Genomic DNA, 243,911 nt, shown 5'->3' on the forward strand with positions numbered 1-243,911 from the left:
TTTAAAAGGGAAAATTTTATGTATGTGAATTATATCTCAAAAGAAGAAGAAGAAGAGTGTGTCTGTCATGCTGGCTTGTGATTGGCTGTTTATTATTGGTCTTTTTCACTAGATTGTGAGCGTCTTGAGGGTAGGGCCCTCATCTCCTGTCCTTATTTCCCGGTCCTCCAGCACTGATTAGAGGACCTGGAACAGAGTAGGCACATGACATCGGCTAATTGAACACTTTGAGAGTTCTCTTCCCACAGTCCCAGGCCACCTGCCTGGCTCTGCTTCCCACCCTCCATGAACTGTTTGGAGGTTAGAAGCCCTAGTCCAGGTACAGTGAGGTCTGGAACCAAAGAGTGCACCTGTGGTTTGAATACTCACTGGCAGACCACATTGTTTAACTACTGAGCCTTGTCCAGGGGCCACACTGAGTCCAAGCAAAGGGGCTGCCACTGACCCCTCAGCCATCTTAACTTTCCTCCTATTGGAGGGTTCACCGTGAAGAACCCTCTTTTTCTGGAGCTGGCAGCCTGGGCTGCAACAGGTTCTGGACACCTGGGTCTAACACACTTTCTGTTTCTGCTCTACTTCTGCTTCTAAGTCAAATGAAAAGTCCTTGGTTCTTTTGGCCTAAGAGAGGAGATAAGTATCTCCATCCAGTTCTCCCTGGTACAAAATCCAGTTGCCCTCACTCCCTTGGCTGTAGGACATGATCCTTTCAGACTATCTCTTTCTTATAGACAGAGCCAGATAGATAGGTAGGCCATGCAAGCATTGCGTAAATTGCCAATTTAAAAAGGGCTGCAAACATCCCTGGAAACAGGTGACTTTCCCCAGCCTCCTTTCAGAGAGAACCTATGTATGCCTTAAGGAATCACTCAGTTCAGATAGTTGGGGAAGCAGGTGGTAGGATATGGCATAGCCAAGTGACTAGAGACAGTCACTCAACTGCTCTTTGAGAAAGTGGGTCAAGGTAACTAACCAAAGATTTAGGCTTTGCCGAGTGGGGACAGGGCAGACTTGCTGAGGCGATGGAGAAGGGTGGATACCTGCTGGGTGCACCTGCTGGGTGCTCCAGCCCGCTTCCCTCCCGCCCCTCCCCCAGGACTCAATCTCCTCTTGATAAATGCTAAAGAAGAGTAATTAACCTACCCAGGGCACCCGAGACTCAATCTGGTCCTGTGTAATGAGTTCCCTCGCTGAACTCTTCCAATCACCTCTGACAAGCTTCCAACAGCTTCCAGAACACCAGTTATTCTCTTAACACCATTGTTGTTGATTTTTTAACCTTGTTAAGGTTCCATTAGTTCAGTGGGGCTAGTTGCCCTGTTTCTGAAGTTGCGGTGTAAATGCTGTCTCTTCCTCTCTCACACTCTCAGGCCCTCTCCCTTGCCCTCTGCCACCCTCTTTTTCCTCCTCTCCCCCTCCTTATTCTTCCTTCCTGGCTTCTTTCCTGGTCTCTCCTGCTTCAATCAGAATGTCTCTCTTAGAGTTCTCAGCTGTACCCATCAGCCCTAAGAACGTTTTCTCAAGTGAACACTTCATTAACTAAATTACTTCAGAGCAGTAAGTCTTCTAAGGCAAACTCGGCATTTTCTAACTAATGAATCCACCCCTCAGTTAGAAAAACTGATCTCCCAGCAGCTGCCTTCAGACTGCTGCTGCTTCTTGTCCCTCTCCCAAACCCCCAACCAAGGGCAGATCCTTCCAGTGACACAATAGAAGTCTACAGAAATGCATTCAGTACTTCTAATTTCTCTCAAAGGTCTAGCCAGCCAAGTCAACATTGTAAATGTCTTTATTTTGAGTTTCTAATAGCATAAAATAATTCCAAGCCAAACCGCTCACACTTGGTCAAATACAGCACAATATTTGAGGTTCTGTTAAGTCTGCATGTTCTCACCCAAGCAACAACACAAGACATACTGGAGCAAGTATTTTTAGATTGATAAATAGAAGCCCCATGACTCGACTCTTGGGGTTACTGGTTCATACTCATCCTTGTCCTGCTTCCCACTTGCACCAATCTCACGGTACTTCTCCTTTTCTACCTGGCCTCATAGTACCCTCCTGACCAATCTCCACCCACCTCACCAGCATTGACCTCCAAAGAATGTGGAATTCTTGGCTTTGACATTCCACGGTCTTCAAATCAGTTCCGTGCCCTCAGGCACCAGTGTGTAGATTTGCTTTTTTTCTCTGTAATTAATCAGTAAAAAACAAGAAGATGGATTCTCTAAGGGAGTTTTGCTCCTTCCACTACTTGCTTAACTTTTTTTAAGATGCTACAAAAGACATCAGGTACAAATCATCACCAGGGTTTTGAGAGATGCAGCAGCTAAACTCTTTGGTTCATAACTCCCTTTCGCTCAATTCAATTTTCTTCTTCTTTCCTAGTATTCTTCTGCATGGGATCTCTGAAAACAACTATGGTCAATCCTTTGAAACTTTTGAGTAACTGAGAAAACAAATTACCAAAACCAACACATTTTAAGAAGACATCTTGGCTGGGTGTGGGGACTCACGCCTATAATCCCAGCTAAAAAAAAAAAAAAGGAAAAAGAAAATAGAAAAATTAGCCAGGCGTGGTGGCACATGCCTGTAGTCCCAGCTACTTGGGACACTGAGGCAGGAGAATCACTTGAGCCTAGGAATTCAAGGTTGCAGTGCAGTGAGTTATGATGATGCCAATGCACTCCAGCTCATGTAACACAGCAAGACTCTTTCTCTAAAAAAAAAAAAAAAAAGAGAGGCCGAGGCGGGCGGATTGCTCAAGGTCAGGAGTTCAAAACCAGCCTGAGCAAGAGCGAGACCCCGTCTCTACTATAAATAGAAAGAAATTAATTGGCCAACTGATATATATTTAAAAAAAAATTAGCCGGGCATGGTGGCGCATGCCTGTAGTCCCAGCTACTCGGGAGGCTGAGGCAGAAGGATCACTCAAGCCCAGGAGTTTGAGGTTGCTGTGAGCTAGGCTGACGCCACAGCACTCACTCTAGCCTGGACAACAAAGTGAGACTCTGTCTCAAAAAAAAAAAAAAAAAAAAAAGAAAGAAAAGAGGGTATCTTTCTCAACATTGCCTCCTAGTAATGTTAATAACAATAACCACTTATTGATGCTTATGTGTGTCAGCAGTGTGTAGGAGCTTTATATGCACGATTTCATGCATAGCTTACAAGTAAACCTTGAAGGGTTGTGTTATTCACACATTACAGGTGAGGGGAGCCCACATTAGGCTTTGGAGCCAGCATCTCTGGCTCTGCAACCTGCAGCCCTAACCACTATACTACTGCCATCTCTAGATCCTCTAGTTTATTTCCTGTCTTCCCCTCTGTGTGACCCTGGAGGTGAAGTACAGGCTGATGACTCAAGGCTGTCCTCTGCAAAATCCTGCTCTCTTCTCTCCTAATTCCCCACACTTATGGCCTGCTTGGGGGATGCTTCCTACAGCATGTTTATGATACTAGTTTGTGTGCACGACTCTCCTGCTTGATATTTTTATTTCTCTGCAACAGTGGAAGGACTGCTGGGAATAATCTGATGCACATGAAGAGAAAATGAGGAGTTACTAATAAGATTAAATTAAATTTAAGCACATTTTAAACAGCATGTAAAACACAGTACTAAGCACTGTTTGAGATGAGCAGACACAAGCCATGACCTCATGGAATTTACAATCTGGTGGGGAGAGGGAATGAGGGATAAGACTACACACAAATATACATTAGTTTATGCCAAATATGGCAAGTTCCATGAGAAAGGAAGAAATGAAGTTCTGTAGGGCTGGAAAGAAGGAATCACCCTCCCCCTCCCCCAGCCTCCCATTTACCTGAGGACCCAGGAATGAGAGCGTATGGTCTAAGAGACTCATTCCTCTGTCTAAGGACTGAGCCTGGAGAGCCTGGAGCTTTACTCACTGACACACTGATAAGGCCTCAGTGTTTCCCTTCCCAAGGACAGGCTACGTAATTTGTAGGGCCTGGTTCAAAGTGAAAATTCGGGGCCCCTTGTTCAAAAATGAAGAATTTCAAGACAGTGAGAGCAGAGTGTGAAACCAAGCATGGGCTGCATGCCCACGGAGCCCACCTTGCTCCACACCAACCTCCCCAGGGCTCTGCTTCCTCAGGGCTCACCTCTGGGAAGTGGGGAGCAGGTGTCACTCTCACCACTGCATTGCCAGCGCCTAGCACAGGGCCTGCTGCCCAGATGAAGCAGTGAGTGACGGGAGATAGGGACAGAGTGACACAATTACACCTGATGGCTTCTTGGGTTGCTTTCAGTGATAAAATGTCAAAAGATCATGATTTTGAACACTTCTTGGAGACATTTGAGGTCAGTCATGAAAAGATAGTAGGATTTTTCTTTCTCTCTGTTTTTCCCTCTTTCCTTCCTTCCTGACCTTCCAGTATTTTCCCATTTCTCTCATAAACCCTAACGGCCATGTTATGCTTTACAGTGAGAAATGCAACAGTTACACAGACGGGAACCAGCAGAGGGATTCGACATTTGAGGGATGACTTGAAAACATAGATGTCCCTTAAGATTCCTCAAGACAGTTTCCCACTTATAGGGATGGCTGTGACTATAGATCAACTCTCCATTAATAAGAGTCTGTTTGTTCATTTCAAAATTGTTTCATTTTCATTGAACCATTTGGTAGATGTTTATGAAGAAAAAAATTAAAAAACTACAGATGAGTAAAAATAATTGCTCATAATCCCACAAGAATAGGTCTAATGGGATTGCAGTATAAAACTAGTTTTCAGGCCGGGCGCTGTGGCTCACGCCTGTAATCCTAGCTCTTGGGAGGCCGAGGCGGGTGGATTGCTTAAGGTCAGGAGTTCAAAACCAGCCTGAGCAAGAGCGAGACCCTGTCTCTACTATAAATAGAAAGAAATTAATTGGCCAACTGATATATATATAAAAAATTAGCCGGGCATGGTGGCGCATGCCTGTAGTCCCAGCTACCTGGGAGGCTGAGGCAGAAGGATCACTGGAGCCCAGGAGTTTGAGGTTGCTGTGAGCTAGGCTGACGCCACGGCACTCACTCTAGCCTGGGCAACAAAGCGAGACTCTGTCTCAAAAAAAAACAACAAAAAAAAAAAACTAGTTTTCAACCTCTCTTTCCATTCAATAACATATTATGAGCATCTTCATGTGTCAGTAAGTGCCAATAAATATCCCCTCATTTTTTATGGCTGTATAGTATTCTGCCATATGGTTGTACTGTAATTTTCTTAACCAATCCACTCAAATTGGATGTGTGGATTGTTTTTGAATTTGTGTGTGTGTGTGGCTATTCTAAATAGTGTTGCCCCGAATTTGCTGGGTAACTTACTTATTGTCTCTACTCTTTATTTTCCACCTTTGTGGATAACCTCAGGATAACCGTAGTACTCCCACCTGGGGTTGTCGTGTGGTGGGTGTGAGTTAATGCCTGTAAAACTTTCAGCACAAGTGCAGTATGGTGTATAGCAAACTGGACATTATAAATAATAGCCCTTTTATTACTTTATGGCCCAGACAGAACTGTCTTGCCCAGATTGTGGACTAAATTAATAGTAGAGGCTGGGAAGTGCTCTTTGCAAAATTGTAGGATGAAGTGTGGGTGGGCGAAGGTGTGGGCTGGGAGCTCCCTAAGTTCAGTAGTTCTCTAGCAGTTTCTCGTCTCCTTCAGGATAAAGTAAGCTCCCAGACAGCTAGGAGTCTCTATTTTTTTTTTTCTTTTACACAGCAGAGGACAGCAGGTGCTCACTGAAGACTTGTTGCTGTTCCCTCACATCCGAAACCTTTGCAGACGAGTTCCCCATGGCGTAGTCATCAAGGCCTGTGCTTGCCCTACCACACACAGCCTGTTCTCTGGGAATGTGCTCTGGCTGAGGAGTCCTGCCAAACGCAGGTGACAAAAATCAGTTGTGCTCAGCCCAAGGGGTGACTCTCCTACCTTCAAGGATGTCCTAGGAATGTGGGGAGTGGGTGTGGAGGGAGCCTTGCTGGCCCTGTGACCTTGGGCAAGCAGTTTCCCCACTGTGATTCCCCTCTGTTTCCTCTTCTATATCACTGAGTGGCACTGGAAGGCAGGAGGATGGTGCAGCACAGTGGTTAGCGCCGAACCCAATCACAATGCCTTCCCTCCACTGGCGATGACCCGGTTTTATTGTATCTGCTCTACTTTTCGCACTGCACATGATTTGGTTTGTTTATTCACTTGTCTATTTGTCTGTCTCCCTCACTAAAATGGAAGCTTCCTGAGGGCGGGGCCCTTGCCTGTCTTGTTTTCGGCAGTAACCCCAGGGCCCAGCACATGCCTGCCTGGGAGCCCTTGAATATACGTGTGTGTTGCATGAGCAAAATCTCAGAGCCTGGGTTCAAATCCTGGTCGCACCACTTGCTGTGTGATGGACAAGCCACTTAAATTACACCTTAGTTTCCTCATTTAAAAACAGTAGTAATTATTTTCAGTTTTCCCACTTGAAAAATAGGGATCAGTAATAGTGCCTCTGTCTTATAAGGCTAAGAGAATCAAATGAGAAAATATCTAGGAATTGTTAAGCATTCTGGCTGGCACAGAGCATACTAAAGACAGCAGCGAACATTTATGTAGCGCGCTGGCCAGGCATTGAGCTAAACGGTTCGCATACGTTAATTATTAATATATTAATCTTCACTACATCTTGCGAAATCGGTACTATTACACCATTTTACAGATGACTAAACCGGGGCACAGGGGCTAAATAACTTATAGCTGTTATTTTGTGCCTGAGGTTCCCAAGGAGCTCCCCGCGGGCGACCCCCCTGAAGGACCAGAGGGCGCACCTGGCCCGCCTCCACCCGCGGCCGGGCCGGGACGGAAGGGGTTACGCGCCGCGCGCGCCTTCGCAGCGGAGCCCGGCGGGCCCGCGCGCGCGGCTACAACGCCGGAGCGGAGGCCGGGCGCCTGCTCGCCTCCCATTGGCGCGCACGCCCCTTCCTGTCACGGCGCGGCCCGGCCCCGCCCCCCCGGGCCCGCCCGCCGCCCGGACGCCGCCAGAGTGGACGGTTCCAGAGGCATGCTAATGAGGGGGCGGGCGCCGCAGCCCATTGGCCGCCGGCGGAGCGTCGGTGAAGTCAGCCCCGAGTCCCAGAAAAACAGAGCGGGGCCGACTGAAGCGTGTAGTGCGAGTGGGGCCGGACGCGCGCAGCCGCCGGCGACCCGCGAGGTAAGCCCGCGCCCGCCGCCCGCCCGCCCGGCCGCGCTCGCCCGCTCGGCGGCGGCGGCGCTGGGGGTGTGCGCCGGCCCGGCCCCCGCGGGCGGCGCCTTTGTTCCGCGCTCGGAGGCGGCGCGTTTAAAGGGCCAGCTGTTGGAGGGACTTGGGGTTGCCCCCCAGAGCATCCTCCCGGGGCCGCGGGGGCAGCCGCGGTCGCCGCGGCCGAACCGGCCGTCCTGCCTGCTCGGTGTATCCCCGGTCTTTCGAGGAAAGTCCCCAGGGTGCGGAGGACGGGGGGAGTCCTAGGCTTTATTTATTTATTTCTGTGTGGGTGGGGTAGCGCGATCATGGCCTCTGCCGGGAGGGAAGGGCCGCCCGCCTCGGGCTGGGGGCGACGTGGGCGGGTGGGGGCGACCTCGGAGCCCGGTGGGGCTGTGCTGCAAAGTGAAACTGCCGAGGAGGGGCTCCTCTGCAGCAGCCAGAGCAGGAAGGGGGAGCGAGCGGCAGGATGGAGGCGTCTCAGGTGTGTCCATTCATCAGCATCCCGAGGACAGGGCGGCGGGAGGGGCGCAAGGACGACGCGCCCGCCCGGACCCGCCTGCGGGAGCGGTACGTGTGCGGGGACACCTGCCTGCCCATCCCGCCCGCGCCCTGCGTGTCCTCGAGTGCTGGCGGCGTCTTGCTAGGAGGCTCATCACCGGCAGGGACAGAAAGCAACTCCTTTCTCCGAATTCCCCGGGCTTCTCCGGCTCCCACCTCGCTGCTTCCCGACGTGGCCCTCGATAAGCGGTAGCGCCATTCATGATAGAGGGGGAAAGAGGCTTAAAGTCATTATGTTCCTTTCGTGGGGGGATGTGCTGTCGAATCCTGCATCCCTGTGCGTCCGCTGCTGTAAGATGGCTTTGAAATTCACCAGTGCATGCTTTCTTCAGGCAGACAGAATTTATTACGCTATTACATTGCTACATAAAAGCAGAAGGGATCCCACTGAGCGTGGCTCGTTTCATCCAGTCCCCGGGTTTTCCCAGCATGTTCTGGCTGAGCCTTTGGATTTTTGTTTTAAACACTGAGCGCTGGGATGCTCCTGTTGTCACAGGGCTGACCTGCTGAAATTGCTGGAATTGATTTCTCCGTCAATAGGAGGGAGCTTCGTGTAGAGACATCATGGAACCTTTCTGGCATATCAGGCCTCTGACTCCATCTCCCCCACCCCACCCCCTTTGGGCCCATTTTCCTCTCAAGTGAAGGCTAGGGATGGCTTGTCTGTCCCCACTTCTTGTTTTTGAGCTCCTCTGCTTAGATTTAATTCAATTCTGTGTTTTTGGCTAGAGCAGTAGCTTGGAGGTGAAAAGAGAAGGAGGGGTGGAGTAAAAGGGGGGTGGGCGGCAGAGGGGGACAGCAGCGTCAGTGACAGAAAACATGTGATGGACATTTGGAGACTCCATATCTATAGCCCCCAGAAACATAGATGAGGTAGCTGGCTATCTACAGAATGAGGGGTGTGTGTGTGTGTGTGTGTGTGTGAGTGTGAGAGAGAGAGAGAGAGAGAGAGAGTGAGTTTGGGCTGGGAGGGGGTGGGGAGGAGGGCTAGGATGCTGACAGCAATTTTCTGCCCCACCCTCTTCCTAGCTGCCTTAAATAGCCCCTTGCCTGCTGGCTCTGGTGTCTGCTCTTGGCCTGAGGGGAAAGGAGGGAAGGGTTGGTCTCTTGGCACCTCTGTCTGGGCTCTGTTGGAATAGAAGGTTAGGAAAGGGTTACTTCTTCAGGGGTTGCAGAGAGCACGTTTTTTCAGCTGGAGGACCCTGAGACTACTAGCTCTGGAGACGTCCCAGCAGGGAATTAGCAACTGAATTGAAATGCTCACCGTGGAGTGAAGAGATAGGTGGGTATTGTCATTTTTCACACCACACCCATCCTAGTGGCCTTTTCCTCTTACCTGCCTTCATTTCCTGTAGTTGGAGAGTTCCTGTAAACTTTTCTGAAGAGATTTGCAATATTGGGGAGCAGGAGTTACGGGAAAGGATGAGCAAATGCTTGTTACTGGCAGAACAAAGCACCGTTCAGCTCTCCCCTCATTCCCCCTCTCCAAAATAGAGTTTAGCACAGATAGCAGTGTCTGGGGTTTTCTTTGCAAAGAATGAAAGGGCAGGGCCCAGGAAAGAAAGCTTTTATTGTACAGCATTGATAATCATCTGGTCACCCAAACTTAGCTCTGGACCGTTCCCTGGACATGGAGATGGATTTGTGGTAGGGAACACTCACTGGTAATTTAGGACGTGACGTGTCTGTATGGAGAAGGAATGGATGGTCTCAGAAAGCCTTGGTAGAGAAGCTCTGGACTGGAGGCAGGACAGCTGGCTTTGGTCCTGGCCACTGATCTTTGGGCTAGTGGCTTCTGCTCTCTGGGCCTGTGTCCTTGTTGGTGAAGTGGAGGATTTTTCAAGCAGATGATTTTCTAGCGTTCCTTTCAGCACTACTGTTCTTAGATTCCCAAGTATGGTTTGTGATTGCATTTTCAGATTCGTTCCTGTATGCTGAATTGATGTGAACTTCATAGTATTGAGCAGTGGCATGAAGGAAGCATTCCAGGACTCAGGCTTCTGTTGGATTCACATTCACCTTTTCCCTGATTAGGGTGATTTGTGAGGTTTTACCATACGGAAATAATTCAGAGCTAGAATGGCCCATAGTGAGAGGTCTGTGAGCTAGAATGGCCCAGAGTGAGAGGTACAGACCTCAGAGCGAGTGAATCTGTGAGATGAGGCTGGGGTGAGAGATTGCTGGGAGAAGAGTTTCTCTAGTTCATTCTCTCTCCCTGTGGATGTTTAACTCACTGCTTTATTTATATTATGCAGGTAGACATTTAGCTATCTAGGATGTGAGAGCTGGAAGAGACCTCTGTGACTGCCAGGGTCAGTCCCCTCACTGAGGAATTCGAGGGGTTGGGAGGTTTGTTCAAGGTCACATGGCCAGCAAGATGTCAGGCTGGAGCAGGAACTCAGGCTGGTTGATTCTAGGTCCTGTGTTCTAGATATATCTGTTAAACCCCCTCCTTCTCTGAGAGAAATGATTCTAAGATCAGGTAGAGGAAAGAGAGGAGGAAATAGGCACAGAAGAAGGGAGAGGTTGGAGGAACACGAGAGAAAGTGGGAGGTTGGGGACCCATCATGTGGGGAAGAATAAGCCACAGAAGCCAAGCTCAGGGAAGAAAGGGATGGCGCTCAAACAGGGGAGGCTGTGTCAGGTGTGAAACAGCAGAGCACCTGTCACCCTTGGAGTGAAGGAAGGAGAGGCTTGGCTTAGGCTGTGGTGGCCAGTGGGTGGTATTGGAGTCTCCTCAGGATCTCGCCTGTCAACCCTCAGATTGCAGGGTGTGGTGGAGGCTGCTTAGTGTCAGGGCCAACTGAGGCCTTTAGGTCTGCTGGGACCAGCAGAATCGAACATGTGGGAGGTCAGGTGTGCTGGTGGTGATGCTGGTGAATGCTGAGGTGGGACACAGTTCTGCTGAAGTCCTAGTTTTTTTTTGTTTTTTTTTTTAATGCAAACCTAAAAAAAGTTTTCTATGGAATTTCTTTTCAACATAAGCAGCATTTTCTCCCCTGACTTTCATTGGTGCTTTGTAGTTTATGAGATAGCGTTTCATGTACCCCCTTTTCAGAGGAGATACTTAGAGATGACTGATTTACTGGATTTTAGCTCATCTGGGGGGACCCTCTGGCCTGTGACCTGAGCTAAGCCTCAGAATGTTTCAGAGAGCAGTTAGAGAGCTATGAACAGTGGTTGACCATGGCATTAACCATTCAAAGGCAAGGATAAAAGGTAGATAATACTTTGAAGTCTGTAGCCCAAGCCAGCAGCTGGACACAAAGAGTATACTTTCCTTTGGCTAACTCACAAGGCCCTCAGTGTCTCTATGGGTCCTTCGTTGCCCCTTCTTTTTGTGTATGGTTAGGCATGTGTGTCTGTCCCTGAATCTTATTGTCTCCCAGCCGTCTTTTTCCATGCCTCAGTCCTCTGTCCATTTCCTTTCTCTCCTCTTGTTGTATCTTTTTCCTTGCTGTCCTCCTCTATTCTTACTTTATTGACAATGATATAGCTTTGTAGCTTTATTATTATTATTAGTAGTAGTATCATTATTTTTAGAGACAGGATCTACCTATGTTTCCCAGGCTGGCCTCTAGTTCCTGGGCCTAAGCCATCCTCCAGCCTCAGCCTCCTTAGTACAGGAGGCTGGGACTACAGGCACTTGTCACTGCACCAAGCTGTAGCGTATTTGAATATATTTCTTGTCATTAAAATTTCATGTACTCTGTTTTTAATTTAAAATCAGTTGAGTTCAGTCTTTTTGAATGTGTATGTGTTTTACACACAAAACGAACAAGAGGCAAATGAACCAAACCCAATTAAATTGCTTTTTACTTCTGTGTGGTCTTCCATTGATTTTTTTCCCCCTCCTCTTCTGTGGTCAGCAGTGGCTTGTTATTAAAAAAAAAGTTCCCAGATCTCTCTCATGTGGTTATTGTTTTCACAACAAAAACAGCTATAACAATAGAAAAAGTTTCCACCCTTGTATTGTGGACCACAAGGGACACCCTCTCCCAAGAGATGTGCTCTATTTCTTGACTTCCTTCCATGGAAAGAGTCTTTGATGTCATCTCTGGAAGAGGCCTATGGTATAAGGGGTTAGGGGTGATGATGGTGGAAGTGGGGCTCTTCTCAATGATTCTGGGAATGCCTAGAGTGGAGCAGGCTGGCAGACTATGGCCAAGAGCAGGGATCCTCAAACTTTTTAAACAGGGGGCCAGTTCACTGTCCCTCAGACCATTGGAGGGCTGTTGGAGAGTGTGCGGCGCACATTCCACACATGCACACTGCTGGCCTGGGACGAGTTGGCTGCTAAGCAGGACAGGCGGCAGCGGGCCGTAGTTTGAAGATGGGCCGTAGTTTGAGGACGCCTGGCCAAGAAAGTACATCCAGGAAGAATTTAGCGTGATGATTTTTCTCTGTCTCCCAAGCCTGAGCTGACCCAACTGGCTGTAGCAGGATGCAGACCTCTTTGGAAAAGAATGAGATGCTTGTCAAGTTTCTGATTAGTTTGGGTGGGACCCGAGGGGTGTCTTGTGCCTATCTTGGGAGGGTGGGCAGCTGGCAGCACGTTGCTGGTATGAAATCCCAGTTGCTTTGATACTGATTTTCTTCATGATTTTCTTCATGATTTTCTTCTGACTCTGATTAATTACAGAGAAAATTGAGTCTTGGTGCTCAGTGGTAAGTGAGTAGTTTAGTGGCTACAGTCGGCTTCACATGCAAGAAGTCACCTTGAAGTGTGCAGTTTATTAAAAATTCACATGAAGTTTGTATTCTCTGTAGCATGTCTGTGCTGGTTTTAGTATAAAAGTATTTACATTTACTGTAAATTTAGAATTGTTTTACTGTTGAATACAGTTGATGGTCTAGGAAAATGTGTTTATCTTGGGCTTTCACTTGTCCTGGCCCTCTGCAAATACTATAGGCCGGGGAAGGGCAGGCATCAGACCTGCTGGTGTTGGGAACGGTCCCTCTGGCCTTTGCTGCTGGCTCTGCCAGACCCACTGGATGCCCTGGTGGTTCTGAACTCAGCCATGCCCCAAAAGGCCAGGTTCTCCCCACACCAGGACTTATTCCCTCACCAGAAGGCCTTTTTCTGCTTTTCCTGACTTCCTACTTCCCCTTTCAGACTCTCCTCTCATCTAAGAGCTAAGCTTTTCTCCTTGCATTCACCTTTCTACTTCAGTTGTTATTGCTGGCTCCCTTGTCCGTGTGAGATCTGGGAAGAGAATTTCTCCTTTTGAAATTAAAATTTGATTTTTTATCTAAGGTATATGTACAGTTTTAAAAGTCAAAAAACACTGCCCGAAAAGTATAAAGACTTTACAGAAGAATGTGTCATCCCTCCTCATCCTGGTGATCCACTCCCCAGAATCAGTCGTCGCTGAATATGATTTTCTATTGCTGCAGTAACAAATTACCACCAACTTGATGGCTTAAAACAGTGGTCCTCAAACTTTTTAAACAGGGGGGGCCAGCTCACTGTTCCTCAGACGATTGGAGGGCCAGACTATAGTTTAAAAAAAACTATGAACAAATTCCTATGCATACTGCACATATCTTATTTTGAAGTAAAAAGACAAATAAATGGGCAAAAACACCCGCATGTGGCCCGCGGACTGTAGTTTGAGGACGTTTGGCTTAAAACAACCCAAATTTATATTACAGGTCTGTAGGTTAGAAATCTGAACAAAGGTCTCGCTGGGCTAAAATCAAGGCATTAGGGTTGAGTTTCCTTCTAGGAAGAGTGTTTTGTTTTATACTCTGGTATCTAGAGAACCCCTGCATTTCTTAGCTCAGGGTCCCTTTCTTCTGTCTCAAAGCCAGGAAGGGGTGGTTGAGTCCTTCTATGATTGTGACCTTCTTCCAGACTCATGTCTTCATCTGATTCCTTTCTCCCTCCTCCCTCTTCCACTTTTAAGGACCCTTGTGATTACATTGGGCCCCACTGGATAATATATGACAGTCTCCCTTTTTAAGATCAGTTGATGAGCAGCCTTAATTTCATCTGCAACCTTAATTCTCTTTTGCTGTGTAACCTAACAGGTTCATAGGATCAGGGGTTAAGATATGGACATCTTTGAGGAGTGATTGTTCTGTCTATGACAGTCACTTCCAATCCTTTTAGATGTTTCTCTTGATACTAGCATCATTTTTATAAGTTACCTGCTTAACAATGCTATTTCCTGATTGTTCGTTTTAGATGTTATTTCTTGATATTTTACTATGGGAATAGAGGACCCCAAACCCTGCAATACTTCCCTTCCTCCCCATCCTTCCAATACAGTTGCATCACAGTTTTTGGTTACATTGATATTTATTACATTATTTTACTTGTATAAATAGTTTCATGGCTGAGCCATATAGTATACTATAATGATAGTCTCTTTCTTGTACCTTTTTTGAGTTAATAATTACCTTATTTTTTCTATTTACTTAGTTTCTATGTACTTATTTGTAAGTCCCGAAGCCTGACAGCATTTTAACACATATCTGTTTTATAACATGTGTTCCTTTGTATTTTATTATCTTTTTTCCCCCCATGGAGACATCCCTCCTAGAGGCTTCCATCCCTCTCCTCTCTTGCCCATTGACCTCTAGGCCTGTGGCATGATTCATTCTTGGGAATTCCCTCATCTAGTCCTGGGTTGAATCATGTCTTTCCTCTTTGTTCATTTATCCCTCCATGAGTTTCTGAGAGAGGGTTTGTAGAAGTTGATCACTTTAAACTTGCATGTATGAAATGTTCTTGTCCTAACTCATATTGATTGGTGGTTTGACTTATCTAGAATTTTAGGTTGAAAGCCATTTTCCCTTAAAGTTTTGAAGGCATTGTTCCACTGTCTTCTAGGTTTCAATAGTGATGTCAAAAATTTGGATGCCGCTGGGTGCAGTAGCTCTCGCCTATAATCCTAGCACTCTGGGAGGCTGAGGTGGGTGGATCGCTCAAGGTCAGGAGTTCAAAACCAGCCTGAGCAAGAGCGAGACCCTGTCTCTACTAAAAATAGAAAGAAATTAATTGGCCAACTAAAAATATATAGAAAAAATTAGTCGGGCATGGTATTGCATGCCTGTAGTCCCAGCTACTGGGGAGGCTGAGGCAGGAGGATTGCTTGAGCCCAGGAGTTTGAGGTTGCCGTGAGCTAGGCTGACCCCATGGCACTCTAGTCTGGGCAACAGAGTGAGACTCTGTCTCAAAAAAAAAAAAATTTAGATGCCTTTTTGATTCTTGATCATTTATGCATAATATGCTTTCTCACTGGCAGTTTTTAGGATCTTCTTTCTTTTCCTGTATTTGAAATTTCCTTGCTTTAAAAACTATTAGGCTGGGTCTTTGATGTGCCTTTTTTTTTTTCTCTTTTCCATTCAGGTTATAGGCTTTATGATGTGCCTTTTTGATCTGAAGCCTGACATCTTTTAATTTGGGGAAATTTTCTTAAATATATATATTTTTTGTAATTTCCTTTTCTCCATTTTCTGTGTCTTGTCTTTGGAACATCTATTAGTTATTAGAGTATCTGGATTGAGTTTATAATTCTAAAATCGTTTATTTCCTGTTTTCCATTTTATTATATTTTTATTTTACTTCGGAGAGATATCTTCAGCTTTATCTTCAACCCTTTTCAATTTTTCAATTTCTGCTTTCATGTTTTTACATGAAACATACTTGCATGTTTTACTTTCTGGGAGCTCCATAGTTCTCTGAATGCTTGCATTTCTTTGCTTTTTTAAATAGCATCCTATTGTTGTTTCATGGGTGCAATAAATTTTCTATATTAGTTTTTTTTTTTTACTGGTTTTCTGCTGTTCCCTACATTATCTTTGTTTCCTCCAAGTCCCCTTTTCTGCTTGTTTTGGTTACTGTATCTCCCATTCAAGCCATCCTTCCATGGATGTTGATCCTTGACTGTCCATTTATATTTTAAGAGTGGACACCAAAATGCTGATTGGGCATCTGTGTGACCAGGAGGGGCCCTGTTAACTTCATTTCAGGGTAATCCAGCAGACTCCTGGAGAAAACTAGATATCAGCACCTCTATATTTTTCTCTGGGGCTTTCCTGGAGAGAGCTTTCTTGGAGAGGATTTTGCCAGGGGGTAGGGCAGATAACAGCCCAGCTGTCCTCCATTCTGGGAGCCTTGATGGGGAAGCTGGCTGGGTATCGGCCAGTTTGATATGTAGAATTTCACTCAATTTCTTAGTCTTCTGAAAGTTGCCCCCATCTCTCCCGACTTCTCTTAGCTGTGTCTGAATCCAGACAGTCTCTGGTGTAAGTTGCCTGAACAGTGGACCTCCATATTCTGCTGGCTGAGGGAGGGCAATCACCAGGCTGAGCAGATTGTAGGAGGGACCCTGGATCTGATTGCTCCTTGCCCCTCTTTTTAGTCTCATCCTGCTTCTCCATTTAAAATCCTTGATGCCTCTAGTTCCTGAGTCTTCTCTGGGTTCTGTGTTGAGTTGGCCACTTGTTCAGTGGTTTCCTCTCCTGCTTGCACTTAGCAGAAGAGAAAAAGCAGAAACCTATATCAGCTACTGCATGGCGGTCAGCTCACCATCTCCCAGAGTTCTATTGGCCTATTTCGTTTTCCGTTAAGAAACACATTCCTCTACTGTCCTTTTAGTGGGGTTCTGAGAGAGATCACAGAGAAACATGGGCGTCCAGCCCTCTGATTTGACCAGAAGTTTGTTTCCTCTCTTTATCTAAGCCCTTAAACTTGTGCCCGATACAGGGTATCTTCCCAAGAAATGTTTATCAAATGATTGAATGCATGTTTCTAAAATGATATGCATGCAGTTAGTCATCATATTTCAAGAGAGTCCCAAACACAACTGTACAAAAATAAATCCATTGTTTATTCTGAGATAGGCATATCTCCCCATGCAGTGTAGGATAAAACAGCATTATAGACTGTTGGGCTGGTGAGTGGTGAAGCCTAGTGTCCTATCACTAATTACCTGAGTTGCCTTAAGAAGTCACTTAACCAGTCTGGGTCTTGGTCTCCTCAGCCTTAAAATGAGGTGTTGGTCAAGGTTTGATTCAGTTCTCTTCCTTGAGCACCTGCTGTGTACAAGGCACGGTACTGGGATCCTTCCAGGTGTCTCTTCTAAAGCAGTCAGTGCAGTGTTTTATACGTATGTCTGTAATGGCCGGTGTTGCACTGAGTTGGTTGTGTGTCTTTCTCCTGAGCTTAGTTCAGTGTCTCGCACAGAGTACATCCTCTGCACATTTTTTGTCTCTTACTCTTTCCAGGCTGTGAGGGCCTTACGAGGACTATGTTGTAGTCATCTTTGTATCTCCTGTGTCTGTCACAGTCCTTGGAGCATAAGAGGGTATAGGAAATGTTGAAGTTTTCCACTAAGGAGTATAGCAAAGAAATGAAATTGTGAGCTGCTCTTCCAGAGTCCCCAGACCATGCTTGGAGAACAAGGCCTCACTTATTAAGGGTCCATCATCACACTCCCTGGTCCACTTATGGAGTTGGGGGGCTTGAATGTATTGGATTAAAGTCAGTGGAGATGCAGTTCAGGACCACAGCCTTGACACTAGAGGATTGTTTTCCCCCTAACAGATCATAGTCCTACATTGGTTTAATAGGCCTTACACTGTTAGGAGTTAAGATTGGATTCATTGTAGCTATGAAAATGTATTATAGATATAACCCTTCATTTAAAGTGTTTAAAAACATTTAAGTGCTTTTTCTTAACTTATTTTGGTTTTCCCAAACCTATGAACATATGTGCCAGGACTAGTAAGTAAAAATTTCAGGGAGATAGATTTAGCTCAGTAGAAGAAGAACTTTTCATCATGAGAGTTATTTCCTGCCAGTCTGCCTTGGGATGTCCTGAATTCTGTGTCAAGTCAAGGCTGGATATTTACTAGCCAGAGAACCTGGAGAATATTTTTTTTTTTTTTTTTTTTTTAAAGTGATCAAACTCACCAGACCTGGAGAATATTAATAGATGCCTTTGTGGGAGATGAAGTACTATTAGAGCATCTGAAAAGTCCTTTGGTTTTGATTTGTTCAAGAAATAGTTATTGAGCACCAAGTATAGACCAAGGTCTGTGCTGGGCTCTAGGAATATAGCAGTGAACAAAGAGAAATGGCACCTGCCCTCCTGGAGTTTATAGACTAGAGCTGAGCTGTGCAGTACGGTAGCCAGCAGCCACATGTGGTTAAATAAATTAGAGTGAAATAACATTAAAAATTCAGTTTCTCAGTCATACTGTCCACATTCAAGTGCTCTGTAGCTATGCGTGACTAGTGATTGCCCTATGGATAGCACACATATAGAATGTTTCCAGCTCAGGAAGATCTCCTAGGCAGGTTGGACTATGGAGCTAAGATTCTGTGTTTCTAGACCAGACATCTATGATTAGACTTGCTTCACGGTAGAGACAACTGAAGCATAGAAAAGCCATTTGTTTAAGGGTATGTGGCTGATGGGACTGAACTAGGAACATCCTTGAGCATGGCTCTTCTCTCCCTGAAGTGAAATAGGGCAACTAAGAGTATGGTCTCTGTACTCAGGCTGCCTGGGTTCAAATCCTGGCTCTGCTACCTCCTAGCTTTGGGTCCCAGGGCAAGTCACGCTCTGTGCCTCAGTTGCCTGACCTGTAAAATGGACAAAATGATAGTACCTACCTCTAGGATTGCAGGGAGGATTAGATGATCCAATGATGCAAGCCTTTTAGAACTGTACCTGACACATAGTAATCACTCAGTAAATGCTGGTCACTATCATTGAGCATGAGAAGGGCATAGAAGTTATTGGTAAGCCGGGCGCGGTGGCTCACGCCTGTAATCCTAGCTCTCTGGGAGGCTGAGGCGGGTGGATTGCTCGAGGTCGGGAGTTCGAAACCAGCCTGAGCAAGAGCGAGACCCCGTCTCTACTATAAATAGAAAGAAACTAATTGGCCAACTAATATATATATAAAAAAAAATTAGCCGGGCATGGTGGCGAATGCCTGTAGTCCCAGCTACTTGGGAGGCTGAGGCAGTAGGATCGCTTGAGCCCAGGAGTTTGAGGTTGCTGTGAGCTAGGCTGACGCCATGGCACTCACTCTAGCCTAGGCAACAAAGCGAGACTCTGTCTCAAAAAAAAAAAAAGAAGTTATTGGTAGAGCCAAGGAGGCATTTTCAAACAGCAGACTGGAGTGGAAAGTGAACACTATCAGGAAAGGCTGTATTTGTAGAACTGAGCAACCACCTGGAGTGGGATACATAACTGAATGTTTCTGAGCCTGGGGGCTGCCTCAGTCCTGTGAGGTGATGTAAAAATGCTACACACATTCATGAAGCCCTCTGAGTTCCCAGACTGGTCATTGGTACTGTGAGCAAGGATCCAAGGATCCTTTCATTGTCTCCTTTTTTTTCTTTCTTTCTTTTTTTTTTTTTTGAGACAGAGTCTTACTTTGTTGCCCAGGCTAGAGTGAGTGCGGTGGCATCAGCCTAGCTCACAGCAACCTCAATCTTCTGGGCTCAAGCAATCCTCCTGCCTCAGCCTCCCAAGTAGCTGGGACTACAGGCATGTGCCACCATGCCCGGCTAATTTTATATATATATATATATATATATATTTTAGTTGGTCAGTTAATATCTTTCTATTTTTAGTAGAGACGGGGTCTTGCTCAGGCTGGTTTCGAACTCCTGACCTTGATCAGTCCGCCCGCCTCGGCCTCCCAGAGTGCTAGGATTACAGGCGTGAGCCACCACGTCCAGCCACATTGTCTCCTTTCCACCAGCTTGCCTCTACCCAGGCTGGTCCCTACAACCTTTTTCTTGTCTCCCCTCTCTGCTTCTCTATCTTGGAGGGAGACATTCTCTGTCATCCTGGTGGAGCAGAGGGATGCACCAAAGGAATGTAGAAGAGAGAAAAGACAGAAGCCTAGGAAGTTTAGCAGTTGGTCCTGCTCTTTTCTTTGAGGTTTCTGTCCCTTGGTGATGTCATTCCCACTGTTGCTCAGTCTCACCAGCAGGCCCATGTAGAGCGGCACAGTGTCCTAGGGATGCCCCATGTTGCTGGATGAGGAGAAAGAGAGGTCTGATGTGGCCCCCAGGGATGGGAAGGTGCCCATGTGATAGATAAATCCCTGTTTATAGTTGGAACTTTGGCTTAAAGAAGTGCTAAAGTAGCCACAGTCTCATTCCATTCATTAAACAAATGTTGGTCAGTGATGTTGACATGGGCCCCACCCTCCTGGAGTTTATTTCCTCATTAACCCCCAGCAGGGCAGGGCTCTTGTCTTCCCCAGCAGGCTTTCTACAGTGTGTTTCAGGTTAGGAAGCAGGTTGGTTTCCGTATGACAAAGTGTGTGTGGGGAGGTACAGGTAGTGAGGGTACTCCAGAGGTGCATAATGGATGTGGCATCTTGCCACACCCAGGCGAGGCACATAGGGCAACTAGTAGAGGCCAGTGATGTACCTGAAGTCAGGTGTCTAGGAATGGCAGACCCAGGACTGACCTGTGAGGAGATTGTTGCTGCCAACTGGAATCTTAGCCTGGCATAGAATACAGGTTCTGTTGAGGACCAATGATCAGAAGTATTGAGTTTTCACCTATAACTGGCTCTGCTAATCCATTTCTGTTTGGGCCTTGACTTTTCATCATCTTGGGTGGTGTTCTAGCTTATAGCAGTTAAAACAGCAATGGGTGCTTAGTAGATCATGAAATTGCCCCTCTGCCTGTATGTCAGTGTGAAGGCTCATTACTCATTCACATAATGCCTTGTGCATCGATTATTAACATCAGCGTGTAGGCTGACCTTTGAGCTTGGTTTTGCAGTAGGAAAGGTCCTGAGGACATATCTTGTGAAATCCAAACAGCTTCTCTCATGGCCTCGAGTCTGCGTGGAACCTGGTGGCTGTGCATACGAGCAGGTTCCTTGTCTGACGTATAGATAATTCATTTGCAGATTGCTCTTCTCCACTTAGAGTTTGTCTTTAACTGGGGCAGTTCCAGTGTTGAGTGGCTGTTTCCTGCAAGCATGAAATGATAGTCAGGGTTCTAGTTGCTTATAGTAAATTGACAGGCGTGAAAATGGGAACATTTGCCTGGTACATTGATGTCAGAGAGTCTTTCCAAAGCTGCTGTAACGTGTACACTGCTGACTCTTCTGTGCTTGGGCCTTTCTTTACAGACAGTGCACACAGGAGGCTGGTGATAGGAGACTGGGCAGGATCTAGAAGCCAGGGATGAGGTAAGAGAGGCCGGAACTGGAGCCGGGAGATCTGAGTTGCTGCCCCAGTGGCCTGGCCAGTGGGGCATCTGAGTGGAGAGGCAAGACAAGAGTAGGAACTGCTTTTAAGCAGGACAAAGATAATGGAGAAAGCAAAATCCCAACAGGGACAGAAATTAGAGTAGCTAGAGAAGGCTAGGGCTTGGGGGAGCCAAGGGCCTAAGCAGAATTTGGTGGTGGTTGCTGAAAATCAGGTTGCCAGGCCCACAAACCTGGGCCAAGGCAGTTTTAGGCCTTTTAGGATTATTTTGTATTTGCTTCATAGGGCCTTTCTGTTGGCCATGGTACAGTAGTGAGCCAGCACTGGCAGGTGTGAGGGGGCGAGGCCCCCTAGGAACCGGGAAATATTAGTCATGTCTGAGCGCTGATAGAAGATACGGCTCCTCTTCAAGACAGCTGCCGCAGGAGGAGGCCCTGCAGCCGCCAGCCTGCATTACAGTCAACGCTCTTGGTTTTATCTTTAATTATTTAAGTCATGGGCTATTTAAATACTCACCTGAAGCATCATTGCGAATAATTTTCCCTTCCTTGGGTCAAAGGAGCTACAGCAGAGAAGGGGTTTGTGGCCTGTGGTTCTGGATTCCCCAGGTGGCTCCCTCAAGGAAATCACACATGGGTAACGTGGAAATCATGAGATGCTCATGACAGTGGGGTGCAGAGCTCCACGGGGCTGTCTTGCAGGTTGGCATTTATTTTGAGTGAGTTCTTAATTTGAGGAGTATAGGGTGTTCCTTTTTATCGTAGGCAAGGAAGAAACCGTGCTGTTAGATGATGTAAAATATTTAACACTCTCTTTAAAAAATTAAACTGCCCAGGAGCCTTCGATTGGTGGTGCCTATGGCAACGTGCCTGGTTTTCAGGAGTGTCTTCTGAGAAGGGGCGGGCTGGGGGTCCAGTCCTGGGAGGGTGAGCTGGGAGGCTAAGAGCCCACCTGCTCTGCTCGGCTCAGCGGCTGGGCAGTAGCAGATCTGAGTGACCTTTTCAGGGGATCATAGCCTGGAGTGGTCTTTTTTGACAAATGGAAAGGAGTGAAGGGGAGGAGAGATTGTCATTCTTTTGGGGCTTGTTTATTTGTTCATTTTGTTTTATTGGCCTCTGCTAGACCCTGGCATGTACCATTGTCTGTCCAGCCTCAGGACTTTTGCCTTTGCAGTTTCGTTAGCCTGGACTACTCCTTCCTCTATTTAGTGCTGCTCACCCTTCAGATCTCACCTGGAGCACCATATTCTTGGAGAAGCCCTCTCTGACCCTTCTGCCTGAGTTAAACCCTCCTGTTGAGGGCTGTTGTGGTTCAGTGGTTCCAGACAGAACATTCTTCACAGCATATGGCTCAGCTGCTTTGTTCCACTTGTTTGGAAGATTGTTTGCCCACCCCGCCAGTCTATGGGAGCATGGTGACACTGGCCAGGGCTCTTTCCTGTCACCATTGTATCCCCAGGGCCTACCCTGTGCCTTGACCACAAGAGGTGCTCCACTGTCTGCTGAGTAAATGGACACATTTAGTCATTTATTAAGTTTTGAGTTCTGTACCAGATTCTGGGACTATAAGGAGACTAAACTGTTCCCTGCTGCCCTCACAGAGCTCCTAAACTAGAATAGTGAGTGAGCTCTGAAGGGATCCATCGAGGTGCAAGGAAAAAACATTATCAGTTGAAGTTGTGTTTATTCTTTAACTGAAAGAAAGAAAGCTTTCCTATTTATAGTAATACAGATTTTGTAATTACCTTGTAAGTAAATGTGCTCACAGCTATTTCAGTGACAGGAAGGTGTGATCGAAAAGTTTGGTGAGCACTGGTGTGGAGGGAGAGGTAGACAAATGAAGAGTTTTTCATGCCAAAGTGTGGTGAGCTGAGCACTATGTGAGGGCAAGTCCAGGGTGCCTTGTAGGCGCAGAAGAGGGGAACTGGAACCGGGCCAGAGGAGGGCATGGCTGAGAGAGGACAGGGGGACTGGCACGTGCAAAGGCAGGGCGGCATGAGCTGGCTTAGTGGATTGGGAGAAGACACATAATTTAATAAGGCTGGAGGAGGGCCTGCCATGTGCTCTGTCCCAGGATTGGGAAGGGGAATTGGGAATTCCAGGAGAGTTGAGGCTGGCCTCCTGCCTGCAGGGTGGGCATGGTCTAGGAGAGGAGAGGAGAAGTGTGCAAATGTCCCTTAGGAGAGACGCGGCACAGGGAATTACCTGGGATTCAGGGGAAGGTGGATGTTTTGGTTAGGAGGGATCAGGCCTGGTTGTTCATTAGAAATCAAATGTGCCCAAGATCTCACAGGTCCCTCTCCTCATTGCAGAAGGGGAGGGGTGGGGACTGGGGGTTAACTTCAAGGCTCTTCTGAAGCCCATCTCAGGGTAAGACTTCACCATGAAGTTCTCCTTGGTTTACTCTTACCCAGTGGGATTTTCATCTTAATGAGATTTAGACCCCTCCTCAGGCTTTATTTTCTGTGTTTTAACATTGTATAGGCACAAGAAAATGGCATATGGTATATGGAAATATGCATATGGAGTGTGTTTACTTACCTAGGCAATCATGCTTACTCTCTTTTCTTCTTTTTTTTGTTTTCAAGTCCCAGGGCATGAAGTAATTATGTAATCAGAATCCGCATAGAGTGTGGCTAGATAAGGTGTAATTAAAGAGGAAAGCCTAATTTTGGAAGAATGATAAGAGGTCATTTGACTCAGTCTGGGCCCAAATCCAATCTTGGAAGAACAGTAAGAGGTCATTTGGATGTAGGGAGCTTGAGGCCACCCAGGAGCCCAGACTGGCCTCAGAATTGGACAGATTTTGTTTCAGTTCACTGTGAAAGCCATTCATGAGCATCTTCTTGGTTTAGGGGATTGCAGGAGGCCCATCCATGAGTAAGGAACACAAGTCCTGGATCTCAGGGAGGACATCAGGGGACATGGGCCTGAGAACATGTAGGAGGCCCAAGGGTGGAGAGGTGAAGACTCCCTGGTGGGGGGTTGGGGAAGAATTCACAGAGCAGGTGGCAGGTAACCTGTGCCTTGAAGGGTAAGGAAGATTTCAAGAACAAGAACTTGCTGGACATATTAGAGGCACTCAGATAATATTTGTGGAATGAAGGCCAGGCTGAGATTGGAGGCAGAAGAAATGTGGCCATGTTAGTGGGTAATCACTTTGAGGTTTGGTGAGGAGGTCAAGCTTGTACAGTTCTACCATGACAAAACAAGGCCAGGAGGCTCATAGGCCCTTGACCTTGTGGTAGTGACTGTGTGCAGAGGAGTCAGAGATTGCTGTGGAGATCAGGGGAGGCCTCCTTGTGGAGTGGCACTTGGACAGAGCCTTGAAGGACCAGTAGGAGGGGGGAGAGGGGAGAAGGGAAGACTTTCCAAAGGAGGTGAATGACATGGGCATATAGAGAGGGAGAAGAAAGAAGATCATGCCAAGGAGAGGGGAGGGGGCACAGGGAGCAGGGTGAAACAGCTTGGCCGGAGAGGGTGAGCCTGGTGTCTGGAGGCCAGGTGTGGGGCAGGATCCAGGGGGACAGAGGAGCCATGGTGGATTGTTGGATGGCTGAGTGGCATGAAAGAGACATGTTAAAGGAAGAGGATCTGGCCTTGGTGTATGGGATGGGATCTGGGGAATTCAGTCTCAGCTACTGGCACAAAGTGGTGAGCACTAGGCAGTGGGCTTGGGAGGGTGGGGCCACCTGTGGTCCCTTATCACTGAAGAGTTACCGGTCTTGGTGATGACAGGATGAAAGAAATAAAGCAGAGGAAAAGGCAGAGGTGACAACAAGGTCCCAGCCTAGGAGAATGGAGACATCTGAGACAGGAGTGGTACCAGCTGTTGGAGGAAGAGGGTGTACGGTTGCATCTTGGCGTGTCGAGAGTCCTGAGACCCCAGTCCTGCCTGTGAACTAGAGGAGAGACCTTGGGCCAATCTTTTCATCTCCTGAACTAGATTTCTTTGTCAGTGGGAGTCTCTGCCTTTGAGGTTCAAGCTCTGGTCAGATGAGTGGGATCATCACAGCCCTAGGGCTCAGAAGAAGGGTCTGGGCTGGAGATGTGTGAGGCTGCCACACAGAGGTGAGAGGAGAAACATAGTCCTGTGCCTTGTCCTCCTTGGAGGGAGCGGGAGCCTGGGAGGGGCTCTGGCTGACCATGTTGAATGAGGAGTTTCGGGGAGAGGAGGCTGCTGGGACTCAAGCCGCCCATCTCAGGGTGGTTTCGAGACTCTGACACAGTGGCTGTAAAACTCAGTTGTACAGATGTTGAGATAAGTGCATCATTCTGAGGTGGAGCAGGGAAGGGGTTAATCTTCCTGAGTTTACAGGAAGGAAATTCTTGGGATAGGGAACTGGTCGTGTCTCCCCACCCCCACAAAGCCAGTCTTCCTGGAAACCTAAGGCCTTGGACCTTTAGAGACAGAGTCTGTGCAGAGAAAGCTTCCTGGCAGAGGAGGACCTGGACAGAGCCTTGAAGGACAAATAATATATGAGAAAGCAGAGAAGGAAGGACTTTCGGAGCAGGAGAAGGACATGGAATTACAGTGCACAATTCATAGTAGAGAGTCCAGAAAGGAAGGCATGTTTTTTAAACACCTAGTGTGTATACCAGCTCTGTACCAGGTGCTTTTGTGATCTTTGTCTCAAAACCTTTACATCATTTCTGCCTCTTACTGTCCCATGTGAAGGCAACAGGATTAGAGAGGTGAACTCATTTGCCCAAGGTCTCAGTGGTAGGGTGGGATTTCATTTTATTCTGGTTTCTGACTCCAATGGCAATAAATACCCACGTCACTATTTTCTGTTGACTCTCTGAGGAATGTAAGAAAAACAGAATGATCTGTCTTCCTGACCCTATTCCCAACTTAAGCGCTTACCTAAAATGTGGCTCCAGCTGCCACCCGTGCTGCCCCACTCCAGCACTGTGCACGATCTTCGAGGGCAGTGGTGGGAGCCTGTAGAGCTCCTCAGGGTCTAAAACCCTCCCTCACAGAGGGGGAAACTGAGGCCCAGAAAGGAGAAGGGATGTGGCAAGGTCAAGGGGAATAAGAACTAGAAGAGTCTGGAGACTTTGGTCTGCTTGGCTGTTTTAAGGCTGCTCCCTGCAGAAAAGTTTGTTTTTAGACAACAATGGAAATCTTTGTCTGGAGTGTTGGTCTGGGTAGGGTTGAATATGAAAGGTCCTCTGTGTGTGTGTGTCTGTGTGTGTGTGTATGTGTGTGTGTATTTCCTTCACTTTAACCTCGGATGCCTTTGAACCAGCAGGGAGGATTCTTTAAGACCAAAGGCATTTAACAGGTGGAAGGGGCATAGGAAGGAGGGGAAGATCAGAGGCCACAGAAATAGAAGACTAAACTGTAGGCTTGGCCGAAAGGAATTCCCCAAGCCCGTAAATAATAACTAACATTTATTGAGCACTCACTGCACCAGGCAATCTTTACATGTAACATCTTTTATGTAATTGCCATGGCTTCCCTGTGAGTTAGGTGCTATTTTACTGCTCCTGTTTTGCAAATGAAGGAACTGAGGCTCAAAGAGGCTGTCACCTATCTAAAGTGATAGGATTAGTAAGATGTAGAGCCAGGACTCCATAACTCTGCCTTAAACCCTCAAGCTGTTTTGTTGGACTAGGAGCTCTGGGTGTCTGAGCATTTGAGGATTTATGAACTAGCACATTTAGGGAGATCATCCTTTGGTAATGGTTGTCAGTGCTGGTGGCAGTGGTACTAGGGTGGTTTTATCCCCAGGGATATTTGCAAATGTCTGGAGTCATTTTTGGTTGTTGTAATTTAGGAGATGTTCCTAGCATATAGTGGATAGAGGCTAAGCATGTTCCCAAACATCTTACAGCGCGCACGATAGCCCCCACAACAGAGTCATCCTGTGCAAAATGTCAATAGTGCCAAGTTTGAGAAACTGCCCTTTGGGGACCTGGTTGTAGCTTTACTGCTCAGAGCACAGGGCTAGTGGAAGGGCCCATCTGAAGAACTTGAGTTGTTTCTTTAGCTTCAGAGACTTATGTTGTACTTTAATGGATCTTAGGTGTTTGAGTTCCTCACTGACTTAGCCCTGAGGGGCCACGGTGGTGGTAGTGGTGGGTGGAGACTGGGAAGACAAATTCTAGCAAGGTGTGACCAGCCAGGGTGACCCAGGGTTGCACCTGAGCCCACAGCAGGTGAGAGGTGGGTGGGGTCCCCTCCAGGCTCCTAAGAATTGATTCAGCCACTTCATCTTGCATAACTGATGTAAAAACTCAAATCCAGCTAATTGTGCTTTTTAAAAAAAATTTATTACTGTGACTGCTCACCATCAGAAATGTCTGAGGAAGGGATACACATGTTGCAGATACACTCAGATGCAAGTGTGCTGCTTGCCAGACTCCTCTGGTACTAGTTACTGTTGAATCTTACTCTAGTCGGCCCCATTCCACTGAGGGGAGAACTGCACCCCAATATGGGGAGCCCCAGGACCCCGGGCTTTTGCCGCAGCCTCCCTGCGCCGAGCAGGTCAGTCAGACAGGACTTCTCCTGAGAGGGCGGTCCTGAGGAAGTGCCCACTGCTTTATCTCTTTGCTGTTTCTTCCCACTCCTTCCAGGTCAGACACGGAAAACGTGTGCTCTGTGCCCTCGTCTCACGTGGTGACCTCCCCATGTCCGATTTCTGCCTCGCCAGGAGACACCCCCTTCATGCCACTGGTCGTGAGCTTGCCGTGCCCTGCCAGGCTTCTGCTCCGGCCACAGATGCGTGCCCATGGCCTGCGACTTCCTTTCCATCACCTGGGACCCACCCCATGGCCTCCTTCTTGAAGCTCTCTGGCCACTCCAGCTAACAGTGTCCCTTTTCTCCTCGAGACACTCTCCACTCCAGGACTCTTTTGGTTGTTTATGTAGTCATTAAATTCTGAGTCTGTCCTGTGTCACCTTCTGACCTCTGCAGTGGCTCAGTCACTAAGTGGCAGTGTGGCCTTAGGAGAGTCATGTACCTTCAAGAACATCATCGTAGCATTGAATCAGTTCCTTTCCAGCATCAGCGTGGAATTAGAGTCCACAGTTGCGGAACCTGGTGTGTTTCTCTAAGGTTTATGGAAATTCAGTTCCCCTTTGACCCCATGCAGATTCACAGAGAACCCAGACTAATTGTTAGAAAACTCTCCTCAGACTAAATAAGCGTCTTTAGCATGCCTGCTCTGTGCAGGGTGTGTCTGGTAGGTTCAGCAGGGGTGTGAGATGGGCCTCGTGGGCTTTTCCTCAGGGAGCTCACAGCCTGTGGGGTGGTGGCTATGTCTATTCAAAACCATAATAGACTGTCCCGCAGGTTACTCTGCGTCCATCCTTGGGACCAGTTATCACAGTTTCATGAGCGCTCTCACCCCCACCCCCCACCCCGAATTAAATTTCTGTGAGAGGTGGAATTTTTTGAGTCTTTCTCATCGTGTGCCTGAGATATGCACAGTCAGTGCATATTTGCTGGATGAGTGCAGTGATGAATGGTACCAGTTGACTTGTTTTATGAAGGAAGGCTAGATGGAGGGGTGGGTTGAGGTAGTAGGAGGGAATGATGGGTGCAAATGTACAGAGGTGGTGACGCCCAGGGCATAGGGGGCACCTGCAGGGCCACTGCGGTCGGAGCATGTGACATGGCAGAATGCAAAAAGACTAGAAAGGTAGGTTGGGGCCAGTATGTGTAGAGTCTTGAATTCCAGCTGTGTTGAAGGGATTGGATTTGTTCTGTGGAGTAGGATGACCTCACATCCGATTTCCCAGGGTAGCTTTGCCTGTTGTCCCAGTGTGATTATTACTATGCCCTTTCTCTTTCAAGTACATGTTTGGCTGATAAATTACATGCTTCTGCAGTCTTTAAGGCTGTGTGGAGCCCCTGAAGGTTTCACAGTGGGACACGGTCAAGCTGGCCTTGGGAAGGTCAGTGCCCGTTGTGCTTGGCAGACCCTTGAGGCAGATGAGATGTCCTCTAGTCCAGGCAATTTGGGCCTGAGCCCGACGAGCCATGGTGACTTCTGAAAGGAGGAGATAGTTACGAAAGAGAGTAAAGGATGAAGTGACACCACTCGTGGTCTCTAAAAAGGCTCCAAAGTGGCTCTTCCAAAGATAGACCCATTCTAAAGTTCAGGCATCCTGAACAAGCATTTTTCTAACTTGAAGTTATGACTAATGAGAAAAAAATATCTACATTGTGCCCATTTCCTGAGCAATTAAAAGTCAGAGAAGCTTCTGCCCAGCCTCCGAAATGGCCTGGTGATACCCGCTGGTATTCACTTTCCTGAACCCCAGCATTGTTCCTTGGAATTCAAAATAGGTTTTGAATGTGCTTGATGTCAGGAAAGATAAATCTGTGAGGAGGACTGTAGTCAATACATTTCCTTTTTAAGTAGAAACAATATAAAGAGCTTAATTCAGTCCCGAATCAATCTCACTTTGTTGCTATGATTGTGTAAAACCTGAACTGCTTTATGTCTGTCTCACGCTGTTTATATTCCCCCAATGCTCCCCGTCTCAGCTGGCCCGGCACAGAGTCTCAGCCTTTTTAGGCCATGTACAGCTCTCTTCTCTTGGGGCTGTTTTCTCGAGTGCTGCAAAAGGGTTGTGCAATGAGCAGTGATTCCATTTTGTAACTCGGAGTTCCCTTCAACATGGCTGTTCAATGGTGCCCTCAAATGAGCTTCCTTGTCTTAGAGAGTTGGAAGGCTAAATTCTTTGGCCTTTTTCTTCCCATTAAAAGATGGCTAAATTTTAAAATAGGTGATATATACACATGGTTTGGAAATCAAGACACTATGAAATGTATCCATTCAAAGTTTTTATTCTTGCTCCTGCTGTGTCCACCCCACTCTGCCACCCTGCACCTGTCAGGTGGGGTGAAGATACATTCCATTTATCCCAGGACAGTTCCAGTGGATGATCAATAACACCCTCTTTTACTCACAAAAGTGTCCCAGTTTAGGTGATAAATTATATATTATCCAACAGGTGATTGTGCAGATACATGCATGGGTGTGTGAGACGTACATTGCTTTTGCCACTTAATAATATGTCCTGGAAAACTCTCCACTTAGTATAAATGGGGTGTCCTCATTATGATAATCTGTCTTTGGAGAGTGGTGTTTGTAGAGACTGGTAGGCAATTGCCTTTCCCTTGGCTTATTAATTTAATTGCTATTTAGGGGTAGCTTCTGTTTACCTAGGGAGAAACAAAAGGCTGTGGGAAGTGAAACCAGCTTCCTTCACTTAGGAAAGCCACTTCAGTAGTAAACCCATCCAGGAAGCATTTATTAAGCACCAGCTTTCTGCCTAACATGGCAGTAGGTACTTTGGATGAAGTGGGCCCTCTCTTCATCTCCACTTGTCTAAATCTTTCAAGGTCTAGCTCAGATGCCTCAGTTCTTCATGAAGCCTTTCCTGATTTGCTGGCCAGAATTCCTTGGCATCTCCACCCATCTACTCATCCATCCATCTCTCATGCATTAACCATCCACCCATCTCATCAGCTAGTGTCCACTGGGTGCCTCCTTGTGCCAGGACCTGTGCTAGATATGTAGGATGAACAAGATGGTGAGCCCTTTGCTCTAGGAGACAGACAGATGTGTGAACAAGCAAGGACAGGGCAACCTGGTAGCTGCAATGATGGCCATATTCCCCTGGTGTCAAGGAAGTGCAGAGCAGAGGGTGCCTGGTCACTGTTGAGCTTGGGAGGCTTGGGGGGCATTCTGGAGCAGGCACTTCCCCTGATGGGGCTTGCTTTTCACTTTCTACTCTAGGGATTCACCTTATCCTCACTGTTAGACTCCCCTGTTACTTCAACCTTTGGTGTAGTAGTCTTTATTTAATAGTCACTCAAATACTTTTTGAATGGGGGTGAGGGGTAAAAGTCAATGTTAATTAAATAGGCCTAGCCTGAAGGATCTTAACATCAAAAAGAGCAGGTGAGATGGTCTTTGCTGCCCTTGGCCTTCATGGTTTATCTAGGCAACAGGTATCCCGCAGGAAGCCCCTCTAAACTAGTGTGTGTGCCTCCTTTCTGTCTCCTTTCCCCCATGTGTCTCTGTCCCCACCACCCCTTAGCATTGGCTTGGTAGGAAGCCCCTATGGCTCTGGTGCTGAAAGGAAAGAGCTACATGAATGGGGGCCCCAAGTCCCACCCCATCTCTGGTCATGGTTTCCCCCTTGGAATGAGGGCTGTGACCCCTCAAGATCCGTGCATGTCTGACATTTCAAAAACACTGATTTCAAGACTCAGCCTGGTGGCTCAGCCAGCTACTTCTTTTATCTTCTTCTAATAAATCTAGCTTCCTTTGCAGTTTCCTGGTGCCACAGGGGGTGATCAGTCCAGGATAAGAAATAGCCAGGCCAGGAAAATGACCTTTTAATAAAGTTGAAAGGGCCACTGGGAGAGTGGGCATGGCCAGTCCCGTGGCTGTGAGCCTCTGCCTTGTGGTCCGTGCTGATGGAGCATTGGGTCATGACTCCAGCTGTGCAGCTGCAGCGGCAGCAAGTGTTGGGCTGTCACGGAAGAGGGTTTTGGCTGAATGTTAGCAGATGATTTCCTAAAACCACACAGAAGCAGCATTTGGAGGAAGAGGTGAGATTTGTTTGACAACTCACACTCCCCTCTCTGTTGCTCTAATCTGTTCTTCTCTCTGCAGTTTTCACAGGGAGTAGAATGTTTCTCTATTAAGTTCATTTTGGACTGTTGATGTTCCTGGTGCTGCATCAAGTGTCTTCACATTCTATCAAATCAGTGGTTCTGAAACTTGGGGGAGCATGAGAATCCCCTGGGGTGCTTGTTAAAAATGCATATTACTCTCTGGTGGGACCCACGAATCTGTATTTTTTTTTTGGAGACAAGAGTTTTGCTCTGTTGCACGGGCTAGAGTGCTGTGGCATCAGCCTAGCTCACAGCAACCTCAAACTCCTGGACTAAGCGATCCTCCTGCCTCAGCCTCCTGAGTAGCTGGGACTACAGGTGCTCACCACCACGCCTGGCTAATTTTTCTATTTTTAGTAGAGACTGGGTCTCACTCTTGCTCAGGCTGGAAGAATCTGTATTTTTAACATGTTCCTGAGGTTATATCCAGGTATTTTCAGCTGCAAGTAACAAACTTCAAGTCATTGGTTAACAATAGGGAGATTCATGGTCTCTCAAACGAGAGCGGTTTCATGTGGACTGGAATGTGAGCTGTGCCCCCTGGAGTTGTGCAATGGGGTGATTCTCAATCCACACATGGGGGCTTTGGGGATGATTGTTTCAGTGGCTCAGTGATGTCAGTGAGACCCAGGTTTTTCCTGTCTGTGCCATGCTTGGCATTATAAGACAGCTGCTGCATTTCCAAGCATCTCAGTGCAATACAACATCCAGGGGAAGAGGCAGGACTTGCCTCCAGGTTGCAGTCTCTAGTCAGCAAGCTTCCAGAGCACCCTTCCCATCAACCTTGTTGGCTGGAGTTGGGGCACTCGTCCTCCCTGAGCCAGTCACTCTTGCCTGGAGGTCATCACACTTCCAGAGCCATCTGGAGGAGGGGCAGGTACCTGATCAGCATGGACACTCTGTCAGGAAGGAAGGAGCAGGAACCAGAGGCTGGAAGGCTCTCCCACCATGGCCCAGTGCACAGGAGGTTTGCAGACCACACTCAGAGAAACGCTGCCTACGTCATCCCATCATCCTGGACAGTGGGGGTTGTTGGTGAGGTTATCTCTGTTGTGCAGAGGAGGAAATGAGGCTCAGTGAGTTTTGTGACTTGTCTTAGATAACCCGGCCAGGGCATAGCGGTGGGGGTTGGTAGTGAGGGAACTGAGGTGTTGGAGAGGCCTTTTTTGCCCCAGGAGAGTAATCATCCTCACTTGCCTTCCTAAGGTGTCCAAGGCAGCCCCTTCATTTCTCAGTTCTTCTCCATGACTGAAGTTATTCATGGCAGGAGGCCTTCCCGAGTATTTCCTCTGGGAAGAAATCTCAGGGCGTGAGAAAAATGTGTATGTTGTGCTTCCGCTACCTCCAAGTTAGTGATGCTGGAAAGCAGTTGAAATACTAGTATCAGCTCCTGTTTTGGGGAAAGTTACCCATGTCAGCATGTCAGTTCCTGTGCTAGGTATTGTGCATATATTATCTTAAATCATGGCAACAACCTCTTGAGTTAGGTCTTAGTATCTGTATTTTATGGATGGGAAAACTGAGTCTCGGGAAGGTGAAGTTGACCATGATGGGTCGCACAGCTTGTCGGGAGAGCCAGGATGGCCAACTGCCTGGCTTACAGTTAGTGCCTCTTCTGTAGGCTGTGGCTTATCAGCTGCAACCAGCCTTCTTATGCCCCTAAAGGAAGGTTCTCAGGGAAAGAGGTTTTAGTGTCAAAAGAGTTCCAAGGGAGCTGAATGTTTCCTATGGGAACAATTCTCAGGACATTAGGAAAACATATCCTGAGCATAATAAACACAAGAAAGACTCAGGAAATCTGTTTTATTATATAGCAGCTAAAATGCGAATACGAAAAAACGCAAAAAAAAAAAGCTTAAAGGGTTATTGGCGTTGAAAATGGAAGGCCCCAATTGAGAGGGCAAGAAAACCATGCTGGGGCCGGGAGAGGACTGATAAACGGGGCCCATGTGGCAGCAATAAGGAGTGCTTGGCGGGGAGTCTGAACGCCTTGCTGGGAGCCTTGGTTCTGCTGCTTTTGAGCTATGTATGCATCCTCCTTCCAGCGAGTGGTTTAGCCTTTCAGGAAGTTTCCGCATGTGTAGAATGGGGCTCTGGCTTGCAGCTGGGTGGGCAGAGGGAGCAGAGAGGTAAGGGTGGGGCAAGCGTTGCCAGCCTCATGAGGCTTGGCAAAGGTGAGGGAGTGTCAGGGTGTAAACCACAGACTTGGCACCTCTGAGTTGGAAGCTTCACACAGCTCTACCTACCTGTGAGCTGTCAGTTGCCTAGAGTGTAGGGGCATGGCAAAGCCGGCTGAGGGCAGATGCCTAGCCGCTCAAGGGGAAAGCATCTTTACTTGAAAAGCCCTCCCTAGCCCTGCACATTTGGAGTTCCTCCCTTGGCACATAGCCTGGCCTATGCCTTGGGGCCTGCTCCCTCCACAAATGCCCGAAGGGAAGTCCCAAGTACAAGGTGGGCAGAGATAAGTGTCCAGTGCTCAGTGCAGAGAGTATAGACCATGGGTGCTATGGCAGGGCCCTGGGGACTTGGGAAGCTACAGACAAGCTGGGAAGAGGGAGTTGAAGATGTGTGTTGAGGGTGGACCACAGGGGTGTGTGCGTACGGGGGTTGCATTGACAGGTGAGTCCCTTTCCAGCTGCAGCCAACAAGCGAACACATCTCTCTGATCATGGTGGCTCTGGAGAGAAAGTGACTTGACTTTTCAAATATAAGCAGAGGAAATAATAGGGATTTTTTTCCCCCAGAGAAACATACTTACAAATTCGTAGGCTTTTGAGTCTGTAGTGAGGTATTTGTTTCTGCCTTCCACTCTTCCTCTCTCCCTCCTTTATTTGAACGTCTTTAAAGATTTGTTGAGCAGCTTCTACATGGCAGGCTGAGCTGGGTGCTTAGGTTTCAAAGACAAAAATCATTGCTTTTGAGGAGGAGTCCTCTGGTAGGTAAATAAGATGATTACAAAGCTATGTGGGAAGTGCTAACAGATGTGTACAGGGTCCTCTGGGAGAGGTAGGAGGGAACACCTGGTTTTGTCTGGCGGGAGGAGGTGGCATCCAAGGCTGAGGCTAGGATGGAAAGGAAATGTGCCAGGTGGACCAGCCTCTTGGAAGGCATTCTATGCAGAGGGGGGTGACAACATTCATTCTTGCAATAAAAAAGTTGGTGAAAACCTGCTACTGTGATAATGGTGATGCAGAGATGGATGGGACCTAGTCTCTGCCCTGCCGGTGCTCACGGTCACAGGTGAATAGGACATGGCAGTGCAGGTGACAGGGATTGGGGTGTGGGCAGAGTTCTGTGGCAACCGAGGGGCCCTTCTTAGTCCAGTTATTGATATTTGCTTATTACTCTTCCTGCCAGGGGACATCTTTGCAGGTTCTTTCACTAGTGAGAGGCCCTATTTAAGGACCTAGCTTGCTATCTGCTGCCTTAGGGGTTGACTATGCCCTTCAGTAATTTGGGTAATATTGTGAGGCATCTATTCTTATTTCCAGATTTCTTCTTTGTGGAGGCAGCATTGGACTTAAGAAGTTGGACTTGGGCAAGTCACTTCACCTCTTTGGGCTCATTTTTCTCACTTATGAAAAATAGCCTATTGGTGGCAAGGTGGCTTACTCCTGTAATCCCAGCACTTTGGGAGGCTAAGGCAGGAGGATCACTTCAGGCCAGGAGTTCAAGACCAGCCTGGGCAATGTAGTGGGACCCAGTCTCTACAAAGAAATAAATAAATTAAAAATAAAAAAATTAGCTGGGCATGGTGGCACACACCTGTAGTATTAGCTACTCTGGAGGCTGAGCCAGGAGGATCACTTGAGCCCAGAAATTTGAGGCTGCAGTGAACTGTGACCATGCCACTGTACTCTAGCCTGAGTGACAGAATGAGACCCTATTTCTATTAAAAAAAAAAACACTAAAAAACCTGTTGGACCAGGTCAGTGTTTCTCAAAAGGTGGTCGAGGAACCACCTACCTTAGAATGGCATGAGGTGCTTTTTGAAATACCTCATGGGGTGGTGCCTCCTCCCCATTCATATTGTCAGCCTCTTTAGGGGCTGGGCCTGGGACTCTGCATTTCATAGGCACTCCAAGTGATCCCTAAACATCTTAGAGTTTTGGGCCCCCTGGGCTGCAAGATTTCAAACTCTAATCCTTTGCTGTCTAATCTCCTCAGCTACATGTCCATAGGAACAGGAAGAAATACAATGTTAGCTTTCTTGATGTTTTATCCTTGCAATGCCGCCTTCAGCAAACTGCTCCATGGTTTAGGTGTCCTGAATCTTGACAGTGTGTGCTTATGAGCTGTTCTGCGGGCTGTTTTTGATATTCCTTAAGGAAGGAGAACCTTATTAACAGGCATCGAGATGTGACTGTCAGAATCCGTTTGAGAGCTGAATCGTTACAACAAACACCCTTCCCAGCCTTTCATCTCCGGCTTTGGGGTGTTTGGCTTCCCTTTTCTGAGTCATTCTTTCTTGGCCTCCTGCATTCTGAGGAGGTCATTGGCACTGTTTAACAGCAGAGCCAGGGCTTCCAGCTTCTCTTTGGCAAATCGAATCTATGCTTTGGTTCCCACCTGTCTTAGTAGGTTCCTTCAGGTAGGTTCCCAATGTTTTTTGTTGTTGTTGTTATTATTTATAATTTTAACTTATTTCTTTTCTTTTATTTATTTATTTTCTTTTAGGAGATTGTGTGTCCTGGTAGTTCCCAATATTTTAATTGCTACTGTGTAAGTTCTCATTTTTTGCTATTATATCTGGAGATGCAGTTTTTTTTTTTTTTTTTTTTTTTTGAGACAGAGTCTCACTTTGTTGCCCAGGCTAGAGTGAGTGCCGTGGCATCAGCCTAGCTCACAGCAACCTCAAACTCCTGGGCTCAAGCAATCCTGCTGCCTCAGCCTCCCGAGTAGCTGGGACTATAGGCATGTGCCACCACGCCCGGCTCATTTTTTCTATATATATTAGTTGGTCAATTAATTTCTTCCTATTTATAGTAGAGACGGGGTCTTGCTCTTGCTCAGGGTGGTTTCGAACTCCTGACCTCGAGCAATCCGCCCGCCTCATCCTCCCAGAGTGCTAGGATTACAGGCGTGAGCCACTGCGCCGGCCTGCAGTTTTTAATATACATAGTAATTAAGGGCTTTTTATGGCTGCCTGAGAGTCATCTCCAGTATCTTATCCTTTCCCCCCAGAAATCTCCTGATAGCCCCTAACACCTCAGTGTTGGTGATGGTGAGAAGCTGTTACCTAAGAACTACTCTCAGACTGACCCCTGCACATCATTCAGGTGTGAGTCAAATGGTTCTTGGGTAAGAGCTGGACCAGGCACTATAGTCTGGCACATCATGAAGACAAAAACCTTGACACCTGGTATCCTAGATCTTAAAAATTGAGAACTTTCCTCCGGATCTTGGTTCACTCCTACTTCTGTTATTCTGTGTTGTGGTTTTCCTTGTTGAAATCAATCTGTAAACATAAAATTCTACACTAGTAATTTCTAATGAAGCCCTCAACATATATTCCCCAAGAGTCTTGCACAGTTCTTTGCCCTCAGTCGTGCCCAGAAAGTGGCTGTTGGAAGAATGGATTTAAAAAAAATGATAGACCAGCGATTAAACTGGTGAAGACATGGACTTTAAAGGGTGGATCAGTGTGGTTTTGAATTTGCCCTTGGTTCCTCCTCAAGTTTAATTTTCATGGAAATATCAATTAGTTGCAGGATTAGTTGCAGTGCAGAAAGGCAGAGAGGGGAAAAGGCAGACGTTGTATGCATTTTAAGTTCGTTGATACATCTGTTGGTTGTTTATTACTTGCCAGTCACTTAGTTGGATAATCCCAAGAGACTGATTGACAAACTCCTTCATTTTATGTTCAGGGAAATTAAGGCACAGAAGTACAATAATTGGTGTAAATGCATGTAATGAAGCTATGGGCAGGCTAGTTGACCAATAGACCAGAAGGATTGAGAGAGTGCCTCGTCTCTACTGGAACACACACGAATTCAGTTCAGCCTTGTGAAAGATGTTAGAGGTGATGGAGGTCAACTCTATACCATCTTGGAGTGTATAGTTGCTTTAAGGCACACGGCTATCTAGCCTTTGGTTGTATCTCTCCAGGGACAAGAAGCTTACCACTCGTTGAGGCAGTTCATTTTATTTTTGAATTATTCTAATTGTTAAAATTCTTTAATATGAGCTGAAGTCAATTGCTTTACAAATTTCTCCTTTAGGACCCCATGTCTCACTATTTTTACATACTATGATTCATTCATTCATTCAAGCATATGAATTGAACACCAACCTTGTTTTTTTCAGGACAAATAAGACTAAACAAGATAGACAATGTTCCCACCCTCTTGGAATTTAGAGTCTGGTGTTAGTAGAGTAGAAAGACAATTTAACTATATGTCAGAGGACCTGAGTACAAGCTAAATACTTTTACAGAAAGTAAAAGAAGGAAAAAAGAAGAAACGAAGGTTTTGTAACACTTACAACCTGTACAAACGTGGATAAGACACTCGAGTATCTGTTTTCACTTCATTTAACAGAGGACATTATCCCATTGGACATTCCAGAGCAGTGAAAGTTCACTGGGATAATGTACCTTGTAAAATGTTAATGGCTATACATTACTAAGAGTAGTAGTAGCTCTTGCTTCTAGAGAGTAGTTCTTAAAGCACGGTCCCCAGGCCAATAGCATTAGCAGCACCTAGGAACTTATTAGAAGTGCAAGCTCTCCAGCCCAACTCCAGACCTGCTGATTCAGAAACACGGGGTGGGGCCCCCAAGTCTGTTTTACAAGCACTCCAGGTGAATTTTATGCCTGCCCTCCTTGGAGAACTGCTGTGGATTAGGGTGATAGTTCTCAGCCTTGACTGTATATCGGCTTCACCTGAGAGAGAGAGGGGGGCTTTCGAAACCGTATCTGCTTTCCCCTGAAAAGTTAGATCAGAATCTGGGGGGAGGGCCTATGCAGAGGATGCCCAGGTGATTCTCAGGTGCAGCCAGGTCTGAGAATGCTGCTGTGGCCCCAGGGCCCAGCCGGAAGGGCCAGGGGGTGGGAGGGGTAAGGTGCACAAGTGTTGGTGTAACCTGGTTTGGTTTGAGTCGGGCCTTTGGCAAGAGGACTCTAGCCTGTTTTCTTTATCTGCCTAATGAGGATAAAAATGCCCATCCCTCAACGTTGTGGTGACATTCCACATGATGTATGTAAGCCCCAAGGATGTGTCAGGTAAGTGAACGGGGACTGGCTTTATTGGTGGTAGCTGTGGGTGGTTGAGGGTGATTCTCCTCACCAAACCTCTCTACCTCTTCCTAGTGGGGCTTCATTTCCAGCCCCCTCTTTTGGAAAACTCCATTTTGTCCATTACTCTCTTTAAAAGGCAGTATTCAATTTGACAATATCCATCAAAATTGTTATACAAATGAACCCACTTTCTTTTTTTTAATTTCAGCATATTATGAAGGTACAAATGTTAAGGTTACATATATTGCCCATGCCCCCCTCTCCCCTCTTGCACCCACTTTCTGTCCTTGTAATTTCACTGCTTGGACTTTGTCCTACAGATATACCTGCCTATGTGAAAAAGATGTATGTTCCTTCCTTACAGCATTGTTTGTAGTAGCAAAATACTGGAATAACCTAAGTGTCCACTGGTTTTGCGTTTTTGTGCAAGGGAATCTTATGCCACCACAGATAGAAATGAAGCAACTCTTTACTGGCATGGGACTCTGTGGGATATATTTTTTACATGAACAAAGAGTATGGAACTGTATATAGGGTATGCTACCATTTGTGCAGGAAAGGGAGAGGATATTTACATGTATATGCACACAGTACGTCTGGAAGGGTACAGAGGAAGTGGGTGATGCTGGTTGCCTCTGAGTTGGGGACTGGGTGGCTTCAGCAGTGAATGGAATAAGGGCTTTTCACTGTAAACCACTGGGTGCCTTTTAAACCACATGAGTGGAATCCATTAAAAAATACTTTAAAAAGTGTGGTGTCCTGAGCTGAATCCTCCACTTGCGCCTGACCGTGGCAGGGTATAGTGGGGCCATTACCGTTTTTCTGTGAACTAGATGCTGTCCTACTTTTGATGCTGTTGAAGATTGAATTACTCTTGGCTCTGTGGGCTTCAGTGAACCTTGTGGTCAGTGATGGCACCCCACTCTGTTTCACATGAATGGTTGCCAGGGCAGGTCTCGTGGACTCAAGGAAGTTTAGAACTGCCTCCATCCTGTTCTCGCACAACTGCCTTTGTTTTTGCCCCAGAATGCTAGGCTGTCAGGGGCATTTGACTCTTGAATCTGTCATCTATAGCATCAGCTCTTTTTCCCAGTCTCTTGCTGTTTGAGGGTTTGATAAGCCTGCCTCCCATGTCTGTCTCCAGTCAAGCCACTGTTAAAAATGGACAGTGGACAGGGTGTGGCTAAGGCTTGAACCCTGTGTTAGGCCACCAGGAACCTTTCTTTAGCTTGTCATCAAGCCATTAAGATGCCAGTATATATGTTTACTCACCAGATGTTTATTATGTGCCAGGCACTGTGCTAGTGCTGAGGGTATGCAGGAATTAAACAACCTTCCTGCCTGGAAAGAGATAATCAGCTAGTACAGAGGTTGGCAAACTTTTTCTCTAAAGGGTTAAATGGTAAATATTTTCAGCTTTGTGGGCCATACATCCTCTGCTATAACTAGTCAACTCTGTCGTTAATGCCAAAGCAGACACAGACAACATGTAGACGAATAGCACTGCTGTTCTGATAAAATTTTACAAAAACAGGCCATGGGCTGGTTTGGTCTGTGAGTCATGGTTTATGGACCCCTGGTCTGGTAGGAAGACAGACAAGTCACTCAGTCAAGTTTAATCGATGGTATGAGAGGGCATGTACTGAGTACAGTGGTGGCCCAAAGGAGGGAGTGGTGCACATTTGGTGGAGGTGGTTGTCAGCTGGCTAGATAGCCCAAGCTGCTTCGCTCTATTTCGCTAACTTATCTACAAGTGAATCATGGTAGGTTTTTTAAACAGATACTTTGCTGAAATCCAGGTGTATCTCTCTTACATCTCACCTGATATACCAATTTGGTAACTACCACAAGAGAAACTTGGTTGGTTTTTGGCATGCCTTTGTCACAGTGGACTCACGTTGCCTTTTCCCAATGTTCACATTCTTGTTTAAATGTCCCCAGACCATTTGATATAAAATTTTCTCAGGAATCATTTGGTTTGTAGTTACTAAGGCTTATTTATTTGTAGATGTCAGGGTCACCGCCTTTCCTACTTTAACACTGGGACGTTGATCCATGTCTCATGCCCGCAGACCTCCTTCTCCTTTGTGTGATTTTGAAGTTGATCAATAGCAGTTCTAAGAAACTTTTAGAATCAGTTAAATATGCATGAAGGAAATTATATGTTGTCAAAAGAAAAATTGGAACCACATCAAAAAGTGGAAGGATGGCTGAAACAAATCAGTCATGGCACTGCGGCTCCAGGGTGACCTGTTAAAGTTTTGGTGTTGTTTCTGTCAACTATGTGAAAAGCAATCAAAGCTTTACAATCATACTGCTCTGGGAGGGCTGTGGTTTACAGGGAGAGCCTGAGCTAATTAATAAAGTTTTACAGGGGCAGGATTTGAGTGTGCTTAGAGGGGGCAGAAGCATAGAGGAAAAAGGGGTCCACTTCACTTAGACAACAGGATGCCTGGGAAAGGATCCATAGAAGAGGTGACCCTTGATAATCAAGCAGAAATAGTTGGAAGACAGAAAACAGAATTGTATATGAGCTATGGTTACAACCATGTGCTAAATGTAAATGAAAACAAAAAAACACAAATGCAAGGAAATATCCCCATATAACATCTTGGTAGGAATGTTGGTGACTGTGGTTTTATTTTCTCTGGTTTTCCACATGGGAGTCTATTGCCTCTTGTAATTATATTTCTTAACGTCACATGTGCCTGATCCCATCCTCCAGAACTCAGGGCTGCAGAGCTTGGCTGCAGCCTGCTGCAGGGTCAGGGAGCTTGGACCCATGTCCCATGCACCCTGTCACCTTCATCAGTGGTAGCTGAAGATGAAGTAAATAAACTAATAATTCTCTGGTAACCCAGCCTGGAAGTAGTGTGGGATTAGGTTTGGAACCTGAAATTTCTATACAAATCTTAGAATGTACCTTGAATAAAACTGTGCAGATTGCTTCTTTGAAACACATTCTGATTGGGCCAGACCTTGTTTCTCTGTGCCAAAGTCTTTTATGTTGCAACAATTGATTGCTTTTAAAATGTTCAAGTGCAAAAACGTGGAGCGATGGTTTGGGAGGTAAGTCACATTACTGGAGCACAGAGAAAATGTTTACACATTTATTTCTGGCACACAGATTTCCCATCCCCAGCATAAATTCCCACCTACCATATCCACATGCAGAAGAGAGGACACACAGAACTGAGGAGGATCTCCAGACATTCTGAAATCCCATCTTACTACTCTACACCACTGGGAAAAGGAGAGGTGTCGTTGTTGGTCTTGGATATAGATTTTGATGCTGCCTCTTAACTTGCTGTGTGACTGTAGGCAAAGTCTTTGAGCTCAGCTTTCCTTTTCCATTAAATTGGGAGGATAAAATTGGCCTCACAGTTGTAAGGATTGATTGAACCAGATAATGTATGTAAGCGCTGGCCAAGTGCCTGACCTATAAACAGGTACCCAGTGCACTGTGGCTGCTATTATTCATTATTGCTGTTTGATTGTTAGTGGCAGTCTTGGAAATCGGCTCTTGTGTGCTCTGTATGTGCTCATGCAGAAAGAACTCTGGCTCTGCATTCATTATCAGTGCTTTGCACCCGTGAGTACATTCTGCCACATGACTCTGAATGTGGACATGTGGTTGGTGGGGTGTGGGGCATTCGTGGGATTTGTGATCCAACAACATAAAACAACATTTGGTGAACTTTCTCTTCAGAGATTGTTTTTCACAAAAGGCTTTCTACAAGATCCCCAAAGGGTGGAGTTCATGAAATGTCAGGTGCTATGTATGATGGCATTATGTTGAGGAAGGCTGTGTTAAACTGGGAAACATGCATATGTTAAGTAGGGACTCAAGAAGTTTATGTTGATGGAAAAGAAGGACAAAGGGGGAATAGTCAGCAACAAGGAGGAGAAAAGGGAAAAGAGGCATCTCTGGGTTGGGCCTTGGGACGCTGTCAGATCTCCCTCAGCCTTTCCTGTCAGTCTGTAACCTATATCCACACTGGGACCTGGCTCTGAGTTTCATGAGGCCTGGAAAACTTGCCTTTTTGAAGTTAGTAATGTGACTTCATCCTTTTTCTGAGACACCCCCATTTTCACCTTTCTACCACTCTGAGGTCCTGCTGAATTCCAGATTCAGTCCTATTGGTGACCAGAAACAAGATAAAATAATGGGAGGAAGTGCTGCCCATTCAGGAAGGCCTAGAGGGTGGGAAGATGGGCTCAGAAGCCACCAGAGAAAGGATGAAGAAAGAGTTAACCAGTCTACATTTGTCATCCTCTTAAGGTGAAAAAGTCATCTCTAAATAAGAATTGACATATTCCTTGGGTACACTGAGCTCTCTACATATACTGTTCACCTTTACCTGCTGTTAAATATTAGCTGTATCTGAAGGCATGGTGTGACCTCCAATTCTTTTTCTCCATTTTTAACCTGTCATGGCTGTCTGGGGACTGGGAAGTCCCAGAGTCAGTCATAAGGGGGTGCCTTATTAGTGCTGAGGTCTGGCACACAGTAGGTGTTTAATAAACACTTTCTTCTATCTTGTTTTCTGGGGAGGACCCATCTGTGGTAATTACTTTGAATTCAGGGCATAGATAGAACTGGAGCCATCCTTATGCATATGCCCGTGTGTGTTGTTTTTTAAAATATATTTAAACAGGGTAGGTGGTATTCAGAGTACTCAGGGTAACATATAAAACAACACTTTAAAAATCTTTTTGTAGAAATGTCCATTTCAGCAAATTTTAGGGAGAGTGAAAGTCTCAATTTAGCTACCTTTTTTCTAATTTGGAGAACCATAGCTTTGATCCAGTAGATTAGAGTTATTGTCGGTCTTACTGCATTCTCTTAGGCACCCCAGCATTTATTGCCAAATCCTGGTAGTTTTTCATGCCCTTTCAGTGTGCAAGCATAATGCTACCTTTATTTTTAAATAACTTAAAATTTTTATCTCATAAATAAAGTTGAATTTTACCATAATTTGAAAGGGCTTGCTTAAGTGTATTTAGGCATTTAGGAACTTTTCTGAGAAGTTGAAAATGTCTTCAAATTCTATGTGTGGTGTCTTACATCATGGTGTGTCCTCTTAACATTTGTGTGTTTTGTTTGTCTCATTTGCAAGAGATTGGGTGCTGACTTAGTAAGTTGGTTCACTAGGTTTTGCTGTGTCTTTGGTGTTGGATGTTTAGGATGCAATTGCAGAACTCACTTTTAAACAACCTTGGAAAATCGGGGGTGGTGGAAAAAGCCCAAGGCTATGAGGCAACTCCAGGTTGGGGTAACTTGACATTCTCTTCACACTTTCCTCTGTCTGTATTTTTCCTTCTCCTCTTCTTCATTTCCCTCGTTTCTCTCTACTTTCTTGCCCCTGAAATATTTTGTGTATGTTGCTAGATTTAGTGCATCTAAGCTTATGGTAAAGAGGAGGACTACTCCTTCCTCCTCTCCTCCCCTTCTCTTCCTTATAGTTCCGGTTTTATTTTGATGAATGTTTATATAATGTCTCTGGGCATTTCCTCCATACCTTGCCACACATATAAAATTCTGAATGTGTTTTGCAAAACATAGGAAGGCTCGGGGGTCATCCAAAAATGGATGTCAGCTGTTTTGTGACTCCTGCTTTGGTGCTAGGGTGACTGTGCTCGCTCTTGGTGGGGACCAGCAGGCGGTGGTGGCAGCACAGACCTGTGTGCTGCTGAAACCTGACTGGCACCGGGCTCCTTGGCTGCAGCTCTGTCCACTGCTGACTCTGCGTTCTGGCTATTGGGTTTTGGCTTCTGAAGTGTCATTTGTATTGGCCATTTAGCCTGTTCTGTTACACAGCCTTTTCATCCTAGGAATTACACAACTCGAACATTTTTGACCTTGTAAGGCTTTGTAGAGGAGACTGTAAATTCCAAACCACTCTGTACAGCTGTGCAGAGGCCAAAGTTAGGGAGAAATCTGTTACTTGGACGGATGGCCTTGGCTTCTGAAGGCTGTCCTTGCAGTTGGTCTTGAGTGTATATTGAATACGTCACAGGGGGAGCTGGGGCTGCATAGATGACTACTGAAGGGCATGAGCCCAAGGGAGACTTAGGGAAAGATACCTGCTTCTTTCATAGTATATGATATTTTTTCCGTTTCCTGCTGTAGGAAAGTTTGGGTTTATTTAAACATATGGTAAACAGTCTCCTATGCCTTGTTGCTTATCTTTGGCTCATTCCAAGCCAGTTTGAGGAGACCTAGTGGAGAAGTCAATGGGCTCTGTCATTCTGTCCCTCCCCACCAGAAAGCTCAAAGTCTCTGCTTACCCTCTAATTTGGGTGAGAGGGAGCTGAATGGCAGCATGGTTGGTTCCTAGGCAAGGGCTAGGCAGATGTGGTTTCGTGATAGGTTTTGACTGGCAGGCATCTTTACATGCTCAACAGCATCCTGTCTCCCTCTTATTGGACATCTGGTCCACTCTTTTACATTCCTAGGGAGGAAGCCTCCCTGGGGTCGGGGGGCAGGGAGGTAAAATGACTTATGCTGGATCACATAGTAGTGAAAGAACCTAAACTAGAATAGTCTCCTTTGTGCAATGTGTTTTATATCATGTTGCATTGACTCTCCAAGGCCTGTACTTCCTTCACAGAGTTTGGAGAAACTTATACCCAATATAGGGATAGGTAGCTGACTATGGCCAAGAGCACATACTTTGCAATCTGACTGATCTGGGTTCCAGTGCTGGCTCTGCTACTGGTTAACTATATGATCATCAGTATGTACCTAAGCTCCCTGAGTTTCACTTTCCTCCTCTGTAGAATGGGAACCACACCTACCTCATTAGGTTTTGAGGATCACCCAGGACTGCACCCTGGCACAAATAGACACTCAGTAAATTGCTGCATTATTTTCTATGCCTTGCTGCAGAGTTCCCGCTCTGCTGAGGCTGGCATAGTTCCTCCACTTTGAGATTGAGGCAGGGAAAACTACAGCAAACCCCAAACCTGCCTGGATTTCTGTGCCATCTTTACTTCATTTGGCACATGCCCTTTGAGCAGCCTGGGGGCATGTGCACCCATTGGAAGAGGACGCCTGTGGGTTTAATAATCAGCCTTTTTGGCCAAGTGATTTGGCAGAGGCAGATAAATTTTCTTGGGGCAGGAAAAGAGTTGTGTGCCTCTCCAGGTAGCCCTGTGTCATAGACATCAACTTGTGAGTTACCTGTGCAGCCAGTTCTTCCCTTTACCCATCCCTGCCCAGCTGCTCTAGTATAATCCACTCTACAAATATGTGAGTGCCTACTGTGTTCCAGGCTCAGGACAAAGTACCAGGGAAAGACTGATGAGCAGAAACAGACCTGGGCCTTGACTTCATGGAGCTTGTGGAGTCTGGTGAAGTAGACATTAAGCAAATACGGGTCAAATTATAATTAGTGTAAGGCTGCGAAGAGGAAGTACTTGGGGTTACTGAAGCATATACTAGAGAGAGTTGACACAGCCTGGAAGGCTAAGGAAGGTTCCCAAAGAAGTGACAAATGAGCTGAGAGCTGAAGGAAGGCCAAAGGGGTGGGGAGTGGGTGATGGCAGTGCCTGACCTCTTGTGCAACACCCCCAGCCTACCACTCTCCCTCCTTTTCCTTGGTCCTTTAGGAAGCAGTTAATCCTCTTGCAGTCAATCTTCTTGTAATTTCAAATGTATACTATTTATTTTAATTGCATAGTTTTCAGGGCAAAAATATAACATGGTCACTGCTTTGGGAGTTAAACAAATGAACTGCAGCAATTCGTTGACTGTCTACTATATGCCGGCCACTGCATACATTGTCCTCTAATCCTCTCAACACTCCTGCAAAGTGGGCATTATGATTTCTGAGTGGAGAAACTGAGGCTCAGAGAGAGCTAAGTGACTTGGGCTTTTGTCTCATGTTGGTTAATAATTAGAGAGCTGGGATTTGAACCCTTTGGCCCACTGCCAAACACACTTGTGCCCTTTGCCTCCCTCTTACAGACAGATTTTTGTGGCTTGACCTAGAGATCCCACCACCATCTCCTTGTCATATCCATGGGAAAATGCAGTCTGTGTTCCAGCCTTCCAACTTGTAGATGAACTTCTGGCGCATGGCCTGTTTGTCGTTGAGGACTGTTGTCTTGATTCAGTGTCAGGCCAGCATTGAGACTAAGTGGATCTGTCTCACGGTGGTTTTAAAGTTGCCATTTCAGTTCAAATCCAGAATTAATGGAAGGTAGTCTTAGAAATAGTCACTTGAGGTAAGAGTGGACCAGATAAAAAGAAAGTCAATTTCATTCCTGCTGCCAGCAGTATCCCTGTGGGCCTTGGGGAAAAGAAATTGGTGTGGGCTGGTAACTTTTAATTACTTAGAGTTAAGTCCCTGGCTTTCAAGTGGCTGTCAAGGAGTGAGCTCTGGGTAGGGGTAATCTGTGTCAGTCACTTTCTCTCCCTGAACCTCAATCTCCTTCTCTGTAAAATGGGAATAATGCAGATTTATCTACCTCAGCGTTGCTGTGAGAGTCAAATGAATTATAGAGTCTTGGGATTAGAAGAGGATATCCCTAAGATAATATATTTGAAAGTGTTTTGTGGCCAGCTGTATATGGTGCTGCTTTTATTAATTTACCATCCTGGCTCATATTATTATGAATAGCATAATGCACTGGTTCTCAAACTTCAGCTGTATCAGAATCCCCTGGAAGGTTTGTTAGGACACAGAATGCAGGGCCCCTCCTCCAGAGTTTCTGATTCAGAAGCTCTTGGGTGGGGCCAGAGGATTTTTATTTCTGACAGGTTTCTGGGTGCTGCTGCTGGGCTGGTGACCACACCTGAAGAACCACGGGCACATGTCACTCAGATCTGGAGCCTCTGGGGCCAGCCCCTGCCTCAGGCCTAGAGAGTGACAGGTGATACCCACTGGTCCCTAGGGGAGGGGGAATGTAGATGTCACTTTAGGGCCATGATGTGGCCAGACAGAGCTGAGCTGACATTGGCAGTCCTAGGTCAGGGGCTGTGATATCTGGAGTGGGGTGGAGGCAGCTTCACTGCTCCCTTGATCCCCTCTGGTGGTCAGCACTTCTCAGGGGTGTATCTCTAGCAAGATGAGTTTGGGCCAAACTTGGACAGACCCAGCCACATTGATGGATTCTCTCATTCTCGAGGCTGACCCAGATCCATCTAAACTCAGCTCTCCTTTGGCTTCTATAAAGACATCACCCTTTTTTCCCTAGGATCCTCCAAGGTTGCGGTGAAGGCAGTTTCCCTGTGGAGCTGGGAAACTGCCTTCTGTTGCCCTAACAGAAACTTCTCTTCTGTTGCCCTAAGAGATTTCCTGTTAACTGCTCCAGCCACTCTCTTCCCCAGCCCATGTGTACTTTCTGCTTAAATCTCTTTCTTAATCAAGTTACCCAGGCTTTTCCTTAGTTACCCGTATTTCAGAAGAAGATAGCCTGGAACAGGCTAGCGGCAGTTCTCACACTTTGGGGATGATATGGGGTGGCTTGTTAAAGACACAGATTCCCTGGCTATGCCCTCAGAGATTCTGATTTCTGAGGTCTAGAGATCACAGGATTCTGATGCAGGGCTCTCAGAACCAGACTTAGGGAACTCACCAAAGAGAATTTGCCTTGCCTTTTCAGTCTATTGACATGTGGTCGGTACCACTTTACTCTGGCCATCGAGGACCCCCTGCTTGGACGTTGTTTTCCTTTGAGTCTGTACCCAAGAGTCGATACCCCATACATGAGAGACACAAAGCCATGGACTAGGAGGGAAGGGAGGCTGGCTTAATGGTTGCTTTCTTGGTCAGCCAGCTTCAGGGTCTCCATCATGGCCTCTAAAGAGATCTTCTGCCCAGAGTGTCTTCTATCTATAATACTTCTATACACTCTAGTCCTGCCTCAAGGCCCAGTATGAATCTTAAGTCAAGGTGACCTTTGTAGCCCACACTTGATCCATTCTTACAACTCCTATCTCAATGATAATGGGTTTTTTCTTTGCCTTGGTTTTTCTTTTGCCTTGTGTGGCTGATTAGCTCCCACTGGGCTGATTGGCTGATTTTATTTCTGTAATTACATTGTAAGCATCGTGCTGGGTATACAGATATCTTAGTGATGATGGATAGCGTGGCTCACCACGATGTTTCTGGAATGGAGTGCCCACTGTTTGATCCCCGTATACATCTCAAAACCATGGCCACAAGGGTCTAGAACTGGCTTGATCTCCACAGGGTCTCTCAGAAGTACCATCGAATGGCACTTCCAAGGCCCTAACTGAAGCTGGAGGTTTTAGCCAAAAATAGACCAGCATCAGGAAGGGAGCTGGTCAGACAACTTTTCCACTGCTTCAGTGGGTGGCAGAGGCTGTTGGCTATGACAGAGTTAGCTGGCACCAGCCACGGCAGCAGATTACTCATAAAGCTAGTGGAGTGTGTGTGTATGAGTTTGTGTGTGGGGGGGTCAGAGAGAGAAAAGATTCTTACTTTGAACAGTATTCTTCTTGTGTCTCCACAGGATGATAGTTTTCCCCTTAAATGTTTCTCTCTCTCTCTTTTTTTTTTATAATAGTCAATGTTCAAGATTGTGTAGAAAAAAAATCAGGAAACAATCCAAGAACCCAATATTCAAAAGGGCCTGGGCAAACTCTCAGCATTTTGTAAATGGCTTTTTCTAGCCTGTTTCTCTTCTGTGGTGGCATGCCAGATCCGCCCAACTAGACTGCCACTTGCTTTGCCTAATCTTTGCTCTTAGTCTAAAGTAACCTCTTAATTCATTCTAGTCTTTTTAAATTTTCATGGCCTACTGCATTTGGGTAAAGTGAGAACATGGAATCAATACAGTATAACAGGCCCAAAGATGGTTAGAGTTGCAAGAGTTCTTTCTAGATGGTCCCATCTGGCCCACAGAGATCTTACAGCAGCTCCTTGGTGTCAGGGTCTTAAGCCCAGGTGTCTCACATCTGAATTTGGTTTTCTTCTCTCAGCCCCGTGTGGCTATATCTGAGATCCTGGCTTCCCTCTGCTCTTCCCTCGGCCCATAGAGAGAAAGAGGTTTCTAGGGGCTGAGGTGGCTGATGAGGGAAGGGGCATTTTTCAGATTGCATTTTAAAATGGATCAGGAATAACACTGGTTGTGAAAACATTATCAAAAATCTGCAAAATCAACACTCCTTCTTCCTGGTAAACATGACAGGCTTGGCAGCTGCCCCTCCCGCACACGTGTTTGGCCACTGCTGTTCAGGACATTGTGCCTCCCTAGGCGGCTTACGGGTGCTGACTGAAGCCAAGGTTGGCATTCCAGCTCTGTGCTGGGTGGAACAGGCATTTCAGGGCTGTCAAACGCTGTACCAGCTCAACTGTAGCGTATACCCACCCACCCTTACGTGGACCGTTTGATACAGGCCCACGTCCTTGGTCAGGTTTCGCTGAGTCAAGACCCAGTGCAGGCAGGAGAACTGACTCTCTTGTTTAGGCAGAGGTGATTTGTGGGTGATCTCTTTCCGGCACCCCATAACCTCTGTTATACAAGAGAATTTGTTTATTTCGGAGAATCAGCCCACACGCAGGTTTGAAGCGAGTCCAAAAGGAACATTTGCCGCTGTACAAAACCTCGTCTCATCTTGCTGCTTTTTGATGAGAACTGGTCACCTCCCTCCGCCCTCCCCACCAGTTGCCTTCATCATTTGTAGAAAACTTACTGTTCAGAAATATACCGGTTTGTTTCTCAGAACTAAAGCTATGTGCCTGAGCTTCTTGAGGAAATGCTTAGAGAAAGCTGAACTGCCTCTTTTATGTTCTCATTCTGCCTTTTATTTCATGTATCTTCAAAAGGAGATAGCTTGGAAATTGTTGCCAAGAAGAATGCAGCAGTGAGCTCCAGTGTAAGTTGCTGGCATGTGAGGCACATCCGCGGAATCGAATTCTGTGTTTGACATGGACTCAGCGACATGCCGCAGATATAGCACCATGTTTGCTGGTTTCGGTGGGTGTCTAACCAGAGGTCCCATTAGGAGCCTGTGGCTGAAATGGGACATAGATGCTGGACGATAAAGCTACAGGTAGATGCTCTGCTGGCTGAATTATCAGATTATACGGGAGGCCTCTTATGGCAGACCAGCCCTGGCCTGTCCTGGTCAGTGTTTTTTATCAGACACTTTGGAGCTCTGGTCTCTGAGCCGGGAGAGACAGACAGCTTACACTTCAAAGAGTCTTCGGGACCTAAAAAGCTCTTGTAAAGCCAGGCGTGGTGGCTCACGCCTGTAATCCTAGCACTTTGGGAGGCTGAGGCGGGCGGATTGCTCAAGGTCAGGAGTTCGAAACCAGCCTGAGCGAGACCCCGTCTCTACCAAAAATAGAAATACATTAATTGACCAACTAAAAATATATATACAAAAAATTAGCCGGGCATGGTGGCGCATGCCTGTAGTCCCAGCTACTCGGGAGGCTGAGGCAGGAGGATCGCTGAGTCCCGGAGATTGAGGTTGCTGTGAGCCAGACTGACGCCACGGCACTCACTCTAGCCTGGGCAACAAAGTGAGACTCTGTCTCAAAAAAAAAAAAAAAAAAAAAAAAAAAAGCTCTTGTAAAATGTGTCTAGCATCTAGGTTACAAAAAAATCCTATATGTGTTGGATGGACCAGGTGACCTGATTTTAAAAGACACTCTTGTGAAAAAAAAAAGACTCAGGCATTTTGGATGACCAGAAAAAGAAGCAGGCCCTTCTCAGAGGGCTGGAGGTATAGGTGATTCTTTAGCTGGATGTTCTGATAGTTTTGGCTTTTCCTCCTGGGCTTATTGACTCCCCTGCATGGGGTGATGCTGGGCTTTGCCCCAGGAGCAGAGTAAATTGGTTCTGACACTAGCCCTCCCTCTTCCTTGGTGTCTCCTCTAAAAAAACCACTCCCTCCCCACTGTAAGGCCTCTTCCATGTCTACACTGGCTGCTCCTGGCAGAAGTCAGGGCTCTTCTTATTTCTGAGGGTTTGCTACTCAGGCCCAAGGGCTGCAGCAGCTTCCTTTGATGTTTAAAAACAACAGCAACAAAACCAAGCACCAAACAAGGCAGCAACATGGGCTTTAGAATATGGATAAATGGAATCCTTTCTACTTGAGTTTTCAACTTAAGAAACGGCCAATTCTATTCTGCAAATGTAAAGTAATAAGCATAGGATCTTAGTTCCACATTGCATCTGTTAAGGGTGTCAGGGAAAAGGTGTGAGAGAGGGAAATGAAACAGGAAACTGAGGTGGAGAGGAAAACCAGTGACAGGTATGGTGAGAGAGAAGGAGAACACACAGAGGGGCTTCACAGGAAGGCACAAGCCCGTGTGAGAGGGCTTGTGAGCAGAGAGTTAATTAGAAAACAGCACAGTTTGAGGTGGAACCAGTTTCCCAGAAGGTCCTCCCTCCCATAGCTGCAATTTATGTCTAGGAATTCTGAAAAATCACACCTTCACTTTCCAAAAAATTTTTTTGTTTTTGTTTTGAAAAATGCACCATGCAGGCAAAATAGGACAACCTGACATGCCTGTCCTTGTAGAATGAAAACTTGATATTGACTGATGGTACTATAATTTATTCAATACTCTTCAAAATAGATTACGTCTTTTCCCCTCAAAACAAAAACCTTATTGTTATTGGATGAGTCCAAAGAGTTAAGGAAAATTGTCTGTATTAAATGACTATAGATACACACATACATAGAAAAGAAAATACCTCTAGGTCAGCTAGTGATTATCTGTCTGGGTGGTGATTTTATGAATATTTTCCTCTGTTTTTTTGGAGGGGGAGTTATTTTCTAATTGTTTTTAAAACAATGAACAATATTACTTTAATTGGGAAAAGAGTTATTACAATATAATACTCTGGTTGAAAAATATAGAGAAATTTTTAAATTTTGATATTATCTTTTAGCTAAAGTATTTTATAGCTTAAGTTTGGAAATATATTCAAAGTATCATAGCCCCTCCCCCCTTTTTCTTGTTTTAAAAATTTGTAGTTTTTTTCAAAGTTACACATGCATATAGTTTCAAGAATCAAATTCTTCTGTAGAACCACAATCTTCCCCTCACCTCTAGCCCCCTGCCTCTCCCGTGGCAGCCACTTTAAAATCTTAGCTGGTTCTTTTGGTATTTACTTCCACATTTTTAAATAACTTGCATGTTTTGCTACTTTCTGGACATTATCTGTTGACTTCTCACCATGTAGGATGAGGACTTGGCTGTCTTCCCCTCTCTGTGCACCACCCCCATTTGTTTTGGGAGGAAGAAAAATCCTGTCTTCTCTGAAAGCTATGGGTGTCGTGCCTTATCTGAGAGGGACAGGTTTCCTCATGCCGAGTAACACACACATCCTTTGGCCTTTTGTGGTGTTGCCAAGAAGACTTTTAAAGTCAGATTCAAAACTCTAAGTTATAGGTTTGAATTGGGCCATATGGGTTTGAATTGGGCTACCTGCTCCATAAAACAGACAAAACCAAGGACCTCTCAGAATCTGGATTCAATTTAAGGCATCTTCTAGAGTTTGGTTGTCGGACCAAATTACAAATATGAACTTATTATCCTTTGCTTTTATCATAAAAGTAGAGTGTAGAGAAAATATACCACCCTAGTTAATTGTTTGCTGGTTAACTTGGGAGGTCCTAGAAGGCACCTTCATTGAGTTCTCAAGTTGCAGGAAACTCTCAAGACGATGGCTTCTGTTTATATTATTTCTCACTGGTGATGTCCAGAGTTTGTGGGGCAGTGGTGGACATGCCTGTGTCCTGGGGACCCAGCTGGATTTGTGCAAAGTCTTAAAAGTGCCACCTTTTCCAGAAGGGCTGCTACAGTCCAATCTGTTGGTATGGTATGTGGACTGTTAATCAGAGTGTTGACAGTTTCATTTTGTTCCCTGGGCCTTCCCCCAACCCCTTTTGAATTCTTTGTCCACTTCCAGAAGCCATTCCTCTGGGCTTATCCTGTTTCCTCCAGGCTCGTGATTGACTCCCTCCTCCTGCCCTTTGCCTCTGTTTATGGCCCTTCTGGGTTCTGGAGAAGACTTCACTAGGACTTACATCAGTGATCTTTATGATCTTTCTCATTAATGAGAAATGAGAGAAGGCAACGGGCAGTGCCCTCGTGGCTTCCATTGTAAGAAACTTGAAGACTCTGAATCTTAAAGTCTCAAGAGCACTTGGAAGCCACATAGTTTTTACAACTCTCCTTGTATACCTCTGCCAATGAGGCACTCACTCTCTCAGGGAGCCACTCTTTCCAATGTTGGGTGGCCTTTCTTGTTAGAAGGTTCTTTCCTGCTGCACAAACATTCTTGACTGGAACTTTCATCCACTTTAGTAGGCAACAAGAGCATCCTTGAAAGTGCAGTTTGTCCAACTAGTAAACAAATTACTCTTCTGGTGCTGTAAAATGAAGGAATAGATGCACTTTGGAAAAGGTAACAGGTACTATACAAATGCAAGAAACGTTATTGATTGACTTTTAGGGCTTAGATGAGTCTTGACTTGAACTTTAAGCACTGTGTATCCCATTAGCCCGATTTGAAGTTTCAGCATCGTTTACTCCACTGGTCTGATTGGAACTTATAGCACTGTCTCCCTGTAGTGAGAACACTATGGTAACATTTTTTAGGAAACAGTTTCCTGGAGCTTTAGTCAATGTTGAAAAATACTATATTCAGCCTTTATACCACAAAAGTGTCAAATGTGTACAAGAACAGTTGTTCCTTGAGTTAGAGCACCTAGGGAAAAAAGTAGTCTGGGCCACCAGCTGTTTTGGCTTGATGCCCTTTAATTTCTATTATGTCCCACTTTATTTTTCACATATCTCCCAGTATGTGATTGTGTGTATGTGTGTTTAGTTTTAAAATTCTTTTTGAGAGGAAAGATGTTAAGTAAGAGCCATATTATGGTAACTTTAAAAAAGGAATCCTGAAATTAAAGATTAAATTACTTATACATTTTAGTAATTGAGATCCTCCAGGAGGAGGAGGTCATATTTCATGCAAAGAAGGATCAGGCTCTTTTTGATGAAGGGATAGCATAGTTGTTAAGAGCAAGCTTTTAGGGTGATGGCAGCTTTGTGATCCCAGGGCCTGCCTATCCCTCACTTCTAAGTACCTGCATCCTTCCCCAAGTCCTCATCCGCCTGTGTCTAGATGTGGTTGGGTAGAGGATTCGTTTTCTAAATACCAGGAACAAGTATCTTCTAAGTGTATATTTGAGTCTTGATAAAAATGAGTCACCCATGTCAACAGAAATCAAGCAGGTGGCGGGAGTGGGGGTGGAGGGAGGAGGAGATGGGTAAATTCATACCCTGACGGCTACAGTGCACACTGTCTGGGTGATGGACACACTTATAACTTTGACTCAAACTGTACAAAAGTAATTCATGTAACCAAAACATTTGTACTCTGTTAATATGCTAAAATTAAAAAAAATGAGTCTACCATGTAGCTATTATAAGTTCTCCTACCTGCCTTAGAATTTGCTTGCCCTAAAATACTTTGACTATCTTTGGAAAAATCACTTGGATACAGTTTGTTGAAATTGGTCAGCAAATGGTTCTTTCCGTAGCTCTGGCGTAACTGGCATTAGAAATGGTTTTATGATGCAACTGTAAAAGGAGTTGGTAAAAATTCATGTTTTCTAAGCACTGAGTGTGTTGCCAGAGAGGTTCAGTTTTGTTTTTCTTTTTCATTATGATTGATTTATTTGAGTCTGATAGAGTGGTATCAGTGACATGAGGAATAATTACAGTATCTTTTGAAATTCTATCCTGGAATCCCACCAGGAACCAACCCAGATTCATGCCAAAAAACACATCATAGGTTTTGGGTTTTTTAAAATGCTTGTTTGAAATGCTAGACTTTTTGATACTTAAAGAGCATTGTTTTAGTGGGTGGAGTTCTCTTTTGATCCTCTAAGTTTAAACTTCTTAGTTCAGGGGGAGCCATAGTGACCACCCTATACTGTGAGAGGTTAAGAGGCCTCTGAGAGGCAAGACTTGTATACATGTATGTGTGCGTATGTGCACGCGCACATTTGCACTTCCTTCATCGTGCCTACCAGTTCTAAACCTGAACTCTTTCTGCTTTTACTGAGTCTTAAGAAATGCTTGTCATCTTAGGAGATTTTGTATGCTATTAAGTCTTTACATAAAATTAGTTTGCCTTAAAGCAAGAAAATGATTGGCAGCAGTAAATCAACAGATTAACATTGGTGGGTGGATTATTGTGTTTCCTTTGAGATTTCCCTCCCCCCTAGCTTGTGATGATAAACATGTATTACTTTTTTAAATTAAAAAAATTAAATTATTATGTGTACATAATAGTTGCATATCTTCATATGGTACATGTGATATTTTGATACAGGCATACACTGTGAATTAATCAAATCAGGGTAATTAGAGTATCCATCACCTCAGGCATTTATTTCTTTGTGTTAGGAACATTCCAATTCTACTCTTTTAGTTAAAGTATATGATAACTTACTGTTGATTATAGTCACTTTGTGCTATCAAATATTGTTATCATTAATGTTGTAATATACTTACCTGTATGTTTATACCCATTAACCATCCCATATTATCCTCCCTCCCCACTATCCTTCTCAGCATCTGGTAACCATAATTATTTTCTCTGTCTCCATGAGATCAATTGTTTTAATTTAGCTCCCTCATATGTGTGAGAATATGTGAGATTTGTCTTTCTGTGCTTGGCTTATTTCACTTACCATAATGTTCTCCAGTTCCATCTACATTGTTGCAAATGACAGAATTTAATTCTTTTTTGTGGCTATATAATATTTAATTGTATATATGTACCATGATTTCTTTATCCATTCATTCGTTGATGGACACTTAGGTTGATTCCAAATCTTGGCTATTGTGAATAGTGCTGCAGTAAACTTGGGAGTGTAGGTATCTTTTCAATATACTGATTTCCCTTCCTTTGGATATACATCCAGCAGTGGGATTGCTTAGTCATATGGTAGTTCTATTTTTAGTTTTTTGAGAAACAAGAATTACTTTCATATTATAGAAAATTATTTTGTCTAGAAGTGTGGTTGCTTTCAAATTCATTCATTGACAGTGGGATAACAAGGAGAATGCAGAAGGGATAACAGATTGGAGTTTAGGGATGTTGGGAGCTAGGGCTACCATGGGAACTGTTGTCCCCAATCTTTTCGCCATCAAAGATGTCCTTTTATTCTTATAATTATTTATTTTTCTTCTAAATATTTCGTGCTTTGAAATATTTCATCTAACCCAACAGTGTTTATTAAGTAATAAATATATTCCCCATTGTTTATTAATTAAAGATAGACTTACGTGCCTATTAGAGTCACCTGGGTTACTTTATGGAGTTGCTATTGTTTCAGCTGAGAGTAAAGACATGTGATGTTTCGGGTTGGCCCTTGTGTTAGACACTCATCTTCATCCTCCACCTTCATTTCTACCTGAGTGGAACTTTCTGAGGACCCAAGGTTGAGGTTCTGCAGTTAGAGCCCTTCTGTGTTGTAGACTCAGGACCCTAATTCCCTCGGATGCTGATATTTCTCACCACAAACTGCCTTGATTTTCTTATTAATGGAACATCTAAACAACCTAAAACCAGTAAAACAGTAGTCTTTGTGACTGTGCTAACCTTTGTCTGCCTCATTCTTCATCACTATCATCATCCTTCATCACTATCATCATCCTTCATTACTGTCATCATCCTTCATCACTGTCATCATCCTTCATCACTGTCGTCATCCTTCATCACTGTCGTCATCCTTCATCACCGTCGTCATCCTTCATCATGGTCATAGTGGTTGGCACTAATCAGCTGAGCACTTACGGTGTGCCAGATACTGTGTTAAATGTCTCCACAGACTAGCTCATTTGATCTTTATATCTCCTCTGTGAAGCAAAGACGGTTCATTAGCCCACCATTTATTAGTGGGGAAACCAAGGCTGAGAGAGGTTGAATAATTTGTCCAAGGTCATGAGGTCAGAAAGCAGCACAGCCAGAATTTAAATTGCTTCCCACCTCTTACCTGTTTTCTCTGACTCTTTTCTTTCTTAATTGGCGCTTTCCAGACCAGGACCTGAGCTTTGGATCATATTCACATCCCAACCCATCGCCCTCCTGTCTGTCTGGAGTTAGCCCACTCTGTCTGCCCAGTTCCTCAGAAGGAGGTGCTGGCAAGGGGACCAGACGCCTGGAATGGAGGGGTGGGGCCACGGTGCCAGAAGCTCCTCCTCCTGCTCTGCCAGGCCAGGCGCAGGCGGTCCTGCGTTTATTCCCGAGTGTGTAGAAACTGGAGCTAGGATTTCTCTCTCTCTTTTCTAATTCCCCACTTTTAGATTGGGACCATAAGGGGTCCAAGAGGCATTTCCCAGCCATGGAAATGATTTATTGCCTCTAGTGAAGCTCAAGTTCTTTTTTTTTTTTCTGCCCTCTAGGAGAAGAGGGCATAGAAAGCCTCAGATCCCTTTCTTCTGGAGAGGTAAGGAAGCTGGAGGAGGTACTTCTCTTCCCAGATAACCTCAGTTTCATTCCAAGGACAGAGTGTAGAACAGGGATTCTTAATTTTTATGGGATCATAGACCCCTTTGAGAATCTGATGAAAGCTTTGGACACTTTCTCCAGAAAAGTTACAGTGATAATGATTAATGTTTGTATTGTAGACACTGTACTAAGCACTTACATCTATTACCTCTTTTAACCCTCATCATTAACCCTATAAAGTATAGGTACTATTGTTATTTCTATTCTACAGATGAGAAAACTGAGGCATTGAGATGTTAAAAGATTGCCCATTGATATCCATGTCCATATACATGGAGTCTTTGCATATAATTTCAGTTGGACCCCAGGTTAAGGTCTTCTTCTCTAGAGTATGAGCCACCATCTGCATTGCTCAAAGACAGGAATTTGTACATGGAACAGGATAGCATGTGGGTAGCAACCCCACGGCTGGTGACCAACCTGCTTGTCAAGGAGGAAGAAGGAAAAGCTGCTCCTAACTCCCCTTGCAGATGCCTCCCCCGTCCTCTTGGACCAGTTAGGTGAGTCTGCGTGGGGGTTCTATGTGTTCATGCTTTGTCATGATCCCACGCAGTTATCTAATTGGCCTTTAATGTTAAGTGGGGAGTCAGACAATCTGGGTTTCTCTCTTGGTTTTGCTACTGCTAAGCTGTGTGTCTCAGGAAGTCATTCACACCATGTGAGCCTGTCTGCTCACCTGCAAAACCAGGGATAATGAACTCTGGCCTTCATTAGGTTGGGGAGGGTTTCACCACAGTGAGAGGAAGTCACTGCCCTTAATTTGTCATCAGTCTGGCCCATAAGTGAACAGCCTGTTTGAAGTACAGCATGCACATCTTTCTGTTACTAAGATTAATGGGCCCAGAAACTCACCAGTGACTGCTGACCACACTTGACAACTGTTTTCTTAGAGCTACAGTGATCAATAATTAAGGTTTTGGAATAGTTTGTACTCCTCCTTCTGTCTGCCCTTCTCCCTACCTGTTTGTGTATCACACCCATGGCAGATATCCTTAAAATCATAGAGCTGTGGAATGTCAGTGCCCAGAAGTAGTTTGGATCACCTTTGGCCAGCTCTTTCATTTTGCATAAAAGGAAATAGGCTCAGAGAGGTGCAGGGACTTGCCCAAGGCCACACAGTTAATCCACAGCAGAGCCACAGTTAGGTGAGTATTCCTCCTGTGCCACCTGGCTGTCCTTTATCTTTCCTCTTAGCTCTCTTCACCGCCAGACACAACTCTTAATCAGTTTTTATCTGAGGTCGTTCTCATCCCCTTTATTTGCTTCCTTAAAAGTATAGGCTGGGTCATTTTCATCATAGTTTCTGTTTTCTTCTTCACTGCCTCCCAAACTGCTCGTTTGGTGTATGGTGAATGAAGGAATGAACCGTTTGCCTAAACAGAACCATCTCAGAAGTTCCTCATGGTGCCAGGTCCACAGTTCCTCACATTCAGATTCTCATTAGCTTCTCTAAGCACCAAGATGAGTCTATGCTATAGACAGAGACCTGGAAGTGCCCCTCTTCATGTACTACTTTATCCCATATAGCCAGGCGATGTGTTATGGGAAGCTTTTGGAAGCCAAGATAGTATGGTTTATTAATGGCTGTGCTGGGATTCTCTCTCTCTCCAGGAGGGGTTTAACTTGGATGTAAAGGGCATCTCTTCTGAAGCTGAGCCCAGCTGATCTGAGTGGTGACATTTAGCACTAGTAGGCATTAGCTTATGTTACTCAGTACCCCTTGGCATGTGCCACTGTGAGTGTTCATGGACTTTCTCCTCTTCTCTCTGCTAAAGAGAATTCTGTTGGCTATTACTCATCTTTCCCAGGAACTCTACCTTCTAAGGAGAATTTTCTCTTGGTTAGCTCAGGTCCTGGGCCTTTTTCATATAGAGTCAGGGAAATGAGTAGAAGCTGAATTGTAGAACCAGGAGGTGTGGATGGTCAGTGTGTGTGTGTGTGTGTGTGTGTGTGTGTGTGTGTGTAAAGAAGGCCTGAATTTGTATCTGAAAAGGCACAATACTTGTGGGAGAGAAGGAGGAGTGGAGGCTCAAGGAAAAGAGGAGGGTGAGAAAAGTGGTTATCAGCTGGGGAGAGTGGGGAGATGAAATGTAGAGGAGAGTTTTTAGAGGAGCAGCTGCTGTCTGTGCAGGGGTACCAAGTGATAGAGGAGGAAGGATTTTAAAGATACTTTCTTATGAATTAAAAATTTGATTCCCCTCTTCTTATTCAACAAGAGATCTAATAATACTTTAATTCTTGTTAATATTTGGGTTGGAGTTCTTCCTTGTATGGCTAGCAAGGGGCGAGATGGGCTACTTGGAGACTCAGACTGAGCCGTGTTCAGGTTACACGGGCGTGTTCTATCTGGGCGCGGAGGCTGGAAGGTGGGTGATTTGGCAGAAACGCCCTGTTGGGGAGCAGGGCTGAAGTGCTGGAGTCAGCATGTATTTTGTGTTACTACATTCTGCACAAACCCCAGATCATTTTCCTGTGTTAAAAATAAACAAATATGTCAGAGTTCTCAGATTCAGTGCTTATTTACTTCATACCCTATTTTCAAAAATAATTTGAGGCAGTTTGGATTTAGTGGGAAAATGTGGCAGTTCATTCAGATTGTATTTTTTCCATAAATAGAAAAGAAATTGACTTTAAGAAGGCAGAAAGGATTGAGTTTCTAGGCTACATTTTACTGACAGAAATACTACTGGGGAAGGCTATTTTAATTTTTGTTCTCTAAGAAATTGCTCTTTTGTACTGGTTTGAGATGGAGGTGGTTTAGCACAGAGAGGATTTTTAAACCAAGGGAAGGAGCAGTGGCTGCTTGGCTCAGATAAAGAGAGTGCTTTCTTCTGTCAGAATGCCTCCTGGGGTCGAATTGATCTGCCTACACTGCCTGTCTGACATCTGCGTTCACGAGATGACTTCTTTGAGTAAAGGGCCCAGAATAAGCAGGCTGCTGGGACTTGAAGGTCTGTGCATGGAATGCCTTTCTGTTGGCCCCTAGAAGAGCAGAGCAGCGCTTCTACAGAAGGGTGACATTTGGAAGAGCGACATCCAGTACATTCAGGCTGTAGTTGGTACAATTGAGTTACCAGGCAAGGGCAGAAAAAGGACTTGCTCTGGGCCTTCTCATGTGTTGCTGTCGGGAGTACTAAGTGGCACAGTCTTATTTGTTTCTTTTCTTTTTTTTGAGACAGAGTCTCACTTTGTTGCCCAGGCTAGAGTGAGTGCCGTGGTGTCAGCCTAGCTCACAGCAACCTCAAACTACTGGGCTCAAGCAATCCTTCTGCCTCAGCCTCCCAAGTAGCTGGGACTATAGACGTGCACCACCATGCCCGGCTAATTTTTTTAATTCTTGTTAATATTTGGGTTGGCATATATATATTAGTTGGCCAATTAATTTCTTACTATTTATAGTAGAGACAGGGTCTCGCTCTTGCTCAGGCTGGTTTTGAACTCCTGACCTTGAGCAATCCTCCCACCTTGCCCTCCCAGAGTGCTAGGATTACAGGCGTGAGCCACCGCGCCCAGCCTGTTTATTTTCTTTTTAGAGGCGAAGTCTCGCTATGTTGTCCAGGCTGGGATGCAGTGGCTAGTCACAGGTATGATCTTAGCACATTATACTGGGCTTGAGCAGTCCTCTCACCTCAGCCTCCCCAGGAGCTGGGACTGTAGGCATGTGCCACCGCACTTATCTCCAAGCATAATCTTTTTAGCCCAGTGGCCAAACTGTCGGGTGCCTTAAAGTTGTCCATATATTTTGATCACCCTCAAGTGTCAGCTGCCCTCTGATGTTGAAAACACTGCCCGGGGCAGACTGTGATTTCCTACCTAGGTTTAAAAGATCTCAGGAAAGCAGCCCTCTGCTGGGAAAGGTCTATGGCCAGTTCCTGGTGTCTCCATAGGGTACCGCTGCCTGTGTTCAGGCTGGCCTGTCTGACTGTGGGCTCAGGAAGTCCCAAGGCAGTCCTGCCAGTGCTGGTCACAATTTCTCAGCTGTGTTAGTGTTTTCAGAGTGACTTCTCGCCCAAGGAGATCGGAATGTTCCGAGATGCTTGTGAGAAATGCATAAGACTGGCCCCACGCCAGGTGGATAGTATGAGAATCTCTGGGGAGGGGGTGGTGTTCAGGCTCCCCAGGTGATTCCTTTGTATCCTGTAGATGGAAAACTGCTGCGGTACCTGCCGGCACTATGCAGAACTGGATGTGGTGGTTAGTAAATTTGATGCCTGGTGATCCTGGGCCCAGATTTTATGTCGTTGAGGAAGCTGGGGAAGGAAGAAGGGCAGGCAGTGTGCAGGTGTTGTGCATCTGCTGTGAGAGTATGCATGGTAGGTGTTTGCAGCTCTGTTCATTTGCTCTCACCAGCAGCCTGGTGTGCTGGGTGTTATCATGCCCGCGTACAGGGGAGGAAAGAGAACATCAGAGAGCTTGCAGACTTGCTTAGGATCACACATTTGGTAGATGGAGACCAGCGTGGCCAACCTCCTTGCCTTTTCCATTGTGACAGTAATCCCCACACTAGAATGATGAATGTCTCCTTGAGCCGGCTGTGCAAGAGAAATATATGAGCCACATAAGTAATTTAAGATTTTGTAATAGCCACATTAAAAACGTACAAAGAAACAGATGAAATTAATTTCAACGTGTTTCCTTTAACCCGGTATATCCAAAATATTATCATTTCAATATATCATATAAAGATCAATGAGATATTTTATTCTTTTTTTTTTTTATTCTGAGACTTCAGAATGCCATGTGTACTTCATCCTTACAGCACATCTCAAGTCATGCTAGCCATCTTTCAGGGGCTTAAATGGCCACCTGTGCCTGGAGGCCACCACACAAGACAACTGCAGAGGTGCATCCTGCCCACTGTCCGGGTATCAAAAGGTCACAGTTTTCCAGATCACTGATGCTGGGCAGTCTGTATGCATGTTGCCTGAGGAGGAGGATATTAAAATTCCTCAATCAGTCTGGAGCCCCAGGTGATCCTTCTGTGTAGCCTGGTTGGAATCGCCTTAGCTGCACTAAAAGCATCTACTGGACAATGGGGTTCTCTGTGACTGTGCCCTGCTCTCCTTTTCAGGGACTGTTGCATTCCAAGCATGCTCTTGGAGGGGGGGGGAGGGTGATAGCAAAGGTGGGGAGTGCATACCCTAAGGGTGTTTCTCCTACCCTACTAAATAGAACCACTGTTTCCATGGAGAAAAGAAACCCAGCCTATTTTTCTGGATGTGATTGTGCATAAGGGGTGGAATCTTTCCTTTTGGTGGCTAAAAGCAGGACCCTGTGTTCTCAGGAAGGTGAGACGAAAGAACCAAAATATTTAGGGGAGAATGAGATACTATGTCCTTAAGCTGTATTCTTTTATAGTGGTTTGGCTCTACAATTTATTTGCTGACTTAGAGTAAGAAATTTGGTCCTCAAGAGTTATAATCCAGGGTTCCAAACCGCAAGTACTCAGAGGTCAGGCAGGTAGCATGGGATGAAGGGTGAGAGATTGCAAATCAAACTCTTAGGAATGTTCTTCCCTCTAACAAAAATGTTGCGGTGTCCCTTTTTTATGGAAACACTAGACTCTTGGTCTTTCATTTTCTGCTGTTGACAGAGAAATATTTCTCTAAGAGAAAAACCAGTGCATGCAACCAGGGTAAATGGCAGCTGACACTCGGCCTGGGTGTTAGGGAGATGAAGCTGAGAGCTGCGTAGCCTAAAGGGCAGTAGCTACTACCCAGTTCCATCCAGTTGTTATACTCAAGGCCCAGTTTTACCAAATCTTGTTATTTGTAAGGAGAAGCCACACTTTAAAATTGTAAACTCTTTGGCTTTATAATTTTTTTTAAATTTAAAAATAATTATAGACTCAAGAAATTGCAAAAAAAAAAAAAAAAAGATACTGAAGGGTCCAGTATGCCCTTCACCTTGCTTCCCCCGGGGCTAGCATTTGGCATAGCTATAGTACAGCATCAAAACCAGGAAATTGACTTTGCTGCAATCAACGGTCCTTATTCAGATTCCACTGGTTTTTCGTGCACTCATTTCTGTGTGAGTGTGCATGTAGTTCTGTGCAATTTTATCAGGTGATTTGTATAATCACCACAATCAAGATAACCTTTGGCTTTAAAAGCATTTTGTGTAAGTATACTGAAATCTCTGTGTAGGTCTAAAGAACGTGCCATAGGCTTGGTACACCGAGCCTCTGGTTTTCAACCTCTGTTTTAGTCTAACAGACTAGCACCTACTCTTGTACTTTCTCTCATTCAGATAAAATTCACATAACACAAAATTTACTGTTTTAACCCATTTTCAAGTGGACAATTCAGTGTTTTTTTTTTTAGTATAGTCACAGAACTGTGCAACCATCACCACTAATTCCAGAACATTTTCATCACCCCAGAAAGAAGGCCCATACCCATTAGCCTTCACTCTCATTCCCCTCCTCCCCCAGCAACCACTAATCTACTTTCTGTCTCTGTGGATTTGTCTATTCTGAACACTTCATGTAAATGGGATCATATAGTATGTGACTTTTTGTGTCTGACTGGCCTTTTCATGTTACAGAGGAAGAGACCTAGGGCCAGAAAAGGAACATGACATGCCCATGATTATACTGCTAGAGAGCTCGAGTCTGGACTTGAATCCTGAACCAGTACTCTTTTTACTGTACCTTTCTGCCTCTCACCATTCAGGTCTTCATTTGATGATGATGATGATGATGATAAAACTACCACCCCAGGTTGTGCATGGTGGCTCACACCTCTAATCCCAGCACTTTGGAAGGCCAGGGCAGCAAGACCCCATCTCTGGGGAAAAAAATAAAATTTAGCTGGTTGTGGTGGTGTGTGCCTGTAGTTCCAGCTACTGGGGAGGCTGAGGCAGGAGGATCCCTTGAGCCCAGGAGTTTGAGGTTACAATGAGCTATGATTGTGCCAGTGTACTCTAGCCTGGGGGCACAGAGTGAGACCCTGTCTCCTGGGGGACAAAAACCCCACCCCACCTGTTTCTTTTCAGTTGGATTTAGTAAACATGCTTAACAAGAGAATATTTTGTTACTTGTGCCAAGTGCTAGGATTCTTCAAGGACTCACTGTGAAAGTGGGAATTGTAAAGGAGAAAACAAACTGGTTCAGTTCAGTGTATATTCGTTGAGTGCCCCTATGTGCCAGGCTCAAGACCAACAGGGATGAGTTAGAGCCCTGACCATCAGGGGACAGTCAGTTGGGGGAAACACAGATGAGAAATAACTTCAGGATATTGAAGGTAAATATCATGATTGTAGGGCAGAGGGCAAGGAGGGTGGGGAGGCTTGAGTGCTGAAAGGGAGCTCGTAAAAAATGAGGCAGCAGAAAGATGTTTGGAGCAGGAGAGGCCTAAATAAAGGCTTAGACTTTAGGAATGGTGGGTCCATAGAGCTGAGCTATGAGCTCATTGGCTATGATGGAGGGTGAAGTAGGGTATTGGAGATACGGCTCAAAGGGTGGGTTTGTATCAGATCTCTGAGGGTCTTGAGGTCATAGGTCTGCATCCCCTGTGGATGTCTGAATTTTTTTTTTTTTTTTTTTTGAGACAGAGTCTCACTTTGTTGTCCAGGCTAGAGTGAGTGCCGTGGCGTCAGCCTAGCTCACAGCAACCTCAAACTCCTGGGCTTGAGTGATCCTTCTGCCTCAGCCTCCCGAGTAGCTGGGACTACAGGCATGCGCCACCATGCCCGGCTAATTTTTTTATATATATATCAGTTGGCCAATTAATTTCTTTCTATTTATAGTAGAGACGGGGTCTTGCTCTTGCTCAGGCTGGTTTTGAACTCCTGACCTTGAGCAATCCGCCCGCCTCGGCCTCCCAAGAGCTAGGATTACAGGCGCGAGCCACAGCGCCCGGCCTAAATTTTTAAAGGTGAGGATGGCTGAATGGAAGCAGAGTAGGAGAAGCCAAATATGGGAATTGAATCTCCAGGATAACGATCCAGTCTGAATGGGTGGGGTGGGGTAGGGTGGATGATATACAGTGATGGAACCAGTATCTAAGTAGCAAGAGGGTTGAGAAGAATCATGGTAAGGGAAACTGAGAGGCTCATCCCAGAGACCATGATGAAGTCATGCCATGGGGCATCTTTGGAGGGCTGTCAGTCCTGTTCTCACTGGCCTGCTTCCTCCTCCTCATTAACACCCATACTCTCAGCATCATTTTACCAAGCACCTGCTACATGCCAGGAATTGTTGAAGTGCTGGGGTTAAAGCAGTGAACAGTTGGGCAAACTTCCTGTTGCTAGAAGGGAATATGAATACGTAAGATAATTACAGATTGTGATAGGTTCCACTAGGAAAGTGGCTTTTGCTGGGGGGATGTAAGGTTAGGTGGTCGGGGCTGGCCTCAGTCAAGAGATGATATTTAATCTGAGCTCTCAAAAGGTGAGAATGCCCCTACCATGGCAAGACACCAGTTTTGTAGGCAGAGAGAACTGCATGTGCAAAGACCATGGGGGAAGTAGTAGTCTGCAGGGGGTGCTCTGAGCCTTGTCAATGTCTCTTTAGGGGGCCACAAATCAGAACAGGTATCTGTGGAGACCTGGCTCTACACTGTCTTAGGACAGGGAGAACCATCAGCTTTGGGAGGAAGAATGCATATGCTAGTGGAGGAAAAAATATGAAGTCACTGTGAATCATTCAAAGTAGGCGTGCTTTTTTTTTTTTTTTTAAAGGGGGAGCTAAACTCATTTTGCTATTTTTCAACTAATTTTGTTGTACTTTATGAGCTTTGTGTCATTCAGAGAACTTGGAAACATTCATTCTCCCTCCTACTGGATCTGTGGAGTAGGTGGGAGAGCTTTAAAAAACTCCCAAGACCCACTTTCGTCTGCCAGTGGGTGCGGGAGGAGGACAGCGGGGCATGGGGACAGAGTCAAGGGCACTTGGGAAGTGGGCACCGCCTCAGCATTGAGCACCTTGGTAGTTTCAGCCAGGTCCGGAGAATGTTGGATTTGTTCTGGGAAACAGGGAAGTCCTTTTCAAGGTCAAAAAAGGGATTCATTTGGCATATTAGAATGTTATCTTAAATAAAATAATGAAAGCAATGATTTGAAAAAACACTGCATGAGAAGGAAATAGATAATTATTCTGATTTGTTTTCTCAGGTTGGTCAGCCTCAAGGCCAGTTAGGGATTTTCACCCCTGGACCGTCTGAGTTTGTTGATGGAGGAGTCGGAATTTGTGGAGGGAGAAAGAAAGAGTCTGCCATTAGCTCAGGAAGCACCTTGGGCCTTGGATTCAGGACAAGGAGAAAGGCCAAGAAGTCTGAGCTGGGTGGATTGAAATTTGGGGTGTATTTTAAAGGGACCTGGAGGGCTCCACGGCAGTAATTAGCCAGTGAAACAAAAGACCCCTTATAACTTAAAAACAGCAAAAAGGCAAAACAAAAAAGATGATATGGATCCTTGCCCATGTATAAGTTAGGAACAACAATGTAAAAATACAAGTGACACATGCCAGGAAGGAGAGATCCATGGTGCTATGAGCACGTGGAATAGGAGAGGCCCCGTTGGCCCAGAGTGGTGGATGGTCTGGATTGATGTTTGGTAGGAAAGAGGGTGGCAGAGGTGACTTTACAACAGCCAGTACTGGTCTTTGTTCAGGGTGGGGTAGAGAAAAGGCTATATAGATGAGGAAGGTGATGGTTCAGGGTCTTTGGCAGGGCCCAGAACAACTCTTATAATGTCATTTGGAGGGTTGGGTCAGAGAAACATTTTGCTTTAGGCCAGTATGTAACAGTACTGCAGGAAAAAAACGAATGGCTCTCTGAAAAACATAAGGGGGCAGATGATTATCTTGAGCTTTTCCTAGGCTTCTTCTCCTACCCTGCTGTTGTAAATTTGCATTATGGCTCATGGGGAGCACCCTTAGGTTGATGGGGATGCCTGAGTGTCTCCTTGTTCTGTTGAAGGGTAGTGTGGATTGCTGCTGGCTTTGCAATCAGGAAGGCTGACCTTGGCCAGCTGTGGGTTTCTCTGGTGCTGGCTCTCTGAAGGTCACCTGGTAGCACCTGGTGATGTTGGAGAAAAGCTCTGTCCAGGTTGTTCCATTCAGGGAGCCAGCTTACTCCCATCTCTTATCTTTGCGGTAAACAGCATTTACTTTGCCATTCTTGGCTTGAGATTGCTCAGGCTGTTATATGACCACAAAGTGGAAATCTGGAAAGAGAAGTGCTCAGCCGACTTGGCAAGTTTCCGGGTTTTGCATTGATCTGCAGTGCCCTGCCCTTTGGTGGGCATGAAGTACCTGATCAGAGTGCTCTGTGCCTTGGAGCTGTTCCTCGAAGGCCACCTTGATGACTGGATGCTCCCAGATCCTTTGTGAAGCTACACAGGTGTATGAAGGCTCAGATCCACTGCTGAGACGGAGATAAACCATCCCTAATAGTGTATCGGGAGGCAGACATTGGGTCATGGTATGTAAGGGACTGGGGCAAAGAGGAAGGCCCCCTTCACTTACCCAGTTGCTATTCTGGCTGCTGGCTTTTTTTCTTTTTTTTTTGAGACAGAGTCTCGCTTGTTGACCAGGCTAGAGTGAGTGCCGTGGAGTCAGCCTAGCTCACAGCAACCTCAAACTCCTGGGCTCAAGCAATCCTGCTGCCTCAGCCTCCCGAGTAGCTGGGATTACAGGCATGCGCCACCATGCCCGGCTAATTTTTTTATATATATATTAGTTGGCCAATTAATTTCTTTCTATTTATAGTAGAGACGGGGTCTTGCTCTTGCTCAGGCTGGTTTCGAACTCCTGACCTCGAGCAATCCGCCCGCCTCAGCCTCCCAGAGTGCTAGGATTACAGGCGTGAGCCACGCGCCTGGCTCTGGCTGCTGGCATTTTTAAAAAATTTATTTAAAATACAAAGAAGTTAGGTGATGGGAGTCATAATGCAATGCAGAGTGGGCAAACATACAAGAATGTGCAGTGTCCCTAAAATCTGGATCCTTGGATTCTTCCTGGGGGATACTGAATTAATGACCTCGAAGAGATTGTTCTGGAACTTCTGAGGCCTCTGGGTGAAATATACCCTTTTCCTGCTGGGCATTAGAATCACCTGTAGGGGATTTTGAACAATGCCTGGGCCTCCAAATCAATGACTCTGATTTAGTGGCTCTGGGACCTAGGGAATTTATGTTTTGTTTTGTTCTCTAGGTGATTCTAATTTCCGGCCAGATTTGGGAACCTGCCCACCAGTTACAGATCCAGGGATGCCCTTCCCACTCTTCTGGTGAATTCTGCCTCCCTGTTTCCTCATACAGGCCTTGAACCCTGACCCCTGACCATGGCCACAGCCATGTGTTTGGCCTCTGCTCCTCTGTGTGCCCCTTTCCAGCTTGTTTTCTCAGAGTGCTTTCCCCTGACTTTGCCTCAGCCTGGATCAGGGCTGGAGGTTCATCTCTCTTTTATCTGTTAAGGAAAGGAGCACTCTGCATGGGGATTTAGAGGGGTAAATACTCTGGGACATTTTTCACAAAACTCCTACTTGAGGCTTGAATGCACAGTGGATTCTAAGCTGTGGAAGTCCAGGCTCTGGGGTGGAGATAGGAAGGTTTCATGAGTGGCACGAGAAAACATCTTCATTTACTGTCTTCTCAGAGACATCATGAAAGGCTCAGTGTTTTTACCGCCACGTTTCTTGGGCCCCACAGATTCTGAGACATCGTTGGTTGTCCTGAGGGAGTCATAGGTAGGGATGGCTGGGGAACAGGGCCAAATTGGTGGCATTCTTGATGTGGGCACTTGTTGAGATAAACTTTCGAGAGTGCATATGTGGGGCTATGCATCGAGTCTCAGCAGACGCTGGGTCATGTGGCATAAGGCAGGGGTTTTTAAGACCTAGAAGTAATATGGGATCTGGAGTAGACCAAATTGGAGGGGCTTTCTCACCTCATTGCTTTTGCTTATATTGTTCCACTTTCCTTCCATACCCACCCCCTTCAATCTACCACCCCTGAGTCTGGTCTGCTGCCATCCAGGCTTTAGGATTTCCTCAGGCCTCTGTCCATGCTAAGGAGTGTCTCTCTGCCTCCGCTGCATTAGGTGTCCCTGCTCAGTGCTCCATGTCACACATGCATACCCAGATCATTTTGCTTACCCATTGTGTTAGGATTCATTTTGAGTGTCTGGATCTGTCTTTTATTCAGATAGAACAACTTAAGGGTCTTGTTCACTTTTGTATTTCTATCACCTTGCACACTGCTTGGCATATAATAGGATTCGGTAAATATTTGTTGAGTGAATGAATCAATAAATTCTTTGTAGGGGTGATATAAATAACTTCCACCAAGATCTTATTGTTGAACATTGCTCATTCATTACAGTACTAGTACCTGGTACGTAAACTTATTTACAGTCTTATATTCAAGATGCTTATTAAGGGAGATTTTTCTAGCATGAAGATGCAAATTAAGGGAGATTTTCGTAGCATAAAGAGTGTTCCAGACAGTTTGGGACGTTAACTGAGCATTTTTGAAGTATTAGATGCATGGCATTTGTGAGATTTTTGTTGTTGTTGTTTGTACTTAAAGTAGTGATATTTTTGAAAAATGTCACCTTAGGAAACAAACCCTTAGAGTACTTGTTATAATTTGCTCTTATATTCTTTGGTGACAAATAAAGGTATGGCAAGCATTTCAGTATAATAGAAAGTGGGTGGGATCCTTCAACTGTATTTCCTTGACTTTAATACTTTTCTTAAAGCTAAGTATTACTTTTGATTTAATTTTTATTAATTTTGTGTGTATTTGTTTTTGTATTTTATTTTTATTTTTTTAAAGACAGGGTCTCACTCTGGTCACTTAGGCTAGAGTGCAGTGGCCTGATCATAGTTCACTGCAACCTCAAACTCCTGGGCTGAAGTGATCCTTCTGCCTCAGGTCCTGAGTAGCTGGGATTATAGGCATGTGCCACTGTGCCCAGCTATGTTTATTTTTTTTGCTTCCCAGTATAAGACTACTATGTAGTAGAGCCTAGTGGAAGAGTTCTGAATTGGCAGTCAAGAGACCTAGGTTCTAGAATGAGCTCTGCCTCTAACTGGGAATAGGCAAGTCAGTGTCCTGCCTATACTCATACAAAATGGGAGTGTTATACTTGTTCAGGAGTTGCAAATGTCTACAGGAGTGAGGCTACCAACTTGAGTTACTATATGTGTGCTATCTTTTTTTTTTTTTTTTTTTTGGAACTTGGCCCCTTTTGTTTTCCCACTTTCATTAGAATCATAAGAAGAAGATATTTTTGTACCACAAGAAAATAATAATGCAAGAGAAATTATAAATGACAATTGTAGCTCTTCTCTGTGTTGAGGAGACAGGGAATGGTAGGGCCTATGGCATATTGGAGCAGACAAGCTTGCCTATGAAAGGTAACTGCTACTTAGCATCAGCTGATCATTGTCAGACATAAATGTGGGCCATGGGGACATATCTGATTTTTTTTTTTTTAAAGAGAATCCAGAAGTCTGGGTTTTCGTGTGACAGCTCTGATTTTTAAGTTTGGCTCACATTTTCTAAGCATATCTACAGATGAAATATAATACCTCTACAGGCTAGATGTAACCCATTGTGCTTTCACAGTTTGTGACCCCTGTTAAAGATGATCTCTAAAGCTCCTTTCTACCCCAGCTCCTATAATTCTAATGGAGACCATTTCAGCTGATGAATTGAAGATTGTTTTATTTGGGAAGTCAGAGTGAGGAAGGGAGTTGGGCTAAAAGAAGATTGGAGCCTTGAGCCAAAATGGGGTGCCCAGCAATTGGTGTTTGGATGGATCCCCCTGGGGAAAGGCCATAGACTGCCTGTGATTCACACCAGGTATTTTGTACATTTGTCATTGCAGGAGTTGACATCTGTTGGAAGAGTTTGTGAAACCCTCTCTCTGCCCAGAATTCCAGGACCAATGCATCTTCCCACCACCTTAAGCCAGTGGTGAATATATGTGTTTTTGTTTTCTCCTTCAGCCACAGTGAAGGGAAATACTTTCAGTTGACTAGAGAGTGTGATTTGCTGAGAACCTTCTGTCCTTTCTATTACAGAAGAAAGGATGCTGGGCTTGGGCCTAGGTATGCTTGGTTTCTGGTACCTACTTGGTTCTGCCACTTTTACTGTGGGATCTTAGGTGAGGTGTTTGACCTCTTGGGACCCCAAATGAGAAATGTATCCTGCCCTATTTACATCCCAAGGTTGCTTGCTTTGAAGACTATAATGATAATGTGTGCAAGAATGCTTCTAAGGGAACAAAGCACTGGGCAAATATAAGGTAATACTATTAGGCTCTGAGATGTAAAGCAAGGCAAATCTTCCCCCACACCGTTTACATTTTATTAACTTTATAGCATACCTTTTCAAGCTAGAGTTCCAGCTCTAGGAAGAAATAGCTGCCAAACCTAGCCCACTTCAACTGACCACTTGTAGGGGGCTTCCTGCCTTTGCTTTTGTAATGTTCATAGACACCTTCACCTGCTAATCCCATAAGAGAAGGTATTAGAGCAGGACACTTCTGAGCTAACAAATACATTGAAATGTGAACATATGTGGAAATGTGGGTTTTAAATACTTATTTTCTGAGACTTTCAGACTAATTCTTCAAGGGATTTGCATTTTTTCCCCTTTCTACCATTATAGCTGCCATTTTCTTGAAAGGTGAATTAACTGCCTTTCACAATTACCTTCATTTTTATTTGAGATCAGATAATTTCACAGTTCACAAATGTGCTTCCTTTTTTGAAAAAAAACTTAATCACTCATCACAGCAGGTAAATGTCTTGCCTCTATGACAGTTGAAAGAGGCAAAAATATGTCCTTAATAACAGTGTGTTCCACTGCTGAGATGAGAGTGCTTCAAGGTGTGATGCTAGTTGATGTTGAAGGTCTTGGGCCAGAGAAGTAGAATGGCCCATGCATCTTGATTCCAGTTATTCTTTGTAGAAAAAAGCTGCCCTGTTTAACACTGACAACCTGACCAGCTCCTACTGTGTGGATCAGGTGCTTGTGTGACCCAGTGGCATGGCCACTGGGGAGCATGCAGCGTGCTGGGTGTTAGAGCAGGAAGGAAGAGCAGTCCGTCAGGACAGCAGGCCCAGCTTAGGGAACAAGGTGAGCCATGGCTGGCTGGCTGTCCAGACTGCTCTGTCCAAGGAGACACCATGGTAGGCAGGAAGAGCTCTGTCATGGAAGTCCTCAGGGAAGCAGGTGGCCTCAGGGAGCAGGACATTTATTCATTCAGCAAATGTGTATTTTTATTCTGTGTTAAGGCACTGCTCTGGGCACTGGGGATTCAATGGTCACAAGACAGACTGTGGGTCTGTGCCTCCCTGGAGCTAAGATTTGAGTGGGGATGATGAATAAGAACACAAGCCCTGGCCGGGCGCGGTGGCTCACGCCTGTAATCCTAGCTCTCTGGGAGGCCGAGACGGGCGGATTGCTCAAGGTCAGGAGTTCGAAACCAGCCTGAGCAAGAGCGAGACCCCGTCTCTACTATAAATAGAAAGAAATTAATTGGCCAACTAATATATATAGAAAAAATTAGCCGGGCATGGTGGTGCATGCCTGTAGACCCAGCTACTCGGGAGGCTGAGGCAGGAGGATCACTTGAGCCCAGGAGTTTGAGGTTGCTGTGAGCGAGGCTGACGCCACGGCACTCACTCTAGCCTGGGCAACAAAGCAAGACTCTGTCTCAAAAAAAAAAAAAAAAAAAAAGAACACAAGCCCTGTGCGGGCAGGGACTTCGCTTGTCATGTTCACTGCTGTATCCCCAGCTCTTAGAAGAGCACCTCATATCTGATGGGGATTCACTAAGTATTAATATTTTATGAATGAAGCAAACAAACAGCTAAATAGATACTATAATTTCAGGTAGTAATAAGTGCTATGAAAAAAAAACAGGCAGGGTGAGGGGCTGGAGGGGCTCTTTGTGAAAGAATGGCCTGAAAAGGCGTGGAGGGGAGGAGGGAGGGAAGGAGGAGTGGAAGGAATGAGGGAGGGATGAACAGGAGGGAAGAAGAGTGAGGGAGAGATTGAGACCCAAATGGAGCAAAGGAATCTGGGGAGGAGTGTTTAGGCAGAGGGAACAGTAAGTGAGAAGACAATTCTTTGATGTAGGATGAGCTTGTCATGATAGGGGGACAGGAAGGCAGCCAGTTTGGCTGGACTTGGGCTGGGGGTGGTTGTAGGGAGGCAGAGTGATATGAAATGAGATCAGAGTGGTAGGTGGGAGCCAGATCTTGTAGGCAATGATAAGGAATTTGAATTTTACTCTGAGAATGACTGGATTCCAGTGGAGTTTGAGTAGAATAGTCGATATAATCTTCTTTGTGGTTTACAATTATTCCTCTGAATACTGAGTTGGGAATAAACTTTAGGGGCAAGAGTAGAATCCGTATTACCTGTAGGAGGCCCTTCCAGTAGTCCAGGCAAGAGATAAGGGTATAGTGTGGATGAAGGTAGTGATCATAGAATGATATGAAGTGGTCAGGCTCAGGATACATTTTGAATGTAGAGCCTGCTGGATTGGATGTGGAATGTGAGCAAAAAGGAGAGTTAAGGATGAGTTTGTTGTGTTTGGTTAGGTGATTGACATTGGCATTCACTGAGATGAGGATCAAAGAGGGCCCCTGATGGATGTGCCATATTAAGTTTGAGATTCTCATAGAGAGAGAGAGTTGGCTGGGATTGGAAATGGTACCTAAATGGCATATAGATGATATTTAAAGCTATGAGACTGAATGAGATTGTTGAGTGAAAGAAAGGAGGAAATGTGTAGGATTTTGACTGAGAAGAGAGGGAAGACAAAGGGTGGATTTTTCACATAAAGTCCCTGTTAAGAAGTAAATGAAGACACGTAATGAATATGGTTTCCATTCTATGCAAATATGAATTATACAGATGAGATAATGTGATAAAAAAGTAGTGATAAAGCTCTACCTTATGTAAAAAAGTTTGAAATACTCTCCCAAATCAAGAAAATTAGTTTTTGGATTACATAATGATAAATCTGGTCAACTGAGTGAATTATAAATGGTGCTTATGCAGTTGGCACATGGGTGTGCTTTTGGCTGGCAAGCAGAAAGATCCAGCATCCTTTGCCAATAAAGCCTGCAAACTACATTGTTCCGTAAATGCACTGGAACTTCTATCTGCCATTTTGATGACTAAGCTTAATTTATGGTTAATACATTTCAGATACTTTTTTCAACCTATAATCATATCATCCTAAAGTTTATTAATTGAAAATTCACTAAGTGAAAAACATGCCTGAGAATCAGTAATTTTGCAATGAAAAGTTAGATGTGATAAAATTCTATGAAGAAGACCAAACAGGCACCATGAGTCTCAGGGCTACAATTTAGAAAATGTTTAGGATATCTTCAAAACATCAAAGATAAATGCTATAAGATGAAAAGCAGCAAAAATATACTGTGATGCTTATGTAATAGTAGATGTACGCATTACGCCCATACTCCTTGACTGCCATTGACTGATGAGAGCAAACCAGTTCTGAATCATACATGTCATCTTCTCTTTGTGGGCTTCTGGCATAAAAGGCACCTGCTCCATATTGGCTTTGTCCATTTCCCAGACAAATTGCCCTATTTTAAATTAATTTTAAATTGCCAAATTGCCTCCTTCCAAATTCTCACTGGGAACCTTAGCTTTCCCATTTAAGGCTTCCTGGTGAGTTTCTTTAGTCTTGCCATCTGCAGCCACCATAGACACTTTTGCCCCCTTCCCACCTCCCCAGCTCTAAAGCCTTCCTGCCTCCTCCTCTGCCTGTGTCTGTGAGCCTCTCAGTTTAGAACTGCCCACTTTTGAATATCCTCAAGATTTCCTTCTTTGAAAACATTTTCACCCTCTTCCTCTCCACCTTGTCTTCTCAGGTCTTTTTTGGAAATGATGGGAAATCATTCCCATCAAAGGAATGGGAAACTTACGCAGCTGCTGAGGGCCGCGTGATGAACGGCATTCTAGAATGGGATGCGTCAAATCCGCTGGGCGGTGGGGGGCCCTAATTTGCTTTTACATGTATTCAGGACTCCCCAGTTTCAGTGAAAATATTCTGAGTGGGACTCCTGGCATCTGATCTCTGGAAAACAAATCTTGATTGTTCTGTCTGTAACAAATGGTTTATGGCAAAGCGCAGGTTTCGGTGGAATGGTATTCATGACGATTGGCATCAACCTTGGTTTTCATTTGTCTTTTTTTCTCATGGAGTGGAGCCTAAATAAAATTAAAATAATGAAACTTACTGGCAGTCATGGGGGGAGGAGTTCTCCTCCCTGAAGTGATTTAAGGATTAAAAAAAGAATGGGCCCTACCTATGTCCCTGGAGACTCAGAGTGGTGGGGTATTTAAACAATGGTGGTGTCCTCCTTAAGTTAAAAAAATAAGACTGGGCTTACAGAACAGTCTTCAGTGCGTGTACACTTTTAGATCATCTCAGGAGAGGCCAGGAGGTGGGAAGGAGACTCACTTTTCACTATATACCCTTTTGTACTTTAAAAATTTTTTGTATTATGTTTATGTATTATGTTTAAAAAGAATAATAGCATCTCTTTTATTAATAATCTAGAAAAATTTAAAGTTCCCTCATAATTCAGCTTTCACTATTATAACTTGGTTTTATAACTGTTCTTGCTCCATGTGTCTTTTGATTGAGGTCATTGCCTGTTCACAGTGTCTCTACTTAGTCTGAGGCTTCACATTCATTAGCAACTTGGGACTAGGGTTCTTTAGCTAGAGTTTCAAATTTATGCATGTATAGGGATATGTCAGGCCCATTTCTTTCTTTCCTCCTCCCTTGCCTTATTTCTAAAAGGACTTAAGGCTGTTTGTGGTCAATATTTTATTCAACGGCTTTAGACAAATATGGATTTGAAATGAGGTGTAGTTGCCATGAGTTGAGCCACAAATTATGGCCATTTCAACTGAACGTCTCACTGTTGCCCTTCAGAGCAAATTCTTACTGCATTGTGGAACAGAATATAGAGTTTGGAATCTATCGTGGTCAGTAGTTTCTAACTTCAAAGTTCAGACAAATTAAAGAGTCACCAAAACTCATTTTCCTTGTTTTAAGAATCTTAGATACCCCAGGAAAATGCTCAAAATGGAATTTGCATAAGTTGTCACTTCTCTGAAAGAGCACAGAATTCAGTGTCCAGAGCCAATGCTGCTGGTGACCACACTGCTGTTGGGAGTGTATGCAGCTTCATCTGCAGGGGTTGTTGTCTAGAAGTATCTCCCTGGGTTGCCATGTTGCTTGTGTTGCCAGAGATTCATAAGGCCACTTTCTGGCCAAAGTTACTGTAACCTACAAAGACATGATAGCCATTGCATGCAGCAATGATATCTCTTAGGTGTTGGTGGTTGGTGTTTCTCTGAGAGATTTACACATTTGATTTTATAATTTTTAAACAAGCAGGAAGTTGTGTCACATTTGCTGGCCACATGTAAAAACAAGATATTTTCTCCTCTTCCATCTAGTGATTACAGATTGAGAGTGGAATATATTTTTTGTCTTTCTTTTTTTTTTTCCTGGTTTGGGGAAGTAAACATTAGATCGTGCTTGGGATTGTCACTAAAACAAGGAGATCAACATCATCTCCGGTGATTACTGCACGTCAAGGGAAGAAATCATTCTAATTGTTCCACTGACTAATTTAGACAAGGCACCATCTGATGCCTCCTTCGCAGCAGTGCCCTCATCCTGCAGTCTCCTTATCAGCATAGAGATGACTCACACTGTTTTCCTCACTCAGAGAATTTCTCTGGTTTGCTGATTATGGCAATGATTAAATAAAAAGTTGTTCCTGCAGAGGTATCCTTGAAAAAATGACTATATTATGTGTGCTTGTTGAACTTGCGCAATTCAACTTCCCCTGTTACAATCAGTAAGGTATTGAAGTAAGGTTCTTGAACTTTTTTCAGGCAGGGGTCAGGAACCCCTTTAGGGTGGATCTGCACATGTACAGTTTTACATTTTTAGAGGGTGACACTCTCCTGCCCAGTTATTATGCTTTGTCTCACATAGCATTCTAAATGTGTCTGCTTGGATAGCTCTATGTGGCAGGTATGGGGTCTGCTTTAAGTTGACTTTTCTAGTTAGATAGAGAAAGATTAGGGAAGATTAGTTATCTTCAAGGCAGCCTAACTTTAGTGAAATTCACAGCTTCTGGAATTGTCCCAACATGAACTCAAAAGCTAGAAATAGTCCCTTATGTGAATTACTGTTGTTTTAATTTAAAAAGGGAGCAAAAGTACCTTTACCCTTTTTGTTTTCTAACAGCTAATTTTGTTTTTTCTCAAGTTCATTTATTCTGTCTTCTCCCTTTCCCCAGCCAAGAGGAAAGCTATTATAGAGGAATGTATATATATTTTAAAAGTACACAGGGAAACCAACCTTCGTTTTCCAACAGAATTCATGTTTCTAAATGTTGTATTTGTTCCCTGAGTTAAATCGTATTTATAGCATTTGTACTCTGCTGCAAACTAGCTGCCCACAAAACACCAGCGTTGTAAGTTTTTGAAGTAGTGGCCAGAATTTAACAATCAGGAAATTTCACATAATATAATCTGTAGCTACTCTTGAAAAACTAGACTATCTAGCAACATGGGGCCATATTCTTGCACGAGACCATGGGCTTGGAGAGGGGTGGTGGCTGTCCCCACAGGTGAGTCCCACGTGTCCCAGGTTGCTGCAGATTTTTGTTTTGTAACCACTGACTTTTTCGTTTAAAATCTTATCTTAAAAAATCAAGAGATCTTGAGGTTCAACAAAACATTGCTTTGATAACCTCTTTTTAAATAAAGAAACTAAATTTAAAATGATAGGGAGAAAAATGGTTGTGGCAATAGGGTGAAACAAATATGTTTTTTTCCTTGAATATGTGCATTTTTAACTAAGGGGAAGGAAAGCAATAATGTAATTTTTTTTAATATTCTTTACAAATATCAAATCATTATATTAGTTTTGAAACATACAATGTACTCTGTATAATGTGATTTGCTCATAAAAATACCATGTTGAGCACATTTATATAAATTTACTAATTACATTTGCTTTTAAATATTTCTAGTTTTTTTTTTTACCTTTCAAATAGAGAGCTGAACTACTGAACTTGAAGGAGTTGAACATTTCTTAGTTTTTTTCCCTTTTCATAATCAGACAAAAATATAAAATTGTACAACAGAAGTCACCAGTGTTTTAATAAAAGAGTTGTTAGTTTTTTGGGGTTGTACCTTCCAGAGTATCCAGTAGATTATAGAAAAGGAACTTCGCATCAACAAGAAAAAGCCAACACACCAACCTAAAATTTTAATAACTATGTGAACTTGCTCCAGATCATTCCCATTTTATGGGCTCTCATAATCAGCAGTTTCTTTCTGTTTCTTCTGATATTGCCTTTTTCCTCCCAAAATCATTCTTGTAAACTTCTGAAAACTAAATCCTAGCCAGGATGGAGACAGCATCTCAACCTTTTTCATTTTTAGCTTCTTGGGTTTGTGGTGAGAGTTTGTCAGACTTGGGGTACACTGGACAGGGAAAGGGGAGACTGGATTCTTCACTGTGGCCACCTGCCCAGCCCTGACTGCTCACCTGTCCTGGAACAACCTACTGTCTCTGGGTTTCAGTTGCTTCTGATATAAAATGAGATCATCTTTGGGATTTCCTCAAACTCTAACAGTCTAGAATTCCATTGTTTTGTAACATGCAGCACACACACGGTGTTGGGGATGAGTTCTGGGAAACTTGGAGACCTTGCTGTGTAACAACTCCTGTGTGGTTAGAAGAGCAGGATCTCAATGGAGACCTAATGTCATCGTTTATTTTTCATCGTTACCTGTAATAAACACAAAAGAAGAACTAAATATAGTGAGTTGTATACTTACCTGCTCATGGTGTTATCCTGAACTTGCAGCATTGGGAGGAAATTCTGTAGCTTTGTTTAATAGACAGTGCGGGGGTGAAGTAGGCAGAAGGGTTGTTTTTTTTTTTTCCAAGACAGTCTCACTGTGTTGCCCGGTCTAGAGTGCTCTGGTGTCAGTCTGGCCCACAGCAACCTCAAACTCCTGGGCTTAAGCAATCCTTCTGCCTCAGCCTCCTGAGTAGCTGGGACTATAGGCATGCACCACCATGCCCAGCTAATATTTTCTATATATATTTTTAGTTGCCCAGCTAATTTCTTTCTATTTTTAGTAGAGACAGGGTCTTGCTCTTGCTCAGGCTGGTCTCGAACTCCTGAGCTCAAATGATCCACCCACCTCAGCCTCCCAGACTGCTAGGATTACAGGCGTGAGCCACCGTGCCCCACCTGGCAGAAGGGTTTTTATCTTCTTGGTGTTCTGTAGACAGTTTCTGATGGTTGTCTGTAAGCTGACCCGTGTTCACTGGTGCTTATGAGACTTGGACAGCCCTCATACTTGAATTTTATAATCCTGGGTTATATTTTTCCTTTATTTCTTTGTGGCAAGTCCAGAATCAGTGTCATACCATCTCTTAGCCATCATGAGTCAAAATTGTTGACCTGGCCAAAAACTAAATGGCAGAGAGCCTTCAGCAAAGTAAACAATACGTGTTGTAGAACATGCTCAACACAGGATGGTGTAAAGGAGGCTGCAGAGGGTGTATTCCAGTGGGTCTGTGTCAGCAGTCATTGAGAGCTTATGATGGACTTAGAACATGGAAAAAACTGTGTGTGTGTGTCTGTATGTATATATACACGCTCACAGTATACTATACTATGCTATATATGCCATATATTAAACCTGTTGTGTTTATATGTTATACTAAATACATTGTTTAAGAAAATTATTTCCAAAATAAATCACTAAAATGATTCAGTGCTGCTTGGGTTGGCATTATATGGGCGGGGGGAGGGGGGGGAGCAGAGGAGGGGCCAGACAGACTCTGGCTTTAGAGAGGGTCTTGGCAGAATTCTAGGCTGTATTCTTGGTTCACATGCCTGATGATACTGTGTATGTCACAACTCTTTAAATTGCCTCTTCAATATCAAATTCATTGCTCTGTTTACTTGTTTATTCAGGCAACATTATGGAGTAGTTAATTGTATCACACTATGCCTTTTGGCATGCAGAGTGCACCCATATACCTTGTCCTGCTCATGTGTGCTGGTTTCCGAGCCCAGTCACATACATGCATACACAACAGCCCGCATTGGTGGTTGACTGCAGTTTCTGTTTCTTAAGTGTCTTTCTCTTCACTTTCTTCTGTACTTGTAAGCAGAGATAGCCCTGGCTTTGGGGCATTTAGGAAGGAACGTGGGACAGGTGGGCAGGAGGGTTGCTACGGGAGTTGTAATGGACAGTCATCCCCAGGAACAGAGGAGGTGGGAATCATCTTCTGAGCATGAGAGTGGGGTGGGTCGGATGTGGCTGTGGCTTTGAGGAAGATGGAAACTATGTGGAACAGCTGACGTGGGTTGGGCAGCAGGGGCTGAGCAAGAGCTGGAAGCAAGGCCTGTAAGGGTGGCCGAGAGGAAGCCTCTGTGTCGGCAGGTGCAGCCTGGCTGTGGGGGCGGCAGGTGGAGCCAGATGACCCTCGGGGATGAAAGGAGAGGACTGGGGGGCAGGGGTTGGGTAGTTGCTTGGCTGTTGGCATAAGCAGACTTGGTACAGGAGCCATTTCGGACCCTGAGAGCATGGCCACGTAGGGAGTTGCTGGGGTGAATAGCTGGGGAGCTGAGGGGTGCTGGGCAGTAGCTCTTCTTAGCATGGCTTGTAAGGACCTGGCTTTCTTCGCACTCCTCCCTCTCTGCATACCCTGTGGGCTATTCCTGAGTGCATCCCATCATATGTGTGTACTCTTCCTTTCTCCCTTTCCTTTGGCCTATTTCCCTATTTCAAGTGCTGGGCTCAGGCATAACTCCTGGGAAGCTGTTACCGATTGCTCTCTGCCCCATCGACTGCTGGGACCCTTCACCCTGTCCGCATATCCCTGCCTCTGTACTGTGGAGGCTTGTTTTTGAGCCTCTGGCATATGTGGATTAGAAGGTTCCTTGAGAGGAAGACTGTCTCTGGTGCTCAGCAGAGCACCTGGTGTGCAGAAGATGTTCAGTAAACGCTTGCCGAGTGGATGCATAACTGCTTTGCCACAGTATTAGTAGCATAACAGAATGTTAGAACTAGAAGACAGCTACAAGATCAGCTAGTCTAAGTCATTTGTTTTGTAGTTTACAGACAGTTGAAACTCAGAGGTTGACATCAACCTGGCCTGATGTCACACAGCTTTTCCCAGGCAGATCCAGGACTCAGATTCACCCCCTCTGACTCCAGATGTCATGTTCTTTCCACTGCACCGTGACGGTCTACAACTGCGTCTTCTACGTGTGTGAAGATGGCAGCCCTCAGCCTCTGCCCAGTGCCTGGTTACAGCCTAAGCCTAACGTCACTATTCGTAGTGTTATGTTATCTAACTTTTCTCATCGGGAGGAAAACCATGTCCTGACAACCCAAGGAGCTTTTCCTCTTCACGGTGCCAGGTTTACAACAGCCCTTACCTCATTGCTTCCCCTTCCCTTTCCGGTCTGTCCTAGTTTATCTTTGGGGGAGCATCAGCAACCGTTTCTAAGTAAATAGAGAAACCGATTCAGGATTTGCTGTTTTAAATATTCAGTGCGTTTTGCTTAAGCCTGTCCCTTCTGGCTGCCATCCTGCTACTCCTGTCTCCAAATTGCCTTGATTTAGCATGTGTTAAAGACCAGTAGTGTGGTGGAACTTTCCTTCTTGGGTCAAGCAGAAGAACTGAGATATCCTTGAAAAAGGGAAGCCTCAGGGGGAAAGAGTGGGCGCTTGGCTGAACTGTGTCAGTTAAAAAAGGTGAATTTGCCAGTTTCCACACTCATCCCTGGAGGATGGTATACAAGGTGGGCTATCTCAAAATGCTTATTTGTATATTTTCCATCTCCAAAACTTGACACTTGACATTGGATTTAGAATGTTCTGTTTAGGGTTAAATTTTCAGCATGACCAAGGCAGGGGTGTGGCTAGTTCCATTACTGCCTGTCCAGGGATGACGCAGTTTTATGAGGTTGGTTCCAGTTTGCCTTGGGTCATCTGACCTCTCTCCTCATCACCCTTTGTCTGAAGTACCTCAGGGCTGGTTCCAGGACTGAATGCTGGGAGTAGGGGTGACTGGTTTGAACCTTTGGTCTCCTCTGTTAACTAACCAAACAATGTGTGGCTAAAAATGCCCACTTTGGAAAAAGGACTCTAGAGACAAGAGTTTTAAATCTTTCATTACTTTAAGAAGCTGTACAATACTGTTTCCCCTTACACTTCTGTATTCCCCTCATTTGTTCTGTTTGTTTGTTTGTTTTTAAGTGAGAACTAGATGATTTGCAATGGCCCTCTTTAGCTTCAGAAATCCTGCGGCTCAGAACAAGCCCAGTGTCTTTGGTCTTAGAGGTTTCTGGAGTCCCCTTGGACCTTCTTGGCTTCCAGCCACATGGGAGCCTGTTTCTGGTCGTCCCCGAGCTGGTCTTGAGTTCCTGGTGTTGAGCTGGATGTACATCAGCCAAGGATTTAGACTGTATCAGGAAATATTTTTATTTGCTATATTCTTTGCTTGGCATCTGCTCATTTCCTTTAGGGACGTCCCCTTCCCTGGAAAAAAATAACTCCAAAGATGCTTGTCTGAATGCTGAGCTAAGAAGGAGTTCCAACCGGGCGTTTCCATTCAGGAATCTTGCCTTCTCAGTCACAGGTCACAGAGTGAGAACGGTGCCACCAAACTTAAAATGCTCCTGATACCCTCCCCCATCCCCTGCTGGCAGTGGTGTTTATGCTGGCCAGTTTTGAGAATGAAGAGTGTTGAGACAGAACCAGCCCTGCCTATAGCAGGCCTTAATAAGTAGGTATTTCTGAGATGTCAGCCATCACACTGCTGGGCTGTGACCTTATGGGGTATCCTAGGTGGGCCTCAACTGCAAGCTCTCCTCCAGGTGTGTGTGAGTTTTCTGTGTGGTGCCAGGGTTATGAATGAGAGAGTTCAAAGAAGTTCTGTGGTGGTCCCAAAACTGTGTTGGGATCTCATCTGTGAAGTTACACTCATCTGAACTGTTGGTCTAATACATCTAACTTTAAAAAGGGGATTGATTAACTTGGTACTTGTTCATAGTGAACCTGTGTCAGTTCTTGGCGGTCACCACTTTCTTTTCTTGTTCATCTATTTAATACTCCAGGCTAGAATTTTTCTGGATATTGGTGCTAGCCTTTTTGGTGTATACTTCTAGAGCCTTCCTTTTGTTAATTATTCAGTTCCTCATCTTTCAGCACCATTCCCTTTCTCAGAAGTTTTCGAAGGATTACTGACAATGATTCATCAGTGACAGTTGCGCATTCTTTCAGTGACATTTTGTTATCTGTGGGTGTGATTCATCCGAGTCTGAAAACCCAACGTTACTTATAGTGGCTGTGGCTGTCTCAGCTCCACAACTGTCTTCTGCCTCAGTCACCTCTTCCCAGGGCCTCCCTCTCCAGGGCAAAGCTGGTTCTCTCAGGCGGAGGAGGTGGACAGGCAGAAGGAGGAGCGGTTCTCCTGTGACATCACTCTGGCTTCCTCCGGCAGGCCTATCACCCTTTGCTTTTCTTTTTGTTCTGATTGTAGATTTAAAAAAAACCCAAACAAAAACCCTACCTATGATATAATGTGCATATTTCTCACATGTTTTAACTCCTCCCAGTCCTTAGCTTTTGGACTTTCTTCTGACTTATAAATGCTACTGTCCTTCGTTCAGCTTCAACTCTGTTCCCTCTTCCTGTGGCTGAGACATATAAATAGAGCATTCCAGTGCTAGGAGTGCTTTGCAGCCACTTAAAGGACTTTCCAGCGCTTTCCTGGCTCCCGGTCTTCCCCACCCTCTTTGGACCAGAGTTTTTCTCCGAGCTCAGATAACCTCTGACTCCCCATTGGCCCTTCCAAAAACTTTGTTTCTCACCATTGTGTTCTCTCTAACTTTAAGTTGTGACTGGCTCTCTGGCCTGCCAGGCACAACCATGCAGGGCTGAGTTAGTGACGCAGGATAGAATTCCACCATGCTGACCACCCAGAGCTTATTCCTACCCTTACTCCCCAAGAGACCAGCTCTTTAGGACTCTCACCCTGGGAAGGGCTGGGCTAAGTCCACCAACACCTCTGCCACAGTTGAGGCACAAGACCAAGGCTGCCCAGCCCCAAATCAGAGGCCAAAGGAAGGAACAGGCTAGGGATGGGCTGGCAGAGACAAAACAGGCTGCCTGAGCTGGGAGTGGAACCTTTGCGTAAGGATGAAGAGGCGGAGGTTGGAAAGTTTGTGATGACTCTAAAGACTCAAGTTTGTTATCCGGGGGACCCAGGCAGCCAACCTGTTCACTTTTCTGCAGCTTGGTGTTGGGAGAGTGCCCTGTCTTGGAGTGGCCCATCCTATTTTGGGATAACTAAGTCAGAAGAGTAGCTCTCTCAGTGCCTGACAGTGCCTCACATTTCCTCATTTTAGACTTGCCATTCCTATGGAGAAAATCATCTTAACTCCATTATTACAGATTTAGGATCATTGAGACTCAGGCTGGATTGAAATTTATCTCTTTACTGTCTGTGGAACAGGATTTAAGGAGAAAAATCACTGTGAGGATGTTGATTTAGGAAAGCTTTTTAAAGAACCCACTTTAGGAATGTACATTTGCATACAAACAATGAAAGTGCTAATTAGAATGATTCTCACATAGTCATTTTAGCAGTGCAGGGACTGCTGCTTGGCAACACAAAGTGGAAATGAATGTACTTTGGAAATAATATTGTTCCATCCATCTAATCAACTGAGACATATTGGGTGCCTTTTATTTGCAAGGCACTATGTTGGAACCACTGTGTGTGTGTGTTGCGGGGGGTGTCAAGAATATAAAACCCAATCCTTGCCCTCTAGGGTGACCAACTAAGGGGTTTCCTTGGGATATGAGACTACCAGGAAAGCCCAGGGGAGCAAGGTGGGGTTGGTCACCCTACCTCCGGATTTCAAAGGCTGGTAGGAACGAACCTGTCGATATAGGCCACACCTGTTCACATTGTTTTAGAAATGGTTAGGATCTACCCGGTAGAACTTATTACCCCTCCAAATTGAGTAGTCTAATTCCCTTTTGAAGCTAGAGCCCAACATTTAAAATATTTCTGTCATCATCTTCCTCACTGGCATCAGCTATCACTGGGCACCTGCTGTTTGCAGCTGGGACTTTGTCCTAGGGAGTGTAGGTGGGGCAAACCTTTCAGCTCCTGGGGAAACAAATGCCACCTTATCTTTTAAAAAAAATAGTGTTTTAGAACACAGAGCCGGGAGCACAGTAGACGCAGAGTAAATATTTGTGGATTGAGGTTTATTAACTTTGTGGTTAGGAGCACAGGGTCTGAAGTCATATGGACTCACTTGCAAGTCCTGGCTCTCTGCCATTTGCTTGCTTTATGATCTTGGCTTGTGACTTACCTCTCTGAGCCTCATTTTGCTCATTTGGGAAGTTGGGATGAATATAATGGTAATTATAATATAATAGTAATATAATAATTATGATAGGCTGCATAGTATAGTACATAGTAGCACATACTCTGGAGTCAGAGTCTGCTAAAAGTCAAATCTTTCTTACGAGTTATATTACTTTGGGCAAGTTATTGAACCTTTCTGGGCCCTAATATTCTTATCTATAAAACAAGGATAATAATAGTAGAGTTGTGGGTTTTTTTTTTTAATTTATTCGGGATATTATGGGAGTACAAATATTTTGGTTATATGTAATGCTATTTGCCTGGTCCAAGCCAGGCCTATAAGTGTGTCCCTCCCCCATACAGTGCGTTCCGCTTCCCTCAGTTATGGTGGCTAAAAGTGAGAATTGTAAAGCACATCATGCCTGGCATGAGAAAACATTGTATACAAATGTTTGCTAAAATTTGAAAACTCTAAAATTATTATTGTTAATAATTATCTCATTTTGGTTCTTATAGAATTCCTGTGAGGTTTTGCTTCCTATAGAATTCCTATGCGAGCAGTATTACTCCCCACCCCTATCCCCTGTTTTTTGTTATTGCTGTTGTCATATTTGAGGGGAAGAAAAATGAAGTTCTGATGGGCTAAAATGGTTTGCTGAAGGTTACCTGGCTAGTAAATGTCAAAACTGAGACCAGAACTGTGATACTTGCTGTAAAGGATACAGGTGACCTATATACATTTATCAAGGGCACATGGGCATGCATGAAAATATTAAGCCTTTGATGTCATAAATCTGGAGGCAAGTGAATAGCCTACCTCCCTCTTCTGCACCCTCATTCACTTGTGCCACTATCCCCTGGCATGCTGCTAACGCTGGTAACTGTTGTTCTCTGTGAATGACGGCATTGAGCTTGTGCCCTCTAATTAGGGCTCTGGGACTTACTAAGGTAGCCAGTTTAAACCTCTTCCAGATTCTAACTGCCTTAGTTAGTGTTGTTTGCTCTCTGGCTAGACTTCTTTTGAAGACCAGAAGGTTCTACTGTATTTCAATACCTCATCTCAGAGCCCCTTAGAGGAGCCATCTCATTCAGGGGAACCTCAGGCTAAATAGGAATGCTCCCCCTTTCCCCTATTTGGGGAAACTATCATTGCTCTTGAGAAACTTAATCAGGAAAGCAGGGTATCAGAGAATGTAAAAATAGCTTTAAAATACTTGCCAATTTCTTGTCACTTAGGCAGATATTGTTAGATTAAAATGTTTTTATGTTCACAAACATAGTCACTTTAAAATAAATGTTGCAACATAAGGGGTTAAAATATAAATATTATCCTATATGAGCAATGAAAGGTGCTTTAGTACTTAAGTCCTATTTTTGAGCTCTGGAATTCAATTCCTTCCTGTTGCCAGCTGAACCTGGGACTCTGATGTATTAGATGAAAATATATTCTATCTTCAAACATGGACAACAGGACATTCTGTCCTCCGAATTTCAGTGTTTGAATTGGGTGTTGCAGGAAACTTGGCACCCTCTCTTTCTTTTCAAAATAATAAACAGACATGATGTGGCCTCATGTTTCATCTGATGGGGCTTAGATTCTATTGCCTCATAAAGGCTGATTCACAGACAAATGGGAACTAATTATAGTAGCTTAAAAATAATATCTCTGTTTAAATTTGGCAAGGCAAGATGCCTTGCATGTTTGGAGGGCATGAGAGACTCTGTTTCTTTAGTGGCATGGAGGTGACATACCCATTACTATTTTAGCCTCACAGTGGTTGTGCTGGTTCATCACCTACCATCTTTATTTTATTTTGGGGGGATTTCTGGTGCTCTCTCACACACTCCACATGCAAACATAGAAGCATCTCTTTCTATAATCTACATGGGGAATTCTTCTTTCCTGTTTTCTGTCCATTGCATTTTTAAGAAACAAGTATCTTGGTTGAATAAAATAGACTGCAATTTTTTTTTCCTTCCCAGCATTTCAGATCTCTAGTATGAAAAATTGCAGGAAGTTACTCACTTCTCTGTATGGAATGCATAGAGGATTTTTTCATAAGAGATTACTTTTATGCTACCCACCCTCTCCACTGTGAATTAGGTTGGAAAACAGTTTCAATTTGTTTTTGAATTTGCTTTAAATAAATAGGTGATACGTGACCATGTGTAAAATTTAAAAATCAGGAAAAAAGTTCATAGTGAAAAGTAAATTTTTTCTCTCTCTCATATCTAGGTATTTCTCTTTAGAAGCAAAAATGAGCACCATTTTTGTCTATACTTTTCTGGGGATTTTCTAGGCATTTATAAATATGTGTGTATGTATATTTTCCCCACACAAATGACATCTTACTATTCAGAGTATTTTGGACTATTTTTATTTCACTCTAATCTCAGAGCTCGTTCCAAATCACATATTGGACTACCTCATTCTCTTTGACAGCTATCTAGTTTTTCATTGAGCAGATGTGTCATAACACATAAAGAATTGCCTATGAATGGTATTTAGCTGTTTCATTAATCTTTGGCCCATAAATTCATGGTATAATGGATAATTTTGTACATCTGCAGGTTAGGCAGTCTATCTCAGTACTCACAGGCGGGACTCTGGAGTCCAAGGGCCTGGGTTTAAATACCAGTTTCTCCATTTAAAACAGTATATATAAACTATATATGTAAAATATGTAACCTATATATGGGCTATATAGTCTTGGCCAGTTACTTAATCTCTCTGTGCCTCAGTTTCCTCTCTTGTAGTGTTTATCTTGTGGGTAGGATGTAATGATTAAAAACAATGATCTGGCCAGGCACAGTGGCTCATGCCTGTAGTCTCAACTACTCAGAAGGCTGAAGCTTGAGCTCGCTTGAGCTCAGGAAGTCAAGGCTGCAATAAGTTATCCTGAGGCCACTGCACTCCAGCTTGTATGACGGAGCAAAAGCCTGTCTCTAAAAGAAACGAAGAAAAAGCAATGATTTATATAAAGATTATAGACCAGTGTGGGGCATATAGGCAGGTTTATATGTATTTACTAGTGTTATTTCATATGATCTGGAAACACATGAATCCTAAGATGTACTTATCTCTGCATGTTTCTGAACCACTCTCAATGGCTTTTAGAAGCCATTGCATGCTTTTTGAGTCTGTGGGTTGTATCAATCTCTTAGATTTATTGAAATGCCACGTTCATCGTCCTCTCCTCCATTTCTTTGTTGCACTTGTGTAACATCCTGGGGGAGAAAAGGGAAGATGGTATTTCAGGTCAGTGTACCTATATGTTCAAACTCCTTGAAAGGCATAAAAATGTATTGTGAGTGGTGATAATTTTTAATAAATGATCAAATTTTTATCTCCTATACATAACTAATTTAGAACCTTTCGATACCTAAATATTTACAGTTAGACAAATATATAGCTCGTGTGTATGACTCAATATTTAGTGAATAATTTCACTATGTTTTAAGTTATAAATTGAATCTTTGGAAAAGACTGGAAAGTGTCCTTCCTCTGATTTAGTTGACTTTGGTGGTGGATGTTTCAGAGTCTTACATCACCTTAAGTCTTATATCATCAAAGAAGACCACTTTGAGATTCAGACAAATCAGAGCTAACAACCCCATGTTGGTGTCTGCCAGCTGTTGGACTGTGGGCAAGTCATTTATGCTTCCGGGGTTTTGGTTCTCCATTTACGGATGGATTCACCTAATGGGACTTCATGAGGATGGCTGGGTAGAGTAGGTGAAGGGCACAGTAGTGCATGGCACATGGCAGGTGCTCATGGGCCATCTGTTCTTTCCTTCCTTCTCCTGCTTTCCACTTCCTCCTGTCACTGCCATAGTCCCCTGGAAGTACCTTCCTTTACCTTCACCTCCGCTGCTCTTCCTCTCCACTCCCCTCTGACTCATGCTCTAGGATTTATCAGTGTGCTTTCTCTGCCTTAACTGGGAGGGCAGTTTACATCACAGTTGTCACTTACATCTTGCCTACATTCACTGAATGTTCAATGAGTGTCTGCATATGAGTGAATTAGAAGCAAGCTTATTGACTCCCTACTCCAATAAGGTCGTTACTACTTTTTTTGACAGCAGTAGCTAGCAACAGCATTGCAAAATTGGAATTGGAGATACAGTAATGTATGGGAGCCCCTGAAGTGATCACAGTGAATGGTGGCTTTTTAATACATGGAATCTCATTCCAGGTCACCCAGGCTAGAGTGCAGTGGTACGATCGTAGCTCACTGCAGCCTCAAACTCTTGGGCTTAGGTGATCCTCCGGGTTCAGCCTCTGGAGTAGCTGGGACTACAGGCATGCACCATCATGCCTGAGAGTGGTATTTTCATCCTTGGTTATTACTTTGAGGAATTTTTCTGTGGCCCACTCATAAAATCTTTTCCCCAGATTCTCATTGTTGTTGGGGAATGGGGTGGGGCATGGAGGGAATGTCTAGACACGTTCATGTCATCAAAATTTCATTAGAAGCACTTGCTTAGAAGCACTTGCTTAAGGTTTACTTTGACTTCTTTCCTCTGGCCCCCTAAACTTTCCAAGAAAAGCATGAGCTAGTTGGCTTGTGGACTTAGAAGCCAGCTCAGCCTGGTCCTTGGTTCAGTGTGCTGGGGCAAGTGGGGAAAGTAAAGCCACACATGGAAAAGGAGCAAGAAGACCTTTGCTGGCTCCTCCAAATAACTTATTTGGAGAGGAGCTACTCTATTTTACATTAAGTGTTTTGCTGTGAATTTTTGAAATAGCAGTCACACCCATATTTAAATGTAAGAGCCAGAGTGCTCTCCAAAGACATGCAGGCCAGGTCCCTTCCAGCTCTAAAGGCTACAATTCTATTAATACAAACACAAATATTGGCATAATAGGAGCCATTGTCTCCACTTGGAATTCTCTTCCCATTCTTCTTCTCTTTCTTATTCAGGCCTTCCTAGCCTTTGAAATTGATCTAGCTCATTTTCCCACTGTCCAACTTTTGTCATTCTTTGACTCTGGACTGTTCAACTGGCAATTAGATACAGTATTGCGCATTAAAGTGTAATTAAACCTGTTGTCATTTGATCATTTTCACATGGTTATGCCTTGGTCTCCCCACTAGGTCTTTACTCTTTAGGGCAAGGCAGTATCCACCTCCACACTGCTACAGATGATTGTAGTTCAGTGGTTCTCAAAGTGTGCTTCCTCGCGGCAGCCTGGGAACTAATCAGAAGTGCCAGTCTTGAGGGCTCATCAGCCTGCCCTTTAACAAGCTGGATTCTGAAGTTTAAGAACCTTTGGTGTAGTGATGAGGTGGGGGGCTAAGAGGCTGAGAGACCTGGGTTTGAAACCAACTCCACCATCTATCATCTTACTGACTTTGGGAAAGTAAGTTTTTGTGGTCTCTCCCCTAGCAGATATTTCATAGGAATTTGTTGTGCAGAATCTTAATGGGCGCCCTAAGGGTAAGGATGGGTGAGAGGTTCTGTGGCCAAGTAAGTTAGTGAAATGCTGCTTTGGCCAATTTAAACAATTCTTTATGGCTGATTTTTCAGATACCTGACTATGTCATGAGGGTCTTGAAGAGTCTCCATGGAAGGATGTTGCAAACTTGCGAGACTGTAGGACACCTTTTCGGCCACATATCTGCTCACTTTTCTGGGAACACAGTGTTCTGTGGAACACATCTTGGGAAATGCTGGCCTAGCTGATCTAAGGGTGCTTTGAGCTTTGCGATTTTTGTGACCTTGAAAATCAGTGAGAAATTCAGAAACTGCAAATGCAAGTTAAGCCAGACATGACGCCAGAATTTATAATTTGGGTAAACCAGGCTTACATAGAGCAAGTTGACTAATGAGACAATGTGGAAATAACTAAACATTGAAGAGTATATTTTTTTAAAAAGTGAGTTTTTCTTAGATATAAAATGGTATAGTAGGAGCAAGGTGGGCAAGATAAGAAAAGGGAAATGTCATTTATTGAGCGTATTGGAGACCTGGCAGGAAACATGTGACACATTCAAATCAGGTAATTTAATTCGATTTTAATAAAGGAGCTATTTATAAAGGGTGTGGGCTGGAACTGGGAAAAGCAACAGTGGTCGTGACGCAGGACTTGCTTCCTCCATGTACCCGAATGTGCACATATCACATTCAGTCATCATAGTAACCCAAAGGTAGGTGTCATGATGTCACACTTTGCAGAAGAGGAAAGTGCGGCCCAAAGAGGCAAAGCAAATTGCCCTGACGTAGCAGCTGGGAAACGGAGGAGGCAGAACTCGACTCTGTTCTTAGCCAAGCCTCCTGCTGTACGTTTCTTTAGGTGGAGCCCCCTCGCTTCCTTCCGGCATTCTATGAGCAACAAAGCTGAGAACACAGCTTTCTAGAAGTTCATGTTCTGAGCTAGATATATTGCACTGAGACCGGAGAAAATAGCACAGCATGCTAGGCAAATATAGAAATTAATAATAAAAGAATGCAGATTACATACATGGGGAAGAGATAAAGATTGTACACAGACACTTTCCACGTCTAGGTGGGTTGAGGCTCCGGAGATTTGTCATCCATTTTTTTCTGGGATCCATACATCCTAGAAAGTCTTTTTGGAAGAGATAGGAGCCGTCTGAAGGACATGATGAGGCAGCTTAGCTTGTAGGGGCTGGGAAGAGGGAGAGGGAAAATTTCTCAGACATGTGGCACAGCCTGGGAAGGGCTGGCAGTGGAGTAGCAGGACAGGGGCCTTAACCAAATAGCAGTGCGGGTGAGTGGGCAGGGGTTACGATGGGCTCTGAGGGTGCCTCTAACACCAGTTTTTATATCTGGGCCATGCTGGTCAGTGAGGTCTCTTTAGCCCTAACACCTTTGTTAGAAGATAGTAAAGGCTGAATCTTCTAAGAACCAATTTTACTTCCTTCAGGAAGTTTCAGAGTATATGAATGTTTCATTTCTCTTAAGCCCTAAGAAAACTGAAAAGTCATGTTTCTGTAGGGTCTTCTTTCCCCCATGTCAATTTGAATTTGGGTTGGCTTTTAATGCTCAATTAAAATGCTTCTTACCGTTCAGTACTTTCTATTCCAAAAAACAAAAACACCTCTCAAATACTGTGCATAAGACCTGCCTTTGAAAACATCTGGTAAAAATAACAAGTTGCTTCGAAAACTGTAATTCTCAGATGGACCCCTACCTCTCTTTTAGCGGGGAGTCACTGGAGTAAACCTTTATTTCCTGTTGCTTCCACACAGCAGGCCGTTCTCGGAAATATTTCACATGTTTCCTCAGGCAGCAGGGAACCTCGAAGGGCAAGCAGAGGGCTGAGGCCCCAGATAGGAACAGAGACGCTGTCTTTGCCCAATAGCGCCTCAGGGTGCGTGGAGAGCCAGCCTGGGCCTTTGAAGCCGTGCCAGCTCCCTGCCCCAAACTGCTGAAAATTCTAACTCTCCCCCAGGCAGCACAGGGCCAAACTTGCCACACCTCCGGCTCTTTTTACAAGAGAGATGTTTTAAAATAGTCTTAAATGTCAGACATATTTTTTTTTTCACAACATGCCTCAGACATCTCATAAATTATTCTGCAGTAAAACTTTAATAGGAATGCTTAGAAAATGAACAGTTCTTAGTCAATGGAGTTTCTGGTAACTTATATGACTCTTAATCCTACTTTTTCCACCCCAGAGCTCACTAGAAAAAAAATCACTGTAAAATAGAGATGATATTCCTGAAACTATCTTTGATGCTGGCTTTGACCGAGTTCCCTCATAATGCTGTATGTGTGAACAATGTGATGTTCCAGTATGTGACTATTTTTAACTTTAAAAACACAGTTGGAAATGGTTTAATCTGATCATATAGAAAGTGTAGAAGTTTGAGTTCAGTGTTTTCTAACCTCTGAATACACCTAGAAAACTGATTTTTTTTTTAAAAAGAAATCTGTGATATCTACCTTTCTTGCCATTTGCTTCTTTCTCATAAATATGGGTAATTAAAGATTCTGGTTGCAGATTTTGCATTGTTGCTCAAGCTGTGTCTGCCGCCACATTGGCGCTACACTGGGGGCTTTTACAAATGCATGTCACATCGATAGCTGTAGACAGAGTCGGTTCTTTTCATGTGCATGTGCTCTGTAGATAAGCCAGAGCTTGCCTTTAGTGGCTTTAAGTGTGTTGTGACTTTATTTTTATTTATAATGCTTACTGAGTTGTTGTATTCAGTTACTAGTTTCTGAAAAATTACAATTTGGGGAGATTTTTAAGTTATTGATACAAAGAGGTAGATAATTTGAACCTGGAGCTGTCCTAACGAGACTGGGTTATGTGGTATGATACAGAATCATAGCCATTAATGCCCAAAGTGATGGTCCTTTTGGCCTATAGAAAGATAAACCATATTAAGGATGCTAGCATGTTTCATTTCATGATATTTCTCATTCTTTAAAAATTAAGCTTCCTAATTAGTGTATTTTGTTATCCAGAACATTCCGTTAACTCTTTGTAGATGACAAGTGTTTGTATCTAGAAGAAATTTCCAAAGTGAGGGTATATTTCCTACTATCATTTGCCTTTTTATGTAAAATCAACAAAATATTTATTGCCCCTTTACTATATCCAGGCACCATGTTAAAATTCAGAAAAAAATACAGTGAATAAAGAATTTTGCCCCTCTTTAAATGTGACATTACATTCTCCTTACTATTTGGCCTATAGAAAGATAAAGCCAGTTAGCTGTGCCTTGACTCAGGGCAGCATCTTTGGGGAAGCAGTGCTGGACTGGGAGTTAGAGCCCTTGTTTTATTCCTGTCTGGGTCCCAAGCTCTCTCCAGCATTGGGGGAGGGCTTCTCCTTTTCCAACTTGAACTGCTTTCTCAGCAATACAGTAAAGATGTCAAGCTAGATCATTTCTGAGGTCCTTCACAACAAAATAAATCCAACAGTGATTTTTACTGGATGCATTCTACTTTGCAAGGTACTAAGGTAGTTCCAAGTAAATGTAAGAGAGCCTTTCACTCCTGGGAGTTTTCAGAGGCCCCTCATAACTAGATAAACAAAGAAAACATATTAATTGGCCATCCTGCAAGAGCAGAGCACTGCAATGACCAGAGAGAGTGCTAGAGTGTGCAGGCTGCTCCGCCCCACCTTCAGAGAGTTATGCCTGGCTTGGAGAAAAATAAACGATGCAGGAGCTATCACATATGTGGGACAAAGAGTGAGTTAGACAGCAAGTGCCCTGAGTGACAGCTGTCATTTATCAAGCACTTGTACCATGCCTGACTCTGTGCTAGGTGCCTCTAAGTGCTTTACCTATAGTACCCCAACCAAACCTTGTAGCAACCACATGAGATGAATGCTGTGTTTGTCTGATTTCACAGAAGAAGAAACCAAGGTAATTTGCCCAGGATCACACAGCCAGTAAGTGGTAGAGCAGATATTTGAACTTGAGCCTACATTCTTTTTTTTTTTTTTTTTTTTTTTGAGACAGAGTCTCGCTTTGTTATCCAGGCTAGAGTGAGTGCCGTGGCGTCAGCCTAGCTCACAGCAACCTCAAACTCCTGGGCTCAAGCAATCCTCCTGCCTCAGCCTCCCACGTAGCTGGGACTACAGGCATGTGCCACCATGCCCGGCTAATTTTTTATATATATATCAGTTGGCCAATTAATTTCTTTCTATTTATAGTAGAGACGGGGTCTCGCTCTTGCTCAGGCTGGTTTTGAACTCCTGACCTTGAGCAATCCGCCCGCCTCGGCCTCCCAAGAGCTAGGATTACAGGCGTGAGCCACAGCGCCCCGCCGAGCCTACATTCTTAATCACCATGCCTCTGAGGGAAGATGAAGGGTTGGTGAAGAAGCAACAGGCCTCTCTCATTACAGGAAAGCACAGAATTGCCAAGGATAAGCAATGGTAGGAGAACAGGACATTCGTGATAATGGGCCACCTATAGGGACCCACTTCCTTAGGGTTCTCTCACCTTTAATACCTGTCACTGCCTTGCTGGACCCTAGGGGGATACTGCCTCTATCTTAGGACTCTGGCTCAAGCTTGGCCAAAAATACTCCTGCCAGCCCACTCCAGCACTTGTGCCAGTGCTAAAAAGAGCTGTGTGTTTACCGAACTTGGGATATCTTTGCCATTGGGTTGACAAGAGTCAAGTCAAGGGAGTAAACAGCTGGACTCAAAGAGCCACCTGGGATTGAAGGTCAACCCCAATAGTGTAACTATAAAAAGGTTTTTAAATTTTTTTTCCAAATTTTCCAAAACTTGGTTTTACTTTAAACTGATGTTTACCTTTTAATATCTCCATTTGCAGAATAAAAAAATATTCTGGTGTTGAAATTTGTGCTCTGAAAGGATAAGAGTGAACATTGTGGAGAGTCCTTAACTAGCACTCAGTTCATTTCTTGGAGGGAAGGGCTCACGTTCACTGTCAGTCTCTCAGCAGTGGTCAGTGGATGGGTTAGGCATCATGTGGCTTTAAAAAAAATAATTGTCTTGCTTTTAAGCACACTCTGTGCCTTGGATTATAAGCCCCTCAAGGGCAATGACACCCTTCATCTCTGTAGTCTAGTGCTGAGCATAGCGTGTGGCTCCAAGCAGACACTCCATAAGCACTTGGTAAATTTGTTGAGTGATTTGTTGAGCACATCCTCTTAATCATCATACAAATAAATGCCCATTAATCACCATACAAATAAATAAAGTGGGAAGATGTTTTTAAAATAAGCTGGGAGTAGAAGGAAGGGAAATGCAATGCAAGACACAGGTTTGTAATATAAGGCAGTATTTAAGAGCTCTGGGCTTTGGGGTCAGATAGGTTGTGTTATACATCACAAGCTGGTAGTGGGACCCTGGAGAAGACACTGAATCATTGCCTCCTTTCTAAATTAGTAATACTACCTTACCTACATCATAAGGTTATTGGGATTAAATGAGATATTGTATGTAACAATGGGGGCTAGCTAGCATGGGGGCCTCTTGATGATAACAATAGGTTTTTTCCCTAGCACTAAATAAAATATATCAGATTTGGCTACCTTTCAAAAGAAATGGGCAGCCGAACTTGAGTATGTATCTCCCTACTGGCCAAAGAAAAAAAGTTTACATGTTGCAGAGGGGTATAGTACTGAATGTTTTGCAGTTACCTGGGCCAGAGGCAGGTTCACCAGGGTATGGGTGGTATTTGTGGAAATTTGGACCTATAGATTTCTATAGTCTGGAAAACTCTTGTTTTTGTAATAGAAAACATACAGAATGAGAACCATATTTCAAATTGTTTATAGCAAGGGGAAAAATATTTATGAGGCAATATTATGCATATGCTATGAACATAACCAGATAATATAAAGAAGGATTATAAGGAAATTCAGCAAAATAATATGAGATTGTGTTAGGGTGGTGACATTATGGTTCTTTTTATTTAATTTTCACATGTGTGCTTATATTTTATTTGTAGTTTAAAAATGCTTTTAAAAAATAAAACAAACCTATTTTTAAAAAGCTTTACTGTTAAAATGAGATGAAAAAGAGATTCTTCTTTTAAACAAGTTTCATACTTGAACAACCACATTTGAATTTTTAAATTGCTTTTTCCATTGCTGTGTGTAAGAAACTTTTTTCTGTTGCTGAATAATCAATAGGGCTGTATTTAGCAAAAACACATTCAGAAGTTGGGAATTTAAGAGTTTGATGTAAAATGAAAATTTTCCCTTTAAAATAATATGATAGGCTAAAGTATTAATGGGCTATTAGGAATCAAAGCCTATCTAATTCAAAAGTAAACATTTGCAGTTTAGATGGCATCAATGGATGAATCAAATATACCCATTTTTTTAGGTTATGGTCATTTTATGGATTATGATATAAAATTGCCTTACACTTAGGGTATATTTGAATTCTTTGCTTTTCCAGACATTCAACTTGGAAATATTTAAGTTAATTGATGAGTACACGTCTAATAAATTTCTCGCTTGGAAGCCCCGTGCCAGACTACGCAGATGGGGCAGCAGTCGTGACTGGCAAGCCCTGCAAGTGGAATTACATTCGCACATTGTTTTATTCACTGTGAACATTCTGCAGGAAAGAAAGAGAAAACTGTCTTCCTGCTTAAATGAAATTCTGACACAATCAATACAAATTATAAATTATATTTAAAGTGATGGGCCAAGTTCATGAACATTTCCAGCTTTGTGTGACGGGTTAGGGTTGAGGCTGGGCAGTTAATACTTGGTGCTGCGGTAACTTGGTTGTATTGACCAGTGTTTCTCAAAGTGTATCCTTAACCTATACAGCTAGCAGAAATGCAGATTCCAGAGCCCCCTTGGAACTTCTGAATCAGCTTATCTGGGCACAGAACTTGTAATCTGCATTTTAAGCAAGTGCCCGCCCCCTCCCCCCAGCTGATCAGCGTACAGCAGTTTATTGAGGCCCTCTAGTACAGCAGGAATGTTTTGCAAACATTATTTGTTATCTGAATTGGAAATATTTTTAAATCCAGAGAGAATTTAAATTTATAATGAAAATTTGAGAGCAAAGGTGACTTATTTTGTGTCCATGTTTTTACTAAGATATGAGTGAGATGTGAGACTTCAAGGCACTGTGAATAGTGTCTTCAATTTGTGTAATAAAATCACTTTTTGAAGTACAAGTTAGAAATTTAGAAGGGCACATGTGAGAATAATTTAAAAATGCTCCTGCTGTTTTTCTGAATCTCCCATTAATCAGAGTTGACTGGGAACAGCACTGCAAGTAGTAATTTAACATACTTTTTCAATATAAGAAGAAAACTTACATTTGAGGAAATCATTGATTATTAAGTCATTTGTGAATTTATAAAACAGCAAATTTGGAGGAAGAGGAGAGACCCAATGTTATATCAAGGATTATAACCAATATTTAATTCAATAAATATGATATAATTTGGGGGTAAGAGTAAAGAAATATTTAGTTTTCCCCCAAAAAAGATGATTATGGTTTTATTAGGGTCTTTCAACCACATACTTACATGAAGCAGCGTTTTTGGCTTTTGAAGTAATGAAATCAGACTGTTCCTTATTGGAGCAGTCTGCTCTCTACCGTCTTTGAGAGTGTACTTAAAAAAATAAATAAAATAAAAAATAGAGTAATGAAATCTAAGCCAGAGAGAGATCAGTTTGTGTCTGGCCATACCTTGCATAAAGATATTAAAGATATTTTTTATCTTTAAGTAACAAAAATCAGAATGTTTCCTCATGGTAGCTACCTACTTAAAAACAAAACCGGGATGTGAGAGAAATAATCATTTTGATTATCTTAAAATTCTTTGGCTTTAAAAGTGATTTCGTATAACATATCAATGTTGAAATATAATTTCTTAATGTCACTTGCATAGATTTCAGTGACAGAAGAAATGAGTGAAATAAAATTTAAATAAAACATGTAATCCTCTGTTTAATGAATAATTTGATATTTATATCTTTATCATTCTAATGATTGTAAAGAAATGATCTTTCTCTTTTTCCCTTATTGAAATATCATTTGGGCTGGGAAACCATGGTCTGCTTTTCATCCACACTGTTTTGCTTGCCTTTGGGGACTCCCTGCTCTTTGGTCTAATCTTCCTCCATCTGCTGTCCCTCTCTGATAGCAGTGGGGCCCTGGGATGTGGGTGGACCCAAAGCAGCCTACAGAGAAACCACACGTTTATTTCAAGCCAGAAGCAGAAGAGCTTGTCTAGGCAGCATTTTGGTTTTCCAGCTCCTAGGCAGCCCCAAAGCGGCAAGGATCTTCAAATTGGAATAGCCACACTCTAACGATAATTTCCTTATCTTCCTTGACAGTTGCTTGAAATCTCCCTTCTAGCACTGTGATCTATGAGCTCCCAGGCACTCAATTTATTTTCTTTGCTAGGAATTTTTAGAGCCAAGGCTGGGTCACCCTTTGCCTTCCTGGCAGCTGGCTTCACTCTGAATTTAATGAGGTTGCTGAGCTGAGTGGCCAGGGAAGGGTTTCCCCCATTGGAAGGACTCAGCCGCTTGTCCCTGTTAAATGGGTAAATGCCGACTGCCCCGTGTGACTCCAAGAAAGGGCCTTTTCAGCCAGTTCTCATGTAGTCAGTGTCTGGGGCACATTCCTAAGCCTGCCTGCTGCTCCCTCCATTCTCTTTAGACATTGGTATAACCAGCAGTGAACTAGGAATGTATTTTAAATCATAAGTACATATAATTTACAGCATATTGACCTGCTGAAAAAAAAAAATAAGTACATGTAACTTTTAGAGTCACTGGAATTTTTCTGTCCCTATCCACTGGTCAGACAATTTATCAATGCCTGTTGGCAAAATTATGTAGCCATCGTGATCTCATGCTACCCAAGGCCCCACTGCACCTGATTGTCCGCATTTAAACGTGCTGGTTAGTTTTTAGAGCTGTGATATTAGCAGATGGGAATTTGAAATGCTTCATTACCATTCTGAGAGTTCAAATATTTTTTCATTTCTGTTTTTAGTAAGAGCTTTAAGCACGTTTTAGTTTTTTCTTTACAATCTAATGTATTTACTTAGACTTTACATTTTTACAGAAGAAAAACTTATTTATTTTTGTGCTTTTATTATTAAAAAGATAGGAAAAAAGTCTACAATTATATGCTTCTTAAGCTGGATTTCCTCCAGAAATGTAATATATTCACCAAACTCCACAAATACCAAAGTTCCCTTTAAGCAGATTGGGAACCAACCCAAGAGTTCTAAAGTTACATTTTCCTGAAGGATTTTTGTTGCATACTTAAAAAAGGGGAAGGGGTGGGGTAGAGATTCTTGTATGAAACCTTTATCCTTTCCCCCCTTCCCCCCACCTCTATAGTCTTCTTAAAATGCCCTCTTGGACTTTTTGATGGTTTGTTTTCCAGACATGCAAGATACACTATAAATTTAGACAGTGAGATCCATTATTCAGTGCCACACATTTAGTGAACTTTTATTGAATGAATGAGTTCAAAAGCACCAAAGGGCATTTGATTGTGCACTTGCTTTAGATTAATAAGTTTTTTTTAAAAAAGAGAAAGCCATGTATTCTCTATCTTAGTACTAATATATAAGATTTTGGATTTTAGTTTTAGAGACATTTGGACTTACATAAATGTCATGAAAGCTTAGATTTTAATTCTCACAGCTTTTTTTTTAATAGGGGAAGAGAATGCCACAATGAAATTTTAAAAGCAATTTAGAAATATTTTAGTGTCCTTGTTACTTAAATGTCATATAGGCAGACACAGACGCCTGTCTTCAGGGAGCTTTAACATTTAGAAAGCAGAACGGGACCACAGGCATAGTCATTGTAACATCTATTGCTGACTTGGCTTCCCCCTTTGTCCTGTTGGAAGGGCTTGGCAGAATGGGGGTACTCTCTGTTTCAGGGAGGATGTATGCCTGGATGTTGCATTTTCTCATCTCATCCTGGATAGATCAGGACTTCAAGGCTCATGACATTTGGAAACTGTGGTTCTTTCCAGCCCTAAAATTCTATGATACTGAGTCCTTTGGCCTATGAAATATTCTTTAAAGACAGACCTATTGCATTTTTTTGTTTTTGAGATTGAACTCAATTACTGGCCTGTTTTTCATACATCTAAGGGCGCTGCTGTCCTGCAACCTGCAAAGTTCTATGCAAATGTGGGGCGCTGGGTGAGGTCACCATGAGGTTTGTGTGGAGTTTCTCTGCCCAAGGCAAAAGCCTTCATTCCTGGCAGTGTCCTTGCCCCCTTCATGCAGAATCCAGTAAATTGTTGTTATAGTAAAACAGTGACTAACTGGAGCCTTTTATTAACCAGGATTTCCACCTACCTCCAACTCTCCTTGCTCTTCATTTTTGGAAGTAGAACAGGATCAATGGGGGAATCAATTATGTCAATAGGTGACCATCTGAGTTCTTCCCGTGTGCCAAGCACTTGTGCAACGTGGCTAAATGGCTGGTGGGATAAACCCTCACAACAGGACGGCCAGTGCTGCTTTCATCCCTGCTTTGCGTGTGAGGAGCTGGGGCTTATAGCACAGTCTTTGCCTTAGCACCTAGAACTTTTCACTAGTACAGTTGGCTGAAGGGTTTAATTATTCTATTAATCAAGATCTCAACACCCACCCCAGCCCTTCATCCCCATCAGCATCATACACTAACTGGAATGAAACACATAGTTCTTTTCCCACAGCATCGTGTGTTCTATTTATATAAGTTGTGAGTTGTGCAGACAAGGTCATTTTGTGTTCAGAACCATTCCCTTTAACATTTGTTAGTTTGGAAATGGTCTCTTAAACATCCCCAACTCTGTCACCTTTTATTCCATTTTAGTGGTTGATAGGGTAGTATCTTTATTGAGTCAGTAAGACTCTTTGAGTTCTAAAGTATATTTTGACACCTTTTATTTTCTGGTAATTTTATCTTGTCAGCCACCAAAGCAATTGGGCAGAAAAAAATCTTACTGTGGACAAAACAGCAGAATGAGATTTAGGGAGTATACTCAGAAGATCAAATTCTCTCTGAGCAGCGGTTTTTGCTGCACATAAACAAGAGAAGACAAATGTAGAAATTGTCACCTGTGGTTGCTGTAATCAAGGCTGCTGTGGGGCTTTTCACGGCCAAATGGGCAAAACAAGTTTACTGGGAGCTTCTCTCCTGGGCAGAGAGGATATATATGGTTGAGGGATTCTTCCTTTTTTTTTGGTCTGATAAAAAGCGCTGTGCATCGATGCCTGCCGCCTCCTGTGGCTGGCCCCAGCTCATAGGCAGTCAGCCCACATGCCCTCTCTGCCCCAGGGCCCCCACCTATACAGTACATTCTGCCTGCTGCAGTCAGATTAATCTTTGTCTTAGTTCATTTTCTGCTGCTATAACAGAATACTACAGACTAGGTAATTTATAAAGAAGAGAAGTTTATTTGGCTCATGGTTCTGCAGGCTGGGAAGTCCTAGGTTGAGGGGCTGCATCTGATGAAGACCTTCTTGCTGTTTCATGACTTGGTGGAAGGCATCCCATGGCATGAGAGGGCAAGAGCATGTGAGACAGAGAAAGGAAATCAGGCCGAACTCATCCTTTTATCAGGAGCTCACTCCTACGATAAATAACCCACTCCCTGGATAACAGCATTAATCCGTTCCTGAAGACAGGGCCCTCATGACCTAATCAAGTCTTAATACTGTCACAATGGCAATTAAATTTCAACATGAGTTTTGGAGGAGATATTCAAACCTTTGCACTCTTTTTAAAATTATTATTATTTCTTTCCAGCCTTCAGAACTGCGAGAAGAAACCTTTGCAATCTTGAATTAGGAAACTTTGGTTCTGCAGAACTTACCTTGGGTTTCATGGACTAATAGAATGCCATTGCTTTGACATTCAGGGCCATTGTGTGGTCCTGTGTACCATCTACCCAGCATCATTTCGATATACTCTTCAGTGCAAACCCTTTGTGTCAACTGAACTGGACTTGGGTCTGTTCTGTGTGTGTTCTGTGGCATGTGCTAAACATTTCCCAGGTGGAAATTACTTTGGAAACTCTAGGCACTTTGTAAGAAGAGTCCTGTTAAAAGCAAAAGAAATGGAAGACAATTAAGTCTTATGTGTAAATCAAATGACACGTAGCCAGTTATATCCATGAGAATTAACTACTGGGAGAAAGAATACAGTAGTTACTTTACTTTTTATGGGAGGTTACCGTATAGCGGGGAATGTGCTGTTAGGGAAAGACTAGCTGTGTCACCTCATGAGAGGGAGAAAGTGGGTGCTGTAAGCTTTTGAAAGGAGAGCTGACTGAGACCGTTCCTTTAATTAGTTTGAAAATACCAGCCTCCATGTAGTTGAAAAGAACATCTGCTGCTACTCAGAGAAATCAGCTGAGGAGAAAATGGTTTTGAGCCTCATCCTCACATGCAATTTATGATGATGATCATGCTAAAAGCATCTAAACTTTATCAAACACTTTCTAACACTGTACGAGGCACTGAATGTGCTTGACCTCATTTAATCCTCACCATAAAACTGTGAGATTGATGGCTGCTGTTATTCCCATTTTATAGCTGAGGAAAGTGAGGCTGAGTAATGTTAACTGAATAACGTCAGGTCATGCACCTAGTAAGTAGCAGAGCAATAACTCAAATCCAAGTTATACTTATTCTAGAGTTCCTTTACATCTTTTAAAAAAGATATGGGTCAGTAGGGGGGTGTTGGTGGGTGTCATTGGTTCCTAAAATCGGCTAGAAAATGTTGCATATGATTTCATTCAGTTTTCACTTCCCCTAATACTTCTGTAAAGAAGTTGATAGCATAAGAACTACAGGGCTTTTTTTAAGCACCCAGAAAAGGGTGCTGTTGTCAGCATGTGCCTAGGTATTTCCTAGGTAAGTCTTGAAGCTCTCATTCTCTCAGCTAGACGTTCCCGTGGCAGACGGCAGTCTATAGATATTCTTCCATGTTGTTCGTAGTAATTTATCAAGTTTTCAAGGGTATCAGTCTTCTCTCCCCTGTTAGAATATAAGGTCTTTCAGGGCAAGTCCTATTTCTTGTCTTGGTTGATAGATTTCATTATTTTATTACCACAGCTGGACTTAAAAAAAAGATCCCTTTAGGTGATCCACTTGTGTTTTTTAGGTCTGTATATTCCCTGAGCATCCTTTGTACAGGAGCATCTTGCTTCAGGCAGGGACTGTTTTGTTCCTCCCTGGGTGAGGCTATGGGGTGAAGTGCAAAGAGCCCAGGCTTGGAAGCCAGAGCCAGGATGTGTGTTCCAGCTTTCCTACTTGGTTCCACAAGACTCTTCAGTGAATCTTCTAACTTTTATTGAAGCTCAGTTTCTTCTTTTGCAAAATGAGTATAGCAATCTTATTAGGTGTTCTGAGGCATAGAAATGACATGATACATAAAGTGGCTGGTTCACAGTCAGCATTTAGGAAGTAAAGAGATGGTACGTCTCTGTGTTCTGTAGGATGGGCACAAGGCCCTGCACAGAATGCATGCATGATCAGTGTGTCCTGACAGTAATGGTTTGGTTCCTTGAGACCTGACCCTGAGAAGCGAAGCAACTCTGAAGTCTTTTGAACATGATGCCTTTATTAAGAGCATCCCTTCATTGCCTGACTTTGCATAGGCAGGTGGACCTGGAGACTAATTTCTTGGTTATTAGATCCTACTTGAGTTCGTAAAGCATGATATTTGGTCCAGGTAAGTATTGGTTATATCAACCTCAAGACCAGATATATAGTGATTATGTATTCATTAGTCTATTAAAACAACAACGAATAAAAAGGACGAGATTGGTCCTTATTTACCAGAATACTTTTATAACACAAGTATTTACAATGTTTCATATACACAGTCATCCCTTGGTATACACAGGGGATTGGTTTCAGGGCCTTGCATATACCCAAATCCACTCATACTCAAGTCCCACAGTGGGCCCTGTAGAATTTGAGTATATGAAAAGTTGGCCCTCCATATATCCCAGTTCTGCAGTATTATTAATTCCCTTTTATGAGTGAGTAAACCGAGGCTGACCAATGAAGGGACTCTGAATTTGCACAGCCCTGCCAAAGTTTGGATTCAAATCTAGTACTTCTGACCCTGGCTTTTGTTATTGTTGTTTTCTTGCAGCCACCAGACGCATATAGCAATGAAAGTCAGAAGTGTATACCAGATACCCACCAAGCCAGTGTCCTATGGCTATAACATAGACAAATTTTGTGTATGTGTTTATATGTGTGTGTATAAACATATATATATATCAACTTTTATATATTAATATATAAATGTATAATAGAGGCCAACCAATTTCTGCCTGGTATGAGAGACAATATAGATTTTTTTTTTTAAATACCTTTATTGAATATTTGCTGTGAGCTTGGTGTACTATATTGAATGTTTTAGTGGTTTTATCTTAGTTTGAAGAAAACTTACTTCAGAAATCTACACTGTATTCTCAAGTGCTTCGATGCAGGTTTTATACTTGATATATTAAAAAATTGCCTGAAATTCGGGTACAAGAAAATGAGGAGAATAGAGAAAAGTAGCTAGCATGATATAATTCACTGCGTGAGTAATGGGGGCTGAGGCCTAGCCCCCATGGCCTGAGTTCGGGGATTATTGATTCTGGGCCTGTATATATGTGTTCCACTTCAGTTATTAAACCAGTGCCACCGAGAAGAGAGGTTTTCTCAGAAAAGATAATGTTTTTAGTGTTTCATATTGACTTTTGGGTAGGTTAGTATACATTCAGTAAAATATCAAAACTTCTGAAGGAAAACAAGCAATTCCTGAATAAGCCAGTATTATGAATTGAGGTATTTAAGTTATGTATTTGCAAAAGACCCAAAGTCTTTTTACTGAATGGAGCCTCTGTTCCCTCATTCCTGAGCATGGTATGGGCCTGTACTGCAGATGTCTGTATAATATATGATGTGGTAAATGCGTAGCCTTAGGGATTCTGTGGTTTCAAAGTAAAGTTGAGAGGGAACTATGGATTGTCTGAGAGCGGACACCTCTCCTGCCATATCAAACCCACCCTTCTTTCCCATTTTCAAGCTCTAACAGACCCCTTTTCAGCTTTTTAAGATTTTTTTCTTTCAGCTACACACAGTACTTCTTAGTCTTGTTTACCTATATCATGGCCTCTGGCCCAACCTTGACTCTCCTGAGAATTCCGAAAGCTTTCATTCACACTGTCTTGACAGGTAGACATTGTATGGTGACTGCTTCAGAAGAAAGGCAGCATCTGTGTCCTGGGCTTGCCTTTATTATTTTGAGGTTATGTGTTTACTATTTAAACAGAGCTAAGATGTTTTGCTTTTATCTAATGAATTTGGGAGTCTGCCCTATTTTAAATTATCTAGATTGTCTAAGTGGAGGCTTCCAAATGTACTGGATGCCGCAATTAGACAGCTTTGTTTTGGTTCTGTAGACACAACCATATTTGGGAAACACAAAAGGGCTAGTTTTTGCATTTAGGACTTGTCTTGGTTAATAGCGCGTGTTTAAGAAACTTTGCGTGCCCAGAGTTATACATATAAAGAGCTTGAGAAGGAGCTCAGGGCTCTGGAATGCCATGAAGTCGGGTCAGAAGCAGGGAGTTGGCAGTGAGCAGGCCTGGGGAGCAGTGGGGGCGCTGTGTGTGGTGTCACCTGGCAGCCCCTGCTAACTATTTTAAGATGAAATGTTTTGCTGCAATTGTTTTAGGAAATCTGGCTGAACATTTGAGTCACTTTATTCCCCTCATTGTCCTCATAAGGAACTTCATGGGAGTAGTGTGACTTCATTAAACAAAAAGCAATCACTGGCGGTTGGTGTTGGAACTGCACATCTGGGGCATTGACTATTATTCCTGTGGAAGATTGCGTCACGTAGCGCTGCCACGTTCTAATAGATGCGACTGTCAGTAGTGTCTTTTAGATTGCGGCCTAGAGTTTTTTCTTGAAACTTCTGAACATTATACAGTTACATATCAAGTGCCAAGTAGGAGCTAAAAAGCAATTACTTTTCATTAAAAAAGAAACATAACCACATTATAAATAATTTGGAAAATAGAAAAGAAAGGAAATAGTTGCCTATAATTCCACACTGCTGCAGTCACTATTAGAATTTAGGCAAATTTCCTTTCAAATATATGCATATATTTTGTGTTTTATATAATTATAATAACAAATGTTACACAGACCTATACCCTGCTCTATTCACCTAATCTTAAGTCTTTTCTCCTGTTGTGTGGGGTCTACATCCCCATTATTCTCATAACTGTTCAATAGCCCAGCCAGTGGACGTGTGGTCAGGTAATAGGTACCCCTGTTTTTGAACCTCAGAGTGTCTCTAAGCTTCCACTATCATTAATAAAGCTGTGGTAAACATCTCTGTGTTTATAGCTTTATCATCATTCAAGTTTCTTTCTTTGGAGTAGATTGCTCCAAAGCACAAAAGGTATGAGGTACCTTGCTCAAAATATGTGGACTAACGTTATAGGTAGGAGAAATGCTTAGTTAGTATTTTAATTTTCTTTATTTTTTTGAGACAGAGTCTCACTCTGTTGCCGGGGCTGAGTGCCATGGCATCAGCGTAGCTCACAGCAACCTCAAACTCCTGGGCTCAAGGGATCCTCCTGCCTCAGCCTCCCGAATAGCTGGGACTACAGGCATGCGCCACCATGCCCGGCTAATTTTTTATATATATTTTAGTTGGCCAATTAATTTCTTTCTATTTTTAGTAGAGACAGGGTCTCCCTATTCCTCAGGCTGGTTTTGAACTCCTGACCTTGAGCAATCCACCTACCTCACCCTCCCAGAGTGCTAAGATTACAGGCGTGAGCCACCACGCCCGGCCTTTAATTTTTTTTTAACTAGTCAGGTTAAGTGAACATTTTATCATAGATTTGTTTATTGTTTGCATTTTTTCTTCTGGGAATTATTTCCTGATGCCTTAAAAATTTTTTTTCTTGGCAATTAGCATGATTACATTGTAAACTAAGGATATTAACCCTCTCTATTATGTTTGCTGCAAGCTATGCATTTTAATACATAGAGAATATAATATATGGTTATGAACCATCTCCTAAATTCTGTTTAAGGCTCAAATAATATTGCATTTATAGGACTTGAATGTGTTTGGGGGCTGCATTTTACTTTATTGCCAATTTTGTTGGCAGAAATCAACTTTGTTTATTTAAAAGGCTCTGCTCAAATATAAAAGGTAAAAAAAATGATTCCAGATTTATGGTAGTTATTGTTCCAGCTTTGAATCCACCTCTTCTCTGGCGAGGGGCAAGGATGAGAGTTTGATGATGTCAATGGGGGCTGGAGCCTGGGATTTCTGAATTTTGTGATCATAAATAGGTCTTATTAAAATGAACTCTTCAACTCCATGACTTTTAATAGTATTAAAAACAAAACTAGATGAAAATAAAGACCTTTAATTTTTCTTAGGCCAGTGCATCTGGTTGTTGAGATTGGCCCTAAATTTTGGGAGGTTAGGGAAAGGGCATTTGTGGGAAGCAACAACGAAATGAAAGGCTTGGATATGGGAAATCCTGTCAGGATTTAATAGGAATAACAAGTATGGTGCACATGGAATTTGGGGCTTGTGGAAGACACGAGGGAGATGAGACTAGAAAAGTAATGGGACGTGATCCTACATGTAGGATCTTAATGGCACGTTAAGGAATTTGGACTTGAATTTTTAGATCAGTATATCCAAAAGTATGACATTTGAGGTGGTTTCAGAAAGTATGTCATTAAACATTTGAAAATTTGAGTATTTATTCCTTGATTCTCTCTCTCATGCAGAATTTATTCCTTTTCTTTCCCGCCCTAGGCAGGCCAGATTGCTAGCAGAAGGGTTATCCCATCATATTCTATTTAAATGGCACACATGTGTTATCCTATAACCCTGATGGCCTGATGATGGCCAACCTTGCTGATGGCCTCAAAGACAGCAATCTTGTCTGATCATGTTGTCTCCCCTGGGCAAAGCACTGCCAAGGTGCAGAGCAGGTGCTGTAGAAATGCTATTTGAATTGTATCATCAGGTCTGTGTTTTAAATATATTCTTTCCCGGCAGCTTCACTGCCTCTTTGCCCTGTCTTGTCCAGCCAACCCCTCTGAGGTCTCCCCATTGAAATCTGACCCAGGTTGAAGTGAAAGGTGGGGAGTGAGTGGGTGGGTGCCTGCACAGTGGCCTGAGGGGGCTTATGGAACCTCCTTTTTACACAGTTGGAAAACCATGAAAATGGGCAAGGTGGCCTACATGGGTCCTTCTGGTTCTAATATTCCAGAAGAAACCCTTAGGAAAGTGAGTATATAGTTAGGAAGGAATAAGACCCAGCTCATGACCCTGTGAGACTTAAACTCCTAGAAGAACAGCAGCAGCCCTGTTCTAGAAGGAGGATCCTTGTGCCCCAATGTAAACCAGTTCACAGTGACACTTAGGAAGCAGTCCCAGAAAGTGTTTGTGAGGCCAACTGTCTTAAATGCAGTGGAAAGATTAGTGAGGCCCTGAGCAGGACAGAAACCGTTGTACTTGGCCATGGATGTGCACTGGAAGCCTTTCTGAAGGCCATTTCAGATAATTGGTTAGAACGGAAACCGAGTTGGAGGGACTCCAGGAGGAAATGAGAGGATGTGGAGGATGGCCTCTCTGGTGTGTTTTCCTAGTGCTCCCTCTCCAGAAACATTGGTCTTTTCACAGAAACCTTGTGCCTGTTGTGCTCTGAGCCCCAGCCATATCATGGGATTCCAGACCGAAGTTAATGTCAGGGTCAAGTTTATCCTCGTTCCTTCCCCTTGAAAGGAAGTATCGGCAACTCAGTGTTTATCCTTTCTGGCTTTCTGAAGAGGCTCTGCACCCTCTCCAGTAATGCAGAGAGTGCATTTGAGGAGCAATGACGTTAATAGAGATTGAGAAGAAAAGGAACTATTGAAAATTGGAGAAACGTGGCTCTGCTGGTGGATCAGCAAAGTACAAAGAAATAAGGCCAACCATTTATTCTGGGCTGCCTCTGTTCTTTTCAAGCCATTGGAAGTAGCTGCAAATATATAAAATCAAGTCCCAGGTTGGATTTTAAAGCTCAAGTATAACCAGCATTTTGTCCAAGTGTTGAGCTAACTTCCTTTTAAGCAGCAACAATGGCGTTAAGGAGGGTCTTGGTTATCTTGAAGGTGAGACTCCAAAGTTAGGTTCTGAAAGTTAAATCGAGGCAAGGGCAAAGTCCATGACTGAGCACCCACTGCATGCTCAGTGCTAATGATGACACAGCCTGTCCTTTCCAGCAGTTTATAAGCTGGTATTGAGGACAGGGGAGCTATGGAGGCAAAACCCCACAGTGCATAGGAGAAGCTAGAGCTTGCTGTGTGGGAGGTTTAGCCAAAGGCTCATTCTCTTCCAAGAACCTTTGCTGGACCTTGAATTCATTTTTATAGACAAATTCAACTTCTCACTAGTCATGGATCCCCAAACTATCCATATAAGGACCTTCTTTCCTCTCTTAATAAAACAACCCATATTTAGTTATTTGATCCTATTTCAGCTGGGAGCATGAGTGTAACTTTGCTTTTTAGTAATTATTCACTCTGTGTCATCAAAATTTATCTTAGCATTATAGGGTCGTGGAATTAGGGAGGGACCGTGCAGAACCATTAATTACCAGAAGGCATTCTTAACAACTCTGCTCCTTCACATCTTGTTCTTCTGGTGGAATGTCTGTGTTGATGCTGTGGTGTGTTGACCAAGTACGGTAGGTCCCAACAGCCAAAGGTGAGGAATGGCAGCTTGACCCACACTGGCCCAACCAAGCTGTGACACTGTATTGGTTCCTATAACCCACTAAGGGAATTAACTGCCCACTTGCAGTTGTCTGAAATTGCCACTAGACAGCACTGTCCATCTTTTTGGCTTTTACTCAGAGGTGCCTGGCTCCTTTGGAGGGACTCGTGGGAGACATTCCAAAGACATGCAATCATGTACTCAACCAAATCAAGCTCTTTATAGCTTAGTTTTAAAATAAATTTTAAGTGTCAGAGGCTTTTATGCAAAATAAACTCTCAAGTTCTACATCTGATTGTCATAGCCTATAAACAGCAGGGACTAGATTATGATTTTTCAAAGTTTTCAGTGTTTTTCTGGTCAGGCTCAGTTTGTGTAGTGTCCTGGATGTATCCTTGCTGCCCGGTCTCTGAGCTCTTCAGGTTATAGAGAAAAAATTATTGCTGAGCCGCTTGGGTTTTAGATCTGGCCGGCTTCACCTCCGGAGAGAGGAATGAGTATTCTCCTCTTTGGCTGAAACCTTTGGGACTCCTCCCTCCCATCCTCTACTGGCCAGGGTTCTTGGTATGCAAATAACCAGAAAGCACCTCTGGTGAGTTCAAACCAAAAAGGGATTTACTGGCAAGATCTTGGGTAGTTCATGGAGTTTATGGAAGACTGGAGAACTATACTCAGAACTGGGGCAGGAATTCCAGGAGGCTGAGTTGGCTGGAATCAGAGCCAGAATCAGGCCCTGGAATAGTCTGGATACGATGTTGCTGCTGTTGCCATCACTGATGAGGACTGGACACTGCTGTCCTTGCTGAAGTTTTAATTTTATTTTCAACTGCCCCCTGCTTCTTTGCATCACCTGCTACAGATTCAAACAATCACTAAGTGAGAGCACATACTAGAACCTACTATCCAAAAAGTCCTGTATGCAGAGCTGGTACTCACCTATACATTGTCATCATCACCTGCTGTTGTCAGACTAGTTCTTAAAATATTGAAATAGTTTCTCACCACCCTGGATCCATTCTCTTTCCACTTTCTCTCTGTCTGGCCACTAAATGGTTAATACCAGGTACAGGGAGGGGCCTCCCAGAGTGTGCCACAACTGGCATCCACTCTGGTTAGTGGTCATTTGTGGCAAAATGATGATTAAATATTTTAAGCATTATCCCTAACCATGTCTACTTAGGTTAGTTTGTAAGTAAGAGTGCGGCTGGCACTGCAAATTAGTAGCTTCTATATTAAAAAATATAAAATGTGCAAAGGGCTACCTACATATGAGAGTGATTACTCATCATGTGTGAATTGAATTGATCATCCTTTGTTTAGTTCATAAGACATCTCCATTCATTTTTTCTCCCCAGCCTAAGAATGCTATGTGCTATGTGCTTATTTTAACATTAAGATGAATTAAACTAACCTATATAGGGGGAATTAGTAAATGGATTATGGAATGTTATTATAATGAAACATTATACACTTGTTAAAATGATGGATATGCTAACTGTGTAGAAACACAGAAGAATATTCATGAAATACTTAAAAATTAGAACATAGAGCTACCCAGATATATTTGCAACTGTGTGCATGCTGTTTATGCATTTAGTTTAGAAAGGATTGTAAAGGAATAAAAATAGTTTCTGTTAAGATAACTTCACAGTTAAATTTAGACGCTTTCTTTAATCATGCTTTAAAAATTGCATAAATAAAGCCTCAACATAATAAAATTGATTGTAAAAATTATTTATAAAATGAAAACATTTGGATGATATCACAACAGTGCTTTTGGTCCTGGGAGGCAAACTGAGGTATCAAAAAACTAGGATTGGAAAAACACAAGGGCATATATTAATAGATAACAGCAGGTTGCATGTTCCGTGACTAAAAGAACAAATGTCTCAACAGCTTAGAGAACAATCTGGGGGGGGCTATTGAAGGTCATGGGTAGTCTCAGGTGTACATGACAGTGACGAAGTCAAAGTTACTGCTGATTTGGGCTGCAGAGGAGGACTTAGAATGATTTTCTTTTTGCCTCTAGCATTCTACTCTGTCAGTTCCAAGGACAGTAAGCAAAACAACCATTCAGAAAGGAAACCAGCATCCAACTTAAGCTTCTTAAAAAAGGAAACTAAAGCATGTCTCCTTATGCAGACCCTTGTACTGTATCTTGACATCCCTATACAGAGTTCGTGAACCAGGAATTTTCATTTCATTGCTCCTCATGTTTTAACGTGCAAATGAAGTATCTGGGATCTTGTTAAAATGCGGATTCTGATTCAGTAGATGTAGGGTGGAGTCTGAGTTTCTGCATTTTTAATAAGCAGCCAGCTAATGCCAGTGCTTCTGGTCTGTGGACCATACTTTAAATATCAAGGTTCTACATATCCTGAGGACTTGTTTTTTGGATTGTGTGATTTTCAGATGTATTCAGTAAGACCTTGCTATTCAAAGTATATGCTTTGTTCCTCATGTCATTAGAAGGAAAAAAGAAAAAAAAAAAAGTATATGCTTTGAAAACTATGAAACATTGCCGAGAGAAATTAAAGAAGGCCCAGATAAAGGGAGAGATAGGCCATATTCGTGAATTGGAAGACTCAGTATTATTAAACTGTTTTCCCCAGATCTATAAATTCAATAGCATGATCCTAATCAGAATTCCAGCACACTTTTTTTTTTTTTGGTAGAAATTGATAAGATGATCTTAAACTTTACATGAAAATGCAGAGGACCTAAAATAGCAAAAACAATTTTGAAAAAGAATCAAATTAGAAGACACACCACCTAATTTCAAGACTATATAAAGCTATAGTAATCAAGACAGTTATTAGGTAAAGACAGCTCAACAGAACAGAGTCCAGAAATTTATTATCTTTTTTTTTTTTGAGACAGAATCTCACTCTGTTGCCCCAGCTAGAGTGCCATGGTGCCAGCCTAGCTAACAGCAACCTCAAACTCCTGGGCTCAAGCGATCCTTCTGCCTCAACCTCCCAAGTAGCTGGGACTACAGGCATGCACCACCATGCCCGCTTAATTTTTTCTATATATTTTTATTTGGCCAATTAATTTCTTTCTGTTTATTTTTTTTAGTAGAGACCGGGTCTCGCTCTTGCTCAGGCTGGCCTCAAACTCCTGACCTTGAGCAATCCGCCCACCTCAGCCTTCCAGAGTGTTAGGATTACAGGCGTGAGCCACCACGCCCGCCCTTAGTCTAGAAATTGACCACACATACATAGCCAGTTATTTTTCAAAAGTGTTATTCTGAATGAGAGAAGCCCAGCACAAAGATTACATATACTATGATACCAGTTATACAAAATACAAGAAAAGGTAAAACTATAGTGACAGAAAGCAGATCAGTGGTTAACAGGATCTTGGAATTGTACATGAATATAGAGAGGTACAAGAGAACTTTTTTTGCGAGCATGAGGGAACTTTTTGGGGTGATGGAAATGCTGTATATTGTAATTGTGTTATAGGACATATATATTTGTCAAAAATCATCAAATTGTACAGTTAAAGTGGATACATTTGGTTGTGCAAATTATAACTCAAAAAAGATTATCTGGCTATATATTAGGGCATTGCCAGTATAATTTAAGCTTTCTTTGATTTGAGATGCTTACTAAATCAAGGGGTTATCCATTTGAACACCAGTGATTGGTTCTCACTGCAGGGAAGAGAGTGGGGTGCTTGGAGCTTGGGCCTGGGAGTCAGGTAGCTGTCTGGGTTCCAGTATCAACTCCTCCACCAAGGCAGCCAAGCTGCTTCACCTCTCTGTGCCTCGGTTTCCTCATGTGTGCAAACTAACATGATGTTAGTGCTTACCTCAGGGTTGTTGAGAGGATCAAATGCACTAATATCAACATATTTAAAGCACTTAGAACATTGCCTTGTGCATAGTAAGCTATTACATATGTAAGCATTCCCTATTATTATTGACTTTTGATAATCTGGTTTATGTTATAATTTTATTTTATCTTTTTCCTAAAATGTGTGTTTTTTTTTTTTTTTGAGACATAGTCTCGCTTTGTTGCCCAAGCTAGAGTGAGTGCCGTGGCATCAGCCTAGCTCACAGCAACCTCAATCTCCTGGGCTCAAGCAATCCTCCTGCCTCAGCCTCCCGAGTAGCTGGGATTACAGGCATGTGCCACCATGCCCAGCTAATTTTTTGTATATATATTAGTTGGCCAATTAATTTCTTTCTATTTATAGTAGAGACTGTGTCTCGCTCTTGCTCAGGCTGGTTTCGAACTCCTGACCTCGAGCAATCCGCCCGCCTCGGCCTCCCAGAGTGCTAGGATTACAGGCGTGAGCCACCGCACCCAGCCCCCCTAAAATGTGTTTTTTCCCTTTCCTTTGCCGCTTCTTTGAACCATGGGCACTCTTGTAACTTGAAGTTTTTAATGTTAAATAGAATGTTAGAGCTGGAAGAGATACTGGATAACATCTAAACCAAGTATGGGTGACAAAACTGAGACCAAGGAGGTTGAGTGATGTGCCCAAGGTCATGATAGTACATGGCCAAGCAACTACTGGTTCAGCTCTGTTTCATCAAGGGTTATGGTGTTTGCATTTTTAATACTAAGCATACGGATTTATCTTAGACCTGCCATTCATTGATTCCATTGTGTGGTCTTTGTTTTTCTGCAGAGCAGTTCAGAGCCCCAGTTTCAGAAGACTTGTCCTGCTGCCACCATGAGCTCTGGTAAGTGATTTCAAACCCTGCCCTTCTCTTGTCAAATCTACAGAATTGGGCAGTTTACCCAGATTTTCTATGTATGCTGAAGGCCCCAGAGGTATTTTATTTTTTATTTTTTGAAACCTGGGTGGGGGCCATATCTTTGTCATAAATCATCTTCATCACCATCGTCACCTTCATTGTTAATGATTTTTTGAGTGCCTACTATTTGTGCTATACACTTTACATGCACCACGTCCTAATCTTTTTAATAGCCCCTTTTCCCTTTGTTGAGATATATACAATACACTGCAGATATGTTAAGTATACAATTTGATAAATTTTGACACATGTGTATACCTTAGTGGCATTTCTTAATCCAAGTGACTGCAGCAGAAGTAAATAGATTGACTATAATTGCCCCAGGGAGTGAGCTCGTTCAATCTTCCCTCATCTGGGCTGGTAGAGCAGTTTGCTCACTCTTTTGCTTTGCATTTGGTAGTAAAAAGCAAACCCTAAACAAATACCTAGTTTTGAGTCTTTTTAGGTTTGAACTGGGATAGAAAACACAGGCTAGGGAAAGACAGAGATGGGAACAGATCCTGCTCATGTGCAGCCCAGAGAGCTGTCAGCTGTCCAGCCCAGAACTGGAGACAGAGAAGTTTCCATCTGGAGATTAAGGCCCGCCTTGGCTACTGAGCATGCCCTGGAGCCTCCCAGATCCCTGCAGGTGGGGCAGGCTGGGGTGGGGATCACCATTTGGATATCTCATTTAGGAGTCTCCTAATCCTGCACTATCTCATGACCTCTGTGGATTGAAAACAAGCCTTTTCCATTTATTTGCATATAGTGCCCTTTTAGTCAAGTCCTAGGAAGGACAGTTTGTGATTAGGACCTAGAAGGATTCCAAGGTGGAACAGCTTAGGGCCGCAACCTGGCCTCATCATGTATTGACTGTGGCCTTGAACCTGTGATAGATCCTTCTCTGCATTGTCTTCTGCAAAATGGGCATAGTAAAAGTACCAGTTCCTTGGGACATTGTGAGGATTAAGTGAGGCAGTGCTTGTATAGTGCTGAGCACTGTGTCTAAGGCATGGACACAGTGGAGCAAGGGCTCCATCGTGGGTTCTTACTGGTATCAGCCCAGATTTCTCCTTACAAGGAGAGGGGCTTGGCCTGTTCCTGATTCCATGAGCACTTTTGCTATATGTGAAGAGGCTTCTTCGCATACATCTTCTTTCCCCCTCCAAGTGGACCTGAGTGCTGCCAGTAGCTCCCACTTTGTAATCATGTTTTGTTGTCTGTTTGGATTTTTACTTTCCTTGTCCTTTAAAACAGTCCATGGCTTTTTAAAATAACTTTTGCTCTGCAGCTTGAAGTTTTCTGTTCTTCCAGTGTTGGAATTAGTCTAAACTGGCGTTGCTACTCTTGGCATTAATAAAGGCCAGAGAGGGAGGAAAGGAAGGGCCAAGAAGGAGGGTGAGGGAGTGGAAATGCCCTGGGGACTTCTCCCCGGGATCTCTCCTGCAGGTGGGGTGCTGGGAGGAGGCATCGTCTAGGAATAATCCAAAAACTCTTTGACCTGATAATCCCACTCTTAGGAATTTCTATCTTAATTTGAAAGAAGGAAATAAAAAACATCACCAACATGAAGGTGGGGAATAAGTAAGTACATCATGTGTATTTACTTGATGGAATATTATGCCACTATTAAAAATGATCATTAGGGAGAAAGTAGCTACATGGAAAATATTTGTTTTAACCTTTAGTGGAAAGAGCAGTGTGAAAACAATGTGTTCTTTTTATTCCAAATTTGGGCTGGGCTCCCAGTCACCAATGCAAGTGATTTACCTACATGATCTTGTTTCATTCTCCTGGCAAACCCCCAGTGGTGGGCATGGTTTAACCCCCTCCCATTATATAGAAGGGGAAACCGAGGTGCTGAGGGGTTAGTAATTTGGGATCACCCAGCTAGTGTACAGTGTTGCTGAGTCAAATTTGGCTATTGGACACCAATACATTGTGCTGCAGAGGTTTGAATTTGAGGTGATAGAGTTATTGATTTTTAAACACTTAAAAAATTTCTTCAAGTTTGGTTAATATTTAATTAAAAGAAAAATAGAAAAGCAAGGGAAGAACATGGGGCTGGGCTGAGGGTAGCTCCCAGGCTGCCCCAGTTCTAGCTTGGGAGTCCTGAGGCATGGCCTGCAGTCCTGGGAGGAGCTAGAGCAGGTGCACAGGGAGGGGATAGTTCAAGAAATAAAAATGAGTGGTGGAATGTGTGCTATTTCTTTAATTTAGATTTCTGGCCTTCTTGCCAACAGCCTCCTTCCACCCCTCCCAGAAATGAGAGTTTGAGGGAGACATTGACAGCTAGGAGAATTAGCCTTCATCTGTAGGTAGATGTGGGGCAGTTAGCAGGACACACAGACTATGGGGCCAGCACTGGGAAAGTTCAGGACACGCTAGGAAAGGGAGTGGCCTTGGGCAGCATCCGGGCTGGCCTGTCAGTGTAGGGGGTGACTACCTCTCTAGGAGGCTGATTGTTCAGGGCCTAGGTAGGGTGACTTCATCTCAACCTAATGAGCGACTGGGGTTTGGGACTGGGTTTTAGTGCCAGCATCTGAGGAAGCAGGGTATATATAAATCAGGAAACCAAAATGATCATCCCACTGGGGAGGAAGAAGATGAGCTGTGAGATGGCGCAGACCAGAGTTCAAATCCTAGCCAAGTGATCCTGGGTGGGTCTGGCATCCTCTCTGAGCCTCAGTTTTCTTATCTATACATTAGACAGGGGTCCTCACACTTTTTAAACAGGGGGCCAGTTCACTGTCCCTCAGACCGTTGGAGGGCCGGACTGTAGTTTAAAAAAAACTATGAACAAATTCCTATGCACACTGCACATATCTTATAAGTAAAAAAACAAATGGGCAAAAACACCCACATGTGGCCTGCAGGCCGTAGTTTGAGGACGCCTTGCGTTAGGAGTTCCTAGCTCCTAGCTTCAGGGGTCTGGGTCTTCAGGATAAAATGAGAGGCCAGTTACAGAATGCTATACATGGATCCTGAGATCCAGGCAATTCAGTGTTTAAAAAATCACAGCTAGGCTGGTCCGAAGGTAGTGAGTTATCTCAATCAATGTTCATATTCAGTTACAGACAGAACTCCTTGTTCTGTTCTTTTCCCCTTTCTCACTCCTGCACTTCACTCAAAACAATAAACAAATAAAACTCGTAGCTAGTTATGACTATGTTTGTAGTTTGGCCTGTGCTTGGCTATTGGGGATCCCTCTAAGCACGCTGGCCACCTGTCCTGGGTGACTGGGCCTGCCCGCCTGTCTTCCCTGGCCTGCCTCCTGCTATTTGGGGATGGGGAACTGGGTAGGGATTAGGCTGCCTGTGGGCAGGGAGGGTCTCAGTGTCTGTGGCTGAGCTGAACTCAGGAAAGTCCCAGCTGACACAGAGAAGGGGACATCTGAGGGGAGTCTCAAGGATGCACAGCATTTCCTCAAGGTAAGAAGAGGGAGAAGGCATTCTTGGCCAAGGGCCTCGTAGGTACCAAGGCCTAGCGGTCTGAAAGTATCTGACATGCCCAAAGTGTTGAGGCCAGGAAGCGGGAAGCAGGACATGCAGCTGGAAAGGGCTGGTCCTGGCGGTGGAAGGCCTGGAATCCAGGGTGAGTTGCTCGGGCTTTGCCCTCTAGGTTGCTGGTGGCCACTAGGGCTTGTAGGTTGATTGGTTGGTTTTTAATTGTCAAGAATGTCACTTTATTCATTTAAATATAACCAGGCATGCTAAGAAAGAGATCATCCTATTTAATAAAAAATTATATTCCAAATAATTGTTTGTACACTTTTAGAAACATGGAATATGTTTTTCTCTCATGGAAATATTCTGAATGATTGAATTCCCAGACTAAGTTCTCAAATTTTTATCTTCAAAACAGAGATGAAATATAGTGTATTTAAGTTTTAGAAAATCACATTGCAGAATCCCATTTTCTTGTCCTACACTGTGGGGCTCTTTAACCCTGGGAGGGCTGTGGTGAGGTCAGGGTCTGGAAAGTGCTCTTGGGATGCAGACTGAGGCCCGGGTTGGAGGAGGGGTGGAAAGGAGGCAGAGGGAGTGGTCAGGAAGCCATGTCATCCCTGGATAGTAGCACAAGCACCTGACCCAGGCTGGGGAGGTGGGGTGTGACCAAGGACACTTCACGGGTGGGACAGCATGACTTTGACAGGTGGGGCATAGGGTGGGCTGAAGGGCAGCGTCCAGGAGCCTGAGGCTTCTGTCCTGGTTGTGTGACAGATTGCAGCTGGGGCACAGGGATGCGTCTGAGCTGACCTTGGTCAGGAGAGAGATGCCACTTTGAGGGAGTTAAGCAGACTTTGTAAACGTCAGGAAGACATTGCAAGGATGCAAGAGAATGTGTGCCACCCGCAGCACACTTCCGTCCCCATCCCCAAGCAGCTCTGTCATCCTCTCCTTGTTCAGGACACGCAGCGTTCCCAGAATTCCCCATGACGCCCTAGACAGCCCAGCCAGTGCTGTGGAAGCCCCCAGAATGTGTGGGGGCAGATGGACAGAACCCCTCCAGGGTCTGTGAGGGCAGGATCCCTCTGCCATCTCTTGACTCTATCCCCAGCACCTCGTACCACACAGAGCTCGTTAAACGCTGGGGTGGCAGAATCATAAGCCTCCTGCTCTTTTCTTTCTTTCAGAATGTGATGTCGGTGCTTCCAAAGCCGTGGTGAATGGCTTGGCCCCCGGCAGTGATGGGCAAGACAAAGGTAAGGCGCTTGGACAGAAGCCTGGCGGGGTGCTGGAAGGCGTGTCTAGAAGGTGCAGAGCATGTTGGGCCGGGGCTACCCCACCCGCCTGGTGGGAGCACCAGTGGCCTGACCAGGCTGTGAACTGGAGACTTGCTCCCCACGCTGACGTTCCGAGATCTGAGCCTGTTCTTATACCTCCTGGGTCTGAGGCTGCCGTTTTTCCACCGTGAGGTGATGCATTAAAACTGTCGCCAGCTCACAAGAATGCTGTGAAGGACAGATCAAATACACGGACCAAGGCATGTGTCATGCCTGGTACACACGGCGTTTATCAGTCTGAAACATCCCATGCCCAGCATACCTTCATCTGCAGCAAACAGTTACACATTCACAGCCCTGACCCTGAGGCAAGGGCCTAAAGCATTAAGACAAATGATCTCAGTGGCATGCACATCCTCTCACATTTTCAGTTTTTAAAGATTTTAAGATGAAAGATTTAAACGTGAAATGAACGATGGATAAGATGACCTTCGGGTCTCACTTGCCCTGGAGACTGTCATCCTGACCTCGGGGTGGCCGCCCCAGTAGCCTGGCAGCAGGCCCGGTGCCGCTTGGCAGAGTGGCGTGATGGGGCAGAGTGAGCAGGCGTGAGTTCCAGTCTTGGGAGGTCCTTCATCTTTGTGGGTGTGAGTTCCCTTATCTACAAAATGAGGAAATGTGATGATCTTCAGATCTGGAATCTGAATGCACATCTGACTGAATTTTATGATATCAGAGAGGAAGGACAAAGATCCTGGTATCAGACATTTAAGTCAAAATGTACCATTTCTCAAAGAATAATTTCACAGCCTCTGGCATTTTGGCCTTTGTAATTTCCATCTGGTTCAGCCGGTATTTCTTTTGAGACAAGGCAAAGTGTGAACTGAGAACCAGCTGGGGAGGGAAGCCCAGAGAGCGGGAGGAAGTGGGGAATTCGGGGCCCAGACTTGGGGGTGGGCTTCTCGGGGGCAGGAGGGGTCCCGCTGCCGTCCTGTTCTTGCCTCCTTGCCTGCACTCATCGTGGGCTGTCTGCTGCGTTCTTGGGGTCTTAGACAATCCAGGCTAAGTTGCACTTGGGGAACGCTGAGGAGTGGTGTCTGTGGAGCGGCCACAGGGAGTGTTTGTGGCCAGTGAGGAGCATGCGGGTGGGGGCCCTGATGCATGTAGACCTGTGGGGCCATAGACCCCGTTCCTGTGCATTCATTTATACTGGAGACTTCAGGAGTTGGTGGGAGGGCGGCGGAAGGAGATGTGTCACGCCCTGTCCTCAGTGAGACTCACCTTTGTCTGGAAACAAGGGGGCAGGTATAACCTAATGGTCATCAGAGTGGCCTGGGAGGTGCTTGAACCAGGAGCCAGGACAGCTGAGCTCCAATCTTGGCCTTGCCATGTGAGAACTGAGTGCCCTGAGTGTGGCCCTGAACCTCTCACTTCTTCCTCTGAAAACGGTACCAAAAATCTCCCACTCTGCCCATCCCCGAGCAGGCCTAAGGAGCAGTCAGTAGGATTGCCGTGAAAACACATTTGTATCTCAATACACGCAGTATTGTCATTCTCAACTTACCAATTGACGACCAGACGCCGTGCGACTGCCTCGTGCCTTGTGAAGTGGCAGCCTGATGGACTGGAAGGTGCACTGTCCACCACCAAGGTGCCTCCCGCCCTCGCTCCTGTCCCCTTGTCGGGCTGGCTAGCACGATGCTGATTCTGCAGTGTCGGTCTTCTTCCCAAACAGCCCTACCCACTCGTGATGGTGCAGATCTGGGGCCACGAGACCTCTGGATGTCGCTCACTGGAGTGACCTTGGCACCCTCCCATCTCTCTGTGTGCTGCCCTTAAGAGAGAGGGCGAGGGGGCCTCACAACAGGCTGGCTGTGACTAGCAGGGTTTGGGGATGTGGCCACTGTTGAGATTGCAGAATCTGGGCAGGTAGGGAGTCCAGGGGCCCTGCAGACAGAGAAACACGAGCACCCAGGACGTGTCCCTGCTCTGCCTTGGCTCAGCTGGGTGTCAGGATCCGGGACTGTGCACTTGGGTGCTGCCCAGAGTCTTATGCATGCACTTGGACACTTGGCACTTCTTGCCCAGGGAAGGGTGGGTTGAAGCAAGACCATCTGCTGTCTAACAGATGGGGGTTCTGATTTGCTTAGGGCAAGAGGCCCATGTTGTTAGAGTGGGCACAGGACCCCAGAAGTTATGATTTAGGGGAAGCAGCTGTGATGGCTGAAGGGACGAGGCAAGTGACGAACTTGTTCCTTTCCTTCCTGCACTCATCTGGAGCCTCCTGGCGGTAGCTTCCCTCCACGGAGGGGCCTGGACCCTGACTGCTCTCCCCTTCCTCTGTTTGCCAGGCTATCTGTGTCTCTGCAGATCTCGCTGTCCAGAGCCTTGGCAAGCTCCTGGTGTGGCAGGAGGCACCGATGAGCACTGCCCAACTGTGGGTGATGGTCGGAGGGAGGGTCTGCTGTCTTGGCCTAGACTCTAAAGAGAGAAAGCAGGTTATTTTTAATTACTGCATCTACTGTTCTTTGTATTGTTCTTTTCTGAGTGGGTGACTTCCTCCTATTGTCCCTGCCCAGTTCCTCAACTGCCTGAGTGTTTCCCAAATGTTCTTTCTGGATGCACCATTTACCCTTTTGTGTTTTCAGCAACTGCCGACCCTTTACGTGCACGCTCTATTTCTGCTGTTAAAATAATTCCTGTGAAGACAGTGAAAAACGCTTCAGGCCTAGTCCTACCTACAGGTATCTCTCCTTGGGTTGGTTTCTTCTAAAATTATTAGCTGATCACGCATGGTTTTCCTTTCTTTCCTTCTAACACACGCTTCAAGGCTTAATCCTTGCATGTTTGGAAGACGTCCCCTCTCACTTTCTCACTTGGTTTCCTTTCTTCCTGTGTGTGTGTGTGTGTGAGTGTGGGGAAGAACCGAGGACAGAGGCCTTGCTGCTCCCTTCTTTAGGAGATGCGTCAGTGCAGAGGCCAAAACTCTCACTCTGGGCTGGGTCCAAGGTGCACGGACTTCCTGGGCTCTCCCTAGAGGTTTCCAGCTCCCGTTCTTTAGTTAAAACTCCGGTTTCCCTGAGAATTAACCTGGCCTCTCAGGGCACCTCTGCGTATATTCTCCGTGAATGAGGCAGCTGCCTTAGATGCCAAACTTGGACTCTCCTCTGTGATGACTGCTGGGCCAGTTCCCAGAGCACCCCGCCCCTCCCCAACCTTCCGTGCAGCCGCTTCCTGCCTCTCTACAGTTCGGACGTCGGCTCTGGCTCACAGCGTCCTTCTGCACAAAGTGGGGCACGTGAGGCCTGGGCAGTACTTTACCCAGGGTCACCGTCAGAAGTTAGGCAAATCTGGCTGTGTGTCCAGGAACCTATGGAAGGGCTGGATCTGTCAGTTTGCCCCCTCATCCTTTTTTTTTTTTTTGAGACAGTGTCTCTCTTTGTTGCCCAGGCTAGAGTAAGTACCATGGCGTCAGCCTAGCTCACAGCAACCTCTAACTCCTGGGCTCAAGCGATCCTCCTGCCTCAGCCTCCCGAGTAGCTAGGACTACAGGCATGTGCCACCACACCCGGCTAATTTTTTCTATATATATTAGTTGGCCAATTGATTTCTTTCTGTTTATAGTAGAGGCAGGGTCTCGCTCTTGCTCAGGCTGGTTTTGAACTCCTGCCTTTGAGCAATCCGCCCGCCTCAGCCTCCCAGAGTGCTACAGGCATGAGCCACCGCACCCGGCCCCCCTCATCCTTTTGAAATGACCGTGAACCAGTTTTCCCAATCATTTTGTGACATCAGTCACTTAGCCTCTTGATAGATTTGGACAGGTCAGACACTCTCCAAGGCCTCTGCTGGCCCTGCCAGACGTTGTGGGTTTTGTGCTTCACTCTCAGTGGAGAGGTGCTGACAGGCAGCTCTGTTCTCTGACACTGGTGATACTTCTGCCTGGGTCGCTGGAAAGGGGGCTGCAGTGGGAAGCAAGGACTGAGCAGGCTCTGCCTCTCTGTGCCCTCGCACAGGGATCGGATGAGTCGGACATCTGAGCCCACATCCTGCCCAAACGCATACCCCGACTTTAGCCCGTAATCCTAACCTTGATGCTTTTAGGTCAGAGATGCAGGCTGTGAGCAATTTGACAAAAAAAAAAAAAAAAAAAAAAAAACCCAAAAACAAAAACCATGGAGTTCAGCTTAGCTCAGCTGTGCATAAAGAAAGCAAGCCTTGGCACGTGCACCTTGTAGAATTGTGTGGTCTGCACCAGTTTCCCGCCTCCCATTACTGACTTTCTTGGAGGATGGGCATCCAGGGAAGCATATTTTGAAATTCTTCTCGAGGGAACTCTCAGAGGTGACCTGTGTCTGTTATTGGGCCCTCGAGAAACTCTAGGGGAGGGGTTGGGACCCTGTGAAGGACAGCTGAGGCTCAGTGGACACTGTCCTTTGGAGGGTGCAGCTATTCTAGTCGTTGTTGTTGCAGTTTGTTTTCTTTGTTACATTTGGAACATGAGGCTCTTGTTCTGAGCTTTCTTGCCAGGTGGTGTATCCTTCTGTCTCATCATTTTGGGGGTCTTGACTTGCTGATCCAAGGAGATTTACTTTTCCCTTTCCCATTGGAAAACCGCAAGGAGCAATGATTCTCCATGGAACACCACTAACTCCCTGTTTACCTGACTCTTTTATAAGAAGGATGGTCTGGAAGCTTGAGAAACCTTCCACAAACTCTTCCTTGAATTGTGACTTACTAATCGGCCAGAAGTCTGCTCACCATCCTAAACTTCATCTAATAATAGGAGAGAACCTGCTTTCATTCTGAAATGTTTTCAGCTGATACTATAACTCATACCTTTACTCAGAACTCACCATTGCCTCCATTTTCCCCTAACTTCATGATGCAGCGTGAACCTCTGAAAATGTGATTTGTCCCCCCCACCGCCCACGGATTAATGTTCATTGACCACCGGCGCCTGAAGACTGCGTGGCTGTAGCCAGGTTCATCTCATTCCCCAGCTCTGCCAATTTGCTAACTGACTGTCGCTTTAATCCTTCAGGAGTCTGGGGTTCAGTCTTCTCTTTTGGGTCTTTTCTTTTCAGACATGGATCCTACAAAAATCTGCACTGGGAAGGGAACGGTGACTCTCCGGGCCTCATCTTCCTACAAGGAAATCCCGAGCAGTACCCCTGTGAGCCCGCAGGAAACCCCACAACACGCGAGCAAACCAGGTGCGCTACCCCTTAGACTGGGGAGAGATGTTCAAAGCCATGTGGGAGGGGTGGGGGCTCACCTCCATGTCCCTTCTGTGAGGGGTAGTGGTCAAAGCCCTGCACTGACAGGTAGTCACATGCTTCAGGTGAAGGGACAACAGTGACCACTGCTTTATTTTAGCTTTGACTGAGCAGATAGCCCTGTTACAAAAGCCATGCTCTGCAGATTGCATCTGTGCACACACAACTGGCTCGGGGGCCTGGGGGTACATGGTGAGATGGGCTCGAGGTTGGGCTTCCCAGAGCTCAGTCCCGATTCCAAGAGTTTGGCTGTGACCTGTCAAGGCAGGACTGGCTGGAGAAGCAGCCAGGGGAGACTGAGAAATGCAGGTGGCTGAATGACCTTGCTTCCGGGAAAGCAGAGGTGGGCAGGGCTCAGGCCTGGGTGGGGACCAGCCAGCTGAGGGAGCAGGATGAGGAGTTCTATGGCCAGTGAGAGGAGGAGCAAAGAGAGATCAAAGGAGCCCTGTCAAGCTACCTCCACTCCCTGATCCATAACTTGGGGAACCTGAATGTTGAGGTTTAGAACTGGGGCTTTGGAACCTGATAGATCCGTGTTCACATCCTGCCTCCACCACCTGTACATTCTTGGACGAGTTGTTCACTCTCTCAACCCTAATGATCTCATCTGTAGAATGGGGTTGATAATTGGACCTGCCTCGTAGGATTATTGTGAGGAAGAAATATGTGAAACATTTTGTAGCATGCCTGGTGGCATGAAATAAACTATTAGATGTTAGCTGCTATTACTAGATTAGGATTATTTGGGCCTCTCTGGAGAGGGCTTTCCATAGCCCAGGTATTCTGGGAGCTGGGAAATGCTGACTTGGAGGTTCCATAGGCACAGTTAGTTTGGGGGAGACAGCCCCTCCCCACCCTGTAGGAAAGTTGGTTCTCACACTTTAGCCACATCGGAATCACCTGGAGTAAAAGGTCAGGTTGCTGGGCCCAGCCCAGCGCTTTAGAACGTATGATCCTGCTTGTAGGTGTGAGGTTTTACGTTTCTGACAAGTTCTTACATCATGCTGATGGTGCTAGTCCAAGGACCACATCTGGGAGCTGCTGCTATAGGGGATGGGAGTTTTCTTTCATGAAGGAATTGAAGGAAGGAATGGAGGATATGACCACTCCCTTGGGACGAGAGAGGAAAGGACGTGTAGGCCATGCAGACCCTTCCGGTGTGCTAAGATGGGATTGTGTAGGGTGGAGACAGTCTGTGTCCATCGTTATGGAGACTGACTTTCTTCCTGTCCCAGCTACCTGTAACAGGTGCCCAGGGAGATGCCTAGGGGTGAGGCCAGGCAAAGGTTTGAGCACAGGCCCCTTTCTGGTAATGTTGGTCCCTGGGGAGGGCTGCTTTATCCTTCGGCTGAGGGAAGGCCTGTGCAGCCCAGGGCGCTACCGTGAACAGAGCAGCTTCCTGGTCCTGTACTCCTTGGCCCACCCCGACTCCCGACCTGCTGCAGTTGCTTCTCTCTTCTCCAGGAGAGGTAGGGCCAAGGAAAGAAGGCAAAGTTATTTCTTTCTAAGGCTAGCTTAATCCTGCCTCTCTGAGCCTAACTGGGAAGACCCAGCTCCAAGCTGCGGGGAGGGGGGCGGGGGGCACTTGGGAAGAGAGAAACCTAAGGGATGGGCCAAAGAGAAAAGCCTTACCTGCAGCTCCACAGCTCAGTGAAATGACCTCATGAACTGCTCAGCCCAGCCCAGCCTCTGGTCCGGAGGAGAGGGAGCCTTGGGCCCCCTCTAGTGGCCACAGTGTGGTACTGACATAGAGCACAAATGCTGCTCCTCACCAAGTACTGTCTTGTACCACCAGCACCTGCTGTGAATTTGAGGCACTTTCGGAGGTGCTCTCCTGTCTCAAAATAATTCTGTATCTTACACATTTCTACCAAAGAATTTTGGTGAAAAGAGATTTCACCAAATAATTACCGATTTTTTTTTTTTTTGAGACAGAATCTCACTTTGTTGCCCAGGCTAGAGTGCCATGGCATCAGCCTAGCTCACAGCAACCTCAAACTCCTGGGCTCAAGCAATCCTCCTGCCTCAGCCTCCTGAGTAGCTGGGACTACAGGCATGCGCCACCATGCCCGGCTAATTTTTTCTATATATATATATTAGTTGGCCAATTGATTTCTTTCTGTTTATAGTAGAGACGGGGGCTCACTCTTGCTCAGGCTGGTTTCGATCTCCTGACCTCGAGCAATCCGCCCGCCTCGGCCTCCCAGAGTGCTAGGATTACAGGCATGAGCCACCGAGTCCAGCCTATTACTGATTGTTTTAAAATGCAAATACTATACTTGGAAGAATTAAGGGATAGCTATCATTCATTCATACCTTATAGTAAGTTAGACTTAGTGTTTTCCTCCTGGTAAGTTGGGATCATTGAATCCAATGAGCATACATTCACTCAGCATCCTCTGTCTGCCAGGTGCTAAGGAATTGTGATGAGAAATGGGGGAAGGGAGGAAAAGAGAATAATTCTGGCTACATTTGGTGAGGGCCAAAGGCCGTTTGTTGCAACAGAAGAGTCAGGCCTGGGTTCGTAGCCTGCTACCTTGCTTTACTTCTAGTCCAGGCAACAGACTGAGACTCTGTCTTAAAAAAAATAATAAAAAAGAAGAAGATGGGACAGTAAAAGTGATAGATGTGAGGGAGGAGGAGGACCATTGTCACTATGTGTCACCTGGTGTTGGAGAGCTTGCCAGGTGCTGCAAGGGTATCTCTGGTCCAGGGATCTAGATGGATGCCACAGTGGGTATTAAATATGGCCACTTTTAGAGACACTTGCACATACGTGATCTCTGATTCCTTAGCAACCCTGTGAGGAGTATATGGGGTAAGTATTATATTTCATAGCTGAGAAAGTGAAATTTATCATGGTTAATGAACTTGTCCCTGGTCACACAAGCCAGTACATTGTAGTGATATAAGCAAAACACAAGTCCTATAAATTTCCCAACTATTGTCATCCCTTGGTATCTGCCAGGGATTGGTTCCAGGACCCCCACAGATATCAAAATCCACAGATGCTCAAGTCTCTTATATAAAATGCATATAACCTACACACATGCTCCTGTATACTTCAAACCATTTCTAGATTACTTATAATACCTAACACAATGTAAATGCTATTTAAATATTATATACGTTTTTTAAATTGTATTTTTAATTGATTGTTATTTTGTATTTTTTTCTGGAATATTTTCGATCTGTAGTTGGCTGAATGCAGATATGGAACCCGAGGATTTGGAGGGCTGACTGTGTGTGGTTGTATGTCGGGGAGGAGACAGATAGCTATCAATCATCCATAAGAGAGTGGCAGAAATGTAACAGGCAACCTGCTGAAAGAATACATGTCCAAAAAGCTGTTTTATAGGGGAGAAAATGAGAAACAATGGTTACAAGTAGTTTTGCAGAGTGAGGATGTTTTCAAGTATACCTTCCATCAGTGGTTCTCAGAGTGTGGGCCATGCACCAGCAGCCTCAGCATCACCTGGGAACTTGTTAGAGATGCAGATTATCAGGGTGCCCGTCTTACCTGCTGAGTCAGAAACAACCAGGCACCGGTTCCAACGAGGTTTCCACCAGCCCTCCCGGCGATTCTGGTGCGGCTGTGCCGCTGCTATACTGGATGCAAATCGCTCAGAGCCCATACCCCTGCCTTGCCTTTTGCTCTGATTCCTTTGGCCCCCACCACCTCCCTGGAGCGTAGCTTCCAATTCATGGCTGTTGGTGTGGGTGGCGGCTGTGGGTGGCTGGCAGGGCATGGCACCTGAATTCTGGAGACTTAGACTGACTCCTTTGTCACTTTCTGGCTGTGTGACTTTGGGCAAGTCATATAGCCTCTCTGTTTCCTCATCCATGAATTAGATGATTACCCACCTTAGAGAGTTGTGGTGTGTGCTTGAATAAATACGAAATAGGTGTGACAGTGACTAAGTGCCTGGCATTTAGAGAAGTGTTCAGTAAATGTTTTTAAATCTCCACTTGACATCCGGAAAGCCCAGCTCTAGTCCCTGTGGGACCCATGTTGAGAATAGGGGCTTGGACTGCAAGTGCTGTGGTATTCGTCCCCTCTTTGTCTCTACACAGTGAGATAAGTGAAGCAGCCGAGGAGAAGAAGGAAGTTAAGGGACTGGCCACATTAGGGGTTGGCAAACTATGGCCGTGAGCGAAATCTGGCCCATGCCTGTTTTTGAACAGCCCTTGAGCTAAGAATGGTTTTCACATTTTTAAATGGTTGAAAGAAAAATCAAAAGAAGAATGATATTGTATGCCACATGAAAATTATATGCAATTCAAATTTTAGTGCCCATAAATAAAGGTTTATTGGAGCACAGCCACGCTCATTTGCATATGGTCTGTGGCTGCTTTTGTGCTACAGTGGCAGAGTTGAATAGCTGCGGCTGAGACCACATGCCCCACAAAACCTAAAATATTTGCTCTCTAGTCCTTTACAGAAAAGTTTGTGGATCCCTAGGCTGGATAGAGGAAAGACAGTAGAGACAGTTCTCATAACAACACTTACGAAGCAGGAGTATTATTATCCCCACTTTTCAGATGAGCAAACTGAGTCTTACAACTCGCCCACGGTCATAGAACCCATAGGTGGTGGAGCCAGGATTTGAATGGAGGCCCAGCTGCCTGCCCAGCCGAGCTTATACACACTGCTCTGCTGCCTCATGATGCCACGTGGGTCAAATTAGGAGAAGCTTTAGGTCTCTGAAGTGCATCGGGCCATGGCTGGCAAGTCTAAAGGGAGAACAGGGTGCCTTGTAGTGTGATGAACACTCGTGAAGGGGCGTTCGATTGTGAAATGTTATGTGGCTTGTTTAATGGAAAGAAGAAAATCAGGCAGGAAGAAAAATCCCTAACACAGCAGATACCTCTGGGCTTAAATCATACTGTACCCCTAGACCAGCACCCCCACCCTGGAAGAAGTGTTTATCCACGTGTCTCTCTCTCCCGGGCCTGTTCGTTAGCCTGGCCTGCTAATGAGGAGCAGTCATTCTGAGCCCACAGCAGGCTCGAGGAAGGGGAATGAGAGCTAGGGAGTAGGGAACGGACAGCGGAGAGTTCTGTTGCCTTTTTGTCTGTAAAATAAGAATGTCAAGGAACAATTGTTTCTTCATTCCTGTGAATGTGGGCCTTGTGTTTTCAAAGGTCAGCGCCTGTGAGCACATCATGGTTTAGAGTGGGTTCCTATGGTAATCAGGCCATCGTGACTGAGGGCATTTTGTGGCAGACAACAGTGTGCTAGACTTTCATCCTTCTGTGCAGTTCATGCTTGTTTCCTGCAAATGTAACCATTTCTGTTTTCCCCCTTTTTCTTCTTGTTTTCGTCCTTTCTTAACCACATGTAGGTCTGGAGCCAGAGCATTCCACAACAGGTATGGTTTCTCTTGCATTCTTACTGTCTTGCACTGGGCATACCTGAACTAGAGGGGAAATAGGGGTGTTCCCTGTGAGTGAGAGGTTTCTTCCCCCCCTATTTCTCAGATGAGTGGAGGCTTTCTTCCAATGCTGATGCCAATGGAAATGCCCAGCCCTCTTCACTGGCTGCCAAGGGCTACAGAAGTGTGCATCCCAACCTTCCTTCCGACAAGCCCCAGGTAGGCATGTGCCCAGGGGCAGGGTGGGGACTGGTGGGTGGTACCTGTTCTTGAGTCATTTAGCTTAGACTTGGGACTTCTGCTTTGCCCAACTGGATAACGGAATAGATTTCAAGCTTTTGACCAACTCTGGAAACGCTCTGCAAGGACCAGAGTTAGGAGGAAAGTTGAGGTCAAGCAGAGCTGAAGCTTGGAATGGGTTTGTTGTATACCAGGGTATTAGAAATAGGCCCCAATGTTTTCTGGGTTTGATATGTATGTGGAAATGTTCGGAAAGAGGGAATGCATTTAGCCTTCAATAAGTAAAAAGGTCTGAGGTTATTTTTTTTAAAAAAAAAAAACCTCTTTAGAGTATAATATTCAAGAGAAGAGTACATCTTGTGTTTATTCCATTTATTTTCTGGAGTTGGGGCTGTAAGAGTTCCAGCAACTGTATCCTTGCAGATTATGATCAGGTAGCTGTGGCCAGACTCTAAATCCAGCAGCCCAGGAACAGGCAGATAGAAGTCAAAATGGCAGTTCAGCGCAGCTTAAACCGCCCAGCTCTACCCTGCAAAAGAAACCCCTCCAAAGCTGTGCAAGTTGGAATAAGGATAATTGTGCCTAAGTCTTTTCCTCTGCATGGTTTTCCTGATCTTTTGTCCTTCTCCTCCCTATTGCTACTTTGCCATTTGGATGAAAGGAATAGACTCTGTTTTAATTCAGGTGATCTGTGAAGAGTGTTTTTACACAGAGGAGCCATGTTTGTGGAATAGAGCAGTCCTTTCTCTTAAAGGAAGCTGTGCTGCTCAAAAACTCTTACAGAGGCCGGGCGCTGTGGCTCACGCCTGTAATCCTAGCTCTTGGGAGGCCGAGGCGGGCGGATTGCTCAAGGTCAGGAGTTCAAAACCAGCCTGAGCAAGAGCGAGACCCCGTCTCTACTATAAATAGAAAGAAATTAATTGGCCAACTGATATATATATAAAAAATTAGCCGGGCATGGTGGCGCATGCCTGTAGTCCCAGACACCCGGGAGGCTGAGGCAGAAGGATCACTCGAGCCCAGGAGTTTGAGGTTGCCGTGAACTAGGCTGACGCCACGGCACTCACTCTAGCCTGGGCAACAAAGCGAGACTCTGTCTCAAAAAAAAAAAAAAAAAAAAAAAAACTCTTACAGAAATGTGTTCCTTGTGTGGTACACTTCCTTGTGCCTTCCTTCTGTGGAGGTGCTCCCCGAACTCACAAGGAGTCTGGAAATTCCACAGTTCCTTCCTAATTCCCACCTCCTTCTTCAACAATCCTCTACCACTTGCTCCTGAGGACATAAAATTGCACTGGCCCCTGAAATGAAACTGACTTAGAGATGATGTTTTCCTTCCTCTCTGTAGGCTCCTATCTTCCTGGGCTGGGAGTTTGGCACTTTAGGTGTTTGCCTTGTGCACTGAGCTGCCCCCTGAAGCCTTTTTGCCACCTGCCATGACTTGCCTTGCTAAGTACGGCCATGTGCATCCAGGGCTACTGGTTAGAGCCAGGAGCTGCAAGTGTGCCTGGTCTCTTGAAGTCCTCCTCTGTGTCTCATTAGACACAGAGACTGGATGGTCACTTGTCCAGTGAGCCAACTGTCATAGATTTCCCATTTCGAAAGCCTTTCCCTGTGTACAGATGTGCTGCCTATGGCAGAGACAATCCCTTCTCAGCCATCCTACAGTCAGTTCTGTGCTGATTAATTCAACGTAAATGTAGAAGCACATTCTTTTCCACTATCAGTGATGTAGTCCAAAGAGTAACTCAGTAATTCCTTTTTGTGTCTTAAGCAGCTCTTTTAAAGAGATCATTTTAAAAGCCTATGAAGTACATAAAAATTCCTTTAAAATACATTTATTTAACAACACAGCTTTATCGAGTATCTCTGTTGTGTTCAGATCACTGTGTTAAACATTGCCCTCGAGGAGTTTATAAGGGTGAGCCTTGTAACAACAGTGAGCATCCTGTAATATCTTCTACAAACAGCATGTTTTCTTATCTGTCGCTATCCAGGAATTTTTTCTTTTTATTGGGGCTTCTTAAAGGGAACTGGGTAAATTGCTGATACAGAGTTTTTATTCTGCATATTCAGTGTAAATTGGCCATCCAAATTTCCAGAAGCTTTAGGTCATGCATTACCTCTTAGACTTGTTTTCCAAATGCAAACATGATTTCTTGCCTTTGTAGCCATTGCCAGGGCCATAAGTATGCACTGGCTGAGACAGAGCTGGGGTGGGCTGGGCTAGTGACTACCCTGGCCTGATTGCAGCCGAAGAAAGCTCTCAGACCCCTGCAGGCCTAGCATCTCCTCCTGGGGACTGAGTTGGGATCTAGGAGACCCGTGGCCTACATGAGAATCCTGTGTCCTGCTGGCCTGGACCTCCTGCCCTCTCTCTTCTCCCCCGGTTACAGGAAACCAGGGCTTTCCTTTCCCTGACATCATCATCATCACGGTGGTGCCCAGTCAAGGTGGGGATTGGTAGTTTCTGCAACTGTATAAACTATAAACATACTAGGTTTTTCAGTAAGCCTCATTTTTTTCTCTGACCACCTTCTAAAAAGATAAATGGAATTTCATTAGTAGCCAGCTGGGCAGAATGCAAACTGCCTGCGTGGTTCCTACAATGTTTACAATAAAACGAAAAGTAGTTCCTTCCACATAGAGTCACTATGCCAATCCCCCTGCTGCTTTAGGACTAAAAGAAGCCCCAGGGCAGGAAGACCTTTGGCTCCGAGTGCGCTGTTGATGCTCTGGGGAGCGTCCTCTCTACGGGGTCAAAACCCTGGGAAGGTTTAGGCCTGATGTAATGCAGCCCTGGCCCCATATATGGGCACAGCCTATAATTAAGTTTAAAACTCATTGAAGCTGATTTCTATCTTTGGACAAGAAGTAATTACTGTGGGACCGTAGAGCTCAAAGTAAAAGTAAATCTGAGAACAAATCAAAATGATCTTTTGCTTACCTCCATACAGCTATTGTCAGCTCTCCTGGCAGTCCCTTTGGGGCATGCTAGTCTAAGCATTTTGTTTCTAGAGAGCATTATGTTGTCTATAAATATGCCCCAACCTCCAGTCTAAAGTCACTGAAACCCAGTGTTCATTGAAAGCTTTTGCTGCTGCTGACTCCTAGAGAGGGGCTGTTTACTTTGGTTTTGCAGCTGGTACTTATGTCCATATGTCCACATTCCACTGGCACCATCATGGTGCCCTGTGGAAAGAACAGGCAGTGAGCTAACCTGGGATACCCAAATAGCTGCTTCTCCATTCTGCTTATCCGTACCTTGAAAACTGACTTTAAGGGATAGCTTACTTACTGTTTCTAGGTTGATATTCTAATCCAGACTCACAAAACTTTTTACATTTTTGACCTATTCACCCTTTCTAACATTCCTTCCCCTGCCACCTGTACTCTACAAATATAAAAATAAGATAAAATACAATCCCAAAATAGATTCAGATCTTTGTACCCTCCCAGTTTTTGGTCACAACCCATTTACCAGATATTTAACAAACTCTAATATACCTCACCTGTGCAATTTGGTGGAAGGTTCTGGTTTTCTTCTAGTACTGGGATATCTTTAAAGATAGGGGGCAGTGAGGAAAATCTAGGAAAGTGAACTCTCCTTATCTTGTGGTCTAATTCCCAGTTGAGCCACGTTGCCAGATGACTGTCATTGAAGTGAAGGTCAGTCTGGAGAGTCACCCCATTTCCTGACCCTCTGCCCCACTGAGAGCCGAGGAGGAAAGACCCATTGAGGGGAGAAGGAATGAGATGTAAACTATGGCTCTTGAGCTCTGAGCCTGTAACCAGAACTTAGGGCTTAAGTCGTGAGTCTCAGGCTGAGCATGGTGGTGGGCAGGATGGGGTGGGGCTGGGGCTGGATTTTGATAAACGAGGCACAGTGGACTCCAGTGGGCCGATTAAGAGCTTCATTGCTTGGTCCCTTTTTTGTGTGCATCAAAACTGGGAGACTATGTGCTTTTAATCTCATGCCTGTCTTCCTTCTAATGATAGAAGGAAGTTCTATCAATTCAGTTCCATTAAATTGTTTCCTCTGAGAAAAGAGCACACGTATATTCAAAAGTCCTTAGCATTCTCTTCTTGGTGAACTTTAATTTGTTATGCTTATGGAATTGAGTGCTAAATCTCAGTGATTCAATTAAGACACCTGTCTCTTATGAACACAAATAAGGATGGGATGGTTCTTCCAATTCTCCTTTTCCGAAGGGAAAAGAATGAAAGGCACTCAAAGGGGGTTCCAGTGAACTTACACTTTTAAAGCCAAAGATTTAAAGCCAAAAGTCTTGAAAGGAGGTTTGAGAGGGAATCGGAGGCTTTGGAGTGGCATTTTGTTCCTTTGGCACCCTTCTTGAGTCAGGAGGTCTAATAAAGATGCAGTCAACCGAGGATTGGTGTCAAAATTGACTTAGCATGTGGCCTCCTGTGGGCTCAGCCTCCCAGAGATGCAGAACAGAGTCAGGCTGCCAGTCCAGGTGAGTATGATTCAGCCCTTGGCTTTACCTGGATCTGACCGAGGATTTGCTTAAAAACATGTCAAGAATTGTTTTTTCTTTAGATGATGTTATGCTGCTATTTCTAATGGTCGTCCTTTCTATTTCTCCTCTTTCTTTTTGTCCCTGTTCTGATACCATGTCTTGAAAATACTGCTAAAGGTTTTCTCTCCCTCACGCCCTCCTCTCCCTAAAGAGGGCCGCTTTGCATGGCAGCTCCCCACCAGCCACAGTACCTATAAGGACTCCCTCTACCTGAGCTCACCTAAACCTTACGTCTCACCTGGCACTGCCAGCCAGCAGAACCCCTCACGACCCCGGCCCATCTCTGTCTCCCTGGCAGCTGGATCGGCTCCCAAAGGTGCAGCGTGTCCTGGTCCTTTGCTTCCAGAGTCCACATTCCTCAGTGCTTCATCCCAACCCCAGCAGCACTATGCAGCCACCAGGATAGTTGGTAGTAAGAATGTGAGCTCTAACCCATGTCATGAGGCAGTTGGGAATAAAAAGGTCAGCAGCTTATATGTACCTTGTTTATCCAATAACATTTGCCCAGCGGCGTCAGAAAACTCCTCTCGTGTTGCACGTGACCCGGCCAAAGGCACTGCCCTGGCGGCTGCAGGCACCCGAGCACCAGCTCCCAGCCCTGTCTCCCGCACAGCCGGCACAGGAAAACCACCCCCTGCTCCTCCTCCTGACCCTCCCACGCTGTTCTTCGACATCTGTAAAGATGCCGCTAACCGTGGTGAGAGTCCTTCCCTGGGGACTCGGGCTTCGTTCCCAGATGCAGTGAGACCACCTGTGCTAGGCCCCCAGATTACCTCTGATCCCGAAAACCGGAAGAGCAAAGAACCTTACCTTTTGCAGCCGAGTTATCCAGCCAAGGCAAGGAATTAGGAATGTTTGTGTGTCTTCTACACTGTCTCTTTCCAAACTGACGCGAGCAGCCCGTTTGTTCTCTGGGCTGCCCTACCCTCCTTTTCCGCCTTAATACTGCTGTGGCTCACATCCTGAATTCTCTCTGAACATCTCAGCACAGTGCTCACTCTGCCTCTGTCTCTCTCTCCTTTCTGTAAATGTGTAAGTATGCTGGGGCATGGAATCCATTCTCTAGTAACATGGTAAGATACGGAGTGTTTATGTTTTATAACAAGATGCTGGAGAAATTGCATTTATCCCAAGCTTTCAAGCTCTGCAGTGGTTTTGTGGGTTAAACACAGCCTGCCTGTTCTGTTGTTGTCTCTCTTTCTCTCTCATAAAGTGTTAAAAGGATTCAAAAATAGATGGATGGAAAGTGAAGTTGGACGGGGCTCCCTCTGTGTCATAGCGTATCAGGAGGCCAGCTGGCTCACACCCCGTCTCATGTACTCTGAGGAAAGGGCACCGATAACATATTTCTTAGAGTACATCATTGCATGTCCACTCTCGACCGTTTAAATATGGAATTCCTTTCTCCCTGTCATACCCCTTTACATAACGACCCCCTTATTTCCCACAGGGTGCCACTTCCACCAGCCCAGCCCAGCCCGAGGTAATAGTGGTCCCTCTCTACCTGGTTAATACTGACAGAGGGCAAGAAGGCACTGCCAGACCTCCAGCATCTCTGGGGCCGCTGGACCGCGTCCCCACAGTCCCGGCGACCGCCCCTGCCGCCTCACCTCTGACCTTCCCAACTCTAGACGATTTCATTCCCCCTCATCTGCAGAGGCGGCCCCACCACAGCCAGCCGGCCAGTGCGCCTGGCTCCCTTCCCCCCGTTAGCCAGACACCACCATCCTTCTCACCACCACCTCCGCTGGTCCCTCCCGTACCGGAGGACCTCCGCAGAGTCTCGGAGCCTGAGCCCACGGGAGCCGTTTCGAGTACCGTAAGCTTGCTGGACTTCCCTCCCCATGGCTTTCCTGAATGTCTGCTCCTAGCAGTAGAACTCCCTTTCTCACTGAAGTACTAAGTTCTGAGGAAAGCGTTGGCTGCGCTGTGCTTGTGTGATGACTAGACCCGTGTCTGCTGTCACTAGAGTGCATGCTCCCACGTGTGTCCCCTTGGCCTCTTGCGGCTGTTCACAAGTCCCTCAAGTCCCTCTTCTCCTCTGTCCTGTTGGGAATGCACACCTTCCTGAAAGAACTTTGTTTTCCCTCCGAGAAAACATCATCTGTGGCCTTTACTTTGGCCAGTCACGCTCTTCACAGGCCAGGCAGGCGCGGCGCTGGGAGCCGAGGAAAGCCGAGGAATTGTGTGGAAAGGCCAGCGGCAGGCGTGGTGCCACGTGCAGTCTACCAGGGAGCGGGGGGATTCTCAGGGAGGAAAAGAGTCACTCTTTCATTGATTTGGTAACTAAACAGACTTTCTTGTTATAGATAGAAATGACAGAGACTGGGATTAAAAAAAAGAGAGAGAGAGAGAGTTGGGTTTAATGAGCAAATGGGCCTGAAAGCCTTGTACACACGTGAGGACTGTTTCCTCCAAAGTCGGCCAACTGCGAGGGCCCCAAGGAGGAGGTCTCAGGAATCTCTGTGGCAAAACGGGGCTCCAGTGGTCATGGGAAGTTAAAGGGCCCTGACACCTCAGGTCCCATCCTAGGAGCAGGCAGGGCTGGGTCCCTGGGTCCCTCCAGAGGTGGCAAAGCCCAGCCGCTTTAGGGAAAAAGCTGAGTCAAAAAGTACTTGGGGGTCTGATTTTTCCTCAGAAGCTCTGAGGAAGTGAGAGAATCTGAAAGAGCTTCAGTGTGAGTTGTAATGTGAGGATACATGGATCCACTCACAGGGCTATGAGGGTGAGTGGGATTGAGTAGTAAAAGTTCCTGCCGTGGTGCTTGGCCACGAGAGAAAGTGCCCAGCGAACGTTAGCTGTGTCGCTGAGGACCTGCCCTAGCAAATGGGGCCAGAGTCACTCACAAGTAGGTAACTGGTTAATTCACAATGAATCATTGAGTTCCTACCATGTTAGAGGCATTCTGTTCACTACCTTGGGTACAACCATAAATGAGTCAGGCCCCCTGCTCTCAAAGGTTTTTTTAGGGCTGGTTATCAGTTCTCCAGCCTGGTATACATGGGATCTCCTGGGGGACAGGGAGGCTTGTTTAACTGGTCACCTCCAGGTTATTTTCTGAGAGCTTCTGATTGAGTGGGTCTGAGGACAGCCCAGGACTCTCAGTAGGTAGCAAACACCCCAGGGCTCTAAATGCCCGGAGTTCACAGACCACATGTGGAGATACAGTTATCTAGTGAGACATGCAGTTAGCTGATGGGACCACACGTTCGCTGACATCCTTTTGTAGGAGGTATGCCTGCAGGACTGCTCCAAGTGGCTCGTTATGCTGAAGCCAGTCATGTAGAAAGCAGGAAGGAAACCTTTTATTTGGCTTGTTAGAGAAATTATAATGAGGCATCAGGCACACCAAAGCTGGGAACGGCTACATTCTGGGCTGGGGCTTCTCATATCTCTAGATACAGCACGATGTAGTTAGGTCAGGACCAGGTCAAACATATGGCCCATGGGCTAGGGTATCCTTCCAGTTTTGCACCTCAGCCCTGTTGGAGAAAAATGCTAGATTGTTTCCTGATATATCCTGCCCCCTCCAACTGAACTTGGAATCCAGAAGCCACTCTTGTTTGGGGGAGTGAAGGCATCTTCCCTTTGCCACAGAGTGTTTCTCTAGAGTAAAGTGAGTTTTATGTTTAGTGCACTCACATACCATTGTGAGTAGGGTCGTTGTATACCCTATAATTTACCATTTGTGTAGATCTAGGTTTTCATATCAAGTTTGTTTCAGGTGTTCCAGGACAGATTAGTTGGGTCAGTGTTTTCAATTTCTCAAACCTGACCGATCAACCTGGTTGAAGACTTCCCAAAAAGACTTCATTTGGCCTGACAACTCCTAGTTTGGCCCGGGTAACAGAGTAAGAGGTGAAAAAGGAAACTTGGATTCCCCCACTGAATGAGATTGTCAGGAGGAGCCGCTATGTGTGGTTTCCCAGCCCAGAGCTGGTACCTGCTCCATCTGCAGCTATTTGAGGGTAAGAGGGAAGAATAAAAGTCATGTTAATTGATCCGAGTTCTTTTAGTCAATAGCTGTTCTTGTGATGTTCCAAAAATAAGACACAGTAAAATTTATAAAATGCTTAATGCTCATGTGAACCACCCAAACCTCACGTTAGGCATTTATACTTTAAAGAGCTGTATGCCTGATGTTTTGTGTTTGTTGGGTGCATTCTGGCAGAGTTTTTAATGATATGTCATTTATCTTCATTATATTACTTTGGAGATAAATTAGGAAAAGTGTAATTATTTTCCACTTTATAAATGGAGAAATCAAAATGAGGCACTTTTATACAAGATCATACTGTGCTTTGTGCCTCTCAAGTCTTGGGAAAAGGTTTTATTCACCAAACTGAGCTGCCACTCATAACTAACAGCAGCAGCTATTTAGAGCACATTCAGAAGAGATAGAGGAACCTAGGCAGTGTTTACAAAGCTCCTACTGTGTGTCAGGAGCTGTCCCAGGTGCTGACACCCACATCCTCTCTTTTGATGAGCATGTGTTTTCTTGCCACAGACATTTGCTCAGACATACCTTTGCTGGTAGATGGCTTCTGTCATTCACATGGCATTGGCTGAGCACCTGCTATCTGCAGAACATTGTGCTTGGTGTGGGTAGGGGATGGCCCTCATTCTACAGATGTTTGTGTAGTCTTTGATTATTGCTTCAAGAGTAACTATCAAATTCTTCTTAAAGCCCTTTAAGATGAGCACTCTGGCTTTAGGGGTTGTAAATTCTAAAATAGAAACTTTTAAACATGTATAGATATGGAGCAAACTGTCTAAATACCCTTACTACATTTTGGGATTATATTTTCATTTGTTTATAAAGACTGGCATTATCCACAGTATGCAGGTTATAATGTTTGTAATCATTTATTTGGTGTTTCTGGCAGAGACACCTTGGTTTTTAAGATTAGGATTCTCACAAGTCTTTATATCAGGGATCTTTGTCACTCTAATATTAGAGTAAAAAAAGATCACAGTAGGATAGGATAATATCCAAATCTCAGAAGCAAGCATCAGTAAAATTGCTCAGTGATGCTAATGCTAAGAGTAGCTTTTCGAGAGAACCGATACTTAACTCTAGCCTGTTCTTACTTCCATGTCTTCTTTTCCTCAACATTGTCTTACATTTCTCTACACAGTATACTAAACTTTCCTGATTTTTCCCAGTTAAACCAGCTCTTGTTCTTGGATCACATTTGGAATTGCATGGTTTTGCATGTTATTCTACTTTGATTTGGATTTGCTTTTCCAGTAACCAGATTGACCAACCGCTGTTACCAGGTGAAGATACTGAATGATGTTGCTGAGACTTTCAGTAGCATTCACCTTCCCCCTCTCTCCCTTCACTAATACCCACAAAGAATTCCAGATTAAACTTCTAACTGGAATTAATGATATGATGTGTCTCATTGATTGCATTTCTTTTTTTTAATTAAGGTCTCTGTAAAGCTTTAAATTTCTTCTTTTTTTAAAAAAAGCATTAACTCTAGATATCTTATATATACAGTTAGTTACATTGTTTGTTTTCTTTTCAGGGTTCCAGTCCTCTATTAAATGAAGTTCCTTCTTCCCGTACTGGAACTGATTCCCAAGCCTTTACACCAGTTAGCAAGTCATCTTCCGCCTACCCTTCCACAACCATCGTCAATCCTACTATTGTGCTCTTGCAGCACAACCGAGGTAAAAGAGTATTGCGGTGCCCACTGGAATAATCGACATAGCTAGTCTGTGATGTCTGGGGCAAGAATTCTGTCATTCCACAGAAATGTGCAGAAGTGCCATCATTCCCCAAGGTCATCAGCCCCAGCTTACTAATTCCCATGACCCACAGAATAGATCCCAGCAAACAGACGTCCCTGATCTGGGGGGATGTCAGATGTCTGAATAAGTAAGCTGGTCTAGTGCATATCCTACACCTTGGGTGCTCGTGGTTGTCTTCTTCAGATGGTAACACCAAAAAACAGAAGAAAGGGAAAAGTTTGTGTCTCTTAATTTCTCATCATGAGTCTTCTAATTAGAAGTTTAGCTTGGAAAATGTAGGTACATGATACATCTTTTAAGCAATGTCATAAATGATTTAGTTCTTTGACACAATGAGTTTTCTAGAAAGCAGAATTTTGAGTACCAGATTTAAAAAAGAAAACTTACTGGGAAAGAAAATTTTCTAGAATGTAAAACATGTTTTTGTGCATCTAAAACAGTGTTGAACTTTTTCTTGGTGACTCACTGCCCCTCCTTCTTGTCAGCAGTTACTGCACCGGGCTGTTATTCTGTGGCCCCTCAGGGGACACAAGGTTCCTGTGGCTGTTTGTCACCACGCTACGTGGCCCCAGGCAGCTCTGCTTCGAGTCTGCATGCTTATTTTCTGTAGCTTCTCTGACTGCTTCTGGTGGTTCTTCTGCTTCTCTGAAGGGGCCTTGGGTTTGGGTGAAACAGAAGCATTTAAGGGAGCAATTGCGTGTGTTGACTCTTCTGCTTTAAAATTCCAGACAATGGTTCTAAATCCCAAGCTCTCCTTTTTGGAATTCCACAGAGGAATAAACTTTCCCTTTACAAAAGTCCTTTCTAGCATGAGATGTAAAGTTTCCAGGCTTTTCTATTGTAGAAAGGGCTTTTTAGTCTGAATTCCAAAGAACAATTGGGGTTTGATTATTTTCTTCAGAGCTCAAAGCTCAGCACCGAATTATCCTCTTGCCTCCCTGCTCTCCTGACTCACAGCTTTCCTCTCCTCCCCTCCCCCTGCATTAACTTGGATGAGAATGGGACTGGAGTCTATTTTTAATTGTTTTCCATACTAAACAGAGTTTTCTGTTTCCTGCTTCTAATTTGAAAAGTAGATGAATAAAACATTTTCTCTCACTTCAGATCTTCCCACTGAAGTCTTAAATAGTAGTTTTAGTAGTTTTGAAGGTTTTTTCCCGCTATGTGTGGCTCTCATGTTAATTGTTACCTATAGACCTGTGTTTTTCAGAAGATAACGCACGTCCCAGCCCCCACACTGAACTACGCAGGAGCCTGTTCTCCACCAGCTAAGCCATGGCCCTTAAGGGAAGTAGCTCGCCATGCTCAGAAAGGGTCCACAATGCAGGACAAAGTGCAATTTTGGTTCTCTGAACTTCTTTGTGACTCATTTTTAAAGAAAAGTTTTAGTCAAACAGAAGCAAGTTAGTTCCCAGAAGGAAAGGCAGTTTCTTTAAAAATGGGATTTATTCCCAAGGCAACTTGGTGTTTGGGAAATGCCTAGTGTAATGTCAGCTGCTTCTGCCAAGTCCCTCTGATGATACCTAGTGAGACATCTTTGGGCACAGAAATAAATGCCGATAGTTCCTTTTGGTTTCTTCCTTGAACAGATGAATTCCCCTTATTTACCCAAATACCTCTGGTTCTTTCTCTTTTGTCCAAGTCCTGTCCTTGGATTTAGAAATCAGAATTATGCAGCCTGAGACAGACGTCCTTCAGAAAAGGGTATAAATAATGGTTTTAGTCTTTTGGAATTAAATGGTGGCTCCCATCAAGAGCAAAACCATATGTTCACTAAGCAGGTAGGGCAGGAAGAGTCGAGAAGAATAGAAGAGCCTGGCTGGCCCAGCCCTGCATTTCTAATCACAAATGGGGCTTAGGTCAGGCGCTTTTGGCATTGCTTTGGCATTTACCCAACCTGGCAGCTCTGCATTGCTTCATAAACAATACTCACAAAACAATTTCTTAACTATTGCAGTCTCCTGAGGGAATGATAACTTTATTCCAGTTCTGGCATTTTAGTTTAGTCATCTTAAAAATGTTCCCCCCTTTATTCTGCCTAGACTGTCCCAGGGCACAGTGTGACAATAATCCTGTCTTTTCCCGCCAGCTGCTGCTGCTTCCTAGCGGGTGCTGAGCCTCTGGTCTGGCACTGACCAGAGGTCTGGTTATAAACCATACAGCCCTTTTCCCCTCTTTGCTGAGTTTTCACCCCTCGTGTATTTGAGGACAAATCACTTACCAGCAGCCTGGGAAGGAGGGTTTCAATCAGGAAAGTCTCAGGACAAAAAGAGGCACATGGGTCCCTGTGCTCAGTGCTTCTCAGTCTTCATTGTGGTTAGGATCCTGGGAATCTTGTTAACTTCCAGGTTCGGATTCAAGAGGTCTAAGGGTTGGGGGACGAGAGGCTGCATTTTTAGCAAGGATGCTGGGCACGCTGGTGCCGCTGGCCCACAGACCACATTGGAGAAGTAGGGTGCAGGGGTTCCCAGACTTATCTTATGAACACATCAATCTAGGGATCACCCCAGGGTTTTTTATTTCTGACTTTGCTAAGTAACACCACTGAAAACAGCTACTCCTATCTGCATTGAATGTCATCTTGTGAAAGAAAGGCCATTCATACCCCAGAATTGGGTACAACATAATTTTAAAAATTGAATATGTCCACTTTGCCGGCTGGAGAAGGCCCTGCCAACAGCCTGCAGAATAGTTTGGGAACCACCTTCAGATACTATGAAGCACTTTGATTTAACAGATGAGGAAACTGAGGCCAAGAGGTTATGTGATTGGCCGTTGTCATCTGCAAATTGCTGGCAGAGCTGAGCCTGGAGGTCCACCGGGCTTCTGCTTATCTAGCCAATGTGAACCTCATCCACGTGGCAGAAGTGGACAGGCGCCACTGCCACCAGCTGTGAGCTCCCAAGCTGCCCTCTGTTTCCTTCTTGTCCACACTGGGTCTAGCAGGAGGTGGGGATGCAGCCAAGGGGGATGATCACAGTACCCGTGGGCTGGCAAGTGTTCTATTTTTATCTATGTGGCTGCTTTATATTTAGCAGCTGTGGAAGGTAAAGGTCATTTTTGTACTTATCTCATAGCACGTACACATGGAACCCTACAAAGACAATGTTGGCCTCCACTCCACTGGGGTGCCCAGGATGGCAAGAAGTTGATGTTAAGGACCAGCTGGGCTTTGGTGATTAGAGTTGGAAAGAACCCTGGGCTAGGGGTTGGGGGATCCAGCTGATTTTTCAGTGTTATCTTGGGGTAATTTGTGCCCTTTATCTGAAGTCTCTCAGCTACTGCCAATTTTCTGAGGATTTCTCCTATATCCTGGACCAGCCAGATTGCTATAGTGACTAAGGCTGTGCCTTAGTTTCCTCATCTGTACAGTGGGGTGAATATTCATACCTAACTGCTAGGGTTGTTGTGAAGACTACACATGTTGTATATAAAAGCTCTTAAAACAGTGTCTGGCACTTAGCAAGCTTTCAGGAGACAGTCACTGCCGTGGTTATGATTGTAATTACATTTCCCTTGAAAGGTACTAAGACTGGGGTCATAGAAAGTCCTGTTCCACTTGAGGCCAGGAGAGATGGGAGCATCCCCTTCAGTGATGTGATCATCTTGAGACAAGATGTAAATGCTAGAAAACCGTGGTGGTCCCCTGAACCCTGGTGCCTACCTGGGGCAAGGAGGGATGGGAGACAGTACACCTGCATGGTGGGAGCCACCGTTAATGCCCCTGTGGTCAGCTGAGCTACATTTTGTAGCATCTAAGCCCAGAAGACAGTAAGGACGCAGAATCGGGGTCCTAACTAGTTAGGCCAGGAATTCTTGGTCTTACTATGTGCTGTGTAACTCTCACTCACACTGTGTGTTCTTTCCTTTTATCACAGAACAGCAAAAACGACTCAGTAGCCTTTCAGGTAGGTGTGAAATATTTATTTACATGTTATTAACCCATGTTCCTGTTAAAACCATCTTCTGGTCACCACTTAATGTTTGATCAGCAGAATTTCCCGAGCTGCTCTGATGTGGGGACTGTGTTGGTGGCTGGACTACTAAGGTGATGAAACAGGCATAGTTCCTGCCTCCCTGGATCTTACAGGCTGGTGGGCAGACCAGACCAGTGACCCAAACTAGTAAACGTGTTCCATGGAGCTGTGACAAGTGCCTCGATGGGTAAAAACAGTGTTCTGGGTAGAGAACAGGAAGTCCTATGTCAGAGGCAATGTTCACGGCACGCCTCTCTGAAGAGGTCTCTCTTCTGCTGCTTCTGTCTCCCTTCCAGTCTGTGATGAGTCAGGGCTTGGGAAACATGGGCACGTTCGTTCTTCTTTGGGTGGCAAGCCCAACTGCCTGTAGAGAACCCTGATGGGACCAGGTGAAACCTTTCAGATCAGCAGTGCCCGGAAGAGAGTGCAAGAAAACTGCTTCTTGAACTTGAGCCGGCATCAGAAATTCCTGGAGAGCTTGTCAAAACTCAGATTCCTGGGCCACGCCCCAGAGATTTGGATTTAGTGGGTGTAGGTGAAAATGCGCAGTTCTGACCAGCTCTCCTGGATGCCGACGCTGCCCTCGGTGCTGAGCACAGCGTGAGTGGTCAGTGGCGGAGAGACCGCACGTGCAGCCAGACCATCGCTGTCCTCCCTGGTGATGTGCAGGTGGGGCAGTGTCCGGTGGGGAGGGAGCCCAGGAAAGGGAATGCTTAGCTCTTTCCCTGTGGCTTCCTGTAGCTATTCTGCTTTGACTCCGGGGTCTACCACTTGCTAACAGTGGGTGTCACCTCAAGCGGGTTATCTAATGTCTGGGCTTGGGTTTTCTTATCTGTCAAGTGGGGAAAGCAGTAGTGCCTCCCAGGTTGTGTGAAGATCACATGGGATTCTGCTGTTCAACAGCACTGAGCTTCGGCACCTCTAGGTGCTTAATAGATGTGACTGACTGTTACCGGGAGGAGCCTTGTGGGCTCGCTGGTCGTTTTGTTGAGTGCTTCCTTTGTGTCCAGCACCAAGCCAGGCTTTGAGGCTGCATTAGGGACCTGGGCTGCCCTGAGCAACTAACGGTGCAGTGTGACAGTTTGTAGCCTTTCTTTGGTCATGGACTCCTTGGGAGAATCTAGCGAAGGCTGTAGATTCATTCTCCGGAAAAAGCCACACCTGTGAAAGCATGTGCATGTGATTTGTGTGCACTTGTAGATACTTATGAACTCCAGGGTTAAGAACCCCTGATTGGGTGGACAAGCAGCTGCTGTGTGATTTCTGTGTGACTTCATCCCACTGCCGTCCTTATGATTGGTGGCGAGTCCTGGAGGGCACAGGGTTCCTACACCCTCTCGGCTTTATCAGGACTTGGCTGCTGGGCTAGGACACGCTGTGGTTGAGTTCAGAGTGCCCTCGGCTGCCCCTCTCGAGCTGCCATACTCCAGCCCCCTTCATTCCCTGGCCCCAGCCCAGGTTGCTGAGAACACGGTGGCTCCAAAAAGAAAAGTGGCTCCCGCCGGCCCCTTCCTGCCTGTGGGAGGTGGAAGCAATGGTGAAATGGACAAAAAAGGTTAGGAGACCCTGAGTTTGTCCCAGCTCTTCCTTCTTAGAGCTGTTTGTCCCTGGGTGAGTGACTTCACGTCTCTGAGCCAGTTTTGTCATGTGGGAAATGGGGGTGACAGTCCTTGCACCTGTCTGGAGGAGGCGTCATATGTGACAGAATGGGGAGGATGCTTTGCACTTTCGAAAAGGCCATGTAAATGCGCAGACAGCTCCACCGTGCGGGCAGGAGGGGGCTTAGGCCAGTTCCTCATCTCTAAGCTAGGCACGATGCTGCCGCCCTCTGTGGGCGCCAGCTGGGTTGGCGCTCTGCAGTCTCTGTGCCTGGAGCAGGCAAGGCTTTGCCGCCACCTTGGTGATGGGACTCCGAGACCACCAGCCGCCCTCCCTTCAGCAGATTTTGTTGAGCTTCAGTGGAGCTTAATGCTTGATGAGTCATCCTGGAATGAAGCCTGCGCCGTGGTATTTGGCCTCATGTAGCTCATGGCCCCCTTGGAGAGTCCGGATAACAAGAAAAGGGCTGGGAAGGAGGGGCTGTCGTTGGAGGTCGAGAGGCCACCCCCGTCCCAGGAACGTGTGCACATTGCCGTAATCCCCAGGCACCAGGCTCTGGTGTGATGAAAAGGGCAGCTACCCCACCTCCCACAAACAAGCCCTGTCTGAAGTTGGTTGTTTTTATTTACTCTGGGTCTAGAAACCCTGAGCATGGCATGCCTATGACCTTCATCATTATCTTGTATCAGGAGGAGGGTGAGCACCTCCAAGCACTGCATGAGACTAGCTTGAAATCAGCCTCATCTGTCCTGATCATACGTGGGGGTCTCTCTAGCAGGAGGAGAACCGCAGCAGCTGTACTAAGGGTAGACCCTCTGCCAGATCGTAGGCCCTGTGTTCGAATTTCCTGGGAGCATGAAAACTCTTCCCATAAAGCCAGTCTGGTCTGAACATCCTTTAAAGTTTGCGGTGCTGATGCGAGGCATCAGGTTTCTGAACCACGTACAGGATGAGAAACCATTTAGAAGTTAGATTGCAATTTGGGCAGTCACCCTCTTGAGTAGAATGAGTTGCAAAACCTGAGCATGCTGACGTCATTGTCTCCTCAACTTCCCCAGCTCCCTCCCCACACAGAGGCCTCTGATGTTGTGATCATGACTTTGGGTCCCTCCTTTTTGCCCAGGCGTAGTCCCCCAGCCAGCACTCTGCAGTTGTCCTTTCTCAAAGATGAGAAGCTGTCCTCAGTCACTGAGCACATATTTGTTGAACACTTATTGACTGCCAGAGCACATCTCAACACCTCCATTCTCACCTCAGGGCCTTCGCCGATAGGGCTTTAGTTCCCCTGGCTTAAACTTTTTTGCCCCCTAATCTTTTGCCCTCTCTGATACCCTCCTTCCTCTGTACTGAACTCTCCACTTCTTGTCCCCGCTTCCTGCTCACACATTCATCCTGGTCCCTGCAATCTGGCCCCTACCCCCACTGCCCTCCTGAAATTGCTCCCTCCAAATGTTCCTGTGACTTTTCTCTTGCCTAATCCTGCCGACGCCTCTGCTTCAATTTCTGGGTTGGTTTTCTTTTGACACGTTTAACCACCCACTTGGGATTCTGCCTGCCTGGTTCAGTGGCACCTTGCTGTACTCTCCTGGTTCCGCTCGTGTCCCTCGGATGACTCTTGCATGGGTTCCGGGATTCTTCTGCCTTGCAGCTTGCAACTAGCTGTGGCTTCCCTCGGTGCATGACGTCGGCGCTTGGCTCTGCCCTCACTTTTCTCCACTGAGCTCTGCCTTCTCCTTGACACCAGTGTCACTTTTGTGCTGATGCCTCCGAAATTGCACTTCTGCCAGGGCGTTGCACCCGGGCTCACTCCATATCTCTTCTAGGGGTCTCTGGGGCGTTTCTGCTGAGTGTCTCACTCCTCCCAGAGTTACTGTGGTGTGACTGGAAGCAGTCCTTTCTCCCTCCCTTCCCACCCAGTTCCCTTTCTTAGCTTCTCTGTCTGGGTTAGACCAGGCTCCCAGACCTGAAGCCTTGATGCCGTCTTTGAGGGAGGCAAGACAGGATGTGTCAGAGAGGACTGCTGGGGTCAGGTGGACACTAGGCTAAGTCCCCACTTGGCCAAGTGCTGGCTGTGTGACCCCACACCGGGTACTTTAACGTCTCTGTGCTTTGGTCCTTTATCTAAAAGGGGGGGGGGCAATGATAATTTCTTCCTCATGGGTTATTGGGAGGATGAAATGAAGCAAGGTGTATGAGAAGTTTCATGCAGTCCTGGCACATAATGCACTCAGAGCTGCTCAGAGGCCTCCACTCGTTTGCTTGTGCCGTCCCTCTGCCCGGAGCACCTGTTCCTCCTGCCCGCTGGTTGGCTTCTCTGAGAAGTCAGCACTCATCATCCCGCATTCTCATTGCTGGCTGCCTTGCGCTTTCTGCCCACTGGACTGTAAGCTCCCCGAAGGCAGGATTTTCACATGTTCACCCTCCTGTCCACAGGGCAGAGCACGGTGCCCTATGCTTAGTAAATACCTCTCCAATAAATAAATGACACGGCTTGGAATAACAGATTCTGTTATGTAATTTTATAATCACTAAATTACGTCTGGTATGCTTATTAGCTCTCTATAACTTCCAGTCTTGAACCTAATGAAATAATTTATGACGTGCACTTAGCGATGTACAGCTTCCTGAACACTTTGGCATAAATTGTCTTGATAAGTTCTCTCTCAGCGCTGCTGTGAGCTTGCTGAAAGCTCGTGGAAGTGTTATTCCTACTTTTGGATGAGAAAACTGAGACACAGAAAAGTTAAGCGACTTCCCCAAGAGAAAACAAGAATTTTCAAGTAATATTTGGCTGCCTCCTTGTGATTCTACCTGCTCTCCCAATTTCTAGAGCAGTCAGAACTATTCAGATGTCCAGAGCACCGTGTGCACACCTCCGCATGGCTCTTTCACACTTCGGCACAGTTTTTTTAAAGGGCTAAACAAATATTTTAGGCTTTGCAGGCCATAGGGTTTCTGTCACAGCTACTCAGCTCAGACCAGGTAGTGTAAAAGCAGCCGTAAATAATGTGTGAACCAATCGGTGTGGCCGTGTTCCAGTGAAACTCCACTTGCAAAACAGGTGGCAGCCGTAGTTTGCTGACCCTTGCTTTAAGCAACTAGCTCCTATGGAGGATTAGCAAACACACTATCCCCAGCTGGACTGCTCAGGAGTTTTTTTTTGCTTTGCAGCTACCAGAAGAGCTTCAGCTAACAATTACTTTTCATTTCCAGATCCTGCCTCAGAAAGAAGAGTGGGAGAGCAGGACTCAGCGCCAACCCAGGAAAAACCCACCTCACCTGGCAGGGCTGCGGAAAAGAAAGCGAAGGATGACAGCAGGCGGGTGGTTAAGAGCGCTCAGGACCTGAGCGATGTGTCCATGGATGAAGTGGGCATCCCTCTCCGGGTACGAATACTGGCCTAGAAGTCCTTTTCAGTCTTCATCACAAACAAGCCATGACAAGTGTACACTGAGGACACGTGAACCCCATCAGTGGGTCACAGAGGCCTTGTAGGGAGGGCCCGCACGCTGTCAGCTCTGCAGGCCTCTGAGTGCTGGAGCCCCAGCAGCCATGCCCCAGGCGTGGTGCGCAGCAGCTCTTCCCAAAGCAGGTGTTGGGTGTACAAGGTCTTGGGAACAAAGAATTTCATGGTCAAATGAATATAAGGAGAAGCTGGGTGGAACTAAGAGACACTTCTGTGCTGCAGAACTTCTGAGAGGCTTTGGGTATGGGAGTGCTCAAGAGACAACGTTATGGACAGTCTTCCTTCATGATGGCTCTGCAGAGCATGTTCAGAAATCCTTGGTCTGGGGTTAGAGAACCCTGGGGAGAGTATAAGGCCCCAGGGTCCCTGTATAGGGGTTTGGGAAGAAGATCCCCCTGGATGGGAGAGGCCCCTTCATCCAGAGTCAGTAGGAAACCCTAAGGAAACTTTAGAAGGGATTCAGCCAGCCAAGCCTCCCTGACAGAGCAGGTCTTGTGGCAACCCTGCCCCAGCTGTCCCCTGCAGGCCCTAGGGAATTCCAGGGAAGCCCAGCTTTTGGAACTGACTTCGGGTGAATTCCATTCCTCTCCATGTGTTCCCCAGACCACTGGCTGAAATATGTTCCTCTGATTTCCATTTAGCAAATGTGCCCTTGTTAGAGGAGGTTAGTAGAAAGGTCAATGGGCTAAGCCTCAAAAGAACTCTTCTCCAGTCCTACATGTGTAATATAGAAAGAGAATTTTTAGGAGTAATAACAGCTCCCATTTGCTGAGGACATTATCTCATTTAAACATCACTCACCTGAGTGGTAGATATTAATATCATTTTCATTTTATAGATGAGGAAATGGACTTAGAGGGATTGCATTATGTGCCCAAGATTGCACTACTTGTGTGTGACAGTCTTTCCAGCTCCCAAACCTGCACCTTTAACCATTGTGTCATATGGCCCTTCCACTCTCCTCACCAGCTCTGTGACCTTGGATGATTCCCGTTGTCTTTCTGTATCTCATTTCCTCATCTGTAAAGTGGGAGTGAGAATATCTGCACTAACCACCTGTCACCCTTGTTTTATTTTTATCTTAAAGAAAAAACAAAACCCAACCCTCCCAACTTTGTGGTTAGGTTGACAACTCTAGCTTTGGATGCTATACTGGGTTGTGTTTTAATGTATGCATTCTAAATCTGGCCCTGTGCAAGGTGACTTAGACACATTTCTACAGAATAACCTAGCATGAGTGAGGACACAGCATAATAAGCAAGAATCCTTTGTCCCTTATGTTTTTAGGAGACTTCAGTTTGGCATAGTCTACATATGGTAAGAGATTCTCTCTAAAAATGAACTTTTAAGACATTAAGAATGGACACATTTCGAGTGGATCCTTGTCCACTGTTTTTAAAATCTGCATACTTTTGGCCAAATATCACTCTGCAGATTCAGGTCTGAATCTCTTAGTTCGTCTCTTCTTTCTCAAAAGTTTTGCCTTTTAAGAAAAGATAGATTTGAATGTGATTCAGTCTTGAATTCAGATGTTGTCACTTTCCTGTTTGATTTTTATTTTGTAATCATTTCAGAAGGTCTGAAGCGTGCCAAGATTTCCATTTTATTTTACTCTTTGCCTTTGTTTTTCTCTAGAACACCGAGAGATCAAAAGACTGGTACAAGACTATGTTCAAACAGATCCACAAACTAAACAGAGGTACTGATTTTCGTTTGTAGAAGCTGTGTTGTGTGCCCATATAGTGACTGTTGTGGCGCAGGCCTGAATTCACTTTTCTAAGGTGCTGGAAGACTGGGTCCACAGGGGGACCCCATTAGGTACTGGTCTGCCTGAGCCCCGCGGTGCGCCTTCAGAGCACAGGAGGGAGGGGGCGCTCAAGTCCTCCCTCCTGGAGGTTGTGGAATGCAGCAGGCTGAGCCCAGCACCTGCCTGTGCGCTGGCATCGTCTGCCTGGGATGTGAGCAGCACCAACTCCCACCTGCTTCCAGCTTTAGGTACATCGCCCTGTGTCAGCTCGTGACTGCCTTGTGGGCAGAGTCGGTTGAGAAAGCACTGAACTGGGAATCAGGAAAGCCATTCTCACCTAGATTCAGTCTCCTAAGCACCGATGTGCCCTTGGGCCAATCCTGTACTGCTGTGTTCTGGTTCCCTTCCTCCAAGGGACGTCCCAGGCCTAAAGGAGAATGCACCTGGCCTAGGGAAGTACAATGCACAGTATGCCCCTCAGGCTGTGCTAGTATGAAAAGCAATCTTCCCCAGCTGGGGGCCAGCACTCGCCAAGTAGCCCTGAGAGTCAGTCAAGAGCTGCCACACCAGAGCCCACGCAAGCTGAAAGAGAAGTGCTTTCAAATCACAGGCCCACTGGGCTGTCAGCAGGTGACCCAGCATGGTGGGAGAACCCCAGGCCAGTGCTCGGGCAAGTCATGACCCCACCAGCTCCCATTGCTGCCAGTGCCTCCAGCCCACTGACAGACAGTGATGTGGCTGCACTGTGGGAAGGGTACCACCCCTCCTGCAGGCAGAGCATCCTGTCCTTCCCTGTGCCCAAATCCAGTCTGGCCGCCTGGCATGGATGACACATGAAGGCAAAGAAAACGTGTTCTGGTCAGCGTTCCACCTGAGCCCCATCTCTCTGATTAGCCACGGATGCTACTAACATCACTGTTAATTAACTCCTGCTGGGTTCAGAATGAACCTGGGCATGCCCCTCTTCAAACTGTTTGAGTGTTTAGCATCTCTGAGTCAAGAGTAAATCCGCTATGCTTGGCTGGGTCAGCTCAGTCACAGAGGCAAAACTAAATGCTCGGATCTCTGTGACCACATGGGGTCTGTTCCACTCACTGGTCATTTCCTAAAGCTGCTGTCCATTTCCTTAAGCAATCTGTGACTCTCACCTTCAGACCTAGCTTTGAAAGCTTACATGCAGAGACACAGGTGCATGCACACATGTAAAATATGTAATCCCCCCCCCACCGGTTTTCTCATGTTAGTTATTAACCTAAATTACATATTCTAAACAAAGCCATCTGCCTTAATGGTAGGCAGAGGCATTTAAAAAATTAAGAATCCATTTGTTTGCTTTGATTCTAATGTCCACAACACAAGCTTTGTTTTTTAAAGAAAATTTTAGGATAGTCTTTTTGTTATGTACTATTTCTTATCATACTTAATATGTCTTGCCTATAAAAAGTGGAAACTTGAAGTTTTGTCCTAAATACTTTTTGCCCATTGGTGCCTGTTTATGTGTAATTCTTTGTCCATGAAGAGTGATGATACCATCTTGTTTGATGTGTCTCAGTAATTCAGGCAAAAGGACTGGATTTTTAAAAGCAATTTGAATTTCTCTCATACTACCAGAATTCAAGGAGCCTAAATTGTATATGGAATCCTACTCGTTCATTCTCTCCGTTTGTATCTTCCTCTATTCTCTCTCTTAAACCTGCTCCTCTGCCTAGACACTCCTGAAGAAAACCCTTATTTCCCTACGTACAAATTCCCCGAACTTCCTGAAATCCAGCCAACTTCTGAAGGTACCATAAGTTTAGACAGTCTATCTGTTGTCCTAGCCTTAAATTAATTCTTATAGTTCCATTATAAGCATAAGATTTGGCTTTTAGATTTTGTTTTTTTCATAGTCGTTTTTGGTTGGTGAAAATTTTATTTCACTCATTTGCATGATGTGCTATATTAAAATAACTAAGCCCTTTCTAATTCATTAATCTATTTTCAAGTGTGATGCCCGTGTGCTTTTAATAACACTAAAATATGTAATCGATCATTTCAAAGAATCAGTTGGGGATTTGTCAGTTCCTCCACTTCATGGTGGATAGTTTCAAAATCCACTACTTTTCTCTGCTACAGAGGACAATCCTTACACTCCTACCTACCAGTTTCCTGCATCTACTCCTAGTCCTAAGTCTGAAGGTAATTAAAGGAAAACCGTGTGCCTCTTTGTACTGGTGCTGTTACTTTCTTTTTCACCTTGGGGTTTTTCCTGGTGGCTAAGGGCTGTCTCCCAATCATTTGCTTCCCCCTAACCTTGTGTTCTGTGGTGGTGTCTTGCTCCTGGCTGACTGTATAACCAAAGTCTATCCAGATGGTATTTTAATCCTATTCCCTTAGGGTTTACATGATTAATGGGGTAGCCAGCTTAGTTATAATGCTTTGAACATGTGGGGCTCTGGGAAAAGCTGCCATACCCAGTCACCCAGGGCTTTTTATCTGGGTGGTCACCTGATGCTTGTGGTTGGGCAGTGACTCAGGGAAGCTGAGTCATTAAGGCAGATGGGTAGGTCTACCTCTTACCAGCCGTCAACAACAGAAAAAATTATCAGGTTTCTATTCCTGCAACTAACTCATTACCAGGCCCCTCTAGTCCTGGGTCCTCAGGGTGTCTCTCTTTGGTAGGGAATTCCTGAAGAAGTATCCAGGTGTAAGATCAATCATGGTGGGAGATGATATCTCTTCAAAATAAGGGTTTTGGTCAAGCTGGAAAACATTTCATGAAAGAGCTGGACAGGAATTGTTACCTGCTGGGGAGGACAGCCACATTTATATCTAGGAGATATTCTTTTCTGGGGCAAAAAGTCTGGGTGTCAAAAGTAGCTTCTAAAAGGTAGGTTGAGGACAACATCTTGGAAAATTACCCCGATAGAAGGGATTATCTGATCTTTGGATAAGTAAGCCAGAAAAAGTTGAGTGGATAGAGTATAGAGGAAGAAATTTCATTAAATGCTCTTCTAGGATGAGATGTTGAGTGCTCAAACTCCATTCATTTGAGTAGTATTGAGCACTTTCTGTGTGCCATGCACTGTCCTTAGAACTGAGACTGAGAGTAATGCCATGAGTAAGACAGGCACCCTGCCCTCCAGATTTCACATCTGGCAGGGAGTTAGACTAGGCCACTTCAGCATGCCTTGCCCAGTGTGGGGGCAGTCGTGAGAACATATACCCAGAAGGCCACAGAAAGCCTTGCTGGCACTTAAGAGAGCCTCAGTAATACCTGGAAAAGGTCGATGAGTAAAGGCTTTGGACCATGGAGCCAGAGTTCTTTTGTAGGGATGAACTCCAGTACTGCCATCTTGTTGCTTCTCTGCTCTAATCAGCTCAGCAAACTGTCCCTCACCGTCCTTCTCATCATTGGCAAAGTCATGCATTTGACCATTCACCAAACTCTTACTGATCACTTACTATGCATGAGATGACACACATGGACGTGTTAGATACAGTATTAGTTAAAATACCAGAGTCAAAGGGGGGAGGGGCGGCATGGGCAATATATGTAACCTTAACATTTGTACCCCCATAATATGCTGAAATAAAAAAGAAAAGGAAGCCAGGCGCGGTGGCTCACGCCTATAATCCTAGCACTCTGGGAGGCCGAGGCGGGTGGATTGCTCAAGGTCAGGAGTTCAAAACCAGCTTGAGCAAGACCCCATCTCTACTAAAAATAGAAAGAAATTAATTGGACAACTAAAAATATATATACAAAAAAAATTATCCGGGCATGGTGGCACATGCCTGTAGTCCCAGCTACTCGGGAGGCTGAGACAGGAGGATCCCCTGAGCCCAGGAGTTTGAGGTTGCTGTGAGCTAGGCTGACGCCATGGCACTCACTCTAGCCTGGGCAACAAAGTGAGACTCTGTCTCAAAAAAAAAAAAAAAATGAAAAGGAAAAAAAAATACCAGAGTCCATATTTGGTCTCATATGTCCCCTAGTCAGTGGTTTCCAACCTTTTCATGCTTGGGGCCTATTTTGAATGTAATGAAAAGAAAAGCCTACCAAACAAACCCAAACTTTCAGAACTAGAAGCTGATGATTTAATTCTGCTCAGTGACCCTCTTGCTGCCAACAAGAGTCTATTTGGTGTAGAGAGACTGGTCTTGCTGTGTTAGGCTGCTGATTCTACCCAAAAGTATCGCAGAAGAAACAACTGACTGAGTTTGGTGAGGGAACAGCTTTTTCAGGGTAATTTTGACTAACTGCAGTTTTTGATTTGTGCTATATTTGGTCTTGTGAACCTAACCCACTCATTTAGGTAGCGTTCTCTTATAGGGTAAGGTGACAAGCACAGAGCATGCTGAAGGGACAGTGTCCCACAGACATGGGCAGAGGTAGGCCCACTTGGAAAAGTCCTGTAGAGGCACAGTAGCTGCCGTTGGGCTGGAAGATTGCCCCCAGCCTGTTGCAGGCAGTGCCCGAAGCTTCTGTGGGTCAGCCTGGCTGTCGGGCTGAAGATAGGGTTTCATGGCCTCGCTCCCAGAGCTCGAATGTCATAAGCCACCACACCTAGCAACCCCAGATGACAACAGTGTCTGCTCTTTGGCACACATGAAATCCAGCACAAGAGGGAATTGGGTCTATTTTGCCTAGAGGCATAAACAGTAAAGGGTTGACGTGACAACTTGTCACATACAATTTAGAAGCAGATCTTAACTATTTTTTATTTTCAAAAACCAAAATGGAAGAAATAGTCTTAAAGAATAAAAAGGAAAAATTTAGTTGGACATAAATTTATAATAGCAAAGAGGATTAGATTTTAACACAAGTTTCTAAGAAGTCTCCTTCCCTGGGGATCTTTTAAAAATAGGGTAGCTTTTATCTCACATACCCAGGCATGGATCACTGATGAATTCAGTTAGATAAAGGCTTTAAATGAGGGAAGTGTTTAAGCTAGATCATTTTAAAGACTCATTGGGTTTTTTTTCTCTTCTCTTCTCTTCTCTTCTCTTCCCTTCCCTTCCCTTCCCTTCCCTTCCCTTCCCTTCCCTTCCCTTCCCTTCCCTTCCCTTCCCTTCCCTTCCCTTCCCTTCCCTTCCCTTCCCTTCCCTTCCCTTCCCTTCCCTTCCCTTCCCTTCCCTTCCCTTCCCTTCCCTTCCCTTCCCTTCCCTTCCCTTCCCTTCCCTTCCCTTCCCTTCCCTTCCCTTCCCTTCCCTTCCCTTCCCCTCCCTTCCCCTCCCTTCCCCTCCCTTCCCCTCCCTTCCCCTCCCTTCCCCTCCCTTCCCCTCCCTTCCCCTCCCTTCCCCTCCCTTCCCCTCCCTTCCCCTCCCTTCCCCTCCCTTCCCCTCCCTTCCCCTCCCTTCCCCTCCCTTCTCCTCCCTTCTCCTCCCTCCCCTCCCCTCCAGCTGGGACTACAGGCATGCGTCACCATGCCTGGCTAATTTTTTCTGTATATGTTAGTTGGCCAAGTAATTTCTTTCTATTTATAGTAGAGATGGGGTCTCGCTCTTGCTCAGGCTGGTTTCAAACTCCTGACCTCGAGCAATCCGCCCACCTCGGCCTCCCAGAGTGCTAGGATTACAGTCGTGAGCCACCGCACCCGGCCTTTTGCTTTGTTTTTTAAAGTTTCAGGAGATTCTCTGGATATCTGGACCCATGATGTGTGGTTTTGATGGTGTCTGTGGGCTCCAGCAGGGCCTCCTCAGCCCTGTCCGTGGTGCTGCTCCGGCCCTGTGTCCCCACTAGGTGGCCCTGGACTCCACGCACACCCTTCCTGATGTAGGAAAGGTTTATGCCTTTCAAAGAAAGGTGTTAAAGACCAGTCAGCACTTGCTGCCCATAGATGTTAATGTACATTAAGAAACAGATAATTTCCCAAGAAATCCAAGCCATCATTCCAGAGTCTATCTCCTAGGGAGAAGGTTGTTATTGCTGCTGTCTTTTTGTTTTGTTTTAATTCAGAATTTGGAACTAGAATTTTTTGTAATAAACCTATCAAAGCCTAGCCTAAGGGCTGCTGTCTAAATTCTAGTGGTTTATAAAGTATAAAAAAGACGTTTCTAAAGATCTCAAAGCTGAGTCTCCTAAATAGTAAGGGACTATGTGAAAGTTTGTTTATGCTGGCTTAGCAACCTTCTCCCCCCCCCCCCCTTCCAGCTGCACTGAAAAAGCAAACTTCTGGCCAGGCTTTTAGAATATAAATAGAATTATCATGTCTTAATCAATGAAGTTTGAAATGTGCTTTTTTTTAAAAAAAAAAAAGCATTGTAAATTCCAACAAAGAACAGTCACTTCTAATCATTTCATAATCTTTGAGACCACTCTGATTGGGGTGGGAGAGATAGCACGTGTAATCATACTTTGTGTCATGACTCAGGAGAGGGACAAGCTGTGTAGAAACAGCTTTAGAAATGCAGCCTGTCCCCCTCCCCACCCTCCTGCTTTAAGGTACGTGGTCAGCACCTTAGCAGCTCACAGTCACAGTCACAGCCCTGCTAATAATAACAGCTGTCACCGAGATGCCTATGCAACTGCCATTTACTGAGCTCCTCACCATATACAGGGTTCCATGCCGAGTGCACCACTATTGTTATCTCACTTTCATCTCCCCAGCCACCCCACAAGGTAGATCTTTATTTTACCAGTGAAGAGTATGAGGCTTACAGACGTTAAGTAATATGTGCAAGATCACACAGTAAGTGACAGAGCTTGACAGAGGTTCAAACCCAGGTCTACAGGGCCCCTCAAACATAGGCTTTTACTTAACTCTGCCATACTGCTTTGCTGATCCCTTTCTCTCTTCTTATACATTGTGTTCTTTGTTGTCCACTCCTTGCCAAGGGACTCTCTGACACCTCGTTCCAGGCACCTAGTGTCCTCTGAGTCAGTCCTGCCTAAGTCAGCTGACCCAGTGTCTCCCAGGATGGTGTCTGGGGATACATAGTTAGAAAAGCTCCCCATGTGATTGTGACACACAGCCAGGATGGAGAACCACTGGAATGGAGGAACGCCACCCTTCCCCAGACCCCTAAAAGAAATGAAGATACTTGCCCAGATGCAATTTTGGGGATTTGGATGTAGAATTAGAGTGGGGAGTACAGATTCGAAAGAGCTAGATAGACTTTCTGCTCTGAATATGCTCAAATGATGTTTGCTCACTTGGCATGTTTGATGTCAAGAAAAGGGAAGATATTTTGAAATAATGCCTTAGAATCTGCAGCAAAACCAAGTCACTGGTATGTTACTTCCTGGTCTGTGGTCTGTGAGGACCCACTGGGCCATGTCGGAGTGAAGGGCTATTGCCAGAGGTGAAGTCCCAGAGGCCGGTTTTTACACTTGCTTTTGGATGCCTTTTTCATGACTTTCGGCTAGTGGTGGCCACTGTCACCTCTTGATGTGACCCAGGACACGCCCTCTAGGCATCCCCAGGTTGTGGTGTCAAAGTGCTTTGTCCTCATTCCTAGATGAGATTGCACCAAAGTAAGGATTTAAGGAGGCTGATTTTCTCAGGCACATCTCTAGTTGGGTTAAAACAATCCTCTACTGGCCTTACAGGGTTTCTAAGAATAGCCTTATTTTGCTTAAGTTCAAGCAAACTGTTGTATTGTGAAGATGACTGGCCAGGATCTGTGCCTCCTGCCCCAAACTCCAGCTAGCACTGCCCAGAGGAGGGGCTGTGCTGCTTGTAGCAGTCACCTTTGCTCTCCTAACGGGAGCTGCCCAGGAGGGCTCCGCCTAGCAAGTGCAAAAGTCTTTGGCCTGAGGGACAGTGAAGAAACGGTAGCAGTTATTCCCTTTCCACCTTTGAGACCCAGGAATCCGACAGGAGAGGAGGATGGTGAGTCTTTTTCCAGCCCTCTGGTCCTCCCAGGCTTTCTCCTCTTTAACTTTTTTCTTGCTCCACTTTATTTTCTTCCTGAGAATTCTTTTTTTTTTTTCCTAGATATGTCTTCTACAGCTACTCCATACTCTATCCTGGTCTTTTTTCCATCCCTCAAAACTTGATTCTCTTTAACCAGCCCATAGACAGCGTGGTGACCCTTCCCCCAAGCCACCTGGACATCCTGGCATTCCTGGCTCTCTGACTTCTTCCTCCTCTCCCATCCAACCCAGGCTGTATGCCCAGCTCTGCGTGCATCTCTTTCTTTGACTATTTTTGTTTGTAGGTGGTGTGTATCCTTTCTATTTTATCCTTTCTCTTCTAAGTGTGTGGGGTAAAGCTAGAGAAGGAATTATGTTAATTAAGCAATTAGAAAAAGATTGTATTGAAAATGAGCCATTAATATTAGAAAAATCATTTTAAGTTTAAAGGTCTATGGAATGGGCCGGGCGCGGTGGCTCACGCCTGTAATCCTAGCTCTTGGGAGGCCGAGGCGGGCGGATTGCTCAAGGTCAGGAGTTCAAAACCAGCCTGAGCAAGAGCGAGACCCTGTCTCTACTATAAATAGAAAGAAATTAATTGGCCAACTGATATATATATATATAAAAAAATTAGCCGGGCATGGTGGCGCATGCCTGTAGTCCCAGCTACTCGGGAGGCTGAGGCAGAAGGATCGCTCGAGCCCAGGAGTTTGAGGTTGCTGTGAGCTAGGCTGACGCCACGGCACTCACTCTAGCCTGGACAACAAAGTGAAACTCTGTCTCAAAAAAAAAAAAAAAAAAGTCTATGGAATGCATAAAAGTGGAATTTAATTGATATAGATAAGTAGTTATGCAAATGCTGCTTTTTGCCTATGATTCCGTTTCAGTCACATAGTTTTTTTATAGAACAACAATTGTCAACCAGCACTTTCGCCAGTTGTCTTTACGATTTTTATAAATTCTTAAAAAAAAAAAATAGGAAAAAAAGTCACTTGGAATCTCATTCAAGGTAACTGTGGTTGAAAAGGCAATTATGTGGCTCCTGGTAGTTTTAGGAGAGTAGCTGTCCCCAAAAATGAGTTACTCAGGACAGATTGCCAAAGCCCAGTGGAGAATCATTCGTGTGTAAACATCAGAGCGCAGCAGGGGCCTTCAGGGCCCTAAGTGAGTTGTTAGCCTGTGTAAATCCTGCTTAATGTTAGCACTTCCTGGAAATCACTGGCAGAGGAAGTTCTTAGCATTGCTGCCAAGGTTTGACGTCTGCTGCTTGGTGCTCTGAGGGGCACAATTAGTGTGTGGTTCCACCATGAACCAGAATCACAAATTCTCTGCATGGCTGAGCTGGCTATGGCATTATTTTAAAGAGCCCTTGGAGAAATAGGGCAGGGTTTCAAGTGCTAGTTCATAGGCAACTGGAAAAACATTTCATTTGATGTGTCTTAACTGTGGTTCCATGCATGTGTGCACACATATTCCATTTGGCTAGCTCTAGTGTATAGAAATGCAGAGGGGTGTTCCTCACACCCAGTTTTCCCATTCCTTGGTTTTTCCAAGTACATATCCATCTTCCCCAGTGTGGATTAGCCTACTAGGAGGAGCTATTACATCAAGGAGCAACAAGGGGAAAATGTAGCAAGAGCAACTCAGTATTACCCTTTGTCCCTGGGGACTAGTAGGAGGAAAGCTAGAAATGTGGGGTAACTCAGAAAACTTGCTTAAGCATCACCCAGGGTGAGGTGATATGGAAAAACAGAGCAAAGGCTTTGGGAGCTAGAAATTGGCCTGGTCAACAGCATGGAACATAACTTGAGTTTCAAGACTTCTCTGCTTCTTCTACAACGAAAATGATAATGAAATAGCCACACAATCTTTCAGCTTTCCCAGGACTAGGCACATGAAGCTGGGGTGAAAGCTAGAATACAGCAGCTGTCCCTGTCACAAGCCTGAGGTGACACAGGAAAGAAGAGACAAAAAGATCTTGAGTCCATTCCTGCTTTGTCTCTTTCTCACTATGCAGCCAAGGGCAAAGTTTCTTAACCTGCTTGGGCTTTAGTTTCCTTGTCTATAAAATGAGATATTTACTTCCTTCTGGAGTTTCTACAAGGTTTAAGTGAGATGTTATTAGTAAATCACCAGCTATTATTAGGTACTTAGTAATGGGAGCTACTATTACTATTTTTATTCATAAGCTGAAGTAAAATTGACTTCTATTAGATTTATAAGACAGGCATTAAAATTTAAAAAAACAAATTATAGGCCGGGCGCTGTGGCTCACGCCTGTAATCCTAGCTCTTGGGAGGCCGAGGCGGGCGGATTGCTCGAGGTCAGGAGTTCAAAACCAGCCTGAGCAAGAGCGAGACCCCGTCTCTACTATAAATAGAAAGAAATTAATTGGCCAACTGATATATATATAAAAAATTAGCCGGGCATGGTGGCGCATGCCTGTAGTCCCAGCTACCCGGGAGGCTGAGGCAGAAGGATCACTCGAGCCCAGGAGTTTGAGGTTGCTGTGAGCTAGGACGCCACGGCACTCACTCTAGCCTGGGCAACAAAGCGAGACTCTGTCTCAAAAAAAAAAAAAAAAAAAAAAAAAAAAACAAATTATACATCCCCAGAACTTGTCCTAATTGTAAAGTTGTTCAGATGAATCCACACTTTAGTTTGTCCTCTTAGAAGTCCATAGAACTTACGAGCAGTCATTCAAACTCCTCTGTTGCCCACACTCCAGCTTCCCCACTTCTCCTTCTCCTTTTCAAAATACCTAAATTGTTAAACTTCCCGAGCAGTGCTATTCTTTCCCATCTCATAAGAGCTATTTCTCATTTTCTTCTAATAAACCTTCTAGAATTCCACATTAGAAAGCTCTAAGGAGAAGCATTTTTTTTTAAAGAGCTCAGGCTTTAAAAAAAAAAAAAAATCTTTAGGGGGGGAGGAAAAAAAAATCTTTGAATATTTGAATCTGCCCTTGCCCCACCCCCACCCCTGTGAAAACTTTGCATCTCACCTCATGAACCAGGTAATAGTTATAAATTAACCTTGACCTCATCATCTACTGATAGGCTGTAATTTCTCCATGATTCCAAGAGGTACAGGGTTTTCAGCTGAAATGCTAGGCTGCATTTTAAGCAGCACATACATCGACTTCTGCCTAAGCTAACTTTTCATCTGGGGCAGGCACCATTTTTTCTAATCAAATTCCTGCTATGGCATTTTATCAGTACAATAATCAGAAGTTATGTTAAAAAAAAAAAAGAAAAAGAAAAAACCAAAACTAGCAACACACACAATTCTTCTGAACAGGCTTTCAAAAAATCTATTTCTGGATTGCATTTATCTCCTTCCTCTGCCCTATTTTCAGAAGTTAACTTAAGCTTACACACTCAATCTAAAACAGTGAAAAGCTTGGCTGTGTTGGTGGAAGAGCCTTAAGCCCTGTTCAACCTTGATGTTGACTAATTGTTTACATTTTATAAAATATTCTGGGATTTTCTGCTCTGAAATCTTGGTACCAGATGCCTGTCCCTTATGTGGGCCCAGAGAGACTTGGAACAGACAAAAATGGGGAAAGGAGGAGAGGGGGTGAGAAGGGGTGATAGTGAAGCTGTCTGAATGGTGCTTTGTTCAAAATATAGCAGTTAGTTTTGTTTACATTTTATAAACTATTCTGGCCTTTTCTGCTCTGAAATTTAAAATGATTTGCATAGAAATAAGGAGTTGAGTAACACTTAGTCATTAACATGTTGTATTGGATTCTTTGCCTTGTCATCAAGGGTTGGTTCATGTGCTTTGCTAAAGTTGTTACGGGGTGCGGTGGCTCACGCTTGTAATCCTAGCACTCTGGGAGGCTAAGGCAGGCGGATCGCTCAAGGTCAGGAGTTCGAAACCAGCCTGCGCAAGAGCGAGATCCCGTCTCTACTAAAAATCGAAAGAAATTAATTGGCCAACTGATATGTATAGAAAAAATTAGCCAGGCATGGTGGCACATGCCTGTAGTACCAGCTACTCGGGAGGCTGAGGCAGAAGGATTGAGCCCAGGAGTTTGAGGTTCCTGTGAGCTAGGCTGATGCCACGGCAGGGTAGCCCAGGCAACAGAATGAGACTCTGTCTCAAAAAAAAATGGGGGGGGGGGAGCGGAGAATTGGGCCTTCATTCCATGCACATGAATTTTGAATTCAGATTAGCAAGATATTAGAAAATGGGAAAGGCTGTTTCAGAATCTTTTTGGAGTAACGCTTTGGAGGGGTCATTGTGGATGTAGTGACTGTCCTACATTTTTAGGACAGTCCCTGTTTAAAAATCTGTTCTCGTAAGAATGCCTGTGGTCTGATTTTTACTTGGGATAATGCAGCCACTTCCATGAGGGGTTCAGATCCTGTCCCCAGTTCTGCAAGCCTTAGAGCCCCAGGTTTCTGCTTATGTAGGGACATGTGTTGAGCCTGTGGAGAGCCTTCATCCACCATAGAAACTCACAGGAGTGGGAGTTTGATTTGTTCCAGAGTCACAATTTAGAACTTACTTGAGTAGCACCTTTGCAGAGCAAACCAGGCAACCACATCAGCTATGGTGTGCTGTGTTCCAAGGAAAGAAATCTACTCAGGGAACAGATTGAGGTGGAATCAAAACAAATTTTGTTGGAGGTTTTCTCAAACTCTTTCCTCACTGCAGAACCTCTTTGTTAATGATATTTTGTATGTAAACAGGTCAAACCCCGGGTGGGAGCTGGAACACACAGCCTCTGGGCTTCTCCTTGCCACCCAGTAGCACCCTAGACGCCCTGGGAAGGGGCCTCTTGAGACTCCATGGGACCCAGCAGGCTGGACCAGAGACCGAGCGGGGGCAGCCAGGGTCCCTCTCAGCCACACGTGGACCCTACGTTCCAGCTTTGGTTGTAGGGATTCTTTTGAGGGGGCCTTTGGCTGTTTGTCCCCATGTGTTTCTTGGTGTCAGGCAGCAGTCATTGGCCAGGTGTAGTGAATGTCCTGCCCGGACCGCAGGTGTGGTGGGGTGGACTCCGCGAACCTTGCTCCTCTCAAACGCCGTCTGCTGTGGTGTGGCTTCCAGCGCTTGACGCCTCCTCTCTCAGCGGGGTTCCCTGGTGGGGTTGGATGCTGGCCCGACTGTGGACTCGGGGAACGTGCAGCCGGGTTCTCGTACCTGAGCCGGATTTCTCCTGACTACATGTTGTTTTGTTCAATAGATGATGATTCAGATCTGTACTCTCCTCGATACTCCTTTTCTGAAGACAGTAAGTGACTTTGAATTTCCTGGTCCTGGGGGAGGAAGGGAAAGTGGTGGGTGAGGGAAGATACCATCTAGTTTTCCATTTTCATCAGTCTGAAGTTGTTTGTATGAACTACATTTCTGCAGCAAAATCTCCCCTTTCTGTGCCTCGTTCAAAAAGTGAGATGAGCTGCTTTGATGGTGAGAAGGTAGTTAAGAGGTCAGCCACACTACCCCTCCCAGCCCGCTCTTCCTCGCTGAAGTCCAGCCCAGAAAGGTAAGTGCCACCTTGCCACCTGTTTGTTACCCGCCAGGGCCTGCTCAGTGCTCATGGAGACATAGGAGCCTCCTTTCTTGGGAATGTGGAATTTGAATCCCTGCTCTGCCACCTATTAGCTGTGACTTACTCTTTCTGAGTCTCAGTGTCCTCACCTGTAAAATGGGGATAAAAATAACACAACTCCCTGATAGAGATATTGCAAGGATAAAATGAGATAATATATACAACATTCCTAGTAGTGCCTGGCTCATAGTATGGGCTTAATTAACGTTCACTATAATTACCACTTCTATAGTTTCACAAGAGAAATCTTAACTACAAGATTTGTCAAATTTTTGTATTCTGTGTTCACATAATCATAGCAAAGACTAATTTTAAAAACACTTTTTAATGTCCATTTATTCATGCAACATATATTACTGAGACATAATCATTGACTTGTTCTAATAGCAGCATTAGTCATCTCTTAATACCTGCACTAAACAACCCAATTTTTTTCCTTGAGTTTTTAATCTCTAAAAATACCCTATGGAGCAAACTTCCTATGCTGTTTGGACAGGTGTCCCATCATTTTCCAGCTCCAACTTCCACCACTTCTCATCACACATAAGGCTCTGGCCAACAAAATTACTTATTTTTCCCTTAAATACACATCCAGTTTCACACTTCTGTACCTTTTCCATCTTCATAGACAAAACATGAATGGCTGTTTTAAAAGACCACACATACTTAAGTGGCATCTACCTGAGAAGTTTAATAATTAATTTAAAAGGAAGGCTGTGTATACCATTTACAGGTGCATTCACTAAGCACCTACTGGGTGCATTCTATGCAGATCGAACCAGTTGTTATGGAAGAATATAAGTGTATATAAAGTATTGTCTCGGGCTTCCAGAAGTTTACAGCTTTCATGAAAAACTAAATATAATCACAGTGCAGAGTGCACTGATGCATGTGAATAGATTGGGTGCAGTGGTTCATGCCTATAATCCTAACACTTTGGGAGGCTGAGGCAGGAGGATCACTTAGGCCAGGAGTTTGAGACCAGCCTGGGCAACATAGCAAGACCTGGTCTCTACCAAAAAAAAAAATTAGCTTGGCATGGTGACATGTGCCTATAGTCCCAGCTACTCAGGAGGCTGAGACAGGTGAGGATGATCACCCAGGCTCACCAAGGCTCCAGTGAACTATGATTGTGCCACCGCACACTCTAGCCTGGGCCACAGAGTGCAATTCTGTCTCAAAGAAAAATAAATTGCAAACAATTTTACAATTTCCAAGGATTCATGTATCCTCTGAAACCCATCCCTGGACGCCAGGTTAAATATCTGTGCCAAAGGCTGAAATTGGTGGGTAGTGCAGTGGGGTGTGGAATAGGGAAGAATATAATTATAAGAACAGCTAACATTTATTGAGTGGTTACTATGGGCTTAGCATTCTGCTCTGTGATGTATATACAGTCTCACTTAATCCATATAGCAACCCCCATTTTTCAGATGAGGAAACTGAGGTACCAAGAGGTAAAGTGCTTCTCTAAGATCACCTAGCTAGCTAGTGGTATAGCAGGGATTTGAACCACAGTCGAGTGGCTCCAGAACCAGGGTTCTCCTGATGCCACTAGCATGAGTGGGAAGTACAAGCATGTTTGGGGAATGATAAGCTCATGAGAGTAGAGCAAGGTGAAAGATTTTTCCAGAGCCAGCATTGCTGCTTCCTCCTCCCTCCCTGCTGCTTTCTCTTCTCTCTGCTTCCTGGGACCTGGTTTTGAGCACAGGATACTTCACGCCCTTTGTGAAGTTAACACAGAGCCTTGACTGGTTGTTTTGAGAAGCAAACCAGCACAATTACATTGATCGCCCAGGCTCTGAATTTATGCTTTGGATATAAAAGTTCCTTGATTAGACAACAGCCAACCAAAGTCAGACCTTCTCAAAAGCCGATGCCAGTTTTCATGAAAATAGCTCTAATAGGATTTTTTTTCTGCAGAAATGACTGGGAGCCCCCAGATAAGAAAGTGGATACGAGAAAATACCGTGCAGAGCCCAAAAGCATTTACGAATATCAACCGGGCAAGTCTTCCGTTCTGACTAACGAAAAGATGGTAATGTGCATATTAAAGTTCCTTTGTCCCACCCTGCCCATGTTCTTTTATCCGGATGCATCATGCAGCCAGTTGGATCACATTCTTTTCCCCTTGAGATAGACTCTCTTTGTTTAGAAGACAATGAAAAAATGAAGTATTTTTACCCTCTTCATTTTTGCAGGTGTTCATAAAATAAGTCCTCAGAGTCCGTTTTTAAAGAATCCTCTTATTGTGGCTCTGTTGCTTTTTTTGTGCATGGTTTTAACTAATATTAATTTTCCCACTAACATACAGATTTTTGCTGCTGTCTTTTTGTAATGTCTACCTGTTAATTTATCAGGCTTGTTGTTAACTGGAGTCCAGTTTTGTTTTTTTTAAGTGACTCATTTGAACATATATACATTTTGTATATATGTTATAGAATTTTATTTATCATTAAAAGCTAAATAACTAATAGGATGTTATGACTTAGAAAAAAGGCCCCAGGCTGTTCCAGTGTGTCTTTTAGGTCTACCTTTTTTGACAAGTGCCGTATTGAGGACTAATTTCACATTCAGTCTGGTTTATGGTTCCCTGCACAAGTTTACATTTCCAAGCAATTAGGAGTTGGGAAGATGGCTGGGTGGGTATAGCAGACCACCCTGAGGAAGCATCCTCCTCTGTGAAACGGGAAGAATTTTTACAAACTGGTTAGTTTCATATTTGCCAATCATACTGCATTTATTCACACTTCATCAGAAAAGGCTGGCTCAGAATTGTGATCCTGCTTAAAGGGGTTCTCCAAAGCTCATAGACGGTGCAGTCCTTCAGCATGACAGCAGGATGATGGCATTATCATGCTGGGATGGGCTTTGTGAAAATGCTGCTCCCACACCATGTGCCGAGTAAGCAGCCTCTGAAACGCGGGCTCCAATTATGTTCCCTCCGCCTCTTCTGCTCTGCATGTTTTGCAGGAAGAATCAATTTGACTTTTACTGAAATGAAAATGTGACATCTTTAAAAGTACAGAGGGATAAGTTATTTTAATTAGGAGAAAAGATCAAGAGGTCACAGAAATACTTTCAGAGTTGTCATTCCTTGGAGTTTACTGGATGCCACAGCTATTTCAAGCAGAAAGTCCAGAGAGGAGCAGAGAAGTTAGCCTCTGGCTCCCCATTCATTCAAGGTTCTCTGCCTGTTAGAAGGTACCTTGTACGTAATAAACACGGAAGGTACCCCTCCACCCAGGTGTTCCGGGAAAGAAAGTCAGGTTCTTCAGGTATATTCCTAACACTTTAATAATGATTCTGGGACCCATCATAACATATTAGTACATTTAAATGACTTCAGGGACCCTATAGGCATTTGGGTATTTTTGTTTTGGCAACATTACCATTTATAGACTGTCAGGGCTCTTATCGATGGCTCGCCCCTTTTCTTAATTTCTTCTTTGTTTCCATCTCCTTTCCTTGATTCCTAGTAATTTAACCACTATTCAGAACTAGGAAAAATAACAACATAGTTTAGTTTTTCTCATCAATACCGTAATAGTTACAAGAATCTTCCATGCCATGCTTCTAGGGATCATATACATTGTTTTTACACACTTGGAAAAGTAACACACAGCACCCCCTGGAGGCGCTCTTGGGGATTGGTGGTGAGCGTAGGCGTGGATTACCCAGGAATCTCCTCTGTGTTGTTCCACACCTTAGGCTTACTCCATTAATGGGACAGAAACACCAAAGGCAGGCTAGGGAGGAACGTAACTATTCAATAGTTTAATTTAGTGCCTTTCACACAATTTAGCTCTATTCTTCCAAAGAAAAATTTTTGATTTTAGAAAGAAATTTCAGCCAAATCTTAATCTTTTGATACTCTACCTTTTGCAGTAGTTGAATTAGTCCTTTATGTTTAATTTTTTCCCTATTTTTATCATATGAACAGAAAAATTGGGATGTGAGCTTCAGTGTGTGAATCTTGCCTTTTGGTATCCAATATCTGGTTTGCCAGAATTTGAGCACTACCCCCACCTACACACATTTTTTGTTATTGTTGTCAACTGTAGATATGTATACTAACTAGTGACAGATGTAGAATCTAAGTTTGCTGTCAGATACATAGTACTTCATTTTAGAAAAAAAAGTTTTTTTCTTCCATTTGAGATACTGTGTCTGCTTAACTCTGGCAGTTTAAATTGTGGCACATGTATATATTGTCAGCAGGAAGAGTTGAATATGGACTATAAAGGCTGCCCCAGAGCTCGTCCTGCCCCTGGAGCTTACCCAAGCCACCCAGACAGTGAGAGAAGCACTGTACTGCCCTCAGACTCCCCTATGGAAGACTCACAACCTTGGTGACATAGTTGCCTGTTTGGCAGACTCATGTGAAGGTCTCCATACCTATTTGATCTTCTCTTACCATAGTAGGGTGGCATTTTCTTCTCTTCTGGCCTTGGAACTGGGGAGCTGTTGGTCGGTCCCTGACTTCTCAGAAATGACCTTTTTCAGGCTTTTTTCCCCTTATACTTTCCTCTAAAGTCCCTTACAGAACTTCAGCTCAATTCAACAAATACACACATAGAATAACTTTTACATGCCAAGCCCTGGGTCACACGTTGAGTTCCTGCTCCCATAGGTGTATAATAGGAAGGACAGATATTAAAACAGTAATTACAGACACTGTATATATTTGGAAGTGTGAAACAAGGGTATTTACCTAGCTTGGTTTCTTCCCAATCCACTGTCACTTTGAGTTCCTTCCCTGGCTTCTCGAATTGGTCACTTAGCCCTGTTTCAGCAGTCCTGGTGGGTCAGCCCCTCTCATTTGGAGTATGAGAAATAGAATATATTGTAGCATAGTGTAAAGAGAACTGGGCTAGGAATTAGAACATCTGAGTTCTGGGTTCTAGTTCTGACTCTGCCTTATGTCTTGGGGTAAACCACTTAACCTCTCTGAACCTCAGAGTTTTCGCCTGTGAATAGGAATATCATCTGGCCCACCAACCTCACTGAAGCCCTGAGTGAGAGGGTCAAGTGTGATAACATGGGCACAGGAACTGTGAATGCTATAGAGGACTGCATAGACAAACATACCATATTCAGATGACCTATCTAATTGAAATTTGAAGCTGGTCTTTGGCCCCCGTTCAAGCAGCAAAGCTGTCTTTGAGGAAAACTCGGCATTTTCCTGGGGAGTTACCTGCCCTTTCCAAGGATTTCTTTTGAGCCGGGAGAATAGCCTCTAGTACCAAAGAACTTTGCCTGGCATTATGAAATTTGCCCTGCCTGCCAGGACAGAGGTCCTTCTCTGCACCCAGTAGGTTGTTTTCTGTTGGCCTGTTCCATGATTGGATCTACAGCTGACTTATACATGGCAAAATTAAATGCAGATGTTGGTGCTATGTGGTGTCATCTTTTTACCTTTATCTCTGGATAAAGGTAAAAGGACTGAGGACAGTCAAAGGACTGAGGCCTGCTGCTCTGGACACAAGTTATTTGACATACCTCCTGATCCTATTCTTGGCACAGCATTAACCTCTGCAGTAAAACCATCTGCAGACAATCTTCCAGAATAAAATGGGTTAATTCTTTCAGGACTGTGAGTGCCAAAACTTTCAGGCAGTTTCCTGAAAGAGTTAGTACATTATGTTAAAAAAAAAAAAAAATGCCTAGCCTATTCCCAGAGAGCAGTTTATAAATAATCTTTGTAAAAATAAAAAACATGAAATAGATTTTGCAAAACCCCATCATATTAGGATCTACAGTGTCCCAGTGTCTACCAGGGGTCCTCAAACTTTTTAAACGGAGCCAGTTCACTGTCCCTCAGACCGTTGGACGGCCAGACTATAGTAAAAAAAAAACTATAAACAAATTCCTATGCACACTGCACATATCTTATTTTGAAGTAAAAGGCAAACGGGCAAAAACACCTGTATGTGGCCTGCGGGCCATAGTTTGAGGACGCCAGGTCTAAGCCATCACTCCTCAATAGTTGTATCCTTGTGGATAGTGTCTCATTTCACTCAATAAATACAGACTCCATTTGCTGTAGTGAGGACGAGCTTTCCTCTTCAAGATTTAAGCCCTAATTCCCTAAAGACATTTGGAGAAGATTTTATCTGGATGCAAGTGGATAGACCTCATGTTTCCATGTATACTTCCTTCTAATTTCATCATAGTTTAATTTCAGCTAATGAAAGATTCTCTGCCATATATCCATATCTTCCTCTACTGAGCAAAAGTGGAAGTAATGATAAAGATTCTTCTAAGGGTCTTAGAAGAAGAAGGGGTTGGTAAAGATCACTAAGAAAGTTTGTAGCCATTTCTACAAGCTGCAGAGGGGCTGTTAACTGCACGAAGAAAGGCGTTCACAAAGGTGTTCAGGAAGACCTGGCTTGTAAAGTAGTAGTAGCATCACAGAGCTGTACAGATGCGTGGTGACCCCTTCCTCAGGTGTTGAAGCCTAGAAGTACTGAAGTTCCTTGTGTGTTTTCAATCTCAGTAGAATATGTACATTTTATGTTTCAAATTATTGCAGAAAATCACTATATCTCTCTTTTTTGTGCTTATCAAAGTTTTTTAAAACATATATGCATATAAGAATTTAACTAAACCATGAACCTCAGATACTTTTGTCTAATGTAAACGTATCTATTAAGGGGAAAACCTGATTTGCTTTCCAGGCATTCATTTTCCAACTAATTATTTCCAGGAACACATGTTATTCCACAGAGTAAGGTACTAGAACTTTATACATATTTGATTAAATATTATATCCCATGGAATCAAATTATCAATCTATGTGATACCTCTTAGAGTTATATAAAGTGAGAAATCTAACTTATTTTTCTAACACGATCCAGGAGTTTTTTTCACCACTGTTATCTGTCTTGTCCAGCTTTTCCCTCACTTTATTTTTTCCCGGCTCTTTAACATGTATTCATTAGAACACAAAGTATATTCTGTCTGTATTCATCCCCCATGGTTGCTTGTTTAAAATGTTTTCTCTCCATGTCCTCTCTTTTTGCTTATATCATCTTTCACTTTACTGTGTACAGGACATGGTTTCTCACCTCTTCATGTGCCATTAAAGATGCAGTATTAACCAATTGGCTTTTATAAAGTGTCAGTATTTGTGTTTATTTTGAAAACTTTAAGGCAGCCTTGCAAATAAGTACTAAAACTGTACTAGCCCGTAAAAACTGTTTGCTCTACTCATCTGGCATAGATGGCTAAATGTTTGGTGCGCTCACCAGGTTTTTTCTCGTAACTAATAGTTCTTTGTGCAGAAGAAATAAAGGCTTTCTTTTCTTCCACAATACTGAAAATCATTAAGGGATGCTGTTGTGCCCATATTCAGATTTGTTGTGGAGGACAGCAGTGTGGTGCAGAGTTCTCCATTTGCCTCTGCCTTAGGCCTGAAAATGATTCACTCACTGCTACCTTGCCTCAGTTTCCCTGTTTTTATAAACCCATCCTCTCCCTCTTGTTTTTGCTGATACCAGTAAAAACAGATGATTGCTGCTATTGAATGCAGTTGCTACCTACACCTGGAAACCACTGCATCTCTACTGGCCTATTCCTATGTAATCTTTGCATAATGTTATCCTTCTCTTTCTTCCATTTCCCTATCACCAACCCCTATAGAGTCGGGATATAAGCCCAGAAGAGATAGATTTAAAGAATGAACCTTGGTATAAATTCTTTTCGGAATTGGAGTTTGGGAAACCGGTAAGTTTGATAGCTTCAGCGGTTTTACACCTTTTAAAATAATGCTGTTGGTGCATTGTTGCTGCTAAAGAGTAAGATCTACTTGTAATAAATTCAGGGAGTGAGGAACAGTTGTACTGTCATCTATAGTAGGGTAGTCTCACTACAACCTGTGAACTTTTTTTTTTTTTTTAATTTATTTTTTTTGAGACAGAGTCTCGCTTTGTTGCCCAGGCTAGAGTGAGTGCCATGGCATCAGCCTAGCTCACAGCAACCTCAAACTCCTGGGCTCAAGCAATCCTGCCTCAGCCTCCAGAGTAGCTGGGGCTACAGGCATGCACCGCCATGCCTGGCTAATTTTTTCTATATAAATTAGTTGGCCAATTAATTTCTTTCTATTTTATAGTAGAGACAGGGTCTCGCTCTTGCTCAGGCTGGTTTTGAACTCCTGACCTTGAGCTATCTGCCCGCCTCAGCCTCCCAGAGTGCTAGGATTACAGGCGTGAGCCACCGCGCCCAGCCTAAGCTGTGAACTTTGCTTTGCTTGCTTCACCAAGAAAGGAGGACAGTGAGCTCTGGAAGAATGTCTTGACAGAATATCCCAGAGAGACACCGAATTGTCTCTGGACCTCCTGTGGGTAACAATAAATACCACATGCCTTGTGGATGGCATTATTTCGGTTATCGGTTACTTCTTTGACCAAAGTCTTTATGGCTTGCTAAAGACAAGCAGGAAAGTGCACTACACCCTGAGATAGCCAGCATCATCACTGCTTTAACTAGCATTTTTTAAAAGCACATATGCAAGGGAAGTGATCACATCCTAAGGCTTCTTTATGTAGATATGACCCACAAAGGCAACCCCATTATAGGAGACTTTGGGGAATGATTTCTATGAGTTAGGATAATATTCCCAAAGTTTGAGATGGGAGATTGGAATTCCAGCTTATTTAGTGTTCAGCCTAGTCTTCCTCATGACATCTCTAAGTTTGGCTTTGGTACAAATTGACTTTTTGCACCTAAAGGAGGATTTTCTTAGGCCTGCACCCAAAGGAATATCAAATGGAAGAGAGAATTGAGCTCGTCCTTCCACCAGAGATGACTGGAAACTGACTTTAAAACTCTAGTTTCTTGAAAGTCTTAATTATTACAGCTGAAAAAGAATTTCCAGGTGGAAGACTTAAGTATATAAAAACATTTTATTAGATGTTTGTATGAGACCTTAAGCATTGAATCCAGCTTCTGAATTACTGTGGTTTGATGTGATAGTTTTATTTGCAGACAGGAAATATAGTTCAGTAAAATGTTAAATTCCATGGTGTCTATTTTTCATTAAGACAAAGACAGAGAAATTAAGCCGTTGCTCTGGAGTTGCTAATTTGGTTTAGCAATTCTGAGCTTTAATTGGAAAACTCAGGCTTCTTCTGAGTTAGGAGCGCCAGACTTGCAAACAGCCAACTTTTCCCCTCTCTGGTTCCTTCTAGACACTGTCCTGGGATAGGGGCTGAGCTATCACAAATGAACAGCGCCACCTAGTGACCTCTGGAGAGAATACATCTAATTCAAACCCAACACCCACCTTTCTTCTCCCCTCCCCAAAGCTTTGGTGCACACCTCATGTCTTCTCCCTTCTCTCCTTTTTTTCTCTGCTGTTCACCTTTCAGACATCAATTAAGTCTACCTCAGGCAATCTTTTCCACATGGAAATATTTAACAGTATCCTAACACTTTTCTTGTTCTTTTTCTTAAAACCTGCTCAATTATCTCACACACAAAAAACCTTCTGATATATGTAGTCCCCTCCCCCCCCACACACAAAGACCATGATTGGTATATATAATAATAATGCCATACTCTCATCAAGGAAAGCAAAAGCTATTAGTTTTAAATTATGTTTAATAAAGAGTCCATGCCATTGATTTTTGAAGTCCCTTCAGAATCCACAAATTTCTAGTCATCTCATCTGCCAAATAACTAGTTTTATCTGAAATATTAGCTTTTAGGAAATATTATGGGATAATTTTTTTCTACTTTATTGTGATTGGTTTGTTTTACTAAATCTATCATTGAAAATAATTTTTTATAGACAGTATTTCAGTGCCAACATTCATTAAATAGGCTCTGTGAGTGGCTTGATAGATTAACACTGTTTCTACTGAAAACTCTTGGTCTAAGTACAACAAAACTGCTTAAAACAAATGTTGAGAACACAGTCCAATTATATATTAGGGATTTCCTATAACTTTTGTCCTTACCCGTTGATTTGACTGCCTCTTAATTATTTATAGACTTAGAGATGCTTTTACAAAATGGCATTTTCTATGAAGCTACTTGTGTTCCTTTCACAGATCTGAGAGTCCTTCTGATGGATCTGCTCTATTTTGTGTAGGTCTTACTTTAAAAGATGCTTTTGAAGACTTGCCTAAGTAACTTAATCAATGCCTATATCCCAAGGAGCAGCCCTAAGGTGAAACAGTCCCTTACGGTCTGAGACATCCTAAGAGCGAGCTTATTACCTGGTTGAACCCACAGAGTTTGGGAAGAAGTTGTGGTAGGGAGAGATTTTTTTCTTCGATTTTCTTCCTGCCCCAACTGCTCTGCCACCAAAGAGTAAGAGACATAAATAAAAGTGGTGTAGACCTTGGAAGTTGTTTTGGAAAATTTTCAGCCATTCAGAGGCAGAATAATATTAAAATTCTTACCCAATCATGTGGATCATCATCGCTATTTTTTTCCCATACCAACTCAGGAGCACTTATCCTGGATAAAGCCTTTGACACTAGACATTCATCCTGAACTCCTTTCTTCATCAACTCCTTCACTTAAAGCCACACAAAATGAACTGAAATTTTAGCAAGATCTTGACTGTGATGCCTTTTAAACTCTAACAAGTTGTTATAGAACAGCAAATGGTTCAAGTAACCATTTTGGGGAGGATTACTTAAAACCAATTTAATTTGTAAACACTGTCAAACACTGTCTTTTTTTTTTTTTTTTCAGTAAGAAGCAAATGAGTAGAGGTACCATAAGTGACTTTAAAAAGTCTCCTTCCCCAGATGAACAATCCAAGTATATCAAGTACTTAAAGATGAATGGTCATTGCTAATGTCACTGCAGAACATACACGTACAGAGATGACAATACTAACCTGTTGCCTTCAGTGCAAACTTACCTTGGAATCAGATTACTTTTTATTTGCAGATTTATTACAAAGGGCCTGGGTATTAGCTTTTTCTTCTTCTTTTCTCTGTAATTTCTACAGAAATTGACATGATTTCTATCTGTAAGCACAAGTCAAAATTTCACAGTTCAAGTCAATTTGAATGCTTCAGTAGAGTTGGTTATAATGAAATTTACATAAGATTTTAGGAGCTATTAATGATCCCATTTCTCATCATCCCAGAGGTCATTATATAAGAAAATTCATGTCTAAGTAGGCAGAACAAGAAGGTCTGTTTGGTGGGAGAGAGGTTTTAGAGTTAAAAGTACCTCATAACTTCCGAATGTCCTACCCTTCCTCATTAAACTTACAACAGTCTCCTGGAAAATTTCTGTCTAAGGACTGCAGCTCTAATTCTAACATGAAGGGTTAAAAGAGAAAATGAAAATAACTTTACAGTTCACTATTTAAATTCTAAGTTTAAGCCCGGTTCTTTAAGAAGGAGAGAAGGTAGGTCTCAATCACTAGCAGTATTATCAAAGTCTAGTTAAACTGTAAAAGGAGATTTTAAAACTAGTCGTATAAAATTGAGCACTTAACACACATTGTGTGCATAGATTTCATTGCCACAAACCATAGAGGGCACATTTAGTTTAGCTTATCCTCCATTGGCCAAACCTATAGATTCATAGATTTGTTAACACATGTTGAATTTTATAGCAGGGGATGACTGCTTCAAAAATGTAGACTCTGCAGGGTCAATCTTAGTTTGAAAAGGACAGTGAGGAATGTAAGTTTCTATTTTTGTTCAAATTCATGTTAATGCTTTTTTTTTTTCTTCTTTTTTTAAGTTTTCAATATTTAGAATCCAACAATGATTTGCTCTTGAGACACAGACATAGAAACACACTTCCTAGGTAATGGTCCCAGCTCCCAAGTCCTCAGAGCTCCTATTCGGGGCAGGTAGCCATGTGTCTGTAGGCTGAGTGCCCACTCCCTCTGCTTTTGAGTTCCCTCTGTGTTGACACAGTTCTCCTAGTGTGCCCCTCTCTGTTTGAGCCAGTCTCCATGTTTGTCTTTATGTCTTTATGCTCATTTCTTCATTTCCTCCTCTGCTTCCCGTCAGCCTCCCAAAAAGATATGGGATTATACTCCTGGAGACTGCTCTATCCTTCCTAGAGAGGATAGAAAGGTAATTCCACTGTGCCTCCTCTGTTGGACTGTGTGTGTGCTCTCTAGCCTTGGTTAGTGTGAGTGTGTTGTGGGTTTGTTTTCTTAAATCACTTTTTTTTTAACTTGGTGATAAATTTTTTTTGTTTGTTTTTGTTTTTTTTTTTTTTTTTGCTTGGTGATAAAACTATTTAACAAAGTCTCTAAGACATATACTAATGTTTAGAGGTTTTCTAAGCAATTACTTATTCTCCTGACATATATAGTATTTATCACAGTCACCATACTCTGAAAAGAGAGAAAATAGGTATTTCCTTAAAGGTAGGTTTTTGTGGTATTTGTAGTTCTCTTTAGCAAATAGAATAGATATTTGAAGCTGATTACTTTAGAGTTTCTATTTTATAAGCCTGATGTTACATTCTCTGTTTTCGTGTCTTTAACTAATTTCTGGTGAGCTCTTGTGTTTTAGTCATGGGGCATCTTGGCCTTTATGAAAGTATGACACTAAAAAAAATTTCATTTTTCAAACTTAACCTTCCATTCTTTTTCCCTTTCCTCCAAACTAAAACCTTCTTTCCCATCTTTTCTTTCTTGAACCAGACTAATCTAGACAAAGATCTCAACCTCTGCCAAACAGAGTTAGAGGCAGATTTAGAAAAAATGGAGACGCTTAATAAAGCACCCAGTGCAAACCTGCCACAGGTATTTCCTAGTTTTTCTCATGCCGATAGTTCCTTCCCAAGCTCTGCTTTGTGTCCCGCTTTGTCCTATGATTTTGGTGTAGTTGAGGTGACGGATGGTTATGCTGTTTATTTTAAGCTGCATGGCTTTCTTACTCCTGTCTTAGGTTCCTTTCTCAACCCTTATCCCCCACCCGAGTTAATTTTTGCTTGGATTTCTTTTGAGCTTGGCATCTTCCTTAAAGGATTCTTCAAATATGTGCAGAGTGGTTGGTGACTGCAACCACTCCCCCTACTTTTTCTCTTTCTCGGCTTTTAAGGGGCAGCCCTTTGAAGTTCCCTCCCTTCACCTCTGGTACATTCTCTGAATGTTCAGGGAGCCATTTTTGGCAATTTCCTTGTGTTTTTTGCAGCCTTGGGAGATACCAACCTCAGAGATCATTTTCAGAAACACAGCCACAGTGATCTGGGTGCCTCTTCTGTGCATGGTGCTGTCAGAGTAGTAGCGTTTGTCCTGGGAGAGGTCAGAAAGTTCCTGATGAAAAAAATGCCCTCCAGAGTTCAGAGGGCCTGGACACAAACAGGTGTTTGAAACTGAGCCTGTGTTGATATTTTTAAAGGGAGTTACATCAAAATGTGGTTTACTAAAGGGTATGTGGGAGAAAGAGACAGACAGGCACACATACCACCTTCCCCCAGCACACACGCACACGCACAGTAAATGGATTTCCAAGGGGGGAAAGAAACAAATGTGGGCCGGGCACAATGGCTCACGCCTGTAGTCCTAGCACCTTGGGAGGGCCAAGGCAGGAGGATCTCTTGAGCCCAGGATTTCAAGGTTGCAGTGAGCTATGATTGTGCCACTGTGCTCCAGCCTGGGTGACTGAGTAAAACCTTTTCTCTTCAAAAAATAATAAATAAACCAAATGTTCCCAGAAGTGTCCCCAGAGTTCCCTGACAAAAGAGATTCTTACAAGGAAAGGATATCTTTAGAGAAAAAAAATAAAAAAGGAAGTGGACACTGCGGAAGAGACTAGGAAGGTCCATAAAGCACGGCAGGAAAAGTGGAATCTTGCCATACTTACACAGAATGAAGACAAGGAGGGTCAGACCACCAGCCAGATTGACTTGTATGGAAATTCATGTAAGCACCAGAGACTCAGACCAAAGGAGGGGAAAAGAAACCAGAGGAATGGGCAGCAGGTGAGGTGGTAGGATGAGAACATCAGAGCTACAGGCTGGTCAGGGAAAGTAGGACTGGGAGTCCAAGGAGGCAGCAGGGCTGCAGGAGCTGGCGAGGCCAGTGGTCAGGCTCAGGGTCTCCTTTAGAACTTGGAGGAGGCACAAGAGGCAAGTCACGTGTCCACCATTGAGGCAGACAGGCACGGGGTGGGAAAGTGGAGTGGGCTTAGGGGGCTGAGTTTCCAGCCTGAGTGGGGACCAGAACCAGGTGTAGCCACTGTGAGGTTGAAAGTCCAAGGTAGGAACCAACTAATTCTAGAGTGAGCATGGTGGCTGCAGCTACGTTCTGAAGTGGGCTGCAATGCAGGATGGGAGGTCTGGGGTAACACGTTGGCCAAAATGAGTCAAGAGGTGCTTTTTTTCAAAGTAGTCCAAAATTATAAGAGAGCTTCTGTAACCCATGCAATGAACTAATTGCAGCCTCCCTGCGGGCAGAGCCTGGTCAAGGCGGGCACAGAGAAGCATCTGACACGTTAATGAATCATCTTCACATCAGTTCAGTTAACTGGTGCCCATTTGTCCCAAGTGTGTATGGCACATGCTGCGGGGCTTTGCCTGCTAGAACTTGACAGTTTAGTCACATCCATGAGTAAAAGACCTCCGGCAGTACTGAGCAGGGCCTGCTAAGAGCTAAATGAATGGCATAGGCTCAAAGTGGCAGAAGAGAGAAATCGTGTGGAAGATCAGAGAAGGCTTCTTGGGAGTTAGCAAGGATCTTCAAGGGGGGATGGAACTCGAGTACATGGCGAGTAGGGGGTATCCATTTGCGGCATGGCGAGAGCAGTCGGAACATCACAGAAGGGCATGTGCTTAAGGTGTATTCAAGAAAAAAGATGAATTCAGCTGGAATGGGAAATTGAGTGTGGGAATAGTGGGAGATAGATTTGGGAAAGAAGATTGACCCTGGATTGTAGAGGCTCAGAAAATATGGCTAAAGATGATCAAGTTTATCCTCATTCTAGTGATACAATTCAGGAAGTGCTTTAGGAAGATTAGTGTCATTGCTCTAGGGAGGCTGACTTGAAGGGAGAAGAAAACTGGAGTCTCGAAGGGCAAGGAGGCGATTGTGGTCGGTGTGTCGTGGTGACAGCCCACGCCGTGGGGCACCAGCATTGGGCGCAGCCGGGACGCAAGAAAAATCACCCAGGACATTGCAATGGGACGTTTTAACTAACTGGTGGGATAGAGACAAGGACAACTTTAGGGTTGGGGCCAGGCAGCTGGAAGATTGAGGACACGAGTGTGTCACATAAGAAAGTTGGGAAGAAACTCAGGCCAGAGGAAAGGTGAGGAAGTGAGTTTAGGCGACTGACTTTCACAGTGCTGGTCGGGTACCATACAGGGAATATCCAGCAGACAGTTGGAGCTCTAAGACTGGTCTCATGGAAGAGGCAAGGGCTTTAGAATTCTATTGGAGTCCCCTGTAGAGAAGTGATGGTTGAAGCCCTGGGAGTAGATGGAAGACTGAAGAGGGGATCGTGTTGGGGAAAGGTTGAGAGACCAAGACTATCCACTGGGATGCTGGGTGACGTGGAACAGGAGAAGAGAGGCAGAGAAAGAAGAGTTCAGAAAGGTATGGACAAGCAACTGATGGAGCAAGAGAAGAAAAGTGAGAACTGCCCAGAGAACTGAGAGGTCCGGAGAGATGGACTCCACGGAAAGGTCAATGGATTTGACAACTAAGAGGTTTCTAAAGACTTTGGAGGTTGCTGGGGGAATGCTTGATGGGAGTTAGAGTATGTGGCAAAATATCAGGAGATCTTGCAGGGCTGCAGCACTGAATGCAAAGACGTGATCATGGAAGGAAAGGAGGGAGGGAGGGGGTGTTCCCAGATGACTCACAAGGTCATGTAAAACTTTTTCCAAGCTGGAGACCAGGACACAATCTTGGGAAATGGAAGACTAGAATGGGGCAGGTGCTAAGAGGTGGGAGGCTCGAGGAGAGGCTGGGCAGGTAAGACAGTGCAGCCGAAAGGGCTGGAGGATGCACCTGGAGGCAAGCGGGTGCCCTCTCTGAGGAATAATGGGGGCATTGTGGTATTTAGTCCTCATCCTGGGGCAGAGGTGCCCTCAGAAATGGAAGGACACAAACCCAACAGGATTCAGCAGGCAGAGGGCCAGGTGGGTGAGTCACCTCCCCCTCCCTGTCATCTCCTTTTCTCTCTTTCACAATCTGTTTGTTTTCTTTCTCTCCTCCTCCCCTTTCCCCAATGTCTCTTCTCCAGCTAGCTTATTTTCCTTAAAATAGTCATTATTAGGGATATGGTCATTATTAGAAATACGAATGTCTTTAAAGGTTAACTTTTACATTGATTTATTCAACTACGATATTATTTTAAAAACAAATATATTGAACCCTTTGCATTTTTCTCTCTAAACACAATAACAGAAACCCCACACTATATAATTATGTTAATTTTTCTCTGCATGTAGCTCGATTGATTTCTTTCTTTTGCATAGTATCCTGATAATTTTACAAAGCATTCCCTTATTCATGCCAAAATGGTCGTTAATAGGTTTTTGCAAAATTGCATTTTTTCCCATTGCCACACTTCTAAATCTGCAGGCATGCATACATAAATTACTGAAATACAGTGTGGTCTTTTCAAATGCACTTTTGTATGTTCTGGACCAAATGTATCAAATGTTGGGTGACACTCTCTCTGGATGTGGCATTTGGGGTGCATGAATGGATCTGCAGTGGGCTCAGGGGAGGGGGGGTGTCTATGGGCAGGGGAGAAGCTGGTGGAGGGTGTGCTGTCCATGTCACCAACATGTGTTGGCCCAGTGGTGGCCAGTGATGGAAAATAAGTATGAGCCAGGAGGCCATCTCCTGACCTGCCCAGAGAGCCTTGGCTGCATCCATCCACTGGAACACAAAAGACCAGGAGTTAGAGAGCCCACCTGCCCAGACACTCTCCTCCCAAAGAAAGAGCACTGCCCTCCACCAGCACCAAAATCCTTTCCATCCAGGCTCTCTGATGCCCAGAGGCCCTTATCTAAATTAGAAAAGGAAAGTGATTTCTCTCTTTTTCCCCTTGGCTTGAAAGTCTGAGTAAAAATAAATCATCTACATTATTATTTTTTCTTTTTTCTGTTTTTTTTTTTTTTTTTTTTGACATTTACAGAGCTCAGCAATCAGCCCTACTCCGGATATTTCTTCAGAGCCTCCTGGATAGTAAGTTGCCACTCCCCTTTGTTTACATGGCAGAATGTATTAAATGTCAGAAGTGGGAAGAGAGAAGCTTGTGTTTTGGACCCAAAGCAAAATTTATTTGTATCAGTATAATGGCTTCAAATGATGCACAATTTGGTGATAAGTAGCAATCTGTTTGTAGTCTGCAAATTATTTTTCTTCTGTTCTCTCTTCCTCTTGCAAATTAATTTTGTGATGTTTTGTATTACCTTTGGTAAACTTTTCCCCACATTGGCATCTTTACCTTTAGAATGTGTGTTTATGTTTCCAAGTTTACAATCAAAATTCTCACTTGCTGGTTTTTGGGGACAGGTTGGGTGTGTGACTGTAAGAAAGGCCACATCTGGTATAAAGATGGGGGGCACTGGGGGCCAAGAGGGGGCTAACTTACTTGATCCTCACACAGATGTGCATTTATGCCAATTCTTAGGTCTCTGCCTGGATGTGCGTGTGCACCCCACCCACTTCTTTATGGGGTAACCACCAGCCTCCTTTCCCCACCCCCAACCACCCTGAATCTTCCAGCAGATTATCTTCCTCAGTACTTTGCCATGTAGCTGTTATCCTAGCTGAAAATTTTCAGTGCTACCTTCACCCCCTGTTATATACATGGTAAACAGCAAACATTTTAGCCAGTTTAAATAGGCCCTAATTGAGCCTTCTCATACCCAGTCTCATGTTAGTACTGAATCTGGCCCCCTTTGCTGGATGGACAGGAATATGACGTGTTGAAGGAAACATTGGCGGGACTTGACCTAACCCAAGGATCGAAGAAGATGACCGAGGTTCATGGTTCTGTGGCATCTAGAGAAGTGATGGCATTCTAAGGCCACTTTCATATCTTGGACAGACTGCAGTGTAGAATTTTATTAATTAACATTGATTACATGTCACAAATACTTAAAAAACCTAGGAACAGAGAGGAAGAAATTCACCCATAATCCCAATATCCTAATACAACTACCAATCCTTTCCCTAAATATATAACATATATTTTTATAGTTACCATCACAGTGTATATCCAATTTTGTGTTTTATTTTTATACCATTATCTGATCTATAGATCAGTAGTGGGAGCTACTCATTATTTTCATTAGCATTTCAGCGCTGATGAGCATATAAGCAAAGAGCTTTATTCTGTGTGGCCAGCAGGTGGCGCTCAAGAACAAGCTGCTCTTTCCTAGGTGGTATTGGTACTCCAGAGAGAACACTTTTTCCCTTTAAGAACAAAACACAAATTATAACCTGAAGAACTATATGAAATATTAGAGATTCTCCAGGACCTTACAAATGTGTCAAAAATCTGTATGCATGTAGGCATTTAATTTTATAGACTCATTTATTCCACTTATATTTATTGAGCAATCATGCTAGATGCCAGGCATGCAAAGGTTAATAAACTGTCTGACCTCAAGGGGTTTGGGGTGTAATGGGGAAGGCAGACTTGTAACTAGCCAGAATCCAATGTGGCAGAGGTAACGAGGGGACCCAGTGAGGAGTGAGCACCTCTTGTCCTGTGGAGGAGGAAAGGTCAAAGAAGGGTTCATAGAGGAGCTGTCAATAAAATGTAAATAACAATAACATTATAAATATAAAAAATAATTTTTTCATGGGATACAAAAGGTTATAAGATGAAACTTCTAGAGGATTTCTAGACTCCCTCCTCTAAAGCCACAGTTAACATTTTCTTTTTCCTTTCTGAAATCACTGAATAGTTTTGAATGAATATAAGCTCCGTGAGGCTGGAATGTGTTGTCTATTCTGTCCCCTGTTGAATCTCCACCCAGAAGAGTGATTGACACTTAGTAGATGCTCAGTAAATATTCGTTGAGTGAATAAATGAGCAGTGGAAAGACGTAATGAGATATTTTCTAGAAATATCACTGGCAGTGATCTGCAGAGACGATCAGATGGAGTCAGGGCTGGTGACTGGGGGAGTGAAGGTGTGCTTGTTGCAGGGTTGTAGGTGAACAAGGATGAGGCAGTAACCAGGGAAGTGGAGAGCAAAGGGGTCAAGGTGAGCTGTGTGTGGATAGGGAAGAAGCGGGACTTGGTGACTGGTTATTGAGGAGCAAGGGGACTGATTGCTTTTTGGCTTGGGTGATGGAAGATAGAGGAACAGAACTGGGTTTGGTTTCGGACATGTTGAGTTTAAGATGCCTGAGGAACATGCAGGTGGAGATGTCTAGAAGACAGTGGAATATACGTGTCTGGAGCTCAAGAGAGAGGTCTGTGCAGACAACAGATTTGCAGGTGGGTTTCTTGGACAGCCTCACCGTGCCTTATTAGTTTTGCAAATGAAAGAAATTGAGGCAAGAGAGACAGACTGCAAGTTTTTAAACAGAGCTGGTTTGCCTCAGCTGATCCGCATTCTTCATTGGAGCTGGGCTGGAATCCCAGTCTCCAGGACCCCTGCACTGCCTCCAGAGCCTGGTGGAAACACTTGGCACTAGGATGATTGCTCTGTTCTCTCACTTGATTCTTCCAATGAGTGTTTTTGTTGAATCCCTTTGAAACTCAGCAGCCAGCTCTGCATCTTAGCCAGAGGCTGAATTCTCTGTGCCAGTTTAGTCCAGGCTGCTCAGAGCTGAGCTTCTGAACTTGTTTTGCTAAGTATTAATAATAAGTAGCTGCTAATCCTGATTGGGCCTTTCTCAATTAGCTGATCTACTTGGACAGGGCCTGGACCCAACAACTCTGTGACCTTGGGCAAATGCCTTAAGCACTCTGGTCCTCAGTTTACCCTTCTGTACAGTGGAACAGAAGATCTCTCTTTCCAATGTTAGAAGAGCTGATGAATATGATATATTTAAAAACATCGTTCTAGAGCTCTTAGATGTTGTTTTTAAACAAGGAGTATCTCAGTTGCAAAATATTACACATCTGGAAAAAGCATGTTTTGTTAGCTTTGGTATCAGAAAGAAAACAATTGGCTGTAGCAAATACATTCTGAGAGGTTTCCTGAAGTGCTGGTTTGTTGTTCTGGTGGGAAGCAGGAAAAAATGATGATAATGGGTGGAATAAAGCCAGAACGTGAGGCGGGTAGGGTGGAGTGAGCTCTTACTGCTGATGAGGTAGAGCAGGTGGGAGGTCCGGCAGCCAGTTATGGCTGAGAATCCCGACAGAACAGATTTAGGAGGAACTCAGAAAGATTGCTTAGAAGTTCTGACCAAGGGTGAGGCAGTTCAAAGGACAGCAGAGGCAAGTGTCAAAGTCACTCCTATTGAAAGAAAAACTTTAGACAAATTAAAGTTAGCAGAGTTTACTTGAGCAAAGAATGATTCATGAATTGGGCAGCCCTCGAAATGTGGAGAGGTTCAGAGAGTGCCACCCAACAACTTGGGCAGACAGCATTTATAGACAGAAAAAGAAAGTGACTATGGAAACAGCTTGATTGGTTGCACTCAGAGTTTGCCTTAGTTGGGCATGGTGTGCTGAGGCATTTGTCTTATATGGATAGGGCTGATCTGTTGGCAGCCTTTGATTGGCTGAAGTTCTGCTGATGTGACTGGCTGAGACTTAGCTACTGGTCCCCTGAAATAGGCATGTAAAGCCCTTAGCCAGGGCTGGGCACAAGGTGAGGCTCGGGAAGTGGCAGCTCCTATGAGGGGCACTACCTGTGGCAGAAGCATAGGACTTCACTGCTCTGAGGGAGACATCACAGTGTTCTACCAGAGTCCCTGCCTCTTCTCCATTTCTGACTCCTCGCTTCTGGTGCCACTTGTCCTAGGGGTGTATTCATGACAGGTGACATTTGGCAGTAGTGACATAAACTGAACTGGAGCATCCTTGAGCTCCCTCTGGGTCCTGTGCTGTGCAAGCCTCTTCCTCCCCTGTCATAAGGAAGTGTGATATCTAGAACAGTGCCATCCGTCGGTGTTCCAGCCCTGCCATTCTGCTAACCTGCCTGCTTTGGCAAGTTACCGAATCTCTGTGCCTCGTTTCCTCATCTGAAAAGCGGCAGAAGTAGGACGGAGGGGATTAAAGACAGAGCGATGAACAGGCAGTCAGCACAGAGCCTCCCCACAGGACGCAGCACGGGGAGTTGTCGTTGCTGTCACCATTTGTGACTGTGGGACTCGGAGGCTGTGGTCACACACAAGGAAAGGCTGGCTCTGAGGAATGTAAAAAGATTCCATCGTTGACGGCTAGATAGAGGGAAAGACTGGATAGATGTGTGGGAAAGCAAATGCAGCTTGTGGCCCGTGTAGAATCTAGGTGGGGGCTTTGGGTGTCCACTCTTGTAATTCTTTAAGCTGTTCTTTATGTTAGATAATATTCAAAGTGAAATATTGGGTGAAGGAATTTCACCTAGCTATGGGTCTTCAGAGCTGAAAAATTCACATGGATTCCAGTAAACCGAGTTCAGTAGGATTGAAAGCAGCCCAGCAGAAGCCTACGTACTTTTGTGGGAAAGGAGTCATTCGCTTACTGGACAAGAGAGAGTGAGTGTGTGCGTGTATATATGTGTGCACGTGTGTCAGTGACAGCATGTCACTGGGTGTGGGCATGGTGGGGTGAGGGGAAGGGAGCGGCTGAGTAAATGCTCTTAACTTTTTTGTGTGTGCCCCACCTCATTCCAAAAAGAATCTGATAACTTGCAAAAGTACCTTGATTTTAAACAGGATGAAAATAAATGAAGGATAGAAATGAGCAATAGTTTATGCTCATAACACATGTCATAGGGTCTGAACACAGACTTTGAAAGAAGTGAGTGCAAAATTGGGCTGTGATACTAAAAGCACATACAATCCCACGTTCCAATTTCACTCGGTCATGGATTTTCCTGGAGACCCAAGACAGTTGGGCCTCTCCCTTCCATTGCTGATTTTAATATTCCATCAGCCAAAGCGCTTGTGAAGAATAACCCAGAAAAATAACCCAAGTACTGGACTTGAAGTAGCCGACACTGGCTGGCTCCATGTCAGCGGCTCCACCCATGTCCTTGTCTGCACCATCTTGTGTGAAGCCCCCCCCCCCCGCCCCCCGCCCTCCCCCGACCGCCTCCAGCCCTTCCTCCCCAGTGGCAGTGTTTCACAGAATTATTCTTTTAAAGCACATATGCAGTCATCTCAATTAGAGTACTTTGCTGTCTGGACAAGATTCCAAAGCATTCAGGGACCCACGGGCCTGCCTTGTCTGTAGAAATCTGGGTCTAAATAAGAATGCTCTTGAGAAAGGACAGTGCTTGATTAGGATGCTGGGAAGTGTATTTCTTGTCCTCAACAGGTAATGTACGTTTTGGAAATATGTTAAAAATACTAACTCCTATACTTTTTTCCCCTCCCTTTTCTCTCTTTTAAAATGACCTTGTTCGTAGTATATATTCTTCCAACTTCCATGCAGTGAAGAGGGAATCAGATGGGGCTCCCGGGGATCTCGCTAGCTTGGAGAACGAAAGACAGATTTATAAAAGTGTTTTGGAAGGTGGTGACATCCCTCTTCAGGGCCTCAGTGGGCTCAAGCGGCCGTCCAGCTCGGCTTCCACTAAAGGTAATTACCTGGGTGAAGCCTGCGGGCCTGTGTCCCATCCACCCCCGTTTACTGAGCGTCAGCAGCGGGCGGTATGTCCTCCAGCAGCGGGGATACGCCTGCTCGTCCAGATCTATATTGAGGCCTGGAGCATCTGATGGTCCTTCCCGTTTTCTCACCGGCCATTTTTCTTTCTGGTATTAGAAGTTCCCTTCCTTTGAACCCCTAACCTTGCTCTCCATGAGGCATCTCTCTCTCTTTCTCTTTTGTTCTAATTCCCTTTTCTTAGAAATTAGCTGAGCTTTAGCCATTCCTTACTCCAGCGGGGTGGCCTTTTTTTTGTTGTTGCATCTTTGCACCTGCTTTGCAGCACAGATTATTTTGCTTCCGGACATCAACTGGAAATTTTTTAAAAGCCCTTATGACAAATGAGCATGTTACCTCTCCTTTATTTTTTAAGCAGCTTTCAGCTTTAACCTAATGGGTGTGTTTATTTTATTCTGCATGCTTACCAGTGGATCGTAAAGGTGGGAATGCTCACATGATTACTTCATCTTCAGTTCATAGCCGAACACTTAACACTAGCAGTGCGTTAGGCCCTGTGTGTAAGCACAAGAAGCCCCTGTCAGCCGCGAAAGCCTGCATTTCGGAAATCCTTCCTTCCAAATTCAAACCCAGGCTCTCTGCTCCCAGCGCTCTTTTGCAGGAACAGAAGAGTGTCCTGTTGCCCTCGGAGAAGGCTCAGAGCTGTGAGAACCTTTGTGTTTCAGTTTCTTTGAATGATTCTAAAAGAGGCCTCCCCCTCCAAGTGGGGGGCAGCATCGAGAACCTGCTCATGCGCTCCCGGCGGGATTATGACAGCAAGTCGAGCAGCACCATGAGCCTCCAGGAGTACAGCACCAGCGCCAGGAGGCCCTGCCCTCTCTCTCGAAAGGCTGGGATGCAGTTCACCATGTTGTATCGGGACATGCACCAGATCAACCGAGCTGGCCTCTACCTGGGATCCATTTCCTCCTCTAGCGTGCGGGATCTTGCCTCCCACTTTGAAAGGAGCAGCCTGGCGCTGGCCAGGGGCGAGCTGGGCCCCAGCCAGGAGGGCTCAGAGCACATCCCCAAGCACACCGTCTCCTCCCGCATCACTGCTTTTGAGCAGCTGATTCAGCGGTCGCGATCCATGCCGTCCCTGGACCTATCTGGCAGGCTAAGCAAGTCTCCCACACCAGGGCTGCCCCGGGGCGGCCTGACCTCAGCCCGCTCAGCCGAGTCCCTCCTTGAGTCCACCAAGCTCCATCCGAAGGAGATGGACAGAGTGAACTCCGGCGGGGTCTATGCCTCCCCAGCGTGCAGCGATATGGCGGACCACACCTTGGGCTTCAGGGGCCTCGTGCCTTCTGAGCCCCTCTCCACCTGCTCCGATGACCTGGACCACTGTTCAAACGCCTCCAATGACAGCAGAGAGGGCAGCAGTGGCAGCGTTCATGGGGACTTCCCCAAACATCGCCTCAACAAGTGCAAGGGCACCTGCCCAGCCTCGTACACCCGCTTCACCACCATCCGGAAGCATGAGCAGCAGCAGACCCCCAGACAGCCCGACTGGCGCCTGGATTCCAGAGGGGACAAGAGCACCCTCCTCAGGAACATCTACCTAATGAGCCCCCTCCCTTTTCGGTTGAAAAAGCCCCTCCAGCACCACGCCAGACAGCCTTCCCTTGGTGACTCCTCCAGCCTCCCGGTGGGCCAGAAGCCAGACCTCCCCAGCCAGCCCCACCAGGACCAGCCCTCTGCGGGGAAGCCCTTGGTTCCCATACGCGTGTCTTCCCGCCACACCATGGCCAGGCTTGGCCGCAGCTCAGAGCCCCCTCGGGAGAGACCCTCGGTCCCGGAGGACTTCCCAAGGGCCATTAATAATGGGAACTCCGTGCCACACTCAGACCACGGCCTGGACAGGAACAACAACCCCCACAGTGAACTGGCACCACCCTGCGGAGGTGGCATTCTGTGTATTTGACTAGTCTCATCCCCCGTCTCTCCACCTTGCTTGCTTTGTCCCCCTTGGTGTGCCCTTGGTGTTCACTTTCTGGTCTGTCCTTTGTTTTCTGTTTGTTTTGCTTGGCAACTGATCATGGCTCGTAGTGGCTGCTCTTCTTTAAAAACAAAGCCCCCCCCCCCATGTCATTTAGACTAACCACCAAACTGTGTTTCGAAAGAAAAATTGGCCGTTTAGCTCATCCAAGAGGTCTGTTCACTTGAACTCTTGAGCCCCTTGCGGTTTGCACCAAGCCCCTGCTCACCCCGTGGTTTTTTGAGAGGCAGCCTCCCATGGCCCTGTGTGTGCTAGTGTGCGGTTTGTCCCTGTGAGACCCTGCACGCCTCTCTGTAGGGACGCCTCCCTCTCTGCTCACCTTTCGCCTTCTGGTTGGTTTTCTTTGTATTAAACCAGTTCGCAAGTAAATCTGGAAAGCGGGGATGGGGGGAAGATTTGAGTTTTTTCCCTTCAGAATTTGATTATTGATCGTTAATCAACAATTATGAAAACTTGATATTTATAGTAGATGAAAGGTGAAATCTTTTCCCAACCTGGTTTCCTACTAAATCTTTGCCTGTTTTAACTCTACTCTGTTGTTTTGAAGATTCAGAATCACCAAGGCATTTTATACCAGCTGATTACTTGGAATCCACAGAAGAATTTATTCGAAGACGTCATGATGATAAAGAGGTAAATCCCATTTTTTAAATCTCTTAGCTCTTGCTCGGCAAAAAGTACGAGGGAAGTAAACATTCTAGATGTCTCTCAGAGAGGTGACATGATCTGGTAATTGTAAGCAAAGATTGGGACTTTCATAAGTGGCTTTTTATATGATACAGCCTCAATCACTCCTCTTTTAGTCTACTTTTCCAAAAAAGTAGGACTGATTTCCCCATAAGGACTAGGTTATGAAAGCCAAGTCCAGCCAGCACTGCTGCATAGGGAGAAACAGTTTGCCCACTCCTGCGTTCAGTGCCTTATAAGCTGGAAACGGGCCTTTGCTCTTTCGTCCCCCTCTCAACCTCCCCCACGTTCTCTAGGTAAATCCACCCACGTGCTTCTTCAGTACAATACCACACACCCCCTATTAGTACAAAGCACAGTTCAAATTGGAAAGGATTCAGTAGAAGAAAGAGGAAAATGAAAAATAGTAATGGCCACACTACATTTTATAAAAGAATTCAAGGGAGTTGCCTATAACTCTGTTGCCTTTAGCTCAGAAGAGGGCAGATACCCTAATAAACATTGGTAAATCCTAGCCAAGAACTTCAGAATGTGGATATTTTCGTGCAGCTACTGAGATGTCTGTCTGCAGTGGTGTGACTGGCAGGGCCTAGAACCCATTCTCCTGTGGATTTAGGAAGAGGTAGTTCTTCCTATCAGCCAAATGGGCTAATCTCAAGCTTCTGCTGTGATAAAGTATTGTTATTGTGTACACTTCTGGACTTCACATTCCCCCAAAGAAAGGGTCCTATAGTCGAACCCAAAGAGATGGAAAAATCACCTTGAATGGGTGGCAGTAAGGGAGGGTGTTCATTACACACAACTCTGTCCCATTCCCTTTAAAGTCTGAAGCCCTTTTTCTTTGTTGTTCTGTATTGTTGAGTGGTTCTAGAGTTTAGGTGAAGCCTCCTTAAGGATTTAGGCTGAGGCTGACTTTGGGAGGAGCTGGATGATAATAATCATTGCTGCCAGATGATGAGACAAAAGACAAAAAGGAAACCACTGTACTTTCCCCATCTCCAAGCACAATCAGTGTTCAATAAGACACTTACACCTGTCCATGGAAAGAAACAAGAGGAAGTATATAATACACAGTCATCATTTGTAATCACTCACTAATGATGAGTCTCCATCAGACCACAGAACAGATTCATCTCTGTATCTCTGTAGCTCTTTGTTAAGTATTTGCTGTCACCAAGATACAAAATTTCCATGGAGGTAGGCCTGGGCTACTATGACGAAGGAAGATGAAATTCCATTTTAGTTATACAAAATGGAATTTTTTGAGTACTACCCTAGTACCCAACATGGAAGGTTTCGTGGGAGAATTCTTGCCTACCACACGGGGCATATTTTACTTACGTGGTTTAGCAATTGATATATTACAAGTTGCATGTAGAAGGTGAACGGTTTGTTTCCTGAATAATATTGGCTGATAGATCCTTAAATTTTTATGTCTTTGTGGTTATTGGATTATGTGGTTAAACTATAGGCCCAATGGATTTACTGAGGTCGGATTCAAGTACTGGGTTGAGAGCTTTGCCCCCTTCAATGCCCACTTCCACTGATTATGTTGGGCCCTGGCCAGAACACACCAGGGTATTGAGCAAGGACTGTGGTAGCTTCAAGCATCAATCCTTTCCCATCGTTACAGCAACAGCTCGCAAGGCCCAGCTAATGGGGCGTCAGTCCCCTATGCGAATGCTTTATCATTAACATGGATGATAATGGCATTTCAGAAAATGAGAACATGTCAGTGCTGGAAGGGCTTTAGTGGTCATCTAGCCAATCCCCTTGTTTTGTCCAGGAAAGGATCACAGCAGGGTGGCAGCTTACCAGGGCCACATAGTAAGTTAACCTATTCCAGCAGCAGAATGGGAAACCAGGGCTCCAGATTCTTGGGCCAATGCTCTTTCCATGGCACTGTGCTTTCCAGAGGAGTTCCCATATCTTTTCTCATGTAATCTTTATAGCAACTTTTCTGAGCACTAGAAATCCCACAGCAATTTGATGAGTTACCACTTTGTAGACTGTGGAGAAAAATCTGGCCTACTATCCTTTAGGGCTAGAGTCACATGAGACATTTAATTCCCTGCTGGAAGAAGACTGATGTTTTACTGAGCATGCTAAGAATTACCGGTTCTGCCGAGCATGGTGGCCCATGCCTGGAGTCCCAGCGACTCAGCAGGCTGAGATGGGAGGATCATTTGAGCCCAGGAGTTTGAGGTTGCAGTGAGCTATGATCATGCCACTGCACTCCAGCCTGGGCAAAAGAGTGAGAGTCTATCTCTAAAAATAAAAAGAATTATCAGTTCTAATTAATGCTTTCCTGTAAGGGAAGTTAATCCCAGGAAGGTAAGATTGCTATGGTACAAGAACACATATTAAAATGCTATTCCATGAGGTCATTTCCACAGGCAGTGAAGGCATTTGGTGAAAATCAGCACTGTTTGATAATTTTTAACGGTTTTTAAAAATAGAAATAGATGACTATAGAGAGAATATTTCTTCTAACCCCAGGTACCATTATTCTTAGTTTATTTTCTATGTTAAAATATATCATTCCTTTAAACTCAGCTTCATTTCACTTAACGGAAAAATAGTTCAGTAAGAAAGTAACTGATGTTCTCTGTGAACCACATAAATAGCCTTTGGTGCATATACTAAGCCTCCTGAAAATTGTGCCCAGGGAAAGAATCAGCTGGCCTGGGAGAAGAAGTGCCATATTTTCTGAAATGGCTGTATTCTGTGGGGAACATATCAGAGTAATAAACACAGGAAGCACAAAAATGACCTAGTTGCCATAGAGCTTCCCTGTGGCAAAGCCCATATATAATAGCAGCTTTACCGGGCCTGGTCCCACCATGGGAGTACACTGTGGGAGCGTATCACTGCCTAGGTGAGTAGAGATGGCACTTCAGCCTCCTGCTGCCAGCCCAGCATGCTTGGCAATGCCCTGGATGTGCCCCGGGATTACCTTGCCTTTGCTGACAGGGCACAGGAGGCTTTTGGCTGAGCCAGGGGATAATTTTCCAGCTGGTGTAATCATATGGAATCTTCCCTCCCTACATCCCAGCTTCCCCAGGTTTCTCCCGCGGTGCTGTCTCCTTCCTACCTGCTCGGAGGGTGGTCACAGTGGGAGCATAGTAGCTGTGGCCAAAAGCCCTGCTGACAGCTGATCCTTAAAAAGTCTCCTCCCTTTCACCCGCCTCCTTCCTTAGTTGCTTTTATTGGCAGTTTTCCACTACCCTGGACCAGATGATTCACTGCCCATTTTATGCAATTTTATGGCAGAAACTTTTAGCGGACCAGAGACGACTTAAGCGCGAGCAAGAAGAGGCCGATATCGCAGCTCGACGCCACACGGGCGTCATCCCGACGCACCATCAGTTTATCACTAATGAGCGCTTTGGGGACCTTCTCAATATAGACGATACTGCAAAAAGGAAATCTGGGTCAGAGGTCTGTTTTGGTCGCCTCAATCTGCTGCTTGACCCAAAGCAACATCTGCCTCCCCTCAGCATTGCCCTCTGTAGGCCGGTCTAGTTCTCCAAGCAGCGTCTGTCATCCTGGCTTCCCCTAGGCTTGCTTTGGCTCCTTGTGGCTGGTGAATGGACACGACCGCCATTACGCCCTGTGCTCTGTATGTTCAAGCATGCCTGGCTGGGGACCGGGATCTGCTGGCGCATACCCCTAATGCATGCCTTAGAGCATCGGCTGCCGTCATGAGTCCAGTCCTCCACATCTGCATTTTATCATGATACCGTGTTGCCTGTGCATTCCGCTCAGAAACCTTGTATCTTAGTCCATATGCATTGGTGGCTATGGTGTGGACAATTATAAGATTCTTCTTTGAAGAGATGGTTAATGAAACTTATTTTACAAAAGTTGATACTTATGTCATTTACAAAAAGGCACCCAAAATTAGTGACATGAATATTGAAATATCAGGGGACAACACTGCCATTCACATATAGATGGATTAATTAATCGCATTACACATAAGGTAGTGCTCAAGCACCTCACTGAAGAATTTTAAGGCCCAAAGACTCTTAATGGTTAGGGTAAAACCCACAGAGGAGGTGAGAACTCTCCAAGGGGCATTTCATTTATTCCTTTAATTTTGACATTTTTAAGCTTAGATTATGAAAGCGTAACAGTAATGAAGAAGAGCAAACCTTTGAAGTAATTTTATCTAAGTCTTGACCTGCTGTGCTAAGGTCAACATGTTAAAATTCCTGTGTTGGCCAAATGCTGCATCTTGCTAAGAGCTTATGCTTTGCCACGTGACCCTTAAGTAGCTTTGCTAAAGAAGATCTTTGGGGGGAGGTTTACATGTCTGGGCTTGGGGTGGGGGGTGGGGGATGGTAAAATGACACCCAAAGTATTGTTGTATAACCTTTCGATGTAGTAGATTAATATGTTTCTATCTTTTGAGTAATAGAGGCATCATTGGCTTTTTTTTTTTTTTAAGAAATAGAAAGTGGGAAGAAGAGAGAGAGAAAAAAAGGGAAACATTAAAAGAAGGAAAGCTAGGGAGGGGAAGACTCTAAAGTGATGGAGAAAAAGGAAATGTAACAAGGAAGAAGCAAAAGTTTGCAAGTGTTACTCAGTTGCAAGGGAAAGACAACCTCACCCTCAACATCCCAGCTCCTCCCCAAAACGGCCCTGTTCGAAGGCTCTGGTGAAGGTTTGTCCTTACACACAGGCCTACCCACTTGTAGGTGGAAGATGAGGAGCACACACAGCGACACTGTACGGCTGCACACTTACACCTGTAGGTAACACGTGCAAACACAAATGCAACTCTAGCAGAAGAACCTCGGACAGAGGCAGGAAGTCCCTCCCCGATAGCTAGGCTGCCTCCCTTCTAGAGCAGTGGTTCTCAGACTTGACTGTAAATCAGAACCCCCTGGGGGGCTTGTTAAAATAGAGACCCCAGTCCCTCTGCAAAGATTTCAAATCTGTGGAAAGGCCTGAGAATTTGTATTTCTAACAGCTTCCTAGGTGATGATGATGCCAGTTTAGGGACCACATTGTGAGAATCACTGCCCTAGACTTTGACTGATGGGCTTAAGAAAGTAGAGACCAACAGTGCCAGCTGCACCGTGCTATGTTGGTGTACTTTGGTCCCGTTCATTAGAACTTGGGTGGCTACTTGTTCTGTGCAAGACCCTATGGGAGGCAGATGGGGCTCAGTCTATGCCCCACTACTCAGCTGGTAGTGGAAGAGTCTCCCTCGTATACAGTTATCTCTGTCCTATAGTAGGTAATGCCATGCTGTGAAAGCCCGAGCAGTGAGAGATGGATTTGGTCTCGGGAGCTATAGGAAGATACTGGTACAGAAGAAGATACTGCTGCTTTGTATGACCATTGATAAATCAATACATCTGTCTCAGGAGTTCAGTGGAATCAGTGTTTCTCAACCTTGAGAACCTTCAATGAAAAAAAAAAATTTACCAGTCCCCATTACTGACCTAAGCCAATTTACAAATTAAATATATACTATATAATTGTATTTATTTAGTTGATAGATGATATTGTTTTGACAGAATTTAACTACCATTCAAAGTGTGAATATGGTGCTGCTTTGGTATAAATTTTTTTTTAAGTTTATATAGTTCTACAGTTGGGTGACATGGGGTAACCTACTCTCGTGCACTTTTTTCTATTGGAATTACTTTGAAATTTTTATCCTTACAATTTTGGTCATTTGGCCTTCCCTTGTGAACTTGTCATTTGTCATTAACCCCACGTCCATTCTTTTCTTGTTCACTACAACTGTCAAATTATGCTCTTTGTCTGTTATAGACAGACACAAATGCAGGCCCCTAATATGTACAGTATAGATAGATAGATGGAAATATCAATGCGAAAATGCAAAATTAAAAAATTCCTATGGAGAATTCATGATCCCTACAAAGATCTCTATAAGACCTCAGCTTACAGAGCCTGAAAATATGGGGCATATCACTGAGGGATTAAAATATAAAGCCATGCTTCACGAAGCCTTTAAATATCATTGTTTTCTCTCTGAGAATATTCCATTTTCCCTCCTCTTTGTGCATACTCTCTAATATTAAAGAGGGCATGTGCAATCTCATTTTCATCACCTTGTTTCCCTACCCCCAAAGGTCATAGCTGTTGAAGTTGGAGCTGCTCATAGTATTTCTCCCCCTTACCTTCTTTAAAAACAATGGTGAACTAGCACCTCTTATCCAAACTCACAACTAATGGGCGTAGAGTGTACTATCTGGGGGATGGGCACGCTTGCAGTTCTGGCCTGGGTGGTGCAAAGCCAATATATGTAACCAAACTGTTTGTACCCCCATAATATTCTGAAATTTAAAAATAGAAAAAAAAAATTGGTAGGCCGGGCGCTGTGGCTCACGCCTGTAATCCTAGCTCTTGGGAGGCCGAGGCGGGCGGATTGCTCAAGGTCAGGAGTTTGAAACCAGCCTGAGCAAGAGCGAGACCCCGTCTCTAAAAAAAAAAAAAAAAAAAAAAAAGAAAAAAAAAATTGGTTAAAAGAACTGCTTTTAAAGGTAGGGAAGAAAAATATGCAAATGAATATAAGTGAAGGTGAACTTCTTACTGAAATTGGAGATGAAGGAAATTCCTGAGGGTGAAGGGGGTTTAGCAGAGGTGTGGCAAGTAGATTTGCCTGATTGAAACAGGAAGAGCATGCTAGAGATAAAGGCCAGAGTGGTGAGGAATTAACCCACCACAGGGATTGAGATTTGATCTGGGGGACAGTGGAGACCCCCAGCCAACTTCAAAGCTAGGAAGAATTTGAGGAATGTTATTTGTGCTCCTGGATGATAGTTATTAGGGTGAAGTCAAAGGAAGCTTTGTGCCTGTGGGAACTGGAGGTCAGACCTGAGCAACCAGGGTTTTGGAGGGAGGGAAGGAGGCAAACCCAGCGTGACTCAGCAACAGACTAGATGAGGTCGTGGGGACAGGGCTGAGGCTGCCTTCCAGATCTGGGTGTGTGCCGTGAGGGCTACCCAGGAGGAATGGGTTCATTTGATCTCAGGGATCACTTTATCTGGCTTTTTAGATGATCTCACAAACCAGAACAGTACAGGGGATTGAAGATGATGTGAGAAGTGAATCATTTACCTGCAGGTCATACTTTAAGTCAGGCAAATAGATATCTCTGAAGAGTAAGATAGTAGATAAGGAACATTTTAGGACTTCTGGCTGACTTTTTTTTAATAGCCATGGTCAGCATGTTTTGGGGAACCAGCACTTTGGCTTTGGGACTTTTTCTAACCATCTCTTCTCCAAACCTGGCTCTCCTTAGGGGGACTCTAGCAATGCATGACATTATTGACTCAACATCCATCTAGTATTCTACCAAGGTCAGACAACTGAAATTTTGCTCAGATTCTATACTAGAATGAACCGGTTAGGGAGAATTTTTCTGCTTTGCTTTCCAGAAACTTGTGAAAATGTACATGAAATGTCCTTTTTGTTGTACATGAATCCTGATTTTTGACTTGTCGTTGTTTCTTGTGTTTAGATGAGACCTGCCAGAGCCAAATTTGACTTCAAAGCTCAGACACTAAAGTAAGTGCCACAGTCACCTTTATTTGTCGCCTTTGCTGCCTCTTTGAAATACAGCAGTTCACTTGTAGAGTTGAAGAAATAACAATGATTTTTAAAAAGTAGTTTATAGAGTTTGCTATGTATGAAACACTGTTCACAGTACTTTGCATATGTTAACTCATTCAGCTTTCACAGTAACCCTACGGAGAGGGTACCTTTATTATCCTCACAAATAAAGAAACCAAAGGACTAGAAGGTTAAGGAACTTGCTCAAGCTGTTAAGTGGTGGAGCTGGGATTCAAACTTAGGCAGCTTGGCACCACAGGTTGGGCTCTTATATACTGTGCCACCCTGCCTCCCTCTATGTGAGGCTCAGTCTGCTTGATTAAGTGGTGACTCAGCTCGATCTGACCCACCCTTTCTATAAAAGATCCAGACCGGGCTCTAGGAAGATAACTAGTTTTGCTACAGTATCCCAAGAGATTAAAGGCTTGTGGAAACCCTTTTTGTGGCGTTTTTCTAAGTGCATTCCCCAGAGTGCTAGCCTTGTAGTGTTTCTCAAAAAGAGGGTTGTGTGGTAGAAGTGAGTTGAAGAAGCACTGCATGCTGTATCCATACCTTGCAGAGATACTTTGCTATTAGCATATTAATGGCTCTAGAAGTCTTTCAAGGAAGAAACTTGATTAGCTTATTGAGCCCAGTGTTTTCTAAATTTAAGTGACCAGGAAATCTTTATATTTTCCTTGGAACACAATTTGGGAAATACTACCAAAGACTGGGTTGCAAAAGGAACCTGCTGGTTTTATATCTAATTGTGGGCTAAAATGGGCTACGAGTTTTTATTGGCAGTTGAAATGCGGTGAGCAGCCATTCCGTTGTCCTGCGGATTGAAGGCCCCACGTCTGGTGACGAGAGGGAGCACTGCCCATCCTCAGGTGCTGGGGAACGCGGTGTGGAGGCTAAGCAACCGTGGTTCTGGTCTCCAGGACAAGATGAGAGACCAGGCCACAGTGTGCAGAACTCAGCACAAATCTGCTGTACTTGGGTTTGATTGTATTACTCCAGTCCTTCTGCTCATCAGCTAAAGGAGGTGGCTGTGTAATATACTATAAAGATTTCGGGCTTCCAAATCAGGAAGTCCTGGGTTCAAATTCTGACTGTGCCACTGTCTCTGTGACTGTAGTCAAGTTATCAACTTCTCTGACTCTCAATTTTCCTTATCTGTAAGGTGAGAATAAAAATGCCTCTCTTGGCCGGGCGTGGTGGCTCACGCCTGTAATCCTAGCTCTCTGGGAGGTCGAGGCGGGCAGATTGCTCGAGGTCAGGAGTTCGAAACCAGCCTGAACAAGAGCAAGACCCCGTCTCTACTATAAAAATAGAAAGAAATTAATTGGCCAACTAATATATATATATAAAAAATTAGCCAGGCATGGTGGCGCATGCCTGTAGTCCCAGCTACTCGGGAGGCTGAGGCAGAAGGATTGCATGAGCCCAGGAGATTGAGGTTGCTGTGAGCTAGGCTGACGCCACGGCACTCACTCTAGCCTAGGCAACAAAGCGAGACTCTGTCTCAAAAAAAAAAAAAAAAAAAAAAAAAAATGCCTCTCTTACAGGGAGGCTGGGGTAATACCTATAAAACATTTTGTACAGTATAGCAAAAATCAGTACTCAAAATATGTTCTCCTCCCTCCTTTGTTCTTTGTAACCAGGGAAGTTAATAGAGATATATAAATTAATTTGCAGTTCAATCAAATAGATAACCTTTTTTCTTTGAATTGAGAAAGGTCCCTGTAAGATTCATTGAATGGCATAGTGATGATGATAATATATTTTCCTAGATGTCATTTAAAAGCCTTAAAACATTTTTTTAGAGCAACCCTGTCAAATAGAACAGGTGAGAAAGCTGAGATCCACAGAAGTTGTCACTGTTTATCAACATCACTAATGCTCGAGAGAGAGTTCCTTCCTCCTGACTCAGTGTTTACATCATAACACCCTGCCTCTATAAAAGTCAGTTAAAAAAAGACTAAATGCCAGATCCTTAAAGACTCTTTTAAGCCCTTCAGTCACTCAGCTTTACATTTTCCCATAGTAAGCTACCCAAAAAAGTGTGCTCTGAAAACACTTGGTTCAACAAAGTTAAACAGATTTCTTTCCTCCTGGACTTCTCAGAGCCTCTGCTGTGCTAATGCACACAGTGATGCTCCAGATAAGATCTTAAGTGGATCGAGTTATTGTTCCCCAAACCTTCTCACCACCAGACCTGGTCACAAGGTTCTTCCAGAGCTGGTGGGGTTGGAGGGGTGGTCATAGTACTGGAAGGATGGCGGCCCCAGGCACCCCAGGGTATGTCTCCATTGGCCACGACTGCAGACCCCTCACGCTCATCTCTCTAACGTGAGTTGTCCTCCTTTGCTTAGCTCGGGGACCCTCACGGCTCTCACCTGCTTCCACAGCTGTGAGACACGTGGGGCAGAGTTAGGAGCCTGCGGATCTCCAGCAGGGGCAGATAAGCTGAGGGTCTTGTTCATCTGTGTGCCCGTGGTTGAGGGGGAAGTGGGGGGGAATTCAGAACACCCCCAAGGAGGGCTATGGCAAAAATTTGGCCAGAGACATTCCTTCTCCCAGAGATAAGTGTCCAGATCCCCTCACAGGCCTCTCCAGTCTACCAGTGTGAGCCCCACAAAGGCCCCCTTGTGCTTTTATTCAGCACAGAGCTCACTGTGTGTGAAGTTTTCCAGACGTGCCCCGTTGTGAGACACCCCTCATGTACCGTGGACTTCTGGCACACTCCTTCCAAGTTACGATCAGAGTCCTTTCTTTCCATGCTCTTGGTTTGACACCCATGTAAAAGATCTAGTAATTCAAGAAAATTTCGAGTTACAATTTTTGTTATGCTTTTAAGTTTTCATTTTGTTTGAAATTTCTTTTTTTTTTTTTAAAGGAGTCCTAGTTAGATGTTAATATCATTATTGAGGCAAGCAGAGGAATGGATATGAAAAAGTTGAAGAAAGCACGAAGAGCATTTGAAAGAAAATCCACTTTTCTTTCCAAGATCCCTTTTCCATGTTCATGTTAAAAAGGAAGGGGATTAACATTTATTGGGTGTTAACTGTGTAGCAGGCACCAAGCTGGGTGGGTGTTTTATTTCCAGTTTGTAGCTGCGTTCTCCAATGATTCTGAGTTATCTCCTATGCTCAGTATAAGAAATGGTGTCTCAGACTTGCCCAAGGTCCCAGAGTTGGTAAATCATAGAGCTGGGTTGTGAACCAGATCGGCCTAACTTCAGAGCCTATGGCATGATGGAAAGGTGGATGGTGACATGTGTGAGTGGACAGATGGTTCAATGGAGGGAATGATAGAAGGATGTCAATGTATCACAATAATTTGAGGATACTTAAAAGCAATGAAGGCATGCCTTGCTAAGGCATAGGAGAGGGTAACGAATGTCTCCAGAGGAGGCATTTTTCATCATTTAACAAACACCGGTTAAGACTGCTGGGTATGTTGCTGTGTGTCGCATAAATATTCTGAGCATAAGACAGCATTCACAAAAAATGCACTGAGAAAACCACTACAAGCTAATAAGGCCTCTGAGCACTTTCAAGTGCCAATCAGCTTAAATGTTAACACTTATCCCGCAGATGACTGGAAAAATGCCAGATGTGATGTGATTTCCTGAATAATGGGGCTCTTACTTCCAAATGTGGAGCCCCCTCTTCTGGAATTTGTCCCCCTTGGCCCCCACTTGAAGGCTCCTTTTGCTAAAAAACTGAAGTGTCTTCACCTTACACATATTAACACATCTGCTAAAATGCCATGACCCTCTGTCGACAGGGAGCTTCCTCTGCAGAAGGGAGATATTGTTTACATTTATAAGCAAATTGATCAGAACTGGTACGAAGGAGAACACCACGGCCGGGTGGGAATCTTCCCACGCACCTACATCGAGGTACCGCAGCCCCTTTTCTTTCTAAGGAAAAGCCCATTCGTGCCCCAAGCACCATTTATTTACCGGGTACTTGTGTTTTGTTTCCTCCTTTGCCTCTTGTTCCCCCACTTTTTTCTCTTTTCCCTTTCTCTTTTGCCTCTTGTCCTTTCTCAGCTTCTTCCTCCTGCCGAGAAGGCTCAGCCCAAAAAGTTGACACCAGTGCAGGTTTTGGAATATGGAGAAGCTATTGCTAAGTTTAACTTTAATGGTGATACGCAAGTAGAAATGTCCTTCAGAAAGGTAAGCTGCCCTTCCCTGCCTTGCCTTGGGGCTCTTTTGGATGACGGACGCTGTGGGGAATGTGGTGTTGCTCTGGCATGCCAGTCTAGGGGTGCTGTCCGTGCCCTAAGAGACGTATGCCAATCAAGAGCTGCATTAAGGGCAGTTGGAGAATGTTCTTAGGTGAGGTATTTTTTAAATGAACCCTAGGCTAGTGTCAGGCCATAACTACATTGAGTTCACTGATTAAAAGTAGTATTTCTGGAGTCTTAGACATCTTTTTAAACTATATTTAACCAACATTTAGCGGACACTTAATGATGTGATGAGCACTGTGTTGGTGACTAGGGTTTATAATATAGTGATGTGGCCTGGTGGAAAACACAAGTTCATTGATACCAGAAGCTTGAAAAGCTTCGAACCCAAAAGTCACATGTCATCAGCTATGAAGACTGTGGGAGTTCAATACTTTTAAACAGCTCTCTCCTAGGGTAGTTCCAAGAAGCTTAGGTGAAACAAAGTATGTGAAGCCCCCAGCATGACACGTGGCATCTGATTTGTGCTCAGTAAACAGAAGTAATATTATCATTATGACTGCCTTTGAGGACTCAATATGCTTATTTTGAACACAATTACACTGTGCAAAGGAATTGTTCTTTCCAGAAATTCAAACACTCTCTCTACATGTCAAAATTCACTGGCTTGCTAAACTTATTAAAGTTACCGATTTTATTTAGGATTGAGGGACATAAGCACATGCCTTGGAAAATGACGAGCCACCTAATGTGAAAGAGAAACCCTGGAAGCAACCAAATTGCCCAACAGCAGGGGATCAGTAATTAAATCATTATATGTGTGTACAACAGAATATCTTGCAGTGGTCCATGAAGCTGTGCAATACCATTAATGATGTAGGATTATATTTCTTGATACGAAGGAGCTTCATTATAAGTTGTTAAATATTATTAAAAAGAAAGTTGGAAAAGGGAAATATAGTGTTAGGTTGGTGCAAAAGTAATTGAGGTTTTAGTATTGTTGAAATTTGCCATTTGAAGGCTGCACGTGGTGCCTCACACCTGTAATCCTAGCACTCTGGGAGACTGAGGTGGGAGGATTGCTTGAGCTCAGGAGTTTGAGACCAGCCTGAGCAAGAATGAGACCCCCATCTCTACCAAAAACAGAAAAATTAGCTGGGCGTGGTGGCGCATGCTTGTAGTCCCAGCTACTCAGGAGGCTGAGACAGGAGGATCACTTGAGCCCAGGAATTTGAGGTTGCTGTGAGCTAGGCTGATGCCATAGCACTCTACTTAGGGCAACAAAGTGAGACACTGCCTCAAAAAAAAAAAAGACAAAACAAAAGAAATTTGCCATTTTATATTGGAATACATTCTTAAATAAATGTGGTTATGTTATACATCATTTTAATGTGCATTTCTTGCTTTATGTTTCTTTGCTAATGAGTTATTACTTGCTATTTTATATTTATTTTAGACTATGGAAATAATGTTAGACAAAAAGCAAATTTGAGTGATTTTTCTTATTCAAGTTCAAAATGGGTCATAAAGCAGCAGAGACAACTCACAACATCAGCAAGGCATTTGACCCAGGACTGCTAACTAACGTATAGTGCCATGGTGGTTCACGAAATTTTGCAAAGTAGACGAGAGCCTTGAAGATGAGGAGCACAGTGGCCAGCTGTCAGAAGTTTACAACAACCAGCTGAGAGCAATCAATCATCGGAGCTGATCCTCTTACAACTACACAAGAAGTTGCCTAAGAACTTGGCAAGGTCGACCATTCTGTGGTCTTTTGGCATTTGTAGCAACTTGGAAAGGTGAAAAGGCTTGATAAGTGGGTACCTCATGAGCCGACCAAAAATCAAAAAGATTGTCATTTTGAAGTGTCACCTTCACTTATCAAACACAACAACGAACCATTTCTCGATCAGATTGTGATATGCGATGAAAAAAGGAGTTTAGACCACAACCGGTGATGACTAGCTCAGTGGTTGGACCAAGAAGCAGCTCCAAAGCACTCCCAAAGCCAAACTTTAACCAAAAAAAAGGTCATGGTCTTTGTTTGCTCATCATTACACTTGAGAAGTATGCTCAGCAAATTGATGAGATACACCAAAAACTGTAATGCCTGCAGCTGGCATTGGTCAACAGAAAGGGCCCAGTTCTTCTCCACGACAACACCCAACCACAGGTCATACAACCAACATTTCAGAAGTTGAATGAATTGGGCTATGAACTGTTGCCTCATCCGCCATATTCACTTGACCTCTCGCCAACCGACTACCACTTCTTAAAGCATCTCAACAACTTTTTGCAGGGAAAATGCTTCTACAACTAGCAGGATGCAGAAAATGCTTTCCAAGAGTTCATCACATCCAGAAGCATGGATTTTTATGCTACAGGAATAAACAAACATATTTCTCATTGGCAAAAATGTGTTGATTATAATGGTTCCTATTTTGATTAATAAAGATGTCTTTGAGCCTAGTTATAATGATTCAAAATTCACCGTCTGAAACTGCAATTACTTTTGCACCAACCTGATACGTACTTAATTTTCACAAAAAGTGTGTGCAAGTCTAATTTACATTCATAGAATTAAATCTGGGGAGTACATATGTCAAAATAATAATAGTAATTATTCCCGTGACAGTATGATGGATAATAATCCAATTTATGTTTGTGTTCTGAGTTTTCTATAATCATGAAAAAATAAAGTTATAAAAAGAAAGAAAAAAAGATAACCTTCAAAACCTTTGACTTAGAGATGAAAATAATTTGTCAGATTTGTATTAAATGAGTTGATAACACTACATTTGCCTTCCAATTTAGGAGCATGAGTCTGATCTTCTCTTTTACTCAAATATTTAAAGACCAGGCTTAACTTTCCAGCATACAGGTAGCTCTACTCCCATCAGCATCCGCATCCCAGTGGTGTTAATTCCATCCAGGTCCAACAGGAAAGGTTTTTCCTGAACCAGAAAAATGTGATCAATAATGTAGGACGTTGCAGGGTGCAGGCAGGGGCCTCAGATGTGCTATGGCGTCTTGAGACAAGGACCCTGACCTTGCTGTGTCTTGCAGGGCGAGAGGATCACACTGCTCCGACAGGTGGATGAGAACTGGTACGAAGGAAGGATCCCGGGGACATCACGACAAGGCATCTTCCCCATCACCTATGTGGACGTGATGAAACGGCCACTGGTGAAAAACCCCATGGAGTACATCGACCTGCCTTACTCCTCCTCCCCGAGTCGTAGTGCCACTGCGAGCCCACAGGTATCTAAGTTTTTCATCACTAGTTTTCGTCCTCACCACGTGAGCTTTCATACTCAGCCATGCTGATGGCACACAGTCCTCTAGGGTGGTTCTTGAGCACTGTGGTTAAGGACTGTCTCCAACAATGCAGACTGTACACTGGAGTTTGTTTTCATGCATACAAATGGCATTTTTCCAGCACTTGGTGGGATAAATATTATCTCAAGGGAAGAGATTAGTGATTGCTCTGGGGATAAGGTGACTAAGGAAAGAGAAACAAGAGCCTCCATCAGTTGGTCCATTCTGAGTGAAGCTGGTGGTGTGGGTACCACCCCACTGCCATAAATGCCATGGCCCAGTGCCATTCTCTTAGTTGTCTCCTTGGTCAAGGTTAGCCTGCAAAAGACAAAAGTAGAGAGACTCACATTCTCATCCACAGACTGTTAAACCAGATCCAAAGTGTTCTTTGTGTATACTGAAACCAGGTGAATGCAAAGGACATTTCATTCCAAGTGACAGGTGCAAGGAACTTAGAGCATCTGAGTCTATACTGGCCTGAAAGGAAGTAGGTTTATAGGCATAGTGAGATGTTGGCTTTCCTAATTATGAACAAACATGTTTAAAAATATAAATTATTCCAAACCCATTCCCACTTTTCCCAAAGCCAAGAAAAAATCAGAACCTTAGGTTCCGGGAGGTGTGGTGGGGTGACGTTCTATGAAGAGACTGACCATTCTGCCGTGTAAGTTGTGGGGAGCATGGCCAGGGGAAGGAGAGCAGGACCTGGGGACCAGAATGACCCTGCCATGGTGCCTCTCTTCGCTCATCCTCGAATCAGTTCCTCCTATCCTACCTGCCTGCCACCAACACCTACAGAGGGTTCTTGCCAGAAGGCATTGGATGGGCTGACACAGGGTTTCCTACATGGCAAGATCCATGTCCTGTGTTCTCATGGGGGAGAGAGTGAGATTGGAGCAGGGCACTCTGCTTCGTAAGAATATGGGGGGCTCAAGTAGATTCTTCACCTGACTGTATGTAGCCAAGAGTGAGTATAATACAAGATGACTACACTACTCATACTCCCCTCTGGAAGACTCTGCTGAGCTCCCTGGAGAGAATAGAAGCCCTGGGAGGGCCAGGGCAGTGGTGGCCACCTTTTACCCCCGTGGTTCTGGGTCCAGCCTCTGATGGCACAGGTGACTGGGGAGGCTGGGGGGAGATCACAGTGTGTCCCTCTGAAATCCGATCTGCAGAGCCACCTGCAACTGCGCTGACGGGAGCCTGTCTCCATCTCCATACAGCGCGCCTCCCCCACCGCCCCCGTCGCCCCCACACATCTCTGCACGCTCCCGCTCGCTCCCACATCCCAGCTTCTCCCCAAATCTAACCAGACAGTTTCCTTCATGGACACCAGTGTGTCCTGCTCATCCTCTCCATTTCATTCCTTTTTATATACCCTTGTGATTATTTTCCTCCTTTCTCCTTTATGCTGACACGTGTACCTTTGCTTCTTTCTTTTGTTTTCCTCTCTCTTCTTCTTCTTTTTAAGTTCCCCAGTCAGAGCAAGCTCCTCATGCCAGCCCCCTCATCTCTGCCCCACTCCCGCCGAGCCCTGTCCCCTGAGATGCACGCTGTCACCTCCGAGTGGATCTCGCTGACCGTGGGGGTCCCCAGCAGGCGTTCTCTGGCCCTGACCCCACCCTTGCCGCCTCTGCCAGAGGCTTCTGTCTACAGCACTGACCACCTCGCCCTGTCGTCCAGGGCCGGCCCCTCCCTGTCTCTCAGCCTCCCACAGTCTAGTTGGTCAGATCGTCCCATGCCACGATCCATGGCTTCCCCACTGGCCCTACCTGCCCCCCACAAAGCCTACTCCCCAGTGCCTGGCGCCCAGGCATCCCTTCACATCAATGGAGACAGTGGTGTCCACATGCCACCTTCAGGCATCCGCCAAGATAGCTTCTCCCAGCCCCTGCTCGGGAGCTCTGATAGTGTCATCTCGGAGCTTAGCGATGCCTTTAGCAGCCAGAGCAAGAGGCAGCCATGGCAAGAAGAGAACGGACACTATGAGAGGAAAGCAGAGAGGGAAGCAGGTGAGAGATGCCCTGGTGGACCCAAGATCTCTAAGAAGAGCTGCTTGAAGCCTTCAGACGTGGTCAGGTGCCTGAGTACTGAACAGAGACTCTCAGATCTCCACACCCCTGAGGAGAGCCGGCCCGGCAAGCCCCTGGGTGGCCCTTTTCCAGGAAGGGAGGCAGAGCAGCCAGAGCGGCATAGAGGTGGGAGCCAGGTAGGCCTGCCGCATGCCGTGTGTGCCCCGGCATCTCACCCCGGCCCGTATGCCGCGGCTGAGCAGATGTCGGGGCGACCGTTTGCTTGCCTCGGGAGCAGAGAGCTGGCCCAGGAGGGAGTGGAGGGGCATCAGTTAAGTTGTCAGGGCTGGGGACAGCTGGAGAAAAGGACAGGATTTATTCTGGCCCTTTGAGGTGGTTTGGGGGTTATTCCCCACCTTGGGCACCTCCTGGCCTAGTGCCAAGGCCGATGAAAGGCAGCGTTTCTCACGTCCATCTGTGCCTTGGAGATCGTCCTCGGTTTGCTCTGACTAACACAGCTGAGAACACCAGGCATTGGTGTGGTGTGGCGTGGTGTGGTTTTGTGTAAGTTGCACTTTGTTTCCATAACCTGTGGCGCTCTGCTAGTGCTCAGTTCTGTCAGGTCTTTGTCCTGTCTTGTGTTGTGTGGGAGCGCAAGGCCTTTGTTCTCCGTGAACAAAGGTGTTTTGGTTCTGGGAGGAGCACGTGGCCCCCTGGGGCCCTGGCAGGCCTGGGGTATCATCAGGTGGGCACACCAGGTTTTGAGTGACTGTCTCATCTTCTCTCTGGGTCAGACTTCAGAGTTTGGACTAAGGTGGCCTTAGGGTATTTTGAAGGCTGAAAAGTTTTGAGGAGAAATGAACTTGGCAACTAGACAAATCATGATTCTGATTTTGGCTATGCTGTTTACTATTCTAGAAGTCAAAGACTTTGGGTAACTTCTCCAAAGTAGCTGGGTTTGAACGCCAGCTCCACCTTTTACCATCTAGTGACTTGTGAGTTACTTCTCTCTGGGACTCAGCTTCCTTATCTGTAAAATGGAGAAACACCTCCCTCAGAGTAGTTGAGAAGATTCCATGAAATAACCTGTGTAAAGTGCTAAGCACAGGGCTGGGAATGTGATCAACACTTTGTAAAGGGAAGTTATAGAAGCACCATCTTGGGCGATCTAGAACTGCTTCTAAAACTGAGAATGTTCTAGAACCTCTTTACAACCAGATGGAATTCCTGAAGATGTCTCCAAACCAGTTATTAACTACGTATTATATACGATGTCCACAGTAAACTGTGCTCAATCCTCAGTCTGGCAATTCCAGTTTCCCTTTGAAGCTTTATTTATTCTGTCAATGAACATTAGTTCAAGGCGTAACCGTGTACAGGGTCGTCAGTCTCTGCTCTTGAGAAGCCCGTGTTCGGTGAGGCTGGCAGTCACAGTAGTGTCACGAGGGCAGTAATAGAGGTGTGCTTGGAGGCCACAGGAGCGCAGAGGCCTGGGACACACTGGGCCAGACCTCCAGTTCCAGCCCAGCACACATGGGCCCTGGGCTGAGTGTCAGGAGTGGGGCTCACTGAGGGTGAGCCAGCCTGGGGCGGTTGTAAGGATTCCTGAGGTAGTGAGTGGAAGAGTGGTGCTCCGTATGTGTAAGGCTCCGTGATGGGGCTTCCTGCTGGGCGCTGCCCAGCTCCTAGTGTGCTGGGAAGACAGCAATACCTGACAAAGGCTTGGCCTGGCTCCAGAACAGGTTAAGGAAAGAATGGTTTGCTGGGAGAGGTGGTGAAGTGGCTAGCTGAAAAGAACTACACGTCTCTGACGCAGGAACAATTCTGTAAATGTTCTAAGTCAACCCAAGGTGCCTGGAGACCTCCTTCTCGTCAGTGGTGAGTCATCGCAGCCCGATTCCAGGATCCCATGTGTACAGGAAGTGCACGCAGTGCCGGAGCTGCGAATGAGGTTGGGGTACACGCTTCCTGCTTCCTGGCTCAGGATAGGAGTCCGGTAGCTGGCAACACCAGAGATCATGTTGATCGGAAAACCAGGCTTGTTGGAAATTGGTTTTCCTTTCTTGGTGGCCCTGCAGACCCCACACGGACCACTTCCTGTCCCTCCCTCCTCCTGCTCTCAGGACAAGCCCCTCCTCTGTGGGTGTGGCCGGGCTGTGGACAGGCTCGCTCCCTGTGGAGAGCTGGGGGCTGCGTGAAAAGGGTGCTGCTCTCACACGGCATCCGCCCTCCCCTCCCCTCCTGGCAACTCTGGCAAGGGGTCCTTCAGAAGGGGCTTCTGCCTCTTGGGCCTGCTTTGGGTGACAGACAAGCTAAAGATGGAAAAGACTGACATGACAGCTGTCCTCTGATGGCCCTGGCAGGATGGCGTGACCTCAAGCAGTGTCACTTATTTGGGCAAATGCATTCCAGACCAGTTTATGTCAAGAAAATTGCCAGCCATTGTTCTCCTTGCTGACCTAAAGAGCTGAACCAAAAGCTCAGTTTTATTGAAGATACTTGGGAGCGAGGTTGTGTGCCTACCAATAAATAGGGGACTTTTACCTGAGGGCCTTACATGAAAAGACGTTCTGAAGCACTTGGACCATTTACTCTTTCAAGCATCTAGAATATTCTGGGCACTAAGTGCTGCAAAAGATAGAGATGCACACCATGAGGGCTTCTGTTTAGATGTCACTTGTTCTAGGGAGCCTTTCTTAACAGCCTCCCCCTGCCTTGCAGGGCTGGATTAAATGCTCTGATTTTGTAAGGCCACAGCCCTGCACCTGGCCGGGGAGAGCAATTCTCAGCCCTGCTGCATTTGCCCCTCTTCTTGCTAGAGTTCCCATGGGGTATTAGTGCCCTGAGGTCAGGTACCTGATATATGGAAGGTGCTCAGTAAATATTCGTTTAATGAAAGAAAAGGCAAAAAATGACTGAACCTAGACAAAGGAGTTTATGATCTCTGTTGAGGAAGACAAGTTCACAAATAATTATAATGCACACAGTTCACTCTGGGTGTTCGAGATGGGGAGAAATTATAAGCAGCAGGAAGGGGAAGGTGGAAGGACTTCATGAGAAAAGCAGCATTTGATCTGGGCCTTGAAGAACAGGGAGTTTCCTCTCAGGTGTCCAGCAGGAGGGCAGCATTCAAGGCAAATAGCCCAAGCAAAGGCACAGAGGTACGAATGTGCAATGTGTGTGTGGACAGTGGTGTGTCCCTGGTTTCGGGGGAGGCTTCCAGTATCTGCAGGTAAACAGAAGGGAAGGTTCTGGAGAAGGGGCGGGGACCAGAGCATGGAGGGTGCTCCTGGGCGGCTGTGATGTTTATCAGCACCTCCTGACAGTGTGTGCAGTCATCTTCCTCATGGTCATGGTGACCCTTGTGAATCAGTCCTGCGTTGCTGCTTTCCTTCCCCTTAGTGACCTCTATACCCCCCAGCTCTGCAGGTGTGCGAACACTTCCTGTCAAATGTTTCGGCTTTTCACTCCTAAAGTGGGTTCACATTGGGTCGGTTGCTCATGTTTTTAGGTGTGTTTTCTTTGAGCAGCAGAAGTGGGTAAATGAAGTGCAGAGGTCTTCAGGGAAATCAAAACGGGGTGAGGAGAGCACTGGATTAGAAGTGAGGGTTCTAGCTCCAGCTCGAACACTGGCCTGCGGAGCGTCTGGAAGTGAGTCACCTCTCTTTCCTGGCAACTTCTCTGTCCATAAACTAAAGATTCAGACGAGAATGGAAGTTCCTTTTAGCTCTGATATCCTATGATTAGGTGAAAATCATATGAGAATTTTAGTTGAAATGAGAAGAATACATGCAAAATTTTAAGTAGAGGGTTTATAATAGACCTGCAGACCGTCACAATTGAAAAAAATGGAAGTCTTTCCTTTTATTGTTTTTTAAAGGGCAACTTAACTAATTTGGCAAAACATACAAAATGCCCAAGAATTCAGAATTATCAACCAAGTTCTTGGATTTCGTTGGGTGTAATTTTGGCCAACTAGGTTTAGGACAATCAAGAAAGTGAAGGGGAAGATCATCTTGAAAGTCTCCACCATTGGCATTATCAAATATTTACTCCAAGACAGAAGCACTGTTTGCTGACTGGCATCCAGCCTTGGTTTTTAAGAGTTTCCATAATTTGTGAGAGAATCTCATAGATTTTCCTTTTTTTTGTTTGTTTTTATTTAGGAGAGAGAATCTCACTCTGTCATCCAGGTCAGAGTGCAGTGGCACAGCCATAGCTCACTGTAACCTCGAACTCTTGGGCTCAAGTGATCCTCCTGCCTCAGCCTCCCGAGTAGCTGGGACTACAGGCTTTTGCTACCATGCCTGGCTAATTTTTTTGTAGAGATGAGATCTCACTGTGTTGCCCAGGCTGGTCTCAAACTCCTGGCCTCAAGCAGTCCTCCTGCCTGAGCCTCCCAAAGTCCTGGGATAGCAAGCATGAGCGACCACACCCAGCCTGATATTTTGAATTAAAAAGAATCTTTAAAGATCATCCACTCCAGTGACTCATCATAGCTTTTTCTGGATCATGAAACCTTTGGGAATCTGAGGTCAGCTGAGGACTCCAGGCCAGGAATTTGGAGAACAGGGTGGTGGCACATACAGTTTCATATACAGTTTCAAGAGGCTCACACCTGTGTCCATCCCAGAGCTCCCTAGGAATCCATGGACTGCCAGGTTAAGAGCCCCCAATAGATTAGATTTGTACAATGAGATGAGAAAACTGAGGTTTGAGAAAAGAGACAAAACTTTTGTGATGTTAATTTGGTTCCTAAGAGGAAGGAAGCCAATCAAGGGAAACCGACTCAACTGAATACAGATGTGCTCTGGTGACTTCAGAGGTAACATTCTTCAACTAAGTTCCCAGCAAGATCAGAACAAAGGCACAGGCCTGCTTTAAGGGTGGAAATCAGAGACAAGGAAAGCATGTGATGCAACTTGCAAGGACAAAAAGGAAACTTAAATGTTAAGATACTCCAATAAAAGTGGGAAGCATTTTCCTTTGACTCACTCAGAAGGGAAATCTCTAAATAAATACAGAAGATGTTTAACAGTTTATGAGATGGGGAGAGACACTGGCTATAGTTCTTCACAAAAACCAGCAGATAGTCTAGTCTCTCAACACTTAAGGTAGGGAAGGGGAGCCAAGACCCAAAGGTAAGTGTGCACCCTTTAAAAGGTGTTGGGAGAAAGGGTACTATCAGTAGGAACCCAAGTGCCAGCAGAAGGGCACTGCACAAGTTAAGGTGACTGCATGGTCAGCACATCTCTCCAACTCTTCTGGTATCTTCCTCTGGCAGAACACAAGCCAGGAAGATCAAGGTGGAATGCACAGAACTTGGAGTCTGGGAGACTGATGTTTGAATCCTGGCTCTTCAAATTCCCAGCTCAGAAATGCCAGGTCTTAGCTTTCTCATTTGTAAAATGAAGTAAATATCGACCACATTCTTGAGTATTTATGAGCATTGACTGAGATATAATGGAGATGAAAGCACCTAGGACAGGGTGTGTAGGTGAGACCTGCCTTATGATTCTGATGTCCCAAGACAAAGAAATAGAAGTAGTTTAATTTATCCTCCCCACCCTGTTGCACGGAAGTGAGGAAGATGGGGGGGCAGAAATAGAGAATGGGAGAATCACTTTACTTTAGGTTACACAAATCTAGAATTTAGAAAATCTGGAATCTGCACTCCCCAAATTAGTGTCTCCTACCTTGAGCACAGAGGCAAAACCTGCTTTTGGGAAGCTTTTGGTTTCTTTGCACTTTAGTCCGAATCTTCCATGGCTCCCCCGACTGCTTATGAGTGAAGCAGAAGACCGTGGTACAGTCTATGAAGGGAAGGTGGAGTGTTGGTTGAGTCTAGGTGGTAAGCATTTGAACTAATTCTGTGTAATTAATTTTATATTTAAGCTGCAGTCATCTTCCCAGTAAACTCAGTAGGATAACTCAGTGGACTCAGAGGCTATGTTGAGGGTACTCTAGAGGTTTCCAGGAGCCTGAATGGTTCAGGCCTTCTGACTCCTCTTGCAGAGCTTGCCCATGGAGTGCCAGTAGCTACAAATCTCCTATCACTATCCTAGGGTAACCACTTGGGATATTTCCAGAAGTGAACTCTCCATTGGTATCTAGAAACTGCTATCAAAAGCCCTCCCCCTTCCAGTCTTCAGTCGGCAACAAGTGGTGTGCCACCTTCCTTTAGGCAAGTCAGCCCTATCCAGTCCTGATTCTCAACTCATAGGTTGAGCACACTCCAATCATAGAGCGTTGGGGCCAAAAGGAACATTTATGTAAGTTATGTCTAATTCTCTTATGTACTTTAGAACTTAAAGACCAAAGAAGTTAAGCATTTTGCTCAAAAGACAATCAATGCCAGAGCCTGACCTGGAACCCAGATTTTGTCCCTGTCCCACTGGGGAGTCAGGGAGGTCATCAGAAAGGTGGGGTGGGGTCTGAGAAGACATGGGGCGTGAGATGACTAAAGGAATGCCATCTCTGCGAGACTTGGGCAGGTTGGGGAGCAGCAGAGACTCTTGCCATTTCTAGAGGGGATTTGGGGCCATGGAATGGTTGAGTTTCTCCATCCTGTCCACATCTCCAGGACTTCCTGCTGTCCTTTAGCCTGTGTGTAATTTATTTTGGGCTTCAAGGCTTTGGCACCTACCCAAAGCTGGAAGAGGATGCTTAGGAACTCCACGGTAATGCCAGTGTTCTGTGGATCCAGAGGGATTAACAGCTCCAGGAGGCTGAGATCAGATTTCCAAGGGACTTCTGTGATCTGAGGGTAGAAGGGCAACAGGGCATCAGAGCAAGGATGCATGCAGGGTCTGCCACATGGGGAGAATGAAACAAGCACCCCAGGCCAAGAGGAGCAACTTGTATGCAACTACAGAAGAAAGTAAGTTTCTGGATCAGCAACTATTGCCTGCTTGCTGTTGATGGGGGAGGGGGGTATAGTGGTTTATGCGAGAGTGTGTGCAAGTGTTGGGCAAGGTTGTTTTTGTGAACACATGAAAAATGCATCTGGAATGCCTCTCCAGAGTCTGAAATGTCCTCAGCATGAGATAGTACTTCTTTTATTCATAACTCTGGATGAAGTCCTGGTTAGAACTTATGTCTTCTCTTAGGCTTAAATCAAGTCAGACATGAGGGCCTGGGAAGGGTTGAGAGTGGCACTGTCCAGTAGAAACATCATTTGGGACACATGTGTAGTTTAAAATTTTCTAGTAACCACAGGAAAATGAAACAGGTGAAATTAATTTTAATAATATATCTTATTTAACCCAATATATCTAGAAAATTATTCCTAAGATTTTACATTTTTTATTTTATACTATTTTCTAAATACAGTGTGTATGTTTACACTTATAGCACATTTCACTTCCTATTAGCCAGATCTCAGGTGCTCAATGGCCACATTTGGCTACTGGCTACTATATTGGACAGCACAGGTTTAGGGGAAGTGCTGTATAAAGTTGTAAAATGAGGCTAGAAAATGAGGCCAGGAAAAGAAAAAACATGTGCCTGGAAGAGAAAACAAGCCTGAAGCTAAACAGCCTTCAAAGTGAAGGGCTGACCACTTGTGATGTTTAATTACTGTTTCTATCTCCACTGAGAGCCTGCCCCATGCTGTGTCCCCTCCCCCTCCCCCCTCCCCAAAAAGCTGGTTTACATGTCAGCTATATGAGATATTTTATTTAAAACTAAATAGAGAAAAAAATGAAATCTTAGCTAGTAGGATAAATGTTTATCTTGCCTTCTTCCTTCATTTAGTCAACAAATGCTAAGTGAGGAAGCCAGTCGTCCCTGCCTCTCAGGAATGGGGTCAAGTCTGTACTGTCCAGATGTTAAGGCTATGGTGATGGTTATCCTCTGCACTGGGCCTGGCCTGAGACCAAGGAAGGTATAGCTGGACCTTCAGTATCCTTTCCAGCACTGTGGTTGCTTGGGTTAATGATTGGTTGCTATTACTGCACACCATACCTTTTACATAATGAGATGTCTTTGAATGCCTAGTGTTAAAAGTACTCAAGAAGAGAAATTATAGTGCCTGCTTTCAGAATAGGCAGAAATTGGATGTTGCTGTCATGGTTACACCAGGAATTCCATCACACCCCAGAGGGAGGTGATATATGGGAATTAGATACCAAAGGACTCTGCTGTCACACTCAGTGGCTTTGCCACCTTGTGCGTGAGTCTTCAGTCCTCTCTGAGCCTTAAAATTCCCTATCCTGGCCTCCTTAAGTCAAGTCAAAGGATTAGTACAAAAGTCAGCTGAAGAAACAGACCTATATGTGCTTGTAAAATAGCAAGTTCTTCTTACTGTATTGGATTCACTAATCATCTTTCTTTCTTTTCTTTTCTTTCCTTTTTTGAGGCAGAGTCTTGCTCTGTCGCCCGGGATAGAGTACAGTGGCATCATCATAGCTCACTGGAACCTCAAACTCCTGGGCTCAAGTGATCTTCCCATCTCAGCCTCCCAACTAGCTAGGACTATAGATATGTGTCACCATCTGGCTAAATTATTTTTTGTAGACACAGCGTCTCACTGTGTTGCCCAGACTGTCACTGATCCTCTTTGGGCACCAAATTATTTGCTCCATGATCAATTCCAGTCACTCCTTTGAGATTAAATCGACTGAAGGATGTTAGGGGGTTTCTGTAAGCTGTAGAGATCATGCCAAGAGATTGTCCACATCCTCTCTTTGTACTGAGTTTGACCTGAGGTCATGAGGCCACCAGCTGGAGTTTGGAAATATTTTGCTTTTTTATGAGAACTTTTGTTTTCATGAGGTGTGACCCAGATCAGCCTTGGCATACTTTAGTCAAAGAATTTCAGTGTAGTGATAAATGAGGTCTTGTACAACCATGCTGCTGCTCCGCAGTATCCCAACTAGTAATAGTCAACAGCAGCCTCAGCTTACACAACTGCTGTGGCAGGCTGCTCACTTCCTCCCTTGTCTTTTTGGACCATTCTCACTTTAGAAACTTTTCCCTTCTGTCAGGGTAAAACCTGCCTATCACTATCACACACTCAAGGTGCCCAGAATAAGACTCATTCTTCTGAAAGCCCACATGGTAGGTGCTTGGAAATGTTCATTTCTTTCCTTGGTTAGCTGGGAGCCTTGATCCAGAGGGTGGTGGTGGTGAGCAGAGCCACACAAGGTCGCCTCCCAGCCACCTGGCAAAGGCCTGAGGTCCTGGGACACTGCAGAAGGAGCCTGTGACGGGCCGCTCAGTCCTGTCTCTTCCTTCACTCCTGCCAGAGTCTAAGGGCACTGGTTTGAGGGATTGCAGTTTGGAGAACTTGAAGGGACTTTCCAAAAGGACAGGAGTCATGCCTGGGATGGAAATTGGCCCTGTAGCACATGCTAAAGGATGAGGACACTGACAGTGCAGATGGACTGGCGGGCGCTCGGGGGTGGGTGTCCAGTGGAGTGGGAAGGTCAACCAGGCAGTCCTACCTCTCACTAGCTGCGATGTTGAGGAATGCCCTAAACCCTCTGAGCATCAGAGCATCAGCTTCCCGGGTTTTTAAAGAAAACAGGATGGCCGGGCGAGGTGGCTCACGCCTGTAATCCTAGCTCTCTGGGAGGCTGAGGTGGGCAGATTGCTCAAGATCAGGAGTTCGAAACCAGCCTGAGCAAGAGCAAGACCCCGTCTCTACTATAAACAGAAAGAAATTAATTGGCCAACTAATATATAGAGAAAAAATTAGCCGGGCATGGTGGTGCATGCCTGTAGTCCCAGCTACTCGGGAGGCTGAGGCAGCAGGATCGCTTGAGCCCAGGAGTTTGAGGTTGCTGTGAGCTAGGCTGACGCCACGGCACTCACTCTAGCCTGGGCAACAAAGCGAGACTCGATCTCAAAAAAAAAATAAAGAAAGAAAACAGGATGATAAGCCGTGTCCTGCCTGTCTCCAGGGTTTCTGTGGGACTCATTAAAGATGCACGAGGTCAGTGAGGACACTTGATGAGGTGGAAGGTGGGCTGAGGGTGAAAGACAAGGTCAGTGGGATAGTAGGTGAAGCCAGGAGGACAAGGCCACCACTGACTCATTGTGTGACCTCGTGGGAGGCCCTCCCTCTCTCTGTGCCTCTCTGTGAAGCAAGTGGGTCACACACACAAGATTCCTAAGTGCCCTTGTTGCTGTGGCCTGTTGCTGTTATTACAGGTTACCTAGAGAGTCTCTTTGAGGGTGGCTCTTCAAATATTTGCTTAGGTTTCCTAGAGCTTGGAATTGAGTCCTCTCTGGGGGAAATGATTCCAGACACTCTGCCAATGAAGGCCTGGCCTCTACGATGGGAGCCCCAGTTGAGAGGCAGGTCTGCTTGGCTGTGGTTGCACCCGTGTCTCTGTGTCAGGTGTGGGACCTGGGCTGTTGAGGGGAGAGTGCTGGCGTCGTCTCTACGTCTGTGTCAGGACACACAGTCCTGTTTCTGGAAGCGAGCTCTGCCCTGCAAGCTCTCTGAACCTGCCTCCTACCTCACTGGAGTGTGTCGTGTGCAGACTTTTCCAGGGGAACGGTCTTGGTTGATACTCAAATATTACCAGGGGGTTTTTCAAAAGCGTTACTCTCTTTTTCGGTTATTTCATAAGTGTGGAAGTACGGCAGACCTGCTAGTGCTATGAGCCTGCTCTTCCAGAGAGGGCTTCCAGTGCACAAAGTAACTGACACTGGCTCTTGGTACAGCGGCCTTCCCTAGTGCTTGCTGGCTGAGGGTGTGGGGACCAACGTGTGTGGCTTATGGAGGGACTTGACTCTTCCTACAGTAGCCCTTCCGTGTCTCCTCCTGGGGACCCTGTGGTGTTCCTCCTCACTTCACTGCAGCCATGTTTCCAACTTCCATTTCATTGCCTAGATGCTTGCCTCTAACCCTGTGCGTTTGCATTTTCTCCTGTACGCCCACCATGTTGTTGTGGAAACTCCGCGGCCATAGGCTGCGAGTCTCCAGTGTCATCCAAGTGTCACGGTGTGGTACGTGTATTTGCTCACACTTTTATTTTGAATCCTTTCCAATGTGACATCTGCTAAAATGTCTCCCTTATAATTTGCTTGGTGATCACAGCCTTCTCATCATTCATTGAGAGCAGGACCTGATCTCACAGAATCTGAAAAGAGCTATGTGGTAAGATGCCTGTTGAATAAGACTGCGGCTTTTCTAAAGAGAATCCTTACTGACTTCTAGAGTCCAGACTAGAGTAATGCCGGGTTAACTCACAGAGCCATTGTTTACAAGAGTTCTGTGGCTGCTGTAGTAGAGAGAGATGTTAGGCCAGCCCCCGCCCTCAAAAAGAAAAGCAGAGGAATTTAGAGATAATATTTCTACTCTGCCTACATGTGGGATTAAATGAATGTATTAGTGCATGATGGGGAATATGTACTTGCATTTCTACCCTGATATTATCCTATTCGTAACAGTTACTCACTAATTACAGGCTGTTGTGCTGCTACCTTTTGTTTTTTTTTAATATTCATACTAAATCCCAAATTCTTCTGTATCTTACCTGTTTTTTCATGCTTACGCCTGGATCCCTCCTGCACTCCACTACTGGAATATCTATTTTTTTTTAACCTGGATCTTCAACTCTGTTTTTTCCTTGGACTTATGTGCTTCATCTGGAATGTTACATCTCTTCCTCTCTTTCTTTTTATTTTTTTGTCCCCACGTTGACTGTTTTCTGGGGGTTTCTGGATCTCTCGGGGCCACCTCACAGGAAGCAGTTTGCAATGAGATCATAAACATTGCCGAAAAATCTGTTCATTACTGCAGCACTGTTTCTCATCCCCTTGACTTTCATCACAAGGTATCCCCTTCTGACAATAAATCATCTTTAATCATTTCTCAGCAACCTCAAGCCCAGCAGCGAAGAGTCACCCCAGACAGGAGTCAAACCTCACAAGATTTGTAAGTATCCTCAGCGAACTTTGATTCTCAATGTTCTTGGGGGGACTGTTGGCCTTAGAAAGCGGGTCATCGGCTGACTGCAGGGGCAGTCGTTGGGGGGGTGGGGGATGAGTGACTCACTGCCAGCTTCTCCAGTTAGGACCGTATTTCCCATCAGCCAATGTGAAAACAGGTGGTGGCTAAATAGAGGAGGTCGTGGACTGCTGGAAGAGAGAGGTGAAGAGTCAACTGCCATAGAAGGTGGACGAGAGCTGTGCCGACTGGCTTCAGGCCTGTCGTTGTAGGGGCAGAGAGGAAGGAGCAGTTAATTCTGATCAAAAATGAATGAGCAAGGTTGATTTATTCATTCATTCAAAAAATTGACTAGATACCTCCTATTTTTTAAGTACATTGGAGAAAACTCTGTTCACAGAGGAAGGGTGATTTGGACCATGCATGGAAAGACAAATTGGATTTCGAGAGCTAGAACAGGGAGGAAGAGTTCTTCCCAGCTGGGGGGACTGCATATGCAAAGGCGTGAAGTGGGTGGTGGTTGGAGATCTTGAAGAAGCCCATGTGGCCACAGCCTGTGGTTCACGGAGGAGATAGAGACTCAAGAGGCAGGTTGGGACCAGATGGTAGATTCCAAAATGCAGGTGAAATAAGTTTGGATTTTATTCTGCAGGCACTAGGGAGCTACTGAAGGTTTGTGAAGCGAGGAACATATTGACAACAGATTGTCTTAGGTAACTCTGGCAGCACAATGGAGGATGGATTTCAGAGATGAGGGATAAAGCTGTTGGTTAGAAGATATTAATCCAGCAGAGAAGTGATGAGGGCCAGAGCAGGGACCGAATGGGCATTTTGTAACCATGAAGTGCATGTGATTACCCATGGAGATGCCGGGCAATGAAGAGGAGCCGGCAAAAGAGGCTGAGCAGGAGATGCAGGTGGGGGTCCAGGAGCTTTTGCTTTCACAGAACAGAGCCTCAGTGTCCAGTCGGCAGCCCCGCCTACTCCAGAGAGGCCAGGTGTAGGAACCAGGCATTCTCCTTGGCAACTGGAAAGGTCACTGGCGACCTGTGATATGGCAGTGTTAGCAGAGAGCTGGTGGCAGATGCTGCATTAGAAAGGGTTGTAGAGTAAGTCTGATGGTGAGTGCAGGGGGTTGGGCATTGGGTGCAGAGACTTAAGCACATTTGCACCAGAGTAGGAGGAGTTGATAGTTGAAAGATGCAAATGAGAAGATTTAGTAAGTGAAGGAAGAGCCCAGGGAGGGAGGTTCAACATGGCTAGAAGAGACTGCTCTTTCTTCACATGTGAGAACAGTGGCAGGGAGGTGAGTAGAGGTCCAAAGACCTCTGGAGGTGGGAAGGTTAAGGTGCTGCCCACAGCAGGCTTCCATCTCCAGCAGTGGGGACAGAATGAAGAGCCCTCAGCTGGGTGTGGGGCACCAGAATCGGCAGGAGAAGTGGAGGAAGGACTCCATGGCACAGTGTGAGGCCCGTCCAAAGTTAGAGCTGACTGGGGAACCCAAGTGGCAAGGGTGAAGGACTTTCTTCAGCCAGTCTCCACTGTCTGGGAGTGAAAACAGAAGCAGACATCAGAAGTTGTTTCCCAGAGCCAAAACTAACAAAGCAGCCATGGTAGAAGTCAAGGGGACTAGGCGTTCTGAGATACCGGTGAGGGCGTGTGTTGGAAGGCCGGCCATAGGAATCCAAATTGCATAGGAGACAGCAAGCTGATATAGAAACGTGAAAACAACGTAATCATTTATCAGCTGGAAATTGATCTGCATCTCTTAACTCCTCATAAGAGATCTTCCTTTTGGTGGCCAGAAGTATCAATACAATTGCATAAATATGTAAAGTGAAACCGTCCCTTTGATTTTAGCAGAGCAGAATGAACCCCTTGTTTCTAGTCTCTCTTGCCCACACTCTGTAATTCACTGATACCTACTGGAAATGGTAGATAACTGGCTCATTTGCAAAGTTTTGCCTGCTATGGTTGTGTTTCAAAATACTGAGTAAACAGAATTGTGAAGTTGGTGCACAGTAGGTGTCCTCACGAATTTGTTAAAGGAATAAAAACAAAGCTTTTCCTTGATGCCAAAGCAGGTATCACATTTCACCACGGCAGTCCAGCTGTTTCCAGCGGCTGTTGTTAAAACAGAACAACAACTTAGACCTAATGCCTCAGGCCAACTAGCAAGTAAATAAAACTTTTACCCCCAAACTCACTGGGATAGGAAAAAAGCAAAAAGATTCAAGGGTTTCAGAAAAATGATATCCAAATTTAAAAGTAGTCGATGCGGCCACCGGGTACAGTGGCCCATGCCTATAATCCCAGCACTTTGGGAGGCCAAGGCTGGAGGATCCCTTGACGACACGAGTTTAAGACCAGCCTGGGCAACATTTCGAGACCCTATCTCTACAAAAAATAAGAAAATTTAGCTGAGTGTGGTGGTGTGTGCCTATAGTCCTGAGTACTCAGGAGGCTGAGGCAGGAGGATCACTTGAGCCCAAGAGTTCAAAGTTGCAGTGAGCTCCGATCGCACCACTGCATTCCAGCCCCGGTAACAAAGTGGAACTCTGTCTCTTTAAAAATAAAAAGGAGTTAATGAAATGTGTTTAAGTGGCATGTAGAAAAACTCAAGGTAGTTTTGCTAAACAGCGAGGCACTTGGAATGTACTATATGTATATATTTTTATGTATATATATGTGCGTGTGGGTATGTGTGTGTGTATATATATATATTTATAATTGCCTATGTTCTCCAGTGTATATGACCAGAATGTAATGTCTCTGGGCCTACGTAACTTCTGATTATTCTTGATAGTCTACATGTATGATCCTATGTTAAGAAAAAGCTTAGTTTACTTTAAAGGCAGTGGATAGGGGGTGCCCTAGACAAAAAATCTTGGCTATGGTAACCAAGTGAAAGTAGATAAGAACACTGATCATGATGTGCTTATCAGAAGTTCCCTATCCCTGTCAATCTTAATTAACTTATCATATGTTGAATGTATCTCTTCAAATGCTAAGTTATCAGAGAAATAGCCAATAAAATACTTTTATCCCTGCTGATGAGTGGGGAATACTACTAAATGTTGATTTAACTGAAATGCGGTTTTAAAAGTCATTATTTAATCCTGACAGTGTTTGATCACTCATTATTCATTTTTCTCATGTATAGATTTAGCTACCAAGCATTATATAGCTATATACCCCAGAATGATGATGAATTGGAACTCCGAGATGGAGATATCGTTGATGTCATGGAAAAATGTGATGATGGATGGTTTGTTGGTAAGAATCTCATCATGCTTTTCTTACTAGTTGTGCATTAAAGGAATAAGTAGAGGCAATGAGCCATGCAAAAAGCAATCTTCTCTGCCCCCCAAAAAGAGCCTTTTCAGCTTTTGTATCACTGTTGGGAATAGTGGGCCCTACCCAGTCTGTGTTTGCTCATAAGATGGTGTGAATGTCACTAATGTTGGACCTAAAACGCAAATGCTGTATGCCAACATCTGCTGCATAGAAAGGCAGTTGTCAAATTTATTAATTGTGTTTTCATTTATTTCTGTTGTGCCTATGTCTATTGTACATTTGGAAATTTATTTTTAAAACTCTTACGGAACAACAAAAGACAATTTTGAGCCTTTTTCTGCCAAGTGTACGTGTAGACATTCCAAAGACCTTCTTATTTTCTCCAGGCTTCCAGTAACTTTAATCAAAGTAACCTGCTTAATTAAAACACAGGATTTGCTGTTAGAGGAAGGGGAAAGAGAGATCAACATTTATTGAAATTCTGTTACAAACCGGACACAGGGCCTGATGTGCCTTTATTGATGTTCTCTCAACAAACAGCCCTGTAAAATAAGAATTATCTTCATTTAACAGATTCAAAAACTGAGGCCCAGAGAGGTTATGTTTCCAAGGTCATCTGGGCAGCAAATGGTGTGGCTAGGATTTGAACCCAGGATGCCCATCGCTCCCTAAGCCCATGTCCTTTCTGCTCAGGCTTGAGTGTCCTCTTGGGAACCATTGGCTCACTCTTTGCCTCAGTTTTCCCCTGTGCAAATGGTTTTACCTTTATCTTCTTTCCAAAGACCAGCTCTTCCCTGATCTCCCTGGAAAACTTTTTGCTGTAAAGCAAAGTAATGTCAGGCTGGGGTAGTGAGAATAGCAGGGCTCGGCATGCATGGGAAGCCAGAAAGATTGGCTTGGCCTCACCACCCTCTTAGAAAGCTACTCTCCTCTGGGAGAGTGAGCCCTTGGCCCTCTGTATCTTGAGTTCTGAAGAAAGTCAGATCAGAGAAGTCAACAGTCATTCTAGTGCAGTGCAGTCCAATAGAAACACAGTGTAAACCATGTATGGCATTGTAAATTTTCTAAAAGCCACATTGAAAAAGGTAAAAAGAAACCAGTGAAATTAATTCGATATTTTATAAACCCAAGGCATTCAAAATACTATCTTTTGAACATGTAATCAATATAAAATCAGCAAGATATTTTACATTCTTCTTTTTATAATGAGTCTTCAAAATCTGATATTTATGTTGCAGTTACAGCATAGCTCATTTCAGACTAGACATATTTCCACTGCTCAGTAGCCACATTGGCTGTATCATTTTAGAGAGTGCAGGCCAGGTGTGGTGGCTCACACCTGTAATCCTAGCTCTCTGGGAGGCTGAGGCGGGAGAATCGCTCAAGGTCAGAAGTTCGAAACCAGCCTCACTCTTGAGTGAGACCCTGTCTCTACTATAAATAGAAAGAAATTGATTGGCTAACTAAAAATATATATAGAAAAACATTAGCCGGGCATGGTGGCGCATGCCTGTAGTCCCAACTACTCGGGAGACTGAGGCAGGAGGATCGCTTGAGCCCAGGAGTTTGAGGTTGCTGTGAACTAGGCTGATGCCATGATACTCTAGCCCGGCAACAGATTGAGACTCTGTCTCAAAAAAAAAAAAAAGAGAATGCAGCCCTAGTATCCATCATCTGATAAACTCTATAGGAGTATTTATATTTTTTTAATGAGAACTTGGGTGGAGGGAGGGCCGCCAGTTCTCTCATGGAGGTATCCCAGGCAGCCGGGTAAAGGAAATATTTTGGGATGAATATCTTCTTTGCACATCTCGTCATCTCAAAAAGTAGATTAGTATTCAAACCACAAATAAAGTAGCCCATCAGAACTCATTTTACTCATCCACAAGGAAAGGTACTAACCAGCTAACCAGTGAGCACAGGCAAGTTCCTTATTATCCCAGTTCTCTAACCTTCCTCACCAGTCTCCCTAGGAGTTCAGCTAGATGTTTTGGGTGTCTTTAGCTTTGACAAATTCTTTTGGCTTACAAGTTTCACTTGGGGCGATGATTCCAACCCACTAGTAGTGGCTGCTTGAGATGCTGAGTTCAACAGGATTCTGAATCCAAATCCAAGCTAATTGGGAAAAATGATCAAATTGTGATGTGTGCTAATGAGAAGATAACAATGACACGACATGTATCTGCCACCCCTGCTTTTAGAGAGAGAATCCCAAGGGGAGGAACTAGATTAGAGGGATCCAGCAGCTCTGGATGTGGAGTAGCCCAGGGGGGGCTTCATTCCCAGATGGCTCAGTGCTCCTGGCTCGGTGTGAACCCCAAGACTGGTAGCAACGCCAGGGGGTCAACTCGGGTTTAGGCACAGGCTTCTGAGGAATTTTCCTTTGACATGTACTCATAGTCAGTGGGCTTTTAGAAATTGTATGGATTAGAAATTCTAAATCCTGGGTATTGTCTTGTACTGGATAAATGTACTATTATAATTCCTCCAAAAAGGAGAAGTGTTGGAAAGAGCAATGGGCTGGGAGTCAGAAGACCTGAGTTCAGATTCTGCCTCTGATACTTACTAAGCTGTGGGCCTTCAGAAGTGCTACTTAAGCTCTTGGAGCCTGGCTTTCTTCCTCTGAAAAACAAGAATAGAAGAGATGTCTGCCTTGCTTACCACCCAGCACTATTTTGCAGCCTAAATGAGATAAGATAGGAGAAAGTGCTTTGGAAACCATATGCTATTCTACAAGCTGCAGCTTTGTTACTAAGGGACATTCGAGCACAAATATGTACAGCAGGAGTTCTAAGCTCACATGGGCTAGTCTTCCTATTTTATGTATGTGTTTTTGTTTTTTTTTTGTTTTATAGGTACTTCAAGAAGGACGAGGCAGTTTGGTACTTTTCCAGGCAACTATGTAAAACCTTTGTATCTATAAGAAGATTGAAAACTTCGGAGATTATTTTTATTGGAGGATAAAGCATAATTTGCAAACCGATCTCTTTAGTTGAGTCAGTAGGAAAATTAATGCAATGGATAAAGTAAGAAGTAAAAGAGAGGAACAGAGGAGTGTTGTTTGAAATCCAAGCCTGTCTGACATTTCTGTGTATCAGACAGGGTCGAATGGTGTGCTGAGCAAAAAGAATTGAGGCAAATCGCATTTACTTAGCTGCTTCTGGAGCCACATCAGCCTTCCCCTCCCCTCCACCTCCTGGGTAATCTGACCGGGAGCACAGTCCAGAAGCAGAGTTAGCCGGAAATGCCTCCTGCTGCCCCAGCCCTAACCAGCTCCTGTCTCAAAGGGGTCATCGAGCCTGAAGCAACCCTCAAGGTGCCAGGCAGTTCCCCAGCCATTTTTCAGAGGCTTCGAGCCTGAGAATCCACCGACTGCCTGGCCTCCAGTCCCCCGTTGCCCTGGAGCCAGCTGACCCCCCAGCACTCCTGGAGATCAGTCTGGAGTGCAGAAGCTGTCCCCAGGCAGAGGTGGAGCTCCCCAGATTGCCTAAGACCACCTCCCTCTCTGGACCTGCTGAGGTACGGGTGGGGAAATGGAGGTAGAACATGGCACCCAGTGCATGCAGCCTGCTATGCAGCGCCGCCACTGACTGCCGTGGTGTTCAGACGGAAAAGCACACAAGATTTGCCCGTGAGAGCTGGGAGCAGATGGCCAGGCAGATAGGTTACATTTGTATTTCCAAGTGATTAAGTCAAGAAGCGGCCCTGTAGCCCTCGAGGCCACTTGCAGTGCATTGCTTTCCCATATCGCTGGCTTTTATAGATGGCCACCTTCAGGGCAGTGCAGCCTCATTTATCAGAGCCTCATTACTAACCCTTCTTTTCTGGCTTGTGTTTGGTGGGACAGTTTGGAATTGATAGGCCTATTTTCATAGAAAACCAAGAATGGTGTCCAGGGATTCATTTGACATACACCAATGTGCTCTGGCTGCTGGGGAGACCCAGGGGCAGGACTTGCCCCAGACTGAAGGGCCTCGCCAAGTCTCCCGTCTCCCTCTCTGAAAGAGTTCAAGGACCACCCAAAATTCACAGGGCTGTGAACCCAAATGCAGCCTGGTGAGGCTTCTCTGCAGAGGGAAGCAGCGATCCTGCTGCCACCAGCAGTGACCAGGAGGCCTGTCCTTTGTGGGGGCAGATCTGAGGAGGGAGGCCCCTCCGATGCTCGGGGTGCTTAGTTACAACTCTGTCCAGCTTGAGGATGTTTGTTGGGCTCTCTGTTGGACCCCTTAGTGAGACAAAGATAGAAATGACCCATTCCTTGCCCACCAGGAACTCAGTGGTTATGGGGGAGACAGCCACAGAAAAAGGAACTTAATCAAGAGAGACTGTGGTATGTGCTAAGAAGGGTGTGAAAGAAGAAGAGATGAATTTTCCCTGGAGGGATCCTAGAAAGCATTGTCATATTTCTGTCTCTATTAGCTCACTTTTGAAAATCTAGGATGCTGGAAGAACCTTTGTCTGAGGGTGGATCATGGCTGGAAATACTTGGAACTTTGTCCAGAGCTCCAGGCTCTCGACTTCTTCATAAATACTCATCCGAGGTCACAAATAGCTGTTCTGGGGGGTAGGGGCGTGTACAGGAAAACCACTGGCTGTCTGCATATAGCTCAGAATTACCCCAGCACCATTGTCTTCACAAGTAAGCAGAATTTGTCTCAGTGCCTGTGCCTCAGCTGCTCAGATGCCCATCTTAGGATCCCACCAGCTTCCCACCCCCCACCAGATAGCCACAAAACCTTCACTTTTTCTCCCTATCCTCCTTTTAAATCCTGTTCTCAGGAAAAAAATTGCCACTGATTCATTCATACTAAAGTGTAAATGACTGATAAGAGGAATGTGTTAGTCTTCCCACAGACATTTGTTTTTGTCTAGGCCAGAGGAAACCTCAAGGGAAAAGGCTTATGGAACTGGAGGGGTCAAGGGAGCTTCCTGGGTAGAAAGAGCCTTTTTGATTGTCCTCAGGACCCAGTGACAATAGACCTATTGCTTTGGAAGGTCTGCTCCACTGTCCAAGAGCACTGTGTTTTTGACTTTCTCTCTCCGAGGGAATATAGTAAAAATACATATTAACGTGCATTTTGCACGGCAGCATTTCACCCATTTTGGAATGTATTGGCTAATGCGTTTCCCGGTCTGTCTTAGATGCAAACCATTAATAACACTATCTTATCTAACAGTTTTTTGAGGGGTGCTTCTTGATTAAGTAGGTAATTTTGAACACCTCCTTAAATACAGCTAGAAAATAAAACCAATTTGTAAAGCCACATTTGCATATGATGCCAGCCTCATGCATTTGTATATCTCCAGAAATCCAGGTATGCCTCACTGATCTGCCCGTCTTTAATAAAGTCATGTGTTAAAATTTGCATCACTTCAGCTTCCTATATATGACAAAACAAGGAACACAGGTTTCCAATTGCTCTTTTGTCTTCAGACATTTAGTAATATAAAGTACCTATTTTTATGCTGAAATGTTTATACTGGTTTATTAATAGCAAGTGCAACTAACTGGCGGCATGCCTTGCAACAATTTTGATATACTAGCCATGCTTCCGGGTAAAGGCAAGCCCAAACTACTTATCTTTTGCAGTCTCTCTGGGATCAGTAAAAGAAAAAAAAAATCATGTGCTTAAGAAGTGGGACTGTAAATATGTATATTTAACTTTGTATAGCCCATGTACCTACCTTGTATAGAAAAATAATTTTAAAACTTTGAATGGAAGGGGGGTAAAGTAAGGAAGTCATGAAGTTTTTTGCATTTTTATTTAAATGAAGGAATTCCAAATAACTCACCTGAAGATTTTTAGCACAAAAATAGCCATTGTAAAGTGTTAAAATTTACAATAATTATTCTTTTGGGAGGAGAAGGTAGTTATAATTTCAATTATCCTTTTTTTTTCTTAATTTTTATTTTTGGGGGGAATTTTGTTTGATTTTTTTTTTTTTTGGCAGTCCTATTTATCTACAGTACCATTAAGTCCTATTGCTAGAATAGGTTACTACAAAAGATTATATTCTGAAAGAAAAATAACTGACGTTATATATAACCAATTAATTTAAAGTATTGCCATTTACATTACACACTGAGAGCATGTACTATGCAGACATAGATTTTTCTGTTCATTTATTTTTCTTTATTGCAGTGGATTTGATAAATGTGTTGAATTACTACATTTGCTGTACATATTATTTAATAAACTTTATTCTGAATCGTGTGGCATATGCTTGTTCTGGCCGTTCATTGTTTCCTTCCTTCCTTTGCCATTTGCTTCTCAAATGAGGCTTATATTCACTGCTTCAACGTCTCATACTCTCCTTTCCACTCTTAACCACTTACCATCTGCCTCCCACCCAATTCTCAAAGATACCACTTCTTCCCTTTTTTCTCAATAACCTAACTCCATGACCCTCTGAATTGATTACTGTTGGCTATTTCACCATTCTTTCTGTTAAAAATAAAATGTCTTATTCTGATAACAAAAGAAATGCACATGTGTCTTTAAAAGCAAAAGTGAAACATTATATAATATATGTGTAATGTGTCTTGATTTGCAGCCATGGGACTGTCAGACCCAGTACCAGTCTGTGGCCTGTTAGGGACCAGGCTGCAGAGCTCCGCAGCCCCTCTTCCCCCAACCGTCCCTGGAAAAATTGTCTTCCATGAAACCGGTCCCTGGTGCCAAAAAGGTTGGGGACTGCTGCTTTACATAGTCATGTACCTTTTTCCCCCTTTAAATTAGAACTTGAACATGTTTCCGTAAATTGTTTAACCAATCCCCTATTAGTGATGCAAATATTTAAGATTATTGCCAGCTTCTTACCACAACAAACAATGCTGCTTTGAGTAGAAATTTTGGCTCAAAGAGCAGGAACATTTCAAAGCTTAGACTTCCTAATTGCCTTCCCGGAGTACCAATTTGTAGTGCCACCAAGTCCGTGGGAGGTTTCCCACCACCCAATTAGGACCACTCCATTTTCAGCTTCCATGAAATGCTGTTCCTTGGTTCACCTGCCTTTCGGCTGGCCCGTCCTTCCCGGTCCTCTTTCTAGATCTTCACTGCATTCCCAGCCCTGTGTTACTCTCTCTCAACACATGCTTCTGCAGGGAGCTGATCCCTCACAATGTGATTATGGCCCAAAGAGTCATTTGTGTTAGGGCCCTTTCAATGATTAAGTGGCAGAAACCTAACACTACTGCTTTTGTTGAGACATACCAAAGAGAGCTGGAACTAGCCTCAGGCAGGAGTGAATCCAAACTCAGGCTTTCTTGGGGTCTGTATTTGTCTTATTCTTGGCTCTGTTGGTTTTGTTTGGCTACATTTTCACCTACTGAATACAGCAATGGGAAATGTGGCTGCAGGCAGCTCCTGCCTCATTCTTCCAGTTCTCTGCCTAGATTGTGGAGGTAAGAGGGCCTTTCTATTTAGCTTTCCCTGGAAACAGTTCCAGACCCTGGCAGGCCTAACCTGGACTAATCGCTTTGGCTGAAGGGAGTGGGAGAGGAAAGGCCAGGGGAGGGGTGTCTTCTACATGAAGAGGAAAAGATCCACAGATCCACCTGGTTTTTCAAAAAAGGAAAAGGAAGCTGGACTGATAAAAACTCAGTGGTCCACTGGACTTGAAGAGTTACTGTAACACACTTTGGGAAATGTAACACTGTTGTCCTGTCCCAGTATAAGCTTCAGTGTATCTGAATGCCGGCTATGTGCTGAAGCTCTGCCAGCCAAGGGCAGCCACCCAGAGGGGGCCAATGTGACCATGGGGACATAGCACAACTGTGTCACACGCTAAAAATACCAGGACTCTTCTGAAAGGGAACAAAGATTAGTGTCTCAGAAGTCACGGAGAGTGTTTGCATGAGTTGTACGTGGATGTATTTGCCAAGCCTTAGCATATGGAAATCAAGCCTGTCTCAGGAACACTTAGCCACAGCCTTTTAGGACACATGAAAGAAGTTATATGATATGGGTAACTTGTGGAATGAGCTGAGAAATTGGTTCAGATTGAAAAATACGGGAAATTAAAGTTAAATCTGTAGAAGCAAAAACCCATGATGAGATGTTCTGAACGGCCAAGTGACACTGAAGTCTGTCTTAGAGGACTACACTTCCAGAACCCTCACTCAGGCATCGTCAGAGGCAAAACACTGGGCATATGAAGAGTCTCTGGCTCCTTGTGGCTTGCTTGTTTCTATAATCAGATCTGACAAACATGAATCTGCAAAAGGGAGGCAGATCTGAGAATCATCTTCAAAATAGTAGTGTAAATTACATAAATTGGTCTCAAAGTATGGTCTGGGGTCCCCAGGCACTTTCAGGAGATTCATAATGTCAAAACTATTTTCATAATAATGCTAAGCTGCTCGTGGTAGCCAGCTTCCAAGAATGCCCCCAGTGAGCTAAGGCTGGTATTCACACCCTGGTGGCCTCTCCCCTCTCTATCAGGGTTGGTCTGTGTGACCAATAGAATATGGCAGAAGTGATAGTATGTCACATCGCAGGCTAGGTCATAAAAACCTTTGTGGCTTCTGTCTCGCTTTTGGATCACTCCCTTGGGGAGAAGCAGACTACAGGTTAGAACTTTTATGTTCTAAGTACCTTGTGGTGGATAAATGTACTAATTCATCCAAGAAGGAGAGAGAATTAAAAAGAGCTATAGTCAAGCAATGAGAAGACCTGGATTCAAATGCCTGTGACACGAGGTTGTGAGACCTCAGAAATGCCACTTAAGCTCTGTTAGCCTGAATTTCCTCATTTAGGAGGGAAGGATACCTGGACCAAAATGAGGTTCTGTTAGGAAGGAGAAAGCAGGGATGTTTAAAAGGCAATCTGCAGCGTCCACCATGGAGCTGTCCAGTCATTCTGATGCCTATTGTGTGCCAGCACTTGCCATGAGTGATGTACTTATACCAGCTCTGGTATAAGTACACATCCCCTATGTGATGTCATAGATCTGCCAAACTCAAAGTTCACCAACTTTGTATTCCTATTTTCTGTATCAGTTAAGAATGACTTGAGCTACAGTAACAGATGGTCCAACAAAGGACAGCTTATGTGACATGGATGTGTCTCATTATCTAACAAAAAAGACAAGGCTCTGGGCTGATATTTCCCTTGGCCTTTCTCTTCATGATGACAGTCTGGCTGCCACAGCAGCTCGAAGCATCACATCCTTATACAACTGCATTTAGAGGCAGGAAGCAAGGAGCAACACAGGACAGAAGTTTTCTCTCCGCATGCTTCTCTCATCAGAAAAGAAAAATCTTTTCCAAAAGCCCTCCTCTCCACCAGCATTTCACTGGCTAGAGGTGACCACATGCTACTCCTAGCTGCAAAGAAATCGCTTCCTGGATGTGGACAGGAAGAGAGGTCGGGACTGTCAAGCCCTTCCTGGGAGCCTCTTTTTATGTCTTCTGGGAGGATCGTCCTGCCTTTTCCTCCTCACTGTTTCTTCCATTTCTTTCCTGGTTTCTCATCCTCTTCACTCCCTACATGTGGACGTTCCCAAGCTTCTGTCTACAATCTGTTGCCTGGGCAATCTTATCTATTCCCCTCCCTTTAACTGTCACCTCTTGGCAGATCATTTGTTCTCACTTTTTAAATTAAACAAGTTATTAAACATTAAGAAGTAAAACAGAAAACTTGCATAATCACTGCCACGGAGATATAATCTCTTTAAGTGTACATTTATTTATATAAATATATCAATATACACACAGGTTTTATGTGTGTAACCTGCTTTTTTCACTTACTGTATTAAAAATACCTTTCTTGATAGTATTTATTCATCTCTACGTCACCATTGTAATGATTACATGATATTCCACAGTATAAATGTGCCATGGTACACTTAGAAGCCCTCTGTTATTGACACTGGGATGTCTTCAGTATTTTGTCATTACGACTAATTCTGTTATGAACATCCATTTATTATATACTCTTGGTACCTTGAATGGCTACGTTTTTTCTAGATGAATTCTTAGAAGTGGATTGCTAGATCAAAGGATGTGCCATATTTAAGGGTTTTGACATTACATATTTGTTACCCAACTGCTGACAAGGCAGTTCTTCCCTAGAAATTATCTTGGATTTGTCCCTTCCTCTCTGTCTCTAAAAACACATCATCGTGCATCCTCCCTCACCTGATAGCACTTCCCGAAATCTCTTCTTCTATGGCGAAATGCCTCCTACCCACAAAATGACTGTGGACTGAGAAGTGCCCTCATCACCTTCAGCTTGGGAGTCTAATTGGAGATGAATGGGGTTAAGTATTTCCCCAAAGTTTCCAGAGAATTACAGGGGGGCTCGTTAACACCAGGAATTGGGGGTGGGGGAAGGCACGTGGTATGGGGGAGTGCTGGGGCAGCTGGTGTGGAGCCAGAGGGCACGTTGAGGAAACAGGGAGAAAAAGGCCAGATGAGACAAGGGAAAGGGAGGGATCCAGGAAGAGAGAGGACAGAGCTTTCACGGAGAGCTGCATAAAGAACATGACAGCTGGGCGTGGTGGCACACGCCTGTAATCCTAGCTCCCTGGGAGGCTGAGGCAGGCAGATCCTTTGAGCTCAGGAGTTCGAGACCAACCTGAGCAAGAGCGAGACCCTGTCTCTACTATAAATAGAAAGAAATTAATTGGCCAACTAATATATAGAGAAAAAATTAGCCGGGCATGGTGGCTCATGCCTGTAGTCCCAGCTACTCGGGAGGCTGAGGCAGTAGGATCGCTTGAGCCCAGGAGTTTGAGGTTGCTGTGAGCTAGGCTGACGCCACGGCACTCACTCTAGCCTGGGCAACAAAGCGAGACTCTGTCTCAAAAAAAAAAAAAAGAACATGACAGATAGGAAGTCAAGCTTTAATCCAACGGGGCGTCAAGGGGTCAACCCAGGGCAGGGTCAGACCAGCAGGAGGAGGAACAATGCCCCCCCCCACCTAGGAACAATGAAGTGCCCTGTACACAATGACGGCAACCTTTCCTTGACCCTGCCCAGAAGGCCTCCTGCCCCCTTTTGAGTTGAGAAACTCCTGGTCTTGTTCCTTCCCCAGCTACTGCCTCGGCGCTCCCATCCCCTTTACAGCAAAACACCACAAAAGAGCGGTCTATACTGGCTGTCTCCGATTCCTCTCTCTCATCCCTTCTTGAATTCACTCCACTTGGGATTTTGAGCCCACACCCTAACAAAACCGTTCTCTTTACGCCTCTCAATGACCTCGCTCGATTCTTAATTCTCAACTCTCTTCACTTTCAGCAGCATTCATCGCTCCTTCCTCCTCCAAATGCCGTGTCCACCTGGCTTCCAGGACGCACCTGCCCTAGGCTCTGCCTGGCTCTTTCTCAGCCTCCTTTGTTAGCTCCTCCCTGTTTCCAGGTCCGATCCTGGGGCCGCACCTTTCCCCTACTCCCTGGTGCCCACATCCACTCTTGTGTCTTTGAATTTCTTCTCTATGCTGCTCTCATGCCTGGACCTCTCCCCTGGAATCTTGCATACAACTACCTGCTCCATATCTCCACTGCAATATCTCATGTGCCTGAAACTTAAATATCTCCAAAAACTAAATTCCGAAACTCAGTGTATGTAACCCCCAAAGCTACTTCTCCCACAGGTCCCCTCCTTTTTAGTTAATGGCAATTCCACCCTGTAGCTGCTGTTCAGGCCAAAAAACATGAGTCAGCCTGGACACCCCTCCTGTATCTCTCTTCCTATCCATCAGCAGAGGTTTTAAACCGTAGCCAGAATCTAAGCACGGCTCACAGAGCCCACTGCCCCATCCTGGGCCCAGGCCCATAGATAATCAGCTCTCACTAGACTACAACAGCGGCCCCTTGCCTCTCCCCTCTGCTGCATCTCGCCTGCTCTCCCATCTGTTTCCACACAGCAATCACAGTGTTGAACACACAAGTCACAGCATGCTAATCCTCTGCGCACAGCCCTCCTGGGGCATCTCAAATGCCCCATGAGGTGCTGCCCAGTCAGGCTCTTATTTCTCTGCCTCCACCCCTCCGACTCTTCCCCTCACTCCCTCAGCTCCATGGGCCACCTTGCCGCGGAACATGCCAGGCCTGTCCCCATCTTTGAGCATGCCATTTCCTCCGCCTGGAACGCTCTTCCCCTAGATATCTCCAGACATCTCCATGGATTGCTCACTCGCCTTGTTCAGTCTTTCCTCAAATCACTTTCCTGGAGAAGCCTTCCCTCATCGTTCTGATTACTGAATGTGTGCAACTTGCTTTACTTTCCTCCATAGAACATAATACCATCTATTGTACCATGTTTTATTCTTTTTAACGACATTTTACTTGGAAATAAATGCAAGATTACAGACAAGTTTTAAGAATAAGGACGGAACAAAGAATATCCATAGATCTTTTACTCACGCGAATCTGCCTTTTGTTAACATCATGTTCCATTTGCTTCACTTCCGCCACACCTGCCCCCACCCCAACACAGGGGCTCACATGCACACACTGTTTTCCTGAACCATTTGAGAATAAGTTACATACTTCGTGGCCCTTGATCCCTAAATACTCCAGTGTGCATTTCCTAGGGATGGGGATATTCTCTTACATTACCACAGTCCAGTTATCATCCAGTAAATTTCACATTGATATAATACTTTAATCTACTGTCTGTATCCAACTCACCCAATAATGTCTTTTATAACTCGTTTCCCCCTCCAAGACAGGATCAAGCCTGGCATCAGATATTACATTGGGTTGTCTGTCCTTTTATTCCCCTTTAATCTGAAACATTTCCTGAGCCTTTCTTTGTCTTATGACATTGCCCCACTCTTATCCAGTTTTATTTAATGCGGGGTTATCTGATATTTCCTTATGATTAGATTCAGGTTATTCATTCCTGGCTGGAATATAACATATGAGATGTGTCCTACTCAGGATGTCATATTTGAGACATGCAATGCACTTCTGCCCCTCACTGGGGATGTTACTTTTGATTTCCTGGTAAGGTTTTGTTGGAGTTTGCCATGTACCATGTTATGGTCTATGTGATGGTTTGAATGTGTCCCCGCCTAACACTTTCATTAAGTGTTGAAACTTAATGGCCAATATGATGGTATTAAGAGGTGGGACCTTTAAAAGGTGATTAGGACATCCCTCCCTCACGGATGGGATTACAGTCCTAATAAAAAAAGCTTTACACAGAGTTTGGTTTTCTTAGCCTTCTGCCGTGTGAGGACATAGCACTTCTCCCTTCCCAGCCCCTGGAACTGTGGAGAAATAAATTTCTGTTATTTATAAACTACCCAGTCTCAGGTGTTCTGTTATAGCAGCACAAATAGACTAAGAGAGAAAGAATGTTTGTGTCTCCCCCCAAATTCATATGTTGAAACCTAACCCCCAAGGTAATGGTATTAAGAAGCAGGAAGTGATTAGATCATGAGAGCAGGGACCTGATATTGGGCTTAGTGCCCTTATAAAAGAGGCCCAAGGGAGCTTGTTTGCCCCTCCCACCATATGAGGACACAATAAGGAGGCACCATCTATGAGAAAGTGGACCCTTGCCAGACAATCTGCTGGTGCCTTGAACTTGAACTTCCCAGCCTCCATAACTGTGAGAAATAAATTTCTGTTGTTTATAAGCCACTCAGTCTATGGAATTTTTGTTACAGTAGCCCAAACAGGCTGAGACATATTGTTATGATTTTTTCCCCTTTACCTCTAATAAGCTATCTATAGGGAGATATTTTACAACCAAACATCCTACTCTTCATCAAACTGTCAGCCTAAATTTTGCATCCAGTGATTATTCTTGCCTGAATTAATCTTTACTATGAGGGTTACAAATGTTTTTGAGTCTCTTGCATTCTCCCTATGTTTACCAGCTGGCATTCAGAATTCTGCTGTAAGCAAGAACCCTTGTTTCTCATCCCTCTACTCATTATCTGTGTGGACTTGTGGATTCTTTTTTTGTCCAATGGGTTATACTTACTTATTATTTTAGTACTCAAATTGTCCCATGTGTGGCCAGTGGGAGAACTTGAAGCAGGCTTCTGTGTCTTTTAACATGGCCCCATCACTTTTTTGAGCACTTTTTTGCTTTCTGCCTATTAACTATTCCAGGCATATCTTATACCTATCCTGCTTCAGCTGCCTAGCCTGGAATTTCTCTGAGGAGTCATGGTTCCTTTTTATCTAGAAACAAAGGTCTGGGTACTGGGTATACTTACTGCTCTGGAGTATCTTTGCTTCTAGGCCTTTTGGGCAGGAACACATGCATGCAAATATGTATATCCATGCACATACTTATGTAGATACACATGCACCTACATAAACATACACAAAACATGCCATATAGTTTACTTATTTATTTTACTGTTTTTCCATTACATTAAATATAAGCTCTGTGAGGGAGAAAAATTTTGTCTGTTGTGTTTGCTGTTGATTTTCTAGTGCATAGAACAGTGCATAGCAAATGGGAAAAGTTCAATAAATAGTTGTTGACTAAAAGACAGTAAAGAAACAGCCCTGAGCTGGATATGGTGTTGTATGCCTAAAGTCCCAGCTACTCAGGCTGAGGCAAGAGAATTGCTTGAGCCCAGGAGTTCAAGGCTGCAGTGCACTATGATCACACCTGTGAATAGCCTCTGCACTCCAGCATGGACAACATAGCAACCCTTCATCTGTGTCTTAAGAAAAAAAAAATTGAAGAAGAAGAAGCAAAAATAAAGAAATAGCCCTAGTAGACTAAATGACATATCCTCACAGCTGATAAATGGCAGGATTCTCTTTTTACCATACTTCCAAGACACTAAACAGGAGCTAAAGTTTGGCTAGGATAGCAATGTCTTCATTGCCATTTCCCCTCCTTAGTTTTTTTCTGCCCTCTTCTGCCTCAGACTTCTGTAGTTCATACCTTCTCTTCCTGTCCTCTGGGATTTGTAACCTCTGGCGGTCAGTGGATGGAGTTGAGGCTCCATCCAGGCAGAGGCTAGGTGGCTAGACCTAGGGGTAAGAGAAGAGGACCAGAGACCCATAGTACCCAGTGGAGATGACTAAGCCCTCTCCCCAGCCTGGAATGTTGCCTAATGTGAGCATGGGGTGGGGGGACAGGTGGTGGTACTTGGAGCCAGCATTGTCACTGTTAGCTGGCCTCCTGCTTTGTTCTCACAGAGAAGCAGCCCCGATGCCACCCGAGGAATGAACATGTGGAAGTAATGTTGGAAGTAGTTGGAGAGAAGACAGACCCAGAGGGTGTGGGTGGGGACCCAGCAGAGAGGAAGCTGCCCTCTAGGAGCCCTGGCCTCATGAAAACTGGCCCTGCCACTCTATCTGTTCTCAAATGCTATAAATAGTCGGCTTCAGTATCAGCTATGGCCAGACCAGGCCAGCAGTGCAGGCAAACCCTGAGAGGAAGCAGATTGGTGGTGGGGGGTGGGGATGGAGTCACAGAGAGTGTGGATGGGAGGAATGAGAGGGGGCTAAAGGAAAGCCTTTGCCTGTCCCCATTGCATCTGTGTCAGGTCCCTGGCACTCAGAGCCCTCCCCACCAAATTTTCCAGCCTACCTATCATCAATAGTGTATTCTACCGGACTGTCCCCCATCCCTCCTATTACCTTGTTCATTCTGTCTGTGCTGCCCAGTATGGCCTTTCTGCCTCCATATTTGCTCATACTTTTTAAGCATATCTTAATTCCACCTCCCCCAAGGAGGAAGTCCAAAAGACCATCCCCCAAAGGATCTAGTCTAGTTGAGTTGCTGACACTTGGGCTGTGGGTATCCCTGCCAGTGGAGCAGGGAGATCTAGCTCTTTGGACCTCTGTGAATTGTGGACCTGAAGGTCATCTGCGATCCTAGGAGCTTCTGAATAACTTGTTCCTCCCTCCCCCCTGTTACAAAGCCCTCCAGATCCCACAGTTCTTCCCCTGCCTTACCAGGCCAGATTCTGCCCTGTTCCTTGGTTACCGAGTGATTTTAGGGAAGTCTCGTCGTCTCTCTGGGCCTGTTGCAGGGTGAGTTGCCTGGTCCCAGTTTATCATGCAGGATGTTTGTTAAGGAGGGTCCTTAGGCTCAGCACCTGTGGAAGGGAACAGGGAGGAGGATGAATTGGGCAAAGGGAGAAGAGATACCATGTAGACCCAATTACCTCACCCTATTCCACAGGGAGCCCTGTAGCCAAAACGCCCCATCAGAGTTGACCCATGTTAGGCCCAAATGACCAGTGTTTTACCCCCACCTAGATGTGTCACCCCATATGGGCAGTCTGAGAAAGGGGTACCCCTGGCCAAGGCTGCTCCCCAGCAGAGGCAGTCCCCGAGGGGCTAAATGCTGAAGGCGTCTACTTCCCAGTGCTGGGCCGAGTGCTTCCATGAAGGGGGATCTGGGCAGTGCATCAGTGCCTGGCCTCCTCCTTTATGGAAAGGGCATCATGACACTTCATGGGGTTCTTGTCCCTATGAAATGCAGCAACATATCTAAAGTACTTACCACATATTCTGACTCACAGTCACTGCTTAGCAAATGAGGACAATGTTTATTGTCTGTGTATTAGGCTATGGCTTATGGGTAACCCTGACCCAAAGTCACCTTTCCTCTCTGGGGGAGGGGGTCCAGGGGTGGCTCCACATGAGCTAAAGACTGAAATTGAGACTCTTTAAGTTTCTCTAGATGAGGTTATATATAAAGCCACAGAAACACAAAAGCAGAAATGGACAATGTTAATGAACCTTTAAATTCAGATCCCCTTAGCAGATAAAATACATTTTTAATTAATTCATTAATTATCCTGTGAACAACACTACTATATTGCATTTTTTGTCTTAATTTCTCCAATATAAACATTTAATATGGGCTATCCTCTCTATGATCCTGTTTTGGAATTTCTTCTTTTCCTTTTGATGTTCAGGGATGCTTGAGACCTGGTTATGGCCCAGGCCGCTCTCTGCTTTTGACAACACCTGTGCCACCTGTCCAGGTGGGATGGGAGCCAGGAGGCAGGTGGGTGACATAGCTATGGCCGCTGGGTTCATCCCTCAGTTCTTTGTCTACTAGGCGCACGCAGGACCTCAAACCTGCCAGCTGATCTGCTCACACCCTCCCCAGCCCCCAGGGAATGCCAGCCAGTTCCGGTGCCCAGGTGTCTCTAGGTCCGTGTGCCACGGAGCATGCTCTGTGCAGCTGTAACCTGAGAGTCACCCAATCCCGAGTGGCCACTTCAGTATTTCCCCAGGACTGGAGCAGCAAACAGGAGAAAAGGCTTGGGAGCCCAGTTCCCAGCCCCGTCGTTCAGGGGCGCAGCGCAGCCGAGGGAACCTGTCCCTCGCAGGATCCCGCAGCCGCCTGGCCTGGAGCGCCGTGATAAGCACCCCGTGGGGCCCCAGCAATGGAAGCACAGCCCCTGAGAGCGGGTTGACTCGGGATAGGACCGGGCGGGCAAAGACGTCTTTGATTTGCAAGCCTTTGGGCTTGGGTTTCAGTTCCTTTTCCAGAAAAGAGAAGCAAGTCCGTTTGTGTGTCGTTTGATTAGGGCGCTGCGGGCAGGCGGTTGCACCGGTTTGGGGACTTGGGAGCCGCTGCGTGCTCCGCTCTGGGCTGCGGTGAGACCAGAGCTTCCGGGGGTCTCCCGCTGGCTGGGCAGAGCCGGGCCTCCCTCAGGCCCCAGAGTAGACGCCCAGTCCGGAGTCACTTGCTTTCTCTCGGTCCTGGGTACCAGCCTCAGCCTCACAGGAGGGGTCCTGTCGCATCTCCAGAAACGGGAGCTCTACAGCCAGTCCTGGCTGGGTCACAACCAGTGTGGCCTTGGCCAAGTTACCTGGGCAAATCCAGGACTTGTCCTGGAGAGTAAATGAGACTCGTATGTAAAGCTGAGCACAATCCTAGACTCTGTCTTTGAAAAATGGGGCTACTGTTCCAGGAAGCAAACTCTTCACTCAGTGGCCCTGGAGGGTCTCGGCAATAGCACTCTGGTTGTGAGTGTGGGCGTGGCCAGCTCTGCAGAGGCCAGACGCGGGGGTCAGGGGGTGGGGGGTCGCGGGGAGGGTATTACGGGGCCAGCAGCTGCTTCTCACCCACTTCATACTGTAAAACCGGACTGAAAGCTAGAGAGACCCACTGTCCCTCCCTCTTCCTCCTGCCCCTCTCCCCCACCCCCATTTTCCACACCTTGCTTCCATTTCTCCTTCGTGCTCCCTGCCCACCCCCAAATAGCCAGATGTTTGTTTGATGGAGGCTGTTTAGGTCAACAAACTTCTTTGGAATGCGTTGTAATAATAATAAGGCAAACTAAAGTTCAGAGAGGTTACTTAAGGCCATTCAGCTAGTAATGGGCAGGAGTCTAGGATCTAAGGGAACTGGAAAGTATGGATAAATAAGTAATGGAGTTTATGGTAAGAAGGCTGTTTGTGTTTTAGGGTGGGAGCTGTCATCCTCATTGTTAATTTTCTAAGTCTATATGCAGTGTGCCCAGCTGGGGGAGGCAAGGAGAGATAAAAAAAAGATAGATGATGAGGTCCCTGACCTGAGAAAGATGAGCATTTAGTCTCCATCCAAGGAGCTGAGGCCATTTTATTGATTTTTATTTTGAAAACTTTACATCATTATTAGAGGCAATTATTTTAAAAAATCCTTCCCAGTTCTAATATCCCAATAGTTTTTGTACTTTCTCCTAATTTTTATTACTAGGTAAATATAGCTTCTATTTTTTAACATGGTATTCAAATAACTTTGTTCCACTCTTTTTTTTTTTTTTTTTTTTTTGAGACAGAGTCTCGCTTTGTTGTCCAGGCTAGAGTGAGTGCCGTGGCTTCAGCCTAGCTCACAGCAACCTCAAACTCCTGGGCTTGAGTGATCCTTCTGCCTCAGCCTCCCGAGTAGCTGGGACTACAGGCATGCGCCACCATGCCCGGCTAATTTTTTTATATATATATCAGTTGGCCAAATTAATTTCTTTCTATTTATAGTAGAGACGGGGTCTCGCTCTTGCTCAGGCTGGTTTTGAACTCCTGACCTTGAGCAATCCGCCCGCCTCGGCCTCCCAAGAGCTAGGATTACAGGCGTGTGTTCCACTCTTTTTACATATCTCGAAAACATATTCCCCTGTCTCCCCATAGTCTCCATGGTTATCATTTTCATGCTGCATACTATTCCCTCATATGGCCAGGCTGTATTTAGCTACTTTTCTCTTACTGGTTGATTCTAGTTTTTTTGTCATTATAAATAATGTGGCTATAAATATCTGTGTACATATAGCTTTTTTCTTCTTTTAAATTATGTCCTTAGAATCAGTGCCCAGAAGGGGACGGCTGGGTCACAGGGTTGCCTGTTTTATTTTGCTATGCAGAGCCAGACTA

At 44.8% G+C, this 243,911-nt stretch overlaps 1 protein-coding gene across 50 annotated transcripts; it reads left to right on the plus strand.

The window, feature by feature from the left end:
* Window positions 1-7,050: 7,050 nt before the first annotated feature.
* On the plus strand, window positions 7,051-230,832 carry SORBS1 (sorbin and SH3 domain containing 1). 50 transcript variants are annotated; one of them, XM_076009908.1, is made up of 35 exons: window positions 7,051-7,188; window positions 72,224-72,312; window positions 116,702-116,756; window positions 121,447-121,515; window positions 124,185-124,280; window positions 126,621-126,749; window positions 132,158-132,184; window positions 132,294-132,406; window positions 138,416-138,784; window positions 142,500-142,644; window positions 146,604-146,633; window positions 151,515-151,687; window positions 153,403-153,466; window positions 155,224-155,298; window positions 155,630-155,692; window positions 166,546-166,593; window positions 166,716-166,845; window positions 168,835-168,949; window positions 174,556-174,639; window positions 178,905-178,970; window positions 179,549-179,650; window positions 183,999-184,048; window positions 189,387-189,559; window positions 190,054-191,526; window positions 192,169-192,254; window positions 195,582-195,749; window positions 199,813-199,859; window positions 203,676-203,790; window positions 203,944-204,069; window positions 207,150-207,344; window positions 208,873-209,610; window positions 220,464-220,523; window positions 221,113-221,303; window positions 224,479-224,591; window positions 227,468-230,832. In XM_076009908.1, the coding sequence occupies exons 3-35, from the start codon at window positions 116,747-116,749 to the stop codon at window positions 227,533-227,535; spliced, it is 5,511 nt and encodes a 1,836-aa protein (XP_075866023.1). In that variant the 5' UTR covers window positions 7,051-7,188; window positions 72,224-72,312; window positions 116,702-116,746; the 3' UTR covers window positions 227,536-230,832. The 50 variants fall into 50 exon arrangements, with proteins under 50 accessions (XP_075866023.1, XP_075866031.1, XP_075866027.1 ...); XM_076009916.1 differs by having other exon boundaries at window positions 221,245-221,303; XM_012766698.3 differs by lacking the exon at window positions 7,051-7,188 and adding an exon at window positions 7,311-9,058.
* The last annotated feature ends 13,079 nt before the right edge of the window (window positions 230,833-243,911 follow it).

The sequence above is a fragment of the Microcebus murinus genome, chromosome 14 (assembly GCF_040939455.1).
Source record: "Microcebus murinus isolate Inina chromosome 14, M.murinus_Inina_mat1.0, whole genome shotgun sequence".
NCBI classification, from domain to species: Eukaryota; Metazoa; Chordata; class Mammalia; order Primates; family Cheirogaleidae; genus Microcebus; species Microcebus murinus.

Excerpts from the sequence above, each read along its gene's own strand:
- SORBS1 (XM_076009908.1), top strand. Across the intron at positions 142,645-146,603 it reads GCTCTTGCAGCACAACCGAG|AACAGCAAAAACGACTCAGT; the intron begins GTAAAAGAGTAT and ends CTTTTATCACAG. Across the intron at positions 189,560-190,053 it reads CAGCTCGGCTTCCACTAAAG|TGGATCGTAAAGGTGGGAAT; the intron begins GTAATTACCTGG and ends CATGCTTACCAG.